Source organism: Pecten maximus, chromosome 14 (genome assembly GCF_902652985.1).
Source record: "Pecten maximus chromosome 14, xPecMax1.1, whole genome shotgun sequence".
NCBI classification, from domain to species: Eukaryota; Metazoa; Mollusca; class Bivalvia; order Pectinida; family Pectinidae; genus Pecten; species Pecten maximus.
In genome coordinates, this window is record NC_047028.1 from 12621567 (window position 1) to 12860794 (window position 239228).

The window sequence follows — 239228 nt, forward strand, 5'->3', positions numbered from 1 at the left end:
TGACCTTTGTATGTTAAAGGAATAACATTTACTTGATCACATGACCTTCATTTGTATTTTAAATGAATGACCTTGACTACACCACATGACCTTTGTATGTTAAAGGAATAACATTTACTTGATCACATGACCTTCATTTGTATTTTAAATGAATGACCTTGACTAGACCACATGACCTTCATTTTTATGTCAAAGGAATAACCTTGACTTGATCACACAGCATACGCTTGTATGTTAAATGAATGACCTTGACTTGATCAAATGACCTTCATGTTTATGTCAAAGGAATAACCTTGACTTGTCACACAACATACCTTTGTATGTTAAATGAATGACCTTGACTTGATCACATGACCTTCATTTTTATGTTAAAGGAATGACCTTGACATGATCACACAACATACATTTGTATTTTAAATCACTTCTGAATAACAACAAAACCAGGATCATAATACCAGCCGAGTAAAATTATTTCTGAAAATTCAAAAAGCACAGAATGTTCACACAATTGTTCGAAGCTAAAAACTAGTAAAAACTGCAATTTCCCAATTAGTTTATGTTATGTGGGTACTTTTATTTGACATTCACACGAAAGGTTTTTTCTATAATCGCACCAACATGTCATTTCTCATTTTATTCCCAATAGAATTTGATGAAATATATAAGTGCTTCAACGAAAAATATTGATTTTCCCGTTTTATAAACAAATAATTTTTGCATAGTTACTTTGATAAATGTTTTGAGTTTTACATTAAGCAAAAGCACGCAGTTTGTGATATGTACAAAAAAAGCAATAATATAGTATAGACCGAAAACCCAATAGTTTGTGATATATACAAAATGGTCTCATGTTGTATAGACCAAAAACCTAATAGTTTATGATAAATGGTCTCATGTTGTATAGACCAAAAACCCAATAGTTTGTGATAATTGGTCTCATGTTGTATAGACCAAAAACCCAATAGTTTGTGATAATTGGTCTCATGTTGTATAGACCAAAAACCCAATAGTTTGTGATAATTGGTCTCATGTTGTATAGACCAAAAACCCAATAGTTTGTGATAATTGGTCTCATGTTGTATAGACCAAAACCTCTATAGTTTGTGATACATACAAAATGGTCTCATGTTGTACAGACCAAAAACCCAATAGTTTGTGATAAATGGTCTCATGTATAGACTAAAAACCCAATAGTTTGTGATATATATACAAAATGGTCTCATGTTGTAATGACCAAAAGAGTAGATGCTGAAAAATATCGGCTGGGTTTTAAAATTTTCCAAATGCCAATTGCCAGAAAGAATTTTAAATTTTAACTGTAGGTAGGCCGATTTGCTAAGGTATTTAATCCGAAATGATATTTATTTTTAATATTAAAAGAATGTCCGTGTGAGATATCAACTAGCAAACCATTGCCTGAAAAGTCGCAAAAATATTGTTTTTTCTTTAGTTGAAAAACTAGTTGTTTGTGTATGACATCATTAAAACATCAACATATTGGCCAATTAGAGAGACAGAATAAATAAACCAATAAAAAACTGTGTTGCATACAAAATTTATTGTTAGGTATACATTTTTTTGTACCTCTTTTTACTCTTTTGAAGTGTACATAATTATACTATGATATATAGTTACCCACTTTGCTGTTAGGAGTAATTCACTTTTATCTGTGCTTTTGATAGAACTGTAAAAGTTTTGAGTTGGAGAACAAAGCTGTTGTCTAAGATTTTCTCTTGTTTGACTGGCTTTGTAAGTTTGACTTAAGCTGAAAATTGGTGTGAATGATCGGGGGAAAAAGTTCTTTTTTAAGCCTCATGAAAAGTTTGACTTAGTTGCCATGGCAGCCTTTTTGTAACATGATGGCACAATCATGACTTTTCCTGATTCCTCCAGTGGGATTTGGCTCAAATTTGCCAAATGATCCAGATGACATTTAAGGCCCATTGTGCCTCTTGCCTATCAGTCCAGGCAGATTTCCCAAAGGGTTTCTGGTTGATTTGCAGTGTAAAGGTTTCAAGCCGTCCAGACTGTCATCTGTCATACCTAATCATTAGTAAACAAATCTAAACATCAGCTATCATCATTCATAAAGACTCAGTAATTGGTTATTAAAATAGAACGCTATCTAGATTGTCTTGCTTTTCTATGACTTCTCTATACTATATATATTGATAGTAGAAGGTTTTGATGTCTGCATTTTTTAGCCCTACTAGAGCTGTTCTAGCAATGCTCTGTGTTACAGATGTGACTGCCAGACTGCTACATATGACTAATGAATGATATAGATTGTACAGAGTTAAAGTAATAGTAACATTGTCGGAAAACCATTGGTTTTTTTCTCCACACAAGTTAACAGTGATATATATATATAAATATGGATAAACAATGGAATGTGCATACAACCAATGGGAGATGTTACCACCTGGGAAATTAAGATTCCAGATAATTCTTTACAAGCATATTTTTATCAAGTTTCATCAACCTGATAAGATAGATAAATAACTGGTAAATAATTTCAATATTTATTAAGACTGAATATATTCATATATCGGAATAAAGAAGTACTAACCTCAAGATGTTTAAACAAATATATTAATATTTCTTTTTTTTTGTTTACAAAATAAAAATGTTTTCTAAATTTGACAAAAGATGTCAGTAAGCTAACAAATCTTTGCTCTGTCTAATTTCAATACAATCGTTTACTAAGTATGATATAGTCTTGTTTACTGGCTTGCTTTGAAGTTAAATTGAAGAATGTTTTGCTATTTTATCCATTAATTTCCCTAAGGTGTACGTATTCCAATATGTTAACTAGATTCTCTTAAAAAGAGTTTGAGTAATATGAGCTTTTTTACATACCAGTGTTGCATACGGGTGTTGAATTTTGTCTGTCAGGCCAGGTTTCATCAGTATTGAATTGAAATTCTTTCACTGTAAATTTTTCATTGGAAAGCATTTATTGAAGGATTTAAGGAATTTTACTTGGATCCCATCATGCTTTACCATGGAAAACCTAAGTTTAAAGTTAAGGATGAAACTAGACCCAGAAAGACCAACTCAGCCAAGACTATTTCTGCTTTGAAATTTTAAAATATTTGCCGATTCTATTGGATTTTGTGCCATTTAAATAAATTTCAAAATACCATGTCATGAAAGGACGTGGGAATTCAACATACGAACCTATGTCATAGAGATATCGGAGTAGATTTGGTAAACCTATGTCACAATACAAATTTTGACTTTTATAAAGAATTTTATCAAATGGGATAATCAGTGTAAATTTATGTACATATTCTATCAATTAAAATTTGAGATTTGAAATTGATATCATCAGGATTTGAAGTTTAAATATCTAATCAGGCATGTTTAAAAGGTACGTATAAAAAACCCATCTTGTATTGATAAGATCCTGTCGATGATTTGTTTACGTTGTCTCACATGCAAAAAACTGTTTTGAAATTTAAATTGTTTGAAAAGATAAGATCTATTGTAGTGTTAAATGCCCAAGTGTTGTTCTGCAACTCTTGTATGGACACAAAAGGGTTTTACATGCATAAGCTGGGGATCACAGCACGGTTGATTGGGTTTGTGTGTATTGGGTTTGTATATTACCGTACCTGTTCTATCGTTTGTCCCATTTTGTTTCCATGCATTCCCTTTAAGATAAGGAAGTATATATGGAATGGATTTTTTTCAGAGTAAAAATATTGAAAATAATTCAAAATTAAAGACATTTATTGCTGGGTTTAGTAAAAGTTTTTATTTTAGTTGAAATAAATTCTTTATCGGGCAGTAATGACTACTAGTCATAATAATTATTCCTCCAAAAACTTTTAAATAAAAAAAATCATATTTCAATGTCCTCCATGTTTATTTTATTTTGAATTGATATGCGTCAATGTGTTGTGCTATGTTATGTATATATATTTATAAATATAGAATATTTTGGATATCAGCCATACTTGGGCTTAGTCATACAGTATACGATTAAGTCCGAGTCAAGCTTACTATGTATATATATTATGGTAAAGTCCAGAAGTACAGGCCGATTTAAAACAGTTTGTTTATTACAAACGGATCATATCAATACTTGTTTTGTCACCTGACACAATAACTCATCCTATGAGAATGTTTTTAACCAACGATGTGACATTTGACTTATTTATACTAAAATGTTAACATTATTTTTAGAAGTGCTCTGTGTGAAAACTGAAACAAATTGAAGTTGACTATTTATACTTTATCATTGGATGTTTAGAAGTTATGTACGATGAAAGGTAGGGATGAAATTTTCTTACATATAATGTCATAAAATAAAAATCTCTCATACATAGTTGAAATGTTTCCTCTGGGAATTTAATTTACTCAAAATTCTGAAACTTTGAAAAAAAAAGTACCATATATATTGTATGCATCAAATTTGCTGGATTTCTATCAGAAAGGGGCAGCGGTGGCCGTGTGGTTAAGGTGTCCGGACACTTTATCACTTGCCCGCCACCTCTGGGTTGTGAGTTTGAAACCAATGTGGGTCAGTTGCCTGGTACTGACCATAGGCCAGTGGTTTCTCTAGGTGTACTCAAGCTTTCCTCCACCTCCAATACCTTGCATGTCCTTAAATGACCCTAGATGTTAATAGGATGTTAAACAAAATAAACCAAACCTAATCTGTCAGAAATGATCAGAAGTCCAATATATAAATAACATAATTGACATACAAGTAACCTTCATATAAACCATTAATCAAATCAGGGGTATACTTTCCAGGGTTAAAACATATTTAAAGTGTTAAACAGGCCCAAATAAGTGCAAATACTTTTACTTTCCAAAGTTTTTTATGTCATTTTTTCAATATTTAAATTAAAGAAAATTAAGTGAAATTAAAAATCATGTAGATACTACAAAATTATTTGAAAACATTTTCTTTGAAAATTGTTGTTAAAAATATGGTTAAGATAACAATGCTTGAACTTTGTACATATTGTAAACATGTGGAATTAAATATTTAATTGTAAACATGTGGAATTAAATATTCAATTGTAAACATGTGGTATTAAATATTTAATTGTAAACATGCGGTATTAAATATTTAATTGTAAACATATGGTATTAAATATTTAATTGTAAACATGTGGTATTAGACATTTAATTGTAAACATGTGGTATTAGATATTTAATTGTAAACATGTGGTATTAGATATTTAATTGTAAACATGTGGTATTAGACATTTAATTGTAAACATATGGTATTAAATATTTAATTGTAAACATGTGGTATTAGACATTTAATTGTAAACATGTGGTATTAAATATTTAATTGTAAACATGTGGAATTAAATATTTAATTGTAAACATGTGGTATTAGATATTTAATTGTAAACATGTGGTATTAGATATTTAATTGTAAACATGTGGTATTAGATATTTAATTGTAAACATGTGTTATTAGATATTTAATTGTAAACATGTGTTATTAGATATTTAATTGTAAACATGTGGTATTAGATATTTAATTGTAAACATGTGGTATTAGATATTTAATTGTAAACATGTGGTATTAGATATTTAATTGTAAACATGCGGTATTAAATATTTAATTGTAAACATGTGTTATTAGATATTTAATTGTAAACATGCGGTATTAGATATTTAATTGTAAACATGTGGTATTAGATATTTAATTGTAAACATGTGGTATTAGATATTTAATTGTAAACATGTGTTATTAGATATTTAATTGTAAACATGTGGTATTAGATATTTAAGTGTTCCCTGTAGGGTTATATACACTTGTCTAATTATCAAAGAGAAACCTAATATATTCCTAACAGATGTATGTTTTAGGTAGGATTCCATGTAATGTAAATTGTCACTGATGTTATTGGTTGTTGCAGAATTTTACAAATGTTTTCTATAAGAGTCTCATTTCAATACTCTCTGTTCACTTGGTACTTATACCAGGTCTGCCAATAATTAGATTTACCTAGTAATAGTTCCTTGATAACACATCTGACTTTCCGTTACCCTTGCCTTAATTTTAACACTCTTCTTCAGTAACAATTTTAGTGGTGTTGTTCTATGTCAATGGATTTACCTATACTGGTCCTGGTAGCAACAGATACTGTTCCCAAGCAACATTTTTTTTCACCAATGGTCTCATTTCCATTAGGTCGTGGGTTTTATCTGGGTACTCTGGTTTCCTTCTACAGTAAGACCAGCTGTAACCATTGTGTTCCACACTGTATGTTGTTTGATCAAACTAATGCTAGAATGCTGGGATATTGTTCATACTTGCTGTGAATGATCCTAACCAAGTGTAGTCATTTTTTTGAGTCATTTGGAATTCAAGATGGCCACCATGGCCGCCATCTTGAAAAAACAGCACATTTTTAATTTCTTATCCATTTGGTCCAAAATACACAAATGGCTGCCATTTTGAAAACACATTTCATTTTTAATTTCTTTTCAAATTCCACCTCACCAATTGTTGTTATTTCTGTTGTCAATTTAAGATCCAAAACAGTCACTATGGCCCCTCCATCTTGAAAAACATATTTTAAAAAGTTCTTTTCCAGTTTCACTTTCGTTGAATCTTGCCATACATAATTCCAAGATATTTCTGATCAACTGCTGTTAATGTTAAGGGTCAATTTGAAATCAAAGATGGTTGTTTTAGCTTCCTTTTTGAAAATCACGTTTAAAATAAAAACGTCTCAATTTCCACGTCTAGGATCTAGTTGAAATATGCAAAGGAATGATCCTGAGATGGTCCTCAGATTAAGTGTTATTTTTTAAACTTCTCAAAGCATGGATCTTTATTGGTAGTAGTTGGTTCCCGGACCAGAATCTCCCTTTCCTACTTCTAAAATTTTCTGATCTCTATTGGTAGTACTGGGTTCCTGGACCAGAATGTCCCCTCCCTACCCCTGCCCTGTTCTGATCTCTATTGGTAGTACTGGGTTACTGGACCAGAATCTCCCCTCCCTACCCCCTACACCTTTATGATTTCTATTGGTAGTACTGGGTTCCTGGACAAGAATCTCCCCTCCCTACCCCTGCCCTGTTCTGATCTCTATTGGTAGTACTGGGTTACTGGACCAGAATCTCCCCTCCCTACCCCCTACACCTTTATGATTTCTATTGGTAGTACTGGGTTACTGGACCAGAATCTCCCCTCCCTACCCCTGCCCTGTTCTGATCTCTATTGGTAGTACTGGGTTACTGGACCAGAATCTCCCCTCCCTACCCCCTACACCTTTATGATTTCTATTGGTAGTACTGGGTTACTGGACCAGAATCTCCCCTCCCTACCCCCTACACCTTTATGATTTCTATTGGTAGTACTGGGTTCCTGGACAAGAATCTCCCCTCCCTACCCCTGCCCTGTTCTGATCTCTATTGGTAGTACTGGGTTACTGGACCAGAATCTCCACTCCCTACCCCTGCCCTGTTCTGATCTCTATTGGTAGTACTGGGTTACTGGACCAGAATCTCCCCTCCCTACCCCCTACACCTTTATGATTTCTATTGGTAGTACTGGGTTACTGGACCAGAATCTCCCCTCCCTACCCCCTACACCTTTATGATTTCTATTGGTAGTACTGGGTTCCTGGACAAGAATCTCCCCTCCCTACCCCTGCCCTGTTCTGATCTCTATTGGTAGTACTGGGTTGCTGGACCAGAATCTCCCCTCCCTACCCCTGCCCTGTTCTGATCTCTATTGATAGTGCTTGTTTCCTGGACCATGCAGTATCTCTCCCTACCTCCCTATGATCTCTTGCATCCGTTCATTGGGTTTAACTTCGTTAAATAGTCTACAATGTGTGCCTCTCTTCCATCCACTGCTTTGATAGTTTCCTGTAAAAACCAATTAAGTTATTTTCATGAGACCTTTGCAACTAAATTACTAAAATAATGAGTCCCACAATGTTAAATTTCTAAAAGATACATTTTTAGTCCCAATGAAATTCTACGATTATAGGATTTGGGACTTGCATATAGGTTTATTGCTGTAATCTTTCTGATGTTAACTAGGCACTTAAGAGGTACAGCATATATATATATTACATAAAATCAATGTGAGATATAAGTTTTTAAGAAAAGAAATTAAGGAGCTCTATGGGATTGTGGAGAAACCAAACCAAGGAGGTCCAGAAGTGTATTGCTTATAAAAGGTTGATGCCTGATATTACTGACAGTCAGATCACCTACAAGACTGTTAGGCCTCTTGTTTTGTCTGTATTCCCTGAAATAGTACCCCAGCTATCGGTGCTATATGAGATATCAGTGTTATTCTAAGAATGATTCCAGAAAAACACTTTTACTTACTATGTTAACACAAACAGTTTTTATTATGTCCAGGTCAGGCATAGCAGCCAAGTATTTTAGCTCTCACTACCTGTCCGTCAAATTGACTGATGTTGTAGTCTATCAACTATTTAGCATTGCTGACCTGCTCTGTTGCTTCACTATCTCCGGTGCCAGCTCTCATACTGCACACTGTGTATAGGGTGCAGTGTAAGGTTTACAAATTCACAAGGCACCCCACCAACTAAACCAGCAGAGGCTGACAGGTAGGTGCCTGATTGTTATACTGTCCATTCCACCAGGGTTTGTAAAGCTTGTTAGGCCCCACCAGGACTTAGAGATACCTTGATGGATTATTAGATCTGGCCACTGACTTTCGAAATGAACAGTTTTGACATCGCTGGACAAATTCTATACCTTTATTATTGATGGGGTTAAATGTGTTTGTGTGTCTATGGAATACTAACAAGATACACAGGAAGACATGTTATATATACCCATTACCACGTGCAACATACGGAAGTGATACAGATGGAAACACATGGCTACATGGGGAATTTGAGGTGAGAAAATCGGCAATTAGACATCCATTCATTGCTAGAATAGTTTATCTCTAAGGATTTTGGGAAAGAGCATGGTCTGCCTAGTGTAAGCAAAATCAAGAGGATTCGCAGAACAAAATTGAACCTTATTACTTACTGTTAATGTAGGTATAGGTATACATGAAGATTCTAGAGTTACTGGTACCAGGTAGAGAGGTTGAGCCAGGTAAGGTCTGATGATAAAAGGAATATGACGGAATTGATTTCTTATGTAAATGCTGTGATTTGTGTGTTTGGTCAAATTGATATTGTGCAGAATCCATAACGATGAAGCAGGTATTGATTAATTTTATAAAAATGTAAATTTATTGTTTTTAAAGTGTGAACGTTATTATCAATTGTATTATATATGCTAGATTGTTTAGTGGTTAGATGAACTAGTCATTATTTGTTAAATGAATTCACATATGGAACATGTTAAGGAACTTGTCATTATTTGTTAAATGAATTCACATATGGAACATGTTAAGGAACTTAATCAAATATGATGGATAAAATTTTATTGGATCAACACAAGTTGGTATAAAGAAACAGCTGTCTGAGAGACTATACAACATAGTACAAAGAACACAAATCTGAGTTTTAAATCCAACAAATCTTGGACATATGCACTTTCCAAATATGAACCAATTAAGGTTAAACTTTATCTCTTGAAAAATGTTAAATTTTCTTAACTTAAGAGAATTTAGTTAGGTTTTCTTTCATTAATAACCCAGCCTTCGACACTAACGGTAGACCTGGTGCCCGAGTCCACCAAAATATTTGGAGGTCTCCAAAAACTGCACTTACCTGGAGACCGTCGGGCACTGAGATTTTTACATTGAGGTGTTCTTAAAATGTAGGAATTTTTAGTAAAATGTACCCAAAAAGTTGTCGATTTAATTTCAATATCCGTCAGTCGTTTATACCCATGTGTTGCACGCTTGTAAAACTGCACTTGTGTACTCTCGTCTTTCCGGTCGCCAGAGTATTTGGAACGCTTGTAATTTTAGACAATAAACTAGTACTCTTTCAAGCGTCTATATGACCAAGGTAAGTCGGCGCGAAGCGAAAGTGACCTTCACTTGCATTGACCTAGGGTAAACAACACACGTACATACAGAGATGCATCGGTGGTTGGGGCTGTCGCCTCCTCCGAAAAAAGCCAAGACATCGAAGGAACGACGGGTTCAACAGCATCAATACGAGAAAGAAAAGAAAGTTCCAGAACTCCTTGCAAACACAGTTTAATTGGTTGCGCTACGACGATGTACACATGTACTGTACACTGTGTCGTAAACATGGAGAAACCGGGTCGTTTACTACAGGAGGAGGATAAACTGGCCAATAACCAGGACCTTATTGAACTTCAACGGAAGTCTTTTAAACTCCTCATGGAAATAATATAATAAAATATTTGAACAAATGAAATAAGTTTCTTTTTATAATTTTTTTTTTGTTGAAAATGTGGGCTCCAAGATTCTGTGGAGGGCACCAAGAATTTAAGTATCAGGAGACCGTTGGTCTCCAAGGCCTGGAAAGTTAGTGTCAAAGGCTGTAACCAAGACAAAATCAAAACTCACTTAATTGGTAAAAATGATTTTATTTTACTATTCAGAATCTTAATTAAGGATGGTAATTGAAAGGATGGTAATTGATCACTGCTCTTACTGTATATGCCTTCCTTGTCCTGTTAAGTTATCTATTGTTACTGTTGGAATTGGAGGACAGCGATAGCTCAGTCGATAGCTCAGTCGGTTAGAGTGCCAGCCAAATAACCTCAGGTGAAGATTTGAGGTGTGGTTTGATGCTCCCTACCGTGTGTGTTTCTTTGGATGCTGACAAACAGGCCGGTCTGTGCTGTTGTGGTTGTGTCCTTGGCAAGACACTTTACCCTTAAAATGACCTTGAATATTCAAGGACAATAAATCCAACAAACAAACAAACAGTCGATCAGTACCACTGTAACAATCATAGCTATTGGTACCACTGTAACTATTGGGACTGCTGTAACTATTGGTACCACTGTAACTATAGGGACTGCTGTAAATATTGGTACCACTGTTACTATCGGTACCACTGTAACTATCGGTACTAATGTAACTATCAGTACCACTGTAACTATTCGTACCACTGTAACTATCGGTACTAATGTAACTATCAGTACCACTGTAACTATAGGGACTGCTGTAACTATCGGTACCACTGTAACTATAGGGACTGCTGTAACTATCAGTACCACTGTAACTTTAGGGACTGCTGTAACTATCAGTACCACTGTAACTATAGGGACTGCTGTAACTATCGGTACCACTGTAACTATCGGTACCACTGTTACTATCGGTACCACTGTTACTATCGGTACCACTATAACTATCGGTACCACTATAACTATAGGGACTGCTGTAACTATCGGTACCACTGTAACTATAGGGACTGCTGTAAATATTGGTACCACTGTTACTATAGGGACTGCTGTAACTATCGGTACCACTGTAACTATAGGGACTGCTGTAAATATTGGTACCACTATAACTATAGGGACTGCTGTAAATATTGGTACCACTGTTACTATAGGGACTGCTGTAACTATCGGTACCACTGTAACTATAGGGACTGCTGTAACTATCGGTACTACTGTAACTATCGGTACCACTGTAACTATCGGTACCACTGTAACTATAGGGACTGCTGTAAATATTGGTACCACTGTAACTATCGGTACCACTGTAACTATCGGTACCACTGTAACTATCGGTACCACTGTAACTATAGGGACTGCTGTAACTATCGGTACCACTGTAACTATAGGGACTGCTGTAACTATCGGTACTACTGTAACTATAGGGACTGCTGTAACTATCATGACCATTGTAACTATCGGTACCACTGTAACTATCGGTACCACTGTAACTATCGGTACCACTGTAACTATAGGGACTGCTGTAACTATCGGTACTACTGTAACTATAGGGACTGCTGTAACTATCATGACCACTGTAACTATCGGTACCACTGTAACTATCAGTACCACTATAACTATCGTGACCACTGTAACTATCAATACCACTATAACTATCGGTATCACTGTAACTATCGGTACCACTATAACTATCGGTACCACTGTAACTATCATGACCACTGTAACTATCGGTACCACTGTAACTATAGGGACCAATGTAACTATCGGTACCACTGTAACTATCGGTACCACTATAACTATCGGTACCACTATAACTATCGGTACCACTATAAATATTGGTACCACTATAACTATCGGTACCACTATAACTATTGGTACCACTATAACTATCGGTACCACTGTAACTATTGGTACCACTGTAACTATCGGTACCACTGTAACTATCGGTACCACTGTTACTATCTGTACCACTGTAACTATAGGGACTGCTGTAACTATCGGTACCACTATAACTATCGGTACCACTGTAACTATCGGTACCACTGTAACTATCGGTACCACTATAACTATCGGTACCACTATAACTATCGGTACCACTGTAACTATCGATACCACTGTAACTATTGGTACCACTGTAACTATTGGTACCACTATAACTATCGGTACCACTGTAACTATCGGTACCACTATAACTATCATGACCACTGTAACTATCGGTACCACTATAACTATCGGTACCACTGTAACTATCCTGACCACTATAACTATCGGTACCACTATAACTATCAGTACCACTGTAACTATTGTGACCACTATAACTATCAGTACCACTGTAACTATCATGACCACTGTAACTATCAGTACCACTATAACTATCATGACCACTATAACTATCGGTACCACTGTAACTATCGGTACCACTGTAACTATCGGTACCACTGTAACTATCGGTACCACTGTAACTATCAGTACCACTGTAACTATCATGACCACTGTAACTATCAGTACCACTGTAACTATCATGACCACTATAACTATCGGTACCACTGTAACTATCGGTACCACTGTAACTATCGGTACCACTATAACTATCCTGACCACTATAACTATCGGTACCACTATAACTATCAGTACCACTGTAACTATTGTGACCACTGTAACTATCAGTACCACTATAACTATCAGTACCACTATAACTATCATGACCACTATAACTATCGGTACCACTATAACTATCATGACCACTATAACTATCGGTACCACTATAACTATCAGTACCACTGTAACTATCAGTACCACTGTAACTATCATGACCACTGTAACTATCAGTACCACTGTAACTATCATGACCACTATAACTATCGGTACCACTATAACTATCGGTACCACTGTAACTATCAGTACCACTGTAACTATCATGACCACTGTAACTATCAGTACCACTGTAACTATCATGACCACTGTAACTATCAGTACCACTATAACTATCGGTACCACTGTAACTATCAGTACCACTATAACTATCGGTACCACTATAACTATCGGTACCACTGTAACTATCGGTACCACTATAACTATCAGTACCACTGTAACTATCATGACCACTGTAACTATCAGTACCACTGTAACTATTGTACCACTATAACTATCGGTACCACTATAACTATCGGTACCACTATAACTATCATGACCACTATAACTATCGGTACCACTATAACTATCATGACCACTATAACTATCGGTACCACTATAACTATCGGTACCACTGTAACTATCAGTACCACTGTAACTATCGGTACCACTGTAACTATCAGTACCACTGTAACTATCAGTACCACTGTAACTATCGGTACCACTGTAACTATTGGGACCACTGTAACTATCAGTACCACTATAACTATCGGTACCACTGTAACTATCGGTACCACTATAACTATCGGTACCACTGTAACTATCGGTACCACTGTAACTATCAGTACCACTATAACTATCGGTACCACTGTAACTATTGGTACCACTATAACTATCGGTACCACTGTAACTATCAGTACCACTGTAACTATCATGACCACTATAACTATCAGTACCACTATAACAATCATGACCACTATAACTATTGGTACCACTATAACTATCAGTACCACTATAACTATCGGTACCACTGTAACTATTGGTACCACTGTAACTATCGGTACCACTGTAACTATCGGTACCACTGTAACTATCAGTACCACTGTAACTATCATGACCACTATAACTATCATGACCGCTATAACTATCGGTACCACTGTTACTATTGGTACCACTGTAACTATCAGTACCACTGTAACTATCAGTACCACTATAACTATCGTGACCACTGTAACTATCAGTACCACTGTAACTATTGGTACCACTGTAACTATCGGTACCACTGTAACTATCGGTACCACTGTAACTATCAGTACCACTGTAACTATCATGACCACTGTAACTATCAGTACCACTGTAACTATCATGACCACTGTAACTATCAGTACCACTATAACTATCGGTACCACTGTAACTATCAGTACCACTATAACTATCGGTACCACTATAACTATCGGTACCACTGTAACTATCGGTACCACTATAACTATCAGTACCACTGTAACTATCATGACCACTGTAACTATCAGTACCACTGTAACTATTGTACCACTATAACTATCGGTACCACTATAACTATCGGTACCACTATAACTATCATGACCACTATAACTATCGGTACCACTATAACTATCATGACCACTATAACTATCGGTACCACTATAACTATCGGTACCACTGTAACTATCAGTACCACTGTAACTATCGGTACCACTGTAACTATCAGTACCACTGTAACTATCAGTACCACTGTAACTATCGGTACCACTGTAACTATTGGGACCACTGTAACTATCAGTACCACTATAACTATCGGTACCACTGTAACTATCGGTACCACTATAACTATCGGTACCACTGTAACTATCGGTACCACTGTAACTATCAGTACCACTATAACTATCGGTACCACTGTAACTATTGGTACCACTATAACTATCGGTACCACTGTAACTATCAGTACCACTGTAACTATCATGACCACTATAACTATCAGTACCACTATAACAATCATGACCACTATAACTATTGGTACCACTATAACTATCAGTACCACTATAACTATCGGTACCACTGTAACTATTGGTACCACTGTAACTATCGGTACCACTGTAACTATCGGTACCACTGTAACTATCAGTACCACTGTAACTATCATGACCACTATAACTATCATGACCGCTATAACTATCGGTACCACTGTTACTATTGGTACCACTGTAACTATCAGTACCACTGTAACTATCAGTACCACTATAACTATCGTGACCACTGTAACTATCAGTACCACTGTAACTATTGGTACCACTGTAACTATCGGTACCACTGTAACTATCGGTACCACTGTAACTATCAGTACCACTGTAACTATCATGACCACTATAACTATCGGTACCACTGTTACTATTGGTACCACTGTAACTATCAGTACCACTGTAACTATCAGTACCACTATAACTATCGTGACCACTGTAACTATCGGTACCACTGTAACTATTGGTACCACTGTAACTATCGGTACCACTGTAACTATCAGTACCACTGTAACTATCATGACCACTATAACTATCATGACCACTATAACTATCGGTACCACTGTTACTATTGGTACCACTGTAACTATCAGTACCACTATAACTATCGGTACCACTGTAACTATCGGTACCACTGTAACTATCGGTACCACTGTAACTATCGTGACCACTGTAACTATCAGTACCACTGTAACTATTGGTACCACTATAACTATTGGTACCACTATAACTATCGGTACCACTGTAACTATTGGTACCACTGTAACTATCGGTACCACTGTAACTATCGGTACCACTGTAACTATCAGTACCACTGTAACTATCATGACCACTATAACTATCATGACCACTATAACTATCGGTACCACTGTTACTATTGGTACCACTGTAACTATCAGTACCACTGTAACTATCAGTACCACTATAACTATCGTGACCACTGTAACTATCAGTACCACTGTAACTATCGGTACCACTGTAACTATCGGTACCACTGTAACTATCGGTACCACTGTAACTATCAGTACCACTATAACTATCATGACCACTATAACTATCGGTACCACTGTTACTATTGGTACCACTGTAACTATCAGTACCACTGTAACTATCAGTACCACTATAACTATCGTGACCACTGTAACTATCGGTACCACTGTAACTATTGGTACCACTGTAACTATCGGTACCACTGTAACTATCGGTACCACTGTAACTATCAGTACCACTGTAACTATCATGACCACTATAACTATCATGACCACTATAACTATCGGTACCACTGTTACTATTGGTACCACTGTAACTATCAGTACCACTGTAACTATCAGTACCACTATAACTATCGTGACCACTGTAACTATCAGTACCACTGTAACTATTGGTACCACTATAACTATTGGTACCACTATAACTATCGGTACCACTGTAACTATCGGTACCACTGTAACTATCAGTACCACTGTAACTATCGGTACCACTGTAACTATCGGTACCACTGTAACTATCGGTACCACTGTAACTATCGGTACCACTATAACTATCGGTACCACTGTAACTATCAGTACCACTATAACTATCGGTACCACTGTAACTATCATGACCACTATAACTATCGGTACCACTGTAACTATCTTGACCACTATAACTATCTTGACCACTGTAACTATCATGACCACTGTAACTACCGGTACCACTGTAACTATAGGGACCACTGTAACTATCGGTACCACTGTAACTATCTGTATCACTGTAACTATCGGTACCACTATAACTATAGGGACCACTGTAACTATCGGTACCACTGTAACTATCTGTACCACTGTAACTATAGGGACCACTGTAACTATAGGGACCACTGTAACTATAGGGACCACTGTAACTATCGGTACCACTGTAACTATAGGGACCACTGTAACTATCATGACCACTGTAACTATAGGGACCACTGTAACTATAGGGACCACTGTAACTATCATGACCACTGTAACTATAGGGACCACTATAACTATCGGTACCACTATAACTATAGGGACCACTGTAACTATCGGTACCACTGTAACTATAGGGACCACTGTAACTATAGGGACCACTGTAACTATCAGTACCACTATAACTATCGGTACCACTGTAACTATTGGTACCACTATAACTATCGGTACCACTGTAACTATCAGTACCACTGTAACTATCATGACCACTATAACTATCAGTACCACTATAACAATCATGACCACTATAACTATTGGTACCACTATAACTATCGGTACCACTATAACTATCGGTACCACTGTAACTATTGGTACCACTGTAACTATCGGTACCACTGTAACTATCGGTACCACTGTAACTATCAGTACCACTGTAACTATCATGACCACTATAACTATCATGACCACTATAACTATCGGTACCACTGTTACTATTGGTACCACTGTAACTATCAGTACCACTGTAACTATCAGTACCACTATAACTATCGTGACCACTGTAACTATCAGTACCACTGTAACTATTGGTACCACTGTAACTATCGGTACCACTGTAACTATCGGTACCACTGTAACTATCAGTACCACTGTAACTATCGGTACCACTGTTACTATTGGTACCACTGTAACTATCAGTACCACTGTAACTATCAGTACCACTAACTATCAGTACCACTATAACTATCGTGACCACTGTAACTATCGGTACCACTGTAACTATTGGTACCACTGTAACTATCGGTACCACTGTAACTATCAGTACCACTGTAACTATCATGACCACTATAACTATCATGACCACTATAACTATCGGTACCACTGTTACTATTGGTACCACTGTAACTATCAGTACCACTGTAACTATCAGTACCACTATAACTATCGTGACCACTGTAACTATCAGTACCACTGTAACTATTGGTACCACTATAACTATTGGTACCACTATAACTATCGGTACCACTGTAACTATTGGTACCACTGTAACTATCGGTACCACTGTAACTATCGGTACCACTGTAACTATCGGTACCACTGTAACTATCAGTACCACTGTAACTATCAGTACCACTATAACTATCGTGACCACTGTAACTATCAGTACCACTGTAACTATCGGTACCACTGTAACTATCGGTACCACTGTAACTATCGGTACCACTGTAACTATCAGTACCACTATAACTATCATGACCACTATAACTATCGGTACCACTGTTACTATTGGTACCACTGTAACTATCAGTACCACTGTAACTATCAGTACCACTATAACTATCGTGACCACTGTAACTATCGGTACCACTGTAACTATTGGTACCACTGTAACTATCGGTACCACTGTAACTATCGGTACCACTGTAACTATCAGTACCACTGTAACTATCATGACCACTATAACTATCATGACCACTATAACTATCGGTACCACTGTTACTATTGGTACCACTGTAACTATCAGTACCACTGTAACTATCAGTACCACTATAACTATCGTGACCACTGTAACTATCAGTACCACTGTAACTATTGGTACCACTATAACTATTGGTACCACTATAACTATCGGTACCACTGTAACTATCGGTACCACTGTAACTATCAGTACCACTGTAACTATCGGTACCACTGTAACTATCGGTACCACTGTAACTATCGGTACCACTATAACTATCGTGACCACTGTAACTATCGGTACCACTATAACTATCGTGACCACTGTAACTATCGGTACCACTGTAACTATTGGTACCACTGTAACTATCGGTACCACTGTAACTATCGGTACCACTGTAACTATCGGTACCACTGTAACTATCGGTACCACTATAACTATCGGTACCACTGTAACTATCAGTACCACTATAACTATCGGTACCACTGTAACTATCATGACCACTATAACTATCGGTACCACTGTAACTATCTTGACCACTATAACTATCTTGACCACTGTAACTATCATGACCACTGTAACTACCGGTACCACTGTAACTATAGGGACCACTGTAACTATCGGTACCACTGTAACTATCTGTATCACTGTAACTATCGGTACCACTATAACTATAGGGACCACTGTAACTATCGGTACCACTGTAACTATCTGTACCACTGTAACTATAGGGACCACTGTAACTATAGGGACCACTGTAACTATAGGGACCACTGTAACTATCGGTACCACTGTAACTATAGGGACCACTGTAACTATCATGACCACTGTAACTATAGGGACCACTGTAACTATAGGGACCACTGTAACTATCATGACCACTGTAACTATAGGGACCACTGTAACTATCGGTACCACTATAACTATAGGGACCACTGTAACTATCGGTACCACTGTAACTATAGGGACCAGTGTAACTATAGGGACCACTGTAACTATAGGGACCACTGTAACTATAGGGACCACTGTAACTATAGGGACCACTGTAACTATCGGTACCACTGTAACTATAGGGACCACTGTAACTATCATGACCACTGTAACTATAGGGACCACTGTAACTATAGGGACCACTGTAACTATCATGACCACTGTAACTATAGGGACCACTGTAACTATCGGTACCACTATAACTATAGGGACCACTGTAACTATCATGACCACTGTAACTATAGGGACCACTGTAACTATCGGTACCACTATAACTATCGGGACTGCTGTAACTATAGGGACCACTGTAACTATCGGTACCACTATAACTATCGGTACCACTATAACTATTATGACCACTATAACTATCATGATCACTATAACTATCGGTACCACTATAACTATCGGTACCACTATAACTATCATGATCACTATAACTATCATGACCACTTACTATCGTAACCAATGTAACTGTCAGGACCTGTTGTGACTTTTCTGTTGAAATTGTTTTTGTTTTTTTGTCGTCTTCATTAACAGTGTTAGCTTTAAAGGGAACTTTGAATAATATTTAGATTTGATTAACTAATATAAAGTAATAAAGATAATCTAGTCCTACAGTCCTTTGGTTGTCTATTAAATCAGGTCTTCAAAGTATTTGTTCTTTACATCAATGATAAAATACTATAAAATGACATTATGTTAACTGATTTTGGAACATGCAATGGAGACTGGGTCCATAACATTAGCTTTTATTGAACAAGTTATTTAAAAAATGTATAAATGATTTTTGAAATACTTGCAGGCTAAGTTAAAAGATTTTTGTTAACATATGAAAGAGAATTGCAGATGTAAGATGAAAGAGATTTTGACGACCGAGTGTCAGTTATAGAGATGACAGGGAAGGGGACATAATTGAATGTAAAAATTAACATTGTAGAGTAACCTGAATTCTCAGATAGCAACACAGATGAAGGGATTGGGAATATTGATTGAAAATTGTAACATATACATTAATACGAGTCTCCAGTAACGGAAGGGGACATGATTGACATTCTTGTAATAGAAATATGGGTAAATGTCTGTAATAGAATTACAAAGGATACACAACACTGATAAAAGGTTCAAACCTATATACATTGTATATAAATGGAAGCTTCAGAGAGAATTCTAACAGAAATCTTTTGGTAATTCATAATCGGAACTTGTTAGAGAGTACCGTGATTTATAACATGTTGTCAGCCCCAAGGTATTGATCAGGCGCTGTACATGTTGAACTACTGTCTGGATATATCAAGAACTCGTTAGCAGCCACAGCTTCATTATGGAATTACTGAATTATTACTAATTGGCTGAAATAGGACAATTATTAATCATTGCTGTCAAGTTGTCATCGTTATGAACTTCAGTCATTAAAGTCTAAGAAAGCTGTACTAAAGAATGAATTGTCAGCTTAATGTTAAAATCATTAATTTTTTCCATGGTTTATGATAGATTGCAATAATAAATGGTCATTTTGGTGGATAATTTTTGTCTACACTTTTAGATTTCATATACTGGTCAAATTTGATAGGAGTATTATGGTATGGTGTTGTCTGTCTGTCTGGCACAAACTTTTGTCTGTCTGGAGATCTCATCCAATCTTTGAAACTTGATATGCATTATAATCATCACATATATTTGTGTTTCCTGATTCAACTATATTTGGGTAATTAGATCCGGAGAGCCTGTTCACGATTCAGACTCCTTCTCAAGTTCCGTCTGTGGAATTCAGCTCAAGCTTGCAGGAAATGGTCCTAAGATGGTCCTGATCAACTATTCTTATTTTTCAAGTCGGTCTGAAATTCAAGATGGCCACCATCTAGAAAGACACATTTTAAACTTCGCAAGTTTCACTGGTGCTATCAGCTGAAAATTGATTAGAATGTTAAGCTAGGTCCCATGTTAAAAATGAATATATATATGAAGTATGTACATAATATATGACATAGTAACATAATTGACAAAGGAAGACAACTTTTTGACTCGTACCCTAACTGGGCCTCGATCTATAGATCTAAGGCACCCAATCGTCTAGCCAGAAATACCAACAGCTTATACCGCTGCGCCACATCGGCGTTCTTAAAAAAGAAAGTTTTAATGGTGCAGTGATAGTCAGCCTGATATTCTGACATGATCATTGTTGAAGTCGTCTATAAGATGATATGAATACCTGGATCGCAATGTATTTACATACATGGATACAAATTGTACACATATTACAAATATTCATCGAGTACAACCACAACAGAAAATTCAAATCTTTATCTTCGGATCACCAACACATGGTGCATATGATACATTGTGCTAAATATTTGATATATAACATATAGTAACACAATTGACGAAGGAAGACAACTTTTTTACTATATATCAAATATTTAGCACAATGTATCATATGTACTATGTGCTGGTGATCCAAAGATATAGATTTGAATTTCCTGTCGTAGTTGTACTTGATGAATATTTCCAGGTCTGTCGTTTATATATAATAAACGGCCAATTTCATTCTAAACTTGGTTGTCTGTCTTATTTGTTATGGTTATATGCATTTGGTCCAACAAGCTTGCCCTCACGACAGTCATGTATAAATGATATATATAAGTATTAATATCATCTATCAAGAGCTCTGTTAAATATATTAACTAAATTGGCAGTAGAAGAAAAACATAAACATTTTGTTCTGATATTTTATTGCCATGACACATTACTTAGTAAAACATGGGAAAGTGGAAATTTTTAAAAGTAGAATTTCATTATAATTCAGGTCATCTGGTTCAGTCACAATAAAGGTTTAAGCTGAGGCCAGTGACCCTAAAAGTGGGAATAAGTAGGTATTAAGATTAATAAATACAGATTTAAAATATGTTTGTATGTTTATGGTATGGGAATTATCAGAAGGGATTGAATGATTTGTAAAAAAAATATTCAAATCATGTAATTGAAAAAAGACTAGGGAGGCTAGTGGATTGTGTTGTGGACCGACCCTGTGTGATGTTGTAAGTATTGTTAACTTGATATAAAATCTGATAGCATTGCTAACATAAATGTTGTAAGTAATGATGAAATATTTTGATGTATAGATTCCATATAGCAAAGAAATAACACAGAAAAACAATTCATGATAATTAAAAATTTTATATGAAAGAATCAAAGAATTCTGTGTTAAGCTAATATAACTTGTTTTTCAAAGCCTGTAACTTAAAGAATTCTGTGAGCTAAATGTATTGAATAGTTTCATTAGCCAGAGATTGATAGACATCAAGAATAAGATATATTCAATGTTTGTTGTGTGGAGTAACAGGTGATGCATTTTATGTATGAAGTTTTAACTGTATGAAATATAAATCATTTAGAGACTCCCCAGGGGTTCTGATGTCGGCGTGTAATAGGCAGGGTTAAAGTCATATTACTGTACAATTCCCCTTATAACCTAATAAGGTATCTATATATACTTTACATTTTAACCATACTACCTGTACCTTCTTGGTAAAGTCTTAACCTGGTGGACAGGTACAGTGCAAGTTCAACGAAGTCTCTCAGTCTCCTATAGCTTACACTTAGAGTGGTCAGTAGTGCTGTGTATCGGCAACAATGTCACGATACGATACGTATCGCGTATACGTGAAATCGTCATAAATTGAAACAAATCAAACAATATTTAACGTTCAATCTGAAGTTTTAATGACACTCATTGAACACATTTTTAACAAAAACAGTAGAATTAAACAGATCTAAATAAATGTCAAATATAAACAGGACTCTTGAGTCTTGTCACTGAAACATTGTCGACTCTGAATGTTATACCTTGGGTCAACAACGTGCAACAAGTTACCACTCACGGAAACATTCATTTCCACTGCCGAAAAGGGCGCAGATCATTTATTATAAACTAGTTATCGATACATCATATAGCATGTTTGCTATTGGCTTTTAAACATAGTGGTTTTCGGCTTTATTTGTGTTAAACCTGTCCACGGTTTTCGGTTTTCAATACTTCTCTTGCTGGTGGTGTAAAATTGTCAAATGAGGGTGATGCCGATTTAATGCGAATTCAAGTTATTGTGTTCCCGGAATACTTTAACTCCGCCTCCCATTCTGTGAATACGGCAATACTGAATACTCTACTTCGATAGGTAAGTTCCATGTGCCGTGGACCCTTGACTTGTTTCAAGTCAACGAATATCTTTGATTTACAAGTCGGAGGAGGTTTAGTACTAAGATATAGATATAGATAGAGAGATCAAGTTAAACGGAATTACACATGGCTGTCAGCGTTAGCCATTGTCCATATTTATTAGCAATCATCAAGGCGCTCTGCATTGGCGACTTCATACAATCCGGTTACAAGCGTTTTACTGACGGTGCGCTTCGGAGCGCTCGATTCGCTGTATCAAATGTGTTACATGGACCCGCACCCATGCCGGCGATATTACGATACAAGGATGACTGTATCGATGTATCGTATCGCGGCAAAAAACGAACATATATCGATACGTATCGATGTATCGTTACAGCACTAGTGGTCAGTATCACTAAATCTGTATTAGGAGGGACCGGCTTAGTAATGAAAACCAGCAACCTTTCATATGTTAGGATGAAGGGCTGTAAAGTTAATTCAAATGAATGACCTTGACCTACTTTCAAGGTTTTTTATTAACCAAACGGCACAGGGGAATGATATTCAGGGGACAGTAGTATGCTGGAATGAAGAGTTACCAAGTTTGTATGGCCTTGACCTATGTTCAAGGTCACAGCAGAAATTGTGCTAAAATCTTCAAATGTTTGTTCCCAAATACCAACTATCAGAGAGCCAACAATTCCTGAAAGGAAAGAGCATCAATTGGGGTATGATCTGAAGGACAGATGGATAATACAGGATTGGGCGTCTTGTTCAACAGCTGTACTGTAATACTGTAATACTTGTTTACACATTGTATATGTTGTTGACAAATTGACAGCTGTTTTATTTGCTTGGTATATATTAGAGATATTGTTATGTTTAGTTTGATAATTTCCATGTCTGGTCATATAAAACAATTATAGGTACTATAACATAACTCGAGTGACTGTTGTTGGACCTCTCAGTAATGTTAATTCAATTAAGTACAACATACATGTACTGTATTTTGAAGTATGTTGTTCTATTAAAATGAAAGCATACAAATTTCCAGATGGGACTGGTATTTTCATTAAAAAAAGTGAAAAGTTTACCTTTAGAATCACTGTTCAGAAATATTTTAATTAAGATCTTGTAGCGATTACTTTACATTGGAAAAAATGACAGATAGGGGACAGATGAAACAGATTGAATCGGAAATAACCCATTTTGACATTTAGATAATTGAATGAAAAAGGATGATAAAAGCAACCCAGCAACAAAATGTTATAAAAAAGTTGTTGTAATTCATTTCTTTGACATGTGTATCATGTTTAACTGTTAGTTGTCATTGAAGAATTGATGATTTCATTTCAGAATCTGTGAGAATAGCGGATTACAGACAAGGCAGTAAGAGATTTCCTGTGATTTAGAGATAGGCGCCTGTGGAAGGAGTGATGGATCAGTAGAGGATACGTTTAATTAACACACATAGTATGAGAAGACGTGAAGAAAGTCTTTCAATGAATTGAGTTGTGGGAGATGTGTGACATATAGACTGGGACAGATGCATCAGTAGAAATTCCAGTCTGTTTTTACATTGGTTGATGTAGATATCGGAGAAACGACAGCTTTGGGAATTACATCAATGTTATAAAAGTGCCAAGTGGAGGTTTATTAAACCAGAAGAATTTTAAATATTTTTGGGAAATATTTACATTCAGCAAGCATTATTTTCCCAGGTGGATACACCTGTCAAATTGAAATCCCAGCTCAATCCTGTAAAGTGGAAGAGTTTGTAGATATAAACTTTTTTGAGAAAAAAATGGATAATATGAAGATTAAATTTAAAGTAAGCTTCTGTTGTATCAAATAAAACAGTGGTAGTGCTCATACCGCTCATTCGAAAAGGGACATCTCAGAGGAAATTTTCAACGGAAACTTTCAAGTTAATCACAATGGTGGAAATGTTGAGGATATTTCTGTGTGTTTTATTGTGTTCCATTTGTGTTACATTTGCCAGTATTCATATTCCGTCCTTGGATCACCATGGAAACGAGATCATGGGTCAGAATGATTCTGGTTACCATGACAACGGTAGTGATGTGACAGAAGGTCACCATGGTGATGGTCACTCCTCTGGTATACATGTGGCCAGCATACATTTTGAATATGTAGAACAACCACTCACTATTGCAGTCTTTCTGCTGATTGCTGGCATTTCAAAATTGGGTAAGTTATGTTTATGAAATACATATGTATTCTGGTTGATTAAATACCACCTCTTTTTAACAAAAGCTTGTCTTTAAAGGCAGCTATTATGCAACAATAACCTGTCTATACTAGCTACATTTACATCAGAAAAGTCTGTCTATAAAGGCCACCTCTATAACAAAAGTTTGTCTGTAAAAGCCATAACTATGTAATAAAAGCCTGTCTATAAAGGGCACCCCCCTAAAGCTGTCCTAAAGCCAACTTCTCAATAACAAGACCTGTTTATTAAGACCAATTTTATATTAAAAAACCTGTATATAAAGGCCACCTCTATATAACAATAACTGCCCTAAAGTACACCTCTGAATAATTGACCTGTATATAAAGACCACCTCTATATAATCCTGCCTATACAGGCCACCTCTACAACTAATGTTTATAAAAGACACCTCTGTATAACAAAAACGTTTCTATAAATGCCACCTCTTCATTTCAGTCCCTGTGTAACACAGTTCATTGTACCAGGTGTACATGTATGCACTTCTGTGTAAAAGTTGCCTGTCTATCAAGTTGTCTCAGGTCTCTATTTTAAACCTTGATATATATTTAATGCTCCTGTTACAAATTGGTGCTGAATGCATACAGTGAGTGGATACAAGGAAATATAACGAATGTGTGATCTTCTGTGGCAGAGGGTTTGATAAAGGATGGAGCAAAACAGATCTGGAACATGTGATAAGATATAGCTCAGTGAGTTTTAAGTTCAGAGGTCCCTTGTTCTGATAACACTTTGGTTATTACGGTGATACTGTTGTATGTATGTGGAGTGGGAGATGTACACTGCCCAGTAATTTGATTACGTCTCCACTGTATACAGTCAGACTTATTAATAAATAATGGTGTAAAACAAACACATCATGGAATACCTTCATGTATCTTTAATCTTCATGGTACATAGGTAATGGTGTATATCCCGCCCAGGCTGACACTACGTGACTTCTCAGGCTCAAAGGGGACATCTTAACATTAGGCTAAGGGAAATTCCCTGTAGATTATATCATTCTCTAAATAATTAGGGAAATTCCAACTTGAGCATCTTTCTCTCTTTCACCAGCCATGCTTCCTACTACTATAGACTAAAGGGAAATTCCCTCTAGAACATCTCTCTCTCTAAGCGTGCACCCTACCACTAGCTAAAGGGAAATTCCCCCACAAGATCTCACTGTAGGCAAGCACCCTACCACTAGTAAAAGGGATTTACCCACTAGAACATCTCACTGGCTAGGCCTGCACCCTACCACTAGCTAAAGGGAAATTCCCACAAGATCTCACTGTAGGCAAGCACCCTACCACTAGCTAAAGGGATATTCCCACAAGATCTCACTGTAGGCAAGCACCCTACCACTACCTTAAGGGAAATTCCCTCTAGAACGCCATCTCTAGGCGTGTAGCCTTCAACTGGACAAAAGGGAAATTCACACTAGAACTTCTCATTCTCTAGGCATACATCCTACTGTTAGGCTTATGAGGGAAAATGTGCTCCGTTTTCTAGCTCTCCTCCCTTGATGTTGTGTTCCTTGTCTGCCTGGCATCAACTTTTCTTTGCAACAACTTTTCAATAACCTAGAGGCCCTGAGACCTGATATTGGACCTTTAGCATGCTTCAGTAAAAGGCTACCAAGTTTGTTCAAATGAAAGACTTTGCTTGACCTACATTCAAGGCCACATAGTCAAATGCTCTAAAATCTTTAAACAACAATTTCTAATATGCTAGAATGAATTCAAGGGCAACAAAATTGATTTAAATGAATAAACCTAGCCTACTATGAGCATAGTATCTCCATAAATAATCGGAGAGTAATAGACCAACTTAAAAAATGTATTAGAAGTAGGTGAGTGATACAGGCCCATTGGGCCACTTGTAACACTCTCCTTCAAAATGCCTTTGATCCAAAAAGCAGCAGTAAATCTGATTCCTGAGCTCCAATCAAACATCTCAATCTCCTTGCATTGAGCTTACATTCAGTGTGATCAACAGCATTAAACCTGTAATAAAAAAGGACTTTAATGCTTGAACAATAGTGACCCTATGATAAAAAGATAACGTATCTCTCCACCTTTACACAAGATAAAGTATCTCTCCACTTTTACACATGATAACCTATACTCTCCACTTTTACACATAATAACCTATACTCTCCACTTTTACACATGATAACCTATACTCTCCACCTTTACACATGATAACCTATACTCTCCACTTTTACACACGATAACCTATACTCTCCACTTTTACACATGATAACCTATACTGTCCACTTTTATACAAGATAACCTATACTCTCCACTTTTACACAAGATAACCTATACTCCCCACTTTTACACATGATAACCTATACTCTCCACTTTTATACATGATAACCAATACTCTCCACTTTTATACATGATAACCAATACTCTCCACTTTTACACATGATAACCTATACTCTCCATTTTTACACAAGATAACCTATACTCTCCACTTTTACACAAGATAACCTATACTCTCCACTTTTACACAAGATAACCTATCCTCTCCACTTTTACACAAGATAACCTATACTCTCCACTTTTACACAAGATAACCTATACTCTCCACTTTTACACATGATAACCTATACTCTCCATTTTTACACAAGATAACCTATACTCTCCACTTTTACACAAGATAACCTATACTCTCCACTTTTACACATGATAACCTATACTCTCCACCTTTACACAAGATAACGTATCTCTCCACTTTTACACACGATAACCTATACTCTCCACTTTTACACAAGATAACCTATCCTCTCCACTTTTACACATGATAACCTATACTCTCCACTTTTATACATGATAACCAATACTCTCCACTTTTATACATGATAACCAATACTCTCCACTTTTACACAAGATAACCTATACTCTCCACTTTTACACAAGATAACCTATACTGTCCACTTTTACACATGATAACCTATACTCTCCACTTTTACACATGATAACCTATACTCTCCACTTTTATACATGATAACCAATACTCTCCACTTTTACACATGATAACCAATACTCTCCACTTTTACACATGATAACCTATACTGTCCACTTTTATACAAGATAACCAATACTCTCCACTTTTATACAAGATAACCTATACTCTCCACTTTTACACAAGATAACCAATACTCTCCACTTTTACACAAGATAACCAATACTCTCCACTTTTATACAAGATGACCTATACTCTCCACTTTTACACATGATAACCTATACTCTCCACTTTTACACAAGATAACCTATACTCTCCACTTTTACACAAGATAACCTATACTCTCCACTTTTATACAAGATAACCTATACTCTCCACTTTTACACAAGATAACCTATACTCTCCACTTTTACACAAGATAACCTATACTCTCCTTATTTCACATGATAACCTATACTCCACTTTTACACAAGATAAAGTATCTCTCAACTTTTACACAAGATAACCTATACTTTCCACTTTTACACAAGATAACCTATACTTTCCGCTTTTACACAAGATAACCTATACTCTCCACTTTTACACATGATAACCTATACTCTCCACTTTTACACATAATAACCTATACTCTCAACTTTTATACAAGATAACCTAAACTCTCCACTTTTACACAAGATAACCTAAACTCTCCACTTTTACAGATAATAACCTATACTCTCCACTTTTACACCTGAACCTAAACTCTCCACTTTTACACAAGATAACCTATACTCTCCACGTTTACACAAGATAACCTATACTCTCCACTTTTACACATGATAACCTATACTCTCCACTTTTACAGATAATAACCTATACTCTCCACTTTTACACAAGATAACCTATACTCTCCACTTTTACACAAGATAACCTATACTCTCCACTTTTACACATGATAACCTATACTCTCCACTTTTACACATGATAACCTATACTCTCCACTTTTACACAAGATAACCTATGCTCTCCACTTTTACACAAGATTAACCTATACTCTCCACTTTTACTCTTGATAACCTAAACTCTCCACTTTTACTCTTGATAACCTAAACTCTCCACTTTTACTCTTGATAACCTATACTCTCCACTTTTACACATGATAACCTATACTCTCCACTTTTACACAAGATAACCTATACTCTCCACTTTTACACAAGATAACCTATACTCTCCACTTTTACTCTTGATAACCTATACTCTCCACGTTTACACACGATAACCTATACTCTCCACTTTTATACAAGATAACCTATACTCTCCACTTTTACACATGATAACCAATACTCCCCACTTTTACACAAGATAACCTATTCTCTCCACTTTTACACAAGATAACCTATACTCTCCACTTTTATACAAGATAACCTATACTCTCCACTTTTACACATGATAACCAATACTCTCCACTTTTACACATGATAACCTATACTGTCCACTTTTATACAAGATAACCAATACTCTCCACTTTTATACAAGATAACCTATACTCTCCACTTTTACACAAGATAACCAATACTCTCCACTTTTACACAAGATAACCAATACTCTCCACTTTTATACAAGATGACCTATACTCTCCACTTTTACACATGATAACCTATACTCTCCACTTTTACACAAGATAACCTATACTCTCCACTTTTACACAAGATAACCTATACTCTCCACTTTTACACATGATAACCTATACTCTCCACTTTTACACAAGATAAAGTATCTCTCAACTTTTACACAAGATAACCTATACTTTCCACTTTTACACAAGATAACCTATACTTTCCACTTTTACACAAGATAACCTATACTCTCCACTTTTACACATGATAACCTATACTCTCCACTTTTACACATAATAACCTATACTCTCAACTTTTATACAAGATAACCTAAACTCTCCACTTTTACACAAGATAACCTAAACTCTCCACTTTTACAGATAATAACCTATACTCTCCACTTTTACACCTGAACCTAAACTCTCCACTTTTACACAAGATAACCTATACTCTCCACGTTTACACAAGATTAACCTATACTCTCCACTTTTACTCTTGATAACCTAAACTCTCCACTTTTACTCTTGATAACCTAAACTCTCCACTTTTACTCTTGATAACCTATACTCTCCACTTTTACACATGATAACCTATACTCTCCACTTTTACACAAGATAACCTATACTCTCCACTTTTACACAAGATAACCTATACTCTCCACTTTTACTCTTGATAACCTATACTCTCCACGTTTACACACGATAACCTATACTCTCCACTTTTATACAAGATAACCAATACTCCCCACTTTTACACAAGATAACCTATTCTCTCCACTTTTACACAAGATAACCTATACTCTCCACTTTTATACAAGATAACCTATACTCTCCACTTTTACACATGATAACCAATACTCTCCACTTTTACACATGATAACCTATACTGTCCACTTTTATACAAGATAACCAATACTCTCCACTTTTATACAAGATAACCTATACTCTCCACTTTTACACAAGATAACCAATACTCTCCACTTTTACACAAGATAACCAATACTCTCCACTTTTACACATGATAACCTATACTCTCCACTTTTACACAAGATAACCTATACTCTCCACTTTTATACAAGATGACCTATACTCTCCACTTTTACACATGATAACCTATACTCTCCACTTTTACACATGATAACCTATACTCTCCACTTTTACACAAGATAACCTATACTCTCCACTTTTATACAAGATAACCTATACTCTCCACTTTTACACAAGATAACCTATACTCTCCACTTTTACACAAGATAACCTATACTCTCCACTTTTACACAAGATAACCTATACTCTCCACTTTTACACAAGATAACCTATACTCTCCACTTTTACACAAGATAACCTATACTCTCCACTTTTACACAAGATAACCTATACTCTCCATTTTTACACATGATAACCTATACTCTCCACTTTTACACATGATAACCTATACTCTCCACTTTTACACATGATAACCTATACTCTCCACTTTTACACAAGATAACCTATACTCTCCACTTTTATACAAGATAACCTATACTCTCCACTTTTACACAAGATAACCTATACTCTCCACTTTTACACAAGATAACCTATACTCTCCACTTTTACAGAAGATAAAGTATCTCTCAACTTTTACACAAGATAACCTATACTTTCCACTTTTACACAAGATAACCTATACTCTCCACTTTTACACATGATAACCTATACTCTCCACTTTTACACATAATAACCTATACTCTCAACTTTTATACAAGATAACCTAAACTCTCCACTTTTACAGATAATAACCTATACTCTCCACTTTTACACCTGAACCTAAACTCTCCACTTTTACACAAGATAACCTATACGCTCCACGTTTACACAAGATAACCTATACTCTCCACTTTTACACATGATAACCTATACTCTCCACTTTTACACAAGATAACCTATACTCTCCACCTTTACACATGATAACCTATACTCTCCACCTTTACACATGATAACCTATACTCTCCACTTTTACACATGATAACCTATACTCTCCACTTTTACAGATAATAACCTATACTCTCCACTTTTACACAAGATAACCTATACTCTCCACTTTTACACAAGATAACCTATACTCTCCACCTTTACACATGATAACCTATACTCTCCACTTTTACACAAGATAACCTATACTCTCCACTTTTACACATGATAACCTATACTCTCCACTTTTACACAAGATAACCTATACTCTCCACCTTTACACATGATAACCTATACTCTCCACTTTTACACATGATAACCTATACTCTCCACTTTTACAGATAATAACCTATACTCTCCACTTTTACACAAGATAACCTATACTCTCCACTTTTACACAAGATAACCTATACTCTCCACCTTTACACATGATAACCTATACTCTCCACTTTTACACATAATAACCTATACTCTCAACTTTTATACAAGATAACCTAAACTCTCCACTTTTACACAAGATAACCTAAACTCTCCACTTTTACAGATAATAACCTATACTCTCCACTTTTACACCTGAACCTAAACTCTCCACTTTTACACAAGATAACCTATACTCTCCACGTTTACACAAGATAACCTATACTCTCCACTTTTACACATGATAACCTATACTCTCCACTTTTACAGATAATAACCTATACTCTCCACTTTTACACAAGATAACCTATACTCTCCACTTTTACACATGATAACCTATACTCTCCACTTTTACACATGATAACCTATACTCTCCACTTTTACACAAGATAACCTATGCTCTCCACTTTTACACAAGATTAACCTATACTCTCCACTTTTACTCTTGATAACCTAAACTCTCCACTTTTACTCTTGATAACCTAAACTCTCCACTTTTACTCTTGATAACCTATACTCTCCACTTTTACACATGATAACCTATACTCTCCACTTTTACACAAGATAACCTATACTCTCCACTTTTACACAAGATAACCTATACTCTCCACTTTTACTCTTGATAACCTATACTCTCCACGTTTACACACGATAACCTATACTCTCCACTTTTATACAAGATAACCTATACTCTCCACTTTTACACATGATAACCAATACTCCCCACTTTTACACAAGATAACCTATTCTCTCCACTTTTACACAAGATAACCTATACTCTCCACTTTTATACAAGATAACCTATACTCTCCACTTTTACACATGATAACCAATACTCTCCACTTTTACACAAGATAACCTATACTTTCCACTTTTACACAAGATAACCTATACTCTCCACTTTTACACATGATAACCTATACTCTCCACTTTTACACATAATAACCTATACTCTCAACTTTTATACAAGATAACCTAAACTCTCCACTTTTACAGATAATAACCTATACTCTCCACTTTTACACCTGAACCTAAACTCTCCACTTTTACACAAGATAACCTATACGCTCCACGTTTACACAAGATAACCTTTACTCTCCACTTTTACACATGATAACCTATACTCTCCACTTTTACAGATAATAACCTATACTCTCCACTTTTACACAAGATAACCTATACTCTCCACTTTTACACAAGATAACCTATACTCTCCACTTTTACACATGATAACCTATACTCTCCACTTTTACAGATAATAACCTATACTCTCCACTTTTACACAAGATAACCTATACTCTCCACTTTTACACAAGATAACCTATACTCTCCACCTTTACACATGATAACCTATACTCTCCACTTTTACACATGATAACCTATACTCTCCACTTTTACAGATAATAACCTATACTCTCCACTTTTACACAAGATAACCTATACTCTCCACTTTTACACAAGATAACCTATACTCTCCACTTTTACACAAGATAACCTATACTCTCCACCTTTACACATGATAACCTATACTCTCCACTTTTACAGATAATAACCTATACTCTCCACTTTTACACAAGATAACCTATGCTCTCCACTTTTACACAAGATTAACCTATACTCTCCACTTTTACTCTTGATAACCTAAACTCTCCACTTTTACTCTTGATAACCTAAACTCTCCACTTTTACTCTTGATAACCTATACTCTCCACTTTTACACATGATAACCTATACTCTCCACTTTTACACAAGATAACCTATACTCTCCACTTTTACACAAGATAACCTATACTCTCCACTTTTACTCTTGATAACCTATACTCTCCACGTTTACACACGATAACCTATACTCTCCACTTTTATACAAGATAACCTATACTCTCCACTTTTACACATGATAACCAATACTCCCCACTTTTACACAAGATAACCTATTCTCTCCACTTTTACACAAGATAACCTATACTCTCCACTTTTATACAAGATAACCTATACTCTCCACTTTTACACATGATAACCAATACTCTCCACTTTTACACATGATAACCTATACTGTCCACTTTTATACAAGATAACCAATACTCTCCACTTTTATACAAGATAACCTATACTCTCCACTTTTACACAAGATAACCAATACTCTCCACTTTTACACAAGATAACCAATACTCTCCACTTTTATACAAGATGACCTATACTCTCCACTTTTACACATGATAACCTATACTCTCCACTTTTACACAAGATAACCTATACTCTCCACTTTTACACAAGATAACCTATACTCTCCACTTTTACACAAGATAACCTATACTCTCCACTTTTACACATGATAACCTATACTGTCCACTTTTACACATGATAACCTATACTGTCCACTTTTACACATGATAACCTATACTCTCCACTTTTACACAAGATAACCTATACTCTCCACTTTTACACAAGATAACCTATACTCTCCACTTTTACACAAGATAACATATACTCTCCACTTTTACACAAGATAACCTATACTCTCCACTTTTACACATGATAACCTATACTCTCCATTAATTACACATGATAACCTATACTCTCCACTTTTATACATAACCTATACTCTCCACTTTTACACATGATAACATATACTCTCCACTTTTACACATGATAACCTATACTCTCCACTTTTACACAAGATAACCTATACTCTCCACTTTTACACAAGATAACCTATACTCTCCACTTTTACACAAGATAACCTATACTCTCCACTTTTATACATAACCTATACTCTCCACTTTTACACATAACATATACTCTCCACTTTTACACATGATAACCTATACTCTCCACTTTTACACAAGATAACCTATACTCTCCACTTTTACACAAGATAACCTATACTCTCCACTTTACACATAATAACCTATACTCTCCACTTTTACACAAATAGCACTATAGCCATTTGAATAAGATTGTAACAGGAAAGGGAGTAGTGAGCGTCCACTGGGGATCAAACCTGCGACCATCGGCCTACTGGTTCGTCACTCTACTGTCTGAGCTAAAGGGAAAATTAACATATCAATTGTCTCAGATTCCTCCTTGTTAAAATATTTGATGGTTATGTATTTTCCAACACAACAAATCATTAAAAATTCCGGAAAGAAAATATTATGGATGAGTTTTAATTTCAGCAAAGATGCAACATTAATCTTTTGCAATACATGCTAGTTCAGGGGTTTGACGATGGGTGGAACTTTGCCAGTTTTCCTATATTGATTTGCTGTCTATTGTCAGGGGTAAAACAGGGGTCATTGTTTCTTATCCTCACCCAACTTTGTGTATAGAATATTTCAGGGTTTTGGAAATTCCGCAGTAATTTTAAATCAATAGGAAATCACAAAATTAGGTACAATCCAAGCTTATAAACGTGAGTGACGTGTATGATATATATGTCATCGTGCACTTCGCACCTCTTGTTGGGATTCCTGTGGCATTTCAATAATCAATAATCAGTTTGATCCGAGTTACAAAGAATCTATTATTATAATTTATTATTTTACTTGTTACAAAACTAAATATCTTATAATTCTACTGTGTTTAAATGCTGTTTTAAGTTATATGTCACATTTGGTACATTATCAGATGAATATTCTACATTCTCCGTTAATAAATAGGGTTCGGGTTTAAGTATTTTTAAGTGCTGTGCTGATTCCACGGCCACCTCTAACGGTCCTTGGTGAGGACCAAATTATTCAGAACTCCTGGGGGGAATCAACTGTTGCTAATTTCTACGATACATCCTGATAAATTCAGGATGAAACCGAATAATTTATTCACAAAGAAACCAAACAACACACTCTCTTCCAATAATTATTTGTTTGTAGTTCCATGATAGGATACATACTGTTTCGTTGTTGAAGACATCAGTTTGAGATAAAAATTTGTAGACAATTACCTTCTTTATCATGGAGTATTCTGAGCTTTTTTCTGCTTAAATTGTTAATTACACTTGCTGCCTGATTTGTGCAAGATGAGGTAACTCCTACATACTCTCATTGATGCGTTTTTGTTGTGTACTGATTTTTGACTCCCATTTTCAATTGGCAGTCAGGAAATGAAATCTCCTTGTTTTTATATACATGTATATTTGATACTTGAAATGAAAGTAGAATACTTCTGATTGGTTCTTGTGTCATTTCTTCGGAACCCCAAAATGGTTGAAGTGATTATGAGGTGAAACCTAGCTTGTTTCCATAATGGAGATTCCAATAGCAATAAAGAGGTAACTTGACTTAGAGAAGTTAATGGTGAAACTTTGTATGTAACATGAGTGTGCGATTTAAAAAATCACCAAAACAGACAAAGTTGGCTCATTCATAGTTAACAAACGATGAATTTCTGAGACAAGTTTCTTCCAGACATTTTAAACACAAAGGTCAACCTATCTATGAATTAAACACTAGAAACTTACATTTTTAATAAATGTGACAAAGTTCACCTGGCATTGATGGACGTTCAATAAGTTAACCCTGTCAATCCCACCTGTTCATGAGGTTACAGTTATATTCTACCATAGTATGCCAATTCCAGTGAACTTTAAAAGAGTAATCCTGCATCCTTCAACAGAATGTTTAAATAACATCCATCCAAGAATGTACAGTTATTTAAAAACTTAAAACTGTCTTATTATTTTCGGCCATTTTATATCATACTAGTTGTTTTTCTACTTCATTCCCTCATGGACAGCCCCTGTGGCCTGGGAACTTTGATTCTTTACTGTGTGTATCACTATAGCAATAGAAAGTACAGCAACTGTTCATAGGCACTTTGAATTGATTCTGACATGATGAACTTTTAAACAGAACAAGATCATTTTCAGTGCAAACAAGCCACATATATGCTTTGATGACAGCTAGGGGCAGCAGTGGCCGAGTGGTTAAGGTGTCCCGACACTTTATCACTAGCCTTCCACTTCTAGGTTGCGAGTTCGAAACCTACATCGGGCAGTTGCCAGGTACTGATCGTAGGTCGGTGGTTTTTCTCCGGGTACTCCAGCTTTCCTCCACCTCCAAAACCTGGCACATCCTTACATGACCCTGGATGTTAATAGGACGTTAAACAAAAACAAACAAAGCAGAGTTTCTTTAGAACAATCATTAATTGATTATAATGGTAGGAATTTAGAATTGATCATGGAAGCCATCAAATCAATTATAATAAAAATACAGCCCAATGTTATTGATGCCCTTTTGTAAGAGTTATATCCTTTGAATATTTGATTTATTGATATAATAATATCCTATCTTTAAAAATTACTAGCGTATCTGTAGTCTTTATACACACAGTTTGTGACGTCAACCAATATATTATTTATAAAGATGTTTTACAGACTTTTTCATCATGGAATTCTTCAAATAATGGAGGTTAAAGCTGATGATGTTGGGCCCTCACATACATTACCTATATAGTGACACCTGTTTATTGTGTACTGACAGTAGGGACATGGTCCTGGTATAGACTACAATGAAACATCAGAGCTGATGATTCAATTGTAAATGAGAAATATATCAATGTTTAGTTTAGGACCATTAACTAGGGTACTCTTGTTGTGAGAGGAACAGGGAATTGGCACAAGTCCCTGTGATAAGAGGTATTAAGGAAAGAATGTTTACTCACCTTAAAGGACTTACATGAGCATTTAACACACACAACATATATATGCTTAGCATGCAATGTACTTTAAGAATGAATAAAGATATTTAGGTTTTATCTTGGGAGTAATGCTATATATTTTTAAGGTTATGTATAATATTAATGAGCTGCTATTTATCTTAAGAATGTGTGAAGGAATCGGTAGAGATATCAAAATCAATATAAAAACAGAGTGGGAACAAAATGAAACATTTTTCGTGCCATGATCTGTGAGTGGTTGGTGTCTTGATCTGTGAGTGGTTGGTGCCATGATCTGTGAGTGGTTGGTAGCATGATCTGTGAGTGATTGGTGCCATGATCTGTCAGTTATCGATGCCATGATCTGTGAGTGGTTGGTGCCATGATCTGTGAGTGGTTGGTGCCATAATCTGTGAGTGGTTGGTGGCATGATCTGTGAGTGATTGGTGCCATGATCTGTCAGTTATCGATGCCATGATCTGTGAGTGGTTGGTGCCATGATCTGTCAATGATTGGTGCCATGATCTGTCAGTGATTGTTGCCATGATCTGTCTGTGATTGGTGCCATGATCTGTGAGTGATTGATGCCATGATCTGTGAGTTATTGGTGTCATGATCTGTGAGTGATTGGTGTCATGATCTGTGAGTGATTGGTGTCATGATCTGTGAGTGATTGGTGTCATGATCTGTGAGTGATTGGTGCCATGATCTGTGAGTGATTGGTGTCATGATCTGTGAGTGATTGGTGTCATGATCTGTCAGTGATTGGTGTCATGATCTGTCAGTGATTGGTGTCATGATCTGTCAGTGATTGGTGCCATGATCTGTCAGTGATTGATGCCATGATCTGTGAGTGGTTGGTGCCATAATCTGTGAGTGGTTGGTGGCATGATCTGTGAGTGATTGGTGCCATGATCTGTCAGTTATCGATGCCATGATCTGTGAGTGGTTGGTGCCATGATCTGTGAGTGATTGTTGCCATGATCTGTGAGTGATTGGTGCCATGATCTGTGAGTTATTGGTGTCATGATCTGTGAGTGATTGGTGTCATGATCTGTGAGTGATTGGTGTCATGATCTGTGAGTGATTGGTGTCATGATCTGTGAGTGATTGGTGTCATGATCTGTGAGTGATTGGTGCCATGATCTGTGAGTGATCGGTGCCATGATCTGTCAGTTATCGATGCCATTATCTGTGAGTGTTTGGTGTCATGATCTGTGAGTGATTGGTGTCATGATCTGTGAGTGATTGGTGTCATGATCTGTCAGTGATTGGTGCCATGATCTGTGAGTGATTGGTGTCATGATCTGTGAGTGATTGGTGTCATGATCTGTCAGTGATTGGTGTCATGATCTGTCAGTGATTGGTGCCATGATCTGTGAGTGATTGGTGCCATGATCTGTGAGTGATTGATGCCATGTTGGTGCCATGATCTGTCAGTGATTGGTGTCATGATCTGTCAGTGATTGAGGCCATGATCTGTGAATGATTGAAGCTATGATCTGTGAGTGATTGAAGCCATGATCTGTGAACACATAAACTCATAAACACTTAGGTGTAATTCTTTCTGAAGACGGGAAATGGCTACATTATATCAATTATATGTATGAAAAAGCGTTTAAACGAGTTAATATTTTAAAATCATTGAAACACCGGGTTGCTAGGAAAACTCTTTTAAATATATATAAAACGTATATAATGCCTATTTTGGAGTATGCAGATGTGTTATGGAACAACTGCACTGAACAATCAAAAACATTACTAGAATCTGTTCATTTAGAAGCTGCGAGAATTATGAGGTACGGACAAAAGCCCCCCCGGACATTAGCCCTCCCGGACATTAGCCCCTAGGACAAAAGCCCTAGGACAAAAGCCCCTTCACACTAATCAAAAAGTGGACAAAAGCCCCTTCATAAAAAAAAATGATATTTATTTTTTTATTGATTTTTAATTGCTTCATATACATATGTCATCAGTGGCTTCAGCAAAAGCCCCTTCATAAAAAAAAATGATATTTATTTTTTACGATTTTTAATTGCTACATATACATATGTCATCAGTGGCTTCGGCAATGTAAACAATCGGTTCCAACAACAACTACTTCAACTGTTACATAAATAATAAGCTGTTACACAATATTTGCAGTATATTAGGAAGTCAAAAATTATGTTAAATCGGTAACAATTTGTTCATTGTGGAGAGCTTTCCTGATTTTTTTTCTTACTTAATAACATAAAGTTTGAAAGAATAAATTATGATGTTTAACCACAGACATATAATGCTACACTGACATTGAACTAAGGACCTTCATTTTCCACACAATTATTCTCCAAATTTCAGAGATAAAAACAACAATATATATATATAGTTTCTGTTTTTCAAAAGTACAGATTCATATAAAGTATACCAGCTAAATTCATAAAGAAGGGGCTTTTGTCCAGGGGGGCTAATGTCCGGGGGGGCTTTCGTCCGGAGGGGCTTTTGTCCTAGGGGCTAATGTCCGGGGGGGCTTTTGTCCTACACTCGAGAATTATAACAGGATTGCGCAGAGGTACCTCTCATCACAAGCTATATAAAGAACTTAGTTGGGAATCTCTCTCTGACAGACGCCAAGAACATAAATTAATATTGATGTTTAAAATAATACATGATATGGCCCCACAACATCTTAAAGAAATTATTGAACCATTTTTATATCACCAGGAAGACGAACGATATCCGTTAAGGACGACTAGATATTTCAATACCCCTATTTGTAGATCAGTAAGCTATTATAGTAGTTATTTTCCTTGTACATTTAGAGATTTCAACTCGTTCGTTCTCAATTTCGACTTATCTAATGTGAACTCTCTTGCACAATTCAAATCTCTCCTTTTTAATAATACAGATAAAAACTCCGAAACTACAAAAACCTTTCTGAACGATGGCAGTCGAACTATTAATATAATTATGTGTCAGCTAAGAAATAAGGCCAGTAACTTGAACGCTGACTTATTTCTTGATCATTTGAGAGATTCCCCACTTTGTTCTTGTGACCGCGGCGAAGAAACAGCGGAGCATTACTTCTTAAAATGCCCTGAATTCAACAATCACAGACTAAAACTTAGAAATAATCTCAATAACCCAGTTTTTACTCCTAACCATTTTAACATTAGAACACTACTCCATGGATGTCATATCTGCGAAGAAGAAACCAACATATTTTTATTAAAGTGTATATCAGAATATATTACTGATACTCATCGATTTGAATACATATTATATTAAAGTGTCAAACTATTGTTAGTGGGGTTGGAGATACACTGTACATATGACTCATATGTTTGTTAATAATGTGTACTATATGCTTGTAACATACCGAAGTTGTATGGAGAAGGCTTATATAGGCTTTGCCTGATGCCTAATCCTTTTGCTTTGTTGCAATAAAATTTGTTGAAATTGAAAATCTGTGAGTGATTGGTGTCATGATCTGTTAGTGATTGATACCATGATCTGTGAGTGATTGGTGTCATGATCTGTGAGTGATTGAAGCCATGATCTGTGAGTGATTGGTGTCATGATCTGTGAGTGATTGAAGCCATGATCTGTCAGTGATTGGTGCCATGATCTGTAATAGTCAGTTGTGGGCTTATTATCAGACAATTGTGTGCTTAGCTAGATGGCAATGCCCCTCCACCATCAGTATACTTGGTTAGGGGCAACAAATATATCCATCTTTTTCCCATGTGTCTAACAATTGAAAATTGTAGCCAGTGAAAATGTTACTGTACATACACTTGTCACCATCTGAATGAACAGAAACACAGTGTCATATTTTCATTTATCCTTTTAGAAATTTCATTGCCAGAGTAACCCCTAATATATATATTTCTTGTGTAAGTTGTGTTATTATTTGGCTGTAATCATCCTCTTTATGGCTATACGTTTCAGATGTCAGGTTTTCTACTGTTGACTGTTGGTCCAAAGTTGTTGATAAAGCCTGTGTCCTTTCTGTAATATGATGGCTCCTTTCATCATTAGGGTATATTACCTGGTATGACGTTTAGAAAATCATATTACTACACGGAGAGAGGTTTTATTCCAAATTAAATGAGATAGTAGACTATTGGCAAGATGAACAGATGGGTCAAACCTTTAACATTAGTGTTGCCATGGCAACTATGAGCTCAATATTTTTTCAACAGAGATTTTCTGTATTTAAGCAGAACTCTGCTTTTTGTTGTTTGTCAAGAATACATGTTTCTGTTTCTGGAAATGGATTTGATTTGAGGTTCAATGTCAAGCTGCAGTGTTCATTAGCAAAATTGCCTTCAATGTGGGTATATCTGTATATAGACAGGCTAGCTATGTATAAGACACAGATGTGGGTTGTATTAATTTTAATCCTTCCTTCCCATTGCCTGTGTTAGTCTAATCTGTCGCTGTTTTCTTATCCACCTGCCCACGCTGCACCCTCCTGTCTGTCTCTCCAACCACCTGTCTGTCAGTTTGTCGTGTCTGTCTGTGACACCAATACACCCAATGACAATGACAATTGTTTATTCTCCTAAACAGTACAGTGCAGATGATATGAATATCAACAATGGATAACAATAATGCATGGTAAAATAGGATGGACATCAGTGTTGTGATTTAATTATCTCATCCTATTAACCTGTATGTGTTATCTGTCACAGATAATGTGCCCCAATTTAATCCACCCAACCTATCAGTGTAAAATGTCTGTGTCACCTTTAGCCACCAAGACAGTGTGTGTAGTGTATCTGTGTCCCAAACCACCCAGACTGTATGTGTAGTGTATCTGTGTCCCAGACCACCCAGACTGTATGTGTAGTCTATCTGTGTCCCAAACCACCCAGACTGTATGTGTAGTGTATCTGTGTCCCAAACCACCCAGACTGTATGTGTAGTGTATCTGTGTCCCAAACTACCCAGACTGTATGTGTAGTGTACCTGTGTCCCAAACCACCCAGACTATGTGTAGTCTGTGTCCCAAACCACCCAGACTGTGTGTGTAGTCTATCTGTGTCCCAAACCACCCAGACTGTATGTGTAGTCTATCTGTTCCCAAAACCATCCAGACTGTATGTGTAGTCCATGTGTGTCCCAAACCACCCAGACTGTATGTGTAGTCTATCTGTGTCCCAAACCATCCAGACTGTATGTGTAGTCTATCTGTGTCCCAAACCATCCAGACTGTATGTGTAGTCTATCTGTGTCCCAAACCACCCAGACTGTATGTGTAGTCTATCTGTGTCCCAAATCACCCAGACTGTATGTGTAGTCTATTTGTGTCCCAAACCACCCAGACTGTAGGTGTAGTCTATCTGTGTCCCAAACCACCCAGACTGTATGTGTAGTCTATCTGTGTCCCAAACCACCCAGACTATGTGTAGTGTATCTGTGTCCCAAACCACCCAGACTGTATGTGTAGTGTATCTGTGTCCCAAACCACCCAGACTGTATGTGTAGTCTATCTGTCCCAAACCACCCTGACTGTATGTGTAGTCTATCTGTGTCCCAAACCACCCAGACTATGTGTAGTGTATCTGTGTCCCAAACCACCCAGACTGTATGTGTAGTGTATCTGTGTCCCAAACCACCCAGACTGTATGTGTAGTCTATCTGTGTCCCAAACCACCCAGACTGTATGTGTAGTCTATCTGTGTCCCAAACCACCCAGACTGTATGTGTTGTCTATCTGTGTCCCAAACCACCCAGACTATGCAATATCTGTGTGCCCCAAAGTCAACCAGCCTGTATATCATGTCTGTTTTTGCATCCAGTTTGGTGACCCATCCCAAGCCACCAAGCCTGTCTGTGTTGTCTGTGTCCCCAAACCACACAGCATCTTTGCATTGCCTAGGTCTCTTGCCTTAAGCAAAACCCAGCTAGCCTGTCCAAATTATCTGCATTGCCCAAGTTGTCAGTTTCTTGCCCAAAACCTGTCTCATCCTGTTGAACTTGTCTGTCTCTGCCCCAAGTCACCATTTTGTATTCATGATTGGGGCTATTTATAATTTTCACAAAAGAAAAGAATGGACTCAGATATAAACTTAAGTAGGAAATTTTAGTTTGCCTGCTGAAATGAAAAGTGGGCTAATATGCCTTGGTGCACCATTCATCATGCTAGGCTAAAAGGTTACCAAGTTTGTTCGAATGAATGACCTTGAGCTATCTTCAAGGTCACAGGGGTCATATGTGCTTAAAGATTTAGAGGACAATTTCCCAATAACCAAGAGATCCAGAGACCCAATATTAGGCCAGAAGTATGCTGGGATGAATAAACCTAGCAGAATTAAGGAATGTTCTGGACAAGCTTGAGTTTCGGTTGCTGGGATCAAGTTGCAAGTTCACTGTTACTTTTTTTAGGAAAACATTGTCAGCGCTCTTGTGGCTTCATTTCTTGAGAGATTTTGATTTAACTCCACACAAATGCAAAGGACAAGTTAGAGTTTCAGGGTTGTTGGGTCAAGTTCAAGGCCACAGTTACTATTTTCAGAAAATCCATGGTCAGCGCTCTAGTGGTTTATTCCTTGAGGGATTTCAATCGAAAAATACAAAGGACGATAATTTCAGTATAATATGCTTTTTATATATGAATAAAGTTGTAATCAGTATAGCATCTGCATAATTGAACTAGATCAACTTCAAAACTACATTAGAAGTAGGTGAGCAATACAGGCTTATTAGGCCTCTTTTTTCATCACAATATATTGCTAGTACATCCCATTATTAGAATACTAACTTCCCGTTGGCTACAGACACATGGGTACTATGGGGAGGTGATAGTGTCAGGTCCTCTGTGAATGTGAATCTATTGTGGCGTGACTAATACTGTTGGTTAGTGCCACAGACGATGAAATAGCTGATGCTGACAGGCCTTCTGGTGGTGAAATATTCAGTTGAGTATTGAAATATAAAATAAAATGTAAGAGTGATGTACTAAAACAAGAGGCACATTGGCCTGTACAGTCGCCTGTTATATATTTCAGTCAAATTTACCTTTTTTGGTCCCACCCATCAGCCCCTGGGTGTACGTGTGTATGCCACCAAACAGCCATCCCATACTGATAAATTTCAATCAAGTTTTAATTATTTTGATCAAACTTCACACAACTACAAAGAACCATCAAATTCTGGACGAGTTCAAGTTTCATGGTTGTTGAGTCAAGGTCAAGATTACTATTTTTAGAAAATCAAAGTTTCTTTAAAAGTCATTACAGTGTAATAGCTGACAGGGCCAGTAGGGAACATGTATTGCTTTAGCAATACTCGACTTGCTTGTTCCATATCACTGATCATAGAACCCACCCACAACTTATGTTACTGAAAACCATTTGCATGTGAGATAATGAAAACAATACAATTTTGTTATCATTCATGATTTTTTTTTCAAAAACAAGTTAGAATCCAGAGGGGAGATTGAAAAGATTGATTTATTCCTGATGGTAACCTGAATAATACTTTCTAATCTTTGATCATTCTGTAGATTGTATTAAACTTTTGAGTTGAGAGTGTGAACCATTTATGTTGTAGTCATTAATTGGCATTGATAACGGTGCTTGTTGCATGCAAAAGATCAGACAGGAATTACACAGGATAGGGCACCTCGATTCCCGTGTGATTGATTTCCACTGGAGTCGGAAGGTGTAGGCATAAATGTATTGATGGTGATGTCAAACTGTTGGATTTAGTCTGATTATGGAGTTGAGCATGTTAACACTATACACTTTTACCGCTATATTCTATGAAAATGTTTGAATCGGTTAAGGTGGTCGGTGACAGGTTGGCTAATGCATTATCTGTTTTTATAACAATCAGCCTTATTTTGGTGAAATTGTTCATATACGTACACAGATAAAATATAGATTTAGTTATACTGAACTTAAATGAACTACAAAATAATGTGAAAACAAAAAAAAATAGGCCTAAACGTGTCAGCACATTCAGTACTGTTGCTGCTCATCATGCAATGCTTATTTAATGATTTTGGTTTTAGAAAAAATTAAATAAATTTTCAGACAAAATTCTGTTATAATGCTATGATTACATTATAAGCATCACCAACAGTCTGCCACATTCTACAAATTAGATATGGGTGTTTGTGATGTGTTTTTAGCTAGCTCATCCAGATATGTTTTAGGAGTAATGTACATACATATTTTATTTTGGTATGAAGTGTTAAAGGTACTGAGTACTTTGAATCTGATTGGCAATATATAAATTATAAGTAACATAATGTCGCCTAGTGACAAAATAAATACCAGTCTGCACGGAGAAGCTTGTGCAGGCAGAAAGGCCTTGCAGAAGTCTTAAAGTTTTGTTGTTTAAATTTATTGATACATTTTATCAAAGTTGCTTGTGTATCTCAGTGTTTAATCACAGAAACCAGGACAAAAAAAAGCTGTATAAATACATTGAGTTTAATGACAAACATAATTTGGATCGCTTTTTGAGTTGTGGATTGATTGCTTCTTTTAAACACTGATATTAATAAAACTTCATTAGAGGAATTAAATTTCACACATATGAGAAGAAAGTGAGAAAACATAACTACCAAACTTGACATTTTATTGCTCTTTAATTTGCTCTCAAAATTGTACAATTTAAAAACTACTTGTTTTCATATTAATTGTTCACCTGAATAATTCTATTGAGAACTTCTGCCTTTTATTGTTAATTAAAAGTACTGACATGCAGTTTTCAACAGAAATTGTGAAAAATATGGGGCTCCATGCAGGTTTTTAGGTCACTTGAGTGGAGTCTCAAGTGACCTATTGCAATTGTTTTTTAGCTCACCTGCCCGAAGGGCAAGTGAGCTTATGCCGTGGCGCGGCGTCCGTCGTCCGTCCGTCCGGCTGTCCGGCCGGCGTCAACTTTCCATTCAAGCAACTTCTTCTCAATAACCAAAAGGCCTAGAGACCTAATATTGGGCCTGTAGCATGCTGGGGTGAAGGGCTACCAAGTTTGTTCAAATGAATAACGTTGACCTTCATTCAAGGTCACAGGGGTCAAAAAGGCTAAAATCTTTAAACAACTTCTTCTCAATAACCAAGAGTCCCAGGGAGTTGATATTGGGTCTGTAGCATGCTGAGGTAAAGGGCTACCAAGTTTGTTCAAATGAATGACCTTGACTTTCATTCAAGGTCACAGGGGTCAAATATGCTAAAAAAAAATTAGACGACTTCTTCTAAATAGCCAAAAGACCCAGGGACTTGATATTGGGTTTGTAGCATGCTGGGGTGAAGGGCTACCAAGTTTGTTCAAATGAATGACCTTGACCTTCATTCAAGGTCACAGGAGTCAAAAAGGCTAAAATCTTTAAACGACTTCTTCTCAATAACCAAGAGTCCCAGGGACTTGATATTGGGTCTGTAGCATGCTGGGGTGAAGAGCTACCAAGTTTGTTCAAATGAATGACCTTGACCTTCATTCAAGGTCACAGGGGTCAAAAAGGCTAAAATCTTTAAACAACTTCTTCTCAATAACCAAGAGTCCCAGGGAGTCGATATTGGGTCTGTAGCATGCTGGGGTGAAGGGCTACTAAGTTTGTTCAAATGAATGACCTTGACCTTCATTCAAGGTCACAGGAGTCAAAAAGGCTAAAATCTTTAAACGACTTCTTCTCAATAACCAAGAGTCCCAGGGAGTTGATATTGGGCCTGTAGCATGCTGGGGTAAAGGGCTACCAAGTTTGTTCAAATGAATGACCTTGACCTTCATTCAAGGTCACAGGGGTCAAAAAGGCTAAAATCTTTAAACGACTTCTTCTCAATAACCAAGAGTCCCAGAGACCTAATATTTGGCCTGTTGCATGCTGAGGTGAAGGGCTCCCAAGTTTGTTCAAATGAATGACCTTGACTTTCATTCAAGGTCACAGGAGTCAAAAAGGCTAAAATCTTTAAACGACTTCTTCTCAATAACCAAGAGTCCCAGGGAGTTGATATTGGGTCTGTAGCATGCTGGGGTAAAGGGCTACCAAGTTTGTTCAAATGAATGACCTTGACCTTCATTCAAGGTCACAGGGGTCAAAAAGGCTAAAATCTTGAAACAACTTCTTCTCAATAACCAACAGTCCCAGGGAGTTGATATTGGGTCTGTAGCATGCTGGGGTGAAGGGCTACCAAGTTTGTTCAAATGAATGACCTTGACCTTCATTCAAGGTCACAGGAGTCAAAAAGGCTAAAATCTTCAAACGACTTCTTCTCAATAACCAACAGTCCCAGGGAGTTGATATTGGGTCTGTAGCATACTGGGATGAAGGGCTACCTAGTTTGTTGAAATGAATGGCCTTGACCTTCATTCAAGGTCACAGGGGCCAAAAAGGCTAAAATCTTTAAACGACTTCTTCTCGATAACCAACAGTCCCAGAGACCTAATATTTGGCCTGTAGCATGCTGGGGTGAAGGGCTACCAAGTTTGTTCAAATGAATGACCTTGACTTTCATTCAAGGTCACAGGGGTCAAAAGGCTAAAATCTTTAAACAACTTCTTCTCAATAACCAAGAGTCCCAGGGAGTTGATATTGGGACTGTAGCATGCTGCGGTAAAGGGCTACCAAGTTTGTTCAAATGAATGACCTTGACTCACATTCAAGGTCACGTCGATCAAGTATGCTTAAATCTTTAAATGACTTTTAGTGAAAAGCCAAAGTGCAGAGAGACATTATATTGGTCCTGTAGCATGCTTTCAAATAACTGCAGGATCCATATATGAAAAGATCACTGCATTGCAGGTGAGCGATTTGGGCCCATTGGGCCCTTGTTGTACGATGTTGTGCATCGTAAACAATTTACATTTTTTGACTTCTTCTCAGTAACCAAGAGGCCCAGAGCAATGATATTGGGCCAGTAGCCTGCTTTGGAGGAACAGCTACCAAGTTTGATCAAATGAATGACTTTGACCTACTTTCAAGGTCACAGGGGTCATATGTCTTAAAATCTTTTAAGCGATTTCTTCTCAATGACCATGAGACCCAGGGACATATATTGGGACAGTGACATGCTTTGATAACAGACTAAAATGTTTGTTAAATTGAATGACCTTGACCACCCTTAAAGGTCACACTTGTCAAATGTGTAAAATTCTTTTTGAAATACAAAAACATCAACTTACTATCAGTATGTATTTCAGAACTGGGGTGACCATTATGGCCCATGGGCCTCTTAATTGTTCTCTCTATCATCCTATTGCAGACTATATATACATTGTTACAGATGTGTGTTTTTTTCCTTTAGTATTTGAAGTGTACTACTTTGACCAAGTCAAACTGGATAGTCTAGTTTTGTTGTAATTATTAGCAGTATGAGTTGTTTTAAAAACTTTCGTGTTTGAGATTTAATGACCCTTCACAAGAAGGAAATAATTGCACTACCTAATTAAGTTGAGGAAAATGTTTTCAATAATTTGTTGGTAAGAAACTAAAAACATTGAGTCGTTGGTAGGGAACATCTCTCCCATTGCTGAAATGTTACAATTTTAAACTGATACTTAATTATAAACTCAAACTAGTATCTAGAAAACCATCAGACACTCAAGGAAATGCCTTTATGCCCATTTTGGACTTTCCTCTTGGTAAGACAAGTCCGCAAGTCCTTGAAATTGGTACAATGGCTTTGGAGCTTTCTGCTTGATCTTTAAGTTAGATAACAGATAAAAGTAGACTTAATTACATTCAATATGTAATTTTGTTTAGAACAATAATATATTGTATTAATTAGCAGATGGATTTTTATGACCCAATCTCTATGACCTTTGTTACACAGTCAAGCATTGATACTATTGTCTTATTTGTCCTTCAAAGTCTAGAGTGTGTTGATATTTAATTGTCATACTACAATTCCAGTAGCTTAACCCACTTCCCCTTTAATCTCCATTTAAAATCATTATCATTTCCCCGCATTGTTGAAGAAAATATAGAAAAAATACCGAATCAGCTCTGGATGGAATTGAATTATTTCATGAAGAAAACAAAAAGTTAAATTTTGTTGGTGTTAATCAAATTTCCATTGCCTGGAGATTCTATTGAGTCTTCTGCCCATTGAATACAATAACTGTTTTTATTTGCGTATTTGTGTTGTAGTATACTAAGTATGTGTAATTAAAAAGTTCTATTTTGTCGAGAGTAATCATTGGAAGATTTGATTTTCCTTCACTCCGACTCGATCAGGATATACTCAAAGGATTTTCATGTAAAGTGTCTAATTTGCATTAGTAGTAATGGATTTTATCATTTTGGTTTAAGGCCTCAACGGCTATAACAGAAACATGGAATAAGATTTAGCTATCAAAATAATCAACAAGTGTGTTGGAGATGTACTGCCATATATGCCACGTTATGTTAGTGGCTAAGTATTGTAACTACCACTTATGGTACATCTGAAGCTAGAGTCAACATTAAGGCCTTAAATTCATGTTCATGGCAAGAGTTGTACTGCCAACTGATGTCCATATCTATATATATATATATAGTTGTACTGCCAACTGATGTCCATATCTAGATGTGTACTGCCAACTGAACCACATCTAGAGTTGTAATGCCAACTGATGTCCATATCTATAGTTGTACTGCCAACTGTTGTCCACATCTATAGTTGTACTGCCAACTGATGTCCACATCTAGAGTTGTACTGCACACTGTTGTCCACATCTATAGTTGTACTGCCAACTGTTGTCCACATCTATAGTTGTACTGCCAACTGATGTCCACATCTAGAGTTGTACTGCCAACTGATGTCCACATCTAGAGTTGTACTGCCAACTGATGTCCACATCTAGAGTTGTACTGCACACTGTTGTCCACATCTAGAGTTGTACTGCTAACTGATGACCACATCTAGAGTTGTACTGCCAACTGATGTCCACATCTAGAGTTGTACTGCCAACTGAACCACATCTAGATTAGTACTGCTAACTGATGACCACATCTAGAATTGTACTGCTAACTGTTGACCACATCTAGATGCTAACTGGTGACTACATCTAGAGTTGTACTGCCAACTGATGACCACATCTAGAGTAGTACTGCCAACTGATGACCACATCTAGAGTTGTACTGCCAACTGAACCACATCTAGAGTAGTACTGCTAACTGTTGACCACATCTAGAGTTGTACTGCCAACTGATGACCACATCTAGAGTAGTACTGCCAACTGATGACCATATCTAGAGTAGTACTGCCAACTGATGACCACATCTAGAGCAGTACTGCCAACTGATGACCATATCTAGAGTAGTACTGCTAACTGTTGACCACATCTAGAGTTGTACTGCCAACTGATGACCACATCTAGAATTGTACTGCTAACTGTTGACCACATCTAGAGTTGTACTGCCAACTGGTGACTACATCTAGAGTTGTACTGCCAACTGATGTCCTCATCTATAGTTGTACTGCCAACTGATGACTACATCTAGAGTTGTACTGCCAACTGATGACCACATCTAGAGTTGTACTGCCAACTGATGACCACATCTAGAATTGTACTGCCAACTGATGACTACATCTAGAGTAGTACTGCCAACTGATGACCACATCTAGAGTAGTACTGCTCACTGATGACCACATCTAGAGTAGTACTGCCAACTGATGACCACATCTAGAATTGTACTGCCAACTGATGTCCATATCTATAGTTGTACTGCCAACTGTTGTCCACATCTAGAGTTGTACTGCCAACTGAACCACATCTAGAGTTGTACTGCCAACTGATGTCCATATCTATAGTTGTACTGCCAACTGTTGTCCACATCTATAGTTGTACTGCCAACTGATGACCACATCTAGAGTTGTACTGCCAACTGAACCACATCTAGAGTTGTACTGCCAACTGATGTCCACATCTATAGTTGTACTGCCAACTGATGTCCACATCTATAGTTGTACTGCACACTGTTGTCCACATCTAGAGTTGTACTGCACACTGTTGTCCACATCTAGAGTTGTACTGCCAACTGAACCACATCTAGAGTAGTACTGCTAACTGTTGACCACATCTAGAGTTGTACTGCCAACTGATGACCACATCTAGAGTAGTACTGCTAACTGTTGACCACATCTAGAGTTGTACTGCTAACTGATGTCCACATCTAGAGTTGTACTGCCAACTGATGTCCACATCTATAGTTGTACTGCCAACTGATGACCACATCTAGAGTTGTACTGCTAACTGTTGACCACATCTAGAGTAGTACTGCTAACTGGTGACTACATCTAGATGCTAACTGATGACCACATCTAGAGTAGTACTGCTAACTGATGACCACATCTAGAGTAGTACTGCTAACTGTTGACCACATCTAGAGTAGTACTGCCAACTGGTGACTTCATCTAGAGTTGAACAACTACATGCTTTTTCATTCACGTCTAAAGTTGTTTTGCAAAACAAAGTCCACAGCTAGGCCTGACCAGGTCTTTGTAAAAGTGTCAAAGGTCACATTTGACCACTTCTCTAATACTAAAAGGGTGTGTCAAGATATGTTATGATACCATCAACAGATTACCATCATATTCACACCACAATGTTATAACATCAATCAGTATGTTAATTCTAATCTCATTATATTTCCAGGGTTCCATCATGCAGACATACTGTCGTCTCATGTACCAGAGTCCTGGTGAGTATATAATTCTTAATACACTTGATTTTATGACAGTTGCATGTTGGATGTTAAACTGGTTTTTTTTTCTTTTGATTGTACTTGTTGGTGAAGCAGGTAGTTGTTGTCTTAAAACATGCTCGGGCAGGTGACACTATACTTTTTTACATCCAATCAGATAATTCAGTACCCCAGACACCTTGGTGAATGGTATGTGAACCGTTATTAAAAAATTACCGTTATTATCGAAGATATTACATGGGGGAGTTTCTATCTCTTGTGAGATACTGAAATTGGCCTTAATTGTTTTCATCAGGGTTAGCACGGGCCATGAGAAAGCTGTGAATTTCACCTTGGGCCTTGAAAAGACTTGAATTTAATTCTGTGCCTTGAAAAACCTTGAAAATTGGTCTACAGCCTTGAAAAATCCTTGAATATTAAGGTTTCATTATGATAAATGAAACCCTGGTCACTCAGATCATTTGGTTTCAACTTTGTCTACTGCCTCCCCTACAGACATTACTGTTTTAATAAATGTTTGATAAGAATAATTACCATGTCACGTTGTATTTGATCAAGTTGATAGTTATAAGTTCTGTTTTTGTTCTTTTGTCCCTCTCAAGCTGACTTAGATGACGGGTATATTTAATTAAGACATTGAAAAAGTCTTGAAAAGGCCTTTGAATTTGGTTTGACATAATCCGTATGAAACCTGTAGTCATTAAAGGAAGACAATGTTAAGTTTAGGTTAACATTTTGAAAGTGTGATAAATATTGTACTTAAAGTGAGCTGGATAATGCTCACCAGCCACAGCTAAGTTTTGTCCCTAGCAAAATTTGAGGTCGTCTCTTAATGAACAGTTGAGTTTTTCCACTAGCAACATTTGAGTGTTTTACCTAGCAACATTTGAATTTGGTCCCTAGCAACAGTTGAATTTTGTGCCTAACAACAATGGAACATTGTTTCTAGCAGAGTTTTGTGATGTGCATTTCTATTGTAAAATAGTTGAATTACTTCTGAATAATATAGTTCTTTGTTTGAAATATACTTCAGAAATTTTGTATCTATCTATAATTCTCATATTAGTTATGTTTTTAAGGGAGATAACTTTTGCAGAAATCACAAATATGTGACATAAAGCATTAACCATATTCCTGTAATCCATCCATGTTTTGGCTGTATCACACAGATCAGTGACTGACAGTGTGATTATATCCACACTTATCCTCCGTTGGCTTTAGATCTGATCCTCTGACAGTGTGTGACGTTTATCCCTGTTACTCAGATCAATAATTTCTGCTTCCTCGTACCTTTTTACGTACACGCTTTGATCTTTGTGATGCTTGGACTGACAAATTTGTCACACAATAGATAATTATCATCACTTGAAGAGACACATATAAATGCTCTCTGCTGATTCTGCTTTAGAGTTGTCAGACTACACATACCAGGTTGTCTGAACTTAAGAGGTATGAAGAAAAACATAAAACAAGCCACGTTTTATCCCTGAACTGATGTTTTTGTTTTCACTGTCGATAATGCCACAGCACTCTATATATTTTATACATTAAGTCAAACTCTTGGTTAACACTTCAATAACTTGATGGATTACATTTGAATGTCATAATTTTCCCAAATTTTTGTCCCCTACTTTCACAGAAATGGAAGATATTAATTTAGATTTGTCCGTTCTTCAGTGCATCCATCTGTCATGTTTTCCATGTAATAACTGCAACAAATGTTAACAAGGTTATATGCCTTAAGATCTCAGCCAAGTTCAATTGCTAGTTTTGCCGGACTTTATTTGATAGAGTTTTGACACCTTGATTAATTAAAAATGCTGTTTTCTGCTGTTTTCCTTGAAATAACTGGAAGACTAAAGTCCAGAGATTTTCCACAAACTTGGTAACAAGGTTAAATGCCTTAAAGGCTCAGCCAAGTTCGTTTGCGAGTTTTGTCAAATTTAATTTGACAGAGTTATGGCCCCTTGATAAAGAAAAATTGGCATTATGCTGTTTCCATGCAATAACTCTCGCAAATATCATCAACCTTGGTAATAAAGTTATAGCTCCTTGATTTATGAAAAATATTGTTATTTGCTGTTAAATAACTCTCCCAAATATTTTCTGAAAGTCTTCAAACTTAGGAACTTGATTCAATGTATTAAAAGCTCTGCCAATTTTTTTATAGAGTTTCATTATGGCAGCTAGTGAGAAGAAAAGTCTTGCACAAAATCAGTTTACTTTATCCTGTAATACATATGCAATTAACATCTAACTTTTGTATATTGCTCAAATTTATCATTTTGACAAGCCAAGTTACTCCTAACCTCAAGAATGTTTACAAACAATATGTCAGGAGAACGGGGATATCAGTTCCAATGAATTTGCTTATTACTACTTGTGATTTTTTTCACCTGGAGTCTACACACAGATGCTTGTTTTGGTAAATCTTCACAGAATTTTTCATTTTCCTCCCTGAAGTGTTTATACAAATGCTTCATTACAGAAAATCTTTAAGGAATTCTTACATTTTTACAAATATTATTGAAAACCAACTTCTCCACCAATTAAAGAATTGATTTTGGCACTTAAATCATCCTCATGTGATAACCTTGTTTACTTCCTTGAAGACCTCTAAGTTACAGAGCTTTACTTTTATACTGTTACTTTTTACACCGATCACAAAGTCTGTTGTATACTGTATCAGGTCCATTCAACTTAGCTTCTGCAGCATATCTTTGCATACATTGGTGTAATGATAAAGTAGTGAAAAATGCTATTACTAAAATGGGGCATTTATGACCTCTACTTTACCTTTGACCTTTGAGTCTTTGACCTTGATGTTTGACAAAGAAATTCATAAGTATGCATCTTACTGAAGCTTTATCTCAGTCTCGTTTAGATTTTCGTGCAACATTGATAATTATGGTGTTATGGTACAAGCGTAATCTAAATACATTTTGGAGCTTTTCAGCTACATCATAATAATTGTTTTACTCAATCACAGCTCCACTCACAATTAAATATAAGTATGGACTAACTTACATATATGATATTATCAGGGATTTTTCTGGTTAATTTGGGAATAGGAATTCAGGGCAATTTTATGGCATGGTGCATCATCCTGCTGCGTCTGTCAGGTCTTTGATGTTTGGCCTGTAGCATGCTGAGGTAAAGAGCTACCAAGTTGGTCAAATCAATGACCTTGACCTACATTCAAGGTGTAACAGTTGAAGACTGGACAATGTATTGACTGTGGAACAGAAGTAGCCATCTGTTCTAGAGATCTTTCAAAATGGACTGTCTGATTGGTGAACAATTATAACTAGTATTGTGTACAGTGCTGTAGACCAATGAGATTGCCCATTGTTAAAATGCTCCAAAATATATGGCTTACTTTTGTTCCACAGTCGATGCATTGTTGGCAATCGCGACAACTTTTGATCCATTTTCTCATCTTTGAATCACTGTCACACCACAAAAGAATATCACGAGTTTATATTCAAGAATTATAAACTAAGGTATGATACTTAAGTTTGTGTGCATTTGATATTTTATTTCGATTGACCTTAAATTATTTTAAAAGTGAATTGAAGTTCACCCCCTACTTCCGACATTTCAAATGTTACACCTCATTGATAGAGTAGGACTAGGGGCTTTTTTTCTTTAAGTACATGTACTAACCACATGCAGATGCATGTGCTTAACTTAAACCCACTTCTAAGATGAATGCCAGGTTACTGATGCAGGCCCATGGGGCCTCTTGTTAGAAAATACAGGTCTGTTAATCAATTGTTAATGGGGCCTCAAACGCCAGACTATAGACACCTTGGTCTGTATTCATAAAACCATTCTCATGCTTAAGCATGGAATCGGTGCTCAACCAAACTTCCTTAATACTCATTTGAATTATGAAACAGCAGTTAAAAAGAAAAGCCTTAACTTCTGAAATCTGATATATCACCAAAAGTGTTCAAGTCTGAGCGCAAAATGTAAATTTGAGTATGTCAGAATATGGTATGAATATGGGCCTTTGTAAAATATGTATGTGCAACGATGTTAATATATCAACTGAAATGCTGTATAGTTTCCAATTGTATTTTAATGAGATATTTTACCATTGGTTCGCTCCAAACTCTTTCCCCAGTGAAACTTTCTGACAGAAAGAAAATGAATATTCTCTCAAATGTCTTGATTCATATGTAAATATATCCTTTTGAAGGAAATAATAAATTTTGATAAAACTAGCCTAGTGTCTGGTTTGATTTTGATGAATGACCAAATAAAATATAAATACCAATGAGGCTGAAATGATCTGATCAATAAAACTGCATTTTTTTTTTAAACATATTGAATAAGGTGTTCCTCCTTTATCCATGAATTGCTATCAGACATCACATCCATTTCCTGTAATATGATACACTTGGCATCTATTGCATTGCCTGTCTCTCCTGATTCTAGTCTTTTCCTAATTGCCCTCAACTGTTAACTCTTTTCTCAACATTTTCTCTTTATTCCCTTGTCTCTTCATCTTTTCTTTTTTATCTCATGATCTCCTTTTGTCATTGACCCCTCATCTCTACCCCTTGTCTCCTGGTCTCCTATTCTTCTCCCCTCTAATCTTTACTTTTGTCTCCTGATCTCTTTTTGTCATTGACCCCTCATCTCTACCCCTTGTCACCTGATTTCCTTTTGACATTGACCCCTCATCTCTACCCCTTGTCACCTGATCTCTTTTTGTTATTGACCCCCCATCTCTACTCCTTGTCTCCTGATCTCCTTTTGTCATTGACCCTTCATCTCTACCCCTTGTCTCCTGATCTCCTTTTGTCATTGACCCCTCATCTCTACCCCTTGTCTCATGATTTCCTTTTGTCATTGACCCCTCATCTCTCCCCCTTGTCACCTGATTTCCTTTTGACATTGACCCCTCATCTCTACCCCTTGTCACCTGATCTCTTTTTGTCATTGACCCCTCATCTCTACCCCTTGTCTCATGATTTCCTTTTGTCATTGACCCCTCATCTCTCCCCCTTGTCACCTGATTTCCTTTTGACATTGACCCCTCATCTCTACCCCTTGTCACCTGATCTCTTTTTGTTATTGGCCCCTCATCTCTACCCCTTGTCTCCTGATCTCCTTTTGTCATTGACCCCTCATCTCTACCCCTTGTCACCTTATATTCTTTTTGTCATTGACCCCTCATCCATACCCCTTGACCTTGTATTCTGATCTCCTTTTGTCAATGACCCCTCATCTCTACCCCTTGTCTCCTGATCTATTTTTGACATTGACCCTCATCTCTACCCCCTTGTCTCCTGATCTCTTTTTGTCATTGACCCCTCATCTCTACCTCTTGTCTCCTGATTCTGCTCCTTTGTCATTGACCCCTCATCTCTACCCTTGTCACCTGATCTTTTTGTCATTGACCCCTCATCTCTCCCCCTTGTCTCCTGATCTCTTTTGTCATTGACCCCTCATCTCTACCTCTTGTCTCCTGATCTCCTTTTGTCATTGACCCCTCATCTCTACCCCTTGTCTCCTGATCTCCTTTTGTCATTGACCCCTCATCTCTACCCCTTGTCTCCTGATCTCCTTTTGTCATTGACCCCTCATCTCTACCTCTTGTCTCCTGATCTCCTTTTGTCATTGACCCCTTCATCTCTACCCCTTGTCTCCTGATCTCCTTTTGTCATTGACCCCTCATCTCTACCCCTTGTCATCTGATCTCCTTTTGTCATTGACCCCTCATCTCTACCCCTTGTCTCCTGATCTCCTTTTGTCATTGACCCCTCATCTCTACCCCTTGTCTCCTGATCTCCTTTTGTCATTGACCCCTCATCTCTACCCCTTGTCTCCTGATCTCCTTTTGTCATTGACCCCTCATCTCTACCCCTTGTCTCCTGATCTCCTTTTGTCATTGACCCCTCATCTCTACCCCTTGTCTCCTGATCTCCTTTTGTCATTGACCCCTCATCTCTACCCCTTGTCTCCTGATCTCCTTTTGTCATTGACCCCTCATCTCTACCCCTTGTCTCCTGATCTCCTTTTGTCATTGACCCCTCATCCTACCCCTTGTCTCCTGATCTCCTTTTGTCATTGACCCCTCATCTCTACCCCTTGTCTCCTGATCTCCTTTTGTCATTGACCCCTCATCTCTACCCCTTGTCTCCTGATCTCCTTTTGTCATTACCCCTCATCACTACCCCCTTGTCTCCTGATCTCCTTTTGTCATTGACCCCTCATCCTACCATCTCCTTTTGTCATTGACCCCTCATCTCTACCCCTTGTCTCCTGATCTCCTTTTGTCATTGACCCCTCATCTCTACCCCTTGTCTCCTGATCTCCTTTTGTCATTGACCCCTCATCACTACCCCTTGTCTCCTGATCTCCTTTTGTCATTGACCCCTCATCTCTACCCTTGTCTCCTGATCTCCTTTTGTCATTGACCCCTCATCTCTACCCCTTGTCTCCTGATCTCCTTTTGTCATTGACCCCTCATCACTACCCCTTGTCTCCTGATCTCCTTTTGTCATTGACGCCTCATCTCTACCCCTTGTCTCCTGATCTCCTTTTGTCATTGACCCCTCATCTCTACCCCTTGTCTCCTGATCTCCTTTTGTCATTGACCCCTCATCTCTACCCCTTGTCTCCTGATCTCCTTTTGTAATTGACCCCCTCATCACTACCCCTTGTCTCCTGATCTCCTTTTGTCATTGACCCCTCATCCATACCCCTTGACCTTGTCTCCTGATCTCCTTTTGTCATTGACCCCTCATCTCTACCCCTTGTCTCCTGATCTCCTTTTGTCATTGACCCCTCATCACTACCCCTTGTCTCCTGATCTCCTTTTGTCATTGACCCCTCATCACTACCCCTTGTCTCCTGATCTCCTTTTGTCATTGACCCCTCATCTCTACCCCTTGTCTCCTGATCTCCTTTTGTCATTGACCCCTCATCACTACCCCTTGTCTCCTGATCTCCTTTTGTCATTGACCCCTCATCTCTACCCCTTGTCTCCTGATCTCCTTTTGTCATTGACCCCTCATCTCGACCCCTTGTCTCCTGATCTCCTTTTGTCATTGACCCCTCATCTCTACCCCTTGTCTCCTGATCTCCTTTTGTCATTGACCCCTCATCACTACCCCTTGTCTCCTGATCTCCTTTTGTCATTGACCCCTCATCTCTACCCCTTGTCTCCTGATCTCCTTTTGTCATTGACCCCTCATCTCTACCCCTTGTCTCCTGATCTCCTTTCGTCATTGACCCCTCATCTCTACCCCTTGTCTCCTGATTTCCTTTTGTCATTGACCCCTCATCACTACCCCTTGTCTCCTGATCTCCTTTTGTCATTGACCCCTCATCTCGACCCCTTGTCTCCTGATCTCCTTTTGTCATTGACCCCTCATCTCTTTCTCTTTGTCCCCTCTTCTCTACTTTTGTGCCCTATTTGATAAAAAATACTTTGACCTTGAAGAATAAAAGAAAATTAGAAAAATCCAATAAGGTAAACATTTTATACTGGCAGCTACATACTGTAAGTATGGAGGCCAGCAGTAGTCTTAGAAGTTCCGACACCTAAGGAACTGTTACTGGGGATGTATTTTCTAGTCATCATTTAACAGCTATTTGGCTGTGTGTTTGTTTACAAGGTTATACTGACCTTGAGGGAAATAACCTTGTACACTTCAGACAGACATTACAGTTCGGTAGCTGTTTTAGGTAGTAATGTCTCCATAACTGTTATTTGTTCATTTGATAATAAAGTCTAAATTGATTGTCAGCCATTCAAATGTCACTGCATTGCCACCTAAAGTGCCTATTACATGCCTCATTCTTCTTACATTATGTTCAGATGGCACAGGATTGTACAAAGACACACAAAATATTTAGCACCTTTCAATACAAATCAAAGGTTTAGGTACAGTCGAGCTAAAATTAATTAGACTGCATCATACAGCAGTTCTGTTCCTTTAGGACTTGTTAGTGGTGCTGATGGCGTAAAAGCATTTCTGAACCACGTCACTATTTAAATGAATTAAAAGTAAGCATGCTAGTTAGGTCTATTGTGGTTATATATAGATAGAGCTTGAATTAGCACTTTATTGATGATTGGAAAATTTTAAATATCATATTAGTATTGATTTGATCAGAAGAAATGATATTGTGAAATCAGGGTGTATACTTTTAGTGGGAATTCCCCTTTAGCCTAATGCTTGTAGAGAAGGAGGATGTTAGTTCGAGGCCCTTTAAGGACACTGGTGAGGGCAGGGTAGTTTTTATATCTTTAAAGGACACTGGTGAGGGCACTCGGGGTAGTTTTTATATCAAGGACACTGGTGAGGGCAGGGTAGTTTTTTATATCAAGGACACTGGTGAGGGCATGCAGTTTAAGTTTTTATTCCTCCTTCTTATTTAAGAAATAATTAACGATGATTCGTGTATTGTTGCAGGATATACAACGAGGACGAGGATATTTTGCAATTAAATTAATAACGAATGCCGCAGGCCTGAGTTATTAATTAAAATTGCAAAATATCCGAGTCCGAGTTGTATATCCTGCAACAATACACGAGTCAAAGTTGATTATTTCTATTCTACAATGTACAGTTTAGTTCTGAGATCGACCTCTTTCTAATAGAAAAACAGCAAAGAAACCCCGGGAAAACCTTGTAATTTATTTCTTGAGTATTGCATTATTTGTTGATGAAATATACATTTCTATATCATATGGCATTGATTTTGAAAATTAAAAAAAAAAGGGATAAAAAAAAGAAAAAAAAGGGGGGGGGCCTCCGTAGGATTCGAACTCGCGTCGTGATAAAAATGTAATGAAAGACTAACCCATTAGCCCACTCGGCTATAGTAACCTTCTATGAAATATGTGAATATTAGATATATAAAATTGTTACAGCCGTGACTCACGAGCGTGTATTATTGGCATGAGCGTGTATTATTGGCACGAGCGTGTATTATTGGAAAATAATACATGGTTTTAAACCAATCAAAACTGGCGTTAGCAAACATGGTAGAATACATTATAAACATAGTAAAAACATTTGCAACATGCTTTGTCAAGATTGCTGGGAGAAAAAGAGTTTTCAGTAAATACTTACAATAAACTATGGTATCAGTCATATGGTATTGTCTGTCCAAATGTAGTAGTCATTGATATTACAATGTTGGGAGAAGTTCATTCTTTTGAGGATCTGAAGAGTGCTCAGAATGAATTTTTGAAGGACAATTACAGGTTATAACCCAGCTATCCTAACTTTAGTAAATATGTCACGTCACGTTGATGTATATATGTCATGTCATGTTGGTGTATATATGTCATGTCATGTTGATGTATATATGTCATGTCATGTTGATATGTATATGTCATGTCATGTTGATGTATATATGTCACATCATGTTGATGTATATATGTCATGTTGATGTATATATATGTCATGTCATGTTGATATATATATGTCATGTCATGTTGATGTGTATATATTTCATGTCATGTTGATGTGTCATGTCACTTTGATGTATATATGTCATGTTGATGTATATATGTCGTGTCATGTTGATTTATATGTCATGTCATGTTGATGTATATATGTCATGTCGTGTTGATGTATATATGTCATGTCATGTTGATGTATATATGTCATGTTGATGTATATATGTCATGTCACGTTGATGTATATGTCATGTCATGTTGATGTATATATGTCATGTCATGTTGATGTGTATATGTCATGTCACGTTGATGTATATATGTCATGTCATGTTGATGTATATATGTCATGTCACGTTGATGTATATATGTCATGTCATGTTGATGTATATATGTCATGTCATGTTGATGTATATATGTCATGTCATGTTGATGTATATATGTCATGTCATGTTGATGTGTATATATGTCATGTCATGTTGATGTATATATGTCATGTCACATTGATGTATATATGTCGTGATTAAGAGTTGGAATTTTTATGTCCCTGCTATAAATATATATATTGTTGTCTGCCCCCTCCTCTCAGGTCACCTTCTGATTCAACATAAACTCTTATATATATTATTAGTAACTTCAGTCTTTGACAGATTTTGGGCGGACTTTTATACAAAGGTCAAACATGAGCATCATTGTGTTTACGTGTTCCAAGGTCAAGGCCAATGTCACCATTGCTATATATAGAAAATCATCAACTGATTCAATTTAGAACACTTACCAACTTCATTCTTTCATGGATTTTGGTCAAACTTTATGCAAAGGTCACATGTCAGTGGGAGTATTTATGTCTTACAGACATTGTCTAGTTAATGTAAAGTTTAATTGTATAATGAAGAGTTGACTAAGCAATTATCCATCAGATTTTTTAAACCATCTTTTATATACTTGGTAAATTTTCAATTCTAGCTTATAATGATTGAACAATAGCATTTAGGTAGTTAAATAACAGAACTGTATAGCAAAATGAAATAAAATGACAGCCATGATTTCGAATAATTATGGAATTTTGTAATTAATCAATTACACCTAAGTATTTGATTAATATTTGATTTTAATTAATCAATTACAGTTAAGTATTTGATTAATATTTGATTTTAATTAATCAATTACGCCTAAGTATTTAATTGTAATTTAAATCAATTAGGCCTAATTATTTGATTGTGATTGATTAAATACACAAAAGATTTTATTGATATTTGATTGTACTGGTAATTTGATTAAATATCTATCTCATAGTTTATTTTGCCTTGTCATTTTTCTGTTATTTCAAAATTGATTATTTGATGAAAATTGATGTGACTTTATATATCATGAGTAAAACTATTTAATTAGAAACTTCAGATTCCACTCTGTTTCTTTTTTTTTTTTGATTAAAATCTTTTTATTCAGGCAAAACATGTTGATATTACAAATATGTCCTCTCACAGGAGGGCTTGCACTGTTTCTAGGAAATGCTACATTACTTTCAATCATTGCTACAGACTAATCCGATTTATGATATTTATATTGGATTTCATGCACATTTAAAAATTATTTTGTTAGATTGTTCTGACATCTCTATGACTTATCTATGTATTAAACTCTCATATATCATATCAACCTGGTTTAATTTGCCATATTTTAAATGTATATGTGGCGGTCAAAGTATTGGGGAAACACATTCTCTAAAGTAAATTTAGTTATTTGAACATTTGTTTTACATTCACATCAATAGTGCTGACGGTTGATTAAATCCTGTTCCTGTATATCGTTTCTGCACCAACTATCTTGGGCGTACAAATTCATCATTGTGCTAATCGCGTTATATCTGATAACGTGCTGAAATTTAAGTTCATTAGAAGTATATTTTCTGATTAATTAGATCTAGACTTAAGATGGATATGTTGTTAAATTATTGTCTAAAACATTGACTTACTAGATTTAATATATTGTAAGGGTTTATATATTGAACTGTCGTACAAGGACACTGTTGTCTGTCCAAATCAAACTTGGCTGGAGATAGAATAGACTTCTGTAACTACAGATCATGTATATTGTGTTTGATAGGAGGACAGTATCTCTGTATATCTTCACATAGAAACAGAAGATGCTGAAAGGAGCCCCATGTACAGAGGGAGACATGAGTTGATTGATGGTATCTGGTCACTGGTGATTGACCATGCAAGTTCAAGCGAGATTGACCAAGCTCAGGTCTCCCTTAATGCATTGGGTGTAGTTTCTGACATCAGATAGCCCGTTCCTTTCATCCTGCAGACATGCATCCAGTTTGTGTATGTTAATACAGAAAAGAGAGAGAAAAAAAAGTAATTTATATAGATATACAACATGAGCTAGTTATAGACACGTGTAGCAAGGCTATAAACGCTAGCTGTTTCCTTTCAACTCTTTAGCCAGAGAGAATTTCTCTCTCACTCCATCAGTAAAGTGTTAGGTCTAATAAGCCTGAGGTCCTGGGTTCGATTCCTAGTGGAGACATTTATATATCTATAATTTAGTATAATCTTTGTTACACATGCTTGGTCTGCCATCTTCGAGTCAAGAGTTACTACAATGCTGTGTCCATTGTAAGTTATCAGTTCCAGGGAAGTCACATGTGACTTGGTAAAAAGGTCTCCGGTTCAGTCCCCACTGTAATAAGTGTAATATAAACCTCTGATACACATAACACATGTTCAGTCTATCAGCTTTGATGTCAGAGTTTACTATAATCCTTTGTTCATTGAGATATTCCAGAGAACCTCTCTTTAAGGAGGCCTCTAGCGACTTGACTGAGAGGTGTCCCGGAGATATTTGCGTAACCTTTATAAACTGTCTTGTTTGTAAATTCCATTGCTTTAAACAATGTAATAGTGATTTGTCATAAGAGTTTTTTTGTCTTCAGAGATTCTTTTTTATTTCTGTGGAATAGGGCTAAGGTTTCTCATTATAGAGAAGTAGATTTTGTTATTCAATCATATGTAATAGAAGAGAATTATTTGTAATCAAGCAAATGGGTCTAAACAAAACGATTCTAGGTCATGTCTAGACAATTTCCCTCAAGGGTTATGATGAGTTAGTAAAGCATGGACGACTTCAACCACAGCTGAAGAGGTGTATGGTTAACGTTATAACCCTACCTTTGGTGGTTACCATATGGATGCTCTACCAACTGAGCTACCTGGTCGCTGATGATGGACACCCATACTCGGTGATAAGCCCCCCACCCCCTATTTTGGGGCCGCGGTGGCCAGTTGTTAAGGTGTCTAGACATTTTATCACAAGCCATCCACCTCTGGGTTGCGAGTTTGAAACCTATGTGGGGCAGTTGGCTGGTACTGACCGTAGGTCGGTGGTTTTTCTCCAGGTACTCCGGCTTTCCTCCACCTCCAAAACCAGGCACGTCCTTAAATGACCCTGACTGTTAATAGGACATTAAACAAAATTAACCAAACAAAACCCCTATTTTTACATTTTTGCATACGTCCATATTCACGAATAAGCCCATATCCCCCACTGCTTTTTGATGTCTAATCCACAATGGGAAAAGTAATAATGAAGATGTTGTGAAAACGATTATTTTCTGTAAAAAGTTATTGTTTTTTTCTGATTAAAAAGACATGTTCTATGAAAAGACAATCCAATCTTGTCACCATATGAAAAACAATCTTTTTAGAGTGATCATTTATAATCTATCTTATGCTGGATAAATAATGTACACTATAAACTTAATTAAATATATCTCTTTTTCATATTTTGAACATACATTTTTTTATTACAATACCCTGAATATTATAAATCAACCCTGTCAATTTCAAAATGAGGCTACAATGTGAAATGTACACAACATACAAGGGATTGACACAGTAAAGCCTTATTATTTTTCCAAGTGTATGAAGTAATTCAAAAAGATTTAATTCAGAAACTCTTTGTTACAACAATTAAGATGTATACCATTAAACATTCAAACTTTCTCAATGCTTGATATCCAATCTATTTGTTTTTAGAAATAATGAGTCACGATGCTGTCTAGTACTTACCCTATGTTATGGTTTTACATATAAGTATATTTCTAATTAGCTTGAGCAAGTGATAGCCTATAATAAACATGGGACATTATCAATATCATCCATGAAGTACTGTCTACCATAGTCTCAGTCCTGCCAGTACCATGGCAGTACACACAGATGTACATATTCCTTGTAATATTTCTCAGTTCTTAGTGCCTATATTTACTTGTGTGAAAATAAACCAATGAGAAATGGTTCATATATTTTTATTTCTCTTCTTTAACTAAGCGATAACTAAACACAACACGTTTTTTCCGAACCTTGTAACTTACAATTTTATCTGTCATCTGTAATTTGATGTCAGAAGATCTGAATGGAAAACATGTAAATGATATAATTAGGTAATTATTTTCATATTTCAGCCATAAGTCATTGATGTAGATAGGGCTATCCTATTCCATATTATAATCTTAGATCGCTGCCACAATTTTCCCTCTTGCCCAGGGTTTTATCTGGGGATATTTTTAGCCCACCCACCACTTTTGCAAATAGGTTCATTATTACAAAGACCGAATTGTTTCACTTATTATGGAGAAAATGTTCTAAGGAACAGTATATTTGATCTATAGCGAAAAAAATTGTAAGGAACCACAGGGGCTTGTTATAGATGATTGTTTCACTCACAGAGTTAAAAGAAAAAGAGTCCATTTCTGTCATAATCAATAGAACTTTGAATCCTTTGTCCTGTGGCAGACCATACACCTTCACAAATAGGTCTATCAATCTAATTTCATGCTAACATAACTTAGGATGTTATTACTGATGTAAGGTATGTGTGTCAGTGATGTGGAATGCACAGTGCAGTGATTGTTATTATAGTTTTTGAGGGATGGAAGGTAGGAGGTTGCGTTCTTTGTAATAGGTGACTAGCTGGCATTGGGGTGAGCCAGTACCTTGTATAGACAGTTGCTGTTGAACAATCCAAAGGTTACTAGCTGGCATTGAGTTGATGATCCAGTAGCTTGTATAGACAGTGGCTGTTGAACAATCCAAAGGTGACTAGCTGGCATTGAGTTGATGAGCCAGTAGCTTGTATAGACGGTGACTGTTGAACAATCCAAAGGTTACTAGCTGGCATTGAGTTGATGAGCCAGTAGCTTGTATAGACAGTGGCTGTTGAACATTCCAAAGGTTACTAGCTGGCATTGAGTTGATGAGCCAGTAGCTTGTATAGACAGTGGCTGTTGAACAATCCAAAAGAATGGTCTAGATTACATTTGTCACACTGCTTACAATGAATTAATTGGTTTATCCCTTAATGTAATTCCTGATCAGTGAGCAAAATATTTTTGTGTTACTAAATTCAAATTGGTCATCTTGTCCCATTACGTTCTGGTATAAAGGCAGGCCAGTTAATTTGTCGAAGACTGCAGGGGTATGAAGTGATAGAAGATTTCCTATACATTTAGAAAATCTTGTTAGATTGGAACCTTTTGTGTTCTGTACAAGGATACTGTGAAGAATGATTTTCTATAAGATTAGCTCTTAGAGAACAAGATTTGGATATTTTAAATCTTCCTTTGGTTTAATCAACATTCCTTGATTCAAAGAAATTCCACAACTAAGATTTTTCCTTAGAAAAATGTTATTGGAAATAAGGGGGAAAACTTTTAAGGAAACTTGTTATGTTTTCCTATGGAAAATTGTAGTTAAGGAAAGTAATGTTGATGAACGAATCAGAATGTTCCAGTAACATGTGTAGTAATTCTTATACAACCATTTGTCCTGGGTTAAACACACGGTAGTAATGGGTGGTATGCTTTAACAATGATTATACACACGGTAATAATGGGTGGTTTATTGTTTTGATAAACTGCTGAGATCTGTCTGTAAGTGATGTATGCTGTGAAGACAATCCTTTGGATGAAACAGGAGGTTTTTCTCTATAGTAAACATAAGGTTCCTACTGAAGGATGAAGAGAGTCATACTATTTATGATCTCAGCTTCTGTATGTATATATAGGATCAAACACGTGGCCTCTACTTCTTTCACATAAAACAATGTAAGGATTTACTTTTAACATTTCCTCATTTCTGGAAGAAATTTACATTTTATGTTCCTCATGGCCTGCAGTTTTATTGGGTGGGAGGGGGGGGGGGGGGGGGGGGGGGGGGGGGGGGGGGGTATAGTCTGACTCATGTCAATTCTAGTGTTAATTACTGTATTACCCTTCTCTCATGATCATGACTGTATTGCCCTTATCTGTGTTCATGACTGTATTACCCTTTTCTGGGTTCATGACTGTATTACCCTTTCTCTGGGTTAATTACTGTATTACCCTTCTCTGGGTTAATTACTGTATTACCCTTTCTCTGGGTTAATTACTGTATTACCCTTTCTCTGGGTTAATTACTGTATTACCCTTTCTCTGGGTTAATTACTGTATTACCCTTCTCTGGGTTCATGACTGTATTACCCTTTCTCTGGGTTAATTACTGTATTACCCTTCTCTGGGTTCATGACTGTATTACCCTTCTCTGGGATCATGACTGTATTACCCTTTTATCTGATCATGACTGTATTACCCTTCTCTTGATTCATGACTGTTAAAATCCCTTCCTTGTGATTGGTTTTTATGAAGAATTGAATTCTACAACTTTAAATTCTTAATTGTTTGATTATGTGTGACATGAATCTTCCTTGAGGAACTTTAAACCTTTCACTATAGTAATAAGTTGGTCCATTACTATTTTAAAACATCTCTTTTTTTCTTGGTCATTTGAGTTCCGTCTCTCATCCTCAATACAGACGTCAGGTATTGCTAACATAGACTAATATTCTAACCCTACCACACTATTACCCCCTCCCTACCACACTATTACCCCCTCCCTACTAACTATTACCCCCTCCCTACCACATTATTACCCCCTCCCTACTAACTATTACCCCCTCCCTACCAGACTATTACCCCCTCCCTACCAGACTATAACCCCCTCCCTACTAGACTATAACCCCCTCCCTACCAGACTATTACCCCCTCCCTTCCAAACTATTACCCCCTCCCTACCAGACTATAACCCCCTCCCTACCAGACTATTACCCCCTCCCTACCAGACTATAACCCCCTCCCTACCAGACTATTACCCCCTCCCTACCAGACTATTACCCCCTCCCTACCACACTATTGCCCCCTCCCTACCAGACTATAACCCCCTCCCTACCACACTATTACCCCCTCCCTACCAAACTATTACCCCCTCCCTACTAACTATTACCCCCTCATTTGTTTACCCATACCTCACACCAGACCACTTCCTGCTGAGTATACCACTGTGATAACACAGGAATATAACTGGCTGATTGCCTGGTCCAGATAGTGACAGAGCTAACAAGGCCTGGTTGGTGTGGGGGATGTCTCTGGTGACATTGTACATTCCCTGGAGATGTTCCTGGCCTACAATCTGCCTCCTTTATCTACAGGTGGCTTAATGAGCATTAACAGTAAATGTTACTACGATGTACACAGATCTGTTTGTATTGAGAAACAAATCCTAGGACTATGACAGTATATCTACATGTTTGATTTAAAACCAAAATGTATCTTAATTAACTTTCCTGAACAATCAACCTGTTTAACATTTCAATTATATACAGGAACATTTGACATCGATTTATAAACCATAACATTCCCCACTCCTCCACTGTTCCTCTACATTTCAACCTCTGCCCCCTTTCCCGGTGCAATTTACCCTCTTCTGTATTCCCCCTATCCGTCTCTTTCCTTCCCCTCCTCCCTCCTCCCCTCTCCCCTATCTTTTGAATCCCCACTCAACCACCTTCCTCTCCTCTCCCTTGCCCTCTTATCCCCTTCTGCCCTCCATACTTGTTTTTTTTTCTGTGGTCAATTGTAGTGTAATTATATATAAATATTGTATTCCACCTAATAAGCACACCTGCCCCTATAAGAGCACCCCTACCATTTTCAGAAATAGAGGATGAGTGTGCTAATGATTAAATCATAAAAAAAACGTAGCTTACCTGGTAACTCACCAATCTACCAATATAATATTTAGTCTATTAAACTGAAGACTCATAATTGTTTTCACTACATATTTCACCAAAGTTTTTCACAGAAATTTTCTCTGTACATGGTTTTATGAAAGTACTCCCTTTTGTGTTTTTGTAATTTCACAGTGTGCTTGTTTAAGGTCAAATATGGTTGGGAGGAGTTACTGGAATCAACATGTCTGTCAGTTTGTAGACACAATTTTATAATGCCCACTCATAGCTGGATTATGCATGAAGTTCAATAAAACTTTACACACATGTTATTAATGACATGTTCTTGCTACTCCCTGAAAGCCATTATGTTCAATCATTTTTTACCGGAGTTATGGCCCTTGATACCACTTAGTGAGACATATCTTGTCTGGACTACTCCTCCAAACACAGTTAACCAATTTGAACAAAACTATGCAGGAATGTAAGAGAATATTCGAAAATGTGCATGCAAATTTTATTTCCAGAAATTTTGGTTGTCATAGTAACCAGATCACTTCACAAAGATGTTGTGTGATGGCCAAAAGTTCATCAGTCCTTAGATAAATTTTATTCAAACTTGGTCAAGTGGTCGGACTTATTAATGCCTAGTATTTAAGACATCAGGTGTTTCAGAACTGTTTCTGTGGAATTATAATGGAGGCTTACGATTGGCCAGAATTTAAATATTATCCAATCAATCTGAAAATTGATATGTAAGGTTTTGAGGGAAAGCAAATACAATACAATAGTGTTATTAGCTCACCTGGACCGAAGGTCCGGTGAGCTTATGTCATGGCGCAGCGTCCGTCGTCCGTCCGTCGTCCGTCGTCCGTCCGTCCGTCGTCCTTCAACATTTACTTCAAATCGCTACTAGTCAAAAAGTTCTTATTGGATTTTGACCAAATTTGGCCAGAAACATTCTTGGCAGAAGGGGAACAGATTTTGCATAAATGGTGACTCTGACCCCCGAGGGGCCAAAGGGGCGGGGCCCAATAGGGAAATAGAGGTAATTCCTTTAAATCGCTACTAGTCATAAAGTTATGAATGGATTTGAACCCAATTTGGTCCGAAACATCCTTGGGGGAAGGGGAACAGATTTTGCATAAATGGTAGCTCTGACCCCAAAGGGGCCAAAGGGGCAGGGCCCAATAAGGGAAATAGAGGTAATTCCTTTAAATCACTACTAGGCATAAAGTTATGAATGGATTTGAACCCAATTTGGTCAGAAACATCATTGGGGGAAGGGGAACAGATTTTGCATAAATGGTGACTCTGACCCCCCTGGGGCCAAAGGGGCGTGGCCCAGTAGGGGAAATAGAGGTAATTCCTTTAAATCGCTACTAGCTTATTAAGTTATCAATGGATTTGAACCCAATTTGCTCAGAAACATCCTTGGGGGAAGGGGAACAGATTTTGCATAAATGGTGACTCTGACCCCCGAGGGGCCAAAAGGGCGTGGCCCAGTAGGGGAAATAAAGGTAATTCCTTTAAATCGCTACTACTTATTAAGTTATCAAGGGATTTGAACCCAATTTGCTCAGAAACATCCTTGGGGGAAGGGGAACAGATTTTGCATAAATGGTGACTCTGACCCAAAAGGGGCCAAAGGGGCGGGGCCCAATATGTGAAATAGAGGTAATTTCTTTAAATCGCTACTAGTCATAAAGTTATGAATGGATTTGAACCCAATTTGGTCAGAAACATCCTTGGGGTAAGGGGAACAGATTTTGCATAAATGGTGACTCTGACCCCCGAGGGGCAAAAAGGGTGGGGCCCAATAGGGGAAAAGAGGTAATTCCTTTGAATCGCTACTAGTCATAAAGATATGAATGGATTTGAACCCAATTTGGTCAGAAACATCCTTGGGGGAAGAAGAACAGATTTTGCATAAATGGTGACTCTGACCCAAAAGGGGCCAAAGGTGCGGGGCCCAATAGGGGAAATAGAGGTAATTCCTTTGAATCGCTACTAGTCATAAAGTTATGAATGGATTTGAAGCCAATTTGGTCAAAAAGATCCTTGGGGGAAGGGGAACAGATTTTGCATGAATTGTGACTCTGACCCCCGAGGGGCCAAAAGGGCGGGGCCCAATAGGGGAAATAGAGGTAATTCCTTTAAATCGCTACTAGTCATAAAGATATGAATGGATTTGAACCCAATTTGGTCAAAAACATCCTTGGGGGAAGAAGAACAGATTTTGCATAAATGGTGACTGACCCTAAAGGGGCCAAAGGTGCGGGGCCCAATAGGGGAAATAGAGGTAATTCCTTTGAATCGCTACTAGTCATAAAGTTATGAATGGATTTGAACCCAATTTGGTCAAAAAGATCCTTGGGGGAAGGGGAACAGATTTTACATGAATTGTGACTCTGACCCCAGAGGGGCCAAAAGGGCAGGGCCCAATAGGGGAAATAAAGGTAATTCCTTTAAATCGCTACTTGTCATAAAGTTATGAATGGATTTGAACCCAATTTGGTCAAAAAGATTCCTTGGGGGAAGGAGAACAGATTTTGCATAAAAGGTGACTCTAACCCCCGAGGGGCCAAAAGGGCGGGGCCCAATAGGGGAAATAGAGGTAATTCCTTTAAATCGCTACTTGTCATAAAGTTATGAAGGGATTTGAACCCAATTTGGTGGTCAGAAACATCCTTGGGGAAGGGGAACAGATTTTGCATAATGGTAACTCTGACCCCAAAGGGGCCAAAGGGACGGGGCCCAATAGGGGAAATAGAGGTAATTCCTTTGAATCGCTACTAGTCATAAAGTGATGAATGCATGTTCTAAAAGCAATTCTTGAGGTCTTTCAGACCTTAGAGAGTCTGGACTTCATTAATCTTTAAAGCAGTTTGGATTACCACACTATAACCATATATAGCATTGTTAGAGATTTACAAATAAAACGAATTGAATATGAACATTATTTTGACATTGGCCTAATCCAACCAGGTGAGCGATGCAGGCCCAATGGGCCTCTTGTTTTCCAAAGCAATAGCTGTCATTTTGTTGCCATGGTTACAAATAAGGGTTGGGTGATGTATATGTTAGCCATTGACAGTTCTACTTGGTAAAAAACTTAAGCTTTCCCTATTGATTAATGGCCATACTGGAAATTGGTTATAAATAGATATGGCATTCGGTATCATGGTAAAGGTCTATAACAAATTATAAATGATTTCCTTTAGTAAAATATGATAATAATATATAATATTGGTGAGCTCTTTACAGGTCTAACATACCTGGGTTTCAGACATCAGTATAATTGTTCTAGCATTAATATATACAAACCTTGTAGTCAGTGATGTCACTGTAGTTATATTTAGAAATGAGAAACTTTGGAGTTTGACATTTATTTATGGCGATGGTATACATACATGTTGTCTGTGACTTAGGTTTGTTAATTAGCTGTTTGTTCTCCAACTCTTGTTGGGAGCCATATAATCATTGTAATAGAGCTGTTGACTTTGAGATCATTCTCAAGGTCTTATTAACAGATGTTTAGATGTGTCCTTGGTTCTGTGTTTTTAGCCCACCATCATCAGATGGTCCGTGGCTATTCAAATCGTCCCTGCGTCCGTCCGTCCGTCCGTCCGTCCGTCCGTCCGTCCGTAAACAGTTCTTGTTATCGCTAATCCTCAGAAAGTGCTGAAGGGAATCTTTCTCAAATTTCATATGTAGGTCCCCCTTGGTGCCTAGTTATGCATATTGCATTTTGACACCAATCGGAAAACAACATGGCTGACAGGCAGCCATCTTGGATTTTGACAATTGAAGTTTGTTATCGCTATTTCTCAGAAAGTACTGAAGGGATCTTTCTCAAATTTCATATGTAGGTTCCCCTTGGTGCCTAGTTATGCATATTGCATTTGGAGACCAATCGAAAAACAACATGGCCGACAGGCAGCCATCTTGGATTTTGACAATTGAAGTTTGTTATCGCTATTTCTCAGAAATAACTGAAGGGATCTTTCTCAAATTTCATATGTAGGTTTCCCTTGGTGCCTAGTTATGCATATTGCATTTGGAGACCAATCGGAAAACAACATGGCCGACAGGCAGCCATCTTGGATTTTGACAATTGAAGTTTGTTATCGCTATTTCTGAGAAAGTACTGAAGGGATCTTTTTCAAATTTCATATGTAGGTTTCCCTTGGTGCCTAGTTATGCATATTGCATTTGGAGACCAAGCGAAAAACAACATGGCCGACAGACAGCCATCTTGGATTTTGACAATTGAAGTTTGTTATCGCTATTTCTCAGAAATAACTGAAGGGATCTTTCTCAAATTTCATATGTAGGTTCCCCTTGGTGCCTAGTTATGCATATTGCATTTGGAGACCAATCGGATAACAACATGGCCGACAGGCAGCCATCTTGGATTTTGACAATTGAAGTTTGTTATTGCTATTTCTCAGAAAGTACTGAAGGGATCTTTCTCAAATTTCATATGTAGGTTCCCCTCGGTGCCTAGTTATGCTTATTGTATTTTGAGACCAATCGGAAAACAACATGGCCGACAGGCAGCCATCTTGGATTTTGACAATTGAAGTTTGTTATCGCTATTTCTCAGAAACTAATGAAGGGATCTTTCTCAAATTTCATATGTAGGTTCCCCTCGGTGCCTATTTATGCATATTGCATGTTGAGACCAATCGGAAAACAACATGGCCGACAGGCCGCCATCTTGGATTTTGACAATTGAAGTTTGTTATCGCTATTTCTGAGAAAGTACTGAAGGGATCTTTCTCAAATTTCATATGTAGGTTCCCCTTGGTGCCTAGTTATGCATATTGCGTTTTGAGACCAATCGGATAACAACATGGCCGACAGGCAGCCATCTTGGATTTTGACAATTGAAGTTTGTTATCGCTATTTCTGAGAAAGTACTGAAGAGATCTTTCTCAAATTTCATATGTAGGTTCCCCTTGGTGCCTTGTTATGCATATTGGATTTTGAGACCAATCGGGAAAACAACATGGCCGACAGGCAGCCATCTTGGATTTTGACAATTGAAGTTAGTTATTGCTATTTCTCAGAAAGTACTGAAGGGATCTTTCTCAAATTTCATATGTAAGTTCCCCTTGGTGCCTAGTTATGCATATTGCATTTTGAGACCAATCGAAAAACAACATGGCCGACAGGCCGCCATCTTGGATTTTGACAATTGAAGTTTGTTATCGCTATTTCTGAGAAAGTACTGAAGGGATCTTTCTCAAATTTCATATGTAGGTTCCCCTTGGTGCCTAGTTATGCATATTGCGTTTTGAGACCAATCGGATAACAACATGGCCGACAGGCAGCCATCTTGGATTTTGACAATTGAAGTTTGTTATCGCTATTTCTGAGAAAGTACTGAAGAGATCTTTCTCAAATTTCATATGTAGGTTCCCCTTGGTGCCTTGTTATGCATATTGGATTTTGAGACCAATCGGGAAAACAACATGGCCGACAGGCAGCCATCTTGGATTTTGACAATTGAAGTTTGTTATCGCTATTTCTCAGAAAGTACTGAAGGGATCTTTCTCAAATTTCATATGTAGGTTCCCCTTGGTGCCTAGTTATGCATATTGCATTTGGAGACCAATCGAAAAACAACATGGCCGACAGGCAGCCATCTTGGATTTTGACAATTGAAGTTTGTTATCGCTATTTCTCAGAAATAACTGAAGGGATCTTTCTCAAATTTCATATGTAGGTTCCCCTTGGTGCCTAGTTATGCATATTGCATTTGGAGACCAATCGGAAAACAACATGGCCGACAGGCAGCCATCTTGGATTTTGACAATTGAAGTTTGTTATCGCTATTTCTCAGAAAGTACTGAAGGGATCTTTCTCAAATTTCATATGTAGGTTCCCCTTGGTGCCTAGTTATGCATATTGCATTTGGAGACCAATCGAAAAACAACATGGCCGACAGGCAGCCATCTTGGATTTTGACAATTGAAGTTTGTTATCGCTATTTCTCAGAAACTAATGAAGGGATCTTTCTCAAATTTCATATGTAGGTTCCCCTCGGTGCCTTTTTATGCATATTGCATGTTGAGACCAATCGGAAAACAACATGGCCGACAGGCCGCCATCTTGGATTTTGACAATTGAAGTTTGTTATCGCTATTTCTGAGAAAGTACTGAAGGGATCTTTCTCAAATTTCATATGTAGGTTCCCCTTGGTGCCTAGTTATGCATATTGCGTTTTGAGACCAATCGGATAACAACATGGCCGACAGGCAGCCATCTTGGATTTTGACAATTGAAGTTTGTTATCGCTATTTCTGAGAAAGTACTGAAGAGATCTTTCTCAAATTTCATATGTAGGTTCCCCTTGGTGCCTTGTTATGCATATTGGATTTTGAGACCAATCGGGAAAACAACATGGCCGACAGGCAGCCATCTTGGATTTTGACAATTGAAGTTAGTTATTGCTATTTCTCAGAAAGTACTGAAGGGATCTTTCTCAAATTTCATATGTAAGTTCCCCTTGGTGCCTAGTTATGCATATTGCATTTTGAGACCAATCGAAAAACAACATGGCCGACAGGCAGCCATCTTGGATTTTGACAATTGAAATTTGTTATTGCTATTTCTCAGAAAGCACTGAAGGGATCTTTCTCAAATTTCATATGTAGGTTCCCCTCGGTGCCTAGTTATGCTTATTGTATTTTGAGACCAATCGGAAAGCAACATGGCCGACAGGCAGCCATCTTGGATTTTGACAATTGAAGTTTGTTATCGCTATTTCTCAGAAACTAATGAAGGGATCTTTCTCGAATTTCATATGTAGGTTCCCCTCGGTGCCTTTTTATACATATTGCATGTTGAGACCAATCGGAAAACAACATGGCCGACAGGCCGCCATCTTGGATTTTGACAATCGAAGTTTGTTATCGCTATTTCTGAGAAAGTACTGAAGGGATCTTTCTCAAATTTCATATGTAGGTTCCACTTGGTGCCTAGTTATGCATATTGCATTTTGAGACCAATCGGAAAACAACATGGCCGACTGGCAGCCATCTTGGAATTTGACAATTGAAGTTTGTTATCGCTATTTCTCAGAAAGTAATGAAGGGATCTTTCTCAAATTTCATATGTAGCTTCCCCTCAGGGCCTAGTTTTGCATATTGGGACCAATCCGAAAACAACATAGCCAACAGACAGCCATTATCGCTAAATCTTAAATTTTATATATAGGTTCCCCTTGTGTGAAAAGGACTAGAGGGCTGTTTCTGAATTTACACTGTTTAGTAAGACTTAGAGGAAGGGAAAAGTAGAGAAAAGATCAATCTGACATGGAACCTATACAGATCAATCAATGGTGGGCGCCAAGATCCCTCTGGGATCTCTTGTTAAGTGATACAGTGGTTAACAAGGAAGGTATTCCTAAATGTTAGGCTCTCTCTGGTACCAAGTGTGAGTTTGTTTGGCTGATAAATATCCTAAGTCTGGGATTATGTCATTGGGCCCCACAGCATGTTGGAATAAGATATCATCAAGTTGTTTACATGAATGACCTTTACAGTCAGTTTCCAATGTCACAGAAATTAAAAAAAAACATCCTGACATGTTAACTTCAATTTTGGCCTTGATGTTCAAGTGTTTGATATAGCCATCTGATTAAATGGAGGCATGATTTTACTACACAATCATAACGATGAAATGCAAGATGGATGTTGCTGCCTCACTTTTACATGGTTCAGTGCCGTTATGTTACGATCTCGCTGTTTTTGTGAATTATCTTTCATCATGAAATTTACACTGAAGCAAGGGTTTTTTTTGTTTGTTTTAAGCTACAATTGATTGTTCATGAAGATTGATTAATGATCTGCCAATTTTTATTTTTCAGCCTGCTCATCATCCTTGGTGTGGTTGTTGGAGCCATCATGAAGTGAGTTAGTGATTATAACACACGTGGTCACATTTAATATCTTTTATCATTTTACAAATAATGAACATTACTCTTTCTAGTCTCATCAGAAATATCTAAAATCAGGGGACACAATCCAGTCACATCAGAATTTTTTAAAGTTTTAAAGATAATCTCAGATTCACATCAGAAATATCTAAAATCAAGATGAGAAAATCTAATAACATAAAGAATATCTAAAATTAGAGGGACACAATCTGGTCATTTTAGAAATATCCTGAATGAGGGGCGACAATCTGGTCACATCTGAATTATTCAGGTTAACCATCTAGACAATTAAACTATAAACTGGGGGAACCAACCTAGTCACACAAGATATATCTAAAATCAGGAAGAGACATTCTGGTCACATTAGAAATATCCAAAATTATTGGAAATAACCTTGGCACATCAGAGCTATCCATAATCAAGGTAGATATGGGTAATCAAGTGAAATAAGAAATATACAATATCAGAGGGACACAATCTAGTCACATCAGAATTATCTAAAAACAGTGGAGACAGTCTAGTCACATCAGAAATATCCCAAATCATGAGACACAATCTAGTCACATCAGAAAAATCTATAAACAGAGGATACAATCTCAAAGTCAAATAAAAATTTCTAAAGTCAGAGGAGACAATCTCAAAGTCACAGCAGAAATATCTAAAATCAGGGGAGACAACCTCTAGGTCACATCAGTCATATCTTAATTCAGGGGGCACAATCTAGTCACATCAGAAATATCTAAAATCAGGATAGACAATCTAGTCACATCAGAAATATCTAAAATCAGGATAGACAATCTAGTCACATCAGAAATATCTAAAATCAGGATAGACAATCTAGTCACATCAGTAATATCTAAAATCAGGGGGCACAATCTAGTCACATCAGAAATATTCTGTATCAGGGGAGACAATCTAGTCACATCAGAAATATCTAAAATCAGGGGAGACAATCTAGTCACATCAGTAATATCTAAAATCAGGGGAGACAATCTAGCCACATCAGAAATATAAAATCAGGGGAGACAATCTAGTCACATCAGTAATATCTAAAATCAGGGGAGACAATCTAGTCACATCAGAAATATAAAATCAGGGGAGACAATCTAGTCACATCAGTAATATCTAAAATCAGGGGGCACAATCTAGTCATATCAGAAATATCCAAAACCATGGGGCATAATCAAGTCACATCAGAAATATCCAAAATCGTTGGGCATAATCTAGTCAAAACAAAAATTAACCTTACTTCTGTTTAATTCATCCTTTCTCACATGATCCAATATCAGTGTAAATTATATAAGCAAGATGGGACGCTGTGATTTTAAAGACCCACATTTCTTCTTTTAGCCAAATTAGACAGATTTGTCATTGTCAATAACAGGAAATGTTGATACCCTGTAGTGTGTATTTTTTGCTGCTTTGTCTTAATGATAGGAGGAAATGAAAATGTGACATTTTTCACTCGAATAAGGAAACCATTTGTTATGGTTATTTCCTTTATTGCCTTTGAAAGTACATATGCATTTTTGGTTTGTCAAGGGAGTCAATGGTGGAACAGGATTTCTTATATAGCAAGGCAAGCAGAGATCAATATCAATTGTCTTTAGCCATCTACTTGAAGAGAACACTCAGACTAAACAATTTGTCTTGTTATGTGTTAATTAGTGTGGTGAGTGTTGTTACATACTATGTTCCTGTCATTGTAACAACCTAGATGACACATCACCTGTAAAACTCAGTAGATTTAACCGCGGTAAGAATTTTTGGTCATGATTAGTGTTGCAGACCAGCAGCCCAGGGGCAGCCATGTTAGTAAGTGATCGCCCGAAACCGACAGTTCACATTATTACGTGACCAAACCAATGTCTCTGTAATAAGACAATCTAGTCTCTCCAGGAATCATTGACACATATTTCCTGCCTAACTGTTGACAGTCACGAACAGCAGGGGGGAGAATTTCAACACCTGGCAATAGTATAAGAGTAATCTTCCCTTCCCGTGGGAAGCGATGTGCTGACATTCCGAAAAATACCACCATTTACAAATGCAGAGACTTTCCATAGGGAGACAAAATTAGTCAAGATGTGTTGGTGGTGACTGATCGAAAACGCCAGACACAGTTTACGCAAAGGCAGGGGTGTAATTCTGGTGGAATGGTGTAATTCTGATGGAATCATATCTATTGATCCAGATGTATGATTTTACATTTCCTCTCATAACAACGACCTGACCACAACTTTTGGAAGAAAGTAAATAAAAGTTTAAGATGTGGAAATTTGTTCTGATTGATGTTCAGGGGACAGATTCCTGTCTGGGCAATATTTACATTCAAATCCATCAAAGATTATCATTCCTCAAACCTTTACTAAAAACTGTAATTCTCTAAAGCTGAACTGGAGGGGAAATTTAAATCCATCAAAGATTGTCAATCCTCTTAACCTTTACTAAAAATTATATTCTCTAATGTTGAACAGGAGGGACATTCAGATTATTAGTATTCTGTAGTGTTCTTCCGAATAATCAATTCACAATTTCATCCTATATATGCCGTTTTATCTCTGACTTGGACAAATTGATCATGATTGTGATCATGGTCTGACAAGATCACATAGAAACATTCAGGAAATATTGACATTAACAACCGACTTGAAAAGTGATTAAATGACAATTTTACATCAAAATGCTCCAAAACAATATCTTAAAACAGATCATGCCTTAAGACATATTTACCAAATTTTTGCCCATTTTGTAAATTATTTAGTAGATAATCATATAAGTTTATTTTGTAAACAACCAGAAATTGAAAACTTAATTTCGAGCTTTCGAAAATGTCTGTTTTCAATAAAACATCTTAACCATCCCTCTGCCTACCTACAGTATTAGAGTGCGTTTGGACGAAATGTCGCGCTACGAATTAGACAGCAAACTTCAATAACTCGGCCTAATTTTGGGAGTGAGATGATTTTATCAGTCAGAACATCAACACTCGGCTATTGTACTCTTGACAAAGGAAACAGATGTTTTCGAAAGATCGCAAATTAAGTTTTCAAATTCTGTTTATGTAGAAAACAAACTTACATATCATTCATACCAAACCGATGAGTCTATTTCCTAAGATTTAGGGGATATTTCTTTTTCTATTCGTGATCGAGTAATAATCGATCATTGATTATTTTGGGAAACTGTTATAAATGATCATGACACCAACACTAATTTTGTTCATGTTCCTTCTATAAACTATGAACTCGTGTATCTTCAGATTAGAAAAATGTGTGGTTTTGACATGCAGTATCCACATGCTTGATGACTGGGACAACCAGCTCAGGTGTTAACAAAACATTTACACTCTTGTCTTGGCATGTAAAACAATCCTCTTTAAGGGCCATCAATATAGCAGAATTATGCTGAATTTTAAAAACAAGTAAAATACAAACACAAAAATGTTTGTCTGGACATGTAGATTTATAAACCTCAAAATTACCAATAATTTGCTATAGATGCTTACAATTTCCTCTGTAGAGTTACATTAATGTAAATCGCAAATTATCAAATTCCAAAAAATAACCATACTGTTATGCTCACAGGTGTCTACAAAATAACAGCATTTGTTTGGATATTATATTTGCATTTCAAGGTAAAAATAGAATCAGTATCTAAACATATATAAATTGAAGTCCAATGAAACCAACAGTTGCTTGTAAGCATTAAACAGCATGATTATATGTACAATATATGTGATACAAATGAACTAATTGTGTTCCCCACTGAAACAGGCATTTTTGGAATGTTTGTTAAAATTTACAAACAATTTAACAAATTACAATATACATGTTAACAGCAAGGCCAGGCCTTTGGTTAGCCATGATACATACCAATGATTGATCAATTTACTTCTGTTTTTAAAATATTGATATCACTGATATTACTGGATTTGCTGTTTAGATGACCCTTAACATGATTTTAATGTTTAATTTTCTGAATCGATGTGACATTTTAATAAGGACGGTCTATGTTTATATATACTGTTTATAGATTATCATTTGAATGACTTCCTGTTATGTTACAGTGCCACCATGGATTTTGAGGACATACCAAGAATGGGAGCCACACTTTTCTTTCTTTATCTTCTTCCACCGTGAGTAAAGCAATTAATCTAAGAATGAATTATTGGGGGTATGTGGGGAGGGACAGGGGTGGAGGTGGGAGCGGGTAGGGGGCTGGAGTGGGGATGGGGAGGGGCAAGGGTAGGGGCGGGATGTTTGGCGGTATATAGTAATTATTCCTTAGTAAAATCAGAACAAACGTCCTGCTACATTTGTGTTGTGGTTCATCTACTAGGCTTCAGAAGGATGGCACTCTAAAAAATAGTAGGTTTACCTTGTAGTTCCGTTGTCATTACCCTAGTTCTTCTTTGGTATACCTTATAGTTCCATTGTCATCACCCTGTTCTCGTTGGTTTACGTTGTAGTTCCATTGTCATCACCCCAGTTCTCGTTGGTTTACCTTGTAGTTCCGTTGTCATCACTCCAGTTCTCGTTGGTTTACCTTGTAGTTCAGTTGTCATCATTGAATGTGACATTACCTGGATTTGACCGAGATTTACATGGTATATGACAGGTGTTATAGAATCAGAAAATACCATTAGTTACCTTTGGGAACCCTTTGTTTAATTGAAGTGTGAGTCACTTTATAAGTATATGTTGTTAAGATTTTTTTGTTAAATCAATTTAGATAATTTCTATTTTTTTTTTCTGATGAAGAAGAAAAAACAGAGTATTTTGATAATAATTTTAGATCAGACGACCTAATGCTACTGACTCTAAATGGCTGGATGGGTTTTCACTTCAATTATCCTTACAGTAGTGATCTGAATTTATACTCAAAAAGGTCAAGAACAGAGTCGCTGGGGAATTGGTGTATGTAGCCCACCTGGGTCATTTTGTGTAAAAGCTTCAAATTTCTTCTTTGATGAAAGGCATTTGCAACTGGTAAGGGGTGTAAAACACATCTTTGGCTTCTCAGAAGCTGTTTTTAGATTTTTTATGAAACTTGATTATAAACATCAGCCTTTGGTGAGGATCAGAATTTATTCTCAAGAAGGTCAGGTTCTCTATTGCACATTGGAGCCACACTCACATGTCAAAGAATACAAAGCACATTTTACTCTTCTCAGAAACCATCTGGTGGAATTTGATGAAACTTTGAAGCTTTCCAGATGGATATGGAAAAACCACAGCTTCTCTATATCATGTAACCCCTGGCTAATCTACGAGGAAGACAAATCATCAGCTTCACTTTCTAGAGACTTAAAATTAGGAACTGACTGCTGTTTGATATGTTCTGTGTTATATTGTTATCCTATTGGCCTCTTGCCTTTTGTTAGTTTCCTATTTGTAAAACTGGGAGTAAGGAGAGGGGGGCTTGATGTTTACCCCCTGTCTGTCTTGTACATACTGTAAACGTCGTTATTTTTCGCGGGTGGTTAATTTCGCAATTTCGAAATGCAAACTATACGTGTGGGGGTGATTTTTGCGATCCATCCACCTTCGTTTGTAGTTCGAGTTTACTCAAATTAACATAAATTTTTTTTTTACACATGTGGGAAATTTTCGCGATCAAAAGGGATCCGCGTAATTAGCGTAAATTCACCCCTCACGGAAATTTCCAAGTTTACAGTATGTACCTCACACCAAAGTTGTCAGCACTCTAGCAGCTTCATTTCTTGAGGGATTCTGATCAAAGGTCATCACAATGATTAAGGACCATATACCTCAGATAAGTCCAAGTTGATGGGTCAAGGTCACAGTTGCTTTTTTTGGCTGGGCTTAGGGACTTGTATTGCTTTAGTAATACCCAGTATGCTTGTTATATTTATACCATCACAATGAATTTAGGGTGTGTAAACTGGAATCTGGTTGACTGTACTTCTGTCTGGCAGTGTAATGGGTCACGTCCAGACAACTTAGTGCTACAATTTTCATGTAGTTGTCACACACTAAAGTTACACCATATAGGCTCAGCTAAGGTTGATTTCACTACTGAAAACAATTTAACAATGTTTACAAGTCATGTCACTATTTCTGTCAAACTGTTGTGGTCGCTTAAATATTTTTCATAGTTATCAATAAAATTTGTTGTATGTACATTTTATGTGTCTAAAAATAGAACACATGGAAAAATACTTCATGGTGCATGTTGGCTTACCACAGCTTAATCTGAATGACTCGTTCCACCATGACAACACTAAATTGTTCAGGGGCCGAATCCAACAGCCACCACATACCCCAACCTGGCTGCCCCGACATATGTGTAGTAGTTTACAGATCGAGTGTTCCTCCTTGGAAATTCTATTTTTATTTTACACATTACAACTTAACTTTAAACTTAAAAAAAAAAATCTATAACAAGGTTTGAAGATAAAAGTTAAAGATGAAAAAATAAGCATTTGAATAGAAAGATGAAACCACGTCGGTTTCAAATCAAAAATTCCCACAAACTATTTTTGAATTATGTTTTTCACTGCTCCGTTGTCAATTGCCACCTTCGTTGCCATTAGTAACCAATTGATTATTTTTGTTTTGTATTAAGAATTTTAATGTCATCCTGAAATGTTTACATTCCCTGTAAATATTTCACATTGTCATGATCTTCAACAATGTTTCATTTTTGGTGTATATTTTTCTAAATATAGCTAAAAAATTGTTTAAATATACTTATTGCAAATATCCTGTTATATTTTGATATTATTTTTCTATTGTTTCTAACTGTTTCTTTGTTGTTTTCTATTGTTCTTGGCTGTTTCCGTGTTGTTTTCTGATGTTTGTGTGTGTTTCTGTGTTGTTTTCTATTGTTTGTGGGTGTTTATGTGTTGTTTTCTATTGTTTGTGGGTGTTTCTGTGTTGTTTTCTATTGTTTGTGGGTGTTTCTGTGTTGTTTTCTATTGTTTGTGGGTGTTTATGTGTTGTTTTCTATTGTTTGTGGGTGTGTCTGTTGTTTTCTATTGTTCTTGGCTGTTTCTGTGTTGTTTTCTATTGTTTGTGGGTGTTTCTGTGTTGTTTTCTATTGTTTGTGGGTGTTTCTGTGTTGTTTTCTTATGTTTGTAGCTGTTTCTGTGTTGTTTTCTATTGTTTGTAGCTGTTTCTGTGTTGTTTTCTTATGTTTTTCGGTGTTTCTGTGTTGTTTTCTATTTTTTTGTGGATGTTTCTGTGTTGTTTTCTATTTTTTTGTGGGTGTTTCTGTGTTGTTTTCTATTTTTTTGTGGATGTTTCTGTGTTGTTTTCTATTTTTTTGTGGGTGTTTCTGTGTTGTTTTCTATTTTTTTGTGGGTGTTTCTGTGTTTTTTTGTTTTTTTTTTGTGGGTGTTTCTGTGTTTCCTATTTTTTTGTGGGTGTTTCTGTGTTGTTTTCTATTTTTTTGTGGGTGTTTCTGTGTTGTTTTCTATTGTTTGTGGGTGTTTCCTTGTTGTTTTCTATTGTTTGTGGGTGTTTATGTGTTGTTTTCTATTGTTTGTGGGTGTGTCTGTTGTTTTCTATTGTTCTTGGCTGTTTCTGTGTTGTTTTCTATTGTTTGTGGGTGTTTCTGTGTTGTTTTCTATTGTTTGTGGGTGTTTCTGTGTTGTTTTCTATTGTTTGTAGCTGTTTCTGTGTTGTTTTCTATTGTTTGTAGCTGTTTCTGTGTTGTTTTCTTATGTTTGTCGGTGTTTCTGTGTTGTTTTCTATTTTTTTGTGGATGTTTCTGTGTTGTTTTCTATTTTTTTGTGGGTGTTTCTGTGTTGTTTTCTATTTTTTTGTGGGTGTTTCTGTGTTGTTTTCTATTTTTTTGTGGGTGTTTCTGTGTTTCCTATTTTTTTGTGGGTGTTTCTGTGTTGTTTTCTATTTTTTTGTGGGTGTTTCTGTGTTGTTTTCTATTTTTTTGTGGGTGTTTCTGTGTTGTTTTCTGATGTCAGGTGTATTGACTATCAAAATGTCACACCACATTAAAAATTTGGAGATATTCATTTCCAGGACTAACACAAGTCTATTTGGAGATATATTATGTCCCCGACTAACACAAGCCTATTTGGAGATACATTATGTCCCCGACTAACACAAGCCTATTTGGAGATACATTATGTCCCCGACTAACACAAGTCTATTTAGAGATATATTATGTCCCCGACTAACACAAGTCTATTTGGAGATACATTATGTCCCCGACTAACACAAGTCTATTTGGAGATACATTATGTCCCCGACTAACACAAGCCTATTTGGAGATATATTATGTCCCCGACTAACACAAGTCTATTTGGAGATACATTATGTCCCCGACTAACACAAGTCTATTTGGAGATACATTATGTCCCCGACTAACACAAGCCTATTTGGAGATATATTATGTCCCCGACTAACACAAGTCTATTTGGAGATACATTATGTCCCCGACTAACACAAGTCTATTTGGAGATACATTATGTCCCCGACTAACACAAGCCTATTTGGAGATACATTATGTCCCCGACTAACACAAGCCTATTTGGAGATACATTATGTCCCCGACTAACACAAGCCTATTTGGAGATACATTATGTCCCCGACTAACACAAGCCTATTTGGAGATACATTATGTCCCCGACTAACACAAGCCTATTTGGAGATACATTATGTCCCCGACTAACACAAGCCTATTTGGAGATACATTATGTCCCCGACTAACACAAGTCTATTTAGAGATACATTATGTCCCCGACTAACACAAGCCTATTTGGAGATACATTATGTCCCCGACTAACACAAGCCTATTTGGAGATATATTATGTCCCCGACTAACACAAGTCTATTTGGAGATACATTATGTCCCCGACTAACACAAGTCTATTTGGAGATACATTATGTCCCCGACTAACACAAGTCTATTTGGAGATACATTATGTCCCCGACTAACACAAGTCTATTTGGAGATACATTATGTCCCCGACTAACACAAGTCTATTTGGAGATACATTATGTCCCCGACTAACACAAGTCTATTTGGAGATACATTATGTCCCCGACTAACACAAGCCTATTTGGAGATACATTATGTCCCCGACTAACACAAGCCTATTTGGAGATATATTATGTCCCCGACTAACACAAGTCTATGTGGAGATATATTATGTCCCCGACTAACACAAGTCTATTTGGAGATACATTATGTCCCCGACTAACACAAGTCTATTTGGAGATACATTATGTCCCCGACTAACACAAGTCTATTTGGAGATACATTATGTCCCCGACTAACACAAGTCTATTTGGAGATATATTATGTCCCCGACTAACACAAGTCTATGTGGAGATATATTATGTCCCCGACTAACACAAGGCTATTTGGAGATACATTATGTCCCCGACTAACACAAGTCTATTTGGAGATACATTATGTCCCCGACTAACACAAGTCTATTTGGAGATACATTATGTCCCCGACTAACACAAGTCTATTTGGAGATATATAATTTCCAGGACTAACACAAGGTTATTTAAAGATGTATCTTTCCTGTACTAACAAAAGTCTTAAGAGATTTGGGGATGTTCCACATTGGACTGTTTTCATTATTATGTCCTCTTTCATTGACAGGATCATCCTAGAATCAGCTTACAGTCTCCATGACAGAACATTCTTTGAAAATGTTGGTACCATTATAATATATGCAGTCATTGTAAGTATCATATAGTTACTGTAAATATATTGGGATTTTACCAATTTTAAGTGTTTTGTATGCTTTCTACTCAGTAACATGTTATTTATTGTATTGGATAATATTAGTTAAACCTGTCATGCTTTGAATCACCTGTATGTTTGAATCACCTGTCTGTTTGAATCACCTGTTTGTTTGAATCATTTCTGTGTTTGAATCACCTGTATGTTTTAAATCACCTATCTGTTTGAATCATCCATATGTTTGAATCATTTCTGTGTTTGAATCACTTGTATGTTTGAATCATTTTTGTGTTTGAATCACCTGTATGTTTTGAATCACCTGTCTGTTTGAATCATTTCTGTGTTTGAATCACCTGTCTGTTTGAATCATTTCTGTGTTTGAATCACCTGTCTGTTTGAATCATTTCTGTGTTTGAATCACCTGTCTGTTTGAATCATTTCTGTGTTTGAATCACCTGTCTGTTTGAATCACCTGTCTGTTTGAATCACCTGCATGTTTGAATCACCTGTCTGTTTGAATCACCTGTCTGTTTGAATCATCGATATGTTTGAATCATTTCTGTGTTTGAATCACCTGTCTGTTTGAATCACCTGTCTGTTTGAATCACCTGCATGTTTGAATCACCTGTCTGTTTGAATCATTTCTGTGTTTGAATCACCTGTCTGTTTGAATCACCTGTCTGTTTGAATCACCTGTCTGTTTGAATCACCTGTCTGTTTGAATCACCTGTCTGTTTGAATCATCGATGTGTTTGAATCACCTGTCTGTTTGAATCACCTGTCTGTTTGAATCACCTGTCTGTTTGAATCACCTGTCTGTTTGAATCATCGATGTGTTTGAATCATTTTCTGTTTGAATCATCCATATGTTTGAATCATTTCTGTGTTTGAATCACCTCTATGTTTTGAATCACCTGTCTGTTTGAATCATTTCTCTGTTTGAATCACTTGTATCACCTGTCTGTTTGAATCATTTCTGTGTTTGAATCACCTGTCTGTTTGAATCACCTGTATCACCTGTCTGTTTGAATCACCTGTCTGTTTGAATCACCTGTCTGTTTGAATCACCTGTATCACCTGTCTGTTTGAATCACCTGTATCACCTGTATGTTTGAATCACCTGTGTATTTGAATCATTTCTGTGTTTGAATCACCTGTCTGTTTGAATCACCTGTATCACCTGTCTGTTTGAATCACCTGTCTGTTTGAATCACCTGTCTGTTTGAATCACCTGTATCACCTGTCTGTTTGAATCACCTGTCTGTTTGAATCACCTGTATCACCTGTCTGTTTGAATCATTTCTGTGTTTGAATCACCTGTCTGTTTGAATCACCTGTATCACCTGTCTGTTTGAATCACCTGTCTGTTTGACTCACCTGTATCACCTGTCTGTTTGAATCACCTGTGTATTTGAATCATTTCTATGTTTTAATCACTTGTCTATTTTAATCACCTGTATGTTTGAATCATTTCTATATATAGATCATCTGTATCTTCTGGATTGTATGTTTGGATTGTTTCCTTTATATCAGTTTTGTATTAGTATCACCTTATCTAATGATAACAAGTAAATCTAATGATAACAAGTAAATCTAATGATAACAAGTAAATCTAATGATAACAAGTAAATCTAAGTAAATCTAATGATAACAAGTAAATCTAATGGTAACAAGTAAATCTAATGATAACAAGTAAATCTAATGATAACAAGTAAATCTAATGATAACAAGTAAATCTAATGATAACAAGTAAATCTAATGATAACAAGTAAATCTAATGATAACAAGTAAATCTAATGATAACAAGTAAATCTAAGTAAATCTAATGATAACAAGTAAATCTAATGGTAACAAGTAAATCTAATGATAACAAGTAAATCTAATGATAACAAGTAAATCTAATGATAACAAGTAAATCTAATGGTAACAAGTAAATCTAATGATAACAAGTAAATCTAATGATAACAAGTAAATCTAATGATAACAAGTAAATCTAATGGTAACAAGTAAATCTAATGATAACAAGTAAATCTAATGATAACAAGTAAATCTAATGATAACAAGTAAATCAGTAAATCTAATGATAACAAGTAAATCTAATGATAACAAGTAAATCTAATGATAACAAGTAAATCTAATGGTAACAAGTAAATCTAATGATAACAAGTAAATCTAATGATAACAAGTAAATCTAATGATAACAAGTAAATCTAATGGTAACAAGTAAATCTAATGATAACAAGTAAATCTAATGATAACAAGTAAATCTAATGATAACAAGTAAATCTAATGGTAACAAGTAAATCTAATGATAACAAGTAAATCTAATGATAACAAGTAAAGCTAATGGTAACAAGTAAATCTAATGATAACAAGTAAATCTAATGGTAACAAGTAAATCTAATGGTAACAAGTAAATCTAATGATAACAAGTAAATCTAATGGTAACAAGTAAATCTAATGGTAACAAGTAAATCTAATGGTAACAAGTAAATCAACAAGTAAATCTAATGATAACAAGTAAATCTAATGGTAACAAGTAAATCTAATGGTAACAAGTAAATCCAATGATAACAAGTAAATCTAATGATAACAAGTAAATCTAATGGTAACAAGTAAATCTAATGATAACAAGTAAATCTAATGGTAACAAGTAAATCTAATGATAACAAGTAAATCTAATGATAACAAGTAAATCTAATGGTAACAAGTAAATCTAATGATAACAAGTAAATCTAATGATAACAAGTAAATCTAATGATAACAAGTAAATCTAATGGTAACAAGTAAATCTAATGATAACAAGTAAATCTAATGATAACAAGTAAATCATGCTTGGGATCTTTTACTATATGTTAGAAATGTCAGGGACAGGCAAATGATTGTTAGCTGTCATACTGTAATATGTCGGTGATAAGTTACACGGTTACCTGGTGCCCACCTTTACTTACTCAAACAGGATCTGATGCTGTGTTGTGTTAATACACAAAGTCGACAGCATATGGCCCAGTCTATACATCTTCTAATTAACACTTCCATGGAAAACTTCAGACAAGATTCAATGTCTCATCATTAGTAAGCATATCTCCGATTTTCTAAGTAACCTTTGGTGGTTGTGGTTTACCAGTACAGAGATATAAATTGCAGTGTTAACATATTTTCATTCCAAAGTCTGAAGACAATGATTGATTTTTCTGTGCAGTACTGTAGTTGTATCAAAATCATTAAATCTCTTTCCTATCATTATCTATAATATTTCAAGTACTTGGTAAAGACTATTCTGTGTAACATATAGAGAGTTTCCAGGACATGTTTAGCCCACCATCTGATAATTAATTGCTCCGTCAGGTACATCTGTTCTTCCAGTCATAAACAATCCTTGCTATTAATTGCTTTTTCTGGAGAAGTACTGGAGGATTTTTCTCAAACTGAAGTTTCCCTTGGTCCCTAAGTTGTGCCCATTTGATTTTGTGCTGATCTAGAAAACAAAATGGCCCCCACATGGCTGTCTTTAGTTTTGACAGTTCAACTTTGTTATCACTCTTTCTTGAGAAGTACTGGAAGGATTAAACTTCTCAAACCTCACATGCAGGTCCCTTTGGTCCCTAGTTGTGCCCATTTGATATTGTGTGATCCAGAAAACAAAATGGCCGACAGTTGAAGTTTGGTATTGCTATTTCTAATTCACAGAAAGTTCTTCTTAAGATCTCTCTGAGATTTCCTATTTTCATTTCTCTTTGTTATCAAATCATTGAAGTAAAGAAAAATAAAACAGTCTTACATAGAACCAATCAAGATCATTCAATGGTGGGTGCTAAGATCCCTCATATAATCTCTTGTTCCAGTACATGAAAATTAAATGTCATCAATATGTACAATACGACATTCTATTGCATGTTCTTTAATCCATGATCATGTATGAAATTACTTGTAAGAAAGTCATAATTATCATCTGCATATGAAACCCATGATTTGCCAGTTTTGAAGATTTTCTTCGGAAATACAATTGTAAAAGTTATTGAGTTATAATGGTTTGATATTTTGTATTGTGGTTAGAAAGAACAACACACTGCAGTTAGGTTAATTAGAGTTGTAGGGACAGTATAGGCATTTGTACAAATCTGGTAATGTTACTTTTGCCTTGGAAAAGCGTATCCCAGTTCTATTTCATAAAGAAATAGATGTCTTTGACCAATATTTTTGTTTACAATCATCAGAGATTTCTTCAAACAGTACCAGAAAATATGTCATCAATTTCATAAATAACTGTACAACTGGTTATTCTAGATCTCTACTATGTGCATTAATGAAAAACAATTCTATTACAATTTTACTGAAATAGATCAATAAATTAGCACAATTATTAAGAAATAAGGGAAATGTGAACACATTTTAACAGATATGTTTAATTATCTGAAAATATAGCTCATACAAATTAGCGGTAAGCACTGAAATTGAGGTTAGTGCTTGAAAAGTATTGGAACTCCATAACTATTCAAGAATTCTTGAAAAAGTATGTGTTTGAAATATTTCTTGGCTTTTGTAATTAAAAATTGCGTAAGACTGGTATTCCTTGACATGTAACAGAATTTATAAGAAAGGTTCCTGGAGATGAAAAACTGTTTCTAGCACAGCTAATTATCTCTAAACCTCCCTGCCCCCTCACAACCAGAGAAGGGGGACTATAGTTTTGTGTCTGTCTTTTGATCCTTCCACACTTCACCTTGCCCAGGCCCAGACTTTATCTCCAAGACTAACTGCCACTGGAACTTCATATTTAGAGGATGGGTTAAAGTAATTAAGGCAGTGTCATGTACCAAAAGTAGGTCACCTTGACCTACATTCAGTCAGATGACCATAATTCATGGAGTTGTCTTGTTTTTGTTGATATCAGATGTCAAATTTAACACCATTGCAATGATCACTAAGGTAAAAGGGAAGTAGGAGGATTAGATAATCACATTAAATGAATCAGCAATATTAGAATGGCAGGCCGAAATCCTTATCTGGATCCCTCTGTAAGGCAGAGACACACTTGGTGAATCGTTATGACTGTTTGGCGTGACAGCTACTGTATGTAGGAGTCCACGGAGGGAGCATGCTAATCCGTTATCATACCTATGGTCCTTGCTAACTAATCCCCTAACAACAAGACATGACAGGCCAGTATCCCAGTCTCCAGCACAAATCTCACTAAGCCCCATCACTTAATGAAAATATCACATGCTTTTCCATTCTTTGAATATTAAATTGTGCAAATCAAAATTTTTTGTTGTGTAAATTATGTAAAGAGCCATGTGACATTCCCCCTCTAGGGGATTCTAGGCAGTGACTTAACTAAAGATTCATCTAATAATGAATTTGGATCAATATTTAATTTTTTTTTATCAAAATTGAATATAGATCAAACTAGGTCAGAATCTTTTCATCTATTGTGTGTTTGGCCAAATTTTAATCAAAATAGATTGACCCATATTCAAATCGCCCATGGTCCAAGCCACAGAGGTCAAATATTCTATTCATAATCCTTCATATGATCCCTGAGTACGACCTTGACCCATCATCAAGGTCATGGAAGTCAAATAACATCTAACAAAGTGTATTATGTATCCAGAGTAGAAGGTATGCTAAAATGTATGATTTTGCACTTGCATAATTTCAGGTAATTAAAATTGAAATACCTGATAAAATCCAAGATGACTGCTACAGTTATGTTAGTTCCCCTGAGTGGCTCTGTGTCATGGAACAACTTCCATACGCTCAATGTCTGTCATTTGATTCTTAAAGACAATTTTTCAAGAATGTCTGAATTTCTTTTTTTTTCAATTTTTTTTTTTTTGAAATGGTTTCTGAAGAAATTCTTGTACAATGTAGGTACAGTCAGCATATGTTTGAAATATTACTCCTTCAGTAAATATGGAGTAGTTAAAACTTGGCATGAAGTATTATCCCATGGCTGAGATCATTCAGTTGTTGTAATAGTTACATCCCAGAGGGAAGCGAGCCATTACACTGAAATGAAGAGAAGGTTAAATCTGTATTTTCCAACACAGAGAATCTTTCTTATCCATCATATCAAAGATACTTGGAGGTCAATTCCATTCAAACCACTACAGAATCTACATCTTCAATATGCATATTCATCAATTGGGGAAAATCAAACATGAAACACAGATTAAATAGCAAGCACTTGTTGTTTCTTGGATATCTACATTGAAGTAATTGATCTGTCCATCACCAGTATCGGAGGCACCACTCAAATTACATTCATATTTTCTAGGCTTTCTATTAAACTCCCAAGCATAAGTTGATCCGGGGGACCAAGGTGTTAGACACATCCATCTTTATCATTGCTCCTGGTGACACGCGATTGTTAGGGATATCGAATTCTGTCAGCCTTATCATCCATAGAACCTTGTCCAGGAAACTCCTAGACTCTTCAGTCAATTTCAACTTTTCAATTTTGTATACATGATGATGTTAGTTGTTCATAAATCTCAATGGTCTTTAAAACATATTTTGCAATGGTTACCAAAAAGAAATTGATGCTGATGAAAACTACAGGTATTAAGAAATGTTATATAAAATACAATGGATACAATGTACAGGGATCATGGCAGGATCTAGGTGAATTTACCTTTTTATGTCCCCGCCATGAAATGGAGGGAGGGAGGGGGGCTTATAGTGTTACCCATGTCCGTTCCGCTGTGTTGTGTCTCGTCTGGTCCTGTCCCAATGTAACTAGCTAATCTCAGGAACTGCTGATGCGATTCTCACCAAACTGTGTTTCTGGGTGTCAGGTGACAGCAGGGGTATTTATATCTTTCTAGTTTATTATCTTTAGTATATTAGTATATTACAGATATGAAAAACATTCAATGGTTTGGTATTTAATATTCAATCAGGTTGGAAAAAAAAAATGTAAATGAAGTTATCACGATAAATTATTGGAGATTATTAACAAGAAAAATGTTTGAAAAAAAAAAAATAATGCTTTTGTGATGCTTGGGAAATTTACCAATAAATGGTGAGGAAATGGGGCTAGATTTACTGTTGGTTGTATGGCAACCTGTTCAAATGGCAATACTGACAGCTGTGAAAGGGGAAAATATAAATTATCATTGGGATGAAATTCTAGTTAAGATCTATATTACTACATGTATCCCTTATAGACAGACGTTTTTATTTACAGCACTACATCAATTTCATATTTATGATTGTGGACATTATTTTTTTTTCCAGGGAACGATATTGAACTGCTTTTTGATAGGTAAGTGATACATTACATTGTTGGAGATCTTGTGTTAGTACAATATTCAGGATCAAGTCGTTACATTATACATATTCCCTTCCTATAAGAAGGATGCACTTTTAAAGGTGATAGGTATCGAATATGCTTAAATCATCAAATAATTTATTCTTGAATACGAAAACTTCCAGGTTTATGGTACTTTAGATAATGTTACAGTCAACAAAAAGAAATAGTATGAATTTTCGAGATTTCCATCCTACAACAACATTGAAATCCACAGAATTAAATTTTCCAACAAAATCTTGACTCCATAAATGCATGGGCCACAATAGCTCATCCAATTAATAGTGTCTGCCACGTAACCTCAGGTGAAGATCCAAGTTGTGTGGTTTGACGCCCCCCACCTGTATCAGTTTGTGTTTCTCAGAAAGCTGAGAAACGGGCTGATCTGTGCTGTCTTGGTTGTGTCCTTGGGCATGACTTTACCCTAATTGCTTAATGGATAGCATGCTGCAGGCCTCCAAGATATTGTTCAGTGAGGTTGTCACCAACAATTCACAAGGAGATTCCATCTTAAAAGGACACTGGCTGTTTACAGTGATAAAACCAGCAAACAAACAATCATAGCTGCAGCTGAATGGGTGAACAATACATCCACATAGAACCTTTTGTTTATCTCAAGAACAGGTGTCCAATACATGCCTATAGGACCTTTTGTTTAGCTCAAGAATAGGGGAGCAATACATGCCCATAGGACCTTTTGTTTAGCTCAAGAACAGGTTAGCAATACATGCCCATAGGACCTTTTGTTTAGCTCAAGAACAGGTGAGCAATACATGCCCATAGGACCTTTTGTTTAGCTCAAGAACAGGTTAGCAATACATATCCAATGGACCTTTTGTTTAGCTTCAAAAATTTTCAGTTTTTTTGTTTTCAATTACAAGACAGATAGCAACACGGTGGGTTATTAATCAGTTACGGTAGTAGCACTTAAACACCATGTTTACCATGATTTGCTCATTTTGCCCAGTAATCAGTGGCTTTTAACATGAACCTCACATTTCCTCAAATGAAAATCAATATTGTCATAATCCATTAAAGGTATGTAACGTTTCTGAAAGCCATCTCCATTAATTAGTCTCTGTCACATGATCAATAGTAACGTATTGATTGGCTATTTAACAGCCCAGGAGATGTTAGTAATCAATTAACTAGCCGGTGACTGCCTGGCATGTGGCAAATTAACCTCAGTATATCTTTGCTGCTGAAAGAGGTGGTAGATATGACAAAAGTAATGTCGACCATCGCTTGCTGTGTAATGCAATGTATTAAATACGGTACATTGTATTACCTTCAGCTGAGGACATTATGAGTGTATAATAATTTTTTTAACATGTACAGCATTAACATGCAGCCTCATATCAAAGTTAAATTAAAGAACATTTACTGGTAGTAGAAATTGACACCTGTTAAATTGTTTCTTATACACTCTCCACTTTAAGCTTGGCCTTAACAGATATTCATTAGAAGTTAATAAGTCTGCCTCATAATTAAGATACATTGAAATAGCATTTGATGATTCCAGGATGAAACAGCTGTATAATTTATTAGCTCGCCTTCCCGATGGGCAAGTAAGTTTATGCGGTGGCGTGTCCGTCTGTCGTCCGACTGTTCGGCGACAACTTTTCCATTCAAATGATTTGACCTTGACCTACATACAAGATCACAGGGGTCAAATAGGCTAAACTTCTTCTCAATACCCTAGTGGCCCAGGGACTTGATATTGGGTCTGCAGCATGCTGAGGTGAAGGGCTACCAAGTTTGTTCAAATGAATGACCTTGACTTATATGAGTGCAGTTCTGTATTCATTATTATAATTATACTGTATACATCTATTGCTAAATTCAGGTGCTATTCACCGACAAGTATATCACTAACGAGTTCTAGAAAGACAAATCTGCTGTGTGATGTCTGACTGTCATATCACTAACGAGTTCTAGAAAGACAAATCTGCTGTGTGATGTCTGACTGTCATATCACTAACGAGTTCTAGAAAGACAAATCTGCTGTATAATGTCTGGCTATCGTATCTATCACTGAGGAGTCCCCGAAGGACAAATCATCTTTATGATATCTAACAATCATATCACTGATGAGTTCTAGAAGGACCAATTGACTGTATGAAGTCTTGATCATAACTGACGAGTCCTAGAAGCTCCAATTGACTGTATGATGACTCTATCATCACTGACGAGTCCTAGAAGCTCCAATTGACTGTATGATGACTCTATCATCACTGACGAGTCCTAGAAGTACCAATTGACTGTATGATGTCTATCATACAACTGACGAGTCCTAGAAGCTCCAATTGACTGTATGATGACTCTATCATCACTGATGAGTCCTGGAACGAAAAACGAATCAGCTGCATGATGTCTGTCCTGTGACAGGGTGGTCCTAGTAGGACCAATCAAACGTATTATGTCTCTCATCATTGATGAGTCCTGGAACAAAGGACAAACCGGCTGTATGAAGTCTCTGTCATAACAGACAGGTGATAGAAGGACCAATTGGCTACATGATACAGTTCTATATTCATCATTTGGTGACCACTGTACCTGAATTCATATTGAAAGATTATAACTTGCTCACTTTAAAATGATTAAAATATTGATTGAGCAAAGATGAAAACTTCATGGAATAATTTATGTTCGTCTCAGATGATAGTGGTAATCGTCTATAGGTAGAAGTGTTTGATTATAACTACAGTAGTCATGTTTCCTTGTACAGGACCAACTCTCTATGGACTGGCCAAAGTTGGAGCCATGGGGAATGTGGACATAGAACTCATCCCCTGTCTGGTGTTTAGTGCCATCGTTGTAGCTGTTGACCCTGTTGCTGTGAGTATATACAATAGCAATGTATACCCTTAGAGGACAATCCGTGGTGAGTGTTTGATCGTTACCAGGTTGTCCGGGTTATATAAATTGCTATAGAAAAAGATCCAAAAGATCAGACCATCTTGTGTTGTTATGGTTGTGTCTTGAGCAAGGCTTTTTACTGTAAATCTCTGGACTAAATCTCTGGATAGTGATGGGCATCTAGAATGGATGTTCGGTGAGGTAGCCACCAGCTACTGCAAGTAGACTCCTTATCAATATTACCCTGGCTGTTCGTCAAGTGATAAACCCAACAAAGAAAGAAACAGTTACATTAGAGATATCGGGTGAACTAACAAATAGACTGCAATTTTTCCTGGTGTCAAAAATTAGACCATCACATTACAATTTAGATACAAATAATTACATAAAAGGGATTAGTATACATCACCCTACTGGCTCAGACTAGCGTGAATTCCCCTTTAGCCTAGTGGTAGGATGTGGAGAGTATAGGTCACCTTACTGCCTCAGACTAGCGTGAATTCCCCTTTAGCCTAGTGGTAGGATGTGTAGAGTATAGGTCACCTTACTGGCTCAGACTAGCGGGAATTCCCCTTTAGCCTAGTGGTAGGATGTGGAGAGTATCAGTCACCTTACTAGCTCAGATTAGTGGGAATTTCCCTTTAGCCTTGTGGTAGGATGTGGAGAGTATCGGTCACCTTACTAGCTCAGATTAGTGGGAATTTCCCTTTAGCCTAGTGGTAGGATGTGGAGAGTATCGGTCACCTTACTAGCTCAGACTAGCGGGAATTCCCCTTTAGCCTAGTGGTAGGATGTGGAGAGTATCGGTCACCTTACTGGCTCAGACTAGCGGGAATTCCCCTTTAGCCTAGTGGTAGGATGTGGAGAGTATCGGTCACCTTACTGACTCAGGATAGCGGGAATTCCCCTTTAGCCTAGTGGTAGGATGTGGAGAGTATCGGTCACCTTACTGGCTCAGACTAGCGGGAATTCCCCTTTAGCCTAGTGGTAGGATGTGGAGAGTATCGGTCACCTTACTGGCTCAGACTAGCGGGAATTCCCCTTTAGCCTAGTGGTAGGATGTGGAGAGTATCGGTCACCTTACTGGCTCAGACTAGCGGGAATTCCCCTTTAGCCTAGTGGTAGGATGTGGAGAGTATCGGTCACCTTACTGACTCAGGATAGTGGGAATTCCCCTTTAGTCTAGTGGTAGGATGTGGAGAGTATCGGTTACAATACTGGGTCAGACTAGCTGGAATTCCCCTTTAGCCTAGTGGTAGGATGTGGAGAGTATCGGTCACCTTACTAGCTCAGACTAGCGTGAATTTTCCCTTTAGCCTAGTGGTAGGATGTGGAGAGTATCGGTCACCTTACTGGCTCAGGATAGCAGGAATTCCCCTTTAGCCTAGTGGTAGGATGTGGAGAGTATCGGTCGCCGTACTAGCTCAGACTAGCGGGAATTCCCCTTTAGCCTGGTGGTAGGCTGTGGAGAGTATAGGTCACCATACTGGCTCAGACTAGCGGGAATTCCCCTTTAGCCTAGTGGTAGGATGTGGAGAGTATCGGTCACCTTACTGGCTCAGACTAGCGTGAATTTCCCTTTAGCCTAGTGGTAGGATGTGGAGAGTATCGGTCGCCTTACTGGCTCAGGATAGCGGGAATTCCCCTTTAGCCTAGTGGTAGGATGTGGAGAGTATTGGTCACCTTACTGACTCAGGATAGCGGGAATTCCCCTTTAGCCTAGTGGTAGGATGTGGAGAGTATCGGTCACCTTACTGGCTCAGACTAGCTGGAATTCCCCTTTAGCCTAGTGGTAGGATGTGGAGAGTATTGGTCACCTTACTGGCTCAGACTAGCAGAAATTCCCCTTTAGCCTAGTGGTAGGATGTTTGCCTTGGAGTGAATAAGTCACTAGTTCAATCCCCAGCAGGCAGGGAATGACCACTCCAAGTGAAAGCTATAGGAGATTGAGGGGCTTCCTTGGAGATAAAAAACCTGGGTTGTGGTTGTCTTTGGGGGCAAAGACTTTGTGAAGAAGGTAGTAGTGTAAAAATGGAGAGTATAAGGTTACCTTTCTAGCTCAGGCTAGCAGGAATTGCTGTTTAGCATAGTCGTACAAAGTTTGCCTTGAGAGTATAAAGGTTGCTAGTTCGAGCCCCAGTGGGGGCAGGGTGTTTTTCGTAACTCCTTGCTACTACACAAATAAATATAGGATATACATGGGTTTTGCGGAGAAGCCAATAGTCCTTTTGCTTTTCATATTGATACAAGGTAGTGTGTGATCTTAGCCTGGTTATAATATGTGATTTGATTCCTTTACAGGTACTAGCTATCTTTCAGGAAATCGGAGTCAACAATGTCCTGTACTTTTTGGTGTTTGGAGAATCCTTACTGAATGGTAAGAAATTGTCTATTTTAAATATCATGTTTCATTAATATGAGAAAAACCTTATTCTACACATTCATCATTGTTATCTTGTAATTGGCGACAAATGAGACAACTTGACCATGACTCGAACCTGGCACCTCCGAAATCTAGACAGACGATGTAACCATTTGATCTACCGACCACCGGCAGTCAGCCTGGTCCAGTTCCAATACAATCGCTTGTTTTCAGAAAAACATAATTTCCTGTAGTAAATTGTTAGTCCACTGCAGAATCTTTGCTGTGTTCACTAACATCCCTGTCATGATAGGACAGACTAAAGTCCTACCCCATCCAGTCCCATACTATCTGTATCCTGAGAACCTCTTAACCTTATACAAATCAATTCAACCATAACACATAATCTTACAAAAATTGAGTTCTGTTTTTCTGGATTCATCATTCTGAATTATCATAAGATAATTTTTCATGATATTTCCAACGTGATATATCGAACTTGTTTTTAACCATGTAAGCTCCAAATTGTCAGTATAGTTACAAGGCAGAAGCAATTCAAAATAGTTACATTTCAGAATGGACAAAAATTTAGTTGACAAATGACTTCTGAGGTTAAGTTTTGAGTCTGGTTGTAAGTCTGTTTCGTATGTATGTATAACGTTCCTGCTGCCCCATCCGATAATAAATCTCTCCCAGTACTACAGAATGACAGTGTGCCATCAACCTGATGTCCACTATAAAGCTAGTATTTAATCACCTCCTCCTGTGTCCTGGAAGTTCTACATCAGTAATTGTATCCCTTGGGTGACATGACTTCACATTTGCTGTATGAATGTTCATTTCACCAAGAGAAATGGAACAAATATTCCTGCTGTTTGTCAATCTTCTCTTGCTTTGTAGGATGGTAAAACCATTATTTATCACCGGATGTACTGGCAACCCTTCCTGATCCAGGGTGTAAATACTTTCAGGTTAATATGTACTGGTGATACATAGGGGGCTGACAGCTCATTATAAAACTCCAATTATACTATCCAAACACTTCCCTATCCTCTCATTCTTGGAATTGTACAATTATTGGATCTTATATATCAAATGAAAGTCAATCAATTACAGAATAAATAACAATAGAAAAATCTGCTGTGAGAGAAATTCTCTAAGAATTGTGGTTTATCTTCCTTAAAGTTTCAAGGAGATATATCCCTAAATGGTTTGTCTAATTTTTGTGTCGCCTTGAAAAGGTGATATATAGGTATTACTATGTCGGCGGCGGCGGCGTTGTCGTCCGCACAATGGTTTCCGTCCAATAACTTGAGTTCCCTTTGGCCAATCAAACTCAAACTTCATACAGTGCTTCCTTACCAAAGTGCTTGCTTGGGATTGCTTTTCAGGTTCAAAGGTCAAAGGTCAAGGTCACTGTTTCTATTAATAGAAAATTGGTTTCCATGCAATAACTCAAGTTCCCTTCAGCCAATCAAACTCAAATTTCACTCAGTGCTTCCTTACCAAAAGTGCTTGCTTGGGATTGCTTTTCAGGTTCAAAGGTCAAAGGTCCTTGCTACTATGAATAGAAAATATGTTTGCTTGGAAAAACTTGAGATCCCTTGGGCCAATCAAACTCAAACTTGATGCATTGCTTTCTTATAGGAAGTGCTTGCTTGGGATTGCTTTATGTTTTGATGGTCAAAGTTCAAAGGTCAAGGTCATTGCTGCTATTAATAGAAACTTGGTTTCCATTTGATAACTCGAGTTCCCTTCGACCAATTAAACTCAAACTTTGTATAGTACTTCCTTATCAAAAGTGCTTGCTTGGGATTGCTTTTCAGGTTCGAAAGTCACAGTCACTATAAATAAATAGAAAATCTGTCCAGTTCCATTTGGGTCAATCAGCCTAAAACTTCATATAGTGCTTTCTGGTTTCTGTATGAAAAACACTTAAATTCTGAATGAAATTTGTTTTGATTTGCAAAGCAGATCAGTTTGATTTTTAAAATTCAAATCCTAGCTTGCTGTACAGGCGACACTTCCACTTCCGTGGAATTCTTGTATTATTACAGAATAGTTTACAGAATAGTTTATATGATAATTGTACCACTGTTTTGTGTCAGCTATTCAAGTTATCTAGATGACTTATTGGGATCGCTCATGACAAAAACTTTGGTTGGTGACATTGTACAAGGGTTTCCTTGCAAAAACTCCAGTTTCCTTGGACCCTTCTCATTCAGACTTCTTACCATGGTTTGGAAGTTCTCATGGAGGAAGGCTTTTCAATGTAAAGGTCAAGGTCAAATGTCAAGATCACCGTTACTGAAAAATTATTTTTGTGCAATAGCTTGCGTTCTCTTGGGTCTTTTAAAGAAATCTTCTAGCTGTGTTTACTTAGTTGATGTTCTTTGCTTGGAAATAGTTTTAGGCATGAATGTCGAAGGTCAAGATCATTGTTATTGAAAAGATAAAATGATTTTTGTATACATTTCCCCATGCTTCAAAATACCATGCCACACCGGTATAATGCCTTGGCATCCCTTCGGCCAATTAAAGTGAAACTTCTGTATTTTTTTATTGAATGTTCTTATCTTAGGAAAGGATTCAGACATGAAAATAAAATGGCAATGTCACTTTTGCTGTAAGTGTGAATTTACTTTCCTTGTTATACGTGTAACTTGAGTTCCCTCGGCCACTTCATATCATGCTTTCTTTTTCCTTTTTTTTTCCTTTTTCTTTTTTAATCATAGTCAAATTAAGGTCAAGTACAGCAGTAATAAATGTAGAATTGTTTTTCACGCCATTGAAATCACTCTGTCTTCAAAAAAATGTGTTCCGTAATGAATGTGCTTGCTTTGATTGTTGATGATGTCCCAGAAGGGCAATTGAGGCCGAAGTCGTCTTTGCTATGAATAGAAATTCGTTTTTGTGTGATAACCTTATTTTGATTGAGCTCAGTTTCAATTTGATCCCTATAAACATCATCAAAGTATTTTCTTACAAAAAATGCCAGCTTCTGATTACAAGTTTTAAGGTCGCGCAAGACACTATTACTATAAATAGAAAGTCAGTTTCTGCTTAAAAACGTTCTTGTGGGCCTATCAAATCAACCATCCTACAGTTAGCTTTCTTACTTAATGTGCTGGCTTAGGATAACATTTCAGGTATGAAAGTCAAAGAAAAGAAGATTTATTTTAACACTACTCAATTGGGTCATTCAGTCTTAGATCTCATAAAGTGCATCCTTACCAAAGCTATTTGTGAGAGATTTTAAGGAGCTGCATTAATATAAATGCCAGTTACTGTCAGTAATGATTTGTTCACCTTGTTAAATCTTTTTGATTTTGTAACATCTAAACGGATGCTGTGATTTTCATAAAACTTCCACAAAATAGTATCATATAACTGCCTACTTAATTAAGTTTGAAACACAATATGGCCACTCCATTGGATATTATTTTAATTATCCCCCTTTCTCCGAAACAAGGGATATTTATTTTGGTTTGTAAGGCCATCTGTCTGTCCATCAGTTGCTTCGTTTCCATGCAATAAATGTTACTTCAAACCTAGTCACAAGGTTTAATGCGGGCTTTGCCATGTTTGATTGCTACTTTAGCCTGACTTTATTTTTTAGTTTTGGACCATTAATAACTAAAAATGTCTCATTTCCTGGCGTTTCCGTGAAATAAATGGAAAAAAGCATTAATAGATTTTCTTCAAACTTGATAACAAGGTTAAATGCCTAAGAACTCAGCCAAGTATGATTACCACAACTAGTAACAGAGTTATCGTGCCTTGATTTATGAAAAAAAAGTTATTTGCTGTTAAATAACTCCCAAATATTTTCTAAAAACTTTCAAACATAGGAACAGGATTCAATGTATTAAGGGCATAGGAAACATCTGTTGAACTATAATGACATGTTGACTCCTACCCCCAAAAAAAACCGGGTGATTGTTGGATATGGAATTTATTTCACACTCGTAAGTTATCTTTTAAAAGTTACAAAATACACTCGCACTCGCTGAATTTATTTCACACGAGTAAGTTATTTTTTAAAAGTTACAAAAGACACTAGCTTTAGCGAGTGTCTTTTGTAACTTTTAAAAAATAACTTACTCGTGTAAAATAAATTCCATATCCAACAATTACGAGTCGTGTGACCTGTTTCTACCACAATAATATCAGCTTGAATCAAAGGGAAACGTGGCCTAGTATAATTTTGCGTATGCAAATAAAGTGTATGGATGACGTCCGAGACCTGGTGATGTGACGTCATTTGATTATTGATGATGTCAATAACAATTGCAGCTTGGGTCAAAGTTCGAATTCTTGACCAATCAAAAGGCCGGAAGGTCATATAACTCTCGTGGTATATAACATATATTTATCCAACATTTATACAATGGCTTGAGAGTGGAATAAAACAGCGTATTGTGGTGGAAAGATTGTTGTAAAATACCTCCCTTTTAGAATTTCTCCTTGTCTGTTATCTGTGGCTATAGGGCGTCATTATAATAGCTCACTGTTTCTCCCACACAGTTGACCATTAGGATTTACACTATAGCCTGATTCTGTGTCTGTCTAACTCTCAATTGGTCTATGGTCTGTAGTCCGCTGTATTGTTGGAATCTAATCAGACATCTGAATAGGAAGCATTTGTTATCAAATGTAAGAAAATGTCTTGAGAGACATCAACACAAATTGCCTAGTGAATGAGGATTATAATTTAATTTTCTTTTTCGACTTTCTGTCTTATACGATAATCGCCGTATATTATCTTTTGTTGCCATATGTCCTCTTCCTGAAGAAAAAGGCTCAATTACCACATTATTTATAGCGGTGGCCTTGTTTCTGATGTGTTTGATTATGGTTGACACTTGAATGGTATAACAGGGTTTTCTTTGCTCAATGCTTTTAAAACAACACCTCTGTAAGATATTGCAAGGTATATCTGCCACAGACATTCTAACAGGATTCCTGCCTGGTTCCATGAGAATTGTGTCAATTTACTGTGACCTAGTATATGGCAATGGAAGTAATTCTATCACCAATGCCCGTCTCGAAACAGTATGGGGACATATAATGAAATTTGAACGGAACAGTCCATGCACTTACTCTGGTGCTTGTTGAAGAGTTTGAGCACCCTCCGGTGACAATTCGTGTCATCTACGGCCTTTGTATTCAGGGAGTCATGGCTTTGTGTGTTCTGATTAGATTAAAGGGAGATGTTTGAAGGTAACCCTAATCTGATGTACAATGGGCGAGACGTGTTCCTGTTTGGGGCGCATCTAAAGTGACAAGGAAAACAACATTGAAGAGGATGATTTAATCAGCTGGAGGATGGCAACTACAGTTTATGATAATACAAATTATACAGAGGATCGAGATAACTAGTATATGAGAATGGATTGTATCAGAAATATTTTAGATTTTTGAAGTAAGAATGCTCATTTTATTTTAAGGTATGAAATTACTGGTTTAAATTATTTTTCAACAAATAATTCATCATGAATAACTTTTTGGCAATTACAAAAAGAAAATTGAAAGGAAATTTGAAACTGAAATGATAACTAAAATACTGTTGTATGAAATATTAAGAATTGTTTTATGGGCCAGTATTGAGGTTCCCGTATCTAACTAGTAGTTACAGTTTAATTTCTACCAGCAGACATCTCATTAGTGTATGACCTTGAAGAAGTTAATTTTGTCCTTGAATCACAATTGAACAATCAACTCCACCAAAATAAGGTGGTAATTTTTATTGCTGACTGGGGAATTTGACAAATCACTCCTCTTTTGTAGGAGTTCCTTGTCATTACACTGGATTCTTTGTCTTCCTTATACAAACATTTTAAGGCATCTTTAGAGTCATTCATTAACAAGTGTCTGCCTCAAGGAATGAGGCACTGCTTGTGATTGTTTGGTCTAGGCATTGTTGGTTTGTCAACAGAAGCTGGGCTATTCAAATCTCTCTTCATCCATGGTCCATCATCTATTCATAAAAAGTTCCCAATTGTACCCATTCAGTTTTTTACTTGATCAGGAAAACAAAATATGGCCAACAGGTGGATATCTTGAATTTTGACATTTGAAGTTTGTATCACTATTTCTTGAGAAGTAATGGAGCGAATCTCAGACTTTGTAAGTAAATTCCCCTGGATCTTTAGTTGGTCCCATTTCAATTTTGCATCTGACTGGAAAAACCAAATTGGCTGACAGTTAGCCATCTTGAATTTTTATGACATTTGAAGTTTGTTATCAATCTTTCTTGAGAATTACTAGAAAGATAATTCTGAAACTTTGTATGTACAGTCTCCTCAGTCCTTAGTTATGTCAATTTGTTGATGGATGGAGAAATCAAAAAGGTCAATTGGCAGCTGTTGTCACTACACAGTATATAAACAAAGCGTTGGAAAACCATTTTGATTCAATGTTAGATACAAAACAATAGTGCCTATGGTAAGATACATTGTATCTCGGAAGAAAATCTTCAAACAACATTTTGTCATTTGTTGATATAATTATCCATGATATTAAATCATAGTTTTATTAGCTCACCTGCCCGAAGGGCAAGTGAGCTTATGCCATGGTGCGGCGTCCGTCGTCCGTCCGTCTGTCCGGCCGTCCGTCCGGCCGTCCGGCGTCAACTTTTTCATTTAAACAACTTCTTCTCAATAACCAAGAGGCCCAGGAACTTCATATTGGGCCTGTAGCATACTGGGGTGAAGAGCTTCCAAGTTTGTTCAAATAATTGACCTTGACCTTCATTCAAGGTCACATGGGTCAAATAGGCTATAATCTTCAAACGACTTCTTCTCAATAACCAAGAGGCCCAGGGACTTGATATTGGGCCTGTAGCATGCTGGGATGAAGGGCTACCAAGTTTGTTCAAATAAATGATGTTGACCTTCATTCAAGGTCACATGGGTCAAATAGGCTATAATCTTCAAACGACTTCTTCTCAATAACCAAGAGGCCCAGGGACTTGATATTGGGCCTGTAGCATGCTGTGATGAAGGGCTACCATGTTTTCTCAAATAAATGATCTTGACCTTCATTCAAGGTCACATGGGTCAAATAGGCTATAATCTTCAAACGACTTCTTCTCAATAACCAAGAGGCCCAGGGACTTGATATTGGGGCTGTAGCATGCTGGGATGAAGGGCTACTAAGATTGTTAAAATAAATGACTGTGACCTTCATTCAAGGTCACATGGGTCAAATAGGCTATAATCTTCAAACAACTTGTTCTCAATAACCAAGAGGCCAAGGGACTTGATATTGGGCCTGTAGCTTGCTGGGGTGAAGGACTACCAAGTTTGTTCAAATAAATGACCTTGACATTCATTCAAGGTCACATTGGTCAAATAGGCTATAATCTTCAAACAACTTCTTCTCAATAACCAAGAGGCCCAAGAACTTGATATTGGGCCTGTAGCATGCTGGGATGAAGGGCTACCAAGTTTGTTCAAATAAATGACGTTGACCTTCATTCAAGGTCACATGGGTCAAATAGGCTATAATCTTCAAACGACTTCTTCTCAATAACCAAGAGACCCAGGGACTTGATATTGGGCCTGTAGCATGCTGGGGTGAAGGGCAACAAAGTTTGTTCAAATAAATGACCTTGACCTTCATTCAAGGTCGAATGGGTCAAATAGGCTATACTCTTCAAACAACTTCTTCCCAATAACCAAGAGGCCAAGGGACTTGATATTGGGCCTGTAGCATGCTAGGGTAAAGGGCTACAAAGTTTGTTCAAATAAATGACGTTGACCTTCATTCAAGGTCACATTGGTCAAATAGGCTATAATCTTCAAACGTCTTCTTCTCAATAACCAAGAGGCCCAGGGACTTGATATTGGACCTGTAGCATGCTTGGGTGAAGGGCTACAACGTTTGTTCAAATAAATGACCTTGACCTTCATTCAAGGTCACATTGGTCAAATAGGCTATACTCTTCAAACAACTTCTTCTCAATAACCAAGAGGCCAAGGGACTTGATATTGGGCCTGTAGCATGCTAGGATGAAGGGCTACAAAGTTTGTTCAAATAAATGACCTTGACCTTCATTCAAGGTCGAATGGGTCAAATAGGCTATATTCTTCAAACAACTTCTTCTCAATAACCAAGAGGCCAAGGGACTTGATATTGGGCCTGTAGCATGCTAGGGTAAAGGGCTACAAAGTTTGTTCAAATAAATGACGTTGACCTTCATTCAAGGTCACATTGGTCAAATAGGCTATAATCTTCAAATGACTTCTTCTCAATAACCAAGAGGCCCAGGGACTTGATATTGGACCTGTAGCATGCTTGGGTGAAGGGCTACAAAGTTTGTTCAAATAAATGACCTTGACCTTCATTCAAGGTCACATTGGTCAAATAGGCTATACTCTTCAAACAACTTCTTCTCAATAACCAAGAGGCCAAGGGACTTGATATTGGGCCTGTAGCATGCTAGGATGAAGGGCTACAAAGTTTGTTCAAATAAATGACCTTGACCTTCATTCAAGGTCACATGGGTCAAATGGGCTATATTCTTCAAACAACTTCTTCTCAATAACCAAGAGGCCCAGGGACTTGGTATTGGGTCTGTAGCATGCTTGGGTGAAGGGCTACCAAGTTTGTTCAAATAAAGACCTTGACCTTCATTCAAGGTCATATTGGTCAAATAGGCTATATTCTTCAAATGACTTCTTCTTAATAACCAAAAGGCCCAGGGACTTGATATTGGGCCTGTAGCATGCTGGGGTGAAGGGCTACAAAGTTTGTTCAAATTAATGACCCTTGACCTACATTTAAGGTCACAGGGGTGAAATCGGCTTAAATCTGTAAACAATAATTTTGCGATAGCCAATAGCCTCGTAGACCAGATATTAGGCCAATAAAATGCTGGAATGAAGGACTAGAAAATTTATTAATATGAATAAACCTAGCTTACTATGATAATCAGCATAGTATCTGTAGAAATGACCTCAATCAACTTCAAAGTTGCTGTAGAGCCAGGTGAGCGATACAGGCCCATTGGGCCTCTTGTATTTCATATAATAAAATTATGATGATTAAATATTAAAATGAATAGGAGTTAAGGTGTTAAAATGCCCTTACACATTGACAATTAATCAATGCTTTACCTGTTTATAGCATTGCAGATATTTGAATGTTTTCAAGACAAAAATCTATTTCTTTGGAATACTTTTTGACTATTAATGGAAAAACTATTGAAAATGTGTTAAGAATTTGTTAAAGGCCTGCTTTTGTTTTTTTCAAACCCATTCTGTACTCTTTATTCTGTCTTATTTTAACAATTTGTCACTGTTGTGCAACTTTTCTGTTAAAACAGACAGAACATATTGTGATGATTCAGTGTTGATCATTGCCCCAGGATTGCTGGGAATGTCAACTGCAGGTTATCTAATTACAGACATGGTCAACTGCAGGCTCAGTACCGAACATGTACATAGCAATATGTTTGGTTTTGACAGGCCAAATCTAGTTTTGTTTAAGCAAGCTAAATACATGTATACATTGTTAATCTCAGTCGTGAAGTCTTTGTTTAAAAAAATTGGTCAAATTATAGATTCAATACTAAAATCTTCCCTTCCCAGTTTGGATTTAGTATTTTGAAATATCATATTATAACATGTAAGTTTTTCATACAAACCTAAATGTCATTGTGGATTAATTATCTTCAAGTGCAAGGTTTTTTTTAGTGTCAGAGTTCAAATCAATTTATTATTTTCCATGACGTAATCTGAGAATTCCTTAAAATTTTATGATTAAACTTCATTAATGTGTCACTATTTAAAATTTTGTTACAATCTTATCATTATGATGCCAGTAGACAAGGTCATATAAGATTGGCTCCAAGGTCAAAGTGATCCAATATTAAATTTATAGGATTGTACAAAAGACACCAGTTGATTGCACCTTTGCATATGAACTTGTTCACAAATAGCTTCATACAGATGTTTGCATATTCTTCAAAAGTCAGGAAGGCCAGACAGTTGAATTTGTCAAAGACACATTAAAAGCTTTGTAACCATGTGCTTCAATTTCTTTTCCCTGTCAGACTGATCTGTTTTCCTTGACGGACACTGTCTTACCATTGTCCTGTATAACTATATATTCTACCCTCTCCTTGACAGACACTGTCACAGTTGTCCTGTATAACTATATATTCTACCCTCTCCTTGACAGACACTGTAACAGTTGTCCTGTATAACTATATATTCTACCCTCTCCTTGACAGACACTGTCTTACCATTGTCCTATATAACTATATATTCTACCCTCTCCTTGACAGACACTGTTACAGTTGTCCTGTATAACTATATATTCTACCCTCTCCTTGACAGACACTGTTACAGTTGTCCTGTATAACTATATATTCTACCCTCTCCTTGACAGACACTGTTACAGTTGTCCTGTATAACTATATATTCTACCCTTTCCTTGACAGTGTTACAGTTGTCCTATATAACTATATATTCTACCCTCTCCTTGACAGACGCTGTTACAGTTGTCCTGTATAACTATATATTCTACCCTTTCCTTGACAGTGTTACAGTTGTCCTATATAACTATATATTCTACCCTGACAGACACTGTTACAGTTGTCCTATATAACTATATATTCTACCCTCTCCTTGACAGACACTGTTACAGTTGTCCTATATAACTATATATTCTACCCTGACAGACACTGTTACAGTTGTCCTGTATAACTATATATTCTACCCTGACAGACACTGTTACAGTTGTCCTATATAACTATATATTCTACCCTTTCCTTGACAGACACTGTTACAGTTGTCCTATATAACTATATATTCTACCCTCTCCTTGACAGACACTATCTTACCATTGTCCTGTATAACTATATATTCTACCCTCTCCTTGACAGACACTGTTACAGTTGTCCTATATAACTATATATTCTACCCTCTCCTTGACAGACACTATCTTACCATTGTCCTATATAACTATATATTCTAACCTCTCCTTGACAGACACTGTTACAGTTGTCCTATATAACTATATATTCTACCCTCTCCTTGACAGACACTGTCACAGTTGTCCTATATAACTATATATTCTACCCTCTCCTTGACAGACACTGTCTTACCATTGTCCTGTATAACTATATATTCTACCCTCTCCTTGGCAGACACTGTTACAGTTGTCCTGTATAACTATATATTCTACCCTCTCCTTGACAGACACTGTAACAGTTGTCCTGTATAACTATATATTCTACCCTCTCCTTGACAGACACTGTTACAGTTGTCCTATATAACTATATATTCTATACTCCTTGACAGACACTGTTACAGTTGTCCTGTATAACTATATATTCTACCCTCTCCTTGACAGACGCTGTTACAGTTGTCCTGTATAACTATATATTCTACCCTCTCCTTGACAGACACTGTTACAGTTGTCCTATATAACTATATATTCTACCCTCTCCTTGACAGACAGTGTTACAGTTGTCCTATATAACTATATATTCTACCCTGACAGACACTGTTACAGTTGTCCTATATAACTATATATTCTACCCTCTCCTTGACAGACACTGTTACAGTTGTCCTGTATAACTATATATTCTACCCTGACAGACACTGTTACAGTTGTCCTATATAACTATATATTCTACCCTCTCCTTGACAGACACTGTTACAGTTGTCCTGTATAACTATATATTCTACCCTCTCCTTGACAGACACTGTTACAGTTGTCCTGTATAACTATATATTCTACCCTCTCCTTGACAGACACTGTTACAGTTGTCCTATATAACTATATATTCTACCCTCTCCTTGACAGACACTGTTACAGTTGTCCTGTATAACTATATATTCTACCCTCTCCTTGACAGTGTTACAGTTGTCCTATATAACTATATATTCTACCCTCTCCTTGACAGACGCTGTTACAGTTGTCCTGTATAACTATATATTCTACCCTCTCCTTGACAGACACTGTTACAGTTGTCCTGTATAACTATATATTCTACCCTCTCCTTGACAGACACTGTTACAGTTGTCCTGTATAACTATATATTCTACCCTCTCCTTGACAGTGTTACAGTTGTCCTGTATAACTATATATTCTACCCCCTCCTTGACAGACACTGTTACAGTTGTCCTGTATAACTATATATTCTACCCTCTCCTTGACAGACACTGTCTTACCATTGTCCTGTATAACTATATATTCTACCCTCTCCTTGACAGACACTGTCTTACCATTGTCCTGTATAACTATATATTCTACCCTCTCCTTGACAGACACTATCTTACCATTGTCCTATATAACTATATATTCTACCCTCTCCTTGACAGACACTGTAACAGTTGTCCTGTATAACTATATATTCTACCCTCTCCTTGACAGACACTGTTACAGTTGTCCTATATAACTATATATTCTATACTCCTTGACAGACACTGTTACAGTTGTCCTGTATAACTATATATTCTACCCTCTCCTTGACAGACGCTGTTACAGTTGTCCTGTATAACTATATATTCTACCCTCTCCTTGACAGACACTGTTACAGTTGTCCTATATAACTATATATTCTACCCTCTCCTTGACAGACGCTGTTACAGTTGTCCTGTATAACTATATATTCTACCCTTTCCTTGACAGTGTTACAGTTGTCCTATATAACTATATATTCTACCCTGACAGACACTGTTACAGTTGTCCTATATAACTATATATTCTACCCTCTCCTTGACAGACACTGTTACAGTTGTCCTGTATAACTATATATTCTACCCTCTCCTTGACAGACACTGTTACAGTTGTCCTATATAACTATATATTATATACTCCTTGACAGACACTGTTACAGTTGTCCTGTATAACTATATATTCTACCCTCTCCTTGACAGACGCTGTTACAGTTGTCCTGTATAACTATATATTCTACCCTTTCCTTGACAGTGTTACAGTTGTCCTATATAACTATATATTCTACCCTGACAGACACTGTTACAGTTGTCCTATATAACTATATATTCTACCCTCTCCTTGACAGACACTGTTACAGTTGTCCTATATAACTATATATTCTACCCTGACAGACACTGTTACAGTTGTCCTGTATAACTATATATTCTACCCTGACAGACACTGTTACAGTTGTCCTATATAACTATATATTCTACCCTCTCCTTGACAGACGCTGTTACAGTTGTCCTGTATAACTATATATTCTACCCTTTCCTTGACAGTGTTACAGTTGTCCTATATAACTATATATTCTACCCTGACAGACACTGTTACAGTTGTCCTATATAACTATATATTCTACCCTCTCCTTGACAGACACTGTTACAGTTGTCCTATATAACTATATATTCTACCCTGACAGACACTGTTACAGTTGTCCTGTATAACTATATATTCTACCCTGACAGACACTGTTACAGTTGTCCTATATAACTATATATTCTACCCTCTCCTTGACAGACACTGTTACAGTTGTCCTATATAACTATATATTCTACCCTGACAGACACTGTTACAGTTGTCCTATATAACTATATATTCTACCCTTTCCTTGACAGACACTGTTACAGTTGTCCTATATAACTATATATTCTACCCTCTCCTTGACAGACACTGTTACAGTTGTCCTGTATAACTATATATTCTACCCTCTCCTTGACAGACACTATCTTACCATTGTCCTATATAACTATATATTCTACCCTCTCCTTGACAGACACTGTTACAGTTGTCCTATATAACTATATATTCTACCCTCTCCTTGACAGACACTGTCACAGTTGTCCTATATAACTATATATTCTACCCTCTCCTTGACAGACACTGTCTTACCATTGTCCTGTATAACTATATATTCTACCCTCTCCTTGACAGACACTGTTACAGTTGTCCTGTATAACTATATATTCTACCCTCTCCTTGACAGACACTGTTACAGTTGTCCTGTATAACTATATATTCTACCCTCTCCTTGACAGACACTGTTACAGTTGTCCTATATAACTATATATTCTATACTCCTTGACAGACACTGTTACAGTTGTCCTGTATAACTATATATTCTACCCTCTCCTTGACAGACGCTGTTACAGTTGTCCTGTATAACTATATATTCTACCCTCTCCTTGACAGACACTGTTACAGTTGTCCTATATAACTATATATTCTACCCTCTCCTTGACAGACGCTGTTACAGTTGTCCTGTATAACTATATATTCTACCCTTTCCTTGACAGTGTTACAGTTGTCCTATATAACTATATATTCTACCCTTGACAGACACTGTTACAGTTGTCCTATATAACTATATATTCTACCCTCTCCTTGACAGACACTGTTACAGTTGTCCTGTATAACTATATATTCTACCCTGACAGACACTGTTACAGTTGTCCTATATAACTATATATTCTACCCTCTCCTTGACAGACACTGTTACAGTTGTCCTGTATAACTATATATTCTACCCTCTCCTTGACAGACACTGTTACAGTTGTCCTGTATAACTATATATTCTACCCTCTCCTTGACAGACACTGTTACAGTTGTCCTATATAACTATATATTCTACCCTCTCCTTGACAGACACTGTTACAGTTGTCCTGTATAACTATATATTCTACCCTCTCCTTGACAGTGTTACAGTTGTCCTATATAACTATATATTCTACCCTCTCCTTGACAGACACTGTTACAGTTGTCCTGTATAACTATATATTCTACCCTCTCCTTGACAGACACTGTTACAGTTGTCCTGTATAACTATATATTCTACCCTCTCCTTGACAGACACTGTTACAGTTGTCCTGTATAACTATATATTCTACCCTCTCCTTGACAGTGTTACAGTTGTCCTGTATAACTATATATTCTACCCCCTCCTTGACAGACACTGTTACAGTTGTCCTGTATAACTATATATTCTACCCTCTCCTTGACAGACACTGTCTTACCATTGTCCTGTATAACTATATATTCTACCCTCTCCTTGACAGACACTGTCTTACCATTGTCCTGTATAACTATATATTCTACCCTCTCCTTGACAGACACTATCTTACCATTGTCCTATATAACTATATATTCTACCCTCTCCTTGACAGACACTGTAACAGTTGTCCTGTATAACTATATATTCTACCCTCTCCTTGACAGACACTGTAACAGTTGTCCTGTATAACTATATATTCTACCCTCTCCTTGACAGACACTGTTACAGTTGTCCTATATAACTATATATTCTATACTCCTTGACAGACACTGTTACAGTTGTCCTGTATAACTATATATTCTAACCTCTCCTTGACAGACGCTGTTACAGTTGTCCTGTATAACTATATATTCTACCCTCTCCTTGACAGACACTGTTACAGTTGTCCTATATAACTATATATTCTACCCTCTCCTTGACAGACGCTGTTACAGTTGTCCTGTATAACTATATATTCTACCCTTTCCTTGACAGTGTTACAGTTGTCCTATATAACTATATATTCTACCCTGACAGACACTGTTACAGTTGTCCTATATAACTATATATTCTACCCTCTCCTTGACAGACACTGTTACAGTTGTCCTATATAACTATATATTCTACCCTGACAGACACTGTTACAGTTGTCCTGTATAACTATATATTCTACCCTCTCCTTGACAGACACTGTTACAGTTGTCCTATATAACTATATATTCTACCCTCTCCTTGACAGACGCTGTTACAGTTGTCCTGTATAACTATATATTCTACCCTTTCCTTGACAGTGTTACAGTTGTCCTATATAACTATATATTCTACCCTGACAGACACTGTTACAGTTGTCCTATATAACTATATATTCTACCCTCTCCTTGACAGACACTGTTACAGTTGTCCTATATAACTATATATTCTACCCTGACAGACACTGTTACAGTTGTCCTGTATAACTATATATTCTACCCTGACAGACACTGTTACAGTTGTCCTATATAACTATATATTCTACCCTCTCCTTGACAGACACTGTTACAGTTGTCCTATATAACTATATATTCTACCCTGACAGACACTGTTACAGTTGTCCTGTATAACTATATATTCTACCCTGACAGACACTGTTACAGTTGTCCTATATAACTATATATTCTACCCTCTCCTTGACAGACACTGTTACAGTTGTCCTATATAACTATATATTCTACCCTCTCCTTGACAGACACTGTTACAGTTGTCCTGTATAACTATATATTCTACCCTCTCCTTGACAGACACTATCTTACCATTGTCCTATATAACTATATATTCTAACCTCTCCTTGACAGACACTGTTACAGTTGTCCTATATAACTATATATTCTACCCTCTCCTTGACAGACACTGTCACAGTTGTCCTATATAACTATATATTCTACCCTCTCCTTGACAGACACTGTCTTACCATTGTCCTGTATAACTATATATTCTACCCTCTCCTTGACAGACACTGTTACAGTTGTCCTGTATAACTATATATTCTACCCTCTCCTTGACAGACACTGTAACAGTTGTCCTGTATAACTATATATTCTACCCTCTCCTTGACAGACACTGTTACAGTTGTCCTATATAACTATATATTCTATACTCCTTGACAGACACTGTTACAGTTGTCCTGTATAACTATATATTCTACCCTCTCCTTGACAGACGCTGTTACAGTTGTCCTGTATAACTATATATTCTACCCTCTCCTTGACAGACACTGTTACAGTTGTCCTATATAACTATATATTCTACCCTCTCCTTGACAGACGCTGTTACAGTTGTCCTGTATAACTATATATTCTACCCTTTCCTTGACAGTGTTACAGTTGTCCTATATAACTATATATTCTACCCTGACAGACACTGTTACAGTTGTCCTATATAACTATATATTCTACCCTCTCCTTGACAGACACTGTTACAGTTGTCCTGTATAACTATATATTCTACCCTGACAGACACTGTTACAGTTGTCCTATATAACTATATATTCTACCCTCTCCTTGACAGACACTGTTACAGTTGTCCTGTATAACTATATATTCTACCCTCTCCTTGACAGACACTGTTACAGTTGTCCTGTATAACTATATATTCTACCCTCTCCTTGACAGACACTGTTACAGTTGTCCTATATAACTATATATTCTACCCTCTCCTTGACAGACACTGTTACAGTTGTCCTGTATAACTATATATTCTACCCTTTCCTTGACAGTGTTACAGTTGTCCTATATAACTATATATTCTACCCTCTCCTTGACAGACGCTGTTACAGTTGTCCTGTATAACTATATATTCTACCCTCTCCTTGACAGACACTGTTACAGTTGTCCTGTATAACTATATATTCTACCCTCTCCTTGACAGACACTGTTACAGTTGTCCTGTATAACTATATATTCTACCCTCTCCTTGACAGTGTTACAGTTGTCCTGTATAACTATATATTCTACCCCCTCCTTGACAGACACTGTTACAGTTGTCCTGTATAACTATATATTCTACCCTCTCCTTGACAGACACTGTCTTACCATTGTCCTGTATAACTATATATTCTACCCTCTCCTTGACAGACACTGTCTTACCATTGTCCTGTATAACTATATATTCTACCCTCTCCTTGACAGACACTATCTTACCATTGTCCTATATAACTATATATTCTACCCTCTCCTTGACAGACACTGTAACAGTTGTCCTGTATAACTATATATTCTACCCTCTCCTTGACAGACACTGTAACAGTTGTCCTGTATAACTATATATTCTACCCTCTCCTTGACAGACACTGTTACAGTTGTCCTATATAACTATATATTCTATACTCCTTGACAGACACTGTTACAGTTGTCCTGTATAACTATATATTCTACCCTCTCCTTGACAGACGCTGTTACAGTTGTCCTGTATAACTATATATTCTACCCTCTCCTTGACAGACACTGTTACAGTTGTCCTATATAACTATATATTCTACCCTCTCCTTGACAGACGCTGTTACAGTTGTCCTGTATAACTATATATTCTACCCTTTCCTTGACAGTGTTACAGTTGTCCTATATAACTATATATTCTACCCTGACAGACACTGTTACAGTTGTCCTATATAACTATATATTCTACCCTCTCCTTGACAGACACTGTTACAGTTGTCCTATATAACTATATATTCTACCCTGACAGACACTGTTACAGTTGTCCTGTATAACTATATATTCTACCCTCTCCTTGACAGACACTGTTACAGTTGTCCTATATAACTATATATTCTACCCTCTCCTTGACAGACGCTGTTACAGTTGTCCTGTATAACTATATATTCTACCCTTTCCTTGACAGTGTTACAGTTGTCCTATATAACTATATATTCTACCCTGACAGACACTGTTACAGTTGTCCTATATAACTATATATTCTACCCTCTCCTTGACAGACACTGTTACAGTTGTCCTATATAACTATATATTCTACCCTGACAGACACTGTTACAGTTGTCCTGTATAACTATATATTCTACCCTGACAGACACTGTTACAGTTGTCCTATATAACTATATATTCTACCCTCTCCTTGACAGACACTGTTACAGTTGTCCTATATAACTATATATTCTACCCTGACAGACACTGTTACAGTTGTCCTGTATAACTATATATTCTACCCTGACAGACACTGTTACAGTTGTCCTATATAACTATATATTCTACCCTTTCCTTGACAGACACTGTTACAGTTGTCCTATATAACTATATATTCTACCCTCTCCTTGACAGACACTGTTACAGTTGTCCTGTATAACTATATATTCTACCCTCTCCTTGACAGACACTATCTTACCATTGTCCTATATAACTATATATTCTACCCTCTCCTTGACAGACACTGTAACAGTTGTCCTGTATAACTATATATTCTACCCTCTCCTTGACAGACACTGTAACAGTTGTCCTGTATAACTATATATTCTACCCTCTCCTTGACAGACACTGTTACAGTTGTCCTATATAACTATATATTCTATACTCCTTGACAGACACTGTTACAGTTGTCCTGTATAACTATATATTCTACCCTCTCCTTGACAGACGCTGTTACAGTTGTTCTGTATAACTATATATTCTACCCTCTCCTTGACAGACACTGTTACAGTTGTCCTATATAACTATATATTCTACCCTCTCCTTGACAGACGCTGTTACAGTTGTCCTGTATAACTATATATTCTACCCTTTCCTTGACAGTGTTACAGTTGTCCTATATAACTATATATTCTACCCTGACAGACACTGTTACAGTTGTCCTATATAACTATATATTCTACCCTCTCCTTGACAGACACTGTTACAGTTGTCCTATATAACTATATATTCTACCCTGACAGACACTGTTACAGTTGTCCTGTATAACTATATATTCTACCCTCTCCTTGACAGACACTGTTACAGTTGTCCTATATAACTATATATTCTACCCTCTCCTTGACAGACACTGTTACAGTTGTCCTGTATAACTATATATTCTACCCTTTCCTTGACAGTGTTACAGTTGTCCTATATAACTATATATTCTACCCTGACAGACACTGTTACAGTTGTCCTATATAACTATATATTCTACCCTCTCCTTGACAGACACTGTTACAGTTGTCCTATATAACTATATATTCTACCCTGACAGACACTGTTACAGTTGTCCTGTATAACTATATATTCTACCCTGACAGACACTGTTACAGTTGTCCTATATAACTATATATTCTACCCTCTCCTTGACAGACACTGTTACAGTTGTCCTATATAACTATATATTCTACCCTGACAGACACTGTTACAGTTGTCCTGTATAACTATATATTCTACCCTGACAGACACTGTTACAGTTGTCCTATATAACTATATATTCTACCCTTTCCTTGACAGACACTGTTACAGTTGTCCTATATAACTATATATTCTACCCTCTCCTTGACAGACACTGTTACAGTTGTCCTGTATAACTATATATTCTACCCTCTCCTTGACAGACACTATCTTACCATTGTCCTATATAACTATATATTCTAACCTCTCCTTGACAGACACTGTTACAGTTGTCCTATATAACTATATATTCTACCCTCTCCTTGACAGACACTGTTACAGTTGTCCTGTATAACTGTATATTCTACCCCCTCCTTGACAGACACTGTCTTACCATTGTCGTATATAACTATATATTCTACCCTCTCCGTGACAGACGCTGTTACAGTTGTCCTGTATAACTATATATTCTACCCTCTCCTTGACAGACACTATCTTTCCATTGTCCTATATAACTATATATTCTACCCTCTCCTTGACAGACACAGTTACAGTTGTCCTGTATAACTATATATTCTACCCTCTCCTTGACATACACTGTTACAGTTGTCCTGTATAACTATATATTCTACCCTCTCCTTGACATACACTGTTACAGTTGTCCTGTATAACTATATATTCTACCCTCTCCTTGACAGACACTGTTACAGTTGTCCTGTATTACTATATATTTACATTTGGATGGCAAAGCCATGATATAAACAAACTAAACAAATTTGCAGTCTATGAGAGTATAACTGACACCCAAATCATGACACCATTCTATGCATAACTGACACCCAAATCGTGCATTCAGGTGTTATTCATATGCGAAAACTGATAAATCCGCCACAAGTTTATTCAACCAGTATAACAGGGATTCTTTAGGAAATCCAGTACATGCAGCAATCTGGTTCACATCAAAACCCCTATCGAAGCGTTCATTTACACGTATGTTGACAGATATTTGTTCTGGGGCCAAAGTGGAAAATCATTACACACCACATTGTTTGCGCGCCACCGCCATCCAGTGTTTGAATGACAAAAATTTTGAAACCCGGCACATCATGTTTATGTCAAATCATAAGAACGAGGCTTCTCTCCGGTCGTACAATAGAACAGTTTCTTCTTCACAAAAGAAAGCATTAAGTGGTGCATTATCGTGTCTAACGCATCCTAAACTTGAAACGGCCATGGTACCCATCACAAGCAACGTTGTCGCTGAAGCTCGTCCAACTCCCTGGGTCACTGTCACCTACTTCATTGGTCGTATCCCTGACACCGGTGCTGTTGTAGCTACTACAAACTGTAATCAGGTTTCCATGCAATCAAAGAACATGTTTACACCTAGTTTTTTGGCGAATTCCACTTTCTCCCACTGCACATTCAACTTTCATAGCTAAACTCTGTCCATGCTGTCAGCCGTTGCGTGCGCGTGGTGACGGGTGAAATTTCCATCCGCATAATTGTTCCGGATGGTAAATTTAAAAAAAAAAATCCGAAATCGTTAACAAACTGAATAATTCATCCATATATTCTGAAATACTGACTACCAATATTATAGATATTGTTAATAAAATATCTGATGATGTTTTCAGTATTTTTTTAATTATTTCCACGCACTATTTTTTAGGTCACCTGAGACGAAGTCTCAGTTGACCTATTGCAATCGCCTTTTGTCCGGCGTCGTGCGGTGTGCGTCGTCCGTCGTCCGTCGTAAACAATTTACATTTTCAACTTCTTCTTAAAAACTGCTGAACTAAATTCAATGAAATTTTACAGGAAGCTTCCATGGCTGAGGGTGAACCAAAATTGTGAATTATATGGTCCACACCCCCCAGGGGCCTGAGGGGCGGGGCCAAAAAGGGTCAAATTGACTAAAACTTCAAAAATCTTCTTCTCTACTCTCAGATAAGGTGGAATCAAACACTCTTCATAGATGAAAGGGTCTTAAGGTGCTTTACCAAAATTGTGAATTTCATGACCCTTGGGTCTCATGTTTGCCCCTGGGGAGGGGGTAAACTTTACTATAGTTTATATAGGGAAATCACATTTTTGACTATTATTTGTTGGATTTGTATTGGAATTCATTCTAACTTGTATCAAATTATCAGCATGGGATGACAGTTTGATGGTATGTACATGTTGGCCCTAGTTGACCGCCAGGGGCTGGTGGGCAGGGCCAAAAAGGGTCAAATTGACAAAAATTTCAAAAATCTTCTTCTCTACTCTCAGATATGGTAGAATCAAATACTCTTCATAGATGGAAGGGTCTTAAGGTGCTTTACCAAAATTGTGAATTTCATGACCCTGGGGTCTCATGTTTGCCCCTGGGGAGGGAGTAAACTTTACTATAGTTTATATAGGGAAATCACATTTTTGACTATTATTTTTTGGATTTGTATTGGAATTCATTCTAACTTGTATCAAATTATCAGCATGGGATGACACTTTGATGGTATGTACATGTTGGCCCTAGTTGACCCCCAGGGGCTGATGGGCGGGGCCAAAAAGGGTCAAATTGACTAAAATTTCAAAAATCTTCTTCTCTACTCTCAGATATGGTAGAATCAAATACTCTACATAGATGGAAGGATCTTAAGGTGTTTTACCAAAATTGTGAATTTCATGACCCTAGGGTCTCATGTTTGCCCCTGGGGAGGGGGTAAACTTTACTATAGTTTATATAGGGAAATCACATTTTTGACTATTATTTGTTGAATTTTTATTGGAATTCATTCTAACTTCGTTAACATTATCAGCTTGGGATGACACTTTGATGGTATGTACATGTTGGCCCTGACTGATCCCCAGGGGCTGATGGGCGGGGCCAAAAAGGGTCAAATTAACAGAAATTTTAAAAATCTTCTTCTTACAGCCCAAATAAGGTAGAATTAAATACTCTTCACAGATCGAAGGGTCTTAAGGTGCTTTACCATAATTGTGAATTTCCTAGCCCTGGGGTCTTGCGTTTGCCCCATGGGAGGGGATAAACTTTACTATAGTTATAGGGAAATCACATTTTTGACTATCATTTGTTTTATTTGTTTTGAAATTCATTCTTTCATTCAATTTTACTGAAATATTTCAAAAATCAGGTGACCGTTAAGGCCCATGGGCCTCTTGTTTAAAATTGTTTTTTGCCAATCAGCACGTGAATCACAATAGGCTGTTCAATGGAAACGTCGGTAAAAGTAAGATTTTAAATTATAATGAAAATTAAAGTTGAAATCGAAAAGAAACTAATATAGAAAACGTAAATATAAGCATTAAACTGTCTTTTTATGGATTATATGGTCTATATAGATGCCAGCGCATTATGAAGATTGTCTGCAAAGCTCTGGCATCTATATAGACCATATAATCCATAAAAAGACAGTTTAATGCTTAAATATTCTACCCTCTCCTTGACAGAGACTGTTACATCTCGTACAGTTGCCCTATATAACTATATATTCTACCCTCCCCTTGACAGACACTGTCTTACCATTGTCCTATATAACTATATATTCTACCCTCTCCTTGACAGATGCTGTTACAGTTGTCCTGTATAACTATATATTCTACCCTCCCCTTGACAGACACTGTCTTACCATTGTCCTATATAACTATATATTCTACCCTCTCCTTGACAGATGCTGTTACAGTTGTCCTGTATAACTATATATTCTACCCTCTCCTTGACAGACACTGTCACAGTTGTCCTATATAACTATATATTCTACCCTCCCCTTGACAGACACTGTCTTACCATTGTCCTATATAACTATATATTCTACCCTCTCCTTGACAGATGCTGTTACAGTTGTCCTGTATAACACTATGAAAGAATTCAATGAGATGCCTTCAGTGACTTCAGATCAGGTAAATATAAAGAATGTTATAGTCGAATTGAACTCCGAACCCCCAACAAGGATAAGGGAAGGTTATACAGGTGTCAGCTTGTCCTGGTATCCTTCTGTAGGAATTTCTATATGGCCATTACTTTTCAGCCAATATTTATCATGGTACAAAAAAATGTACTAAACAACCTAATGTAGTGTCCTAACATGATTTAAAATTTCAACCAATTTTACAAAAGTTTCTGTCCTAACATGATTTAAAATTTCAACCAATTTTACGAAAGTTTCCTCCCTTTGTTGAAATTCTTCATAAAATCTTAATTACTATACAGTAGTTTTTCAAACTTTATGGATTATACCATGAATAAATGCAGTTGTGGCCCCAAAAATTATTTTTGATTTTAATCAATTTTACAGAAATTATGCCCCCTTTTTCAAAATTCCTGATAATAGTTCTAGCTTTGACCTTTGAAATACGACACCTTTTGTGTTTATATCTTGGCTGTTTCAGACATTATCTATTCTTGCTTTAACCTAGTTATATAAGACATCCAGGCCGTGTTACATATTGTTCTTTGTTACAGGTGTTCCTGGGGCTGGCCGCTTTCTTTGTGGTCAGTCTGGGAGGCCTTTGTATAGGAATCCTATTGGGAGTTTTGACCGCCATCATTACAAAATACACTGTTCATGTCCGAGGTAAAGGTCATTTTACATTCAAAGTCTTGCCCTCAAACCTATCCAAATCATACATTACTGTATTGATATTCCTTTTGAACTGTCAAACATTACAGTAAAGCTTTTGTAATTCAATTCTTTAATTATGGTTAGAAATGTTTTAATTAGATTCACATTTGATTTAAAGCTAATGTAGTTAAATAGTGGTTCTAATTAAGTCACACTCTTGTTTGTCATCACTCAAATTCTATTGTTTTTTTTCTCAAATTCCATTAGAGTTATCTGTTTTAAGTTGTTTTAAGTTGAATTTACATTGCATTTAAAAGTTCTTTTAGCGTTAGTTTCAATGAGTCAATATTCCATTGAATCAGAGGAAAGACTCCTAAACTCAGGTCGCAGGTTTTCCTCAAGTAATTCATGTTGATATTGAACCTCGCTAAACTTGAAATAACTAACAATTATAGCATCCAGCAGTTCAGTTCAGTGTATCTGATTTATAAAATCTCCATTAGACCAGCTAATGGAGGATACCACTGTCTGGCTGTCATGTCCACTTAGTTGAGTTTGGTTGCTGTAAATAGATGTACCTATAATCAACATTAAATTAACTATCCAGCCAGATTTAGTTTGGGGTTGATTAAAGTTGCTCCTATAATTCTATTATACTCAGATTTAGATGGGGATATGTCAATACTAAAACCCTATGTAAGATTGGCTTGAGTCTATGACATTATTACCAGCACATTAAATAAGGCCTGTTTTCTCTATTTCAGTTGTGGAGCCTTTGGCCGTGTTCGTACTTGCCTACATCTCCTACCTGCTAGCGGAGCTCTTTCACTTTTCTGGAATTATCAGGTTTCTACTTGTTTTATAGGAAACATTAGATATCACCCTAGTCTATCAGCCTCTTCTGCTGCCCAGGGTATCCATATGAAGCCAATGTTTTGAATGATCTTGACCTGATGACCTTTCACATGCTGTAGGAATAGTGTTAAGTCTTACCATGTATGTTGAAAATATCACTTGATATTTTCAGAGGATATACAACCCAATATTTGTGACTTTCTGCAGGTATGACCTTGACCTTGTATGTTACAGTATTAAATGGTGTGGCCTTGAGCAGGTATGACCTTGACATTGTAAGTTACGGCATTAGAGGGTGTTTCCTTGTTCAGGTATGACCATTACATTGTATGTTGTAGTTTTATAGGGTGTGACCTCCGTCAGGTATGACCTTGACATTGTATGTCACAGTAATATAAGATGTGACCTTGTTCAGGTGTGATCGACCTTGTTCCGATATAACCTTAGCATTTTATGTCACAGTTTTATAAGAGGTGACCTTGTTCAGGTATGACCTTGGCATTTTATGTTGTAGTTTGAAAGGGTGTGACCTTGTTCATGCATGACATTAACATCTTAGGTTGCAGTTTGATAGGATGTGACCTTGATCAGGTGTGAACTTGTTCAGATTAACATTGACGTTTTATGTTCAGTTTTATAGGGTGTGACCTCGCTCTGGTATGACCTTGACATTGTATGTTGTATGTTGAAGTTTTATAGGGTGTGACTTTGTTCGGGTATGATGTTGACATTGTATGTTTGAAAATTGTGCAGTATGACTTGTCCATTTTTGACCTTGACATTGTATATCACAGTTTTATAGGATGTGACCTTGTTCAGGTATGACAGTGACATTGTAAGTTAGAGGATTATGGAGTGTGACCTTCAGGTATGACCTTGACATTGTACATTATAGAATTATGGAGTATGACCTTCAGGTATGACCTTGACATTGTACATTATAGAATTATGGAGTATGACCTTCAGGTATGACCTTGACCTTGTATGTTAGAGAATTATGGAGTATGACCTTCAGGTATGACCTTGTATGTTAGATAATTATGGAGTATGACCTTCAGGTCTGACCTTGACATTGTATGTTGCAGTATTATAGGATGTGGCCTTGTCCAGGCTCAGTATGCTTTCCACAACATCTCACAGAAGTCACACACCACCATCAAGTACTTCAGCAAGATGCAGAGGTAACATTCAGTAGAATTGACAATAAATTGATAAAGTAGTAATTTGTACCATAAATTTTACATTATTAAATATTCCTCATTTATTTCAAGGTCAAGGGTCAATTAAGTGCTTTACTTTCAGTAAAAGTTAATCAAGAGCCTACTTAATTAATCATCAATACCTGTGGGTAAAATTTGTGAGAGAGAAGTATGGTGCATCACCCCGTATTGTACTGTTTACTGTAAACACATTCCTTACTAAAGAGATGAGGGTTTTTATTAACAAAATCTAATCTATTTAAATTCCTGATTCCAGCTAGGCTACGCTGTGTACTTCCACCACCATGTACTTTTCAATATGAAATATTTGTTCTCTGGATAATTTCCAAACTTAGAATACAATGTACAAATTAGGGACAGCAGTAATTATCACCTTGGATAACTTCCAGACACCTCATTTGATTCCCTGTTTGTATGAGTCTAAGAGCTGTGTTAAAATCAGCAACCAGGACTTTTTAAAAGGGTAAATTCACAAATTTTAAATAAGGACTTTCTCCTCATGAAGTGATTATTTAACTAAATCTATTCCAGTTTCTAAATTATGTAATGGAATACTGATAAAAGAATTTCTCAAAACAAACAAACTACATATTCATTCCCAGTAAAATAATATCAAACTTAATTTCTGTGATAACTGAGAGTTTTTTATAGACCCTTGATAGTATAATGTTTCTGATTCCCTGAACAAAATTAGAATCTTGGGTTTTAAGGGACATGTTTTGACCCTTGAAATTTCAGGGGAAGGATGAATTTAGTTCTGAAATTTTAGGTGTGAGATATAAAAGCTGTGTTTGGGCCATTTGTTGTTTATAGAAATCTGTATCACGATGGAATGAGTTGTCTCATAAAATAGTGGATATCCGGTGATTTGTTGTAGCTCGACCAGTGATTGTATCATCTTCCTGTTTCTGGGAATTGCTCTCTTCAGTCCAAACCTGTTTGACAGTAAGAACTGGCATCCAGGTTTTATACTTTGGACCCTGTTTTTGTGCCTTCTGTATAGGTTTCTAGGTAAGTATGATGTGTATAGAATATCCCACCAACAACTGAAAGCAGCTCCATCTAGTGTAAAAAATATGACTAGAACTTTATGTTCTAAATAAAGGGAAATAACTTATATAAGCTACAGAGAAAGGGAAATACACTTTTAACTCATTAATGTCACCATTCTGATGAATTTATTTTCTTAAGGATTCAGATCAAAGTTTAAACCAATGACAAACATGAGAATACCTCAATCTACTCTACTGTAGATATTTTATTTTTGAGAGGTATACAAAATCAAGGAACCATCGATCATCGATACATTTTGTTTAGAGATTTGCCACAAACAGTTATTCTTATTTTCATTTTGTTGGGGAAATTTTCTTACGATATTCTTTTATTTTGTTTTGTGTCAGTAAATGTAAATGTATTATTTTACATGTAGCTATAGGGCAGTGTAGCTTCATATTTCCAGTAAAGACTTTGAATCTGAGGTCACCTGCACTAACTTGATTGTATGTGTTTCAGTGGTGTTTGTACTGACCTACTTTGTGAACAAGAGTAATCGGATGAGACGAATTGACAGAGAAGAACAGTTCATCATGGTAAAAATCATTTCAACAAATTCATGAACAAAATTGATAGCACAACAGGTCATGCCAAGTACAATGTATCAATCCACAATTGGAGTCCATCATTTTTGTGTTTTTATCCTTTTTTCATTAGGCCTATGGTCAGGGTTTCGTGTGAAGTCTATAATTTTTGTGTTTTCATCCCTCGTCATTAGGCCTATGGTCAGGGTTTCGTGTGAAGTCTATAATTTTCATGTTTTCATCCATTGTCATTAGGCCTATATATGGTCAGGGTTTCGTGTGAAGTCTATAATTTTTATGTTTTCATCCATTGTCATTAGGCCTATATATGGTCAGGGTTTCGTGTGAAGTCTATAATTTTCACATTTTCATCCCTCATCATTAGGCCTATGGTCAGGGTTTCGTGTGAAGTCTATAATTTTCATGTTTTTATCCTTCGTCATTAGGCCTATGGTCAGGGTTTCGTGTGAAGTCTATAATTTTCATGTTTTCATCCATTGTCATTAGGCCTATATATGGTCAGGGTTTCGTGTGAAGTCTATAATTTTTATGTTTTCATCCATTGTCATTAGGCCTATATATGGTCAGGGTTTCGTGTGAAGTATATAATTTTCGTGTTTTCATCCCTCGTCATTAGGCCTATGGTCAGGGTTTCGTGTGAAGTCTATAATTTTCATGTTTTTATCCTTTGTCATTAGGCCTATGGTCAGGGTTTCGTGTGAAGTCTATAATTTTCACGTTTTCATCCTTCGTCATTAGGCCTATGGTCAGGGTTTCGTGTGAAGTCTATAATTTTCACGTTTTCATCCTTCGTCATTAGGCCTATGGTCAGGGTTTCGTGTGAAGTCTATAATTTTTATGTTTTCATCCCTCGTCATTAGGCCTATGGTCAGGGTAGTGGAGTCTATAATTTTTATGTTTTCATCCCTCGTCATTAGGCCTATGGTCAGGGTTTCAAGTGGAGTCTATAATTTTCACGTTTTCATCCCTCGTCATTAGGCCTATGGTCAGGGTTTCAAGTGGAGTCTATAATTTTCATGTTTTTATCCTTTGTCATTAGGCCTATGGTCAGGGTTTAAAGTGGAGTCTATAATTTTCATGTTTTCATCCCTCGTCATTAGGCCTATGGTCAGGGTTTTGTGTGAAGTATATAATTTTCGTGTTTTCATCCTTTGTCATTAGACCTATGGTCAGGGTTTCGTTTGAAGTCTATAATTTTTGTGTTATTATCCTTTGTCATTAGGCCTATGGTCAGGGTTTCGTGTGGAGTCTATAATTTTTGTGTTTTTATCCTTTGTCATTAGGCCTATGGTCAGGGTTTCGTGTGAAGTCTATAATTTTCACATTTTCATCCCTCGTCATTAGGCCTATGGTCAGGGTTTCGTGTGAAGTCTATAATTTTTATGTTTTCATCCATTGTCATTAGGCCTATATATGGTCAGGGTTTTGTGTGAAGTATATAATTTTCGTGTTTTCATCCCTCGTCATTAGGCCTATGGTCAGGGTTTCGTGTGAAGTCTATAATTTTCATGTTTTTATCCTTTGTCATTAGGCCTATGGTCAGGGTTTCGTGTGAAGTCTATAATTTTCACGTTTTCATCCTTCGTCATTAGGCCTATGGTCAGGGTTTCAAGTGGAGTCTATAATTTTTATGTTTTCATCCCTCGTCATTAGGCCTATGGTCAGGGTTTCGTGTGAAGTCTATAATTTTTATGTTTTCATCCCTCGTCATTAGGCCTATGGTCAGGGTTTCGTGTGAAGTCTATAATTTTCACGTTTTCATCCCTCGTCATTAGGCCTATGGTCAGGGTTTCGTGTGGAGTCTATAATTTTTGTGTTTTTATCCTTTGTCATTAGGCCTATGGTCAGGGTTTCGTGTGAAGTCTATAATTTTCATGTTTTTATCCTTTGTCATTAGGCCTATGGTCAGGGTTTCGTGTGAAGTCTATAATTTTCATGTTTTCATCCATTGTCATTAGGCCTATATATGGTCAGGGTTTTGTGTGAAGTATATAATTTTCATGTTTTTATCCTTTGTCATTAGGCCTATGGTCAGGGTTTCAAGTGAAGTCTATAATTTTTATGTTTTCATCCCTCGTCATTAGGCCTATGGTCAGGGTTTCAAGTGGAGTCTATAATTTTTATGTTTTCATCCATTGTCATTAGGCCTATATATGGTCAGGGTTTTGTGTGAAGTATATAATTTTCGTGTTTTCATCCCTCGTCATTAGGCCTATGGTCAGGGTTTCGTGTGAAGTCTCTAATTTTTGTGTTTTCATCCCTCGTCATTAGGCCTATGGTCAGGGTTTCGTGTGAAGTCTATAATTTTTGTGTTATTATCCTTTGTCATTAGGCCTATGGTCAGGGTTTCGTGTGGAGTCTATAATTTTTGTGTTTTTATCCTTTGTCATTAGGCCTATGGTCAGGGTTTCGTGTGAAGTCTATAATTTTTGTGTTTTTATCCTTTGTCATTAGGCCTATGGTCAGGGTTTCGTGTGAAGTCTATAATTTTTGTGTTTTTATCCTTTGTCATTAGGCCTGTGGTCAGGGTTTCGTGTGAAGTCTATAATTTTTGTGTTTTTATCCTTTGTCATTAGGCCTATGGTCAGGGTTTCGTGTGAAGTCTATAATTTTTGTGTTTTTATCCTTTGTCATTAGGCCTATGGTCAGGGTTTCGTGTGAAGTCTATAATTTTTGTGTTTTCATCCTTTGTCATTAGGCCTATGGTCAGGGTTTCGTGTGAAGTCTATAATTTTCATTTTCATCCTTCGTCATTAGGCCTATGGTCAGGGTTTCAAGTGGAGTCTATAATTTTTGTGTTTTCATCCCTCGTCATTAGGCCTATAGTCAGGGTTTCGTGTGAAGTCTATAATTTTCATTTTCATCCTTCGTCATTAGGCCTATGGTCAGGGTTTCGTGTGAAGTCTATAATTTTTGTGTTTTCATCCCTCGTCATTAGGCCTATGGTCAAGGTTTCGTGTGAAGTCTATAATTTTTGTGTTTTTATCCTTTGTCATTAGGCCTATGGTCAGGGTTTCGTGTGAAGTCTATAATTTTTGTGTTTTCATCCTTTGTCATTAGGCCTATGGTCAGGGTTTCGTGTGAAGTCTATAATTTTTGTGTTTTCATCCTTTGTCATTAGGCCTATGGTCAGGGTTTTTCAAGTGAAGTCTATAATTTTTATGTTTTCATCCCTCGTCATTAGGCCTATGGTCAGGGTTTCGTGTGAAGTCTATAATTTTTACGTTTTCATCCCTCTTCATTAGGCCTATGGTCAGGGTTTCGTGTGGAGTCTATAATTTTTGTGTTATTATCCTTTGTCATTAGGCCTATGGTCAGGGTTTCGTGTGAAGTCTATAATTTTTGTGTTTTTATCCTTTGTCATTAGGCCTATGGTCAGGGTTTCCTGTGAAGTCTATAATTTTCATGTTTTTATCCTTTGTCATTAGGCCTATGGTCAGGGTTTCGTGTGGAGTCTATAATTTTTGTGTTTTTATCCTTTGTCATTAGGCCTATGGTCAGGGTTTCGTGTGAAGTCTATAATTTTCATGTTTTTATCCTTTGTCATTAGGCCTATGGTCAGGGTTTCGTGTGGAGTCTATAATTTTTGTGTTTTTATCCTTTGTCATTAGGCCTATGGTCAGGGTTTCGTGTGAAGTCTATAATTTTTGTGTTTTTATCCTTTGTCATTAGGCCTATGGTCAGGGTTTCGTGTGAAGTCTATAATTTTTGTGTTTTTATCCTTTGTCATTAGGCCTATGGTCAGGGTTTCCTGTGAAGTCTATAATTTTCATGTTTTTATCCTTTGTCATTAGGCCTATGGTCAGGGTTTCGTGTGGAGTCTATAATTTTTGTGTTATTATCCTTTGTCATTAGGCCTATGGTCAGGGTTTCGTGTGGAGTCTATAATTTTCACATTTTCATCCTTCGTCATTAGGCCTATGGTCAGGGTTTCGTGTGGAGTCTATAATTTTCACATTTTCATCCTTCGTCATTAGGCCTATGGAGGATTACGTGGAGCTGTTGCTTTCTCGTTGGTCAACCTTCTGGAGAATGGTGGACTTCCTAAAGATATGTTTACTACAGCAACACTCTGTCTCATCTTCTTCACAGTATTCTTACAGGTGTGTAAATATTCTATAGAAATGTGTAAAAATGGAGAGTATAGCTATGGTAGGCCTACCTAACTTAACACACATATATTCCTCCTGTTTTACATATGTATGTGTGTACAGGGAGAGTATAGCTATGATAGGCCTACCTTACTTAACACACATATATTCCTCCTGTTTTACATATGTATATGTGTGTACAGGGAGAGTATAGCTATGATAGGCCTACCTAAATTAACACACATATATTCCTCCTGTTTTACATATGTATGTGTGTACAGGGAGATTATAGCTATGATAGGCCTACCTTACTTAATACACATATATTCCTCCTGTTTTACATATGTATATGTGTGTACAGGGAGAGTATAGCTATGATAGGCCTACCTAACTTTACACTCATATATTCCTCCTGTTTTACATATGTATGTTTGTACAGGGGGAGTAGCTATGATAGGCCTATACCTAACATAACACACATATATTCCTCCTGTTTTACATATGTATGTGTGTACAGGGAGAGTATAGCTATGATAGGCCTACCTAACTTTACACTCATATATTCCTCCTGTTTTACATATGTATGTTTGTACAGGGGGAGTAGCTATGATAGGCCTATACCTAACATAACACACATATATTCCTCCTGTTTTACATATGTATGTGTGTACAGGGAGATTATAGCTATGATAGGCCTACCTAACTTAACACACATATATTCCTCCTGTTTTACATATGTATGTGTGTACAGGGAGAGTATAGCTATGATAGGCCTACCTAAATTAACACACATATATTCCTCCCCTTTTACATATGTATGTGTGTACAGGGAGTACTTTTATAACAAATGTAATGAATTACATTTGTTATAAAAGTACTCCACAGTACAGCACTGACTGCATACACACTGCTTCTCACAAAAATACCTAAAATTGCAGTTTAGAAGTATTAAATCTAATTAATCCCAATAAATTTTTTAAAGTTATAACGTCGTAATAATGATCACTTGAACAAAAGTTAAATACAAAATATAGAGGTGGAGCACAATAAGATTTCTTCTGATGTAATTATTTAATTATTTATCCACTTTAAAATTAAGATTTGAAAGATATTTAAAATCTGAAAGGTGGTAAAAATGTGAAATACAATGTATGTAACTATTGGTATTGTATAAAAAAAACTATTCTTGTTCTCAATCGATCATCTGATATATTACTCTTTGTCAGCAGCTTTAATAGTGAATATACTGAGGTAGCTGGTTTAATTACAAGATACATTTTTACCTCATGACCACCTCAACATTTAACACTGTAGATATAAAACACCATGTTCTTCACTCTAGTAGAGTTGGGTCACCAATATTAGGTTAAACAGTCACTCTTAGCCATGTTATTTCGGAAGCTTGAAATTTTGCACCTGCAATTAAAATAGCTGGATATGTACTTTTGTTAACTGACAAATAGAGACAATTACTTTTAAGATGGAGCAGGGGACATAACTCCAACAACAATTTACTTGGCAATAGTTCACTATATTTAAAAGCATTGAGGTTACTTTTCCAGTTTGAAAGAAGTTCTTGAAGTTTCACTTGTTGTATGATATATTGTTACATACATGTATTAACATTAGCTAGTGTACGATTAACCATCAATTACACACGATTAACATAATTTATAAATGAGGTACAGATTTCTGCGGAGCGTTACTTCTAATCCCTTACTTTTGTTGTTCAGGGGATTACCATTAAGCCACTGGTGAAGATCCTTAGGGTTAAAGTTACAGGAGAACGACAAGTTACTGATTATCAGTGAGGAAATTAACATGCAGGTGAGAGAAACAGAACAAAACATATTGATTTTTAAAATTTCCAGAATTTGATGGCACTGACTCTTAATCAAGCATAGAGAAGACAGCTGATTTATGTGTCCATATTTTGAAGTTATTCCCAAATGCTATGCTAGTTTGAAGATAATGTAATTTTACACTGATGTTTAATTCTGTATTGATGAATAGTGTCTACTGTACTTTAATTTTTTCCTATCTCAATTATTTTTTTTTTAATCAGTACTATATCAAGTTTTAACCAATATAGACTTGATGATAAAGTGCAGAATGCTATTCACAATATTTTCCATTCAAAGTATTACACTGTCAATTTATTCAACATTTCTTTATATATCTTTCAGTGCAAAAACATGAAAATAGGATTACCATAAAAATGTACAAAGTTACACTTATCATGCATACAATATCCTCTCATAGATGAATTCCTACGCTTTAACTTAGGAGATATAAACAGATAAATTTGATTGTAGATATTTATCTGCATAAAAGAATTACACACTTCAGACAAATTATATTTTTACTGATGTATTTTAACAGGTTACGGACCATATAATGGCGGGTATAGAAGAGGTGATTGGTGAGAGGGGAGAGCACTACTTCAGGGTAAATATTTCCTACTGCGATATCTATAGTCATATAAAACCAGTGTGACAATTAACATCAATGCTGTGCAAGGACCAGGTATATTTTCCATTTTTATTTTGTTGCCTGCTTTTTACAGGCAATATATATACTAAGGTATCATTATGTCGGCATTGACGTCTTAAACCTCCGTGTTGGCAGCAGCGGTGTCGTCATCCGCATTGAGGTTTCTGTGCGATAACTCAAGTTCCCAAGGGCTGATCAAACTCAAACTTTATGCAAATCTTCCTTATTGCAATTGCTTGCTTGGGATTGCTTTTCAGGTCAGAAGGTCAAAGGTCAAGGTCACAGTTACTAAAAATAAAAATAAAAATTGTTGCTATAAATAGAAAATTAGTTTCCATGCAATAACTCTGTAATCTGTAATCACCCAATTTTCTGCTCAGGTGATACATCCACTTCCGTTGAATTCTTTCTTTCTTTCTTCTTTTAATTGAGTTATGAAATCTCCTTCATAGTGACATGTTAAAGAAAAATTCCATTGGCATCATTACAACTTTTGTATAGTTTGGTCAGTGTTACAATCAGAAGTTAAATTGTTCTTCTAGTTATATGTCTCCTGATGGAATTATATATGGACTTGTCTGTGTGAGGTTTTACTATGATTTCAATTAAACATTTAATAGCTCTTGTGTTTAAGACTCTCTAATGCACTTCTTATTGACTTTGTCTTCCACAAAGTTTTGTTGACAGTTCTTTGCATATGACAAACTACTATTTGGTAAATTCAGAAAATGTACGCCTCTTTCTTCTCAATGCTCAGACAGTGACAGTGTTTGAACATGTGTTACATGCTTTATGTATGTTTTTGTTGTGCATGTTTCGGAGAATTGGGGCACCTGTAGGTGATGAAAGGCCAGCTTCCACAATAATTTTTAGTGTAAAATAAATGAATTCAATGATTTTAGTTATTTTGTTTCCCCAGGAAATCCTTGAGCACTATAACAGAAAGTATTTAAACCTGTGGCTACAGAGGGATCCTGTCAGTATGGATGAACACATTATGTTCATGTTTGAACAAATTGCCTTACAGTAAGTACATGTATCAGAAAAAAAATAGCATTAAATGATCAAAAAATTATCAAAATATGTTATGTCCATGACACCTTAACTCCAGCACCTTTTACAAAATTACTAGTGTTTCATTCTTATCTATTTTATTTTTTTTTTTCAGGCAGCACTTTGAAAATTTAGCTGGATCTAAAATGATACAAGATAAATATGCCAGCTCTGAAGTTCTTCTTCCTTCACAGTTACTCCAAAAAACGTAAGTACACAGTTACTCCAAAAAACGTAAGTACAGAGTTACTCCAAAAAACGTAAGTACAAAGTTACTCCAAAAAACGTAAGTACAGAGTTACTCCAAAAAACGTAAGTACAAAGTTACTCCAAAAAACGTAAGTACACAGTTACTCCAAAAACATACATACACAGTTACTCCAAAAACATACATACACAGTTACTCCAAAAAACGTAAGTAGACTGGTACTCCAAAAAACGTAAGTAGACCGTTACTCCAAAATTCGTAAGTAGACCGTTACTCCAAAAAACATAAGTACAAAGTTACTCCAAAAAATGTAAGTATACAGTTACTACAAAAAACGTAAGTACACTGTTACTCTAAAAATGAAAGTACATAGTTACTCAAAAAAACGTGTACTTAAAATGTAAGTACACAGTTACTCTAAAAAACATACATACAGTTACAAATTTGTTAATGGCTTGACAGATGTACATTAAGTGCTACTGCTACCAGTCTATTATTTGTACATTACAGGTGTAGTATATATATATAATCCTGCTTTATAGATAAACTGTATTTAAAAAAAATGTATATATTCTTGTCAATATGTGTTCTTTTTTAGCAGATGAATCTTAATCTACATTCTTGTGATATCATTAGCATGTTTTAATTTATATTTCCCTCAGTGTTTATCAAGAAGAGTGGGACAGCGACAGTTCAGAGGGTACAGTGCTTCCCTCAGTAACCGTACCCTCACTGCCACCAAAGTCGCTGACATTTGACCTTGGGGAAGGAGAAGCAGACATAGAACTGATACGGAGGGGAGGTAAGTCTTAAATTATATATATATAGTGGAGGTTAGTCTTAAATTATATATATAGGGGAGGTACGTCTAAAATTATATATATGTAGTGGAGGTTAGTCTTAAATTATATATATAGTGGAGGTTAGTCTTAAATTATATATATAGTGGAGGTTAGTCTTAAATTATATATATAGTGGAGGTTATAGTCTTAGATTATATATGTAGTGGAGGTTAGTCTTAAATTATATATATAGTGGAGGTTAGTCTTAAATTGTATATATAGGGGAGGTAAGTCTTACATTATATATATAGTGGAGGTTAGTCTTAAATTATATATAGTGGAGTTTAGTCTTAGATTATATATATAGTGGAGGTTAGTCTTAAATTGTATATATAGTGGAGGTTAGTCTTAAATTATATATGTAGTGGAGGTTAGTCTTAAATTATATATATAGTGGAGGTTAGTCTTAGATTATATATATAGTGGAGGTAAGTCTAAAATTATATATATAGTGGAGGTACGTCTTAAATTATACATATAGGGGAGGTTAGTCTTAAATTATATATATAGTGGAGGTTAGTCTTAAATTATATATGTAGTGGAGGTTAGTCTTAAATTATACATATAGTGGAGATTAGTCTTAAATTATATATATAGTGGAGGTTAGTCTTAGATTATACATATAGGGGAGGTTAGTCTTAAATTATATATATAGTGGAGGTTAGTCTTAAATTATATATATAGTGGAGGTTAGTCTTAGATTATATATATAGTGGAGGTAAGTCTAAAATTATATATATAGTGGAGGTTAGTCTTAAACTATACATATAGTGGAGATTAGTCTTAAATTATATATATAGTGGAGGTTAGTCTTAAATTATATATATAGTGGAGTCTAGTCTTAAATTATATATATAGTGGAGGTTAGTCTTAAATTATATATATAGTGGAGGTAAGTCTTAAATTATATATATAGTGGAGATAAGTCTTAGATTATATATATAGTGGAGGTTAGTCTTAAATTGTATATATAGTGGAGGTAGCACACCACAGTAAGACAGCCTGGCCATGGGCGATTTTTTTGTTAAGCAAATAACTCCTGTATTAGGATATGCATAAAAAATGAAAAAATAAATGTAAACTATAATTGGTATATTCAGTATGAAGTAGTACATACAGGCTTCACATTTATTAAAACAAAAATCAATAAATTGGTTCCGGATTTTAAATATCCGGATTTTCCGAACCTGTGTTTACACAGGAAATTTAGTTTTGACTACAGCGCAAAATGGAAGCCCACAGAAAAGGTAAGATAGCGGAAAAACTTAATTTACAACATATGTCCAAACAAGATTAATTCTGTCTTTGGGATAGAGATATCTAATTTTAAATAGGTTTCAGAAAAAAAATTGTGTAGAGAATTGTGCTATTTTGGGTCAAATATCATAATATTTTGCGATTTTTGAGAATTTTTTAAGCTGTTACCATGGTATTCACAGCTCTAAAAATCGCAGAAAATATCAGTTTACTTATCCTTCAGAGCTCTATTAAAATTGAAAATGTTGTACAGATTTCAAATATATATACTTTATTAGAGGTTATATGTAAGGTTAACTGGCAATGTTTACATATCTAAAACATGTGCCATATTTTTCAGAATTTGGCATTTTTACTGTACACTGCTACCTTATAAGGGCTGAAAAATGTTATTTCTTGGAAATTGTGCTTAATTATGCTTGATTAAGCTTCATTTTAATTCATTATTGCTCAAAAATGCATAAAAACAATCTAAAACTTGTTTATTATCTGGCTTGTCATATTAGAGGAATCAAGGGAGGTAACTCGCATATCTACCCATTTTAAGGGTGGGTTAATTAAGCATAATGTTAATGAGTCAGTGTAAATTGAAAAGATATTCTATGTTTTATAACAAACCCAAAATAACTTATTGGGTATCTAACAAACCATATAGACTGGATTCTGGTTTGTTTTACCTGATTTATTACCCCGTATCCATGGAAACTATTAGAGTAAGTGTTATTTTTTGAAATATTTGGTGAAACCATTATATTCAGTTTATTTATACAATGGTAAGCATGTAATTTCAATTGATTGATCATGAGTGTACGGTTGATACAATATTGTCAATTATTGTCATTTCCTTCAGTAGAGCAGAAAAAATAGCATTTTCCGCATAAAATGGGATCAGCGGACACTTTCATATGATCATTGGTACATATCTGAATTACCGGGGTGGAAACAGATGACTGTGATGTCATAGGCATGACATTTTGAAATCTTGGATGTCATGTCATGATTTATCAGTTAGAATATTGCATGTGTTGCTAAGCTGAGGTTTGGAAAGGAATTTGGTTATTTATTATGACACCATTGAGTATTTATGACGTCATATATACCATCTGATGACGTCAAAGTTACTGATGACGTCATGGTAACTATGACGTCATATTACAAGGCTAAATTTGATAGTTGTATAGTATTTTTTGCTTGATTACATGCACAGAGACTCAAAGTACCACATTCAACACAAAACACAACTTTATTCAAGAGATATACAGAATTATGGGAGTTTTCATCTTTAAAATTACCTCCCCTTATTACTGGATTGGGAGAAAAAGTTGTCAAAATACACCTCTCAGGGAAATCAGCAATACTCGGTGACTATCAAAGATACACAGTAACCCGATATGTCATTTTGTTCGTCGGAACATATTCTAGACCTTCATGGGGTTTTTAGTAAAATTACAATTTACAAAAGTGATGTATAAGGTAGCACACCACAGTAAGACAGCCTGGCCATGGGCGATTTTTTTTGTTAAGCAAATAACTCCTGTATTAGGATATGCATAAAAAATGAAAAAATAAATGTAAACTATAATTGGTATATTCAGTATGAAGTAGTACATACAGGCTTCACATTTATTAAAACAAAAATCAATAAATTGGTTCCGGATTTTAAATATCCGGATTTTCCGAACCTGTGTTTACACAGGAAATTTAGTTTTGACTACAGCGCAAAATGGAAGCCCACAGAAAAGGTAAGATAGCGGAAAAACTTAATTTACAACATATGTCCAAACAAGATTAATTCTGTCTTTGGGATAGAGATATCTAATTTTAAATAGGTTTCAGAAAAAAAATTGTGTAGAGAATTGTGCTATTTTGGGTCAAATATCATAATATTTTGCGATTTTTGAGAATTTTTTAAGCTGTTACCATGGTATTCACAGCTCTAAAAATCGCAGAAAATATCAGTTTACTTATCCTTCAGAGCTCTATCAAAATTGAAAATGTTGTACAGATTTCAAATATATATACTTTATTAGAGGTTATATGTAAGGTTAACTGGCAATGTTTACATATCTAAAACATGTGCCATATTTTTCAGAATTTGGCATTTTTACTGTACACTGCTACCTTATAAGGGCTGAAAAATGTTATTTCTTGGAAATTGTGCTTAATTATGCTTGATTAAGCTTCATTTTAATTCATTATTGCTCAAAAATGCATAAAAACAATCTAAAACTTGTTTATTATCTGGCTTGTCATATTAGAGGAATCAAGGGAGGTAACTCGCATATCTACCCATTTTAAGGGTGGGTTAATTAAGCATAATGTTAATGAGTCAGTGTAAATTGAAAAGATATTCTATGTTTTATAACAAACCCAAAATAACTTATTGGGTATCTAACAAACCATATAGACTGGATTCTGGTTTGTTTTACCTGATTTATTACCCCGTATCCATGGAAACTATTAGAGTAAGTGTTATTTTTTGAAATATTTGGTGAAACCATTATTTTCAGTTTATTTATACAATGGTAAGCATGTAATTTCAATTGATTGATCATGAGTGTACGGTTGATACAATATTGTCAATTATTGTCATTTCCTTCAGTAGAGCAGAAAAAATAGCATTTTCCGCATAAAATGGGATCAGCGGACACTTTCATATGATCATTGGTACATATCTGAATTACCGGGGTGGAAACAGATGACTGTGATGTCATAGGCATGACATTTTGAAATCTTGGATGTCATGTCATGATTTATCAGTTAGAATATTGCATGTGTTGCTAAGCTGAGGTTTGGAAAGGAATTTGGTTATTTATTATGACACCATTGAGTATTTATGACGTCATAGATACCATCTGATGACGTCATAGTTACTGATGACGTCATGGTAACTATGACGTCATATTACAAGGCTAAATTTGATAGTTGTATAGTATTTTTTGCTTGATTACATGCACAGAGACTCAAAGTACCACATTCAACACAAAACACAACTTTATTCAAGAGATATACAGAATTATGGGAGTTTTCATCTTTAAAATTACCTCCCCTTATTACTGGATTGGGAGAAAAAGTTGTCAAAATACACCTCTCAGGGAAATCAGCAATACTCGGTGACTATCAAAGATACACAGTAACCCGATATGTCATTTTGTTCGTCGGAACATATTCTAGACCTTCATGGGGTTTTTAGTAAAATTACAATTTACAAAAGTGATGTATAAGGTAGCACACCACAGTAAGACAGCCTGGCCATGGGCGATTTTTTTGTTAAGCAAATAACTCCTGTATTAGGATATGCATAAAAAATGAAAAAATAAATGTAAACTATAATTGGTATATTCAGTATGAAGTAGTACATACAGGCTTCACATTTATTAAAACAAAAATCAATAAATTGGTTCCGGATTTTAAATATCCGGATTTTCCGAACCTGTGTTTACACAGGAAATTTAGTTTTGACTACAGCGCAAAATGGAAGCCCACAGAAAAGGTAAGATAGCGGAAAAACTTAATTTACAACATATGTCCAAACAAGATTAATTCTGTCTTTGGGATAGAGATATCTAATTTTAAATAGGTTTCAGAAAAAAAATTGTGTAGAGAATTGTGCTATTTTGGGTCAAATATCATAATATTTTGCGATTTTTGAGAATTTTTTAAGCTGTTACCATGGTATTCACAGCTCTAAAAATCGCAGAAAATATCAGTTTACTTATCCTTCAGAGCTCTATTAAAATTGAAAATGTTGTACAGATTTCAAATATATATACTTTATTAGAGGTTATATGTAAGGTTAACTGGCAATGTTTACATATCTAAAACATGTGCCATATTTTTCAGAATTTGGCATTTTACTGTACACTGCTACCGGAGGTTAGTCTTAAATTATATATATAGTTGAGGTTAGTCTTAAATTATATATATAGTGGAGGTTAGTCTTAAATTATATATATAGTGGAGGTTAGTCTTAAATGATATATGTAGTGGAGATAAGTCTTAGATTATATATATAGTGGAGGTTAGTCTTAAATTGTATATATAGTGGAGGTTAGTCTTAAATTATATATATAGTTGAGGTTAGTCTTAAATTATATATATAGTTGAGGTTAGTCTTAAATTATATATATAGTGGAGGTTAGTCTTAAATTATATAAATAGTGGAGGTTAGTCTTAAATTATATATATAGTGGAGGTTAGTCTTAAATTATATAAATAGTGGAGGTTAGTCTTAAATAAATTATATATATATAGGAGGTTAGTCTTAAATTATATATATAGTGGAGGTTAGTCTTAAATTATATATATAGTGGAGGTTAGTCTTAGATTATATATATAGTGGAGGTTAGTCTTAGAATGTATATATAGTGGAGGTTAGTCTTAGATTATATATATAGTGGAGGTTAGTCTTAAATTATATATATAGTGGAGGTTAGTCTTAGATTATATATATAGTGGAGGTACGTCTTAGATTATATATATAGTGGAGGTTAGTCTTAAATTGTATATATAGTGGAGGTTAGTCTTAAATTGTATATATAGTGGAGGTTGGAGGTTAGTCTTAAATTGTATATATAGTGGAGGTTAGTCTTAAATTGTATATATAGTGGAGGTTAGTCTTAAATTGTATATATAGGGGGAGGTAAGTCTTAAATTATATATATAGTGGAGGTTAGTCTTAAATTATATATATAGGGGGAGGTTAGTCTTAAATTATATATATAGTGGAGGTTAGTCTTAAATTATATATATAGTGGAGGTTAGTCTTAGATAATATATATATAGTGGTGGTTAGTCTTAGATTATATATAAAGTGGAGGTTAGTCTTAAATTATATATATAGTGGAGGTTAGTCTTAGATTATATATATAGTGGAGGTTAGTCTTAAATTATATATATAGTGGAGGTTAGTCTTAAATTGTATATATAGTGGTGGTTAGTCTTAGATTATATATAAAGTGGAGGTTAGTCTTAAATTGTATATATAGTGGAGGTTAGTCTTAGATTATATATAAAGTGGAGGTTAGTCTTAAATTATATATATAGTGGAGGTTATAGTCTTAAATTATATATATAGTGGAGGTTAGTCTTAGATTATATATATAGTGGAGGTTAGTCTTAAATTATATATATAGTGGAGGTTAGTCTTAAATTATATATATAGTGGAGGTTAGTCTTAAATTGTATATATAGTGGTGGTTAGTCTTAGATTATATATAAAGTGGAGGTTAGTCTTAAATTGTATATATAGTGGAGGTTAGTCTTAGATTATATATATAGTGGAGGTCAGTCTTAAATTATATATATAGTGGAGGTTAGTCTTACATTATATATATAGTGGAGGGTAGTCTTAAATTATATATATAGTGGAGGTTAGTCTTAAATTATATATATAGTGGAGGTTAGTCTTAGATTATATGTATAGTGGAGGTTAGTCTTAAATTATATATATAGTGGAGTTTAGTCTTAAATTGTATATGTAGTGGAGGTTAGTCTTAAATTATATATATAGTTGAGGTTAGTCTTAGATTATATATATAGTGGAGGTTAGTCTTAAATTATATATATAGTGGAGGTTAGTCTTAGATTATATATATAGTGGAGGTTAGTCTTAGATTATATATATAGTGGAGGTCAGTCTTAAATTGTATATATAGTGGAGGTACGTCTAAAATTATATATATAGTGGAGGTTAGTCTTAAATTATATATATAGTGGCGGTTAGTCTTAAATTATATATATATAGTGGAGGTTAGTCTTAAATTATATATATATAGTGGAGGTTAGTCTTAGATTATATATATAGTGGAGGTTAGTCTTAAATTATATATATAGTGGAGGTACGTCTTAAATTATATATATAGTGGAGGTAAGTCTTAAATTATATATATAGGGGAGGTAAGTCTTAAATTATATATATAGTGGGGGTTAGTCTTAAATTATATATATAGTGGAGGTTAGTCTTAAATTATATATATAGTGGAGGTTAGTCTTAAATTGTATATATAGTGGAGGTTAGTCTTAAATTGTATATAGAGTGGAGGTTAGTCTTAAATTGTATATAGAGTGGAGGTTAGTCTTAAATTGTATATATAGTGGAGGTTAGTCTTAAATTATATATATAGTGGAGGTTAGTCTTAAATTATATATAGAGTGGAGGTTAGTCTTAGATTATATATACAGTGGACCCGCGATAATCCGGACGCCGATAGTCCGGAAAACTCACAGTCCGGACGGAAATGCACGGGAACGGATTTCTGTAACGTTATTTGTACTCACCAGTCCGGAAATTCGGATTCCGATTCCGGAAACCCATTTTGGGAACGGAACGTACTTTTCGTTAGTAAATTTCCCTCAATAATCCGGACGATTTTTTCACCACGAGGAGAAAAAAATGTCAGGGCAAGTCACCCGTGTCGACAATTGTACAAACTATCGCTTGACACTGTGCGTAGTCATAGCGACCGCTGCCAGGTCATAGCCCCGGGTGTTTACCTGTGTTACAATGTGTAGCTTTTGTTTTTATAACGGTACATTGCTTTTTCTCTACGACCTAAATGTTACAGAATTTATGCACAAACATACAGTACGTGATACGATAATTAATCAATCTCAAATACATGTAATAAATTTATGATCGGTAATTAACATCATTAACACTTGTATTGGGTAAACACGGATATCGGCTTGTAACACCGTTACGTGAATCGACGACTCATTGAAAGATGCATGTTATTAATTACATACACATTTACGTATTAAGCAGTGATCACAAGAACTGGGTTGATTACACACAAATTAGTCAATAGTCATCTGATACTTAACTAAGCGTCAAATTGTTAAGTGAATACGGGTTTATTAATTATCGGACATCTTGGGTAGTTCTCGCTTGTGTCGCGTACTTTTAAATAGATAGCTTGGGGTTTCTGGTACGTAAAAATCATTAAAAAAAAACATGGACTGACGGTAAGTTGTAAAATCCGTGTATTTTATTTAAGGTATTTAACGTTTGTAATTTCTACTTGTTTGTGAACCTCCGGGACGTGACACATGTGTGTTGTTTGTAGGTCACATATGCCCGCTCTAAATAAAACAACTTTCACTTTACATGTTCTTTTAAAAACATCAGAAACATAAGTATATTTATTGTTAAAAAGTCTGACAATTAGACGTGTTTATGAAACGTCCCGGATTGTATATAATCAAGGGAGATAACTCTTACACGACAATTTTTTTTGACCTGGTACACGAAATTCGGCAGTCCGGAAAACTCGTAATCCGGACGGTTTGGACTGGGAACAAAGGTGTTCGGATTATCGAGGGTCCACTGTATAGTGGAGGTTAGTCTTAGATTATATATATAGTGGAGGTTAGTCTTAAATTGAGTCTCAGTATCACACAGTTAATTATATTAATTATATATACAGGGGAGGTAAGTCTTAAATTGAGTAGAAATATACCTTGTTTGTGTACACACTGTTAGCCAACAGAACCCAGTATTTGGAAATAAGCCAACATTTTGTGCATTGCCAATTTTCACAGGAATGCAGATCTACATTTTCATACTGTGATATAACATATATCGGTGTTTATGGATGTTTGTATCTTTATCAAGAAAGAATAAAATTCTTAATGACCTACAACAATATTTCATATGTAGGTTAGGCCTGTAGGTCGATCCATAGGATGAAAACAATTTTTTTCGTCAGCACTATGTATGATTAATGCATATTTTTTTGTTAATGCTATGCAGGATCAATTACAAACTTCACTTACAACACATTATGAATTACTGTATCAATTATATGAAATGCAAAATTCTTTCAGCTGAAGCCAGAAGGGAAACATTAGCAAATATTCGGAACAAGCCCATATTTGGTAAACGCAGAGAATCAAAACACATTGAAAACCCAACTGTGAAGGATGTCCGCAAGATGTTGTCTCCTGTCCGTAGAGAGGTATATGATGTTTATTATTATAACAGCCCCTGTCACACAGTACATCCTGAATTGTGCATATTAAAAAAATTCAGAAGAAAAATGTGGATTTGAAAGTCTTTTGTAAAACAGGTTACTACAAGTAACTAGAGATAACATAGGTAATGATGAGTAACGACAGGTAACTATAAGTAATGAAAGGGGATGACAGGTAATGACAAGAAAATACAGGTAACTACAGGTAATGACAAGTAACAAGAAATAACGATAGGTAATGACAGGTAAAGACAAGTAATGACAAGTAACTACAGGTAACGAGAGATAACGATAGGTAATGATGAGTAACGACAAGTAACGCCAGGTAATGACAAGTAACAAAAGGTAATGACAATTAATGACAGGTAATGACAGGTAACGACAAGTAATGACAGGTAACTACAGGTAAAGACAGCTAACGGCAAATAACGACAGGTAAAGACAGTTTAAGACAGGAAACGACAGGTAAAGACAGGTAATGACAGGTAACGACAGGTAAATACAGGTAATGACAGGAAAAGACAAGTAAAGACAGGTAATGACAGGTAAAGACAAGTAACGACAGGTAAAGACAAGTAACGACAGGTAATGACAAGTAACGACAGGTAATGACAAGTAACAACAGGTAAAGACAAGTAACGACAGGTAATGACAAGTAACGACAGGTAACGACAAGACACGACAGGTAACAACAAGACACGACAGGTAACAACAAGTATGACAGGTAACGACAAGTAACGACAGGTAACGACAGGTAATGACAAGTAACGACAAGTAACGACAAGTAATGACAAGTAACGACAGGTAAAGACAAGTAACAACAGGTAACGACAAGTAACAACAGGTAACGACAAGTAACGACAAGTAATGACAAGTAATGATAAGTAATGGCAGGTAAAAACAGATAACAATTTTGACACATCACCCGTTCTTGCAGTCAAAGCCACCTGAGATGGCTACAATAGTCTTGGTCACAAGCAAAGATCTAAATCTAAGGTTATATAGAGTTCATTTTAAACAGATTTTTCAGGTGATGGGGCCTCGTGCTTAATAATCTATTCCTTACAGTGTCGAAATAGACACTGTACAAATTCAATCAATCCAGTCGGTATCACATCAGTTGTTTAAAGGAACTTGTAATACACTCAACAGTAAAAATCTTCTCACTTCCTATCTTCTTATCACTGTTTCATTCTGATATTTCAAGTTTTATTGAGTTTTAAAGAAAGCATTTCACTATGTTTAAATAAAATGAGAAAACTTATTTAACTGGTGTTTTTTCTTGTATTCTAGCTTCCTGCCAAACTGGACAAGAATCTGAAGAATGAAAGTAGTTCTGATCTACTGAAATGTCTTCAAGAGAAACAGCTGAGAACACGAAGGATGTCTCGTGTTCTCGGCATGGAACAGATTCCAGGGAGCATAGAGAAAATTCCAGGAAGGGGTTTTAACGCTGATGCTGCAACAGCTAATTATCGTCGACGATTAAGTCTGGCTGTTCCAGCTCAGAAATCAAATTTTATACGTGAGCGATCTCCGTCGGACATTACGTCTTTACGGATGATGAGTCAGTTCAGGGAAGGAGATGCAGGCAGTAGAACAGATTTTGTATCCGAAACTCAGCAGAAACGCCCACATTTGTTTAAAAAGTCTCATACTTTAACTGGAAGTGAGGGAAAGGAAGATTTATCTCCCTTGATACGTAGAGCAAAGCTTGACGTTCCATCTGGTAGTCCAGTTATGAGGAACTCAACAGGACACAAATTTGAAGTTATCTCAGAAAATGAAGAGGAGGATTCGTCATCTCCAGAAAAATCCCCGAATTCAAAAAGTCCCCCAGACTTAAATACTGCCGAGCAATTAGGATCAGGTAAAGAAGGGGAAGCTACTCCAATTAGTTTTGTAGTTGACACTCACCCACAACCAACAGTTTCAGATTCAATTGATGATGGACAGTTGGCTGATAATGAAGACTCAAATGTCAAATCAAGGTCCTCTCCCAAATCTAGACTTCATAAGAAACGTAGTCTGTTACAAAAAACAAGATCTGTTGATGTAAGTAAACTTGACAGTGATGACAAAAATAATGGAAGGTCACTAAGTGCTAATTCAAATCACCCTCGACCTCTCTCTGATTGCTCATCATTTATGAAATCCGACAAAAAGTCTGAACTCCAAGGATCGCCTTTACGGAAGTCGTCTTATCTTACTGCCATTTCAAAATCTGAAGAACAAGAACCTGAACATTCCACAAAGGGAGATCACTCTATTGAGATGGAAAACATAGCAAATGATAAACAGAAGGAAGATGTTTAATAAACGGTGCTTTATTTTCTTGATATATATACTGATAGAATTTTAAAATATAAGAAAGCTTTGAGGTTGATCTTGAGTAAACACTTATAGAAATATCAGCACTGAAGAGCCCGGTTTGTTTGTTCCATGGCCCTTATTGCACTTTTGTAAATTTTGTGCATCAGAAAAAAGATTTAGAATTAACTAAACAATTTTAGACAATTAAAAATGCTTATTTTTATTGTAGTTTATTGTATAAAGGGAAATCGTCCCTCATTTTTCATGTCAGTCTAATTAATGGATATTATGAATATTAGGTGAATCTTGGATAATTTAACTTCCGACAGATTATCAAAGGAACTTAAAAACATTACCTTTACTTTGATTAATGTCTGACCATATACTGTATTGAGAAATATGCATTCATATAATTGCTAAAGTTGACATTATGCATGGTTTGAGCTTTTCATTTCCAGTATGTTGTAAGGAGCTCAATGTGAATAACAGAAGAATATGTTTTACTATAGATGTATGTTATTCCTATATTTCCTTTTTAAATTTCTAAATACAAAGGTACATCCAATTGGCCATGAACACAAATAGTTTTGTTTCAGTTATTTAATACAACGTTGAAAAGGTAGCCATATTGCCAGAGCTGAGCCATCATTATCGTCTATTAGTTTGACCATTAAGTGTGGATGATAAGAAAAATCTAGTCTACTAGTAGAATAAAGGGTCTAAGCCCAAGTTCCTCTGGCCCAGCTGACACCAAGTCTGGTGTAAGGGTCCTACACAAGTCATGGTGTTAGGGTCAGAGGAAACTCGGTTAATAGGATATAAGATTTTAGACACAGTGCTTGATTGAGATTCTGAACTCTAATTCCTCACCAACAGGTAGATTTACTATGTTGTCAACTTTTCTTGATGAGATCTTTAAACTAGTTTATATATCAAATTTCTCTCTAATCATATGCAAGTTTGTTGCTTGTTATCAAATTATTATCCCCTGCTCAGTAGAGAGCTGAAAGAGAATGATGAGTTTTCGCCATGTGATAAATGAACTGTAATAGAGGCATTCCAAAGGAGCATATCTTACCATGTGATGTAAAGAAGTGTAATAGAGGTCACTTTGAGGTGGGGTCTCCTTGTAGTAGTTGGTGACTACCTCACTTAACAACATACGGGAGGCCCGTCATATGCCATTCAGAGTAATGGGGGTAAAGGACACAACAGCACAGACTAGCCTGTATGTCAGCTTCCTATTTTGGTAAAAGTAAGTAGGGGTGATTATTTTACAAGAATGAAAATTTTACAGGACACCAACCCATTTCTCAGCTTCCCGAGAAACACAAACTGACATGTATATGGAATGGGAGTCTTGAACCACACACCTTGGATCTTCACCTGAGGTCACATGGGTTGTGTTCCAACTGACCGGACTATATCACAGCCCCTGTATTCTGGAGGAGAATGATAAGGTCTCATTTCGTTATTAGATCTGTCGTCTTTTGTAGCCTTGGAAAACATAAAAACCTGTATTTAGAAGCAGGTATCCTGATAGATAGGAGAATGTCACCAAGGTTTGTGATACATTAAATCTCAGGTTTAATAGTTCTCATTTTATACAATGGTGACTATTTGTAACTTTATATTAGGTTTGAAAATTCCTGTACATTATTCATGTGAGAAAGGTGTATAACTTTTCAGAATTAAATTTGTTTGTGATGTTCCTGTTAAACATATTGCATACACTCTACATGTATACACTGCCATCTATAAAATCTATACACCCTTTGTGACTTGTAGGAGTATTGTAAATGCATCACAAATTAACTTTGCAATTTCTTGAAGATTTTTAAGTTGTCTGTGACAATGGCAATTTTTTTATGAAAACAACCCACCTAGATGTAGTTTCAGGGAGGGTCAAGAGAGGCTATATTTTTCAAGATGTTCCAAAAATGTATACCCCCCCACCACCTCCTTCCCCTCGTTTTTAATTTTTTTTAAAAAGAAGAAAAAAACATAATTTATCAACTTTTCCTAGACTATAGAACCAATATGATAAGAAGTTATCAGACAAAAAGAATACAATACACAATATTTTACCGTAACCAGCTGTGACAATACACAATATTTTACCGTAACCAGCTGTGACAATACACAATATTTTACCGTAACCAGCTGTGACAATACACAATATTTTACAGTAACCAGCTGTGACAATACACAATATTTTACAGTAACCAGCTGGGTTTTATAATGGTATCTACTAAGTGTATAGGAGATTGTTGTGGATGGCAGTGTAGTAATATTGCTTCAATGAGAAAATATAAGTAATGCATTTCTTATTACACTGTAGTTATCTGTACAAATAGATTGCTATCTTTCAGTTATGATAACAGTAAATTTTTCCTTTCATTTTGTTGACAGTATTATTATATATGTTTTTATTATTATATAAGATTATATATTTTGATTTCTAAATGATGTTAAACTCTGGTGCATTATAGTATTTGTGTGTGTTTTGTTTTACAAACTTTTATCTATAGATATATTTAGAATGGTTTTTGTTGTTTTGCAAACTATTAACTAAATTGATTTTTAGAATAATTTGCACCTTATATCATTACTGTTATATGTTTGATATACAATGTATGAGGATTTAGATCTACATATGAGAGAGGCTCTTATAAATATACATCAAAGATTGGTAATCTACCAAGTGTTGGTATGGATAATGTGTTGACTTCATCATGGTACTGTGGACATAGAGCAATCGGTAATTTATGGAAATATGGAAATTTACGGTGAGGGAAATGTACGATAAATACATGATTGCCGTTTGGCCAGGAAATTTTTTTCACATGAATAATTTTGTGATGTGTGGTATTTATAGAACAGTTGCAAATGAAAAAATTGCGGAAATAACCCCCACTCATATAGTTTACCTATTAAACCTTCACGGAAATAACCTGATTTACAGTATAGAGATGATGTGTTATCAGCTTTGGTAGATCAGTTTTAGTCTGTTATCTTAGTTTCAATTGTTTTACTCCATACAAATACTTTTCCTTATTATCAAGACTCTTTTATTTTACTGTCTCATGATGTATTTATGTTAAAGAATTAAGAGTTGTGATTTTATTGAGCAGTATTATTTTAGACTTGTATATTATAAAATGCCAAAGCCTACAAGTTACTTAAGTCCCATATCCTAATATGTTTTAGCCAACTATCTTATTTTACATCACCTTTCACTGTGGTCCTTCCATCCCATAAGCAATGTTTGCTTCTGCCCCAAGAGATTTACATTTGGAACTACTGAAGAGATTGACTTTCCTGACTTTTGATTTGATATTTTTAATTTGGGAAGATTTTCAAGATGGCTACCATTTCATATTGGTTATATTTATGATGTCATAATAATAAAGATGCATAATATGTACAATGTGTTGAAACATCAGCAACTGTTCAAATTATATGCTTTAGCATATTTATGATTTCTGTCACTAAAACAATAGTCTGTCTTATTAAGTTCAGAGGGAAAGTCCCACATATAAAAATCCACATTAATAATTTTAATCTGTTAAATGTATTTATTTAACTGCAGTGTAATGTTGACAATTCAGACCTGGATCATCTTCGCTAGCTAATACTTCTGATTAGGAGAGTAATGTTATCAGAAGCCTTGGCTAGCGAAGATGGACCTGGAGCAGCCTACATGTATTTTGTTAGGAAAGTTATATATGCTAAGGGAGGTAACTCTGACATCACAGTCATTATCTCATCCTTGATACTCCAGTCCAGGGGTCTACTGTGATCCTAATTCCTGTAGGATATGGTATGATCTGTAAACACCCCAACATTACATTTAGTGTTGTGCCACCAATTTAAATGTCGATATGATCTGAAGTTATATCATCAGCTCTGTATTAAGGTCTTATAGTAAGGTTCGGGAATGTTTTAATAAACATTAATGATTATACCCTCTCTTTAATTTATGTTCTTTGTCTGCCAAAGACAATAAAATGTTTTGTACAGTTGAGAGTCTATTTTGAGTATTACATTGTAATTTATTGTTGTTGATATGTCGTCGATTTGATTCCATTATCACTGTATGTTTTATAAGCTCTCCTGACTGAAGGGAGAGTTTGTGTCATGGTACAACATCCGTCATCTGTCTATCTGGCCTCCACTGGTGTCTTTTAATAACCCAAAAGGCACAGTGCCATGATAGAAATATACGTTGGAATTTATACATAGACACCAGTCTTATGTTCCCTGGTGTACAAGTTCTTGTTACATCATTAGGAAAACTACAAATAAATATCAGAACATACCAAAACAATCTTAAAAATCCTCTCTAGAACAACCCAACTCCCCAATGGATAAAGCTTTCCCCTCCCCAACAGCATCACCTACACCCTGGTGAATTATTGAAATGAAAGACATCCATCATTCTCGATATAACGACCTTTCAAGGTCACATGTGTAAAAAATCTTTTAAATAACTGTTTTTTAACCACATGACCCAGGGTCATAACCATAGGAATTGATTGGGTTTATAATTTGTTTGAAGGGATGAAATTAAAACAAGGTCACAAGGGTCAAATTCACAGCATCATCTGAATAACTAAGAAGCTAAAATTGATGATAATACGAAAAAAAAAATGCTGAGATGAAGGGCTATCAAGGCTAATTTAACATTGAAAGGCACATGATGTACACAAAATTGCCTTTTAATATGCTGTTGAATAGGTGAGTGATACAGGCCCATTGGGCCTATTGTTACTATTTCATTGTCACTTAAATATTGCTGCTGCACATGATGTTGTTTTATTCATTCCTTTTTCACATTTTAATTTTATCATTGTTCAATTTTTCAGAGATATGATATTTTTGTCTTTAGAGGATATTAGTGATGCTGTTCGAATTACTATGATTTATATTTATTTGTGATATAGTGGACACATTGTCTGATGGTATAGGGTTATTATACATGTATATACAATATATTAGATGTTTCTTTATATACATTGTATGCAATCCCTCCTCTGACCTGTATCTCAACCTCATACCATCAAGTTATCCTGTGGGTTGTGTCATATTGTTGTTGAATTATACAGGTCTAGATAAAACCATTAATTTCTTTCAGAGAAAAAATATATTCAAGGAAAACAAAACCACCAGACTTTTACTGCTAGACCTTCCTCCATCCAGGGCTTCTTTTTTCACTTCCTGTTTCACTTCTTGTTTCACTTCCTGTATTGTGTAATTAATATTGGTATAACCCAGGCCAATAGAACATGGACTTCAGTGACAGGCGATAACAATTAGTCCTTTTGTTTTTATTGTTGTCCTGTTTTTGGATTTGTATTCGTTTAAGAATGTATAAAATAACAAAATATGGTAACTGTTGTTTGAGATCATGTACTCTTTGAATTCCTGTTAAATTTAATGATTAATTAACAATAAAAAATATCTGTTATAATGTCACTGATTTACATCAGTACTAAGTCGTTCTGAGTTCGACTTTACGAGAACAAGCTACTGAAATGAATCAGGTTTTTGAATTCGAGAACAAGCTACTGAGATAAATCAGGTTTTTGAATTCGAGTGCGAGTATGCTGTAAGCTAGGGCGTGAAAGTCTGCAAGCTTGGGATTGTTTTATTGATATATAAAGAGATCAACACTTATAATACACGAGTTGTTTTGTTATTTTTTATGATAAAGGCGCGTTCGTTTGTTGGTTAATCTTGGTTTAATGCCACATCAACATATCATAACATTTAATATTCCAGCTTTGACGGACTGATTCATGCGACATTTTACTGATATGACAAGTCTTAGTCCTAGGCGCATTGACACCGTTCCTGAACTCAAGGATACCCCTTTACATAAACTTGTCCATAGGAAAGCATTATTGAGTTTAAGGGAACATCTTAGCTTAGGCACTTTCTTAAAATTCTTTTATGTTTTCCTGTGGGGATGTTAAGCTAATGACTTTCCTTAAGTTAAGGAATTTTGATGAACTGGACTAGCTCAATCATAACGTCACAGGAATGGACCGGCTGGGTTTCCTTGGGTGTGCATTGGTGAGCGCCAAGAAAGAAACGTCGAGTAGTCCAATGCTTTCGTTTATAATGTCCAGACTATTGAACGGCACCAGTAGCCTTCCTCACTATGGGCAGACATTTAACACAAATGCCAAAATGGAAAGGGTACAATAAAAACAAAATACCTAGAAAGGGGATGGATATCTTGAATTAAGATATGAATCGTGCAAAAGGAACAACATGTATCATTCGACATCGTTTGGCGCCTATATGATGACGGCGGATGTCGTTGATGAAGTAGACTCTCTTTAAGACCAAGCCTTCATGTCTTTGTACTTTGTTTGGAATGTCCTCGTAAAATAATCTTGGTTTTTTTAAACAAATACCATCATCTAGTTGTCGATTTAAAGTTAATATTACGTTTTTCGTTGGTATTTCGCTATTCTGAAACCTTAGATACACAAATAAAACGCGGCTAAATGCTTCCTTTTAGTAACATATGCAATAAAAACCACATAACAAACGCAGGCAGAGATTAAGATCGATCAAAGCGAGAATAGCAGGGCGGAAGTAGATAATGAACGTGTAACAAACAACACCAATCCTTTTTACAAGCGGGCTCATGATTTTGTAGTCATTTCTAGAAACTTTACTAAAATGGATAATGTGTGGGGTAGCATAGAATTTATATTTTAACACGAGTATCTGAACGCGGATATTCGTTTGATACATGTATGTGTTGGGTAGCGTAGAATTTATATTCTAACAAGGGTGTCTGAACGCGGATATTCGTCCGATATGTGTTGGGTAGCAAAGCATGTATAATTTAACACGAGTATCTGAACGCATTCGTCCGGGGATAATGGTTATCACGATGGGTATATTTGGGTTGTTCCCCTTTGACTGTTGGAAACATTACACATGGACAGTACTGGTTACTCTCAAACGTCTAACAAAAAATAAAATCTGAAAAATACTCATAGTAATTACTTTACTAGATGACATTGAACATTGTGACTAAATCAGAGCTTTTTCATTTAATTGTTCTATTTCACCTTCGACATAACCGTATTCTCATATCATTCTAAGATACATATTATATCTACGTGTATGTGTAAATGTAATAGCATTGTAAATTTAGGCCTCTGACGTAAGTTTCATCAACGCTATAATGTACACTTTGTATATCATACATGTTATACTTCCCTCAGGGTAGGACAAAAATGTACTCTGGTGTAGTTCCTGAACTGATGGGACATTGGAGATGTTTATGAACCCTGAATTTCCATCTTAATCTTAAAATTCACAACTATTGCAGTGAGGGCTGGCGTATATTGTGTCATTTTGTTAATTACTGGTTCGCAACCTGCATATTAATTCTAGATTTGCTCTCAGCGACTGTACTCAGTGAGGTTAAAAATAATAATGCAATTATCAGCAACGCAGAACTTGTGATTTGGACGATTATGGAAAATTGCATTAGAGATTAATTTCACGATGTCGTACAGTACAACTGATTTTCCATAGAGAATGGTATGTCAAAAACGCTGTCGTTGATCGTTATAATAGGCAAGAACTTACGAGATAATTGTAACATCGGTTTGGTTAATATTAAAACCTGTGATGGAAAACAGCTGCGAAGTACATGTACTTATGGCGCCAATACACAAGACGGAATTCGTCCTATATGTAAATGGACGAATATAGATGTAACACGAGTGGATAACCGGTACCCTATCGTGTATGATAACCGGTACCCTATGGTGTATGACAACCGGTACCCTATCGTGTATGATAACTGGTACACTATGGTGTATGATAACCGGTACCCTATGGTGTATGATAACCGGTACCCTATGGTGTATGATAACCGGTACCCTATGGTGTATGATAACTGGTACACTATGGTGTATTATAACCGGTACACTATGGTGTATGATAACCGGTACCCTATGGTGTATGACAACCGGTACCCTATGGTGTATGATAACCGGTACCCTATAGTGTATGATAACCGGTACCCTATAGTGTATGATAACCGGTACCCTATAGTGTATGATAACCGGTACCCTATAGTGTATGACAACCGGTACCCTATAGTGTATGATAACCGGTACCCTATCGTGTATGACAACCGGTACCCTATAGTGTATGATAACCGGTACCCTATAGTGTATGATAACCGGTACACTATGGTGTATGATAACTGGTACCCTATAGTGTATGATAACCGGTACCCTATAGTGTATGATAACCGGTACCCTATAGTGTATGATAACCGGTACACTATGGTGTATGATAACTGGTACCCTATGGTGTATGATAACTGGTACCCTATAGTGTATGACAACCGGTACCCTATAGTGTATGATAACCGGTACCCTATAGTGTATGACAACCGGTACCCTATAGTGTATGATAACCGGTACCCTATAGTGTATGACAACCGGTACCCTATAGTGTATGATAACCGGTACCCTATAGTGTATGATAACCGGTACCCTATAGTGTATGATAACCGGTACCCTATAGTGTATGACAACCGGTACCCTATAGTGTATGATAACCGGTACCCTATGGTGTATGATAACCGGTACCCTATCGTGTATGACAACCGGTACCCTATAGTGTATGACAACCGGTACCCTATAGTGTATGATAACCGGTACCCTATGGTGTATGACAACCGGTACCCTATCGTGTATGATAACCGGTACCCTATAGTGTATGACAACCGGTACCCTATAGTGTATGATAACCGGTACCCTATAGTGTATGATAACCGGTACCCTATCGTGTATGACAACCGGTACCCTTTAGTGTATGATAACCGGTACCCTATAGTGTATGACAACCGGTACCCTATAGTGTATGAAAACCGGTACCCTATAGTGTATGACAACCGGTACCCTATAGTGTATGACAACCGATACCCTATAGTGTATGACAACCGGTACCCTATAGTGTATGATAACCGGTACCCTATAGTGTATGATAACCGGTACCCTATCGTGTATGACAACCGGTACCCTATAGTGTATGACAACCGGTACCCTATAGTGTATGATAACCGGTACCCTATAGTGTATGACAACCGGTACCCTATAGTGTATGATAACCGGTACCCTATAGTGTATGATAACCGGTACCCTATAGTGTATGATAACCGGTACCCTATAGTGTATGATAACCGGTACCCTATGGTCTATGATAACCGGTTCACTATGGTGTAGATTTCGGCCTTGTCGCACTGTCGTATTGGCGCTCAGCCAATCGAAAGCGACCGCGCGCCATGCGAAAAGCAACAATGTCTTTGGACAGAGCGACCGCGCGCCATGTGAAAAGTGACAATGTCTATGGACAGAGCGACCGCGCGCCATGCGAAAAGTGACAATGTCTTTGGACAGAGGGACAAAGCGCCATGCGAAAAGCGACAATGTCTTTGGACAGAGCGACAAAGCGCCATGCGAAAAGTGACAATGTCAATGGACAGCGACAAAGCGCCATGCGAAAAGTGACAATGTCTTTGGACAGAGCGACCGCGCGCCATGCGAAAAGTGACAATGTCTATGGACAGAGCGACAAAGCGCCATGCGAAAAGTGACAATGTCTTTGGACAGAGCGACAAAGCGCCATGCGAAAAGTGACAATGTCTATGGATAGAGCGACAAAGCGCCATGCGAAAAGTGACAATGTCTTTGGACAGAGCGACAAAGCGCCATGCGAAAAGCGACAATGTCTTTGCACAGAGCGACCGCGAGCCATGCGAAAAGTGACAATGTCAATGGATAGAGCGACAAAGCGCCATGCGAAAAGTGACAATGTCTTTGGACAGAGCGACAAAGCGCCATGCGAAAAGTGACAATGCGCCAATGCGTCAAGCCATAACACACTGTGATGTTGTACTTTGGGTGAAGGTAAAGAACATCTGATGCAGCTTTTTTTTAAAAGCCAAACCTTATCACACTGTCACGAGTGTCAGTATGGAAAATAAGCGATAACTCAAATGTACTTATAGATGTACTTTTAAAACAGCCTCATTTCAACTCTGAGTCATAACTTACGATATTGATTACACGACTGAACAGGCCATAATAATTGATATACATGTATGTGGTGATAAAGGTATCTCTGGCTTATCTGTATGTAAACTTTACTTAGTATTTATTTTTCAGCAATTCTGAAACAAGTTATATCAACTTTTATTAAGGACGCTTGTTGGCCCGGATGTAATCATGTGAGAGGTGTTACTGTGGGAGGGAACCGGGGTACCCTAGCTAGGTGAAAGGCAAGTGTGTTACCACTGTGTCTCCCGACCACCCTGGTTTATCTGTGGGTGGGTATTTATCTTTATTGTACTATTGTGTACAGGTGACGTCACAATGTAGGGTAAACAGATACTAGTGACACTCAGATTAACGCGACGTCACAATGTAGGGTGAACAGATACTAGTGACACTCAGATTAACGCGACGTCACAATGTAGGGTGAACAGATACTAGTGACGCTCAGATTAACGCGACGTCACAATGTAGGGTAAACAGATACTAGTGACGCTCAGATTAACGCGACGTCACAATGTAGGGTGAACAGATACTAGTGACGCTCAGATTAACGCGACGTCACAATGTAGGGTAAACAGATACTAGTGACGCTCAGATTAACGCGACGTCACAATGTAGGGTAAACAGATACTAGTGACGCTCAGATTAACGCGACGTCACAATGTAGGGTAAACAGATACTAGTGACGCTCAGATTAACGCGACGTCACAATGTAGGGTAAACAGTTAAGCATTGAACGGCTTTCAGTTGGCATTCATAGTCAATATGAATGCCAACTGGACAGAGGCAAATTCCATGAAGCGCGCTCGCGCTTCATGTTGAATTTGCCTCTGTCCAGTTGGAATTCATATTGACTATGAATGCCAACTGAAAGCCGTTCAATGCTTATATTTACCATATGCGATTTTTTATTTGTCGTGCGATTTTTTTTTTGAAATTTTCAAATTCAAATTTCAGTTGGCAGTTCATAAGCTGGTGAACTCGCAACTGAATTGGTAGGGTTATATAGTGGCAGTGCCATACAATGGTAAATATATACTAGTGACGCTCAGATTAACGCGACGTCACAATGTAGGGTAAACAGATACTAGTGACACTCAGATCAACGCGACGTCACAATGTAGGGTAAAAAGATACTAGTGACACTCAGATTAACGCGACGTCACAATGTAGGGTAAACAGATACTAGTGACACCCAGATTAACGCGACGTCACAATGTAGGGTAAACAGATACTAGTGACGCTCAGATTAACGCGTATCTCTACTCTTACTCAGTATTTCTGGGTATGGTTTATCTTACCATTTTCACCTCTGGGTTAAGGTCACACAGTGAGTTCGTATTTTGTGTAAAGAATAAGCACATTTTTGTCCTGCTAAAGTTAAAGATTATAAAACAATATCAACCTATTACATCTGCAGCTACACAATCTGGTCCATACCTCGAGCTCTGTTTGCGCCAAAATTATAAAATATAAAATACCAAACAATATAATTGGCTGTAAAATCTTGGCATACCACTTGATGAAAGGGGCAGCCGTTTATTATTAACAATAATATTTCATATATTAAAACATAATTTTTAGCAAAGGTGAGCTCCGTATTGACTTTTTGTAATACAGTAAATACAAAACGTAATAAGTCACGGTGATGTTACTAAGTAGGAATTTAGTGTAACATACGTTACTAAGATGGAAGCAATATATTTAATCAAAGTTATCTACAGCCTTGATATGTTTTAGAGTTATCCATGACTGAGTAACCCGGCCGAGAATAGTACTACTATATATACCACATGGCTTCCTGGTGGTAATCCCAGTGGTATGGGACCACGACATAACCTATCACCTCGGCATTCAACCCACACCATCAATGATCACCTCGGCATTCAACCCACACCATCAATGATCACCTCAACACTTAACTTATCACCTCACCACCAATTATCACCTCAACACTCCACCCTCACCATCAATTATCACCTCAACACTCCACCCACACCATCAATTATCACCTCATCACTCAACTTATCACCTCACCACCAATTATCACCTCAACACTCCACCCTCACCACCAATTATCACCTCAACACTCCACCCTCACCACCAATTATCACCTCAACACTCCACCCTCACCATCACTTATCACCTCATCACTCAACTTATCACCTCAACACTCAACCCTCACCACCAATTATCACCTCATCACTCAACTTATCACCTCAACACTCAACCCTCACCACCAATTATCACCTCATCACTCAACTTATCACCTCAACACTCAACCCTCACCACCAATTATCACCTCAACACTCCACCCTCACCACCAATTATCACCTCAACACTCCACCCTCACCATCACTCATCACCTCAACACTCCACCCTCACCATCAATTATCACCTCAACACTCCACCCTCACCATCAATTATCACCTCAACACTCCACCCTCACCACCACTAATCACCTCAACACTCCACCCTCACCACCACTAATCACCTCAACACTCCACCCTCACCATCACTCATCACCTCAACACTCCACCCACACCATCACTTATCACCTCAACACTCCACCCTCACCATCACTAATCACCTCAACACTCCACCCTCACCATCACTCATCACCTCAACACTCCACCCTCACCATCACTCATCACCTCAACACTCCACCCACACCATCACTCATCACCTCAACACTCCACCCTCACCACCAATTATCACCTCAACACTCCACCCACACCATCACTCATCACCTCAACACTCCACCCTCACCACCAATTATCACCTCAACACTCCACCCACACCATCACTAATCACCTCAACACTCCACCCACACCATCACTTATCACCTCAACACTCCACCCTCACCATCACTTATCACCTCAACACTCCACCCTCACCACCAATTATCACCTCAACACTCCACCCTCACCACCAATTATCACCTCAACACTCCACCCTCACCACCAATTATCACCTCAACACTCCACCCACACCATCACTTATCACCTCAACACTCCACCCACACCACCAATTATCACCTCAACACTCAACCCTCACCCATCACTCATCACCTCAACACTCCACCCTCACCATCACTAATCACCTCAACACTCCACCCTCACCATCACTCATCACCTCAACACTCCACCCTCACCATCACTCATCACCTCAACACTCCACCCTCACCACCAATTATCACCTCAACACTCCACCCACACCATCACTTATCACCTCAACACTCCACCCACACCATCACTCATCACCTCAACACTCCACCCTCACCACCAATTATCACCTCAACACTCCACCCTCACCATCACTAATCACCTCAACACTCCACCCTCACCATCAATTATCACCTCAACACTCCACCCTCACCATCACTTATCACCTCAACACTCCACCCTCACCATCAATTATCACCTCAACACTCCACCCACACCACCAATTATCACCTCAACACTCCACCCTCACCATCACTCATCACCTCAACACTCCACCCACACCATCACTAATCACCTCAACACTCCATCCACACCATCACTAATCACCTCAACACTCCACCCACACCATCAATTATCACCTCAACACTCCACCCACACCACCAATTATCACCTCAACACTCCACCCACACCATCACTAATCACCTCAACACTCCATCCACACCATCACTAATCACCTCAACACTCCACCCACACCACCAATTATCACCTCAACACTCCACCCACACCATCACTCATCACCTCAACACTCCACCCTCACCACCAATTATCACCTCAACACTCCACCCACACCACCAATTATCACTTCAACACTCAACCCACACCATCACTCATCACCTCAACACTCCACCCTCACCACCAATTATCACCTCAACACTCCACCCTCACCACACTCCCTCAAACCATCACACCTCAACACCCCTCACCACACTCAAACCTCAACCCTCACATCACACCCTCAACACTCCACCCACACCACCAATTATCACCTCAACACCCACCCTCACCATCACTCATCACCTCAACACTCCACCCTCACCATCACTCATCACCTCAACACTCCACCCACACCATCACTCATCACCTCAACACTCCACCCTCACCACCAATTATCACCTCAACACCACCCACCACCCCACCTTTCACCTCAACACCACCCACATCCATCACTCACACTCAACACCCAACCACCAATTATCACCTCACACTCCACCCCACCGCACCAATTATCACCTCAACACTCCACCCTCACCATCACTCATCACCTCAACACTCCACCCTCACCACCATTATCACCTCAAACACTCTCACCCACCCACCCACCCCACCCATATCACTCCCTCACACTCCACCACCCTCACCACCAATTATCACCTCAACACTCCACCCTCACCATCACTCATCACCTCAACACTCCACCCACACCACCAATTATCACCTCAACCCTCACCACACCATCACCCTCAACACTCCACCCCACCACCAAACTAAATCACCTCAACACCCCACCCCTCACCATCACTCATCACCTCAACACTCCACCCTCACCATCACTCATCACCTCAACACTCCACCCTCACCATCACTCATCACCTCAACACTCCACCCACACCATCACTCATCACCTCAACACTCATCACCTCAACACTCATCACCTCAACACTCCACCCTCACCATCACTCATCACCTCAACACTCCACCCACACCATCACTCATCACCTCAACACTCCACCCACACCACCAATTATCACCTCAACACTCCACCCACCACCATACACCTCACATCCACCCCCCATCAACACTCAACACTCCACCTCACCATCACTCATCACCCTCAACACTCCACCCACACCACATCTAATCACCACAACACTCCACCACACCACCCAATTATCACCTCAACCTCACCCATCACCACCACCTCAATCACCCTCCCACACAACCTCAACCCTCACCATCACTCATCACCTCAACACTCCACCCACACCACCAATTATCACCTCAACACTCCACCCTCACCATCACTCATCACCTCAACACTCCACCCTCACCACCACTCATCACCTCAACACTCCACCCCACCATCACTCATCACCTCAACACTCCACCCTCACCATCACCACCCCAATCACCACCTCAACACATATCACACAACACTCATCCACACCATTAATCACCTCAACACTCGCACCCTCACCACACTCATCACCTCAAAACACTCCACCCCACCATCACCCTCATCACCTCAACACTCACCCTCACCACCAATTATCACCTCAACAACCCACCCCAAACCACCAATATCACTCAACACTCCACCCTCACCACATATCACCTCAACATCCACCCCCCCACCACACTTCATCACACCCACCCCAAACCCAATATCACCTCAACATCCACACCCTCACCACCAATTATCACCTCAACACTCCACCCACACCACCACTCATCACCTCAACACTCCACCCACCCCATCACTCATCACTCAACCTCCACCACACCCATCACCTCACACTCACCCTCACACCATTATCACCTCAACACTCCACCCTCACACACTCATACATCACCTCAACACTCAACCCTCACCACCAATTATCACCCCAACACCCACCCACACCACCAATTATCACCTCAACACTCCACCCTCACCACCAATTATCACCTCAACACTCCACCCACACCACCAATCATCACCTCAACACTCCACCTCACCTCACCCCCTCAACACTTCCACCTCACCACCAATCCCAAACACTCCACCCACACCACCAATTATCACCTCAACACTCAACCCTCACCACCAATTATCACCTCAACACTCCACCCTCACCACCAATTATCACCTCAACACTCCACCCTCACCACCAATTATCGCCTCAACACTCCACCCACACCACCACTGATCACCTCAACACTCCACCCTCACCCTCACTAATCACCTCAACACTCCACCCTCACCACCAATTATCACCTCAACACTCCACCCTCACCATCACTCATCACCTCAACCCTCCACCCTCACCACCACTTATCACCTCAACACTCCACCCTCACCATCACTCATCACCTCAACACTCCACCCACACCATCACTCATCACCTCAACACTCCACCCACACCACCAATTATCACCTCAACACTCCACCAACACCACCAATTATCACCTCAACCCTCACCATCACTCATCACCTCAACACTCCACCCACACCACCAATTATCACCTCAACACTCCACCCACACCACCAATTATCACCTCAACACTCAACCCACACCACCAATTATCACCTCAACCCTCACCATCACTCATCACCTCAACACTCCACCCTCACGCACCCTATTCCCCAACTCCACCCTCCCACCAATATCACCTCAAACCCATCTCACCCACAAGACCAGCCACATTATCCAACTCAAGGCCCACTCAAGCCCACCACCATCAGCTCATCACCTCACCTCCACCCCTCACCACCAATTATCACCTCAACACTCCACCCCACACCATCACGTCATCAAACACCTCACACTCCAGACCAACACCTCACCACCAATTATCACCTCACCACCACCCTAACCACCCACTCATCCCCTCAACACTCACCCAACACCACACCTCATCACCAGCTCAACACTACACCCCCTCACCCATCACCATCACCTCAACGACCACCTCACCTCACCTCACCATCCACTCCATCCCACCGTCACCAACCCCCCCTCCACATACTCACCCTCACACCCACCCACACACCACCACCGATACTCACCTCAACACTCCACCCACACCATCACTCATCACCTCAACACTCCACCCTCACCACCAATTATCACCTCACCACTCCACCCACACCACCAATTATCACCTCAACACTCCACCCACACCACCAATTATCACCTCAACACTCCACCCCTCACCATCACTCATCACCTCAACACTCCACCCTCACCGCCAATTATCATCTCAACACTCCACCGACACCACCAATTATCACCTCAACACTCAACCCACACCATCACTCATCACCTCAACACTCCACCCTCACCACCAATTATCACCTCAACAACCCACCCACCCGCACATCCCCATCAACCTCATCACCTCAACAACTCCCCCCACCATCATCATCACCTCAACACTCCACTCAACCCACCACCATCACCTCATCCACCCTCAACACCGCATCACCACCTCAACACTCCACCCCCCACACCATCACTCTCACCTCAACACCTCCACACCCACACACACTCCACCACACCCCCCTCCCACCCTCACCCACTCCGCTCCACTCACTCCACCCTCCATCCGCATCACGCCCCCACCACTCATCACCTCAACACTCATCACCTCAACACTCCACCCCACCATCACTCATCACCTCAACACTCCACCCTCACCATCACTCATCACCTCAACACTCCACCCTCACCATCAATTATCACCTCAACACTCCACCCTCACCACCAATTATCACCTCAACATACTCTATAGTATGGCACAGCAGGAACAAACATTGCTATACTGGTCAAGGTGTGGTATTCAAAATGAATCGGGCCATTTAAATCGATCATACAAGTGACCAGTTTGGGTGTACTCAATCAGAAAGTAGGTGTAACAATAATCCCGACGCTGGGAGGACTCCCGAGATGAATACAGGATTCTATAATTATACTTAAATATTTCAATTTCTATTCAAGTTGGACTCAATGAAACTACCAAACTTAATCTGTTTCATTTGCTCATGAATTTGACCAGATTAACACTGATCAGTGCGTATGAATACATGGTTAAAATCCTTCCGCGAAACGATTTCACTTTTTCTACATTGTTGTTATAAACATGGAATAATTATTAAAATTATCAAATTTATAATGCATTCTTGTATTTTATGAAAGACCAGATATGCTAAATACTTCCATTTTGACAGAATAATGCTGTTGTTAATCCTAAAATTGCGGACTATTTTACTCGACCGACTAGACATGCACAATCCGGAACTCCTCGGGCTTTTCCGCAATTGGACTTGCACAAGCTTCCAGACATTAATATCTAGACCGACTTTTTTGTTCGAAAAAAAAACCAATTGAAATATAAGGATTGAATCTTGATTTGGTCGATTTCATGGGATCATGAATTGAGTTGCTCTTGAGACAAATTCAACATGAACTGCTTCGCAGTTCATTAAATTTGTCTCAAGAGCAACTCAATTCATGACCCCATGAAATTCACCAAATCAAGATTCAATCCTTAAATGAATCAGGGGAGTGTGTTATTATTATCATGTCACTCGGGCAAGGTGTATCTCATTATATATACTATGTTGTACAAAGTATAACAAAAACGTTCATGTTTATTTATAAAGTTTATTTTAAATATAACAAAAACATTGTACAATACTAATTAATAAGATTATGATTATTAGAGGGTTAACTATCGGCGATGACAGCAGGGAACACCACGCACATAAAGTCTTTCTTATTATCGTCGAGGACTGACATCTTCACAACAAGCGTCAACTGAAAAATATAACATTTAATAATTAATGGGTATTATAGGAATACAGGAAGTCAATTAAAACGTACATGTACTTACTAATCAACAGACATTGTTATTGATAATGTATTATTGTTCTACAAGCTTTAAGGCATGGCTAAGTCTCAGAACCACATCCTCATTTCAGTTATTTTTAACTTTCAGATATGTTAAAACATAATGGACGCATTGATAAAACTTTCGTCTTTTTCGGACTTAAGATCTCTAGAGACGGTCAGATTTACAAATATTACATCTATCCTACAACTTATACACACCTTTGGGTAGGAATTTGCGACGAAAATGGAGTTCGTGTACTGTGACGAACTTCCGGTCTTGATAGGACAGTTGAGATTTTTACCGGCACAACAATCCGCTTCCGTTGGGAATTTTACTTGGACCCCATCAATAATACCGTATATGGCGTTGGTTGGGTGAGATACGTCTTCAGCTGTTAATACAAAATATCAGTTTTACTTTCGGTTGATATTTTTTTTTTATTTAAACATATTTTTATTGTTAAATATAACAACAGGAATAGGACACAAGTTATCGCAACTTAAAACGCCTTCTTCCAATAATCATTATGTACATAATATGAATTTACAATATAATACAGTATATAAAATTTGTATATGATGTAAGAAAAGACAGAGATGAGGGACAGAATGAAAAGTAAATATGTTAATGCCAGTTAATTTAAAGAGAGAGAGAGAGGGGGGGGGGGGGGGGGGGGGGGGGGGGGGGGAGATAGGACCTAAAATCGATTACTGGATTTAATAAAATTTTGAACATATTGAAAAATATAGCTATTTTGTTCATCAGATAGTTTAGGAGAACCCCAGAGATTAACATTAAGAGTCACATTACAATAGCGGGAGGGATTATCAAATAAAGTTTCACAGGAAGTAGACAATCGAAAATTTGGAACGGTATAGTTTTCTTTATTTCTAACATTATACGAATTACGTTCACCTACTCATGGAGGAAGAAGATTGCTGAAATAGGAAGGAGTTAAATCATTGTGGAGTTTATACATCATTGAAAGTTTACGGAACTCTCTTCTTTCAGATAAAGGTTGGAGCTGGGATTCTTTATATAGAGATTGTTTTCTAGAGAAAGATGGCATGCCGGTAATGATTCTTGCTGCCTCAAGTTGAACTTATTCTAGTTTATTTACATCTGCCAGAGAACAACCATCCCATACCTCACAAGCATATTCCAATACAGGCAACACAAATAGTCTATAAATTCGTAATAAAGTTTTTCTACTCAACAAAAATTTGAATTTCCTTAAATACCTTTTTCATACATGTTTTTATTATTTCTGCTATGTGCAGGGACCACTTTGCATCCGAACTGAAAGTCACACCTAAATGTCTATGGTTACCAACTAATTTCAAAGTTTTTTCTCCAAAAGTAAGGTTCAAGGGTGGAATATTTTTTGAATTTGTTATTAGCAATACATCAGTTTTTTGTGGGTTAAATTTAGTGAGCCAGTCTTGAGACCATTTATTGAGTTTTTGCAAGTCATTATTAAGAGATCTTTGAATGTCTAAAAGAGATGATGAAGAATACATTAACGAAGTGTCATCAGCAAATAAACGAGATATACTATTCATATTATCAACAATATCATTTATATATATTAAAAACAAAAGGGGTCCCAAAACGCTTCCCTGTGGTACGCCAGCAGTCGTGTAACCTGTATTGGAGTACACATTTTTAACTATAACTTGTTGCTGACGATCAGAAATATAATTTTTTAACCACTCTAGAAGATCACCCCTAGTACCATATGCTTCTAATTTAATTAATAAAACCCTTGTGCCATACACGGTCAAACGCTTTGGAGATGTCGCAAAAGATAAGAAATGCGTGTTTGTTTTCCTCTAGTGAACAACAAATATTGTGGTAAATTTCGATGAGTTGGTGCACTGTAGAGTGACATGACATGAAACCAGACTGTTTTTCATAGAAAAGGGAGTTTTCATGAAAATAATTGTAAATGTGTTTAAAAACAACTCTTTCAAAAACTTTGCCGATACAAGACAGAAGAGTAATTGGTCGATAACGCCTTTCTTCCAGATTTCAGGAAAACTTTTTGATTAAAAGACATATTAAACAAAATTGACAAAAGTTTACATATGGAATTTGCAGTAAATTTTAACATATGGTGACTTATGGTATCATGACCAGATGCTTTCCCTAGTTTAAGAATTTTCAGAATATCGCAAACTTCGTCGGATCTGACTACAACGGAGTCAAGGAAAGAATTAGTTCTAAGATTAAAATTTGGTCATGGAACCTCCCTATCATTAATTGTTGAAATAGAACAAAAATAGTTATACAAAATAATGGCTTTTTCGACATCACCAAGTTAAATATTTCCACTATCTGGGTTAGTAAGTGGTGGAATAACTTCCAGCGACTCAGATTGTTTATATAATTTACGAACAAGTCTCCAATAAAATTTAGGGTTACTAGTGTCAAGTTTATCAATGATGTCCCCAACTTTATCATAAAACAACTCCCTTGCATGCTTTTTCATATTATTGACCTTATTTCTTTGTTGTTTATATTTTGTTAGATTGGAAATGGACTTAACACGCTTGAATACTTTACGGAGTCTATCTCGTAGCCGCATAGCTTTCCTGAGTTCTGAATTCATCCATAGTTTATCTTGTGGTCTAATAACAACTGATTTTTTTGGTATACATTCCGAAGCATATGATAAAAACTGTTCAGTGAATCTAACACTGGCGATATCAACAGAATCAAAATTTTGGAAAAATGTTTCCCAATCAAAAGTATTAATCAAATTATTTAACTTATTAAAATCTGCATTTTTATATGACCAAACTTGACGGGTATAGTTACTTTCGGTTAGTACTTTGACACAATGTACATATTTTAGTCGAATTAGGTATATACCGCAGCTATATTCTGCTACACAATTGCGATTACGATTTGAGAATAAAAAAAAAAATCAACAACTTATATTAATACTTGTATTATATTAAAGTGTAAATACAAATCATACATATGATATACACATTATTTCAGGAATTGTCCATACATTCCAAGTGTTGTCCATACATTTCAAGTGTTGTCCATACATTTCAAGTGAAATGATTGACATTTGGATTGTATAAATATATATGTACCTTGTTCAGATGTAATGGTAATCTCTACAGTTGTTATTACAAATTGTCAGTAGGACCCCGGTAAGTACACAATGGCAATATAGATATATATACCCAATGTATCTTAACCATCTTACGTACTGTTTTATATAAATATATCTGCAGTTGTTAGTTGGACTACCAGCACCCATGGCAGAGGAGGTGTTCCCCATTACAACAGATGTACCATCAGTACAGAGTGATAATTGATAAATTTGCTGATTCGACGTATAAATACAAAACATCAATTACTACAATACAATAGTTTAATAAGAGAAACTTACTTGATGTATAGTTGATTAATAAAGTGGCGTTTTTTCCGCGGATTAGATGACATGGCTGTGCTGTACACCCTTCTACGTTTACGGACTGGATCGTGGCGCCAGTTGAACCTGGAGTTGATCAGACAAACCAGATGTAAGGTGTGGTGACTATCAGCGATGTTTTCATATTTAATACATACTATAGTTGTCTCTACATTCGTTTTATGTTTCATTCCCATATCTACCAGTTTCCATTAATATGCAATGGTACAGATGACTATTCATCAGCTTTAAACACAAATTTCAATGACATGATATGCTTGGAAAAATGTAAAAACATTTATGCACAAGAAATCATCTTTCTGTTATTTTGGAATAAAAGTTCGTATCAATGAACAGTATTAAACTCTTTATTCTTCAGAACACACCACGATAGAGGTTTTGTGGAATTCCATGGGGTATTTATTCCGAGAGGTTTATAAACGTAAGTATGGCGATGAAGCAGAAGACGCCTTCCCTCCATGAACACCTGGTCTGTATTCTCCTGGTACTATTTCAATAGTCTCCATACAAATATATACCTTTGGTTCGTATTGTGCCCTCGTTTGATGGTCTAGAGTTAGAATGAATAACAATTCCGTTTAAGTGTTGGTATTTTCTGTTGTTTTGTGAACGACCGTAGTTTGTTTGAGTGTTGATATTTTCTGTTGTTTTGTGAACGATCGTAGTTTGTTTGAGTGTTAGTTTTTCTGTTGTTTTGTGAACGACCGTAGTTTGTTTGAGTGTTGGTATTTTCTGTTGTTTTGCGAAGACCGTAGTTTGCTGACCGTAGTTTGTTTAAGTGTTGGTATTTTCTGTTGTTTTATGAACGACCGTAGTTTGTTTTTCTGTTGTTTTGTGAACGGCGATAGTTTGTTTTAGTGTTTTTTTTCTGTTGTTTTGTGAACGACTGTTGTTTGTTTTAGTGTTGGTATTTTCTATTGTTTTGTGAACGACGATAGTTTGTTTTAGTGTTTTTTTTCTGTTCTTTTGTGAACGACTGTTGTTTGTTTTAGTGTTGGTATTTTCTATTGTTTTGTGAACGACCGTAGTTTGCTGACCGTAGTTTGTTTTAGTGGGTTTTTTTCTGTTGTTTTGTGAACGTCTGTAGTTTGTTTTACTGTTAGTATTTTCTGTTGTTTTGTGAACGACTGTAGTTTGTTTTAGTGGGTTTTTTCTGTTGTTTTGTGAACGACTGTAGTTTGTTTTAGTAGGTTTTTTCTGTTGTTTTGTGAACGACTGTAGTTTGTTTTAGTAGGTTTTTTCTGTTGTTTTGTGAACGACCGTAGTTTGCTGACTGTAGTTTGTTTTAGTGGGGTTTTTTCTGTTGTTTTGTGAACGACTGTAGTTTGTTTTAGTGGGGTTTTTTTTCTGTTGTTTTGTGAACGACTGTAGTCTTCCTGACAAATCTGTCGTTATTAAAACGTAGGTAATTCTTCAAAAACACTATTTCTTAAAATTTTAGTGTGTGACTTAAAGTAGCTGTTAGCCTTCAATGAACTCCATGTAGGAAATTATCTCTTTGGTACATGTGTTTTAAGTACGGAACCACAAAAACAGGGAAAAAAACATATTATTAACGCGATATATAGCCGACTACAACTTATTCATATAGTGCTATTTGCATTATAAGTTTGGGTATACAATGTATGGGTAATAACAATATGTTGTTAAGTCGGATATATCCCTACATTGATCTTCCTTGTAAGGAAAAGAAACCTCCAAAACATTACGTTCGCGACACCTTAACCCGATCAATCAACGTACTGTATATAACTCAAACAGGAGTATACGAGTAAAGGTATATATTAATATATTTTGTAATAAGAACATGTGTTTATGTAGGTTTCGAGATAGTGATAATGTTATATATGCGTATGTTATTACTCTCACAGTAAAGTCCAAGTCTGTCCGCAATCTTAAAAGATCTGTACAATTTTCAAAACAATGTATTTGTATATTTATTTCCTAATATCGTGTTATAAACGTAGTTCTCTTTTCACGACAAGAATGTCATTCTACAAACAATACCTTTATTCTAACTCATAAAAAATAATACCAAATATGAACAAGCTGTTGTTGTAAAGGGTACATAAAGAACAGAACCAGGCGTTCGGAGGGGTAAGCGTATCTTATTTTAACTTTATTGTCACATTTTTGCTATTGTGAAAATGGCTAGATTATTACCCCTGATATAGATAACAAAATGCAAATAGAAAATAATATTGAAATAATATCATAGTTAACAAATGTGTTTACAAACCGATATGATACTCCCAAAAGCCCCATTATGTGTAGTGTGCCCATTTTGTGACATTTTGATACCAAAGTAAAATCCCACACACGTAGAGATTAGCTCGTTTCTATATTTCTATTGACATATATTTTACTCTCTGGCTATTGACATTTGTATAACTTGTAATACACAAAACCTAAGCTAATTTATAATTAATTCTCTGAACGTCTACAATGTAGTATTTTTAGATATCATGAAAAAACTTACCGCAGTCTTTGAATGTTATAGAGTTAGCTAGAACTGTGACTAGGAGAGTCGAGAGAACCACTGCTGTGTACGTCATGGTGCTGCCTGGTGATGATCGGAGATGTTCGGAACTCCTGCCTGGGTCACTCATATAGGGAAAATATGACCTTCACATCGGTCACCCCACATTGGCCAGGTGATGCTCGGAGATGTTCCGAACTGCTGTGTGGGTCACTCATATGTAGGTAAAAGCATGTCACATCGGCTCACCTCACATCGTCACATCACCACCAGTCACCCCATCTCTCGCTCCGAGGTATCGTACGAGGTGGCAATCATTTAAATATTATACAACCTTTATGAAGTGTGGACATAGTGATGATATGATCTGTGATCTTATGAAGTGTGGACACATTGGTGATATGATTTGTAATTTTATTTGATATTTTGTGATTATGAAGATTCGTCGACACTCTAAACGCAAAGCGATCGGAGCACAAGCCATTCTTGCAAAACTAGTCTTTCCTTGGATTGAAGCATTTCATCAACAATCTACACGACATGAATGAAAACATAGTTGTATTTTTTATAGACCACCAGGTTACAAAGGCTAGTAGATTGGATAGTGTCCCTTCCTCGCTATTATTGTCATGACATAAAAGGTCTGTTAAGATTTTCTTTGCCTTCGATAAAGGGTTTTTAAGTTGGTCAGGAGAAGGGAATTTTATTAAATAATGCTAGAAATGAATTACTATTACATTTTTTTTCTTCAAAATGTTGAACAAATTGATGTTAGATATGTAAACATCACAATAGATGGTGGAGAATTTCAACTTAACAACATATTCTAAACATACCTTTCTATTTGTGAATATTTTCTCGGAATTTAGAGCCCCAAGTAACTCGTCTTCTGATATTCCAGATTTTATTTACTCCATCCAAACCTTCATTTTTTTCGAAGAAAACAAACGGGAATCCGAATGGTTTTGTGTTACTGCGATTCTTTTAATTTTGCTTTTAATTTTTTTTCGAAATTTGTTATAAATGCAAATCATTTTATCATATAAATGATGAGGATACCTTTTTTTTTAAACCATACTTCTTTAAATAGAAAGGTCCATTTACGGAACCTTCTTGTCTTTAGACAGTACACTGAGGTCATATGCGGGACATTCGCAATGTAACGGTACGTTAAGGCCATAAGCAGAAGTGTTTGTAAGAGTAATCTGCGGCAATAAACGGGGGCGTTTCCAATGTAATAGTATTTTGAGGTCATAGACGGGGTCGTTTGCGATGTACCAGTACGATGAGGCCAACGATGGGGACATTTATCATTAAATAATACCAAAGCATTAGGTTATCCTATGGCATACCTAATAATTATATAGAACATTAGAATTGCTTTAAACTAGAAAATTAGGGAAAACCCATGAAACTATGACGCCAGACCCATTACAGCCTACAATGTATTTCCTGTTTTACATGACTGCAGTCATCTTTTTGCCTTTTCTTGTTGTAGTCAAGTCCTGAAAGCTTCGGTCACGGTAACTGAAACGCATACTTAACTTATGTATCATAGCTCAATAGCTTAGAAACTATTTAATGGAGATGTCAACAGGTAGAAGGTCGAGGGTACTGATTAAAACTGTCCGTGACCTACAGATGTGTGTAGATATAATCAGTGACAGAGAGATTAAAAGACTGACCAGAATCTGGAGCTTGAAAACAAAAGGTGAACGATACCCGTATAAACCCAAATCTCTTCATGTGTACCCACCAAGAATGCACACACATATATAATATATTACTATCATAAGCCAGGTGTGTGAAATGTTATGTAACATTATAGAATGATGACAACTAATGAAAGTAGATACATACATAAATAAACAATAATTCATAATACACATTTTCTGGAAACATTTCCCACCCAGAACGATATACTGCCATGATCCTATCATGTTTCAAGCTACCAGCTAGTGTGACAACAACTCCTCTTAGTCACATGAAAGTAAAGCAGTATGCATGTTAATTTAGCCCTGCTAAAACAAACCTTATTTACTTACATTGCCCTACTTAGATTCACGGGTGCAAATTTTAAACTAGAACAGGGACATTGAAAGTGACCTATATTGATACTGGGGTACAAACTATATTGATACAACTATGTAAGTGTCCTTAATACACATTCCACACATAGTTAAATCAGGCCTGTTACAAATATATTCTATATTTAGGATAATTGTAGGATAAATCGTTTCGTTTTTATTCCACCATGCAATGATATATATTTCAACAGAAGCATCGGTGTAATGGTTTACATGATCTATCCGCGAGAGTTTGTGGTCCCTTTTCCTATATCATTAAGGCTGATTCTCTTATAACTTTATGATATGGCGTCCACGGTACGTAAAAATACCTAATGCGCACCGATAAATATTAAATAATGGTCTAACAGCCGAAAAGGTACATAGAAATATGGAGGAGGAACGCGGTAGTCTTTGGGAGGCATGCACTTATTACTTATCATTACTTAATTATTGTTAATTATCACTTTAAAATCTTAAGAAGCTCAAACATTTTGAGAGTGGTAATAGTGTTGTGTTTAAGTGTTAGTATTGTATAATATACACTGTATACAGTTTCGGGTCAAAAGTCTTTCCGCACATCCTAATTCTGTTGCAATTTCTTTGTATTTTCATTCATTTGCCCTGCCTTCATTCATGGTTGTATTTTTTTGAAATTTTTTATGTTGAAACAGAAATATCTAGACAATTTTCGTGTAAAATGTCGATGCCTAATGCGTCATATGTAGGTAGAAATTAAAAGTAACAACACAACCAATTTCTCGTGGCACCGTCATCATCCATTCACTTATCAAATTATCATCAAAATGAAATCAGCCCATTAACAAATCCAGGAAAATTATGAAAAATCATGATGTTTTATGATAAAGTTAATGATATTCATCTCATGGAGTTACTCGTGTTTATTCTATATGCTTTTATTTTAATCATTGTATAATTGCATATATATGATTGTATGTTATGATGAGATGTATGCTTTTAAGAACTCATGTAATTCTTTTGATAGCATTTTATGATTAAAAAAAATAATTGTATAAGATGTTGTCTACTTGTATGGGATGGCCTGCTCTATTTCAAATATTGTTTGAGTTTTATGTGGTGCATTCATCAAAGTCTATGTATCGCTACTCGCAGTAATAACTAAATTAATTCTTATAATGCATCATATCTAAGCGTACACATTGAATTTTATTTTTACCTTGAACTGCAAAAGGTGGTTTGTAAAGGATTGTACACAAATACAGTATACGGTGGTGATACTTCTAATATCAAACAGGCTACTGTCGGATATGGATACTATACATATTTTAAATATAGTAAGAATACTGTTTTCAAGACAACTAGCTAAACTGTGGAGTTTCCGGCTTTTCAGAAATCATGAATTGTTTACCTCGAACTCAGCGGTTGACCTACTTCCCTAAAACAAGATCCCTTGCTATAGATCAGAGTGTCTAATAAGATTTTTTTTTGACTGAAATGCCTCTTTATGTGCTGTGTTTGTGAGATATTACTCGTAGGGGAATCGAACCCTGGACTAATTGTGGAAAGTGAGTGCGTCACCTCACACTCGCAGTAAACTGCCTATTCAATTATACTTTATATTGTCATCATTGTATAGTAAGATCTACCTGGTGGGCGTTTGTCTCCAATGTTTTCTGTAACCCTGTATGTCAAGTTAATTGTTTTTGATGCTTCAAAACTGCTCCACCAGAGTTTTGTTATGGGGTAAAGGCCATCCCTTTATCTGTATAATAAGTTTTATTTTTCTGACATTCATTCTTCATCTCCACACATTCAACTGTCGAGAATCGAATTAAATGATGAAAAGCGATGCGGAGCATGAATAACACAATCGTTGGGAAATAGCCGCGTTTGTGTTGATGTTGGGAGCTAGAAGATTAATTTTAATTCTCGACAGTTTAATGTGATGGCCAATTGGTCATTAATGACAGTAAGATATCTTGAAAGCGTGTTGGTTAAAAACGCTGCGGATTGATACTCTCCTACACTACAGTGATTCATGCACTTGGATTGTGTTATTTCAGTTGGAAAATTGGGTCTGGGCTAAGCCACGCTTAACTACATCGAGTTTGGCGAAACTGCCAGATTGGAAGTTAGATTATTGCTGTAAACATGATCCCGTGGTCAAGAGGTATACACCAATTTTAAGAGAAAGGATTTCTGCACATGTCGATACCTAGATATCATTGATGTAAACAATATTTTGTGAGTTAAGTTACGAGTTTAAAAGTCCTGCTGTCCAAAGGAAAATCTTGTTGTGTCCCTTTCAGTGTTTACCTACAGTAGTATATTATGAAAGTTGGCAATCCAGTACCAGACCGTGTGCATAGAAAATGCTTGTTTCGAAACTCTACATATCCTAGAAAGACAAAATATCTGTATGTTGCAGTATAATTCATTGCTCGCTTTATTTTATATTACTTTAAATCTTTATTTATATGTGGTAACACCTATCTGTTCTTTATATAATATTTCAAAGTTTCTTTGATCTTTACCCAACTTATGTCAACATGTATCCTGTCAGTTTTACGATTTCGCCATACTGATATGCACATGATGTGAGGGTATCGAAATGGATAAATTACAAAATAGTGAAATGAATTTGAATGTCCATGACTTATATCACAAGTGATATTTTCGGTTTAAAAGCTGTATCGTCATATTTGAGCGACATAACAGGATATGAATAGTAGATATCATCCTTAGTATCATTAAAACCACGAAATATATATCACTCGAACTCCTCATCTTCAGTCGCCTACACAAGTCTACACTAATATGGTACATTAGGGACTGCTAACATTTGAGAACGCATTTGTTCGAGCGGTTGCGTGATGTCTTTCGATTTTCCTGGAACTTTCCCTTTTTTGATGACAACATCCCAGCTTCCCATATAGCTACGGCATATGCATATCGCAGTTTATGATTTTCTATAGTTATTTCAATAAGAAATGTTATATGTTTGGCTTACAAACCTGGAAGACACATTGTTGCTTTCGTAATCCCATTGTAAAAGACATTTTTACACAATTGGAAGATTAGTCAAGCATATCATTACCATTGCCATTCCTTTTGATTTCGACACTTCTGCGGTTCGACGTTAGTTGATGTTACTATATTTGGATTTAATCGGGATAATTCTTTAATGTTTACCCTGTCTGAACACCTGGTTTAATATCTTCATCCGTATTATTTTTTTTTATTTTCATATATTTGTCTTAGATTCTTCCATTAAGGGAGCTAAGATGTTCACATCAAATTTTGATATACTCTAGTTATATATTCAAGACAATTGTATTATGAAATATGTTAAAACAATACCGCAGAATTGAATTGCAATATTTACTCGTATACAAAATCATGGATAAATGACATTTTTAGCATCTTGCGTTACTAGTTTGCGAAGAGTATTTTCTTCAACTGTCGGCAATGACGGCGGGAAACACTAGACACAGGAAGTCCTGTTTGTTGTCATCAAGAATGCCCAACTTAACAAGAACGGAGATCTAAAATAAAAATGATAAAAAACAAGAAGATGAAAAGTGGACGACAGATTGAAGCTTATCAATACAAGTATTACTATATATGATTATTACTTATTAAGGAACTTTAAATATTTAAAGAACAACAAACCTGAAATTAATTTAGAAAAGACTAGATGCAGACACCTTTTTGAGATCCGTACAAAGGTCATTTAAATACGTGGACGGAATGGAAGCAAGAAAATAAATATAAAGCATAGACATGTACAAACATAAATAATAGAGTGTACAGGTGTACAAACATAGATAATAGAGTGTACAGGTGTACAAACATAGATAATAGAATGTACAGGTAAACAAACATAGATAATAGAGTGTACAGATGTACAAACGTAAATCACAGAGTGTACTGATGTACAAACGTAAATCACAGAGTGTACTGATGTACAAACGTAAATCACAGAGTGTACTGATGTACAAACGTAAATCACAGAGTGTACTGATGTACAAACGTAAATCACAGAGTGTACTGATGTACAAACGTAAATCACAGAGTGTACTGATGTACAAACGTAAATCACAGAGTGTACTGATGTACAAACGTAAATCACAGAGTGTACTGATGTACAAACGTAAATCATAGAGTGTACTGATGTACAAACGTAAATCATAGAGTGTACCGGTGTACAGTCGTAAATCACAGAGTGTACTGATGTACAAACGTAAATCACAGAGTGTACTGATGTACAAACGTAAATCACAGAGTGTACTGATGTACAAACGTAAATCACAGAGTGTACTGATGTACAAACGTAAATCACAGAGTGTACAGATGTACAAACGTTAATCATAGTGTGTACAGATGTACAAAAATAAATCATAGAGTGTACCGGTGTACAAACGTAAATCATAGTGTACTGATGTACAAACATAAAATTAGAGTGTACATAAGATGGATAATGTTGTACATACCTTTGGGTAAGATGGAGAAACATAGATGACGATGTTATACTGTGAGGAAGTACCCTTCTTGATAGGACAAACAACATTTTTATTTGTACAGCAATCCAAAGGCGATGGGAATTTGACATTTACGCCGGCAATAATACCATATATGGAGTTAGTTGGATGTGTCACGTCCTCATCTGTACACAAAAAGGTACCCATGGGAACGTAGATGGCGATATTGTACATATTTTCATTTTGGTTGACTTAGAAGACTTAGAAAGTTTAGCTGATAATCGAATAAAGCGATGGTGAGTTGGAATTAACGAATTAATTGTGACATAATTAATTTACAGAAACGACAACTAGTACCAGTGGAACACGTTATTACTACCAGCGCAAAAATCGCTAGACTAAATTACCGCTAAAATGAACGTTAAAAGTAGGTATAGCCACACTGTCATGACGAAGCACGCGTTTTTTAAAGTAAATATGTATTCTTTTTCTAAGTAATCGGCGTGTATTTTTATCATTTTAAACCTAGATATATATCATAATGACAGCGTCCATGAAGACAACAAATATATTTAAAATAGGATACATTTATAATAGCTTCAATGGTACTCACAGGTTAGAATGTTTTAAAAAAGGAAATATTATCATCAGTAACAGTTTAATAATTTCACCCGACGGTTTACACGCGATAACACAGTGAAGCTTACTTGCTGTGTAGTTGACGACCATGGTGGCATTCTTGCCGTGAACAAGATGACATGGCTCAGCTGTACATCCTCCAACATCCACACTGTGTATAGTCGCTCCCTTGGAACCTGCAATGGAGAATCATTTGATCATAAATTAACTTTTGCCTAAAAATGACAATTGTGTTGTGTTGAATAACTTGTAGTCAAGGTAAAGACATATTTCTCTTGTTTTTTCCCCATTTTAGTTAAATGTTTGACAACTTTTATTCGTAAATAAAATAGGAATTTTCTAGCATTGACAAAACATTACCGATGGTTACTCTATGCGTTCAAACAAACTTGACATCTATATATTAATGGGGATGTTGTCGTGGCGCAATGGTAATGTCGCATTTGATAGGCGTCGATTTAGTGTCGTTAACTTGAGAGAGGACTATTAAGTTCCGTAGGTTATGAATTCGAGTTCCTGAGAGGCAACAATTTAGTGTCGTAAGTTGTGAATTCGAGGTGGTCCTAAGAGAGGACGACGGAGTGTTGTTGGTTATGAGTTTCAGGCCCTGAGAGAAGACGATTTGGTGTCTTAGGTTGTGAGTTTAACGCCCTGAGAAGGGACGATTTAGTGCCGTAGATTTTGAGTTCGAAGCCCTGAGAGAGGTCAATTTATTTTCGAGGACATTTGTTCATAATATCTGTGTCATGATGTTCTGGTCTCGGCACTCTGTCATATTCATGACCACTGTTTTTGTATACAAGATATACAAGATACATGCTTTTGTTATGTATTCTATGTATGAGTTATGGCAGGATTAGTGTAAAGAATTAAATACATGTATGTCGACTTTAGAAGAAATGACATTCGTTTCATTCGTTGAAAAACATATTCTTAAATGTTTAATTGAGGTGCTATTATGAGTTATATATTAAAATTATTATGGCTAAGTAAGTTATTTATTTGTGCATTCCCTGCAGTGATGAGCGCCAAGTAGGGAGCATCATTCTATCAGATTGTTATGTCACGTCCTGGGGAAAGAACTGATAATCCTCATCACGTGGAGCTTATCAACTCAGAAGCAGTGTCGGTAAGACTTAAGGAAGAATAGGGGAGATAAAGAGATAATCTTTCAGTTGTTTTATGCGGCGAAGCAATGAGGACAGCAGGTACAAATCGAATGCCCTACCTACTGTAAGGTTTATAATTGATAGCAATCTAATGTCCGTTGAAACTATCAATACGATATGAAGGAAGTGGGAAGTGTCAGATAAGTTATAATTAAGTAATCTTTGTTTATATCTACTGAATACAGGTACGGACATCCACTGATTTGATTTGCTTTAGAATTTGGTGTTAAATGGGGGTAATGTACTACTTGCTTATAAGAGAAAAAAAAGTCCTACTCTATTTTCTGAGACATCGTTACCACTGTCTGTACGGCCTTACACATCTAATCTAAAGGTCTAATCCAGTTCCCATTGTCTGAAGGTCTAACCTCTTGTCATCGTCTGTGATGTATAACCGTGTCCCCATTGCCTTCATGTCGAGCCCTGTTCCCATTATCTAAAGGTCTAACCTCGTTCCCATGCTCTCCAGGTCTAACCTTGTTGCCACTAACCAATTGGTCGCTGTATCAGTCATATTGTGGGGCTTGCAAATACATATAAATCGTCTGTCGAAATCAATTGGCTCACTATCATATTTTATGCACAGTGATTGGTAAAATGTAATCGATAAAGTCAGAGACATGAGAGAGACTCAACGGTACCACCTGACCAACAGACTACAGTTGGAGAAATAAAACCCCAAATTGTAAATACTTAGTAGATTCTGATCAAATCCATCAATCATAATCTTTATTGTAACTGCTTACTAATACACAATGTTGTTGGAAGCTTTTTGGGAAGCTAATACAATGTACTTCTTCCTATATTCCCATTGTCTGTAAGGTATAACATCATCACCATTGTCTGTGAGGTATAACATCGTTCCCATTGTCCGTGAGGTATAACATCGTCCCCATTGTCTGTGAGGTATAACATCGTCCCCATTGTCTGTGAGGTATAACATTGTCCCCATTGTCTGTGAGGTATAACATCGTCCCTATTGTCTGTGAGGTATAACATTGTCCCCATTGTATGTGAGGTATAACATCGTCCCCATTGTCTGTGAGGTATAACATCGTCCCCATTGTCTGTGAGGTATAACATCGTCCCCATTGTCTGTGAGGTATAACATTGTTCCCATTGTGAGGTATAACATCGTCCCCATTGTCTGTGAGATATAACATCGTCCCAATTGTCTGTGAGGTATAACATCGTCCCCATTGTCTGTGGGGTATAACATCGTCCCCATTGTCTGTGGGGTATAACATCGTCCCCATTGTCTGTGAGTTATAACATAGTCCCCATTGTCTGTGAGTTATAACATAGTCCCCATTGTCTGTGAGGTATGACATCGTCCCCATTGTCTGTGAGGTATGACACCGTCCCCATTGTCTGTGAGGTATAACATCGTCCCCATTGTCTGTGAGGTATAACATTGTCCCCATTGTCTGTGAGTTATAACATAGTCCCCATTGTCTGTGAGGTATAACATAGTCCCAATTGTCTGTGAGGTATAACATTGTCCCCATTGTCTGTGAGTTATAACATAGTCCCCATTGTCTGTGAGGTATAACATAGCCCCCATTGTCTGTGAGGTATGACATCGTCCCCATTGTCTGTGAGGTATAACATTGTCCCCATTGTCTGTGAGTTATAACATCGTCCCCATTGTCTGTGAGGTATGACATCGTCCCCATTGTCTGGGAGGTATGACATCGTCCCCATTGTCTGTGAGTTATAACATTGCCCCCATTGTCTGTGAGTTATAACAATGTCCCAATTGTCCGAAGGCCTAACTCAGTTTTCATTGTCTGTGAGGTATGACATCGTCCCCATTGTCTGTGAGGTATAACATTGTCCCCATTGTCTGTGAGGTATAACATTGTCCCCATTGTCTGTGAGTTATAACATCGTCCCCATTGTCTGTGAGGTATGACATCGTCCCCATTGTCTGTGAGGTATGACATCGTCCCCATTGTCTGTGAGGTATAACATCGTCCCCATTGTCTGTGAGGTATAACATCGTCCCCATTGTCTGTGAGGTATAACATTGTCCCCATTGTCTGTGAGTTATAACATTGCCCCCATTGTCTGTGAGTTATAACATTGTCCCAATTGTCTGAAGGCCTAACTCAGTTTTCATTGTCTGTTATGTCGAGCCTACTTCCCTTTGTTTGAAAGGTCGTTCATCCCGTCTGAAAAGTTTGAAATCGTTCCCATGTTACATTGTGTGAATGGTATAACTTCGTCATCATTTCTTCCACTGTCGAATTTACAGATTATATATGTCAAAGACATTCAGGCCGGCTATATGGACAATTTAGTACACAGCGAACACGATAACATTAAGCTATTTTCAGGAGCGTTATCTTCTGTTTATCTGAGGCCGTGTTCAAAAATACATACATAATCCTACGTCATTGTTACATATATATTTTATAATAAACTGTTTATACACGTATATCAATCATTGAAAACTTCATTATGTGGAACCTGACTTACAGACACATATATGTAAGATATACAAAATACCGTATTATTTTTCTATATCTGCTTAATATCATAGCTTGTACTATCTTAAAACATAAATATCTGTAGAACCAAATATATTTATTTTCGATGCTTGATCGTTTTCTAAGTATAATTCATTATGTTTTTAATGACTTTAGTTTAATTCTCCACATGGCTTTGATGTACTACGATACTCAATAACAGAATATTCACAATTTCTCGACTGAGGGCATCGATGTTTTCTCTAATATTTCTGATAATGAAATAGTGTGGGCGTTTTACTGCAAAATTCCCCGAGCCAAAACTTAATTGGGATTAGATTCTTAAATTCGACACTTACCACAGTCTTGAAATTTAACAGAATTGGCCAAAGCCATTCCTAAGAAAGCTGAAAGAATCACAAGTTTGTACACCATCTTGCTGAAAAAGTGTGAACGATAAGTGTCTGCCCATCTATATATATAGCATGTGTGGCCTTCACCTTATATCGCTAGGTCTCGCTTCAACATACGGCTATTGCACATGTGCAGATTCATATTATAACGTACATACGATAACGATACCTATCATATAATGGGAGGTGATCGAACGGTGGAGATATATATAATTTCTGTAAAGCACGAATATCATTTGATTGGACTAAGTATACATGAACTTCCGGTTATGATTTCATATCATCCAGATATATTTATAGTCCAGCTCCTGTCCGACATAATTTTACGGATGTCCCGATATCACTAGCTGACAAATAAATAACAAGCAAAACAGATAATAATTTTATAGTGTAACTGCAGCAGTAGAATGTCGGAGAGAAATGTGAGATATACCACTAATCTTCGGACACGCCCTCGTCAGCCTCGCTTTGGACTTCTGGATTTCCCGTATCGTGATTATAACACACACTAACATGAACTACAGCAAAGGGTTTGTTTCTGAAATTCAAAATCTTCATCTAAGATAATTATAGAACGTTGGTGTGAGAGTCTTACACGGAGCCTGACTCGCGTATGTTGTAATCTTACTGACCTATATTTTGGTTAAAATTTGACTTTAAGGTATACTTTCATTGATAGTCGTCATATTGGGATTAGCGTATCTTCCATGTTTTGAATATAAGTTTTGTTTGTTTGTCTTATTCATATAGATTGTATCCTTCTGTGACCTACTGCGTCTGAGCATAGTATTTCTGAGCTAATTAGTATATTTAGTAAGTTCGTAACTTCTTTGGAAGTAATCATCCCTTATAATGACGATGGCGAAACCAGTGAAAATGCCCACAAAGGTTGAGCTGCAAACTTTGCATGAAATTGGCACGTCTTGGTCGTCGGCATTCCTCAGAATACGGGAGAAGAATGGGGCTTGCTTTAAACTGTAGCATCTCCAGGGCTTATTTGATAACAACGCTATTGCATTTAAACAAGTGCCTGACGATGGTGGAGGCAGAAGAAATCTGAGGGCGAGGTGCCTGTTAATCTGTTAAGAACTAATCATTTTCTGTGTTCTGAAATTTAAGACTTAAAGTCAATATTATGTTTCAATGAGGAAAACACGCATATATAAGGCAGTGAAAACATTGGAAGCGCGTTTGGATAGGCAGGCTGAACAGGCACTAAAAGAACAGACAACAAGATCAGGTATTTACAGCAATAATTGCTGCCAGGAATAATGGCCACCAAGTGGTGGTAATATCAGATCCTGTGATAGCTGATATGGGGATGAAGTTTGAGTTGTTAAGCCCCGAAACTGATCTACTCCCAATGTTTGAGAGATTACAAACTGAGATTTTATGGAGTATATAGGAAACCAGACCTTACTTTGAAGACGGAAAGAGGTGATCAAAACAAAACAAGAGCTTCGAAGACTGCCATTTCAGTTCAAAAGCAGACGGGTTCTGTGCGGGACGGTTCCTAGGATGCTTTACCGATGAAATGCCTCGTACCGATATGAGTGGTTTGAAAAAAGACATGCAACAGATTGTGATAAATACCGCGGGGTATCTCCACCATCTAGGATGGCAACATTTGATTGTAATGTAGAATGGAGACTCTTTGAAATACAATTTCAGAGAATAGCCGGGATATATATATTGTTCGGGCGCAAATCAAATATATGACAGGATTGTTGAAGCGTTAAGGGGAAAGGCGCTTAAATATTTCAGGTCGGCTAAGATTCAAGAGGACTATTACCTGTTGGTAACTGCACTGCATACTAAAAAACTCTGCAGGAATTGTTGGAGGATTTTGCAAAGAGGTAACAGGATCTTGCTTCTGATGGTTACAAATGTATACAGTCTGATGTGGCGGAAATGGTATATGTTCGACTCCTTTCTGAAAGGATGGTTTTGAGAAAAAGGCTGCTGTAACGGCAATGGTAAGAATCCCTGAACATACCGGTTTTAGATTTTAATTGGAAAAGGTAAAGTTGGAAAAGGAGACAGATGCAGACCGACAATGAAATGTTGGTTGCTTCTGAGATCTCAACTGTTGCTAAGGCAGGGTCGGTCATTTTTCCGTTCGGAAGGCGATAAATAGAGACCAGAGAAGGAGCCAATCTTCAGCATGACAATTAAGTTGCATGTCACGATACTAAATCTGCAGGAAAGTTTTGTTACCATAAAACACTTGATCGATTGCGTCATGATGAAAACCAGTATGTTTTAGTTATAATTGACATTTCACCAAGTTAGGGATGGGGTGGGGGTGGAGTTTTATGTTCTACCCGACCAGACTGCAGGTTTGTTGCACGGTTCGAGTGCCCGCTAAATAACTCAGGGTCGGAAGGTGGGCTATTTGCTGCATTGTGTGAAAGGACGAAATTCGCCAAGACTCGTAACACTCCTTACCACCCCTGTTTCAACGGTCAAGTTGAACGATACAACCGAACATTGCTTCAGGCGATCCGGTGTTTTATCAAGGGGAAACAGACTGACTACGATAAAAACTAACAGCAATTAGATGGATCACTTCGTGCTACTCGAAACCGGCAATCATGATTTCTCCAAGCTACCTCATGCTTCGACGGGAGGTAATGCAGCCAATTGACCTAATGCTGGGGACATCTGATGTTGGTTACGACAGGAGAATGAGACTCCAGGTTATGCTGATATGCTTTGTGCCAATCTCCAGCAAGCCCATGCTATTGAAGATGAGCTGAGTAATGACGAGTTTGGGGAGTAAGGTTGAATAAGGTTGAAGACTAAAAAGACTCGTCGTCATCAGAACACGGAATGAGCTCTAGACAAAGTCATAAAAAGAACTAAATGGGATGTCTTTCTCTCGAGAGCCAAATGGCGATGAAAAGTATCTTCGTCCTAAGGACGGAAAATGTCTGGACCCTCTACAGGACCAAGAAACCACAAAAGATCAACGACTAGAGTTTAGACTTCGTGCCATTAGTTCCAGTCTGAAAAATGGATCTACGAACATCCACAGGACGATTCGTTTGGGTTTGCTGGGTGCTGAATGCTGGCATATACATGATGTTTATAAGTTAGGATATTATTCTTTTAACTTACCTTCACGAGGGAACTGTGATTGGAGAACTTTTATATTACTGGTTTAATTTTGTTTGTGTGAATGACTGAAATAGCCATGATTCAACCAAGGAAAGACCAAAAGAAGAAAAGGGGGAAGAGTCTTGTCTGAGGACCTTAAATTAATTCCGGATATCAGGTCAGCCACCTCCGGACTTTAGACACGCTCTTGCGAACCTCGTTTAAGACCCCTGTACTTCCTTCAACGTGATCATAACACACACTAACTTGAACTACAGCAAAAAGTTTGTTTCTGGAAATTATGAGCTTATTCTTTTAAAATAGATTAACAACAATAACACCTTACAATTAAACAACGAAACGATTGTTGACATTTCTATCGTAAATGCAATTCAGATAAATAGAAAATGCTTGTTACGCAACTGCACATACAATGTATCCTAGATGGACAAAAAAATCGTATGGTGATGTAGAATTAATTGTTCGCTCTATTGTATATAACTCGCGATTTAAATGTTCTAGCATCTTGTGTGTTCTTTATACATTATTTCGGGTTCTTTCGAATTTGCTATTGAGAACTTTCCCGTTTGTGGTGACAATATCCCGGTTTCCCCTATAACCGCGGCATTCGAATATCACAGTTTATTATGTTTTTATAGTTATCTAAATAATAAATGTTATATGTTGGCTTATAAACCTGGAAGACACATAACTTATTTCGTAATCTCATTGTAAAAGACATTTTTACATTATGCGAAGTTTGTTCATGCAAATCATCATCATTGCCATTCTTATAATGTCGACACTACTACTGTTCATCGTTTGTGGATGTTACTATATTTGTATGTACTCGGGATATTTCTTTAATGATGCAAAATATATACCTTTTCTGAACACCATGTCTTAATATCTTCATCCACATATACTTTAAAAACAAAGATTTGTCTTCTATCTATTATCCATTATATTTGGATATACTCTAGCTATTTATTCAAGGCTATTATATTATATCTGTAAAAATAAAATTGATGAATTCAATTGCAATATTTATTCGTATAAAAAGTCATGGATAAATGGCAGTTTTAGCATCTTGCGTTAATAGTTTACAAAAAGAATTATCTCCCTTTCAACTGTCGGCAATGACGGCGGGAAATACTAGACACAGGAAGTCCTGTTTGTTGTCATCAAGAATGGCCATCTTAACGAGAACTGAGATCTAAAATACAAATAAATAAATAGATTAATATTGATAAAAAAAATAGATAAATAAATAAAAACAAGAAGATGAAATATGGATAGCAAATTGAAGATTATCGAAACAAGCGTTACAATATATGATTATTTGTTTTTTTTTATTGATGTACTGTCAATATCCTAAAGACAACAAGCCTGAAATTAATTCAAAAAGGGCTGGTTGTGAACATTTTCTGAGATTCGCACAAGATCATTTTACCTCATCCATGTAAAGGAAGCCAGAAAACAAATAATATAGGTTCAAAACAGCAAACGTAAATCATATAGAGTACATGATTAACTCTGTACTTACTTTTGGGTAAGATGGAGAAACAAAGATGTTGATATTATACTGTGAGGTAGACCCCGATTTGACGGGACAAACAACATTTTTATTTGAACAGCAATCCGTAGGCGATGGGAATTTGACAGGTATGCCGGCAATGATACCATATATGGAGTTTGTTGGATGTGTCACGTCCTCATCTGTACACAAAAAGGTACCCATGGTAACGTACAATATAGCAGGTGATACTACATATTAAAAGGTACCCATGATAAAGTACAATGTAGCTGGTGATACTATACATAAAAAGGTACCAATGGTAACGTACAATGTAGTTGGTGATACTATACATAAAAAGGTACCCGTGACAGCGCCCGTGAAGACAACAAACGTATACCTAAACATTGGACACATTTATTTTAACTTCAGCGGTACTCATACGTTAGAATGTTTTAGAAAGGAAATATTACCATCAGTAACAGCTTAATAATTTCAACCGACAGTTTACAAGCGATAACACGGTGAAGCTTACTTGCTGTGTAGTTGACCATCATAGTGGCATTCTTGTTGTGGATAAGATGGCATGGTTCAGCTGTACATCCTCCAACATCTACACTGTGTATCGTCGCTCCCTTGGAACCTGCAATGGAGAATCATTTGATCATATAATCAAAGATTTCTAAAAATGATAAAATGTCACAGTTCTAAGTCCGACTGTTTGATCTGATGCTAGTACAGGCACCAACATTACACGGAACGCAGACAAAATACTAACTACCATCTCCTAAGTGTGAGGATTAACTTTTCAGTTACTAATATAAAACCCTTACCGACTGACTTACACGTAACAGGTTCCTCTCTATTAGGTGTGTCCCTCGAGGCCAGATTAGCATGAAGGAAATATTGGCCGGGTTGTCAAATTAATTGCGTTTTGTGGAATGAAAATATTGAAATCAAGGTATAAATATATTTCTCTTGTATCTTTCCATTTTAGTTTAATGATTTACACGTTGTATTCGTATATGAAATAAGAATTTTGAACCTTGATGAACTATTATCTGTGGTAAATATAAGAATTTAGAAATCTTTACATCTGTGTACAAGTCGTGGCACAGTGGTATGTATGTATAAGTAGAGCTGATGTCGTAGCGGAGACTTGATATTTTCATTTCGCTTTAAGTAATGACTTTCGTTTAATTCGGTGAAGCATATTCAAGAATGACTTATTGATGGTTTTGAGCGTGCTATTCCGGGCTATTTATGCACATGTTATTGCCAAATACATTTTACTTCGTGTGCATGTAATGCGTCTTGGTTAAGCTGTTGTTTTAGAAAAGTCTAACAGAAGGACGATGACTTCCTGGAGTGGGTTAACGCCACGTGATCATTTCACTAAAACGTCATGTTGTAGGCGTATTGGAATACTATATATTCCTCCTAATGGATAGGGAATAAAACTGTAGGCTTCTTTATTTGTGCATTCGCTGCAGTAATGAGCGCCAAGCAGGAAGCATAGTTTATTTAGGTTGTTATGTCACGGCCTGGGGACAAAACATATAGTTCTCATCAAAGGGAGCGTGATTCTATTAGGGTAGACATGTCACGGCCGATAGTTCTCATCACAGGGAGCTTATCAACTCAGAAGATTAAAGAAAGAGGAGGGGAGACAAAGAGATAATCTTTCAGTTGTTTTATGCGGTACAGCAATGGGGACAGCGGGTACAAATCGAATGCCCTACATGTACCTACTGTAAAGATGATAAGTGATAGTGATAGTGTTCTCATGGTCGTGAAGGTCTAGCGTCTGAAGGTCAAACTTTGTTTCTGTTTTTTTGTTATTTCTAAGTTTGTTCCTGTTTGTTTTTGTGAATTCTAAGATTGTTCCTGTTTTTTTATTGTTTTATTGTTTCATTGTTTGTTCCCCTTGGATGAGAGGTAAAACATCGTCGCCGTTGTCTGTGGAGTCTAGTTTCTTATTCCCATTGTCTGAAAGGTCAAGCCTACTTCCATTGTTTGAAATGTCTAATATCGTCCCACAGCCCCTCTGAAAAGTCTGACCTCGTTCCCATGCTCCCATCGAGTGAAAGGTTGAACCTCGATCCCATTGCTTGAAAGGTATAACCTCTTCACCACTTCACCCGCTGTCGAATGTTGGTGTCTTATAGATAACATAGGTCAAAGACATACGACATGGCTAACACCATCGGACTCCGACCTAATTCAGGACGGCTATGCACACTTTAGTACAATGCGAACACGATCATTTAAGAGGACATCCAGCTATCTTCAGGAGTGTTATCATCTGTGAATCTGAGGCCGTGTCCAAACCTACTCACATAATCCGATATCAGCATTGTTTCATTAATAATCTTATACTAAACTATTTATGCATGTATACACATCAATAATTACAAAACGCCATTTTAGAAATTCCTGATGTGAAACTGCCTTCGAAATTTGAAAGTTTTGATATGAACATTGCATAAATACAATATATCTTATTATTTTCTATATCTGATTTATAATATCGCTTGTTCTGTCGGAAAACTTCTTTTCCCAAACCTTTGTCTTAAAACATCCTTTTTGAGATTTGGTATTTTCATTGCTTAAGCACGTTCCTAGTAGATGATTTGTGTAACACCTTTAGTTTTTTCTTCACATGATCTTAAGGTATAACGATACTCCATCACGGCATATTCACGCAACTACGCATATTTCCTGTACCTTTTTAAAGGAAGTAATGGCGATTAAAGCGAGCGATACCAAGGTATTCTCATGGTTGACATTTTCCATTTCAAGGTAAGTCATTATAGCGATAACCAAATACAGATAGTCCGAGTAAGGACGGAATATAAAGAAATCTCCTCCGTTCTGTCCCTTCAACAGACATACACAAAGTACGCGTACTAAAGGACATTAGTGTGATGTGATTGACTATGATAAGCTTTCGGTACATCGAAACAATTGCTTGATTTGAGACATCAAGGACTTCCCTAATTCTGCTGATTCTGAAATGGTATAGACGTTTTACTGCAATATTTCCCGAGTTAAAACTAAATTACATAGTAATCAGGTTTGACACTTACCACAGTCTTGAAATTTAACAGAATTGGCCAAAGCCATTCCTAGGAATGCTAAGACGATCACAAGTTTGTACGCCATCTTGCTGAGAAAGACTGAATTATCAGTGACTGCTCACTATATATGACGTGTGTGACCTTCACATCATATCGGTAGTCTCACCTCATACTGTTGTATAATCATACGACGAGTGTACGTGTGTAGATTCATTTAACGTACGTACGATAACGAGACCTGTCATAGAATGGAAGGTGGTCGAACGGTGCAGATATATATTGTATCTGTTTCGCGAGAAGATTATTTATCCAATTAAATATACCTGTTGTCTGAACTTCCGGTTTTCATGTCATCCAGAGATATATATATTTCAGCTCTTGTCCGATATATCTTTTTTTACGGATGTTCCGATATCATCACCTGACAAATTCGATAACAACAAGACAGATAAGGTCAGAATGTGTAACTGCCTCAGTATAATGGCGGAGGGAAATGAGGGTTACATCGCTAATATTTAGTGTTTAATACGAATGCTATCAATTAAACAACGAAACATATGCATCATGTGCAATCGCGGACAAGTTTGGCAATTTTTAATGTGCAAACAATGGAAAATTAGAACATACATGTAGGGGCAATGCAAATGGCGATTATGACTAATGCTACACAGGTAGGGTACAACATAGAGCGGCATTTCCATCATAATAAATGCTCTTATTAGATACAACTAAGAACTTTGAACTAAGCAAGGAGACTGCTTTAGGAAAAATATTCAGCTGCTTAGATTGAGGTAAAAACGTAGATTTATCATGGAGTCATATTCAGTCAAACAGATGTCCACATTGTATGTTTTACACGAGAGCATAACGGCATATCTTAGACGTGAACATAACGGTGTTGTTTAGACGTGAACTTAACGGTGTGGCTTAGACGTGAACATAACGGCGTATCTAAGACTTAAGTATAACGGTGTGGCTTAGACGTGAACATAACGGCGTATCTTAGACTTAAGTATAACGGTGTGGCTTAGACGTGAACATAACGGTGTGGCTTAGACGTGAACTTAACAGTGTGGCTTAAACGTGAACATAACGGTGTGGCTTAGACGTGAACATAACGGTGTGGCTTAGACGTGAACTTAACGGTGTGGCTTAAACGTGAACATAACGGTGTGGCTTAGACGTGAACATAACGGTGTGGTTTAGACGTGAACTTAACGGTGTGGCTTAAACGTGAACATAACGGTGTGGCTTAGACGTGAACATAACGGTGTGGCTTAGACGTGAACATAACGGTGTGGCTTAGACGTGAACGTAACGGTGTGGCTTAGACATGAACTTAACGGTGTGGCTTAGACGTGACCATAACGCTGTGGCTTAGACGTGAACATAACGTTGTGGCTTAGACGTGAACATAACGGTGTGGCTTAGACGTGGACTTAACGGTGTGGCTTAAACGTGAACATAACGGTGTGGCTTGAACGTGAACTTAACGGTGTGGCTTTGACGTGAACATAACGGCGTGGATTAGACGTGAACTTAACGGTGTGGCTTAAACGTGAACATAACGGTGTGGATTAGACGTGAACATAACGGTGTGGTTTAGACGTGAACATAACGGTGTGGCTTAGACGTGAACATAACGGTGTGGCTTAGACGTGAACATAACGGTGTGGCTTAGACGTGAACATAACGGTGTGGTTTAGACGTGAACATAACGGTGTGGCTTAGACGTGAACATAACGGTGTGGCTTAGACGTGAACATAACGGTGTGGCTTAGACGTGAACTGAACGGTGTGGTGGCTTAGACGTGAACATAACGGTGTGGCTTAGACGTGAACATAACGGTGTGGCTTAGACGTGGACTTAACGGTGTGGCTTAAACGTGAACATAACGGTGTGGCTTGAACGTGAACTTAACGGTGTGGCTTTGACGTGAACATAACGGCGTGGATTAGACGTGAACTTAACGGTGTGGCTTAAACGTGAACATAACGGTGTGGATTAGACGTGAACATAACGGTGTGGTTTAGACGTGAACATAACGGTGTGGCTTAGACGTGAACATAACGGTGTGGCTTAGACGTGAACATAACGGTGTGGCTTAGACGTGAACATAACGGTGTGGCTTAGACGTGAACATAACGGTGTGGCTTAGACGTGAACATAACGGTGTGGCTTAGACGTGAACATAACGGTGTGGCTTAGACGTGAACTTAACGGTGTGGTGGCTTAGACGTGAACATAACGGTGTGGCTTAGACGTGAACATAACGGTGTGGCTTAGACGTGAACATAACGGTGTGGCTTAGACGTGAACATAACGGTGTGGTTTAGACGTGAACATAACGGTGTGGCTTAGACGTGAACATAACGGTGTGGCTTAGACGTGAACATAACGGTGTGGCTTAGACGTGAACTGAACGGTGTGGCTTAGACGTGAGCATAACGGTGTGGCTGTTTTGAACAATGTATGTGATCCACACGAGTTAATTATATTCTAATGAAGCACGCATTTTTTTGTTTGCGCTAAGTTTGTCATTATTCATTTACAGCTTATTATATTAATTACCAAGAATTGATACATACTAAGAATTGGTTATGTTATTTCTGTTAAATCTGGCGCGAGTAGTGATGTTAAGGCGTGCATCATTTTTAACCGTTCGTCTGTAGGGATAACCCTTAATGTATCAGTACCTCACTTCGTAGGTATCTCTCCGACTGTTTTGTTCGTTGCCTGACGCCTATTTATCTGATTATCTGTCATTATCTAGACCAGTTATACTAAATAATAATTATCCCATGTGATGGTGTCATAATTGTCAAAACAAAAACAAAAAATTCCAAGGAATTTCGATTATGGTCCCTAAAGAAAATATAATTAAAACCACACAAATAACAATTATCCAGACTGGTCGGTTTGTTGGACAACAAGTTTTTTTAGTTGGGGTTAAACGTCCTTGCAACAGCCAGAGTCATAATGAATACGGGTGTATAGTGGATATCAACATCCAAGGATATATCAGGACGTGTATCTAGCAGCCAGGGTCATATATCTACGAATGTCTCGTGGGACATCAATAGTCATGGTTATATAAGGAAAAAATATTGAGGGAAACCAACTTAATCAGTAACAGACAGAATAATTAGGACACCGAGGAATTGATGCAGATCCTTAATGATACGATAGGTGTAGCAGATTAATAGTGGTCAATTTAATGTTCCTTAAACATACAATGTAGGAGACAGAGTCACAGAACCTTTAGGAACCTCTTTAAGTCACCTAAATGAGACCTTTATCTATTTCTACGAATTCCCTTCTCAGTTCCCACACTTTAAGACACTATCAACACTGGTCATGTTCTAAGAGTTGTATGATGTAATGTTGTATCCATGATGCCGAATCTTTTGTACAATCTTCTATCCCAGTGGGATCTCAAACGGCTGGTTTGATTTAGATGTTCTTGTTTAATTCTCAACTAAACATGGCCATTTAAAATTGATGCCTTTTTCAATTTGGCCAACTTCAAAAGAAGAAATTGTTGTGACCCTGTGTTTTATTAATGACATAAAATAAACGTATTGTGACTGCCTTGTAGTTGGGTTTATTCAGCAATAAACGCATCCATAAAAACACGTGTTAAGGCATTTACACATGAAACTCTTCCAGAGCATACAATACAGGACACAAAACGATAGCAAGTTTAAATCCCGGTAGATGCATAGAGCGTGGACATTTTCAAAACTGAAATATTTTGGCGGAATTGGCAAATTATATTTGCTGAAAGAATTAAAAGAAAAAGAAAACCAATCAGCGTTTATAATTTGAGGACTTGGTAAGAAAGCGAAGGAAAAACGATTACAATAAATACTGAAAGTAATACTCTTTGTTTAAGTGTCAATATAAGATTTTCTATATCGTGACTAGGACAGGATGACTGTCTGGGAGAGGAACATGATCTAGAGGCCTCTCCAGAGACGTCACTATAATGATCTTAATAAAGCTCATAAATCCGCAGGATCGGGCCAAAAGTCTGTAGGGGATTCCCCTGTTCATACTAATGAATAAATCGTGCATACTGTGATTGTTCTAGGAAACATTGACAAGTAAGTGGTAGTAGACCTTTTGTTTCTGGTGTCTAGTGGACTGCCTCGAGACTCTCGGCCTCAGACTGGTGTCGCCGCCCGACGGAGAAAAGTTATACAAGCATAACGCAAAAGATCAATTGTAATGTACAAACGAATGCAATAGAATTAGTGATAACGATTCTTTACACTCGCCTGACTTAGAGGCTTTACAATTGGCCTATATGTTATATGTTATGATTGTCGTTGTAAAACAATGCATTTTAAGTGGATAATGTCCCCTCATATATTCAAATTGTATTCTTTGGGGATTTAAGTGTAAATTATACCCATGCTTCAATTTTCATTTTTTACAGCTTTCTCAAGAGAAGATTCGCCAGGAAAATGTACGACGTGTGACGTTCACAAATGATGTGCCATCTTTCATATGGGAGTAAATTAAAAACAATTTTCTTAGGTTTTACGAGTTCAAACAGGCACTGATCCTGTACGTTGTCATTAATCTAAATGTGAAGGAAAGCGAAATCAAACTATTAGATATTTTCATCTAGATAAAGTGTTTAAACAATACAAATATGAATGGGTTCAGAAGGAAAGAAAGAAATTTTATGTCATTTAGTTAAAGCGTATTAATAGGGAGAGAACACTTAAAAATAATTGATAATTTCATTATTCGAAATTCTGTTTGATTGCGATACAAGAATTAGCACAATTTAACCAAAATTGAGAGCGGATATTACTGAGCCCCCGCGGGGACATCAACAATTCATTTGCGTGAGAGTCTGATAGGAACATTAAATGTAAAGGAAGACATAGAAGGGACACTTGTTTATAGACCCCCTGTAAACAATGTCATATGTGAACCAATAACAAGGCGTTCACCGGAAGTATAGATAAACAAAACAACAATACATCGGAAATATAGATAAACAAAACAACAATGCACCGGAAGTATAGATAAACATACAACAATACACCGGAAATATAGATAGACAAACAACAATACACCGGAAGTATAGATAAACAAAACAACAGTACACCAGAAGTATAGATAAACAAAACAATACACCGGAAGTAAAGATAAACAAACAACAATACACCGGAAGTATAGATAAACAAAACAACAGTACACCAGAAGTATAGATAAACAAAACAATACACCGGAAGTATAGATAAACAAACAACAATACACCGGAAGTATAGATAAACTAAACAATACACTGGAATAGATAAACAAAACAACAATACACCGGAAGAACAGATAAACAAAACAACAATACACCGGAAGTATAGATAAACAAAAGAACAATACACCGGAAGTATAGATAAATAAAACAACAATACATCGGAAGTATAGATAAACAAAACAACAATGCACCGGAAGCATAGATAAACAAAACAATACACTGGAAGTATACATAAACAAAACAACAATACATCGGAAGTATAGATAAACAAATCAACAATACACCGAAAGAACAGATAAACAAAACAACAATACACTGTATCTGGTATTCATGTTCGACTTGACCGGCGTCATATCATCATGTTCATGTCGTTCACGCCAGTAGTGTGACTCTTTTTGTTTTTACTCCTTGGTATCAAGACTTGAGTGCCTTCGCATTTCTGATGAATCTTAGAAGGAGTAAACAGCTGTATTGAGCAGGTTGATTCATTTTGGCTCTCCTCTATCATACTTTACATTGGTTTTGAAATGTACTAATATCTTGTATGTATTTTGTAGAATCCTTCTGGGGGACACCCTATTGTTTGATTATATTGTACGCATCTCCCGCCAAAAGTGCACGCACAGACAGGGAAGATTTGTCATTTAAATAAAAAGCATCTTGTGTATGAATCAGTGATAGGAAGCTATTTCATGTGAACTACTGGTCACGAGGGAAAAGTTTTCACATTCTCACTATGATTCATTTTTATGAAAAACGACAATTGATTTTGTATAATCTTCGAGGGCGAAGAAAAGTCATGGAGTAAATGTGTGTTGCGGGGATCAGTCCTCAAATTACTTCGTTATTCTTCATTCGGTTTTATCGAATATTTAACAGAGACTAATTGAACATCATCTTGAACCCTCCAAGAATCGATTACATGTATCTCAGAACTAATCTTCGTTATTTGCTTAACGATATGAAACCGTTTCCAACAATAGAATAGTACAAAATATTGATTAAATACTTAATCAAACTTTAAAAGAAGAGAAAATGTTTTGAAAACTCAAATAAGTAAAAATTCTACTTAGAAGTTTTAAGAAATTTAGTGACCAATCTCAGAAACTGTAGATACATATAAATACCAGCACGTATGCATATACATGTTCTGTGCTGGAAACTGAATATTTCAAAACAACAGTTTTCGAACAAGATCGTCACTGTTATTTCATTCAGAAATATTTGATTCACTCTGCCCTTAGCGGAATGGATTTATATTAAGGGTCGTTGTGCATAGTTAAAGTTTCTAAAATATAATAACCTATTTGTGTTTTGTACACTTTTTTGCACTTGGTTCATCAATTTTATGATAAGTAATATACTTGTTCATGTGGCCCAACATTATACTTTAATGTCCCAGCTTTCCTCGTGAGAGCGTGGTATACCCAAATAAATCGGAGGAAGCTTAACCTTCCTGCGCGCCTCAGTATATTCTACAATTTCAATAACCTCCGTTAAGAATATTTTTGCTAGTTCGCCCCGGTAATCTATTCCTAGTTAGAATTACGGCCTTGTTGATATAGTTGTTCGCTCTTGTTGATTCGTTTGATCTTATTCATGTGATTTTTCTTCGTTATAATTATCTATCTTCTTTGTTATACCTGTGATTTATGGGCGAAATGTGGGATAATGCTGTGATTAGTGTTAGAGTATATTCACGTGTATAGTTTGCACTCAGTCATGTTCATCGTTTATTTTGTTTTTAAGTTGTCTTAGCGTCGATGAAATTGATCATATTAGAGCCAATTATGTTACTTCACACCTTACAGCAATGCGAGTGAAGAATCGGGAATTTAATGATAGTGTATTGAACAAAGTGTAACTGTACCTGTACGGGATATTGTGTACAGAAACAAATGCTGTACATTGAAATTTACAAGGTGCAGAATGCCAGTTTATGTAGAGTGCCTTTCTCTATATCTCGAATATCCGTCTCTGCATGCAGTCCCGACAAATTATACTGCATTAGGTTGGTCGCCATTTCTCATTAATAACCCTATATGCAATTTATATTAGAACACTGATGGCAAAGGAATGCTTTGTTAATAAGTATATTTTGTCGTGAACATGAATAAAGGTGAATATGCAAACTGAATAAAATATTAGTATCAAAACGATACTTTACACAGTGCATGCACGATTTGTATAAGATTTAAGGATGAATGCAGTATAACTGATTTGTATTAGAGTTTTCTACATTAACAAGTTATTACAGAGAACTGATTTAGTGTTTACTGTCAGTGTCTTCTTTGCCAGTCAATGTTGTTTTCAGAAGTAACTATAACTGACAGGATACCATCATAAGATGTAGAATAAAATAACATCATCTTTAAAGGTTGAATCCCTATTTTCCGTTGGTAATAATGATCAATATAATCAAAAGATTTAAAGACACTTCAATGCATAATGTCATTCTGACATAGATTTTAGATCTCAATAATGACAACTTAGTAGTTTGAAACATAATCATATCAGTCAGCTAATATCACGTTCTTTATTCAATTTCTGATAATTTCATATAATCTCATTTATACTACAGTAGACTCGCCATGTTGAATCTACGATGTATGATTGTATGGAGTCTATCTGTGATGGAATGGATTCAAATTATTTTCTCTACTCTTAGCTCAAAGCTGTCACATTAAATTTCCCCTTAATCCTATGCTGGATATATTTCAATATATGTAGGCGATTATTGCAAAGGATTCATAATGTAATGCTAGCATGGGAAAAGGCCTGTAAGGGCCTGTTAGGACCTGATGAAACTGTTCTTTTTTGTTCTCTTGTTCGTATTTGCTTTCCACATCACGACATTTTGAAATTGTCACGATGTTGTCGATAGTGATATCGCAATTTCCTGTCCGGTACTTTGTCGCAGTCGTATATAGCCATTTTTATTCCATATTGCATGACTGATGTGATGCATGTGTGTTTACACTCTTAGGGTTTTTCCTATCATATTGCTCAAAGATTGAGATAAAAATCCATTTGCAAGATCAAAATGACTTGCAGGCTTGTCTATATTCGACCCGGAATAATGTTATTATACAACTTTTCGCATACTAGCATTCACCTCATTTTAACCCTCCAATAGGGTATTCAAACGTGTCATATTACATTCGCATTCAAATTACGCTTGAGAGTAATATTGAAATTGCCTGTAATCTTCAAACGCAGCCGTGATTCGATTAGTGTAGACGATGGCCATTGTGGAGCACCATAGGGCGACACCAGTTATATGTTGTATTTGTCCGAAGCTTTTCAGCATCAGCGACTTGCATGATATGCGTGTGGTTATTCTTATCATGGGGAAAGGAAATAGTTCACATTCCATTACCTGTTCAGTCCATCATTGCTCTCTTTATTGGCACAATGTGTTGGTGACAATTCCCAGAAGTCATGGCCTCTTCATTGATTTATACTTAAACATCGCTTATATAGAAATCCTGAAAAATAATAATGCAAAACATTTGCATATAATCCTAAGCAATACACGTGTTTAGTTGTTAAAAATTGTATTTTTGATATGATATAAAGCAATTTTTTCTATGATAAAAAACAAACAATTTGTTATAATTGTAATCGATTTTAACTCTATTCCAAATACACATAGAAACAATTAGAAGCATTGTTAAAACAATTATATCTGACTTACTGCTCGTAAGTGTTGTGAGAAGCTTACATGTGAGTTTTGGATATTCATTTTTTATAAAATTCTTTTATATATCCAATAAGAGAATATATGTATCAACTATTGAATGGATTATGATGTATGTTCTGATGAAGACAAAAATCTCACCAACGCTAAAACAAATCGATACATTTTGATCCCAAGGGTCTTGATTCGGTCTCTTTCAATATCGTATATTGCAGAACAGTTCTGAGACTTCAGAGTAAGACGATGTGGACAGGATTCACGCCGACGCATTTTAACACCACAAAGTCGTGACAGGGAAGGAGTAACATTGATAATGCAAGTACGAAGCGTTCTCAGTTTTCTGATCGTGGCGAATTCAGGCAAGATATGTATTCGAACAGCACAGAAAAAAATTAAATACATTAACCATTTTGATATTAATTTGCATCTGCATGAATACTTAAAAGACGGTTTTTCATTTTCATTCCCCTTTTTATCCTTGGTGGTTATGACAGGTCACGATCTCTTAACTCCTTATGCAATATCAGTTGACAAGATTCGCCCCGGTGCAACTTAATCAAGAAATCTTCAACGGACTTCTTTTGAAGACGTACATAATTCAGATTAACAATACCATCGAAGTGCCCTTCATATGTTTTTGAAATGCGTTTTAAAATGGTATATCCAATAATATCAATAAAAACAGAAAAATTCTAAGACAGATTCAACGTTTCTCATACATTTAAACCAATGTATTTGTCTATCTTAGCAATGGCATTCTCGCATATTTGTTTTGGATAAAACGTCATTTCACTATCCAGGATCACATGAGTGCAAAATGTGGGATACACCATCAGAGGGAAACAAAACAGAGAGAATAAACTATAAGGAATTGCAATATGTCCTAGGGTCGAGTAACGATGTCCAGAAACCGTGAATTAATGCGGTCAAGAGAAGTTTACGTTATGATGTAAGCTAGTATATCGTAGCTTGTAGTACTTGTACGTCTATAATGTATCAATGGCCTCATGACTCTTGACCTTAAACTGAACTTTACATTTAAATAAACCTGGCTTGAGATATAATTTGAGCTAGAGTAAACAGACTTAGTATCAATTCCACACCCGGTGATAGGGTATATCGGTGACATGTTTTTCTGTCATACATCTAGGCCTATAGAAAGCCTACACGACATGTTAAATGCTTAATTCTTTTTTGTATTAACGATTAACAATATAGAGATTGCACAACTCTTGGTTGGTATTTTCTTCACTCGAGTTGTGAACAATTACGAACTACTTTGTGTGTGTTATCATTTCCGTGAACGCGTGAGGCGACCCTCCCGATCCTGTTCAACACATGAACAGTTTACACCCTATATTGTAGCAGAAAACTGACAACGAAATCTTCTTGAACAACTCACATCTGGATAACTTAAACGACATACCACCGCTATATTCTACGTGAAGATTTAGAATTCCTGGGTGTGTAGTTGATATCATATACCCTGAATAATTCCTTAGATGTTGATGATGCTGGCTGTTGTAGACTTTAATAGTCATCAAGTTTATCTTAATTGGAAATATTATATTCCCACGTGTAATTGTAAGGGCTTAAATGTCTGTAATTCTCTTCAAAGAGTCATTTTCCTTGTCGTCAGGTTTAAGCTATATTTTGAGTAGTTTACTCAATGATATACTAGTATACATGTATAAATGGCGGATGTTTTCGATGAAGGAGGTTGTGTCTAACTTCCGGAGCATTTGAAGTTTTTTTCGTACTTACGTATACTGAATTAGTATCCGTATCAGATTTTAATACCAAAGGTCGAAAAGAACCATACAGATGACCGACAACAGATAACGACACAATTCTTTGATTTCCAAAATGTAAAATGAGATCTGGAATGGTATTTTGGCAGAATCCGCTTAATTACGTCCAGATCCCGTTTGACATATATAATGTAATATTCTTCATCGCATAAATGCCCATTTACGTATCATTTGGACTGAAAAAAGTTAAAGAACATTGAATAAACCGATGTCAGATTTGACGAAAATGTTAATATGTTACTGTAACACAAACCTAACCATACAAATGTATATAAACAGAGTAACACAAAAGACGAAAGAAGACAAGTTTATGACTCGTGTCCTGACAGGGCCTCGAACTCTACGGCACCCAATCGTCTTGCTAGAAATACCATCAGCTTGTACCCTGCGCCACATCCACGTTCTTGAACATGAACGTCTCATTGACGCAGTTATTGATTCCTTGACATGATCATAGATATATGTATATATGGAATTGATTATAATGAATTCATGGATATCGTTGAGTGACATTAATATTGATCCATTGTTGGAAGGTTTCACATTTAAATTAACGCCACGGAGACAATTGTAATCGTGATATGGATGTTGATATTTAACAATTAAGGATATATGATATAATACATTTAGCATAATTCCTGATGGGATCGGTTTGCCTATAAAGACGAAAATGTCTAAGTGAACACGGACAAAAACAAAGAGTTTGTCAGTTGATGAATGTAGTGTTAATGTGTAGAGACGTTACATAAATCAGTATCACTAGATCCAGAAGTGAAAAGCTTCACAAGTTGTGTTTTTGGATCTAAAAAAAGACTAATGTGACCTAATTTATGAAACAAAATAGATCAATGAAATTTGAGCTCTTCGAAATAGTCATCGAGACATATTTTTTATATGTGTATAAATATTTACAGGTGTTTTGTTGATAGTCTGACAGTTTGTAGTATGCTATGATAAAGCTTATAATGCATGTTAAAATGTGACTGTGATATTAATATTAGGGCTTTGGTACGGGAATGTCGCACCTAACTTTGTATGGCAGCACACCAGTAAACGTAACGTAATGGAAGACCTTCAAATATCATTCAATGACAAAATGACCACACCACTCGGTCAACGTAACGTCCCCTGACAAAAGAAAATACAAAAACACGTTTTTACTCCAGCTGGTAGGTGTTACAGCGTCAATTCACTTATTGGCTGCTTTCCGTGTTAAGCCCGTGGGTGCTGACACACTTTCAGTAGTGTTATTTTATTACTAAGCTGTTCTTCACTAATTATATTGAAATCAAAACACGACTTTCTTCAGGTACATGTGTATATAAGAATAGAACGTTCTATACGGTATAATGGACGGTTGCCATTTACCAAGTTATAAGTCACCATTCACAATATTGCTGATTAGTTTCGCATAGATTCCTTGGCAATAATTGTATCATGAGATCGTAGCCAATAAAATAACTGCAATATATATATATATAAAAAGAAATATATACCACTGACAAAGTTAAAGGATGTAAATACCAAGTGTTCCGAGGGGGTTAACATTAACAATTTAAACCAACGACTACCTATCTAGCTCCACCTTCCTCCTTAAACAAAGTATTCCTCTGGAAAGGTAACCAGGTTACAATATATTCCTACGATGGCACATCTTGCAACCAGCCTATTTGTGTAGAGTTATTAGGAGGAATATCATTGTATCCTTTGCCCCAGTTCCTTGTCTCCTTCTTGTCGAATACGACATACGGCACAGCAAATGTCAGATCTGATGTTAATGCCACCTTTGTGATGTTTTTCCATTCTGAGCAATCTGTAATTTTACCACACAGAACTGATCCACGAAAACCGTTCCAGACCTGTGGGCTCTTCGTCCGCATAAGTTTCCTCCGGTTATATGTAGGTAAAGTGTTTCAAACCCAAAGATAAAGAGCTGACGTAAACCGAGGCTTAGTGTCGACATTCCATTCCGGGACTATGCGCCAAAAGGGAATATCGGATAGACACCATGAAATCGGTGTCAGTCAAAGAGACGAATATTTTTTTTTTTCAATGCAGTTAGACGTCACCATATTTGCAGTCTTGATTTTGTGACGTCAACATTCATGCTATGTTGATTTAGTGACGTCACCGCCCTTGCTATGTTGATTTTGTGACGTCACATCCCTTGCTATGTTGATTTAGTGACGTCACCGTCCTTGCTATGTTGATTTTGTGACGTCACCGCCCTTGCTATGTTGATTTTGTGACGTCACCGTCCTTGCAATGTTAATTTAGTGACGTCAAAATCCCCGCTTTATTGTTTATACTGAGGAATGTATATCCTTTAAGTCATATATTATAAATATCCATATATATCCATCGTATATTGACATCCGTATTTTACCTTTTGATAGGTGTAATGCCATTTAACACCATTCATCGGTCTTTATTGTCTTTTTTTCTGTGTTGAAGTCTCGTTAATGATGTTATGGTAATCGATAGAAACTATGTTTCCCGTTTTATCCATGATCTGAAGTGATTAACTAACTTGAATGTTTTCGTGTGTGGTATATCGTTTTGATCAGCACTGTTCCTAAACAACACTTTAATCATAAACAAAAAAGTTGATAGATTGAGTAAAATACACGAGAAAAAAATAACATAAGGATGTGTTGTAGATATAGTATAAACAACAATATCAATATTAACTGCAGCATACAGCTATTTCGTCCTTTTAGATTTGGCTGTAGAAATTCATAAGGGAATTCAGAGGAATCTAAAGGGCTCTACGCCATTGTTAAAACATAGAAAGCACGTGTTTTACCTTATCATTTCTTCTGAACCAGCAACAAATCTTCCTTTATATCTACTATAGGGGTTTCTTCTTAGTATTCCAATAGACTATATCAATACGGAGTAACCTGTCATAACACACTCTATCTGTCATTTCGATAATATGAACACCACATTGACATGATAAACCATCCTTGTTGTATTTTGTACCCATAACTAACCTAGTAAACAAGCATAGCAAGCACGGAAATTACTTGGCGATTCTGTACAGAGATAAAAGAATTGATCATTATTGTTTTGATGTAGGGAAATTGACAATTGACGCCTGCCTATAGCCCTTACGTTTTTATTTTTACTTCTCTAAAGATTAATGATGGGAAGTGTCTTCACGACTCTGAGTTTTAATCAAGTTAATCTGTATATTAATTGCTGTCTAAATGTGTTTCGTACCATTGCTTTTATTTTACCATCCCTTACAGCAAACTTTGAATAATTCTAATTCTACCTAAATGGAGATTTCTATAGACCATGATTCCCTATGTCATTAAAACTGCATTGAACACGCAGTACTTTAACGTGAACACTTACAGACTAATGCTAATGACAAGCACTAATGATGGAAACAGAGAAATAGGTTCCATGTATCGAAATAGCTGGTGCTCATAATGTACTTTATGAACTTCTCAAATGGGTAATTAAAATGAAAGTAATGTACGCCCTAGCATATCAACAGAAGCTTAGATTAAATGTCCCGGTATTTTGTAACGGCATTCATCAACGGAAGATAATAGTTTATCGTTATGCGTTATAGGGGTTGGCAGTACAACGTCTCCTGTCTGTATACACATCTACTGCAGCTAAACGAAGACTACTTTGTTCTAATGTTTGTAGGGTGAAATCCCTAACTGAATTCCCTTATTGAATTAAAGTATTCTGTTTTGAGTTCAATTTAATCGACAGTGAAGTTGCAAACGTACTTTATTTGACACACTCAACTTTTAGTGCAAAACCAAATTAAATTAGAATAGATTAGCGAAATGATGAATTAGTGCGCTAACAAAGATTACCATAGACACAAATGTAGATAAACTCAAATTAGTGCAATCATAATTTAGCGGAATGGCTCCAGCGGGAAAAAAATCCGCCGAAATAAGGTAACCACTAAAATATGTACGTTTACAGTATTTGTAGTCAACTATATCGTTATATTTTCGACATGACAAAATGTGTGACAAGTGTCGTAGACTGACATACGGCTTTATCAATATTGTAATTCTCGCAGGTATACTTCCGAGTGTTTTCCGAAGGAGAACAATAAATAAATTACAGTTGTTAATATTTTTGGGTTTTTCTTTAAATCATATAGGCCGTGCTTTTTGTATCTAACGAATTTACCACACGGAATGACCGATGTGGTACAAACAGGGGAATACTTTTTTTTACAGCTTTAAAATGTTGCAATGTTTTCTATGATTAGTTTTCAACAATCTTGTTTCCATGCTGGTCTGTAACAGAGGATTGCCAGTCTATCCTGGTGTGGTAATGCTTTTTTTGATATAATAGTCTTGCTCTTTATTGAAATATTTCTCTTTACGTTTAATTTGTTGATTTTCTAATATCTCTTTCGAAAAAAAACCCACAACAACTTGGCTTTGTATTGATGTTAAGCGTCCTCCCAAGCGATGAAGGTAAATGGTTCTGCTCCAAGTCTAAAATATACCTGCCATCTTCTGTTCATAGACTATCTAGTCCCTTGTTCTCACACTGAAACCTTGTGGGATGGCTAACGTTTAGTATGACAGTTTAGTGTGATGGCCCTAGAACATCACCCGTCTGTTGTCCATCCGAGGACACCAATGAAGTAAAACTCAATCTAACAAAACTTATGCAGCACGTGCCATATTTTGTTGCCATGCAAAGACAGTTCTCTTTAAAATGGAATACTCGAAATTGCAAATTTTATTACAAGTGTCAATTTCACAAATCCCATTAATTAACTCATATATCATTCTGAACTTATGGAAATAGAATGTGGAGACATATATACTGATCAGTGGTCAGACGCCTATCCATGCTACGGGATTGGCGGAATAACCGGTATACTAGGTGAACTCTTTGTTCTTATATGGTGTAAAGGCAGATTATGGGATGCTCGTTGATGTACCAGATGGTTCAATTGTCAACGCCCGGTTCCCGTTTTGAGAAGGTGATATCATTTGGGTCTGACCTAGAAGCACATGACGCGCACCCTTCGGGAACCCCTGGTCCTATCTATCCTAGTCTTTCAAGTGCTTTTTATGTATATAATGTTGATAGTTTGTCTTGGTTTTATCGATTTTGAACTAACGGTATGACTTCGTTTACGTGTTACTGTACTCTTGTAATCCTCAGACTTGAAATGTTCTGCTAACACTCTGTTCTGAGTGTATTTGTATTGACTGTGGGGACACATATTATACGTTTTTGTTTGGTGACGTTATCTATATTGAATGTAATGGAAGATATTAAACGTCTTTGTCTGGTTACGTCATTTGTATTGACTGTAAAGACAGATATTAAAAGTCTTTGTCTGATGACGTGATTAGTATTGATAGTGAAGACAGATATTAAATTTGTATTGATAGTGAAGACAGATGTTGAAAGTCCTTTTCTGGTGACGTCATTTGTATTGACAGTGAAGACAGATGTTAAATTAGTATTGATTGTGAAGACAGATGTTGAAAGTCCTTTTCTGGTGACGTCATTTGTATTGACAGTGAAGACAGATGTTGAAAGTCCTTTTCTGGTGACGTCATTTATATTGACAGTGAAGACAGATGTTGAAAGTTCTTTTCTGGTGACGTCATTTGTATTGACAGTGAAGACAGATGTTAAATTAGTATTGATTGTGAAGACAGATGTTGAAAGTCCTTTTCTGGTGACGTCATTTGTATTGACTGTGAAGACATATTAGAAGTACTTTTCTGGTGACGTCATTTGTATTGACAGTGAAGACATATGTTAAATTAGTATTGATTGTGAAGACAGATGTTGAAAGTCCTTTTCTGGTAATGTAATTTGTATTGACAGTGAAGACAGATGTTAAAAGTCCTTGTCTGGTGATGTGCTTGCATCTTTTTTCTTATCTTACTTCAACATCCAGGCACTTTTGAATAGAGTGAATTTAGCGAACATAATCCTTGAAACGTTTGGCACAAATAAATCAACAATGGTGTTGAGAAAATATCTATTATTATATCAAATAACATCTGTAAATGATTAGATATAAATATATTGATAGCATATTCAACATCAATACACTCAAAATTAAAATATTCTACTATAATTTAACAGCAAAACTTACAGTCACTAGGAGTCAAAACCACACCGTGGATGTCATAGATCAAACAACATAAATAACGCTAGTTACGGTGTGAGCTTCTTTAACTATCTGATATCTCACCTGTTATGTAGGAAAATGCTTATGCATACATCTTTACTCGCATAATATTTAATTAGTATCCGCGGAACGCTGTCAATAGGTAAGCACAGTGAATTTAGCCCTCTGAAACAAAGCAGAGATGTGGCGTTGATATGCCATTAAAATCCTGCGGAGTTGAAACCTATTCTGTCAGTAGCACAATTTGATGTGACGCTGAAACAGTCATCATAATCTGCTTTCAATTTCTTAGTAGACTTACATTATATTTGTATGAAACTCATCTACAAATCTAAGAAGTACACAATTCATGATCTGGAAATAATCGCAATGATAAATTCTAATGACAACCATTAATAAAAACGACAACAACCAGACTTGTATACTGAGAAACGTCTTTAGAGGCAAAGAGTTCATTGCAGATTAATTGAGCATCCTATATTTATTTCCCACGTCGTGTTATGCCACAGCTCCTTGGACAAACATAAAGCCCTTCCTGGCATTTGGCTGCGCAGTCATCAACGACGCTGTCATAATATTGGTCTGCTTCCGGTGCATATCCATCACATTCATTCCTGATGCAGGATCGGTACCGTTCCTGACAGACTATTTGACAGCGAAATGAATGGGACAGTGAGAAGGCCTGGGTATATGTCGTTACGCCAAAGACGACAAGCAGGACGAATATCATGGTGTTCTACAACAGAAATTAAAAGTCAATGTAAAATATAGAAATGACTTTTCGTCCTAAACATAAACGGAAAACACACCAAAGTAAACAGGAGGGTAACGCTAGGAATTGAATAGATAGTACAGCAAAGACAATTGAACACATACGAAGATTAAAAGGAAGACGACATTAGAAAATCTGAAAGACAGATCAACAATTGAAACAAAATTGCTCCTTCGTAAAAAGACTAGTTCAATGCGGAGGTCACGTAGATAAGCTCTTTATTAAAATACAGTCTTTCAAACACGGTTAGATATATATCATTACCGTATCATTACCTTACGTTTAATTGTGTTGGAAAGTTCAACAGAATATTTGTATGAAGACCCTGACCAAAATATATCATCAACTCTCATCATATCGTGTTTATATCATATTCATATAGCACCACAGCATCAAAATTTCACTCCCTGATAGCTTTTCGATGCATTAAATGGTATGGTCATCGTGTCACTACTAGAAACATTATTACAGATTTTATATACAAAATGATCGTTCTAATAATTCACCTTGATCAACCATCCACAAACGAATTTGAATAAATATGTTTAGCTTCCAGGAGACAGATAAGACATATAATAAGATATGTAATGTAACAGAGGCGGACAAACCAATCTGATAGCTTTGCATTTTGCAATCTTACATGATAAATTACTGCCTAAAGAACTGAGCGGATCCCCTCAAAACTTCGACAGATCACAATGTTGGCACCATTAATTTGTACTTATCTCATATATCTAACGAATATCCGTTTGTTTCGATCATTCGTCCACATTGAACTCTGCTGTTGCTATCGCGGATGGAGCCAACATACGCATACAGTTTTAATATAGCTTATGCCTGACCTACTGCTCAATTCTAATTTGATGAAGACCACTAACGAGTTCCTTTGTATCATGGTGTTAGTTTGATTTTAAGTGTTAAGTAGATTTTCACCGTATGTGAACCTCATTTAGTCACTGCCATCTGCAAGCTAGAACTGACAATTAAAGGCCATGTGAATTCTGACGACTTTGCAGGGTTTGCACTTTTACAAAGACAAGTCTCCTGTGGCTGAAACTTCCGGTTGACAAAGACAAAACAAATGTATAGCTTTACAACAAATATCTCCATCCACCAACTATAGGACATTTACGGCTGGTGTTTTCTTGTGTATTCATCCATCGTCAAAATGTGTAATAACAAAAACTTAAGGGAATGTTAAATCGGCAATTTTATTTTGATCTTATCATTTCTCTGTTTAAGAATAGTGCCTTCCAGCCCTCAACTAACGAAGGTATCCATTAATTCATATGGAAGCGGCATTTCATGCGTTTTACAACATTTGTATTCTTAAGAGCAATTTTGAAACCTGATTATTTGTCTTCCAACACGATCATAATAACGTTACCACTTTTCATTGTATTCATGATTCGAAAATACATCTAAATGACAATAGCATTTTGTCTATAACAACAACGACGTTTTTGTATCAAACGTTCCACTAACTACAGTAAAATGCGAGTTACGACGTTTTGCAACTAATGTTTAATAGTTACTTGTTTGATAAACTATTTAGAAGTTTCCATGTAGATCTAAAACTTTTGTTATATTTCACCTTAGTTCATTGATTTTGAGTTTGAATGATGGTTTCTTTATTATGTAGGTATGTTTTGTTGTTTCAAAAGAAACCTCACAAAATCAATATACGAGAGCTGATTGATATGTTATGAACCTCGTATTGAAGGATTTGAATTATGCCGGACATATTGTATTATTTTCAACATAATCCCCTTCAGTATCTATATACTTTTGCCAGCAGTGTTTAAGGGCCTCAATGCCACTTTTATAGAACTCCTTCTTTTGACTGTCCAGAAAATCATCCACTGCATGTTAGGGTAAGGGTATGAGTTAGCGTGCCTGAAATAGCCGTTTTCAGTTTTGGAAATAGATGAAAGTCTGATGGAGTGAGATCAAGTGAATAAGGAGGATGCTCAATCAATTTAAAGCCACACTCGTGAAATGCAGCCATGACAATGACAGACTCTTTCACCCTAACCTTAACCGAGTTTGTTCATTTTGCAAAAGCAGCTTGTCTTGTTTACTTAGAGTGCTACTTCGTCGATAAAAAACTAACAAAATAAGACTGGTCCTTTGGTACACGGCCCTATAAATAGTCAGAGAATAGTAGGACTTAAAAAGAACATCTTTGAGTACCTCCTTCAATATGAGGCTCACAAATTATCAATAAACCCTCGTATAACTTCGTTCAGTTGACCTCAAACAACAGTTTTGAGAGTGTTCATATATGAACAGTTGTATCGGAAATGAATTAATGTTCTTTATTAATGGATTCTTTGAGAATGTCTTTAATTGGGTTCGATTTTCGTAAATTGTGTCTTGATGAAACAGTTAAAATAACAAACATTTATTTTGCAAAGGTTTTAAACTTTGAGTTTTTAGGTTACGCTACAACACCTGAATATGTAGTTCCTTTTCCAGTTATGAAATATAAAAGGTCCACTCTGCCTGTATTCACTTTTTTTTGCATGACATATATTCAACTGCCGCAAAAATATGTCTTTTCTACGTAGCGGCACATATTTTTCTCTCATATTTGTTGAAGACATTTGCTGATTTATTTTCACATCAGTAATTATCATTTTAGAATGATGACTTTACTTGCATCTTAATATGAAAAAATGAAGCATTTTTCAATTTACCAAACCTCAATTTTGATGTTTAACTCATCAACCCATTGTGTCATATTTTTTTTCCCTATTTTATACCTGTTCAAAAATGGGTTATAAGTATTCTCTATAAAAGGTAAAACCTGGTAATAGGCCACAACGTAAATAATGATATGATATTTTGTAAGTAAACTGAGTAAGCAAAGTTGCCGATATTTGTCTGAGGTAACCTAGTTGCCTGGTCTCTATCCATAAAAGTGCCTGGCGACACTTAAAGAAAACTACATGTATGTGATATACAACGTCATTATATACCTATTTGGAGGTTTAATTTTTTATGAATTTTATTTCCTTCTACCCTGAGGGAACAGCATTGCAACTGTTCTATATCTAATTTAGATAACTAATAAGTTTGCTGGATGATATAGCATAAAGGATTATGATGAGTTCTAAGATTTCAGTGCATTTAATCTAAGTTGTAATCAATACTTTACACAGCTGATTTGAACAAATCTGGATGTATGTCACCGCCAATAAGATGACTTGAGAATACACATGAGGCAGCAGGACATCAGAGTTTGAATTTCAGTAAGAGAGACTGACGTGCAGAACGAGGAAGAAGCGATAAATAGGTCGACACATACTGCAAGCAAATTGTGCATAGCCTGTAGAAAAAAACATCCACAGAAGGAAATGAGCATTCATTTTGTATAGCGTTAAAACCATTTCAGTACATTTGGAGGATTTGGAAATGCTATGACAGCAGCATTAGTTATTGACTAGCTTATGTCGCCTCCTAAAAGAGTACAGATAGCCACTCATGGTTAGTAATCTTTCGGAAGATCTCCATTATGTAGAATCATCCCTTGAACGAAACGTGCACCCTGATCAAAAAACAAAACATATTTCAAATGTGTTACATGAGTTACAAACTGTTTAGGCTGTTTTCTAAAATTAACATCAAAACTAAATATACACCTTATAATGATCGAATGGTAATGTAATTATGCTGAACAGCTTTCGCTCTAAGTTATGTTTGTGAACTGGAGGCACTTTATACAAATCCAAAGTTTTGCACCATTAGCGTTTAAGTGGTTCGAAAACTATTTTTCAAGATTTCAATTCTTTTCAACTTTTACATGATGATAGAACACGTATTGAAGCTAATTTTTAAGTAAATCAAAAGGATGAAATGATCTTATTTGCATCCAAATGTCTAAATTGGATAAAAGATCATGAATTATATTACAGGAATGTAACGATTAAGAATTTATGTAAAAGGGACCTACACGTCATTGATGCATGCTTTGACAAATTGTCAATTCATTCATCACGTTGGCACTTTGGTTTTTTTTTTATTTAAAAGATGAAAATGCAAGTGTATAATTGTGTATTGCTATCTATAGTACTACAAACGTGCAAAGTTTGAAAGAAATCCGGCAGTTGGTGGTTTCTTTAGCAAATTTAACATTAGCTGGAATCCCATTAATGCTTAAAACATTATCAGTTTCACGTTCAAGTCATATGATATTATGCATACATGAAAATGCAAGGAAATGACGATATATTAAACGATTATATTAATGGGAAAATATTCAGGAATATCATTTATAAAAATAATCAGCTCACGGTGAAATCTATTATAGTAATCAATAGAATCGTATAGAAACAGCCATCTGGGAATATCTCATCACCGACACAATCAATGTTATTGTGTTAAATATCTATTAATTTCTGTAAGATAAAAAAGGGATTGATAAAAAGAGCTTTTAATACCTGTAGTCTTCGTATCACTAGATAACATTTTCTTTCATCCATACTTGATCAATAAGTAAATGTAAACTTCATTTAATTCAAAACAATTGCGAAACGGGTTAAACGAAATGTATCACGATTGTTGGCCCGGATGGAAGCGCAAACGGAGGCTTAGTGTTGGGTGAACCGGTGTACCAAGAGAAAACCCACGTTGTCGGGGAGGTGACCCAGATACCCTTTCATGTCCGGGAATCGAACCCCGGCCGCCTAGGTGAAAGGTTATTGTGCTACCACTGCGATCACCTAAATGTGCAACCCGATCACCTCAATAGGTAAATGGCAAAGGCAAAACTTCGACACGTTCTGCGTAATTTATTGAGCTAAATATCAATATTATTCTATGTAGGAAATGTGAATAAGAACACTTCAAGGGATGATTATTTTTATTACACTCAGAGTTAGAAAAAAAAAAGATCTTGATGTCGAAACATCATGATGTCATTCGTGAAAGAAACGTTGATATACACCAATGAAGAAAAAAACCGATATTTCTTTATCCGAAATAGGTATAGAACGGGCGAAGAATTAACTGCTATAATCTAACACTCGACCTACTGACAATACTAGTATTAGATAGGGCCCTCTTCACTTCTAAGTTCCAATGGCACAACTGGTAAACTTAATGACCCCGGACGCCAAAGTGAAGCTAATAGGTACAAATCCTGGTAAAGTGAATTTCCAGTCTAATATATGGTAAACGTGTTTAGGAGCCAACAGGGAATAACGGTATTCCAAGATTTACTTAAATGACATCATTACAGTCTATTAGAAAAAATACAATGGTTCTAGGCTGAATATTTCCGTGAATTAAATTTAGGAATATAGTAGAAGGTATAAAACGCACACCTGAGGGTATCATATGGAATAGTGAAGGTATAAACTGGATATTCCTGTTACATCGAGTACTGATCAATACGCTGGCATATACACACAACCTCGCTAAATAAAACCTCGATATAACTTTTTGATGATTAAGGGGTTTATGCATGGAAATATATCATATAATGCATTGTCAGATAAAGTGACAGGTCATAAGTTTTAAGAGACGATGTCATGTGATAGGGTGTAGCATACAACGTCGTGTGATACGTTAGTTCATACGTTAATGTTTTAAACAGTCGATTAACATTGCCACAGTGGCGGGGTTCTAACCCCTACCACTCGCCCACACGGTTGAAACACGGCTGAAACACCGGCTGACACCGGCTCATCACTCGAGGGGTCATCGGTGTAGTTGTTGGACAAAACGAAACATTTTGTATTCAGGAAAAGTAAACGTATCCACTTAAACGAATATTGGACTTACAATGGTATGATTATTGAGTTGGTAGATCAATTCTGTTAGCTTGAGCTTATTCCTAACTACAATGGTAAATTTACTTGATATCAAGTAGATATCAAGGTATCGCGAGACCCCGCATGTTGTGTGTATTATTTAATAAAAGAGAGAAGTGGAGGACAAAACTAATTTTTATATTAATGTGCCCTGCTTATTCTGAATTGAGAAAATTATATATTAGACCATATTTTACTGGCGCCCATCGGTATACAAGTTGACTCAATCATTTGCGAGTAAAAAATTAAGTAAATACTTAATTCATGCCACGTCTGTGACGTATTCACAATTAAATGTTTGTCATTATGTTATTCTGCATCAAGAGATCAAATTGGTTTTTGAGTGTGTTGATTATATTTGTTTCTGTATTAGAATTAATTCGGCTGTGTTCTCTTCTATGTTGTACACATGGAGTATTATATATGTATCCCGGGATCCCATAAGCTGTGTTGCATTTAGAAATAAATTGAATTGAGTTGAATTTAAAATTGAATTGAATACTGACGCTGTGTGACACAGTGTGGACGAGTGTTGGGGATCAGTGGAGGAAAGGAGTTGGCTAACTTACACTTTCTTTCTGTAAGTGATACTTAATATTTTAACTGAAAGGAGAGTAAATATAGTACACCACTGGAGACTCATACTGCAGTACATGTTGATTGTTTAGAGGAACAGGGACGGATCTCCAACATGGAGTGATGAGAAGTAAAGGGTCGTATCTCAAATTTATCGTTTTTTTTTTATTTTGATAAATTACAATTCCGACTGAGTTTTTCTAATAGAATATGTACTTTAAATCAATGGAAATTGTCTAAGTCTTTTAAATCACATAGTATTTTAACAGAATTATACCATTTCAATTATGATATAATGTACAGATTCTATAAGAGAATTTCACTCGTAGTTGTAATTTATAAAAATCTAAAAATGGATAAATTTGAGATACGGCCCTTTACTTCTAAGCACTCCATGTTGGAGATACGTCCTTGTTCCTCTAAACAATCGATGTGTATGTGTACAGTTAAAAAATTAATGGAAATCTAAAACATTACCGATAGCATACTGTGAGGATTCATTAGCATACATTTGTTGAGACCGATTTAGCGGATTCATTTTGCTTTGAAAGCCAAAAAGCCAAAACTTATTTGTAACACCGATTTGAAATTTCACAGACGACTAGGTTATGTTAAGAGAAATCAGTGATCAGCCGCGGCTAGTGATTTTTGAGGCAGGGTATATCTGCTGCATGAAGTTATTCGGAGAATGTTATTGAATGATGATTTAAATGAATTACTTGCAGGATAAATACCGAATAACATTTGTTAAATGATATATAAAACTTCATACTTAAAAGCTAATAGCCCCAGGACAGTTCTAATAATATAATTTTCTACGTAGAAAACATTACTGAAAAATATCTCTAGGACCACAGGTCTTTTTTTTAAAGAGGTTTTCTATCCAAAGTAGATTTCAATTTCATGCAGTGATATATAACGTCTAAATATAAAAACGGAGTCAAACAACATTATCGATAAGGCATGTTTTAGGAGATTTCTAAAGTAATATGGCTATTGTTAAAAGTAGGGAATCCAATTTGATAATTTCATATTGGAATGTAAATGCAACAGAACAATATGCTACCCTTTCAAAATATAACCAACAAAAATTGATAGAATTTGAGGATAAACAATTTGGTGATGTTACATGTAAAACACCCATTTTTTCTAATCTGACAAATCAAAGCACTGTTTACAAACGGCAAAGGGAGAACTTAAAAACTACCCCGGTAAATTTTAATAAGAGGATAAGATGTATTACAAAGAATATCCATCAGCGTCTTCAGTAATAACAAATATATTTCTCTCATGTGGCTAATATTTTCATATTTTTCACTTGTACTTCGCACGTGTGAACAATATCCAAATATTAGCCCCACTCATGAAATATATTTGTTATTATTGTTTCATATTTAAAATCCCGGATTAGACCCACCTTTTGTTCATATTTTGCCTTCATTTTGTTTTCTTTGAGTTAGAATCACTTATAAGCGTTTCCTCCGTTACATAAGAATGATAGGATTTCTATCAATATCCACAGACCACATGCTGCCAGGAGACAAAAGCAATATGTCTACCTGATTTATAGGCGATCTACAGCCATATCTTTGAAGCGATTAGTCCGTTACATAGATGTGACACATCCATCACAGATCACCTGCTTTCCAGAGGACGCTGGTCATGTCAGACCGTATACACTTGGGAGCGTTCGCTATGGTACGACATTACTTTTCCATAATCACCATTCAGTTTGTTAAAAAGATAAAGATGACATGTCCCCATATCTTAGATAGACGTTCAGACGCGTTCATCTTGATCGGGATATACGTAATGAAGAATTCTAACAGTAAAGCGAATGAGACGTTATTTTGTCTACAGAAACATGTAAAATATGGAACCTTTTAGAAAATTTAGCATTAATATTCTGACCCTTACTCGATGACATGAGGAGAGTGTTTACAAGTACGTTTTGTGAGAATATTTACGCCATTTACGTTCGGGCCACTCATATTTACCTCCATTTTAAACAGGCATGTTTGCAATTTATACAATTAATTATACTGACTGTGGCAGTTATAATTTAAAGATGATCAGGTTGGTTTGTATTCCTATCAATACATATTATTATTTAAGAATAGCCCTTTCTGGAATGGGACGAACATAAGTACAATGTACTATTTAGTAGTGTCATTTCAATATCGAAAACCAGAAAAACGGCCTTGAACGGAAATGATAGCCTTTCTAACAGAGGCGAACACCAAACAAAGTGCCAAAAAACTAGCCAGTATCAAGATAAACATAAGAAAAAAACGGCAAAGGAAAAAGGTACGAGATGATGATTCCAAATATAAGCGGGTGACACAATGATAACAAACTTGACGTTATACGCACTGACAGAATAGCCCAATAATTGATGGAATATCAAAACAACTGATTTACTTTTGGTGGGATGTCGTTCAACTACAGAAAGTAAACAGATTATAAGATACAAAAAAAAAAAAAAAAAACGTGTGTGAGCCGAATCAGGAACAAGTTGGTCCTTCCTTAGTCCATTCACAATTGGTTTGATAAAGTTTTTTTCTAACTACAAAAGTGTAAATCATAAATGATGATTAAGATTCGTCTATTCTTTTTAAGTAAACTTTACCTTGCAGACATTATAATGTATCACTACTCCAAGCAAGCATTGAATCTTGTCCACAGTGGGAGAAGGACCCCAGCTACTCACAGCTGGTTGGTCAAGTGCGGTCTTAGGTGAGCCACTTAAAAGATAAATAGTAGTACGTAATAGTAGTAATCTTCATATACAATATGTTAAAACAAGGCGTATTCGATGTCCTTCTATTTGATAAACAAAATATAGAGGGGGTGGCAAAAATAGCTGTACACATAACAACTAGTATACCTCAGCACTTTATATAAACCATACGAAATAAATGTAACTAATCAATAGTGATCTATCAGTTAAAACTTGCAGATTGTTTGTTCTCCTACAAGGACAAAAAGGAATTTACGACATACACTTTATCTTATAATACATGTATCTAATGGCTACCAGCTTTAAACACATTATACGATTTCGTCTAGACAAGAATATTATTTCTAGTCGTATTTGTCAATTTGAAATGTTTAAATTCAATTTTATCTTTCAGAGGAAAATTTATATCTCAATTATTGGCTAGTAGTTCTCTTTAGAGAGACATATAAAGCTCCCATATCTAAAATAAAACTCGAATTACATTTTACAACCTGAAACAAAGACATAGATACGATCGTCCTACGTCCGAACAGATGAAATTATCTTACATGGTGCAGTATCGGTAAATCTTAACATTCTAAATTACATAACGACAGGAATAGTCTAGAAACTATGCGGAGGGGGTTTAGAAATGATGGATCGGACAGCAAATGATTGGTACATTGTGAAATCGTTAATGATACACCGTGCCGACACAAAGCAATACGGAACAGCATGACTTAGATCTCATAAAATATATTGTGTACTTTGTCTAATAACTACTATGCATCATTACACTACAAACGAATGCGAGTTGGTAGTTGTAATTGATATTTGACAAGTTTGATGTCTGATATGTACGATACGTTCATTCATTTATAGGTGGTCGGGTGGCGCAATGTTAATAACACAGCGTAGATTATCGGGGTTCAGTACGGGGATCCCATATTCGACCACGTGAGTTTTCCCCTGACACTCCTGTTTCCTCCTACAGTAAGACCTCTTACCCGCTTACATCCGGGCAACAAGAGAGATTAATGATAATTTGATATACCATTTTTTCTAATTGTTGTAGAATAAATAGGTTTGTAATTACGGAAGTTGGCACGACTTCTCGCGAGAACAAACATAGACTGACTATAATCACGGACATTGTAAGGACAGGTGAGCACCTCATAGCCTTGATTAACTCACGTAATCCTACTTGTGAAGGAATAATTTGATGTTTTTTACCCTTGATGAATTTAATATCTCTGGTATTAGATATACAGTTTAATCTCCGTTAATGCAAAAATAATGTTCGAAATATCCGTCTTGTTGACTATCATGTTTGGGATCAATTTCTGGACGCTATACTCTGTAATCAGGAATGCTTACCATGGTTATAGGAATGTCAGTCGGAAAACAAATATTCTGAAAGACATATATATTAACAATAGCAGAAGCGGAGTGAAGTTCAAGGATAGTTGATTTATTCTATTAAATGTTAAACATAATGATTTACAACATAAAAAACACAAACGCCTAACGTTAATACTAATGATGTACAGTTGAGCCCATGGGAGTTGTCTTGAATCACGTCAGCAAGTATTATCAACATTAACCACGCTAATTACGTCACGCCAACCGTGTGGTCCTAAGAGTTGTCCAGAGATCAGCTTCCGGTGTGTCCGGAGACCAGCTTTCGGCGTCATGTGAGGACGAGAACACCAGTAATTATAACTGTTCCCTACACAACCGAGACACAGTAAGACATCCGCTTGATTACGCTTCATTTATTTAACACCATTTTGTCGTTGATATTTTGTGTCATTATCGGAATTAAGCCATGTAAGAGCATCCGGTGTTAGAAATCCATTTCGTAATTATATACAATGCATATTCATAGCCATTCACATCCAGGAAGGATTAACGTAATGCTATACAGTTGATATCACGGATGTAATTCCAACAGATGTTTGTTGAAATTATGATATTACGTAATCAGACACGCTGAATGTTAACTGATATTATTTGGAAAATATGTTTCTGTTTGTATGTCGCAAGATTTCCTCATGAAAATGCCAGGTGGTTCTGCTGTCTCCACCCAATTCTTGTTTTAAGAAACTGACATTACATATGCACTTAAATCCGATCTAGATTTACATGGCTGGGATCGTCAATGAACTTGTCTTTCCCTAACCCATAGTTTTTATAAATACGTGTTCCCCCACGTGGCAGCTCAATAATAATACTAATTAATAATGAAATGTTACATCTAACTTACAGTCTAGAAGTCGACCGGTCTGGTTTAATGTCCGTTTCCAACTAAAATTACATAACTTACTTTGCCAGTCTGCCACAAAAAGGATATGTTCGCCGGTATTTTCTGGCATTAAGTAGAGGGGAAGTGACACAAACTAGAAATGACAGACTCTCGGAGAACACTCTCGACTTCCTATACCTTTCTTGCTGTTTTTTTTTTTATTTCAGATGTAAAACGTATTGCAGACATGCTTGTTCAACTAAGGACGTCCGTAATGAGAGTTCCTGCAGTGTCTTTCCGACATATCAGCATAGCGAGAACCAAAGCCTGTCAAATAACCTATACCCATAAGGCCAATAGGATCTGGCAACAGAAACCAGTCTGTCGCCAGGAGCTAGCAACAGAAACCACTTGGCCGGCAGGGGCAAGCGACAGAAACCAGTCGGCCGGCAGGAGCTAGCAACAGAAACCAGTCGGCCGACAAGACTCGAAACCATTCTGCCTCCATGGACTTGTAACAGAAAGTAATTTGATATCTATATCTAGCATAGGAAATAAAATACCATTTATCTGAAATCTATGATGTATTTTTTTTATCTGTTTCAAGCTTAATTCAAACTTTTTTTTGTCAACTTAGTATACCTTTTATTGGTGTAAGAATTGTTTTAGTCCTACTCTAGAGTTGTGTTAATTGTGATAATTGACGCCTTCATATATTTGGCATAACAACCATATATTAGTATGAAGTTGAAGCATTGCAACGCGCCTTATCACGTGAAATACCAAATTCAATGACAGGAAATCTCATAATTAATCAGGGCGCACGTGGATTATTAATTGTATAACTTCACTAAAACAAAATAATTCATAATTCTCATAAATAGACAAATCAATAAAATTCATAAATAGACACGACGAGCGAAAATGAATTTTAGATTGAAATGTCGACGAGGTTTTGATTAACTGCCAAACGATGAAGTCATTATAATTCAGAGGAGTTAATGATTTTAAAACATGGACATGGAAAGATTATTTGTTTCTAGATGTGATCCTAACGGGCTTTTTCCAGTATGTCAAATGTCAAAAATCTAATCAAAACGTTGTATCATGCCACGATATGGTAAAAGAGAAAACTAAAGACTCTTGGTAACAGTCTTATACATGTTTACGGAAAACAGTTTTAGATCCATACGAAAACCAAAATAAAGTACATCTGGTAAAGTTTGACTCTGGTTTAACCATTAATGTATAACATATACCTATGAGGTACCTGTATACCAAGTCAACAGTTACAAGCGGTTAAGTGAAATTGAATGATGAAAACAGTGAAATAATAAGAACGAAATTGATAGAAAATCGAATATAATTAGTACCAGTATGTGAAATAATCAATATGCACATGCATTTCAGTATGGGATATATATGTCAACAGCATACTCGAGTATGGAGTGAAATCCGTGCCTTTCTTAAACACTGGATATCCGGCATTTAGGGTTTTGTAAGCGATGGCCTGGTGTCAATGATTTTGTGTATTGAGAACTTGGCCACGTTATATAAATAGTAATAGGTTATAGAAAAACTGGTTGAAATAAAATAAATCCAAAATTTAGAAAGATGAATGTTGATTGGATCAAGAACTAGATCAACTAGGGTTAATTTGCCTTTGGAATATTGATTTACTTTACTTTATATGGTGATATGTACAAAGGGTGATTTAATTATTATTATAACCAGCAAATAATAGTAAGAATTATAAATGCTAACAGGGATGAACTATTCTAATGGACCATTTTTTAAAACAATATTATCTACTGAAACCTATTGATAATATACAATGTATATATAAAACTATAGCCGGTATCAGGTTGTCATCACATCAGTTCAAAATTAAAAATGGCCGCAATCATAGCATGGATAGAAGACGCAAAATATGTGAATGCTGCAAAATTTTTGGAATAGAAGACGAGTTCAATTTGAACCTATGATGTCCATTTTACATACTGAAAGAAAAGTAGAAGTCCGACAAAGGGATATTAAAAGGCATTATTATAAATCATCAAGCGTTTTTAAACTTGTGCAACAATGAATTGCAAGATACAAGAAGATTGATTAAAAGTCATATATGTTAAACAACGAAAAACAACAAGCGACATTGAAGGATACAAACATAAGTACATGCATTCCATTTTTTCTTTACTGTAAGCGTGCAGAGTTTGCAAGTTTTATAGCCTGATCAATTATCCCGAGAGCCCAGTCTTAGTGATGGTCATGTCAACAAGTGGGGAAGACAGTTCAATGTAAAATATTACACGTATTGTTTATGTGTTTTTATGCTACATTCAATATATTTGATAAATGCATAATAAATGCCTTGTCACCCTCTCGGAGAGTGGCCTTATTCGTTCAATATAGTACTTGAGCTGTTTCTTGTAGATGCATAGATAATCTGATGGGAGTAATTAATCTTGGAAAATATATTTAGTTTGAATTTAAGAATACCATACTTTGACTAAAAGTGACTTGTATCGTTATACCTTACATAGGTATTCAAGGTACCATTTCGTATTCAAGAAAAGAATGCCTTCGAGACATTACTGTAACTTTAGTCTGTATGTTAGTATAATACAAGTACTATTACTAATAGCAACAGATCTGTATTTAACTCTTGTAATAAGTGGTATATTGACTCAGCGTTAATGAAATTGTCATCAAAATAGTGTTACCATGAAGGTACCTTACGTCTCGGAATATTGAATCGTCACTTTAAAAAGTTTGGTATAATGTTATTAAAAGTCTATTTCAAGATTAAAACATTTGTGTGAAAGCAAATTCGCGGAGACAAAGAGCAATTTCTAATCACCGAGATATTTTAAACAAATTTGAATTAAACTGAATAAACAGGACCAAATGCGAAAAGTGATTCCAACCTTCAAGTATCCTTCTCTTAATACCAGACATGTAAAAAAACTCTCAGTATAAGTAATAAAATGGAAAAACTTTATCTCTGATTTGATAAGTACCCGCCTTTTATACGCATATCTGGTGTGCCAGGAAGAGAAAATAATATACCGGGCAGTAAACAGACAATGCCGTGACAAAATGAAACCCCATAAGGCATTTTCCTGATCCAACCAATCGTACAAATGAAGTATGACACGTGCACTGTAACTACGTAGTTGTTAATTCATTCGGGATGTCTCGGGCTAACACAAGTTAAATGAAACACGCTGTAACATTGGGTACGTGTCTATACTTCATTCGGGATGTCTCGGGCTAACACAAGTTAAATATAACACGTCGTAACATTGTGTACGTGTCTATACTTCATTCGTGTGATTGGTTGGATCTGAAAAATGCATTATTCGTTTGGGTATCACGTTTGTCACGTAAATGTTTGCTTACGCCAAATATGGTATTTTACCGGCTAGACACGCCAAGTAGACGGTTTAATGCGAGAAACAAATCAGAGAAAGCTTGTCTTTAATTCAAATTTTTGCTCACCATGGCTCGAAAGAAAATAAGAATCGTTTCATGAAATAAAAATACGAAATGGAAACTCACTTAAGATCCTAAGAATAAAACGAATAGTATAGCGCTGTCAATAGAAAATATATGTACCGTTATTATTCAAACATGTGACAATATAGGCATAATTAACAATATCTAAAACGATCACGTGGTCTGTACGGTTCATATGCATGTGTATATAATACTATACGAATTCTTAATAATGAGGACATACAAGACAGAATGTCCAGAGCCCGGAAAACCAGCGAGGTACGCAGATATATTGTATATGTGTTTATCACCCTATCTTAAGTGATTTGTGTGACTAATAGACATCTATAGCTGGACCCTAAGTCATAATGTACAAGACGCACTTTTCGTGAGAAATTTCACAGGATAAATACATTTTTTTATGATTTAGAGAAAAAAAAGTGACTTTGTTTACTGACGGATATAAAATTGAAACATTAGTGAGGCGAACTTTTATAGAAAGTAATATCATATGCTAACAAATATAAATATACAATGTATATTAAAACATGGAAACATCATTGTGTATTCCCAGCTGAAACGTACCACTATAATGAAAACATTAGCATTCAACCTTGTATATAGTGATAAGACTATCAATAGGTACATTAATATAAGAACTGATATATAAACACATGATAATAAGTGACCAGCGCCGGTGATATTATGGTGATGACGACAGGTGAACTGCCTTCCAAGCTATATATAGTACGACATTGAGTATACGTAAACATTTATCACTTGAAATAAGCTTAATTGACCAACCGATCAACAACTCTGGATAGCAATTTACAATTTGATTGAAATATATTTCATTGCCGTTAATAACAACGGGATTGTGAACAACTTATTCAAAGCCCAATCCCTACACTATAGCATATGTATGTCTGCACAGAAATCAAGATGGCATGAAAGACATTGTCTAACCATTACATAACATAATTGCGTATTTATGACACAAAATATCCCGTTTACATTTCTTTGTGATATTGAGCATACACTAGTAGTTATGTCTACAGATGTCCCTTGATGGTCTGAAATATCGTGCTCTATGTCGACAGTGTTAGCTAGTGTGAATACGTTGGAAAAAATGGAGTCAGTTAATGTACCACACGTGCGTCCACTTCTTGTCCATTTCATCAGTAAAGTGGACAATTAAGAACACGATGAAGAAGGCTTATCTTAACCCGTACACGACATGAGTTAGTCATGTTAGATATTTACCTAATAAAGAAGCCTTATTTAATACTATACACGACATAAGATAGACTTGTTTAATATTTACCTAATGAAGAAGCCTTATTTAAACCTATACACGACATGAGATAGTCTTATCTAATATCAACTTACGTAAAATTTAAGACTGTACATGTACCGAATACTGAATCTGTCATATGTTATATATTAATATGCTCTCAAAACGTATAATTGACAAAATAACCTTGGATGAATTGACTTCTTCATTAGTTTAAACAATAATGTTCATGTACATAGCAAATCCAGTGATATTTAACAAGCCTGTAAATCAGTGCTCTGCAATGGAACAGAAGAAACTTGACGAACTGTTTATATGTATCATGGCTTACGATGGATCTTGCTATTGACATCTAATTTGTTAAGCTGCTTGTTAATTTCGGCAAAATGCAGTTAAACAAATTAAATGTCAAAAGCAAGACCCATGGATAGCCAAGATACGTATCAACAATTTGTCAAGTAACTTCCGTTCCATTGCACCAGAGTACTGATTTACAGGCTAGTAAAATATCACTGGATTTGCTATGTACATGAACCTCAAACAAGACTATCTCATGTCGTGTATATATTTAAATATGACTTCTTCATTAGGTAAATATTAAACAAGACTATCTCGTGTCGTGTATAGGTTTAAATAAGGCTTTTTCATTAAGACCAATAAGCACGTCCTCTTATAGCCAGATTACGAAATTTTAATTCATTAGAACTTTATTCTTTCGTTTTAATTTGACCCGCTTAAATAGCCGGTTATACGAAACTCAGTATATATAATATGATAGCCTTCAGATAGGTTACTATATTTACATTTGGTGTGGCAATGCCCTTATATATTACTAGTAAATCCCTACCAAAAGCAGCTTCATCTATGAGAGTATAACTGAAGTTGCCCTGTAAACAAAGATGGCCGCCATACATTGTAAAGTCACATTGACATGAGATTTTAATATTAATATTTTAGATTCATAAATAGAACGTAAATATAAGCGATAAACTGCCTAGATGCGGCAGACCTACTGGTATAACTGCCACATGTGTCACAGACAAACAATCATGGTGCGCTAGCGCGCACCATTCAGTTTGTCTGTGACACATGTGGCAGTTATACCAGTAGGTCTGCCGCATCTAGGCAGTTTATTGCTTAAGTAACGGCGCTAGTGTAGCCATCATAGTATCATCTATATGACTAAGAATGACCGATCTTTACAACAGCTATACGGTAGCTTGTCTAGTTAATAAAGACATCACAAATGAGTAGTTTTACATTTGATCAATAACGTTACATTATGGCATAAGTGTACATGTGTGCATTAAGATAAGTGTATTATAAGAAAGATTTTTTACCATAATTAGTGGGTGTTATTTAAAACTCTCATGACATTATTTAAGCATTGAAAAGCATTCAGTTTATACCACACTTAGACTTAAATATTAATGCGTTTTGAATCGCTGACACGGTAAACTTTGACCGGGACTACCTTTTAATCGCGTGATTCATGACGTTTTGATTAACTGACACATGAAGGCCGCTTCACGCCGTCGCAGATATAACACACAAAATAGTTTGCACCTGTTTTTTTTTTTTTAATTATCATTCATACGGATTTCAATAAGATTAATGCTTTGAAGAAATAGAAAAGTTAATTATTTGTTACGATTTGTAGTCAAAGTATTGCCACAGATATATGAAATTTGTCAGTTTTGCAGATTAATCTAACTAGTAGAAACAGGTCACATAATCTCGTAGATGTTATATCTAGTATTCAAAAAATAAATTGCTAAAGCTGATGTGTTTGTAACTCTTGAAAAATAAGTGACTCGGGTAAAACAATTACCATACACAACTACCACTCGTTGTGTAACCTCTATTTTACAAAAAATATAAAGATAAATTACAGGACATCATATTCAAACATCATTTTACTCATCACTGATTTACGCATCAAACTTATTATCATGTGTTACTGTTTAATAGGGTGATCATGCTGTACACATATCTCAATCCGAACCACCTAATTCACTGTCCTGTTGACCAGGCGTTATAATTAAAATTTATGACACGTGTATGCAATCAGTACTAACTATCCGCTTGTCCTCCAATTATTAGGAATTCCTCCAACCGTACGGAATGGCCGATAAATTGCTCTGTCCAATTACACATAGCTTTCATAATTACTACAAATAACACCTATTCACTCATTAGGGGAACACAATTATAGACTTTAAGTATGTGGTGCACATGGTCGATATTTTGATCAAGGTGAATTCCAAAGCTGTCCTGGATTCACATACATGGCGTTTACAAACAACATGTATATTGTTTGTTTAGCACGCGAACGACTAAACCGAGCGATAAAGCATGCTATATATAGTATTGGGTAATCTTTACCGAATACGATATTTATAATGGTCCTAATCTACATATCTTATATACGGTATTGGGAAGTCGTATCTAACCTCTTACGACACGAAATGTCTTACTTCATATAAAACAATAAGGCTGAATTACCTACATAAAACAATAAGGCTGAATTACCTACATAAAACAATAAGGCTGAATTACCTACATAAAACAATAAGTCTGAATTACGTATATAAAACAATAAGGCTGAATTACGTACGTAAAACAACAAGGCTGAATTACATTCATAAAACAAAAGGCTGAATTACATTTATAAACAAAAAAGGCTGAATTACGTATATAAACAATAAGGCTGAATTACGTATACATGTATAAACTAAAAGGCTGAATAACGTACATAAAACAATAAGGCTGCATTATATATATATAACAATAAGGCTAAATAACGTATACAAAACAATAAGGCTGAATTACATTCATAAAACAAAAAGGCTGAAATACGTATATAAACAATAAGGCTGAATAACGTATATAAAGAAAAAGGCTGAATAACGTACATAAAACAATAAGGCTGCATTACATATAAAACAATAAGGCTGAATTACATATATAAAACAATAATGCTGAATTATATATAAAAAAACAATAAGGCTGAATTTTATATGTATAAAAAATAAGGCTGAATTGCGTATACATGTACATATATAACAATCAGTTTCATTTTAGGAATATTGCATCTTTTTTTAAAGGAAAACTCATTCATACTGTTAGAAAAATGATATTGTTAAAGACGCTTTTCTCCGACAAAGAATAATTATGATGGATTGAAACAAACAGTAGACTGTTGTATGTTTTATACAATACCATAAGTTATATACTTTCCGCTAATAGTTCTCTCCAGGGAGTGAGTAAGTAATTACATGTAGTTTCATCCCAATGAAAGTTCTACCTTGCTCCGCATCTATTTTAAGTTTCGGTCCTCTAAATGACCTTTGAAAGACGCTGGTTTTAATGTGTTCATTTGTTGGTGTAAGTTAGATATATTTTTATACAATGGGCGACTTTTTTATTATGTTTATTTTCACATCGAGTACAGTGCGAATTTATTTAAAATAAAATTCTTGATAAATCACAAAATTATATAAGCATAGACCCTTACTTTGTCAGTATTGACCTTCAGTAATGGAGTTTCAACTCTTATTTACTACGTGCAGTAAATACACATTTATTGTACTAAATGTTTATTGCTCCGTAACTGTATTCCAAATCATAAAATATACTGAAAAGAAATGCCGAAAATAAAAAGTTTAAAATTCAATTATGTTTTGATATTTACAAAATAAATAAGCACATGTATTTGGAATACCTAAATGTTAAATTATCTTTTCAACAGAAATTTTTTTCACATGACAAATTTGGAAATTTAAAAATTGACATCAAATCTTACTCACCATTTTTGATTTTTCTGTAAACAAACTTGATCCTTTCTTATCAAAACTCTAAAATGCTTGTTCCACACCACTTTGTCCTCGGTGTATGAGGAGATCTGGACGGTCGTGGGAGCTGTAGTAGTAATAGCGTCTTTGACAATGTTACGTTGTCGTTATCCAACTTTCCTATTCCTAGTCCAATGATATCGGAGGTTGTAGACAGCGGTACCGCTCTGATCTGTGAAGCCTACTTTGGCGAACTATATATATCGACTTTGTTGGATGACGGAAACGGCTCCGTATTCCCCGCGGTCCATTCGTGATGGAGCCAGCAATTCTCGTCATTGCTACGTAAACTTATAGCGTCCGATATGTTTATGAAACAACGTCAAATCTATTGCGCAAATTATACACAGTAGGGATAAAATATCGGAGTAATTGGAATAAAGGGATTTCAAACTGGAGATTACTATTATAATATCGCATTTATTTAGTTTTTTTCTTGGGTAAGGATATTATTTCGTCTTACATTTTCGGATTGCTATCTTTGGTATTCTACTTTTATCCTTTGTAAAAATGGCAATTTATAAATTGGTCTCAGCGAGGGAGCGTTATGGGTTATTTACCTAACCGATGTTGACAGATTCTGGACATTTGCTGGGCTCTGTCACGAAAGGCTCGCGGCATCTAATGTACAAAATGGCTAGTACGTCAGAAAAAGATGACGCGTGGATGTCTCGAATTCTTGTAAACAATTTAATGCAGTTTGGTCGATTTTATTGCTATGTTTGTGATATGTTTTACGTTGTTGGTTCATTTTGCAACACTGACGATAATAGGTTGAAGTCTTGTGAACTTAACTAACAAACTTTTATATAAACTACATAATTCAATAATTGTTGCCTAAATATTACTTATACCATTGGAGTAAACAAAGCTATAACATTTTATCTATTTTAGGTAAATGAATAAGAAAATCAATAAATATCGTCTACTGAAGCTTGCCATGCTCTAGAAGACCCATGTTTTTGCCTATTATTATATTATTGTACTATTTACGTCATGTTCAACATATCAACAATAGACCTATCATCACGCGTACTTGAAATAAAGATGTGATATTTATCATAAAGTTGTAGAATTCCCTTTCTGTGTTTCATCATAATGTTCAAATTATGTTGTAGTTTTAACGTAAATTGATAAATGACATTTAATGGATATCTATCAGGCCATCAGACGTTACGACATTTGCTTTAACCTCTCGTTCAAGATACTTATCCGATCTTTACTTACGACGCTTATTTCACATTAGATACTTGCCATGATCTTTACTTACAACACCTATTTCACATAATATGTTTATCACGATATTTACCTACAACACTTATTTCACATTAGATGTTTATCACAATATTATTTACGATGCTTATTTCACATAAGAAACGTTTTGCAATGTTTACTTTCAATGCTAATTTCACATTAGAAACTTTTTGCGATCTACAGCACTTATTTCACAAAAGATGTTTATCAGAATCTTTACCTACAGCACTTATTTTACATAAGATGTTTATCACAATCTTTATTTACAACACTTATTTGACTTAAGATGTTTGTCACGATCTTTACGTACAACGCTCATTTCACAAAAGATACTTATCCCGATCTTTACTTACAACGCTTATTTCACGTAAGAAACTTTCTGGGATCTTTACTTACAACGCTTATTTCACGTAAGAAACTTTCTGGGATCTTTACTTACAACGCTTATTTCACGTAAGAAACTTTCTGGGATCTTTACTTACAACGCTCATTCAAGTTAGATCCTCTTCACAATCTTTAATTACAACGCTTATGTCACATTAAATACTTACCACGATCTTCACTTACAACGTAGCACCATAAACAACTTCTTGACTCTATGATAAGCATGATGCCTTCGCCATATTAGTGTAACGGTTCGAATTCACCTTCCAACCCAGGTTCTTAATTATATCTTAATAGCACCTTGCGTTGAATATATAAGACACACAACAACTAGATACAAGTCCTACATTTATTCAACACTATCATTGGCAGTATAAAACAACTAGTAACAACAACTATTTACATCACCACAGAATAAAACCATCTTCCACACTATCATACACGAAGCAGCTATTAGCCAAAACATAGACAGAAAGACTGAAAGAGAGTAACCAGCCAATGGCTTCTGTTAAGTGTAGGAAAAGTAGAGAAAGGAAAGAATAGAAGGGAAGTAAACAACCAACTTGCAACAATGAAGTACCAGCCAATGGCTTCTATATCTTCATACAACTTCCCACACATACTCGTTACATTCACACATATAAACTAGTATCCTTTTCCATTCACAATGGTGCACATAAATTAGCATACAATGTTTTCAATATAAAATACACAATTTAACGAGCCTTATTCCTTTACATACTATCATGTTAGAGTGGATACGACATTCGAATTCTGTTGGTGTAGTTGGAGTACATCATTAATGTTTCAAACGGAATTTACAAAGTAACAAAATAATGTTTATAAATTTAAAAGTATCATTTATAACAGCGAAAACCTTTAATGTTTTGTGTTGTGTCATATTTAAGTTGACTATGCCGAACGATATTTGAGCTTTATAACCTGATAATTTTATTAGGCCAGGGGATGTTAGATCACTGTCAGAATCAAGCTGTGTCCAGGCAGTATTATGATTGAACGAATATGTGCAAATGATACTTGATAATAGCAAAGCGCATCATACAACACGTGGAATACGTCCGAGGGGATAGTGCCCGATAGAACGGAAGATAATGGCTCTCCCTCGCGTCCTTCTCGTGAAATGCTATATAAACACTGACTGGCCGTAGTATTGATTATAATAGGAAATGCGCGCTGGCTACGTAACTAAAGAAAACTTGAGATGGCTTCTGTTTCCCATTGTTACAAATGTTATGTCATTTCACGCGTAAAAAAGTCATGTTACATTAATGTAGCTATCGAGTAGCTCTGGATGGCGTTTGAAATACTGAAGTCACGCGCCTTCGTCTCCATTTGCTTCTTTTTGATAAACTGCTGTTCCTATATCCAATTACACTTAAAAAATAGAGTTTATCAGGTTTTGGAGTATTAAATATAAGAAATGGTTTTCCGAATAACTCATTATATTAATATGTTTTGGCAATGATAAATTTGAACTACAATATTTGTAGCGGATTTCAATATTTAAATATGCATCATCACTTCACTAAACAATGCACGGGTGTATAAGAGGCGACTAAATTTGGGATATTATGTTTTCTATTCTTCTTAACAACTTTCCTCTCGCTAATGTCTCCCGTTACACTGTCTCACTTTTGGCATCTAGGTGAGCGTTGGCCCCTGTGAGGAATTTGGTTCATTTTGCTTAACGTCCTTTTACCAGCCAGTGTCATTTATGGGCGTGTCCGATTTTGGCGGTGGAGGAAAGCCGGAGAAAAACCAACGACCTACGGTCAGCACCAGACAACTGCAACACGTGGGTTCCGAACTCTCGGCCCAGAGGTGGAGAGCTAGTGATAAAGTGTCGGTACACCTAAACCACTTGGCCACCGACAGTAGTCGACATCTGTCACAGAAACAGTGATAATGGGAGAAAAAACCTTGAATATCGAATCAACTCGGACATGCTAGCATCCTAAGCAGGGGATACAAGAAGGTCGTTTTCTAGAAATGGAAAATTAACAATTGGGAAATCGAAAGCATTAGACTTACCATATGTATATATTGAAAGCTGACCATGTTCGTTACGTTGTAAGTAAAGATCGATGTAGAAGGAGCTAATGCTGAAGAGTCTGTAGTGTCCTTGATTACAAGTCCAATCGAAATGTTCAATAAACATAACAAATCGTCAACATACCTATAGCTGAAAGTAAAGGACTTGGCAAGGTTTCTATCACTTGTTCTGGTAAGATTTTCTATATAAATACATGTATCTTATATATACACGTATTAAAACAAAAACAAGTTATCCAACAGAGGAGCATAGTTAGTTCCCATTGGTATGCGAATACACAGTTGAAAAGTCTGTTCAGCAGCTAAAATGAAGTCAATCATTTAATCATTTTATGTCTGTTTTGCCGAAATTAACAAGAAGCTTAGCAAATTAAATGTCAAATCAATACCCATGGATAGCCATGATACATATTAACAATTGGTCAAGTTATATCTGTTTAATTGCAACAGAATAGTGATTTTTAATCTTGATAAATATCACTTAATTTACTATTTACATGAACCTTAAAAAGAACGTTTCAAAAGCGCAGTGATGGTCCGTCCGCTACCCTGACATGATTATAGTGACAAGTCGCCTATTAGATGATGATATGAATACCTGGATCGCAATGTACATTTGTATACACATACATGCATGCGATTATATATATATATGTCTTTTTAAGATTGCCGATGTGGCGCATCGGTATAAGCTGTGGGTATTTCTGGCTAAGCGATTGGTGATCCGAAGATAAAGATTTGAATTTCCTGTCGTAGTTGTACTGTGATGAATATTTATGATATGTGTACAATTCACATCCGTGTATGATATCATCTTAAAGACGACTTCCACTATGATCATATCAGGATATCGAGCCGACCATCACTGCGCCATTGAAACGTTCTTTTTGAGAACGCCGATGTGGCGCAGCGGTATAAGCTGCGGGTATGTCTGGCTAGTTCCGGTCAGGGCACAAGTCATGAAGTTGTCTCCCTAATTAGCACAATGTATCATATGCACTATGTGTTGGTGATAAAGATTTGAATTTCCTGTCGTAGTTGTACTGGGATGAATATATATATATATGCACAGACTTGCATTATCGCGCAGACTGATGTCCGATATCAGCCGTCACGTTACTCGCATGTATGTGCTGCGAGTAACCTGACATAGGAAAAATCACTGGACATGTTACTCTCATGTGATGCGAGTAACTGTACACAGTAACGAAGGAGATGACTGTACACTTACAAAAGCCATTAACATTCCAGTGTATAGTTTTACTAGACCTTTCAAAAGAGGCTATCATGGCGACTGTCGAATATCTACGTAATTTGTTTTTCCTTATTAAACCGGTGTCAGTCAATTCATGATTTGACAACAGACTAATTGCAACAGAATTTATTTTTTATTTTTCCTGTAGATTGGTATATTTATGTGGTAGAAAAGATTCCCCGAAAATCTAAATTTGGGGAAATGGTTTAATTCACCAAAAAAAATTGAGGAAATAAAAGAAATTGTCTAATTGACAAATTTGAAGCCCAATATTATACTCTTGAGTGACATTGGACAAGAGATTTTGTATGCAACACAAATAAACCAAAATAGTCAATAGGAACTATAACTCTCATGTGATACGGGTAATTGTTAGCAACATTGAAGTAGGCGACAATACACATGCACACCCATTAACGTTCCAGGGATAACACGTGCTTCACATCAACATAGCAAATTAAAACCTTGTCTATAAAACTATACTCTGAAATGTTAATGGGTTTTGCAAGTGTATTGTCATCCCCTTCGTGGCTTTGTATAGTATAGTACAAACTTTTTAGGTCTCTGGCTAGCCAGAGGCCTTATACTGTAGGTAGTAGAATTTTGTACATATTTGTTAACAAAAGTGCTTAAAAACTAGAAGAGTCGTTGCGTTGAAAATTGGGTGGACGCTTCATATCCTGGTGAAGTGAACACTGATAAAATTTGGTGATAGTAAATTGATTGGTTGCGGAGATATTGACGAGTATATCTACTGTCCCTATATACTGTATTATTATTACTGTCCCTATATAATGTATGTGTCTTACTATAGCGATGACTTAATTCTCGCTGAAATCCCTTGTAGCTAGAGCACAATACATTACCGACACAGCTAGGGTGTGGTATGCAGTGACCCATTAGAAGTTACGAAGTTGGTTCACGGACATCTCAGTATGCATTGTGGCCTGTTTTCCCGTCACCTACACTAGTCATCATAATTGTTTACCCTACATTAATGTGTAACAATATGTAGTTATCTAATTACATGTAGTTTGTTATGACACGATATTATGTAAGGTTGAGAGTTGATTATGAATGTCGTTCTAATAAACGGCCATTTCAATCTGTATAATGTGGTTAAGTTGTGTATTGAGGCTCCATGGCAGTTTGACTGATAGTGTAAGAAACAAGCAACTGAACATAAATATAGATATAGGGCCCAATAAGTCTAATTAGTTCTTATAATTGATTTAATGCTGTTGCCGGGAATATTGACAGATTTATTACATCTTCATTCTAATGCCTTATAGGTGTCCTAAACAAAATAAAGAAAATCGTTTTACCATTAAGAGACGCCCAGAGACTAAATGATATCGGCCATATCGCATCTATAAGTTCACCTTTGCTCTCTCTCTCTCTCTCTCTCTCTCTCTCTCTCTCTCTCTCTCTCTCTCTCTAACACGCTGCAAGGATTGCTGCGAGAATGAGTCATCGCTATAATAAGACACATGCGTATATAGGGACAATAAATATACTCGTCAATATCTCCACAACCAATCAATTTACTATCACCACAATTTTTTAGTGTTCACTTTACCAAGATATGAAGCGTCCACCCAATTTTCAACGCAACTTCTCTTCTTGTTTTTAAGTAACTTTGTTAACAAAAAAGTACAAAATTCTACTTCCGGTGTTCAAAAACCCCTCAACAACAGTATAAGGCCTCGGGTTAATCAAAGTACTGAACGTACTGTAGCGCTAAAAGTCTTGTGCAATTTTATCAGTTGACAATGTTTTACAAGTCTTTTTTTTCTGTTGGAATGTTTTTGAGCTTGTCAATATTCAGTTCTCCCATCAGTTCATTACTATACTTCGACAGATAACATATTTGGACCTGACCAACCTCACATGTCCATTGTATGCATTTTAGCTAGTCAAAAGCCGTTTGAATGTGTTTACACAGTTGTGACATTGAATATGGTTGAGGTTAATTTATTCCAGAAAATTTTGTTGAGTTACATTACAGGAACGCACCAGTCAACTGTAACTAATTTAGAGCCATTTAATTTGGTGAAGTAGTCATTGTATTGAGATTATATTAGTGATTAGACTCTTCCGACTCTCAACTATAAGATTAGTCGAATCTGAAAGATTGAAGAACCTGTCGAGTTCGTCTATATTTGAAGGAAGCTCGCCATATTCTATCCAGTTATTGCACGGAAAGGGTAGATCTTGTCAAGAAATGGGCCATAAGTCCACCGATGGCAGAAGTGGCAATCGAACATGGTCGAGCTGTTAAGGTATTTCAACATTTTATCAAGTTTGATGGATATCTTTCCGAAAAGTTAATTTCGAGAAAACTGACAATGAAATTTGGAAGCCCGTGTGGCATTAAACAGGTCACCAGAAAGAAAGGTCCAACATTTGTTGCACTGAAGTGAAGTGTGAAAGATGGACGAACCTAAACTAACACCCTCCCCCGGCTATGTCTGAAATTTTACTTTATGAATACATCAGTTTGATTAATAATTGATGTATGTAATGACAGTATGTTAGGAACATGGATTCAGTCCAAAATAGTATGAACAGGAATACGAAAAAGTAGTGATAACGAATAAGTCAAAGTTGTATGCAAGAGTTATTGATCATCATCGTAACTTACATAGTACACGTTACTTTGGTAAACCACAACTAATAAAACAGGCATTTTAGTACAGCTTTCATCGTTACGTCAACAGCTTATGCTGACAGGTTTCATATAAACATCAACAGCTGATATCATTGAAAAAGTACATGTTACTTTCTTTCATCTATAATTAATACAACTGGCATTATAATACATGTTTCATAGAAACATCAACAACTGATATCATTGACAAAGGACATGTTACTTTGTTTTTGTTTCATCTACAACTAATACAACTTGCATTATAATACATTTTTTTAATATAAACATCAAGAGCTGATGTCACTTACATAGTACGTGTTAACTTTGTTTTATCTACAATTAATACAACTGACATTATAATACAGGTTCCATTGTTGCATAAACGGCTCATCAGTTATTGATGTAACGATAAAACCTGTATTATAATTACAGCTGTTTTACTAGTAGTTGTAGATAAAACTAAGTAACATGTACTATGTATGAAACCTGTATTACTGTCGGTTATATTAGTTGTAGATAAAACAAAGTAACATGTACTTTGTATGAAACCTGTATTATAATACTTACAGTTGTACAGGCTTGTAAGGTTTATAACATCTGATGAAATGGCCCAGATAGACTGATTTAATATTCATAAATACATTAATTTAAGATATTGAAATAAAAAATGAAATCATAATAGCAAATGAGTTAGGAAAAACTAGTACTAAATATCGAACTATCGTTAGGCCTCTTGTAGAGCTTAGCCGTTCTATGGTTTGTGCAATAAAACCATTTTCATTCAAAGCAAATATGAATTATAATAACTCCGCCATAAGAAACTGCTTATTTTTATGTGTAAATTAATTTATTTCAAGTATATGGAAAAAATATATAGAATCTAAAAAAAAAAAAAAATGAAAAAGAAAAAAAAAATAGAAAGCCCAGTTGAAGAGAGTTGAACTCCGGCCTCCGGCGTGAAATACTTCTAGATATCACAGCAGGTAAGTATAATTTTACAAAACACCAGGCCGGGGAAAAAGCTGAATGAAAAGTGTTACTGTAGTTTGGTTTTTAGGACCGGTATCGATTATGACAGAATTTTATGGAATGACATGATGTTATTAGATGGTTAGTCGGACGTTAAAACAATATATTAAGGGTGGGGTAATTCCTCCACATTATCCACTATCTATGTCGGCCGCCCTGTCTGGTTAAGTTTACTAACCTTAGCAAAAGTCAGAGTCGGGTCTGTTTAGTTTAAACATATTTTGGTAGAACAAAGAACTGACAAAACTTTTAGCTCTATAAGAGTGAACATTAACGAAATTAAAGATATCTTACAAATATTGAAACTCGGAAAGGCCTCTGGTGAAGATGGAATTAGCCATCATATGTTACGAAATACTTCACATACTGTATGTATTCCTCTTGAAATTATTTTTAATATGTCTTTATCGACCAGTAATTTTCCATCTAGTTGGAAAATTGC

The 239228-nt window shown here is 36.5% G+C and overlaps 5 protein-coding genes and 1 long non-coding RNA gene across 6 annotated transcripts; 2 read left to right on the forward strand and 4 right to left on the reverse strand.

The window, feature by feature from the left end:
* The first annotated feature begins 52906 nt into the window (after positions 1–52906).
* Positions 52907–154569, forward strand: LOC117342373 (sodium/hydrogen exchanger 2-like). Its single transcript, XM_033904525.1, is given in 22 exon segments — positions 52907–52947; positions 78303–78344; positions 82441–82509; positions 87975–88056; positions 95301–95328; positions 98102–98211; positions 100534–100609; positions 124248–124318; positions 124881–124992; positions 125745–125826; positions 126921–127016; positions 127933–128066; positions 128568–128644; positions 132631–132756; positions 134478–134516; positions 134518–134571; positions 135127–135192; positions 136157–136263; positions 136406–136498; positions 137161–137300; positions 146425–146555; positions 147864–154569. Coding segments are annotated over 21 exon segments (2721 nt in total). The 5' UTR covers positions 52907–52947; positions 78303–78339; the 3' UTR covers positions 148887–154569.
* A 3987-nt stretch (positions 154570–158556) lies between these two features.
* LOC117341753 (mucin-2-like) lies at positions 158557–166570 on the forward strand. The gene is made up of 2 exons (XM_033903616.1): positions 158557–158780; positions 165409–166570. The coding sequence occupies exons 1-2, from the start codon at positions 158557–158559 to the stop codon at positions 166568–166570; spliced, it is 1386 nt and encodes a 461-aa protein (XP_033759507.1).
* A 768-nt stretch (positions 166571–167338) lies between these two features.
* On the reverse strand, positions 167339–173747 carry LOC117342990 (ecdysteroid-regulated 16 kDa protein-like). The gene is made up of 4 exons (XM_033905318.1): positions 173514–173747; positions 170993–171100; positions 167802–167974; positions 167339–167507 (listed from the first exon to the last, which is right to left on the reverse strand). The coding sequence occupies exons 1-4, from the start codon at positions 173641–173643 to the stop codon at positions 167418–167420; spliced, it is 501 nt and encodes a 166-aa protein (XP_033761209.1). The 5' UTR covers positions 173644–173747; the 3' UTR covers positions 167339–167417.
* A 5181-nt stretch (positions 173748–178928) lies between these two features.
* Positions 178929–187113, reverse strand: LOC117342523 (NPC intracellular cholesterol transporter 2-like). The gene is made up of 4 exons (XM_033904704.1): positions 184681–187113; positions 180750–180857; positions 180055–180227; positions 178929–179106 (listed from the first exon to the last, which is right to left on the reverse strand). The coding sequence occupies exons 1-4, from the start codon at positions 184754–184756 to the stop codon at positions 179017–179019; spliced, it is 447 nt and encodes a 148-aa protein (XP_033760595.1). The 5' UTR covers positions 184757–187113; the 3' UTR covers positions 178929–179016.
* A 1753-nt stretch (positions 187114–188866) lies between these two features.
* Positions 188867–192575, reverse strand: LOC117342522 (NPC intracellular cholesterol transporter 2-like). The gene is made up of 4 exons (XM_033904703.1): positions 192439–192575; positions 189885–189992; positions 189380–189552; positions 188867–189049 (listed from the first exon to the last, which is right to left on the reverse strand). Exons 1-4 carry the CDS (start codon positions 192512–192514, stop codon positions 188960–188962), a joined length of 447 nt encoding a protein of 148 aa, XP_033760594.1. The 5' UTR covers positions 192515–192575; the 3' UTR covers positions 188867–188959.
* A 16625-nt stretch (positions 192576–209200) lies between these two features.
* On the reverse strand, positions 209201–230353 carry LOC117342798. The gene is made up of 2 exons (XR_004535897.1): positions 230097–230353; positions 209201–210103 (listed from the first exon to the last, which is right to left on the reverse strand). It is a non-coding gene; the product is annotated as an uncharacterized LOC117342798 (long non-coding RNA).
* Between the last annotated feature and the right edge of the window lie 8875 nt (positions 230354–239228).

Excerpts from the sequence above, each read along its gene's own strand:
- LOC117341753 (XM_033903616.1), top strand. The coding sequence starts at position 158,557 with ATGCGAAAAGTGACAATGTCTATGGATAGAGCGACAAAGCGCCATGCG. Across the intron at positions 158,781-165,408 it reads GACAAAGCGCCATGCGAAAA|GCCCACTCAAGCCCACCACC; the intron begins GTGACAATGCGC and ends ATCCAACTCAAG.
- LOC117342990 (XM_033905318.1), bottom strand. The coding sequence starts at position 173,643 with ATGAGTGACCCAGGCAGGAGTTCCGAACATCTCCGATCATCACCAGGC. Across the intron at positions 171,101-173,513 it reads TATAACATTCAAAGACTGCG|GTTCAACTGGCGCCACGATC; the intron begins GTAAGTTTTTTC and ends GATCAACTCCAG. Across the intron at positions 167,975-170,992 it reads ATTAATCAACTATACATCAA|CTGAAGACGTATCTCACCCA; the intron begins GTAAGTTTCTCT and ends TTGTATTAACAG.
- LOC117342523 (XM_033904704.1), bottom strand. The coding sequence starts at position 184,756 with ATGGTGTACAAACTTGTGATTCTTTCAGCTTTCTTAGGAATGGCTTTG. Across the intron at positions 180,858-184,680 it reads TGTTAAATTTCAAGACTGTG|GTTCCAAGGGAGCGACTATA; the intron begins GTAAGTGTCGAA and ends TCTCCATTGCAG. Across the intron at positions 180,228-180,749 it reads GGTCGTCAACTACACAGCAA|ATGAGGACGTGACACATCCA; the intron begins GTAAGCTTCACT and ends TTTTGTGTACAG.
- LOC117342522 (XM_033904703.1), bottom strand. The coding sequence starts at position 192,514 with ATGGCGTACAAACTTGTGATCGTCTTAGCATTCCTAGGAATGGCTTTG. Across the intron at positions 189,553-189,884 it reads GATGGTCAACTACACAGCAA|ATGAGGACGTGACACATCCA; the intron begins GTAAGCTTCACC and ends TTTTGTGTACAG. Across the intron at positions 189,050-189,379 it reads TTTCTCCATCTTACCCAAAA|ATCTCAGTTCTCGTTAAGAT; the intron begins GTAAGTACAGAG and ends TTTGTATTTTAG.